The following is a 288358-nucleotide window of genomic DNA, read 5'->3' on the forward strand; positions in this document are numbered from 1 at the left end:
CCTTGAACCTTGTAAAAAAATCTAAACAAACTGTAGAAGCTATTTGTTATGCTGCTGAAATGTTTTTGATCCTGTAACACATATTATTTATTTGAGAACAACAATTCCTTATTTTATTTCTTTATTTTTATTTATTTTATTTTTTCATTGTCAAATCTGCATTTTGTTGATGCCTTGCCTGTTTTTCTGCTGTTGTCTCCACGAGAGTTTGTAATAAACATTAATAATAAAAAAATAAAAATTAAGGAAATGACGTCACTTAGTTACCGTATCTATCGAGCCCACACACTCATCCGTGCAGCGAGTTGAACAGTTGAAAGAGTCTGTTTTAACTCTTATCTTCAACCTTTATCTTTCTGAAAAGCATTTGGAGATTTAAAGTGAATTAAAATGTTTTGGAGACTTCGCCTGACAGTGTCGCGGTCCCGGATGTTTTTGTTGTAATGTCAAAAGGTAGGCACTGCTAACTGTATTAGCTGTATGAGTTTGCGTTGGCGTTCTCGAGTCATGCATATGTAACGTTACACAGTTTTATGGTCTTGTTTATAAAATAACATATGCACATTAAACGTAGAGCACGCCAGTCTGTTGAACGTGAATGTCTGTGGCAGCATTGCTAAACCAACTGCTTGGTTCTCTTGTCATAGAAACATGTCCCCTGTGTGTGTGTGTTTTATGAGCACCTCTGCTTTAAGAGTGTTAATTGAGTTTTTTCCTGGTAACGTTAACGTTACCTTAACAGCTTTGCAAGGTCTCAAGCGTATTGAATGTTTTGATTAATGCTAGAAAACACTAACGTTAGAGATACACCGATAGTCGGTTTGATATTTACACATTTCTGCTCGGTTATTAGTCCTCTTAATATGAGTGTACCGATAAATTGTGATACCGATAAAACTTTTCGGAAGCATTCCACTTTGTAATCATTGTATTTGTCCGTTGTTGTTATTATTATTAGCTATAAGTATTCCAAGTGATTGTGGTAACGTTAATTGTTGTTTAATGATTTACTTAAATCATTAGACAATAACAAATATTTCAACAAACTGAAACAAAACAATAGTTAAAAACTAACTATATGGTATGTCGGTTTTGCGTTAATCCATATTTTAGCGCTCATTAAAAAAATTAGCAATCTCTAAAACAGTGGTTCTCCACATTTTTGACTCGAAATTATCCACGATAATATTTGAAGACACTGTGCCTTTTCTTGTTCGTGATTTCCTTGAGAAGGATTAAGGATAAGATTTTTTTTTTTTATATACTTTTTTTTAACTCAATTTCTACCTTATAAAACGTTTTAAAATATTGGCTTAACTAGAACAAATTTTTTGAAATGTAGAATCTATATGCATTTTTCTAGGAAGTAGGAACCCTTCAACCGTTCTACAACCGTAGTTGTTGAGGGGGGTACATTGAAGTAATAAATTTCGTATTTTTTAGGCTTATTTTAATGTTTGTTAGTCAAACAATCCCCCTTGTTAGTTTGCTGATGCCCTGTAGTGGGCCCTGCCCCCCTGGTTTGAGAACCACTGCTCTAGAAAACATTGGAATAGTTCAGACAACTCATTTTTCCACATGTTGAGCCTAATAACAGTTGCATATACAAAAGTTTTTGAACTGCAGCTTCTTTTTCCTTTTTCATCCAGGTTCCACTGAATGAGGGCACATTTGGAAGACACACTACAGACATGTACAGCCCCAAAGAGTTAGAGGGAGAAGTTGACCACTCGTTTTTTGACAGTGATTGTGAAGCTAATGGACTTGATGGTTCTGAGAATGGGCGGCTCAATAAACAGAAGGCCTCAGAACGACATGATGAGAGAACAGGAAAAGAGACCCATGTTTCAATGGATCAGATAGGGAGTGAAGTTCAAAGTGGGAGGAACAGTAAAGATAAAGCCAGATTGGAGAATGGTTCAGACCAGCAGGGCAGACTGGGACGGAGTAAAGAGACAGAAAATGAAAGAGAGCAACAAAGTAATGATGTACTTCTCAAAGGCTCCTCAACACTCCCAAGTGTCACGAGCGCAGGGACTACGAACAACAGCCGATCTAGTGTGCGTTCATACTTGTCTGATGAGGAAAGAGAGCTGGATGAGAAGCATGCTGTTTTTAAACTCAGGAAAACCAATGGTAATGCTAACCGTGATGATGATGATGATGATGGATATCATCATAGTGACGATGAAAGTGAGGACGATGTGAGACCAACAAAACATAAGAGATTGTCCCATGGAACACCTAAAAAATCTGCTGGTAAATTCCACAAGCTGAGCCGCAGCCACTCGTCATCATCCGACCCGGAGTCCTCACACAGCAGTGACGAGAAAAGCTCTGTTCGCTCGCAGAAACATCATCGGGTGGGTTCAGCTAACCGGAAAGAGCGACAAAAAGAAGTGGCAGAATCTGATGACACAGTCACTGATGTTACCCCTCTCTCGACACCAAATGTTAGTCCTTCCCAGTCCATTGATGTTGTTCTGCCCTCTGAACACTCGGCAGCAGATGTTCAACAACAGCAGCCCAGAGTTGCTGAGGAGATGAATGATGATTCGGACGGTCAGGGCAGTATAAGTTCTGAAGGAGAGAACGGATCAGGTTTGTGCGATGAATCGAGATGGTTTTTGTTGTTGTTGTGGCTGTTTCTCAAGAATCTCTGTCTGTCTGTCTGTCTCCCTTGCAGTGTTTTTAAAAGTAGAGAAACAATTAGACAGAGTGCTTGTGGTCTCCAGCCCTGGCAGTGTTGGCAGCAGTCGTAAGAACTATTCCTTCTCAAATGAAGAGGTATGGGAGATCGACCGGGAGAATCAGCGGCTATTACGTGAACTATCCCATTCCACGGCTAGTTCGCGTAGCGGCAGCTCCGCCTGCTCCAAAACCAGCAGTCGGAGGAGCAGTGCACCAACTATACGCCTTTACCACAGCGCACTCAACAGACAACGAGAGCAAGAGCGAATCCAGAAGGAAAACCTGGTCAGTTCAGATTCTTCACAAGAAAATATTTTCTCTCATTCCACTAGAGGGAGTTATTCCCTATCTTTTTAGTTATGCAGTGAACTCCCCTTTAACTTTAGATTAGATTTGAATTTTAATCACACTGAGAGCAACTCCTATTATAAGAGAGAAGCTTTCATTAATTGTTGGCCTCAGTCAAGGAAGAAATCGTGTGTTTAGGTGTACACATGATGAGCATATGCATGTACACTACCGTTAAAAGTTTAGGGTCAGTATTTATTTTAAAGAAAATAATTTCTTTAAAAATCCTATTTAGCAAGGATGCATTAATTTGATCAAAAGTGACCGTAGAGATTGACATGTTACAAACAAATATTAAATAAATGCAGTTCTTTTGAACTTTCTATTTATCAACGAATACTGTACCATGGTTTCCACAAAAAAAAAAATTAAGCAGCACAACCGTTTTTAACATTAATAATAATAATAATAATAATAATAATAATAATAAATGTTTCTTGAGTGCCAAATCAGCATATTAGAATGATTTCTGAGGAATCATGTGACACTGAAGACTGGAGTAATGTGCTGAAAATTCAGCTTTGTCATCACAAGAATAAATTACATTTTAAAATATATAAAAATCGAAAATAGCTATTTTGAATTGTATTTTGCTGTATTTTTTATCAAATAAATGCAGCCTTGGTGAGCATAAGACATTTCTTTCAAAAATATAAGAAATCTTCCTAACCCCAGACGATGCATGTTTCGATTCTGTCATTTACAGTGCTCTTCTACTCAGATGCCCCAGTATACACCAGATGTTCTTTGGTGATATTATTCATTCATGTAATGGTGTTCTGTGTGCGTGTTTATTTAAGTGTTCTGTGAAAGTGTGCATGGGTTAGGTGGCGCTGTCAGCCACAGCCAGTGAAAGCAGAGAGACAGTGACCACCTGACTGAGACGAGAAGAGACAGGTGGAAGCAGTTTTGCGCACATGCTGGTCTTGACATTATACCGAATTCACCCCCATGCTTTCCTCATCTAAGCTTCAGTGAGAGAGAGAGAGTATTATGCAACTCTTCAAATTACATTTGAAGGAGGGCGAGTAAATGAGGATCTCTCTGGCTCTGTGCTTTTGGAAGCAACATAATGTGTGTTTGTGTTGTGTGCTCTCTTAACCTTGCTTGTTTACTGTTACGTATTCATATTCTCTCGCTCTCTCTCTCTTTTGGTCACCCTCACAGAGCCTTACAGAGTCAGATCCTCTCTGTCAGTTTTTAATGCAGAAAACAGGAAAATGAAAATAAAATACTTCTCAATCAATAAAAGCAGGGACTATGAGCTGTGACTCAGACTGCATGTTCCTCCAGGTCTTGTTAGCATTTTACTACCTAGCAACTAATGCTGGAACACAAGACAGTCTCTCTCTTTCTTTAAGAGCACTGAGCGAGTTGACCTCTATCTTCACCTTTACTCTATTTCCAGTCCCAGCTCTTTTCATGGGCTTTGCTTACTGAGTGGTTTCCAAAGGGGTGTTTGTACCAACATACGGAGGCATAACAGCCTGTGACATTCTGATCCTTGTGCACAGGTTATTTTTATTCTCAATGGTTCACTGTGGCTTTTCAGAGGTCATAGTTGTAGTCACGCTACTCTCTTGGTCATCTTGTTTGAGGCAAGTTAATGTTAGATCATAGATGTCTGAAAGCTTTTAGCTTTAGGGTGAATCACAAAAAAAACTGTCAAGAGAATTTTCATCCGTCATATTTCATCCCAAATAAAAAGAAATATGTTTTTAAGGGCCATTGTAGTATTTTTTTTTTTAAATTTGTGCACATTTTTAAGCACACAAAAATAGTTGGTTTTTTTTATTTATTAATGTAGTATATTGTAAACCTTTTTTTTACGGTATGGCAGTATTCATTAGTAATGATTAAATAGTTTTACGTGAATTGTGGAATTTTAATTTACATTAACCTGGTTGTGTTAAAAAAAAACAATTAAATCAATTCTGTTAAAAAACAATGAATGAATAAGTATTATTATACTATTAATGCTGTTAATATCATTGTTGTTTTTTGTTTAATATGTTCCTTAATTTGTTTTAATGTTTTATATAATGAAAAATCTATGTAAATCAGTGTTTAGTGTCTTATTTATTAATTTTTTCAACCATTATGTGGATCCATTATTTTATTAATTAACTATTATTAATAGATTATTAATTATTTATTGTTTATAAATTTTGGACAAGCTATATAACTGGCATTCTTGGCCAGCATTTTAATAATAATACATGTTAATAATTCATGTTGTAATTCAGCAAGCCCAAATTAGTTCAGGAAGTGAATAAAATTTCTGACCTAAATATTTGTGCTTTCAGGCATTCCTGAAGCGTCTAGAATCTGTGAAGCCCACTCCTGGTATGACCCGAGATGAGCAGCTAGCTGATTATCAACAGCAGTGCCGATACATGGGAACAAGCGTTACAGCTCTTCCACCGGTCAAACTCAAGTCCACCAAAACATCTGGTACATGCACACACACACAACACAAACTTAAAGGCACACCATGCAGTTTCTGTTTTTCTCAAACAGCGCCCCCTAGAGTCGCTGTGGAGTACTTGTATTTAACGTTACTGTCGTAAATACCACTCACGCAGAGCCGTCTCTGCACTCTTTCGACCGCGCTTTCTTCGTTTTCTTCATCGACTCTGCCATGATTCACGTCTGAAATGCATGCTAGTGTCTTCCATAGAGGCTGCTTCATGTTGTTGATGTATGTGACGTCGTGCTGTAAAGCAAGTCGCGATTCTCGCGAGATTTGTCGGGGCGCCACCTCTTGCATCAAAATGATTTCGAAGCTGTCATATTAAGGTACAAATCTTGCATAGTGTGCCTTTAAGCCGAAGTTTGCATGAGGCACTTTGAATGAAGACATGTTCAGTTGTCTGCATGTCATCACCATTACATCAGCCCATATTCAGCTGTGTTGCAGATTCCAGAAATAATAAACAAATTATTTCGGCTGTTCATGATATATACTTTTTGTTTCTTCAAAATAGTGCATTTAGTTTGCATCCAACTCCTCTGAGATTTAAAAAAATAATAATGTTTTATTGATTCTAGTAAAACGTTTTGACCTTAAGTACCATTTGTGATGTGGTTTGCTTGTATGAGTTGTTTTTTACTTGTTTAGTTTCAGTGATAATTAAAATATGCCATTGCAACTGACTTTACTTTTAATAGTCCCATCTGATTTTTATTTATTTTAATTTTTTATTAACTGTTAGGTAGGTCTTTCCCCATTATTTACTGATAAACAGGAGTCTAGCCACTGTATTTGAACACAGACAACTGCTGTCATATGTTGATTAGCTGCATGCATAACATTTAATGCAAAATTGTTAATGAACAGTCCTAACAATAGTGCAACTCCTGTCTTTCCATGAACACAGGGAAGACTTCTAGACCTGGCAGTAGTCCTCACAAAGCTAGACCGGGAACCGCTAAACTCAGCAGGGCAACACCACGGCCTGCATGGTCCTGATCCTCAAAATCCCTTTCACTTTACATGTTCTGCTCTTAACTGTAAGTAGAAAATATGACTGTAGGTCACAACATGAAACATTCTGGACGAACTGCTTGAGCTCACGTTAATTTGTCTGGATATGGAGTGATATAAAAATGAAATATTTGTCAGATAATCTACACAGCTAAATGTTTAATGACATTAATTACTTAAAAATGTGTGGCTTATATACATTTTAGATTTTGTTGGAGACAATCTAAACTGTTTGGGGACAATAAAGTGTGACATTCCATTTTCTGAGACATTCAGAAGTAAACCAGTTCCTATATTTTACACACACACACACACACACACACACACACACACACACACACACACACACAAAAAAAAAATAAGCTGTGTATAATTTTAAAGTCAATGTTGCTGTTATCAGAATAATTAATTACACGACACATCTGATGGAAACTGTAAATTTCATGTGAAATAAATGCTTTATTAGTTATGATAATATCCAGTGTTGTTCCATTATTTTGGAAAGTAAAAGTGATTTGTTTATTGACCCAGCTTAATGACACTTGAATAGCTGGCATGCTGATATGAAGTGCCACACATGCTTAGTGTTCCATCTGTTACAATCAGTGTAACAATGCCAGGCATTCACCTGTCACTCTTAAATTGCTTTTGAAAAGGCTGACTGACACTTGTTGACACATAGTAGACTAACAAGGTTATTATGCAAACGCAGAGACTGGCACAGTAGTCATTGTTGCGGAAGACAGTGCTATGTTGTTTGACTCACATTACTGTAACTAGTTACTGTTACTAGCCTTTACTGGGCTATTATGATTATACTAGTGTTATAAACCAACATTACATTATATATTTCTTTACAGATCAGTATTTAATGTGCATTCAACATCAAGTAATGTTTTTATACTTTTTAAGGTGATTATAATTTATAATATATAAGCCATATATGTAATATAATTTTATAATCGCTTGTATTATAATATTATATAATGAAATTGAAATATTTATATATTTCCATTGGAAAAAAAAAAGATTTGGGGTTGGTCAGTTATATATATATAGAGCGGGGGAAATAAGTATTGAACACGTCATCATTTTTCTCAGTAAATATATTTCCAAAGGTGCTATTGACATGAAATTTTCACCAGATGTTGGTAACAACCCAAGTAAGCCATACATACAAAGAAACAAACAAAAATAAGTTCAGAAATTAAGTTATGTGTAATAATGTGAAATGACACGGAAAAAGTATTGAACACATGAAGAAAGGGAGGCGCAAAAAGGCATTGAAAGCCATGACAACTGCTGAAAACTTACAGTAATTAAAAAGCAATCCAGCCCCCTGTCAGTGGAAATTAATAACAGCTGGTTCAGTCCCAAATGATGGCCTACAAAAAGGTCTCATTGCCAAGGTGTCACACAAGACACATCTCATGATGGGTAAAAGCAAAGAGCTGTCTCAAGACCTTCGCAACCTGATTGTTGCAAAACATAATGATGGCATTGGTTATAGGCGCCATTCTAAGCTTCTGAATGGTCCAGTGAGCACTTTTGGGGCCATAATGCGGAAGTGGAAAGACAATAATTTCACCATAAATTTGCCTCGACCAGTGCTCCTCGCAAGATTTCTGATAGAGGAGTGAAAAGAATAATCAGAAGAGTTGTCCAAGAGCCAACACCAAGTTGTATGCTGTTTTTAGGGTAATGTGCACTGCCATTTCTCCTCCAAATATGGTGTGTATTATGGCATCCAAACAGTTCAATTTTGCTCTCATGTGACCACACTATATTCTCCCAGTATTTCACTGGCTTTGGAAATACTGGCTCCAAATGTTGTGCAGCAAACTTTTAAATGAGCTTCAACATGCTTTTTTTTCAGTAATGGAGTCTTGCGTGGTGAGCGTGCATACAGGCCATGGCGGTGGAGTGCATTACTTACTGTTTTCTTTGAGACAACAGTACCTGCTATCTGCAGGTCTTTTTGAAGCTCTCCACAAGTGATCCTTGGCTCTTGGACAACTCTTCTGATTATTCTCTTTATATATAGAGAATATACTCTTCATATATATATATATATATATATATATATATGAAAGAAGTATTTTCTGCTCACCAAGTCTGCATTAATCATATTTATATGATTTAAAATAGCTATTTTCTGTTTTAATATATTTTAAAATGCTAATTATCTCATTGATGGCAAAGCTGAATTTTTTAGCAGTCTTCAGTGTCGTGTGATATGTTTTTGTTTTTGGTCCTTAAGTTTTTGGTCCTCAAGAAACATTTCTTATTAATGTTGAAAAGAGTTGTGCTGCTTGTGGAAACTGTGATACATTTTTTCAGGATTGTTTCATAAATAGAAAGTTCAAAAGAACAGCATTTATTTGAAATCAAAATCTTGTGACATTATAAATGCCTGACTGTCACTATTGACCAATTGAATGCATCCTTGCTGAATAAAAGTACTGATTTCTTTACAAAATGTCTTAAACATTTTACTGACCCCAAACACTGTATATTCTGTATTTGGTTTAAAATGGGAATGATAAAATTTGAACAGTTTTTCTTCATTAATTCTGTTCATTTAAAATGTTTGTGAAACAATTTAAACTATGAAAGCCAATATGAGTCCACGTCCATTCCTCAGCTGTAACAAAACTTTTGACTTTTTCTATCATCATAAAATCTGGCAGTAAGAAATAATGTAATAATAAAAAAGAAACCACAAGCACCGATCAGGAGTTGTATTGTCAGCTTTATTCTTATTAAAAGAACACATAAGGTGGAATAAACCACAAGAACAGTCAGCTTTCCAGTGTACAGCCACTTGCTTCAGTCTGAGAGTGTTCAGCTAGCTACAGAAGAGAAGAGCCACTGTAGAACTTGTAGACTCTCAGAGTTATGAGGGATTGATTCAAATAAATAAATGAGAAAAAAAATAACTTTCAGTCTGACCAGACTGAATGTCATCTAAAACTGGGGGGGCAGTAGGTAGAGTTAAATATATTTACAAGTGTAGAGGTGGAGGCTGCTGTGACCACCTAAGATCACATGATTAAAATCCACCCCTGGGCCAGCATGGCTAAGTACACTTCCCCTACTTCACCCTGTTTGTTAACACTCTACACAATTAAGACATACACAGTACTCAGGGGTTCCTTTGATGGGATCGACATGATGGATGGAGAATGTTTATGTGTACTTCTTAATTTCGTCATACAGAACCAGCACAAAGGCGCCACCCATGCCTCTGAGCACATTGGACCAGGCTCCCTTGAAGAAAGCTTTGCCACCCTCATCCTTAGTGATCTTTTTCCAACAGTCGATTGTGCCCGAGTACATAATGTCAGCTTTTGGAAAGAAAATGATCCGTTAGACTGATCGACTAATCATACACAAAATCCATGGAACAATAGTTTGTGCCAAAGGGCTTACCTCCTTTGCGTCCTGACTGCATCATCATACGACGTCTGACGGTGTCGAAAGGATATGAAATGATACCGGCTGCAGCTGTGACAGTCTGGGCAATCATCCAGCTAATGACAATGTGTGTGTTCTTGGGGTCTGGCAGCATACCTGAGTGATAGAGTTCGACCATGTCACTGAGTTGTATTTAACAAGCAATTTATTTTATCCATGTCAGATTTTCCGCAATAGCTGCTTACCTTTTGCTGTATCGTAGACACCAAAGTAAGCAGCTCTGTAGATAATAATGCCCTGGACAGACACATTGAAGCCAAGGTAGAGACCCTTAATACCATCAGACTTGAAGATCTTGGTAAGGCAGTTCCCAAGACCACTGAACTCTCTCTCCGCCGCGCCTTTACCGATATCAGCAGCAAGCCTTGTTCTGGCGAAGTCAAGAGGGTAGACGAAGCACAAAGAGGTGGCACCGGCGGCACCGCCAGAGGCCAGATTACCAGCAAAGTAACGCCAGAACTGGGTCTTCTGGTCCACTCCTCCAAGGAAGATCTTCTTGTACTTGTCTTTGAAGGCAAAGTTGAGGGCTTGTGTGGGGAAGTATCTGATGACGTTGGCGAGATTGCCTCTCCAGAAGGACAAGAATCCCTGCTCTTTGGGAATTCTTACTACGCAGTCGACGATGCCTTTGTACTGCATCTCAGCTGTGATCTGTTTGCTGGCATGCTGGACCTGTGAAGGGGCACAGTTTGAATTGGTAAGTGGAAGAGTGCACCCTTGATATCATTGTGGTCACACATCGGATGTGGATTATGGGATATGAATTTTTGAGAGTAATTTCATTCATTTCCTTGTGTCAGTGTTGCATGATCATCCTGTATAAAGGAGCCACAAAAAAGTGTGATTATTACACTTGGGGATCAGTCTGTCCATGAGCGCGAGCTGCACATGGCGTCACACACCCATCTTGCGCGCGGGGTTTAAGTATTGGGTTGCAGCCTCCAAACTATTTTTAACTTTAAACTTACACCAAATATCGCTGCTCTTCACAGTCACGATCTTAACCCACATGATTGGCCTTTATGAACGCGGAACTCGGAGTGACGGAAGTCGTCAAGGTCAAATGTTTCAACTTTATTTATTTATTTAATTAGTAAAGCACTACTTAAATGACCAAATAAAATGTATCAAACATTAGTTAAACTTACTCAATACTGAAATTGCACTTTGTCAGTGACGCTTGTCTTAGTAACGCTTTATAAAGTAGCACCATGGACAGCGCCATAATGAATTGTCGGCAAAACTCTCCTGTTTAGTCTATTCTGTTTTATTAATTGATTCGAATTTTACCGTAACATTTCTAAACGAAATAAACTTGATATGCAAGTTCACTGCACCCTCTTTCTAATGTGTGACTTAGCCTACTCGGAACTTTTTTTCCCAAGCTATTTACGGGGACATTCAATAGCCTACACTCTAAAAAATGATGGGTTGTTTCAAGCCATGTTTGGGTCAAATGTGCACAAATCCAACCGTTGGTTTATATTTTTTAATTACATTTTAAACCCAACGGTTGGGTTTGTACATATTTGACCCAAACATGGGTTGAAACGACCCAGCATTTTTATATTTTAAAATTATTGATTCTGACTTCAAAACGTACCTGCAGTAAGAGTTTGACTCTTTCAATGGGGGCCACGGCTGTCTTGGAGATGGCAGCGGCCACACCACCGGCCAAGAAATCCTTCAAGAAGCTGATCACTGCGTCAGACATGATGTCCTATCTCCTGGAAGACAATCTCACCACTTAACCAAAGGACCCTAAAAGAACCCCTGCGACGCCCCTTCAAATGGACGAGTGCTCGTGTTTGCTCTCAATATATCCAGACTCATTATCGCGAGAGGAGCAGATGATGGATCCACGAGGCACCAAACAGAATCTCAAAGCTGAATAAATATCCTGGGTCACAGGCCACGAGTCTTGCGCAAGTTCATTAATGTCCTGGGTCACGGGGACGTTTAAAGGACAAATTGTATTTCTCACATATATTATGAGAAATCATTTTACCACAGAACAGAACCAAAAGTAGCCTATTACAGAAAAAAATAGGTATACTATATGGAATAAAGTATGCCTAAATAAAATAAATGCAATGCAAAAATGCAATTTTTCCTTACTAAATTATGTTATCTAAATTAATTTATACTTCCATTAAACTGATATTCGTAAATGTCTAGTTATAGGCCAATTTATGGCCTATGCCATTTGAAATTATTTTGATTGTACATATAAAGTACCTGTTCATAGAGTTAGGTTTCGATTAGTATTCAAAGGTTAGTAGCCTTAAAATATACACTATTAGGCCAACATTAAGGTGAACAATGAAAAAAGTAGCCTACAGTTCTTGGTAGGATGGGACACATGTTACATTTGATTGCCTCCTGATATTTACTGGAAAATCGATCAAGGAACAAGAATAGGCTACTTTTGCTCATTCTATAGTGGCCTGCACGCGCACCTGTGTCACGTGACAGACTGTCCTAAAATACGCAGGACGTTTTCTGCAGCTATTTGTAATGCTACACTGATTTATTGCATAATGACAAATAAGCTTAGTTTATTATTTATTGTTATCATTTAGGCATAGATAATGTTGAAATGCTTACTTAATAACGTGTTAGTGCCTGGTACCCAATATATAGGCTACCTTCAAAGTTTGGATGGTAATTGTATGTTAAACTTAAGTTTAATTACATAAGTTCGTTCTTCTGAGTAATTGATTTTGTGGAAACTTGTGAGTAATATTACTGTTTAATTACTGTATAACATGTATACCATTGTAGAGTGTTAGACCCCTGCGCATTCTAACAGCAGTTTTAGATATTGGAAACCACTACCCCATTTTTTCACCTCTCAGTCTGTTAGTTAGGGCTGTTGCCGGGCTACAATACAGCAGTATTCTTCTTGAGTGGGATTTGAATGTTAGCCTACTAAAACAATGTGGGAGACTCTTCTTTACAACACAATGAGAGTTTGACTGGGTGCCAGACTGTGATGACACATTAGCTAAAATTTCCTCAGCCACAGGAACAAAATTATTTTATTCACTTTCTCTCATTGAAGCTCAGAAATTAATAAACATGCCAAATAGAGTTTGCCAAGTGTTTATTTCTGTTACTAAGAATGTTTTCAAACTGACTATATATGTGTAGGTGGGTTTACTTCAGGTTGGAGACTAAACAGACCCCCAACAGGGAATTAAATCTGACAAAACCTCTCTTTTTCAATAAATATTTGAAAATTAAACGTTTTCTTTTACGGATTGGGTTAGGATTCATTACATTTACATACAAATTGCATTGTATGACTTTATTAAAGTAGCCAACTAAACGCGTATTCTCGATCGATTTCCTGTATGAACATCACATGAACATTTGCCCGCGTAATCTGCAACCCTATGCGCGAGCGCTTGCTGTTGCTAAGGGCAACTTGGCTTTTCTTATGTAATAAAACAGTAGGCAGACAGTATCTCCTCTCATAAAAGTTCTTCAACATTATACTACACGGCACTTTTGGCAATTAAGCTATTATAAAGCGACTGAGTTCGATGCGTAATTTATCTCATTTAATCTATTTTCTTCTTAGTGCGTAACGCACTTTGGAAAAGGGCTTCCTGGGAGAGTTGTATTAAAACGTAAACTTTTCAGTCAGGATGTCCACGGTGGCTTCTGTGCGGCTCCCGGCCATTCAACACCCTTCATCAAGACTCGGAGATCCAGATTTCATCTCTCTCCGGGGTTTTTCCACAGACTGCGGCAGAGAACAGAGATACTGGATGCCTCAAAGAGGAACCAGACCTCAGTCTCCAGGGACGGAGAGCATGGATTCCGCTTTTCGCAGTGAGAGCAGCAGAAGTGATAGAAGTTCTTTGATGGAGAAAGGAAAAAGAAGAGGTTTAGATATTCCAGAGCAAATCCCCGAAGGAGACGAGGTCATCCACGACCAGGAAAAAGCCAGATTACCTGCCTTCCGTGAGTCACAAGCCTGACATAATGCAGTTTGATATGAAGGGGCTGCACTGCCTACAACTGGTGCTGTAAATGTAACGTTAGGCCTAATGGTAATGCTTTGTGAATTTACGGAGGTCTGACTGTAAATCAACATTTCAGCGCAAGAAACAGCGCTAGAGGACGAATACATTGCTGACTGTGAAACATAATGTTTGTTTAAAAATAGGTATGTGCTAATCCTAATTAGCTATGGAAATTTTAAGAAACCAGTTCCGTTAAAGATTTGAATTGCTTAAAGGGGGGAGATTTCAACACAACGTATAACAAAAATGCATGATTCAATCCAATGTAAATTAATTTAATGCAGTGATCGTCCCATTTTTTAAATAAGATACTAAAAAAGTAGCCCATTTTTTTATTTTCAGTCAGATATGACGAAGTTAATCAGTTACTTGCGGTTAAGCTGTTTTTATCTTTCACTTTTATATGAAACATTTTTCAGGTTTTATTAAAAGTGAATTGCTTGATCAAAATGCATTTTAGTTAACATCGAATAAAGCTTGTGGAAGAATGCACGTTAGAGAATCTTTAACGGAACTTTTAGTCATGAAAATTTGACTTGGGTATTTAAAAAACAAAACAAACAACAACAAAAAAACAATTAGTAGCCTACATTTCATAATTATTCAGACTGTCACGTATTCGACCACACGAGGGCGCTGTCTCATCAGAGGAATGAATTGTCTAGCGGTCAGTGAAACTTGAGTCTCTCTTCTTAGTTTCAGAGACTTGTGCATTTGCAGGAACATGTATGGGTCCTGAAAATATTATTATTTAAAAATGATTTATATTAAAATATTTTTAATTTACATAATTCTGTTGTGATATTTTCATGACAACCTAGTTTGGAAACTTTTTTGCTATTTGTCTTGGTCCCCCATTCAAGTAACGTTAAATAGCCTAATGGATGTATTAAATAATTTGTATGCATGTTTGTCTGGTTTGTGTGTTTGGTATAGGTCACAGGGCGGCATCAGAGAACCGATCCATTAGTATGCTTTCTCATATAACATACTCCAGCACTGGTCCATGGATGACAGATGTAAGTACATAGGCTAGTTAAAAGACACCTAATATAAAGTGGGACGTACTGTGTAATGATATGTTTATGATTATTGGATTAAAATACACAGTGGCTTTCTATTACATACAGTAGTACAGTATTTATGAAGTAGCTTATTTAAACACTTAATACATGAATGTTATTACATTTGATAATAAAATATCAGAAAAATTATTTGATTTAAATAGTTGGTTAGCTTTTACATTATACAATATAAAATAAATGTACTGTTTACTGTAAATAAAGACAAATATACTACTGGTCAAAATAGTGTTGTCACGGTACCAAAATGTCAGTATTCGGTACCAATACCAGTGAAAATCCACGGTTCTCGGTACCAATTTCGGTACCAAAGGGCTAGAAATCAATAAGTTATTTGCTGATATTCCTCGTCATCATGGAGAGCGCAGTTCGCACCGTTTCAAAAATAGTTAATCTCCGAATGCGATTGAACTTAGTCTGAATTAGTATTGTTTTTATACAGTATGAGGATCCTTTTTCAAATACAAGGTCAATATTGATTTTCACTAAGACAAAACAACAAATTATCCATGAACTTATATGGAACTACCCACTAAACATTGGACGTCGGATAGACGTGCAGATCATGTCTATATTGGGTCCGTCGGTCCATGACCAATTCTGGACATCTATTCGACGTCCAAACTAGGTCCACTATTTGGACGTCCAACCATGACCCAACTTGGACGTCATATTGACGTTCAACATTGGACCTTTGAACTGGGTAATTTTTTGGACGTCTATGACAGGTGCAGGAAATTTGCATGATTACTAGGGGTGTAATGGTTCACAAAATTCACGGTTTGGTTCGATATATATGATACACTTGTGTCACGGTTCGGTTCGGTACGTTTTTGATTCAGCAAAAAGAAAGAAATGCCAGGGAAATTTCCTTGATTTAATTTTATTAAAACTAAAATCATAAAGTATGATTTTTTTTTTACTTTGAGCAATTCTAGAGCTATAATTGACTCTTCTTAGGAGCATATAAAACAAAACAGCTCCTTGGAAAAAATGAAATGTAATATTGTAGTAGTTATAAACAAAGGTTTATTTTAGTTCAGATTAACATTTGAGGGCATAAATTGTATTCATAATGTCAAAATAAAACTGACGTAATGTTACTTGAAGGCATTATGCATACTATTCCTGCCAAACTTCCATGGTTGCAGTTAGTGTTACTACAGTAAATCCATGGTGAATGTTGCTGATCTGTGGACACTGGATAGTTCATTCATGGCACAATGTTTCTTCCTGGTTTCCACGTCAGCGCTGTTTGATCCGTTAAACGGAGAAATGTGAATGTTTCTCACTAGATCTCGCAGCGATGTTATTACTTCAGTGGCGAATTCAAATGCTTTCTTTACTGGATCTCTTAGCGCTGTGTAGTAACAGTGTCGCATGATCACGATCGGCTCGCGCTGCACTGGTCCAAACTGATAAACGGTCCTTCAACCACAAAATAGTGCATGCGTGGATGCGTGCGCATCAAGGAACCGGGTTTGAACGGGTCCTCGGTACCACCGGTACTTAAGAAAACTTGGTACCGTGACGTTTACGTTTTTTTAGTACCGACTTGGTACCGAAGTACCGGGTCTTTTGACAACACTAGGTCAAAATGGTTTTTTGTTTGTTTGTTTTTTTTGTTAAAAAAAAAACTTAGTCTCTTATGCTCACCAAGGCTGCATTTATTTGGTCAAAAATGCAGTTAAAAATGTAATATTGTGAAATATTATTAATTTGAAATAATTTGAAATGTCTGATCATCAAAGAATGTCACAAAATGTTGCCAAAACATATTACTGTTTCCACAAAAATAATGAATGCTGATAACAATGATGATGATAATAATAAGGACCATTATTGATATTTTTAGCACTAATAATAATTGATAATAATTGAACACCAAGTCAGCATATTAGAATGAATTCTGAAGGATCATGTGACACTGAAGACTAAAGTAATGGCTGCTGAAAATTCAGCTTTGCCATCACAGGAATAAATTAAAATATATTAAATTAGGAAACGGTTCTTTTAAATTGTATATTCAACAATATTACTGTTTTACTGGATGTGTGATCAAATAAATGCAGTATTGGTGAGCATAATGACTTCTTTCAAAAGCATTACAAATATTAATGTAAAAATGTAAATAATTAATTATTCCAAACTTTTGAAAATGTCTGTTATTAATGTGATGAACTCCACATGTGCTTACTATATTAGGACACCTGTTAGGGCTATCTGACTTCATACATCCACTCCATCTGTGGACCAGTTCAAAATTATGGTAAAAAAAACAACCTTAAATTAGAGCTGAGAAAAAGCGGTTGCAGATGCAACCTGGTTTAATATTTTATTTAATGCAATTACATTTTTTTTTTTTTTTTTTATTTACATGTTTTGGAGCGACTGTGCTGCTCTCATGCACAATGTGATTCTACAGAGATTAATACAGGCATATTCTCAAGTATCCCCATGTGCTTTCCCTCTCAATGACAGTGTTGCTGGTCTGTGTTCCTCCTTTTGACATCAAAGCCTGGCATTATCCCATTGAGAAAGAAAGCTACTGCTCGTGTAGAATAAAACACAAGAACTGATAAAATCTCAGCTGCAGCTCAGTGGTTAACACCAATGTATAGCCGAGTTTACTCAGGAGAGAAATTAGCAAAGAGCGATAAAGAGAATGAGAAGGGGGGAGTATATGTGCAAATGGGCGTGTGAGAGAGAAAGTCCTGCAAATCTGCAGGTGTCTGTCTTCTGGAGGGGGTGTTGTGTGTGATTAACCCTGCCAGTCTTATCCCTGGGGTCCTGTCTGTCTGACCGACTGAACCCAGCACACAGGCCCCCTCGACTCCGCCTGGTCACGAGAGCTGCCTTAGTCACACAGTGGGGGTACACACACACACACACCCGTCACAAGAGTCAGAGTGGGTGTGTGGATGAACACTCAACCCCTCTATCCCATCTTGTCACAAAAGAAGCTTGAAATGCTGTCACTCATTATATTAAATACAATCAGTAGGCCTACTTATAAAAATCTTTCAGTTAGTGCAGTTTTCAAATGAATCTGCATGCTATCCGTATAGGCTTATAACCCTATTACAAGCCAGTTAATATTACATGGAAATATGATCTCTGAGATATTTCACAGAGTTTAGAAGAGTGATCTGTTTTTGCAGAAATATTAATGATCTCCAGAGAGAGAGAAAAAAAGAGTACTAAAGTGTTATAGGTCTATATTTTAAAAATTGAATAAATATTTTGACAAAACATTTGAAAAACACTGGTCTAAACAGTCTTTTATTCTCTAGAGTATAAATTTTCTTTTATTCTCTAAAAGAACTGGCTTGTTAGAATCATTCTGTCATGATCATGTTCTGTTTAGTCTTGTCTAGTTGTCTTAGATGCCGTATGCACAACACTGTTTTCAACTAAAAACGGAAAACTTTTTATGCGTTTTGGCCATTAATTTACACGACAATGGATTTTTGGGGGCCTGAAAATGCAAACTTTTGAAAACGGGTGCAAGTTTTGAAAATTATACTTTTATTGTCCCTGTGTAAACCTGTGAAAACGGTGACGTCATGCACATGCATATTATGTGTTCACTCTATAGGTGCCAGTGTTGGGAAAGTTCACTTTCTACATGAACTAGTTCAAAGTTCAGTTCACAAATTTTAAAATGAACTAGTTCAGTTCATAGTTCATACTAAAATTTTGAACTAAGTTCACAGTTCCAAAAATGAACTAGTTCATAGTTCTTTTTTTTCCATGTTGCTGCGAGATATTATTTTTCAAAATGATTGCCACAGCCCATATAGAACCACAGACAATTATTTTATCAGTTTTAACACTGAAGCTATGCGTCAGATTTTTCCCATCCTCACCGACCTTGTCATAAAACTCGTTTAAATGATCATACGACGCCCCCTTGCTGCTTTTTGTTTTGATTTTTAACGTAAGTGATGAGTCGTTCATGAACGTGTCTGTGAACGCCACGCTCTCTCAGTTTAATTTCGTTCAATAGAGTGCCAGATTTCTATAGAGCCTTCCAGGCGAAAACCCGGCTAAAACACACCGTAAACAGGCCTTAATATGTAGCGGAAAAAAACACCCAATCTGGCAACACCAGCCACCAGTGTCCACTGACTCTCTTGTTCGATCTTGTTCATCAAAATGAACAAATCTTTTTTCGAGTCATTTCGTTCATTTAAGGGGCTTTAAATGTTATACTAACTGGCAAATTCCCAGAACACATCCACCTACGCAATCTTGATCATATTCTGAATTAAGAAATCATTATAATGCAGTCAAAAATCGTTTACAGGGAACATAAATAATTACTTTACCTTCCGAGTCTTTCGTTCATTTGTCACGTGACAGACGCAATGAATGGATCGTTCATCAAGCAGTAAGACAGTACGTTCAGTTCACGTTCGCCCAAAATATGAACGAGTTCATGAACTTTCGTTCAATGAACGCGTTCAGGCACAACACTGATAGGTGCACAGTGTTTCTTTACAAAGTGGCATTGCCAACTACTGGCCTGGCATGCATAATACAGTGTTTTTAATCGTTTTCATGGATCCATGTGAACTGGGATAGTTTTGATAACATTGTCGTCTGTATGTGAAAAACTCAAAGGAAAAACTTTTCTGTTTTTAGTACATTTTTGTCGTGTAGACATACCCATTGTTACTGTTTTGCCGTTGTCATAGTCCCTGATTAGTGTCACACCTGTTCCCTGTTCTGTTGTTTACCTTCCTCTGTGTATTTAAGCCTTCAGCTCTTTGTTCTTTGTCTTGCATCAATAATATGTCCATTTTGGTTTGTGCAGCAGTGTGTTAGGGTTGCAGTGGAAGGTTTTTATAAATACATATATATATTTTTTAAATACAGAAACTACACTTAACCAATATACAGATTTCATCCTTTCAGTTAAAGCTGGAAGATGAGCTAAAAGAGCGCATTCAAACTACTGGAGCTCTGACACTCAAAATCCTGTTCAAGAACAACCACCCTGACGGCAAACCTCTGGTCAACAGGTAAAAACACAGGCACACACATGTTAATCTAGAAAATGTTTCCATTTTCTAATGGTTTGTTCTTTTCCTAGACCTGTTTTACTTGAAATCCTTACAAAGTTCCTGAGACGGCCTGTCACAGCTAAACAGCTGAAAGGCCTTCTATTCCGGTAATTAATGACGCTCTTACAACTCTCAAAGCAAACATTATGTTGTTATGCTATAAAACATTGTCTAACATTGACCATATGAAAAAATACACTGTCTTGCTCTTTCTGTTTAGTCTGCACCTCTCTGACCGAGTGCTTATCAGTTTTGAGGAGTTTTACGGTGCCTTAAAAGACCCAGACTTCAATAAAAGTAACCCTGCAGGTCCTCTTACAATTCCCCAGACACTGGCCCTGCTGAGAGGACCTGCACGCGGCAGGTGAGATCTCTGAGGTCTTGACACACTGCAGTATTTTCCAGTTAACTGGGATATAAAATAAATTCTTTGTTGTCATCTGGGAGAAAGTGGGAATTAAAATATAAAAATTCTGTATTATCACGTCAAAGTAAAAGGCAATATCAATAAACAGTTCAGATAATTTAATCAACAAAAGTAGCATTAATATTAAAGAAAAACAGTATAAGCATACTTTTAAAGCTAAACATTTCACAAACATCTTTATATATATATATATATATATATATATATATATATATATATATATATAGTAAAATATATGGTAAAATAGGAAAGAACACATCTAAAATAGTGTGTCTTAAGTTAACTTCTTGTTTATTGAATGGTTGTATAGAAGCATGGTCATACGCTTTCTCATTTGATTTGTGATGTTGGTCTGAATGCTTTGTGTGCTGTGTTTACTTCTGCTGTTATTCAGAACAGAATGCTGTTATATCAGCAAGAATGCGATATTGCTTTTATATCTATATAGGCTACTTTATTGTTGTCAAACACGTCCAGTTATGAACTACATCTGTGGTTTTTCTGCTAGGCCAACTGTGGCTCAAAAAAGTAAAGTTGTTATTCTTCGAAATGTCCTTTTTTTATCCCCTGGAGGTTTTCTTACATTTGATCATTTCGCAAACGTTAAGGGGACATTTGTAATGTTCTTTGAGAATTCTGAAACAAGGAAACGTTTCCAAAAAAAAAAAGAAAAAAAAAAAGATGTCCTCACTGCAGCCTGTTGTGCAATGACGTACTGCATTAAAAATCCAACAGTGGACGTGTTTTTTTCCCAAACCAGTTTAAGGTTAGGTTGTATAGGTTTAGGGGTTAGTATCTGTTGCAGCATTAAGTAGCGATCAGCACTGTGATTGACATGAGTAATAAATCTTTAGAATCGACTGCGGGGCGGAGTTTGCGCCAACGTCATTGTGCTACAGGCCGCACGGAGGACGGTCTAAAAAAAAACCTTCCGAGAATGATGTATAAATAATGTTTTTGCGTTAACTCTTTGAGAACATTATTAAAGACCAGATCACTTTAAATTAGGGTTGCCATGCACCCTTGATTTGTGAAAAACCGGGACACTCAGATGAAATTTGTTTTTGTTTTGTTTTTTGGGGGGGATCAACCCATATTTGCAAATATACTATGTTAACAGTTGTAGGACTCCCTATTGCCTCTCTTACCTATATTTGTCCTGACGTAGATTCAGAAAAGTTTTCTCTTTTCGCCCAGTCTGAGTTGTAGGTTGTAAATCGTTTTTTCTTTGACACTGGTGGCTCATCCGATTTTGTTGTGTTATCCTCCTCGTCCGTCTCTCCCCCCATTTCACAAAACTGAGTAAATAGAAAGTTTTTAAAAAGCTAGCTAGCAACTGAACTCACACTGTTTCATCCTGGATGTGTGTGGATGCATGCGACCGACCGACAGCACAGGCAGTTGCTAGGCGATAGGCGATAAGTTGAGCTTCCAATCAAATAAAAGTAAACGCCTGGCATTGGCCAATCCACTGTTTTACCCGTTTTTACCCGTTTACGGACACAGGATTGGATGTACACAACCATGAAGAAAACAGTAACAGTAGAAGGAAATGGTTTAATTTGAAACCAGGAAATTCTACTTTAGAAGTACATTTTCACAAAAAAAAAAGAGAACAATCCCTGGAAAACCGGGACGGGTGGCAACGCTACTATATATAAATATTCTATTTACGTTACTGGAAGAATATTTGTTTTATAACTTTGAGAGAACCTTGCCAGAATGTTAGCCAAACATTTTGAGAATTTTCCCTGTTATATGGGTAGCTAGTCCCGGCCCCCTGGTTGAGAACCATCATTAATAGATGCCATTTGATTTATTATTTTGTATACAATGCGGCATTCAGACATAACTTAAGTCTACAAATACATTTTGGGGTCACTGTATGATGATTATTGAATCTAAACTGTAAAAAACCCCACAAAAGTCATCACTCAAACAATACTCTAGAAAGACATGACGATTCAGAAAGAATGTGAACTGCTCAAGCTCAAGGTTCACCAGCAGGGAGTGTGAGAGCAGCTCAGAGAAGGCAAAAGGATGATCAGCAAAGCAGCTTACAGCTCTGCCACCTCCATTTCTCCCTCTCTGTACTACTGCTACTATTGTATCTAACTGTTTAAAGCAGCAATGAGGTTGTAGAGGGAGTGTGCAAGAGTGCGAAAGTTTGGTTGGAGTGTGTGTATGTGTGTGTGTGTTGTACTGATTGCGTAAGACCTGGTCAGACCAAGACACACTCCAGCCGTGAGCAAAAAGAAGAAATCTCTGTGACTAATCTCACACATTTTCCCTCTCTTTCTTACAGACACATTGATTATGAGACTACAAGTGAAAGATGGTAAAGATAGGATGAGGGAAAGAAAAAAGACTGAATAAAAAGACAAGAGAGGGATAAAGATGAAAGAGAAACAGGAAAAGAAGCGAAATGTGGCACACATAAAAAGTGCCCAAAGGGCAGATTTATGGGTCCGAAAAGGTTGAAAATAGAAAGAAAGGATAAGTGGAAGAGATGAAGGGACATAATAAAGAGAAGCGTTTAATCTCTTGCTCTCTTCCTCCTCATATGTATGATTGACAATGTATGTGTGTGTGAGTGTGAGTGTAAGAGGGACAAAAAAAAAAAAAACAGAATTTTTAAACAGTCTCTTTTAAAAAAAGAAAAAGTAAATAAAAAAGAGATTTTCAATATGTCAGTAATTTGAATGTTTACTGATACCACTGTCAGCATACACCATTAAAAAATAGTAAATAAAGCACCATTTTAAAGCAAATAATACTCGTATTTAGCTAGGATGCATACAATTGATCAGTGACATTAAATGTATTTACAAAAGATTTATATTTCCAATAAATGCAGCTCTTTTGAACTTTCTATTCAACAAAGAATCCTGCAAAAAATGTGTCATGGTTTCCTGAGCACAAAATAAGCATATTAGAATGATTTCTGAAAATTAAGCTTTGCTATTACAGAAATAAATTACATTTTAAAATATATTAAATATTTTGCAATATTAATATAGTATAATGTGAAAACAGTAGTGATTTTACTGTATTTTTGGTCAAATAAATGCAGACATGGCAAAAATCGGTTGGCAAAAATCTTACCAATCCCAAACTGTCGAACAATAGTGCATAAACATGCTATTTGCCCTGATTGTGCACCCATTTCTCCCACTGTAGGTTTCTGGAGTGTGTAGAGGTTTTGTGCAAGTCAGACAATCTTACTGAAAACTGGATTTCTGCCGCAGAGTTCAGAAATATTCTCAACAAGCTCAAACTTCACCTGAAAGATCCAGATTTTGAAAAATTATGGAAAAGGTTTGAAATTATTAATTTGTGCATTTATTTATTTATTTATTCATATATACCATTACATAACTACAGAGGTTTTTTTATAATAGAATTTTCTATTTCTACTTTTTTTTCTTTTTTTTTTAAACAGGCTAGATGTGGATGGACTTGGAGCAGCCAAACAGACTATTTTTCTGAAGAAATTGGGATTGAGCAGAAGGATTGAACCAAACAATGAGAAAAACTTCCACACTTCCATTAACGCTAAAGCTGAGGACACAAAAGGTAAAGTTGCCCGTTAGCTAATAATATAGAATTCGTACAGTTTCATGTAATTCAAGTAATTGCACGTAATGTTTCATGAGCTGATGTTTTCTGCTTTATAAAGTGTCCTTATCTGTTAATTTACAAAATAATCAGTAATCAAATGTATCAAAAAAGTAGTCCAATCACAGTCATAAGTTAAAGTAATCCGAAGTTAAATTATTATTGTACTAAAATTATGAATTGAAATGATTATAGATCAATAGGATTGATTTTCTCAGAAGCAGAGGGACAGACTTTGGATAAACTAGCCGTTTCAGTTTGCTTTAGACATGTACTTGAGCAACAGTCGACCTATAGAGGGTGCTGTGATCCTGTTTCATTATGGTACTAATGATTTAGCTTTTGCTTGATCTAATTTGAACTAATCAGAAGATTAAGTTATGTCATTACATAATTAAAATGTTCATAAGTTCCTGTCATGCCTTCCTCTTCACTGCAGCTCCTGCTAGGGCACTCTCTAAGTCAGAAGATGAGCGTCACACATCTATTGCCATTGAGACATGGCTGAAGGACAGATTCAGAGAAGGAGCTCAGAAGATGAAAACAGAGTTTGATCAACTGGATCCTGAGAACAGCGGGAGGGTAACAAACAGCATTGGGCTTCATAAACAGGCTGGTTTATCATATTGATTGATGTAAATGTTGTGTGTGTTCTGTTTGCAGGTGAGGGGTGCAGACTTTCTGCAGGTGTTAGGGAAGTTTGGCCTGCATCTGAAGACAAAGCACCTGGGCCTGTTTCTGTCTCGGTGTGGTCTGAAGCTCAAAAAGGGCTGCGTGCAGTACTTGAACTTCCTGCGCTCCTTCCAGGACAGAAGTTCAGATGGCATCACTCACAAGATCATCTCCAACCCAAAACACAGGTCAGATTTACAACATAGCAATATCCTAATGATGTTTATTCATATGGAGCTTTGATTTCTCTTACAACATCTGATATTCTGCCCTTTTTTTGTGGCGAAGAGGCAACACATTTTTGCTTACTAAGATTTTAAAAGCATAAAAAGAAACATCCAATGTAAATTGAATGAGGCTAAAATGATTTTAAGTGAAGACGGGTCACTTAAAATCCTTTTAGCCTCATTTAGTTTACATTGCTCATACAGATGCATAGATATAAATAAATATTCCATATTCAAGTGGATTAATACAGACATATGCTAGTAGCCAGAATTAATTGGGATATGACAATCACATCACTAGATTTACATGACACAGACAACTGAATATGTTTAAATCCATCTAATTTCAGAATATTTATCAGAATTTTTCGTGCAAACGAAGTCAGTGCTGAACAAACAAAACAGGAAATCTTTGTACACAGTACTGTTTAAAAGTTTGATGTCAGTAAGTTTTATATATATACTCAGCAAAGATGCATTAAATTAATCAAATTTACATTTTGCAGTGTTATAATATATTTATATTTCTAATAAATGCTGTTCTTTTGAACTTCATTTGTATCAAATAATCCTGAATTGTTTTTTATCACGGTTTCCACAAAAATATTACGCAGCTTAATAAGCAGATAAATATTAAGAGGTTCAACTGTTTTCAACATTGATAATAATAATAAATTTTACTTGAGCTCCAAATCAGCATATTAAAAGGATTTCTAAAGGAGCGTGTGACACTGAAGACTGGATTAATGAGGCTTAAAAAAATAGCTTTCCCATCACAGGAAAAAAAATATTTTAATATATTAAAAGTGATTTTTTTTAATTGTATCAGAATTTTACAATATTACTGTTTTTACAATATTTTTGGTCAAATTACTTTATTGGACCTTTAAAAAAATCTTACCGACACCAACATTTTAAATTGTGCATGTGGTGGGATTTTATCTGAACATGACCACATACAATATTGATTCTGATAAGTGTAGATAATTCCGTTCTGTCACCAGTAACAGAGCAGTGTGGAAACAGAAACTCTGAGTCTTGTCTCTGCTTACACAGAGCCCAAATTACACAGAAGCATCCAGAGAAAGTGATCTTTAAGCCTTGTAGTCAAACTCTTTCCATTTCTAACAAGCTTACGGCCCATAGTTCCTCCCTGCCCTGGGTCACCCAGCACACAGGGTTCAGTAAACAGCAGCTGAACATTAGGCCTAGACTGACTGTGTTTGGTTTGATTAGGGTGGTCCACAGCTTAAAGGATTGGCGGATGAATAAAATGGGCCAGGCAAACAGTTACAATGTATAGAACCTTTCACCATGGTGACAATATACAGTGGCCCCAAAAACTATTTAAACACTTAAGCCACATTTTACAATCCATGAATTTTATTGCAATAGATAACAAAATATTAGATCTAATGCAGTCTGTAAACGAAATATGATACAGCTTTTCTATAAATAACTTCGCTATATATATATTTGCAAGTATTTTATTATTATTTTAATCAAATGCTTCCAGTGTCATTTGTAGTGAATATTTTATATATTCTAAACAATTTTTTTTTTTGAAATGTATTTTTTTTTGTAGGTTTCATTCTGATGAGAACCTCAGATGTGCTTCCTCCTTAAGTGCCATAGAGGCCAAATTAACTCGCCTGTTTCAGTCAGAATACCTCTCCCTCCTCCAGACCTTTCAGTGAGTACAATCCCATTCTCTCTCTCCCTCTCTCTCTCTCTTTCTTCCTTCTACTCTTTCTCCTCTTTTCTCCTTGTGAACAAGACCCCATTAACACCCTCTAAATTGAGAACAGGTATCTTTTCTCTCTCTTTTAACACAAGATGTTTTACTACCTTTTGGGTCAAAGGTTGACACGTTTTTTTTGGTCTCTTTAATTATACCTTTCCACTGTTACCAAGAACCTCATCATAGAAACACTTCTGCTCAAATGAGTTTCCTTTAGAACACCCTCAACTCCAAATCCTCTAACTAGAAGCATCTCTCTTGAGTTTGAAAAGACCATTCTCTTACTTACCTAGAGCTAATGCGTTTAGCAAATGCTCTGTTATACTTGTTGAAAAGAGAATGTAATTTTTTATTTTTCAAAATCTATGTGTGTTTCTTTGTGTGTATGTATTTGTATAGGAACATTGACAAGCTTAATAAGGGGACTATAAGTAAAGAAGAATTTCGAGCTGCAATGGAGAGCAGGTACATTTTTCATCTTTCTTATCCTTCATAAAATCTTTTTCTCTTTAATGTTTGAACGCAGCTTCTAAAATAAATCTAAATGATAATTAAGCTGCATGATTATGATTATTATTGGCAGAAAATGTTTGTCTAAAATGTTGTGGCAGAAATCACACATTCACATGGACTGATCGAGTCTCGCTTTCAGCATATTTACTTTAAAAATATTGTCGTCATCATCAGCACTCTCATTTGGTGACACAAAATGCTAAATTTATCATTGGATTAGAACACTAGACCAGTCGTTCTCAACCTTTTTGACTCCAAGGCCTCCTAATATATTTCTGGTACTTCTGTTGTTATGACAAAGCTGCTCATTTTAAAAAAAATATTATTGACAGAAACTAGGAGTGACAATATATTAAAATAATGAAATAAAATAATTATAAAGTATAAAATTCCATAACTTTCAGTAACAATGTTCTTTAGCATTTGTTTGTTTTTCTAGTTGATTGTAATTACAGGTTTTTTAATTATTTTTTTTACTCACAAATTGCAATTTCTCAGCTATGTCTACCTAATAAAATATTTTAGAGGATGCCATAAATAGAAAAATGTAAAAATGTATACAGTATACTCATAAAATGTTTATTTGGTTTTTCATGACTTTTCCAGGTAGAAATTACATTAAAATTCCATCATATAACAAGGTTTTCCAATACTGTAAGAGTCCATAAATAAAAATGACAGTTAAATTTAAATATGAAATACAATGTCAGCTTACATTTATTAATTTGTTTTGCTGTTTTAAAGTTTGTCTTTAATTTAAGCCATCTTGTGGCCCCTTTGAAGTGTGGTGAGGCCCCCTAGTGGGCTCCGGCCTCCTGGTTGGTAACCACTGTACTAGACTGGCATGTGTATATGATGAATAGTTGTTAAAAAGTATTTTTTCGGTCACGTGTTATCTTGCCTACGGGACTAAGTAAGCCATTACTGAGACTGCTGCCCCCTCAAAAAAGACCCTGCCTTATTAGCGTCTGAACTAAGTGAGAACCTAATTTACTCATATCATTGAAGTTTGAAACACCCCTGTCTTTTCTCTCTGTCCTTTAAAACACATTTACCTCACCATAATCCTCTTTATTTGAGTATGTAGTATTGTAGTCAGTGTGGACCATGTCTGTCAGATCTGAAGGACAATCTCACATTTTTATTCATAATCTTTGATAAGTTCATTTGTCTTTATCTGTGTTTTCTGGAGCGAGTGAAGGTTGTAGTTTGTGCGAGTGAATATTTGAGGGTGTGCATACGTGTATGTGAAGTCTAATCCCTTGATTGACTGGCCAGTGTGTGTCCAGCTCTGTGCGATGCCCGGGTGAAGAGGGCAGTTGACCTTATGACCTCTTGACTCTGCAGTGTGCGAGAGGGTCAATGAGTGGCGTATGCTTAAGACCTGCTGGACTGGCCGGTCCTGATGAGTGGACTCTCTGCCTGTGGTGACATCAGTGATCTGGTGCTGACCTTCCCCTGACCTTCTCCACAGGTTTGGCCTGGAGATTTCCGACCCTCAGTTTGAGCAGCTGTTGGACAGGCTCCCTCTTGACCACCATGGAAATGTGCAGTACCAGATCTTCATGGCAGCCTTTGACACCAGGTACAGAGCCTTTAAACCAGTCAGCTTAACATTTGCTATATCAATGTTAACTGCACACTAGTTTTGGATTTCTTTTTTTTACTATTTAATGTTGGCATCATGTTGCAGGACTGCATACCTATTACAAATGTAATAAGAGGGAATTAGTAAGCTTTTAAGATAAAAAAAATAAAAAAAATAATTGTTTTGGGATTTTGATCAGCATTGGTTTCAAGGATCCATCAGAGATTTAGAAACATTTCACTCCACAGAGCTTAAAAAAAAGTACAAAGTAAAGAATTAAAAATTTGGTGACAAAATATGGAATTTTAAATTGGATGGACAATGGGTGTGTTTGTTCGTTTATTCATTTAGAATATTTCAATTTATTAACATTTGGAAAATAGTCTCCAACTAGAAGGTTCTACTTATTTAAATAGGTAAAACCATTTCAATTGATTGTATTTTAAAGACTTTAGCCAAATGCTGAAAAATATGATGAAATTATTTGATTACAGTGAAATTACAAGTCATGTCCGCAGCTTATTATCATTTTTGATCTCAGCAACAAGTAACACAACCTTTTCTTTGCAAATCGCTTTGCAAATATGCTCTGTATTTCTCTGCGTTTAAAAATGTAATGAAATTTTAAATATAAGACAATACAAGCCATAATTTAAATGAAAAGTATTTGATATTGTGTAGTAGTTATTTGTGTTGTTGTTTTTTTTGTGGCTACAACAGTTTGCATGATTTGTATTCAGAAAGAGGGAAGAGATTAGGTCTCTAGTGACGTCATGCTTCTGTCAGGTTTGGCATAGACGAAGCAGACAGAATGGTAAGTTAAATGCTTTAATTTGCAGAATGGATCGGTACAGCGAAACAGGTGAGTAAACAGTAAGTTGAATTTCAGATGATAGCTTAACTGAAGTGTAACCAAGTCTCTCTCCCTTTCTCTTGCAGATGATGATGAAGGAGTTCCTTAGAAGACGGAATGGTGACTGGCTGAGAAGATCGGGATCGAAGGTAGGTATACAGGTAAGTATGGCAGAGAGTCTGTGTCATGTGTAGACGAGATCAGACAATGACTGAATGTTTGTAGCAGGTATATATGGGTGAACTGATGATGAGGTCCAGGTGACGGTGATTAGAAATCAGGTGACAATGAGCGTGTGAATGACTGAGTGGGCGGAGTGAGGGAATGAGTGGAAGGAGATGGTGATGGAATCCTGACAGTACCCCCCCCTCCCGAGGCGGCTCTTGACGGCTGGGAAGAAGAGAGATGTTGCCGGCGGCGAGGTCGACCACGACCCCTGGGAGCTGGGCGGTCAGGATGGTCAGAATGAAACTGGGAGAGTAAGGCTGGATCTAGGATATCATCACGGAGCACCCAGGAACGCTCCTCTGGACCGTAGTCCTCCCAGTCCACCAGATACTCCAGACGGGGACCTCACCGCCGGGAGTCCATGATGGATCGAACTCTGTAGATGGCCTCTTCTTCCACAGGAACGGGAGGAGGAGGCACGTCATCCGAGGAGGAATCTGAGGGAACAGAAGAGACTGGGTCAGTGAAGGGTTTGAGGAGAGAGACATGGAAGGAAGGAGAGATCTTGTACTGAGGTGGAAGGTTGAGTCTGTAGGTTACTTCGTTCAACTGCCTCTGGATGGTGAAAGGTCCAATGAATCGAGGACTCAGCTTACGGCAAGGCAGGCGGAGGCGAATGTTCCTCGTCGATAACCACACCTTCTGACCAGGTTGGTATTGGGGTGTATCGGCTATCCACCGGAAATCCAGCGGATCTAGGAAGGTCAGTCATGAAGTCCACTCCGATGTGTGACCGAGGGCGTCTGGGTATAGGTAGTGGCACAAGTTTACCCTCAGGTAGTTTCCTGGGAGAGTTGGTGATGGCGCAGACTGAGCATCCACGGACGAACCTGGAGACATCTTCGGAGATGGACGGCCACCAGTACCACTGACTGAGGAGCGAGAGGGTACGCTTGCTACCTGGATGTCCAGAGCCCAGAACCGTGTGAGCAGAGTCCAGAAGGGGAGTACGAAGATGTTGAGGTACGAAAGTACGCCCTTCTGGACCTCCCGGCGGAGCAGGATGGCGAGAATTTTCCTGAGAGATTTGCTGGTCGATGTCCCAGAGAATGGGACTGAGGATTAAGGCTGGAGGGAGGATGGTTTCAGTACTGAGGTCCTCTGAAGATGAATGATGGAGTCTGGAAAGAGCGTCTGCCTTGCAATTCTTACTTCCTGGATGGTAAGTAACAACGAAGTTGAATCGAGTGAAGAAGAGTGCCCAGCGGGCCTGGCGAGGATTCAATCTTCTTGCCTCACGAAGATATTCCAAGTTGCGATGATCTGTAATTACTTCGAACTGGTGATTTGCTCCCTCCAGCCAATGTCTCCATTCTTCTAAAGCCAGTTTTATGGCTAGCAGTTCCCGGTTGCCGATGTCGTAGTTTTGCTCCGCCGGGGACAGCTTTTTGGAAAAGAAGGCACATGGATGGAGTCTGGGAGGCTCACCCTGCTGCTGTGACAGCACCGCTCCAACCCCAGTGGAAGATGCATCGACCTCAACGATGAAAGGAAGTTCAGGATTGGGATGGATGAGGATTGGTGCTGTCGTGAAGACTTCTTTGAGGCGATGGAAGGCTTGGATAGCTGTGGGATTCAAGGACAGAGACTTGGGTCGATTCTTTAATGAAGATGTGAGAGGAGCACTGATGAGACTGTAGTTCTTGATGAATCTTCTGTAGAAGTTTGCAAAACCGAGGAATCTTTGAAGTTCTTTGACAGATGTGGGTAATGGCCAGTCTTGGATTGTTTCCACCTTCCTCTGGTCCATCTGGATACCATGCTGATCTATGATGTAACCCAGGAACTGAACAGAGGTGATATGGAACTCACACTTCTCCAATTTCAGGTAAAGCTTGTGTTCTCTCAGTTTCTCTAGTACTTGAATGACATGACGATGGTGTTCAGCAATTGAAGATGAATAGATGAGGATATCGTCAATGTAGACAATCACAAAGCGGTTGAGGTACTCACGGAACACTTCGTTCATGTACCCTTGGAAGACCGCTGGAGCGTTGGACAGCCCGAAGGGCATAACCTGATATTCATAATGGCCAGATGGGGCGACGAACGCTGTCTTCCACTCATCTCCATGCCGTATACGGATCAAGTTGTATGCACTCCGAAGGTCTAGTTTCGAAAATATGCGAGCCCCACGCACCTGCTCCAAGGCAGCTGGGACCAGAGGAAGGGGATAACTGTATTTGATGGTTTGAGAGTTGAGATGACGATAATCGATGCAGGGCCTCAAGCCTCCGTCCTTCTTACCCACAAAGAAGAAACTTGAAGCGGCAGGGGAGGTCGATGTGCGGATGAACTGTTGTTGTAAAGCCTCCTCCACATACTCCTCCATGGCCTTCTGCTCCGGGATGGACAGTGGATAGATACGACCTTTAGGTAGAGTGGCTCCAGGTAGCAAGTCGATTGCGCAGTCCCATGGCCGATGAGGTGGTAGTTGAGTAGCCAGTTTCTTGCTGAACACATCCTGGTACGCCTGGTACTCCACTGGAATCTCTACTTGATGCTCTACTTCAGGGCTCTCAACCGAGGTGGAGCAAACAGGAACTTTGGACCTCTTCTGAGGCGTCGATGATGAAGAAGGGATTTTCTTGATGGATGATAGACAGGACAAATGGCAGGACTCACCCCAACGCAATACTTCACCAGATTTCCAGTGGAGCGTCGGCTGATGTTGAACTAACCAGGGGCGTGGAAGCTGGAAGATGGGCGGAGCCGAGATCCATAGGCTCTGGTGCTGGAGGAGTGACTGATGGAACCGTGGGCGGAGGACATACAGTGGGAGTCGGAGAATCACAGGCTGATAGTCTTTGCAAAACTCAAATGGATTTTTGAATTAATTTCTCAATTCCCAGACTGTCGTCGTAAACCACCATCTACTGACGAATGTTAGGGTTCAAACCATGACGAAAAGCTGTGATCAATGCTGCCTCATTCCAACCACTGGATGCCGCTAAAGTGCGGAATCGTAAGGAGAAAGTACTCACGGAAGATTGGCCTTGACGAAGATTGTAGAGTTGATCATGTACTGATAGATCGGCAGCTGTTTGACCGAAAACTTCTTTGAAGTGTTGTATGAAACCGGAGAGGGATTTGACGACTTCCGAATCCGAATTCCACAGAGACTGTGCCCACTGAAGTGCTTGCCCAGACAGAAGTGAAATGATGAAAGCAACACGAGCTGAATCGTTAATGAATTGATGTTCTTGTATGGAGAAATACAAAGATACCTGAAGTAGAAACCCACTGCAGTCCTCCGCCTCACCGGAGAATGTCGCTGGTCGGGCCATGGGACACGCTGAGGCAGTGAACGAAGCAACGGGCGCTTGAGGAAGTGAAGCTGAAGAGGTGTGATGAATGGCGATCGGATTGACAGGTGAATTCGCTGTGGATTCCGAAGGATTCTGCATGGTGGTCTGATCTTCTGTCAGGTTTGGCATAGACGAAGCAGACAGAATGGTAAGTTAAATGCTTTAATTTGCAGAATGGATCAGTACAGCGAAACAGGTGAGTAAACAGTAAGTTGAATTTCAGATGATAGCTTAACTGAAGTGTAACCAAGTCTCTCTCTTTCTCTTGCAGATGATGATGAAGGAGTTCCTTAGAAGACGGAATGTGACTGGCTGAGAAGATCGGGATCGAAGGTAGGTATACAGGTAAGTATGGCAGAGAGTCTGTGTCATGTGTAGACAAGATCAGACAATGACTGAATGTTTGTAGCAGGTATATATGGGTGAACTGATGATGAGGTCCAGGTGACGGTGATTAGTAATCAGGAGACAATGAGCGTGTGAATGACTGAGTGGGCGGAGTGAGGGAATGAGTGGAAGGAGATGGTGATGGAATCCTGACAGCTTCAGGGTGGCTCTCTCCTTTGCTTTTGTATTTTTGTCATTGTGCTTGTCCGGATGCCTACGCTAGCCTAAAAAATATACAGGTCTATAAAACAACTTCATATATTTATATTTACAAGTGTATACGTAACATTGGCTAACTGTTGAAAACTAATTTGCAAAAACAATCATCCTAGAATTTAGCATGTGAGTCAGATATGCATTTCAGTTCATTTTAAACTCATTTTAAAATATATATCATTAAAGTTGTGATGGCATAAAGAATTTTGCGTGTTCTATAGCTAACAAACAATTGTCAAATTAATTGAACTTGAAAGATATTGTAAGATAATCTAAACTTTGATTCAAACTCAGAATGCTTTGAACTCAAACATTGGTTAAGCTTTATTTCGATTGTCAACTAGATACTCCACTAACAAGTAACTTTGCAACTACTGTACATGTCAACTAACTCTCATTAATTTGCAACTACATGTCAACTAACTCAGTATTACTGTTAGGTTTGGGTTAGTAGAATAAGTATGACATAGTTGCAAAGTTACTTATAGTCAGTAGAATGTCTGTTGAAGGACCATCAAAATAAAGTGTTAGCAGATATTAAGCAGACCGTTTACTAAAACTCTAATGACTGGTAGTTGACATGTAGTTGCAAAGTTATAGTTTTTAGAATGTCTAGACTATCGAAATAAAGTGTTACCAAAATATATGTAGCTGTAAGCACAGTGGTGAACCAGTGATGAAATAAATGCTACACATGCATTGTTGGGGAACAAAAAAAGAGGAATATGAGAATAACCTATATAAGATACGTGTTTCTTGCAATGAGCCCACATATTTTGTGTTTATGCGAAGATGCTTTAAAATAGTTGGATATGAGGATTAGGTTCTGACCACCCTGGGGGACCCATGTGAACTCCCCTAACCACCTAATGAATGACCAACAATAACCAATGCTATGTAAACGTTTCTTAAATAGAACAGGGTAATGAATTTTAATCTGCTAGAGTAGCAGCTCTGAGACATGCAGTTTTAGTGTGTGCGTGCGTGTGTGTGTAGGGTGTGTGCACGCATCAAATGGGGGCAGGGTTTAAGCTTAGCTGCTCATTTTATTTTCTCTCAGTGTGTGTAGGGGATAAAGACCTAGAAAACCAGCCTGGCTTAGTTGACAGGTGACAAGGGTTATACTGAATGGGGATTTTGTAATACTAACAGTGGGGAAAAAGCCCATGGTCCAAGGGACCTCCTGAATAGAGAGAAAGAAAACTTTAGAACTTCTATACTCGCAGAGAACAGTGAGAAAGGCCGACCATGCCCTGCCAATGACAGCTACAAACTGTCGCTCTTTCCCTTTCGATTTCCCTCTGTCCCATGAGAAATGCTAAATCATTCATGCTAAAGCGGCCTGATCCCAGTGTCAGTAGTTCCTGTGTGGCATTTCCTCTGTTTGGGTGAAACTTTGACATGTTAGTCAAACAGAGCTTTAGCTGTCAACATTCGGACCTCACCAGATTAACATCGCTCACATCCCGCTCTAGCTTTCTTCTGAGTTTAATCACATTATTGAACCTTATATTGGACATTTAATAGCAACAATACAAGATAAAGGTACATGTGAGTAGATAGTAACAAATAAACTGAAAAAAAACTGAAAAAATCAGATTTTGCTATACAAAATCAGCCACCTCAAGTTAAAGCTTCTATCAGCCAGATATTGGGAAGAGCAGGAGCAAAGTGATGAAGTGGTGTTTAAAATTAGCAGAATTTATGGAATATGTTTAGCTGCATCTTTGTTAAAGCTTGGACAAGAAACGAATTCAACAAGTGTTGCTACAACAAATAAAGGAAATGGAAATGCACTCTTAATATCTCCTAAAGGGGTCATGAACTGCATTGTTTTATTGTTTTATAATGTTTCCTGCACTTATAATGTTAGTATGATTTTTACATAAAAGAAATTGTCATAATTTAGAAATAAAAGGCATTTTTCCTACCCTGATTTATCCCTCTGATTTGAACGCTCTGTTTGAAGGGGTGTGTCTGCTGTGAGACTTCAGTGTAAACGCCCACTGCTGTGATTGGTTAACATCTTTGCATATGAAATTGCACCGAAATTGTGACTGATTTACCAAAGAATCCACAGTGAAATGTACCGAATACAAATAAATAATGCTCAACTGAGACATTCACAATGTTGAACAATTCCAAGCATTAGGATCTTTTGGAAGGTAATGTTATTTTTAGTCAAGTGATCCTGTATCGCACTTCTCTTTTCTCTTATCTCACTAACACGCTAGTGGGCGGGGCCAAAGTTGCAATGATGAAGTAGGCGTTGATTTTCTTCTGCAGAGGGGGTCTTTCACCTATATATGACATAGATAGACACATTCCACAACGAGTCGTTCGCTGGGCTTGGTTACAATAAAAGCTGGTTTTGGACTAACAAGGAAGTTTTCAGGTCTGAAACTATATACCTATAATGACCTCTTGTATGTCAAAAGCTCAAGGAAAATCTGATCTCTCAGTTCATGATCCCTTTAATATCATCTAATAATATAATATAATATAATATAATAACAAGGTATAGTCCTATCCATGAATATTAATATCAAGTTACTCTATTCCCTCTGCAGATTTGAAGGCTTTGCTTCAGTAATGGTCGTTTATACTGCTCGAAAAATATGAAAATCTGATCTATCATAAGTTATTTACTTTTTGATGGCTCTAGCATTAATGATTAAAGTATATATATTATTATTATTATTAATAATAAAAAAAATGTTTTTACTGTAAACATCTGGTGATGCTTGTAGTGTTAAGAGAGTTTCATCAGCCTCAATTTAGCTTGATTTGTCTACCTCTCTCTATGGTCGTAAAGTGGCCTAAGGGTTGTTGGGCCCCTCACAATTTGTGTGGTCCCTATGGTGAGACCAAGAAACCAAGCAGTCATAGGATGTGTAGATGTCAGATCTTCGTGTGGGAACCTCAGACGTCAAAATCCCAGATATCCCACCCTAATCTCCAGCAAAACATTTTGTTTTTCCTCTTTCTCTCTCTTCGGTCCCTCTCTCTTTTTCCTTTCCTCCCTCCACCCATTTAGGGTTTTAATTTTTATTCATGGGGTGTGAAGGGGTTGAGACGGGGGTGTGGGGACAGGATGGGGATGGAAGGGGATAACTCCTTGAGCTGGGTCCAGGGCTCAGACCAGCGCTGGTGACAATGGCCTCAGTGTTGTGCTGGGTGTTGTGAGCAGGCCGTTTGGACATTCTTCCCCTGTCAGTGGAAGCAGATCTGGGAGGTAGCGGTGCCCGGGATTACCATCTCATTAATAGCAGCCATGACTTTTGTTCAAAGAACGACTTGTGTAATGTTGCCGTGTGGATGATGGGTAATCCGCTGAAGCTGCAGCTGTAGGGGAAACTGGACACAAACACACACACTAACACACACACATTGTGGCTATACAATGTGAATCCTTTTATGAAAGAGGCATTGAAAACATAAAATTATAGAAGTCGATATCGACAGACAAACTGACCATCAACCGCAAATCTATCTATCTATCTATCTATCTATCTATCTATCTATCTATCTATCTATCTATCTATCTATCTATCTATGGTGACAGAAAGGGGACAGTTAAACAGACATCTAAAATGTTATTAAAGATTTATATTCCAAATAAATACAGTTCTTTTAAACTTTATATTCATCAAAATTTACTTTTTATATATGTATCACGGTATCCACAAAATTATAAGGCAGCACAACAATGTTTTGAACATTAATACTAAGATGGGGGGGGGGTTAATAAAATAAGATAAGGGGTTAATAAATTAAAATAAGGGGTTCAAAACTAAATTTTTCAAAATATCTTCTTTTGTATTGTAAAAACAAATGCTATCAGGTTTGGAATGACATGAGAGTGAGTAAATAATGACATTATTTTTATTTTTGGGTAAATTGTCCCTTTAAAGATTTTTAATAATAATTGCACACACACACACACATTTTCAGTCTGAGCCCCAGCAGCTCACTCATGTGGCTCTTGTAGTCTCTTTCACACATTCCTCTCTCCACACACACGTCTCCTGCTCTCAGATGGTGGCCCAGATTAAACAGAACAATACAGTCCAAACGTGATAAATGTGCATCTACTTATTTCTCTCTTTCACTCCCTCACTCAGTCCATCCATCCTCAGACGAGATGATATAAAAGCGAAATAAGCAGCCCATTCATTCACCAGTTATCTCTGTGGGCGTCTCGTCTCTGCGAGTGATGGGACTCCTTCCTCCTTCAAGTTCCCTCTTCTTTTAATTTCAAATCCCTCTTTCTCCGCTTGTGGAGAACAGTGGGTCCACAAGGAGTTCAACCGACCCCTCGTCTGTTAAAACAACATGCTGTCTATCCTCTGAAGATCAGTCGTCTTAGGCAGAGAGGGGGTCTGCCAATGACTCTGAATCAGATCTGAACTTAGGTGGCAATCTAAAATACATGTACTGTATGTTAATCTAAATAGTATTTGGCATGTAAAGTTTAAATTCAAGAGCCATCATTACATTATCATGCTTGAACTTGCAGAGCTGAGTGGATGGCGGAGGAGGGCAATTTATAAAAACTCAGGGCCCTATCATACATCTGGCGCGATGCGGCGCCAGGCGCGATGCAAGTTTTTTTGCTAGTTTCAGCCTGACGCAGTTATCATTTTCACGTCCTGCGCCACATTGTTTAAATAGCAAATTCATTTGCTCCCATCTGTTCACCCATGAGTGTGCTGGTTTGAAAACGAGGTGTGTTCAAGCTTATTGTTGGCGCGTTGCTATTTTGATGCAACTGAAAAATTAGACAACGCCATTGACCAACAGAAACCTGGTATAAAGTCAATGGTGCAGTATTGTTTTGTTATTTAAAAAAAGCACATTAGTAATATGAGCCTATAGGCGGGTGCACAACGTGCATACACTCTGCTTATTACACACACAGGGATGTGCAGCAGCACACAAACATGCCAAATATTAAAAATAAAAGGATTACAATGTAACAGATTATCATTGTGTACATAAAGATATGGTGGAATCCGGCTTGTCCTGTAGATTGTCTGCTCTGGAGAAGCGTTCAGTCTTTCCGCTTGCAAATTCCACCATGTAAATAGCAATCCGCCATGGCTTGGGCGCAACTGGCTTTTAAAGGGAATGGGAGATGAGACTCTGATTAGTTTATTGCACATTACGCCCAAAACACACCCATTACTCATTAAAAGAATAGGGAAAACCCTTTTAGATCATGCGCCGGGCGCGCTGACAATTTTTTTCCGTTAAACTAGCAAAAGTGGATTCGGACACGCCCTTAGTGCACTTGTGCTGTTTAATAAAACGTTTTCTGAACTACTGTTTTGCTTTTTTTGTAGAATACACTAATTGCACCCTGAAAACGTTTCATTAAACCAATCACATTACAGCCTTGACGTCATTGAATTTCATTCAGAGTTGTGCGACAGTCAATAACTGCACATATGTATATAACATACAATAGAAATGAATTAGAAGTGCCGTAAACTGAATCATACCTGTCAGACAATTGTCCGTGACTTCTCTTATAAAACAGCATTTTCTTCTGTGTAAACTCTGAAAATAGATAAATCCAAAATTAATGTTTACGAGCAAACATGTTGAAGATTAGCTGATGGGCTGTCAATTCATTAAATTATAAGCCGTTTTACCACAAAAGCAGTTTATTCAGTGTAGTGAAGGCTCTCCTTCATTGACATCCATTAAAAAGAAGTAAAAAAAAAAAAAAGCCTCTGTTCTCCTTCTCTGCGTACCGCTGCGATAGAAGGCATTTCGCTTTTTCTTTTTGGCAAACCTTGCAGGCTTGCCTTCAAGTGGCTATGCAAGAACTAAACCTCAGGAAATTAAATCCAGACACAGCCAGTCAAAAGAATATCAAAATAAAAGTCATAGAACACTAAACACAAGGGAATTGAGACACTAGCAGACTTTTAACAATCAGATCATATTATGAAACATTAACCATGACAATTTTTTTTTTTCAGTTCTATCCTACTCCTAATATATGTAGAAACTGTCTTTTAAACATTTTAATATTAACATGTTTTTTTTCTAAAATAAATCTATTCTTAAATGAATAACTTAAATCCTCAATAAATAGATGGATGATAGATAGATAGATAGATAGATAGATAGATAGATAGATAGATAGATAGATAGATAGATAGATAGATAAGAATTGATCAATCTATCAAGCAGAAAAATGGGCCAGTTTACTAAAAGGTTTTGAATTTCTTTTTTTTAGGTTTTCTAGCAAGTCAATTGAAGAGTCATGTGCCCCCTTATGGGCATAAAAGAGAGACACGTGAATTACCTCGAAGGGCTTATTTGGAAAGCAAATGCAAAAACTGTTAATTTGTTTACTCTTTATAGCCAGGTACAATATATATAAGTAAAATAACTAACTGCTTATCTTTTTCTTAGTTTTTTTACTTTATTACTATTATTTTTAGTTACTTTTAAGAATGTTCTTCAGTTTATTTGTATCATCACATCAAACGCCTAGTTCATTTATAGGGGTAGCTAACATAGAATCAGATAAACATTTATTTTAGTTTATTTTGAATCGAAAATGTTAGCAAGGGATCAATTTAGATTTCAGAGTTCAAATTTTCTGCAAATCTTGTGACCCGACGCACTTTTCGTTTGAGTGTCTGTTTGTGATAAGCTAAGGTGTGTTTATTTGGCTTAACACGGATGTCACGTCCTGCTGTGTTGGTTTTGTGGCAGGGCTGTTGGACATGGGAGTCCTGCTGAGATGTCCGTGGCTGGGTCACAAGGTCTCCTCCCTCAGCATCCAACAGTTCCACTAATATTTAGTTCTATATTTGTCCTGCTGTGTGACAAGCAGTTTGGCAAATTGACACTCACCCTTTGTTTAGTAGCATTTTCAGGAACTTTTTCTCACAGAGCTTTTAGTAAACACTTATTTTACCATACAGTCATGGCCTATTGCTATTCCTGGCTCATTCAGGTCAGCTTAACTGTTGAAAAGAGCAGTTTGTCTTGAGAAAATCCCATAGGCACGCTCACGTTGTCATCGACACAATGCACAAACACAAACATAATGCCTCTTGCTGTCAGTGTCACTGCCGTTTGCCTCTTTGAACTGCTATCAGAATTATTTGAAGCACCTCTGTCTTTTAAATCTCACCATCTCTCTCTGTCCCTCCTCTCTATTTCTTCCTTTACATAGTGCTTCTAACTCTGCTCTATAGCGCGTGACCTCTCAAGCCAGCGGTCCGCCCACCTCGTTCGGACTGTGGCCCTGAGATGGCCCAGACCGCTGCCCTAAAGCCTGGGGAGTGGTTGTCCTCTCTGGAGCACAAAAGAGCCACGGCTATCCGCTCAGCCGAGCCCGGCCCCCATGAACTCATCCAAGCGCACAGGGAACACATTAGCCTAGGCTGGGCTTTGTACGTCCGACTTTTCTCATGTGCTTCTTCATAGTTTAGCTAACACTTCAAGACCGTCAGGTGTCTGCACGGTTTGACCACTCCAGTTGCTCTCAAAGCGGTCAGCGCTCCAAGGCCATTTCGGTGTCAGGTCTTGTAGCTCTCCGTTTGCCACTCAAGCGAGAACGGCACAAAGCGGATCGCTCATTCTAAGGGTTTCTCGGGGCTTCTCCAACATAGTATAGGTAATCACAAAAAATCTGAAAAAACACAGCCATGGTCTCAAAGACTTACCCTTTTTTTTGCTGCTCAGGAAAGGAGTTCCCAGCCTCTTTCAGGCAGTCGCCCAGCCTGCCTTAAACCATGATACAGGCGAGGAGAAGAGTTCAGAAGAGGATCGGAGTGACCTTGAGGTATGACCTCATATGGTTTCATAACATATCAATTCTAAATTCCAAGACTTCTTTTCAACATACTCTACCATTAAAATTTTAACGGTTGATAAGATTTCTTAATGTTTTTTAAAAGAAGTCCCTTATGCACACTAAGGCTGCATTTAATTGAAAAAAAAAATATATATATATATTGTGAAGTATTATTGCAAAGTAAAATAACTGGGTTACACTTTATTTTAAGGTGTCATTGTTACAGTGTAATATATTTAAGTACTGAGTTATATTAATTGACGACATATACTTTCAATGGGGTTAGGGAAGGATTAGAATTTGGTTGAGGGTTAGTTGCATGTAATTATGCATAATTTAATGTTATTACTATGGTAAGTACATGTAATATATGTAACAAGGACACTAGAATAAAGTGTTACGAATAACTGTTCTCTATTTTAATCTATTTTATAATGTAATTTATTACTATGATGGTAAAGCCAGGTTAAAGCTGAAGCCAAGCAGACCTTTCTCCTTCTTCAGTGTCACACAATCCTTCAGAAATCCATCTAATATGCTGATTTGATGCCCAATGCGTGCGTGTATTATTTTCAATGATCTTATCTAAATAAAAGTATTAATTTCTTTTTTTGTTGAAAAAAAACTTTTGTTTTGAATAGTAGTGTAGATTCTCCCAGAAATAACTAGAACTATCAGAAATCTTAGAAAAATCTGAAATATCTCTCAGATATTTATAATACAAGTAAAAACAACTGTTAAGCATAATTCTGTCTGCAAAAACAGTGAGAATAATAATAAACCTTAAAACTTATTGTAATCCTCAATGTAATTATTATTGTATACTTTTTTTAATGATTCTTAGTATTATTAACATTAATAATAACTTACATTCTGTAATATAATATACTTATTGCAACACAGTCTTGAATGGCTTTTTGTTATACTACTAAATGAGAGTTCTTTACATTAAGAAAAACTCTTACAGTAATCAGTGATATTAATGAACATGTATTGCGTTTCAGCTGTTTATTCTGGTGAAGAGTGTGGTGGCAAATCGTTACAGAGATGTACTGCGAGAGTTTGAAGAGCTGGATGAGAAAAACACCAGACGTCTCACTCAGGAGGACATGTACCAGTTATTTAAAAGGTGACATACCATATAAGAAAAACATATTCACTTACATTTGTTTTCTTCCATGTTCTTAAGATTTTATTGTAATGTGATTGGTTACAATAAAAACGTCAGTATTTAACACTTTATCATAGTTTAATAGTAACAGCTCATTTAACAGTGAATGAATGCATGAATATCAAATGAATAATTGATCTGTTTTCAGACATAATGTCTTTATTATTTCTATTAACATCTCAGTTTGATAGTCAGTACGTCAGAAGATTATCTGGGGAACATTTATGTAGCTGTCTCCAACACACACACACACTGCTGGAATGTGGAATGCATTCCTCCTCATTGTCTTTAGCACCATGCCGAATCACTGAATCTTTCTCTGCGGTGTTTAGTCCTGGGTTTCTCCCAGAGTCAGCGGTCGTGACACAAGCATCCCTTGTGTGTCTCACAAGACCTATGCGGTCATCCCGAGTCTCCCAGCTCTGGTTTTTAGAGCGCTCTTGCACTCTTTTGTCTTCCAAGACAATGCCAACGGAAAGCAGGCCCTTTCTCTTGGCAAATGATGCCTTAATTGTGCAAGTTAACAACCTGCTCTTTTTTTCCCATGAATAACAATATATTTGGTGTACGGAGCCTGAGAGAGCTGCTGGCACGGTGAAGATCTGAAGCTGTGGGTTTTTCAATGGCTTACTGCACGCTTGTTTAGCTGTTCCCATGCCTGCTTCAATTTCAGCTTCATTGCTGTACTGTGTATCTCTGTTGTTCCTCTAATTAGGGGTGCTTGCAACCATTATTATTAAAGAGTGGTGCAAGGATGACGTCAAAACCCGGAAGACTAATTTACCACTGGTTCCCTCGAGATTTTGCTATGGAGTTTTATAATGGGGACTTTCAATTTATGAGTATAATAAAGCCTATGGTAAACATGCATCTACAACGTAAACTGCACACATTCACACCCCAAATGTTCTTATCTAGTTACTTATTAGAAACAAATGTTTTTAAAATAATTTTTTTTTTTGCTTTGTTTTGCTTCGTATTGTTTTTTTAAACTTATAACTCATCCTGCACAATTTTTGCTACATGAATTATAAATGTTTTTCCTAGTGGACAATAAAACCAACAATAGACTTGCATTGAAAAAGGGACCCCAGTCATATATAGAGATCAAAATATCATAGTAATAATGTGGCTTTTTTTAGATTTCATAAACACAGTAAGTAACACCCCAACAACAAATTTTCAACCACCCAGAACATCTTAGCAATATGCTAACAACCACTCATAACTCCTAGCAATGCCCTGGCAACCACCCAAATAAAGTACTTTTAATGAAGTACTATCATTTATATTTTTTACATTTTAAAATAAAACTTTTCAAACATATTTTTCAAGGTTACAAGCTGGTTTACACTTTATTTAGTATTTAGTCCACTTTAGACATTCTATTAACTACAAGTAACTTGTGTTACTTGTACAAGTAACAAATGTACGTGTAAAGTTACTTATAGTCAGTAGGATGTCATTGTCTGTATAAATTGCATTTTTGTAGTTGATCTTTGAGTGAATCTGTGATCCATCTATTTTTATATCAACCCTCCACCCTTGTCTCTTTTCCTTTAACTTGTCATTTCCATTCTTTTGCCTTTCTTAGGTATTTCTCTCCTTTTTTTCAGTCTGTGAGCTAGATGCGTTGTTGTGGTGAACTGAGTGTCCTGAACTCTTCTGAACTGTTCACCCCATGTGAGAACCTCCTTCATTTCTATAAATTATTTATCTGTTTATTTACTCTCCTCCCTCCCCTGCCTGTGCTGTTTTTCCAGCTCTTCCTTTGACCCTTTTGTGATTTCTCTCCCACCCTTTTTTTATTCTTTTTCTACATCACCCTCTTTTATCTCTCTATTCATTTTTTTGGCTGGAATATGGCGGCAGGCCTAAAAGGAGTCGTGGTCTGAATGGGGGGCATCGCGAGTGGATTTGCATAATCTGTGGCGTGGCACTGGTGCACAGACACAGAGAGAGACGGTGCCAACCAGTCCAAGGTGAACTGAACTCTCCTCGCCAGCTCAGAGATTAGTGACACTAACAGGCTTTACAGCAGCCGAGTTCACAGAGGGTTTGGCTGACATATCAGTGCCAACTTCTCTGGCTCCCACAGTGAACATTGTGTATGTGTGCGTGTGTGTCTGGTGAGAAACTGTTGCTTCTTTGATTGATTCCTACAAGGCAGAGACAAACGCATACGTGTATGTTCACACAAACTCTTATGCGCACATACTCAATACAACAAGGCCCAAACTGAACTGAAGAAACCTACTGAGGCACCAGAAAATGTTAATCCTCTAGATTCAAAGTATATGAAACAATAACTTAAGAATCATTATTTGGGTCATTTTTTTAAATGTCAATTTGGTTTCAGAATATCCACCAAATACAGTTCTACCACCTTTAAGTCAGACTTTAATAATGCAAACTATTGGGGAGAACAAGGATAATTGCAACTTTTTGGGTTTTGCTTATTTAAGGTGTGGTCACAATAGATACATTTTGAAATTTCTCTGGCAAAAAAAGTTCCATTGTCAATAGTGTAGCGATGTATGAAGCACAGCTCACACAGAAGTCACTTTCAAACCAAGCAACTTTCAGTTGTTCAGTGCGGCAAATTCATGTGACCTGCTTGAACCAGTTGCGAAATCTACATTGGCAAATCTTTTCTGAAAAATTTCTGATCTCGTAGATTCCAATTTAATTGACTGGAATTCGCCTGCAAAAATTCAATGAACAATGATATGTATTATAAAAACACTTTTACTCTGAAACTGTTTAGTACAAAACTTTCGGTTACACTTTATTTTAAGGTGACGTAGTTACATTGTACTTTCTCAAATAAGTACTGAATAATATTAATTAACTACATGTACGTACTATAGAGTTACAATTATGGTTAGTTACTTACAATTATGCATAATTTACTGTTATTACTATAGTAAATTCATGTAGTAATGTGTAACTACATCACCTTAAAATAAAGTGTGACCAAACTTTCAAACACATTTCATAACACAATATAATTGTAACTACATGTGTTTATATATGTCAGTGAATGAAAAAGCTTTATATTAAGGATATATTGTAAATGTATACTAATATTAGTCAATACATAAAATATCCTTAAAAACTATAGGCACATACTAAGATTATGAAAGGCAGGCTTTAGATAATGACATCAGACAAACAGGAAAACAAAACAAAAATATTGGCTGCTGAAAATTCAGTTTTGCCTTCACAGGAATAAAATACATTTTTAAAATATATTCCAAAAAAAAAAAAAGAATTAAAATGTAATATTATTTCCACAGCATTGCTATTTTACTGTATTTTTAGTCAAATAGATGCAGCCTTGGAGAGCCTAAGACTTCTTCCAAAACATTATAAAAATCTTACCAGTCCCTCACTTTTGAATTATGTATATTAAACTATATGTACTGTGTAGTATATAGGTAAATATACATATATCCTTTAAAGCAGCATAACTATTTAACACAATGAATAATTAGCTTTATTGTAAATAAAAGTATGTACCCAAATGTAGCCTACATTTTTCTTTAAATATCCATGTTTACCATAACAGACAAAGATCATGGTTGTATGATATAGATGAGTGTTTGTTTGCTGTCAGATCCCCTCATAGTGTGTCTTCTCACAGTACTGTCCTTTCTTTAGGCGTGACACTGTGTTTGTGTATCTGTGTGAGAGAATGCCTCTCTCGATTGCCAAGTTTTGATTGCCAAGTTTTAGCTTAAATGCTGTTCAAATAAAGGGGATGAGGGGGTCTTTAGGGTGTTGGGGGTTTAAAGGGTACAGTGTTTGTATTCTTCTAAGAAAGCGAGGTGTATTCTTTAGATTCAGATTATCATCTCTCCCTTTCCCTCTTCCCTTCATTCTTCCTCTCACCCTCCTCAGGTTAGCGCTCCATCCTGAGGTAACTCGTGGAGAAGTCCGGAGGTTGTGGTCCTCTTTGTTAACCCAGCAGGATGGAACTGTGGACTTTCAACAGTTTATACGTCATTTTGGCCCATCGCCCAAATCCTGCTGTTACCCCAATGCCAAGCACAATCCCCCCAAACGTGGAGACAATGACTTCATGCGCCTCTCTAAAAGACTCAACTGCGTCTCAGATATACTAGTGGATGCTCTACGGGCCAAGGTGGGGGCGTGCTGTCAAAAAACCGCTGCAGTGGTGTAATGTTCTTTACCTAAAAAGAGCTGAGATATATGATTATTATTTTCTGAACCTCTCGCTCTCAACAGGTGGAGTTGTCTGTTTCTGAGCTCTGGACTGAGTTCTCCGAATTGGATTTTTCTGGAACAGGCTTTGTTAGCAGTGATGAATTTAAAGAGATTCTTATGAGTCTCTGTGTTCATCTCAGCCAGTATGAGTGCGATTTACTGGCCAGGAAGTTTGACATCAACCATGATGACAGGTAGATACACTTGCACACAAACAAACATTATGGAGGATCAACCCTGCAATAAGTAGATTAATAAATAAATCAAGACATTTGTGCATAATACTTTTTATATGATTAACTAAACGGTAACTTTACTTGAAGCTTTTATATATAAAATTATTTTTAATCCATTTATTAAGCCTTGCATGAAAATATATAATTGCATTACAATGTTCAGAATATATAATAAATTATATATACATATTTCTTCAAGTAAAGTGTTACCAAATCAACAAATGGAGATAATAAGCAAATATAAAAACAAACAAATAAATAAAAATAATAACCATTATACAATAATAAATCTAAATGGTTTTGGAAATAAAACATTCATTCATTCATTCATTCATTCATTAGATGCTTCATAAAACTGGGGTTCCAGTCCCTTTTGCTGCTTCAGATGTTTTATATATGTATACAATAAGGTTTGTGATACAGATAGATGTATAAAAACCAAACAAAACCAACAATGTTTTATCAATTGCAAGTAAATTGCCATAAACAATTGTGAAAGAATATGAAAAGAGTTTTTTTTTAGGTTTACATAATACCACAGCTCATACTTGTTTTGGTAATAATAAATCATAACTATTTATGACTGGAAACACAAGTATCATATGTTCGTGACAAATTAATTTTTCCAAATTTGGATCAAGCCTATCAAACCTAAATATTTAGAATGCATTAAAATATATTTTATAGAGAATTCACATTCATCCTGTAAGATAATACATAACTGAGCATTTCATGTCCTCAAGGAATTTGTCATAAATTTGTTTTCTTCTGTCAGTGTATCCTACACAGAATTCCTTAGGCCTTTTCTATCCCAGGGTCAAATATGGAAGCATGGGTCCAATATGGCAGCTGCTCTGCAGACTCCCAGAGAAACTAAAGAAACTGTTACTCTGGAAACATTAAGTCGCAGGATCAGGAAAAAGGTGATGCATTGTTTATAGGTGATAATATGTGTGAATGCATGGATGAATATTCACATTTTGCTTATGTTTTGTTGTTGCAGCTCCAACGTAAGGCCAGGGCTCTTAGAAAGGCCTGTGCCCGGCTGGATGGCTCCAGCACTGGGCTTCTGTCTGCAGCTGAGCTAGGTGCTGTGCTACAGCTGTGGGGAGTGTGCCAGAGCCAGGAAGAGCTGAAAAGTGTGTTCTCTACCCTTCACACCCACCCCACTGGACGCCTGGATTACCGCCCGCTCCTAATGGACAAACACAGGACATCCAGTCACAACCAGCAAACCAAACACCAGCTCAGCCAAAGGTGTCAATAGGTCAGAGGTTTATAACAAATGATGGCTACATTGGCTTTATAAATTTGTAAGTTGGCGCTGTCACCACTTCTTCACAAAGAGAGATGGAAGTTAATGTTTTAACTAATCATATTAACCCTATTGGCTTCATGTACTGTAGGTGAGCACAATCGAAGTTATAATCATGCTGTAAACATTATTGTTTTGCTTTATATTAGATTTGGTTGGTTGGCATGAATTGTATTTCAAAGCTTTATACAGTAGTGTAAAGTGTGTGCTTAAAATCAAGTCAAATAAAATTAATTTGTCAACTGATATGAATGCAAATTAATTTACATTGTAATAACTCTAAACTGAATTTGCATTGAAATACATTTAGGAAGTTGGCGTGACACACTATACTACATCTAAAACTTATTTTAAACAACATTTTGCTTTTTTTTTAGTATTTAGTATTTTTTTTATTTTTGCATATTATTTGTACTATTCAAATTAATTTGTCACAATGTGCACTACCATTAAAAAAAAAAAAAGAAAGAAAGAAAGAAAGAAAAAAATACTTTTATTCAGCAAGGAAGCTTTTAATGAAATTAGCATTAAAAGTGACCGTAAAGACATTTATAATGTTATAAAAGATTTGTATTGCAAATAAAGGCTGTTCTTTTCATCAAAGAATCTTGAAAAAAAGCAGCACAACTGTTTTCAACTTTGATAATCATATTAAGAAATGTTTCTTGAGCATCAAATCGGCACATTCAAATGATTTCTGAAGGATCATGTGACTCTGCTAACTGGAATAATGGCTGGAGAAAATTCAGCTTAACCATCACAGGAATAAATTACATTTTTAAATATATTAAAAATATATATTTTAAATTGTAATAATATTTCACAATATTGCTGTTTTTAGAGTATTTTTGATTAAATAATTGCATTATTTCAAAAACATTTTTAAAAAAAAGTAATGACCTTAAACTTTTGAACAGTAGTGTAAGGTTACCGTTGGTGTAAATTAACTACTAAATCCAAAAAGGTGATTTAAAAATGGTGAAAAACTAAAAGGAAAATGACGCTGTCACTGTCATGCAGACTGTCGTTAATGACAGCATGTGCAGTTGGAGGAGTAATAACTTCAGCTAATGCTAATACATCTATTCAAGATCTCCAAGATGCTGCTGTAACAAACATGGCACCTAATGACTACTTCACTGCTTTTGTTCCATGTCATTTAGCTTATTTTTGTTTGATTCATCGCAGGTTCCCTCATTCGTCATTCTCCGGAGTTTCCTTGTGCATTTTACGCACATGCGCACTCTACACAATTGGCACTGATTGTTGACATGCTAAAATATATAGATTAAAATGTATATATATTTAAAATTTAATAAAAGATATGGAATGTAGAGAATGTTAGGTTGCTTATTGTGCCCAAGAGCATGATCCATAAGTCCACATATCATTTAACAAGAAACTTTGCTTCTAACCACAGAGAGCCATAGTTACAACCACATAAGTTTGCAATGCTGTTTGATGCTGAATGTTCGTTGGAACTATGGTTTCGGGAAAAGCCAAATTGTTGAACTATGTTGGTAACAATGGAACTTGCGACCATAGTTGACTAACAATGTTTTTGGGAAAGGTCAATGGGAAACGCACTTCTGTTTAGTTTAATTTACCTTGCTTCTGTGTGCCTGAGTTTTCGTTCCTTGTTTGTTACCATAGTTTGTGATTGAGTTTTGCACCTGCGCCTTGTTCTGTTGATTATCAGTCCCTGTGTATATTTAAGCCCTTAGTTCTCTCAGTTCATGGTCATCAACATCAAGTTTTCATGTGCAATGTGAATATTCTCTGTGTTTATTAAAGTCTCTTTGTATCAATCATTCTGCATCACGCGTATTTTTTGAATCTTTGAATTCTATACACAGCATCTCGTCACAGAACCCTGAACCACTGAATAAAAACAGAGAAATAGACAAAGCAGCAACGTTTATTGCCCTTGCCCTTGAGTGTCTTCTTTTGTTGGATTTTTCAGCCCGGTTCTGTGAGTTAGCCTAGCACTCCTGTCTGGATGAAGACACATTGAAATCTATTTATAGGATGGAAGATAACTATTATGGTCCGCTGGACCTAACAGATAATTTTAGTTGGCAAGAAGCCATTCTCTGTTGCCTGGATATGTCTAACCATTGTCGATGTCCTCATCTATGAATCCCACTGACCTAGAACCAGAACCCAGCCAACACCTCCACATACCCGCCATAAACCTAGAGGCAGTGCCTAAGCTTGCTAAGGACAAAAAGCCAGAGCCAACCACAAACCCAAGTCTGACCAGGTGTGTGAGCCGGCCCCATGTCCATCCAGGAGCTCAAGCCTGAGACAATATTTGTCCAGTTTCTATGTGTATGGACAGTGAACCAGAGCCCACCATAGACCTGTAGCCTGAGCCTGCAGAGTCTGACCAGGTGTGTGAGCCGGCAGCGACATTCGTCTCTGAGGGAGTGCTGGTAGAGGTAGACTTTGTGGAGCAGAGTTCCATCCATTCCCCTAGCCCTGATATATATTTTTCCCTGTGTTAACTCCTGGACCCTCTGATCCCCACCCACTTTCCAGCCCTGTCTCCACCACTGGTCATGTCCAGCCCAAAGTCTCCTTCATCGCCGCTTGTTCCGCCTTGCCCAAGTTGCCTTCGTCGCTGCTGGTTCTGCCTATCTTCAAATCTCCTTCATCGCTGCTGGTTCCACCCAGCCCCAAGTAGCCTCTGTCATCATTAGTTTTGACCAGCTCCAAGTTTCCTTCATCGCAGATGTTCCCGCCCAGGCTCCTTCTCCCTCCTCCTCTGCCAAAGCCATCCAGTTCCTCAGCCCTGCCTCCACTGGCTCCCTTCAGCCCCTCAGCTCCTCCTTCAGTGGATCCGCCTAAATGCTTGGATCCGCCTTGCTCCGCCATGGTGTGTCGATCCCCTAGCTCCACCTTAGGCCTCCGAGTCCCGATTTGTTATTTTCTGAAAAATCATTTGGGATAGATCAATGAAAGCAAGTATTTCCTGCATATGAACATTGTAAACAGTTCAAAAGTCAGGGTGACGAGAATGTCTGAGTCCTTTTATTTTGTTTCCCAAAATAACTGAAATAAATCCACTCAGGTGTTAAAACTCAAACTCAAAATCACAGTCCAAACGTGTAAGGTCTGTCTCTCCCTGTCCCAGGTCTACTTGGCGATTATATCTTGCCTCTCCGCCAATCACTGGAATAAGAGAGCCTGTGGACCACCTTGAACTTAAAAGGCTGTGAAGCTAAATGCCAATGGGTGATCCGCGCATTGGTGTTCTAAATATGGTGGAGCCACTGGAGGGGCGAGCAGTGGTTCGAACAGAGAGTGAATGCCCGTCCCAGGAGGTAATAACGGTACTAACGGTAATAACGGTACCTTAGGCTTACCCAAGGTAATAAGGTAATAAAACATTTCCCGACGGCTTTTTGGCATTAATAACTGGGTTGTATCTTCCTTTGTCTGGGTGTCTTGGGCCACCCGATACAATCTATCTTTTATAATAGAAAAACAGGGATAGGAGAGTGGCTGATCAGGCTGAAGTAGCCGTTGACGGTGCGGACCCGGTCATATTCGTTTTTGAGCATTTCATCACGAGACTGCTCAACAGGAAAGTCATCTAACTCAGGCAGTAATAGCTCCGCCCACGTTCTCGTTTCTTCTGAGACAGTCTGTGAGCATGCCGGAACTGCATCTACAGCCTGAGCCAAGGCTTTTCCTGTCCCTAGCCCTGTTCCCCAAGAGGCATCCGCACAGAAAATCCCCAATAATTGTGAAAAAGCTGGCCAATCTGTACCCAAAATCAGTGGATGCCTAAGGTGGGGAATAACCGCCACCTTAATTCTATGCATTTTCCCCTAAATTGTAACTAATGGGTAGTCCACCAGGTTTGGTTACAGCCTGAATCCACCAAAGCCTGATATGTACCCCTCTTAATACTCACAGGTATTTGGTACTGCCCGGCTTGATCGGGGCAGCCCACAGGGAGTCGGAGACCCGTATCAATGTTCCCACTTCATTCACTGGACACCGGTTCTGGAAATGACCCGGTCCCTGCATCTCCAGCAGGCCGGCCCAGGCCTTCCCGCCACCCCAGCGGCAGAAGGATGACCAAGAGATTGGAGGAGAGAGGAGAAAGGTGGAGATGGAGCGGCTGCTCCAGCGCTCTCCGCCGCGCCCCCTCGTGTCCCAGATCTATTCCCCTGGAAAAAACATTCACGCTGTGGTGCGTTGCTTCGCGACCTGGGAACAGGAATAGGGATAGAGATAGAGCAGGAAGAGAGAGAGAAGGGTTGGAGAGAGAGAGGTTAGGTAGGAGCTCGCCGACCCCGGGGCACACCACCAGATGATCTTCAGCCAGCTGGATGGCCAGATTCAGCGACGCTGGGTGGTGGCACTGGACCCACTCGGCCGTTCCACATGGCAGCCGAGCAATGAACTGCTCCAGTACCACCAGATCAACCACTTCCTCAACGTCGCGTGTCCTGGCCATCAGCCACTTTCGGCAAGCATCCCAGAGCTGTTGGGCCATCATGAAAGGTTGGCTGCTGTCCCCCAGCTCCACTGACCGGAAGCACTGATGATGTCGGTCCGGGGAGTGGCCAACCCAATGAAGGATGTCCCACTTCAGATCATTGTAGGCCAGGAGGTTCGCTACAGGTAGCTGTTGCGCTGCCACCTGTGTCTCCCTGGACAGCAGCAGGATCAGGTGCACCGGCCATTGGGTGCACGCCCACCAACATGTCTCCGCTGTCTTCTCAAAGAGGTCCACGAACGCCTCAGGGTCATCCTGTGGACCCATCTTCACCAGCGGGACGTGGGAGATGGTAGGGCCTGCGTCTGGGGCGACCTCACGGCCAAACAAGCTCCAGATGACCTGCTGAACTTCCTCCTGTGCCTGGACCAGCAGACAGAAACGATAGTCCTGTTCTAGTCTGAAGTCCATCAGCGCTTGATGTTGAGTCTGGTGAAGACCGGCGAGCGACTTGACTAGCTCCGTAAGCAGCGTTTTCTGCGGGGCGCTTATATCCCGTTTCTCCGCCAATCACTGGATATAGAGACAGGTGTTAGTTATCATGCCCTTGACCTCCTTATCCCCGCTCATCTCTGCACTCGTTCCCCCACTGCAGACTTCGCATTACCATGCCCCCTCGCCAAAAACATGGCTTTATTTCTGAATAAACAGTGATAGCTCACAGTTATACAATATGTCAGATTGCTGAGGGAGATCATTTGAGATGCATTGTTTCACTTTAAAATCTTGTCAATAGGGATGCACCGATATGAACATTTCAGCTGATACCGATAATTCATTATATTTGAAAGCCGATAACCGATATATCGGCCGATAAACCACATTTTTATATAATTTTTGAGAGCCTGATTACAAAAACAAAAGTCTCACCATTAAAAGACATTTCCCAAGCACACATTTATAATGTTCTCATTATAGTTTTATGTAGCATATATGACAGACTTGCGCTGCACATGTTGCACTTAACTGTATCTTCCATTTTGAAAGAAGATACAGAGAGAAGATTCCAATCATATTTCAAGCAATTTAAAACCATCATGGTGAACAGTGGTCATCTGAAATGTCTCAGCTGAAGGAAATAATCCATTATTTATTGGCTTTAATATATCAGCCAAATCTTAACAGGCTGATAACAATAACATCAAAAATTAACATATATTTCGGCGATACCGATATAGTGGCTGATGTATCGTGCATCCCTCATATTTTTGTCAAATTCTGACTGCTATAGGTCTGTGTAGGCCTTCGGGCTGATTTCCTCCACTTATATCATTTATTACTGACAAGATGGTGTTTCATATGTTATACCCTGCAGCGTCAGATGTTTAGTTTAGTCAAGACCCACAGTTATCTTAACAAAATTGCTTGCATATAAATAAAACTTTAGATGAGAAGAATTTTTTTGGTTGCTTTCGTTGGCATATTAAGATATTTTACATGACAATAGAATAAAACCCTGAGCCATTTTAGCTCTGCTTCATTTGTTTTGATTCATACTGTGTGATGAAGCTAAAGGAGTCTAATTTTACCAGCTTTTCTCCCTCCGCTTAACACAGTGTTCCCTCTGCGGATTTAAACCAATATTGGCTTGTTGGTCACTCAGTGCTCTTTCATCGCTTTCCTCTTTCATGGCATTATCGTTTTTCCCATCTGCATGTCCTCTTTGTCTTCTCTCCCTCTTCTCTCCTCTTTTCTGCATCAACGTTTTTGGCAAACAGCTTTGTGTTATTCATCCAATCATCCATCCATCTCTCTGTCTGTTCATCCATCAATTACTCGCTCTGACAGGTGTATGACAGACAACTGAGCTTTTCATCCCAAAAGTGCTAATGTAGGTGTTTGTGGGTCTTGGTGAGTTCTGATGCATCCATGATCCTTCTGTATAATACATATTCTACCATTTAAACGTGACTGACAGTATGTGTCAGTAAAGAAATGTATAAAATTAGTACAAATTACATATTTACATACAATTCAAATATTCCTTACGGTTTCCACAAAATATTAAGCAACACAACTGTTTTAATAATAAGAAGAAATGTTTATTGAGCATCAAATCAGCATATTTTCTGAAGGATCATGTGACACTGATGAATGGAGTAATGATGCTGAAAATTCAGCTTTACCAATACAGGAATACATAAAATTTTAACAGTAAAATAGAAAAAAAGTCAGTTAAAATTGTACAAATATTTGACAATATTACTGTATTTTTTATCAAATAAATGCAACATTGGTGAGCATTAGAGACTATTTATATATAGACTATATATATTATATCTGCTTGTGTATATATAATATAATATTATATAATAAAATAATGTATTTGAGTCTGTGGTTGTGTCCTGCAGTCTCATGCCTATATTCTGGCTCTCTTTTTAGGAGCTTTGATTTCATGGTGCTGATTATTTTTCTTCAGGTCCACTCAAGGATGAAGCCCAAGGAACCCAAGATTGTCTTCCTTTCAGTCCAATCACAATGAAGCAACCCCCCCCCCCCCTCCCCCCAAAGTATCACAACCTCTCCCGCCTTCTCCAGAATCCCTCTCCCTCTTTCTTTCTTTCTCTTTCCTTGGTGATTTCTTGGAGCCATACAACTTACTTAAAGAAAGACTTAACAGCATTGGGATGAATTCAGGATATGAGGAGGGGTCCCAGACTTAAGTCATCTATCTGGGCCAAAATCACACCTGTCTTGTACCCATCATGATACTGTAGGACAGTAGGTGCCTTTAGGTATCCCCATTGAGCATATCTGAGTGATATTGGTTTCTGGTATTTGGGGTGTCAAAAGTGTGTGAGACGGGGGTGTGGTTCACTTCTTCTGCCATTGTAGAGTCCACAGAGAGTAAACCCTCTACAGTTAAAGAGGGAGGGACGCAAGTGCCAACATCTCAGAAACAATCAGTGTCATGGCTGACTGGAACCTGGTAAAATGATATGCAATAAGGGTAGAGTTCTTTTATTTTCCACTATGGTGGCCATCTCTCCCCTAAGCTAATCCTGACCACAGTGAACAAGTGTCTGATTTGCTTAAGTCAAGTATGGAAATGACACATATTGTCTAGACTGATTCACATATCACATATAACAGCACTGCATAATATGGCCTTAGCAGATGTAGCTGCTCCCCACTGCAGTATTTACAGTCAATATTCTTGTGCCTTCACAATGCTCCACTATGATCTTTTCCCAGAGCAGAGTTAGAAGAGGCTAAAATAAGTGCAACCATTGATGATGTCACTCCCTTAAATATTATGTCAGAAAAAAAAAAGTAAAAATGCAGGGACAAATGTCTATAGTGTCTCAGAAAATGCAGAAAGGATTTTAGAAAAACACTACATAAATTCAAAAGTTTCCTCTGTTTTATGTTCCTGCTTGTTCCTTGGTGGTCATGACATTTCATTATATGATTAATTAGAGCACACCAGTTTGTATTTTAGTTCATTATTTTGTGGATGTAATGCCCTCAGTTTCTTTAGTTTATTGTCTGGTGTTGTCTGTGTTTAAATAAACACTGATACTTTGAGTCTCTCGTTTGTTTCCTTTTTTTAAAGCGATGCTGCTGTTTGAACTCAAACCTTCCTCTTCATCATCCTTTGTGGATCTAATAGTGACAGATAGAGAGGGAGAAGTTGATATCACAAGAATATGTTTGTCAACGCTTCTGGATTTCAGCATTTATTACTCATACATTCTTACTCGTCTGACCTTCATCTAACTCACAATTATAGAGAAATACAAGCTGACTTATAGGGATAGTTCACCCAAAAATGAAAATTCTGTCATCATTTACTCACCCTTAAGTTGTTCCAAACCGGTATGAATTTCTTTCTTCTGCTGAACACAAATGAAGATATTCTGACGAATATGGGTACCAAACTGTTGATGGGACTCCACTGACTTCCATAGTATATATATATTTTTTTTTTCCATACTTTGGAAATCAGTGGGGCCCATCAACTGTTTGGTTAATTGTGTTCAGCAGAAGAAAGAAATTCATACAGGTTTGGAACAACTTGAGGGTGAGTGATGAGAGAATTTTCATTTGGGTGAACTATCATTTAACTAAAAACACAAATATTTGTACTTTTCAAAATTGTATTGGTCATTGAGCAATCATTCACAGTGCAGAAAGTAAGTGAACCTCTGTGTTACAAATCTTGCAACTTCGTCAAAAGCCAACTCAATATAAGTCAACTAAGGAGGTGAGATTGGTGTTGTGGGTCGCACAGGTGATGTCCTCCCTTTAAATAAAGACATAGAAAGCCTGTTATGGACAAATTGGTCTTCTGAAAGATTGGTTGGTGTGAACCATGCCTCAATCCCAAAAGCTTTCACAGGACCATAAAAAGCATTAGGCCTATGGAGATTCAAGTAGCTGGGAAAGTCTTAAAAAGCATTAAAAAACCGGGTGTTAATGAATCCACGGTAAGATAATTGTGACTTAAATTAAGATCAGACCACATTTTATTAGTAAACAAAAAAAAAAGAGTTCATAAATGTATTACTGCGACTGTAGCCCATATGTGTTAAAATATCTATACATCCAGACTCCCTCACTAGAATATTTAGTATTTATCAGTTTGATTTGTTATTTGCATCCTATTTAAATATAGGTGGAAGAGACACTGGGATATAGGATGGGGGGGGGCTGGATTTGTGTCCAAATGGATTCCCCTAAAGAGAGGCTTATTGTCAATCAAGGGGTCTCAGACCAGCAGACCATTACGCTAAGTGTTAATCTTAGAGACACTAGAGTCTAGAGACAATACAGTCTAGTTACAAAGACAAATTTAGCCATGGTATCTTCATAAGAATTTGTGCATGTCACAACTAAAGTTAAGAACTCTGCAATATTTTTGTGCATTAAACTATTTTCAAGATTTAAATAATAAATTTATATTTATTTTTGAATGATATACGAAAAAAAAAAGTCATGCTATATGAAACATATTTAATTACATTAGACAAACATCTTGAACATTGTTTTAATATTTATGCAAATAATGTCCAGTTTGCCATTGTGCAAAGTTAAATATTTGACCTATGTTATTATAGCTGTTTATTTATTACATTTTAATTATAGAATCTTCTTCCTCTTTTAGACTGAAAAAACTGGAAACCTAAAAAATACGCTTCATGTGGTAACATCTAAATTAATTGATTTTATTCAAATAAAAGTGTTATTTAGCATTACTTAACCTAAATATATATGGCTGCACCAACAAAACTTAAATGTAAGTGTAAGATAAAATACTGTATAGCACTTTAAAGTGAAAATTTCAGGTAATCACCTTTTAATGAAAATTAGCTTGTTTTCTTAAAACACTATAATAAATAGTTTGAAAATAACTGTTTATACTTTTGAATACAAATATGCAATTAGACATGTTAAGATACCTTTATTAAAATCATAAAAATCACCAATGTATCTTCTTCATTGTTCTTATCAATTATTGTTTTGGCTCAAAATATGTATTGGTTAAATTCCTAAAAATCTCCCATAGGTTTGCAGTTCTGACAATGTTATCTGGATATTATACAGCTGAATTTCAAAATGACTGATATTTTTTCCCCCAATGAGCACATAGGCCTATTCCTCAATGAAAAGGAACTTCCAACATCGCGCCAAAAGACAGAATCTTATTCAAACATCATTTATTTCATGATATAACTACATATTAAAATAAAACATGTACACATATATAAATTAAAGACATATGCAGACGTATTTACAGAGCAGCGTGTTGTGCATTGTGTAAGCTGAAGGCATTGTGGTGTGAGTGCCCGATGAAGTTCATGTAATGATGATCGAGTCCCTGAACCGGTGATAAGTATCCACTGTGCTGAGACATCGCTGGATACGCGAGCGTGGGGCTCCGCGTCGAGCTGTGCCAGGAAAAGTGTCCGGGTGGGCTTTGCTGAAACACTGACTCGGTTGGACTTGAACTCTGGTACTCCAGCTGGCACAGAAGGTCCGTAGGGTCTGGTGAGATGGTACCTAACGTGCCAAACACAGGCTCGGTTACGACTTTGGACTGCAGGAACGTGAGAATCCGTGCGTACTTGGTGTCTTTGGTCTCCATTCGCTCCACGGTGGTCAGGTAGTGAACGAGGTTCTTCATGCACTCGTGATAGCCGTAGTGAAAGTAATTGGCAAACTCTGTCAGCAGTTCTCCTGAGAAAACAAAGAACCTTATTAGAAAATTCATAGAAATTCATCATGGGAGACAGAGCTTGATATGATGTTTTGAAATTTTATATTTTTTTTCTCTCGCGATGCGAACGAGGAATTGTATTTAATTTGTTCATATTTTTACTCTAATTTGTTATTTATTATTTATTCGAGTTTCGTACCCTTTTCTCTCCCGCGCGGGAAGTCTGCGGAGTGGAGCGCGCGCAGATACTGCACGGTCATTTCCAGGATTTCTGCTTTCTCGAGTTTCCCAGAGTTCTGTTTTAATACACAGGTTTTGTTAGTCATAGCATATATACATACACGTACAATCAAGGCAGTCATGAGCACCTTAAAGACTTAAACTCGCTAAAAGTTTCAGCTGCCCACCTGTTTAGCCAACGCCATAGGAACTGTCTTTCCCAGCTCGTTTAGACATCTGTTGATTCGGTCTCTTCTTCTTTTTTCAATGACCTTGTGAGAAACAGGAGTTTTCTGTGGGAAGGGAACATAATAAGATGAAAAATAAATTAAGGGAACAAAAGCGCCATCACCAAAAACAAAATAAGCATGCATGGTTATATTGGATAAGTTTAACTTGATAAATATAAAAAAAACAATCACGGATAGGTAGTTACATTAGTGAAACTCGGGAGGATAATCTATTCGGTCGATAAAATATCCTTCAGTAAGTTTTACTTGATTAGCAATAAGTTGTGAGTGGAGAGCAGCGCCGCGCTCTGCTTCCCTGCACGCGCGCAAAACATCTATCCGAGGCAGGGCGTCATTGAAGGAAAGTGCTTTTACATCGCAACCAAGTGAAATAATATAATTAATTTCTTTAGAGTGAACCACTGGCTTACATGAAATATAAGACCAGGAAAACCAAGCATTCTAGCACTACAGCACTACAGTAGGCCCATCCCGTAATGATTTAGCCTATTCTTAACTGCGCGCAAACATATGCTGAAATGATTGTTTTAAGTAGGAAATATTAATATTATGCAATTCTGAAAAAAAAAAAAAAAAAAAAAAAAAAAAAAGTATAAACATTGAAAGAGGCCATCGTCTGCATGCATCGTCTGGCATCATGTGTGCGCCACCAAAGTGTCCACATACCTTGCGATCCTTCATCTTTGACGCCATCGTTTGGTAAAAACTAGGACAAAAATGATTGTGAAATTGAGAAAATATTGTAGCTAGACTATGTATGCGCTCCTCTTTCTAGACGCTTCAGACTGAGATGAGCTGACTGGAGGCAGCCGCTTATAAAGCGCTCGCGCATTCATGGCCCTAAATTATTCCATAGGATTAAAGGCGAGCTTTTGGTTAATGTGTGCACTTAGGATCAGTTAAAGAAATAGTAAAACCTGAAGCTGTGGGCTAGCGGGGGGCAGACCTATTTTGTTAATCCACGTGGCCTATCTAAAGACACGTGATGGGTTGTAGAATATTATTTGCATAGTAACAGGCCTTGCTGGATGTGGCTCGCGAGCGAGCGCAGAGCGCGCAATGAAAACAAAGCCCCTGGAGCAAGGCGTCTCTTTCTGTTCCACGTCGCGTTTCTCACACGATCGCCTGTTTATGGGTCTCAGCAAGCGATCTTAACTTCCATCCCAGGCCCGTCTCAGGTTTAAAGCCTGTCTACTGTTATTATAGTAATTAAGTAAGCACATAATAGGCTGTTCCGCCGAGTTCAGGGGAGACCTTTTGGAGACGGAGTCCCCCCGTTTGTTCGCCGCGTTTCTCACACGACTTGGTGACACGTCCATCTTTCATGGGCTACGGCCGGGTTTTTGTTTACATTCTCTAGTTTTGTTAGGGGCCTCGGCAGGTGTGGGGACCCGGCCTGGCACACGAGCGGCCCCTCCGACCATGTTAGAGACTCCAGCCGTCTTTGGCACACGAGGGTTACCCACCGCTGGATTCCCTTCAGAGGGGCTCAATTTGTATCCTATTATCCTATAAGAAAATGTCTATTGAGCGGAATGAATAGTTTCATTGGCCTAAATTTTAATAATGCAGTGAAAGAAAAGAAAAGGAGAAATAAAGAAGAATGCAGCTGGTCCTGACGCGCATTATTCTCCGTCACCTGCGCCTGGAGACCCCTATTCATTTGCCTAATTTCGGTCAACTTAACAAACTTTGGAAGAAATTATTCTGGTATTGTTGTGAAGGGTGAAGCTTTCTGATCGAATTAACAGCATGTTTTGATCCGGTAAATGTCATTAGAAAGAAAGAAACAATCGCGTATAGAGGGGTCTGGGTAACGCGCCAAGTGGCGACGCCAAAGCGCAATTCATGCCACAGGGGACTTTTGTACCCCCACATTGCTCAAGTTTGTGCCCAACAAAGGGCATTATTTTATACTTGAATACATTTCATACAACAATTGGCTGTTTTCATCAAACATATTTTCACAGCAAGGTTAACAACAGGTTTATTGTGTTCGCCCAGACTCCCAGACTCAGACTTCATGCGCCAAAACGCCTGGATCTTCTGCTTTTTTCACTGGGAACGTTTTAATCCTGAAGGTTGGCTACGCTTTAAAGTGCGATATCGTGTTGAATCGTGGAGGGAAAAATCAAAGATGTGAGGATTTTTTTTTTTTTTTTTTTTAAAGAATTCAAGCTCTTTGGAAAGCCAAAGCAATGGAGACTTTTTAATACTATAGCGCGCAAAAGAAAAGCACCAGTGAAACAGACTAAAGCATAAAATCCCATTACTTTTTATTGTTGAATTTACCACAACATTTTATGCAAACTCTGTGGAGCCGACACAACAAAACCTTTTAACTTGCTTTTTCGGATTCTGAAGTTCTGTAATGTGACCATTTTTAATCTGTTTTTTGTAAACGTGTGTTGTGCATTGAAGAAGAGCAATACGTCAGCGGAATTTTCTCCTATCACAATATAATTTAATCACCCAACATTACACCAAACAACCCAGTACAAAAAGATTGTAAGTATTTTAATATATTGAGAATAAGCTGATATGCTGCATACATGTTTGTTTTGTGGAAGAAACTCTCCAAGAAAAAATAGAATGCACAAAGCTGGAAAACGTGAACAGAACTGCATCTTTGTGCGCAACAAGTTCATCCCATATTTAGTGCTGGTATTTTTTTTTATCTTGATAAGAAGACTATAACAATAATTATATTTCTCTAATGCCTAATTTTATTTTTACACATTCCTGATGCAGTTTGTTACAGATTGCGTATAGGTTATGTCATATATATAAATCAAAACTAATATTTATGATCATAATATTCCTCAATATTAAGTGTAAAAACTACACAATAAGTGCGTAGGTTACAGTTTAAACGTTTTTATAATAATAATATTTATGACAGTCATATTAATGAGCTGCAAAAGTCGCAGGATTTTTTTCTGAATGACAAGATTTTTTTTTTTACTTACACGATGCTATTTAATGCTATAAAGTCATAATAATGCAAAATTTGAAACTACAGTGCTACAAAACGAACTAAAATAGTTTATTCAAAAAAAAGTATTTCTAAATGAGTTTGTATCGATAAAAGTCATAAACTCTCCTAATTGTCGTATCAATGTTTCATTGCTGTGGCACATAAGAGTTTAAAGCTGTCCAAACACGCTTCTGTATAGGGATCCCAGTCTTAAAGAGAGGCTACCTGAAAGCTGAACTCTGTCTGTAAGGATCTGTCCATGTGAAAGAGAATTAGAGGAGCGCAGTCATGCATGTCACCCTGATTACAGCAGTACAGTTCGCCTTATTTCCCAACCAACCTAAGACTTTTTCACAGACATACTAACCAATCTGGGCTTTTTCGGACAGGAGGGGATGCTTTCGCTTGTGTGAAGGGTTGCTAGGGCAAATCTTTTTAAGAGTGATTAAATAAGTCATGCCCTGTGCTACTGCCTTTACACTTTTCTTTCTCTGGGTATTTTGAAACTTCAAATAGTCAAAGCATCACTTTTTTCTCCAATGTAATGTTTTATTTATTTAAATATTTTTTTAATTAATATTAATATTTTTTTGTATTGGTTATTTGTTTATATATATATATATATATATATATATATATATATATATATATATATAGGCTATATATATATATATATATATATATATACACACACACACACACACACACACACACACACACACATATATATATATATATAGACCTTTCCAGAAGTTGATTTAAAAACGAACTGTTTAAAAAAAATCTTCCAAGATTCCTTTTGCATATGTTTAGAAATAGATTGAAAGCGCCATCGTGTGGAGAGATGAACAAAACTTAACAATAACACGATTAACAAAATCACGTCGACTTCAAATGTCTTTTAAATCATTTTTAATTTTAATTAAATCTATAAGTAACGAGTTTTATGTATTATTGTTATTCGTAAGACTGTTTGGTTCAGACAACATTTATTAGTTTAATTAGCTCTTTTTAGTTAGCTATCAGCTATTTTTGTAGATGCAATTCATCTGCAAGAACAGTGCATACTACACACACTATAAACATTTGTCCAGTAGCACATTTGCGAGATTTGAAATTCCTACGTTGATGGGAAAAAATGTTGATCCTCCCGACGATGTGTTGTCATGCGAGAGGCGGTGACCCGTGGTGACCCCGGGCCAGAGACGCACACAATCCTTTAGCTTCGCGCGCCACCGTGAGTCTCCTCTGCATCACTTCACACGAGACACATTCAGCATTGTTCGTGCATCACAATAGAACATCCTTAAAATTCAAAAAATATTGTCCAAAAATACAATATAGAACTAATCACTTGATTATTTAAACTTTAGAAACAGCTTTTCTTGTTTTTTTCCCCCTTCATAAATGTAGCCTATCTTAAAAATAAATACTATGATTGAATGGCGCCCTCTTGCTCACTAGCACGTTATTGTCATTTGCAGAAGTACAACTAAATGCTTGTTGAAAGAAAGAAAGAAAGAAAGAAAGAAAGAAAGAAAGAAAGAAAGAAAGAAAGAAAGAAAGCATTTTGGTAACACTTTATTACAGTGTCCTTGTTACACCAAACCCTAACCCCATGGTATGTAGCCTACATGTAGTTAATTATCATTACACAGTAGCTACTTAAATGCATAATTACACTGTAACACGGACACCTAAAATAAAGTGTAACCAGAATATTTAATTAAAGCTTTTTGTTAGACTTCTCAGATCTTGTTCATTCTTAATCAGCACATTTTAGAGTTATACCATAAAACTAATTTTTTTCTTGTTAATATTTTACAAATATATGTTAGTTAGACGATTAATGTTGGTGGTCAACAAAGAGGCATATTTACTGATGTGCAGTACACACTATTATAGAGCATTAAAATAACTAAATAGTTAAAAATAATTATATACTAGGCTAATTAATAGAGAATTTTTAATAGAGTCATTTTATAACTCATTTATTATACTTCACTTCATGGTGCACAAAAAAACAAAAACAAAAAACAGAGCTTCATTGTGTCATTAGTCATTAGTGAACATCGCAGTTGATCACCGTTGATCACAACAGTGCGTATGTAAATGTTCCTTAAAACATGACCAATTGCAGTCGTTCTTTCAATTCATACGCGTAAAGATATGTGACGGGTGTTCTGATTGGTCGAGCGCCCAGTTTCCTATCTGAAAACAGCGCGGAGGAAAGGCATACACGCCTCTAAATAACAGCTGTGTGGACGCTACATTCACACCATTCAGGTTTGTGCAATTCTACTTTAATCTTGGCTAGACTCCTATTCCTGTCGATGAAACTGAATAAAACTTCCGAAACGTGCATATGTATCACGAAGAAAAACGTCCAAATGCATATTGTTGGTTTAGTGCATCTGCTCAGCCTGATCATGAATTATCAGTTTAACACTAATTTTAAATGCACTGATTACGCCTTTGGCGATGTGTTTTTCTGCAGCGAGAGCGAGTTCGTTTTGAAGCATGAGTGGTGGCGGAAAAGTCCGACTCATTTACGCGAATCGGTTCTTTTGAACGGTTCTTTTCAGCTACTTCAAAACACGATCATTTTTCACGGCGTAAATATCACATGATGTTTTTTCCCCCCGTTTTTTCGCTATTAATTTAAACAAATGTTACTACTTAAATAATTTTAAATGCTGCTCTGTTTCGCATGTGTCGTGTGTAATTTCTGTTATTTATCTATTAAAGTAACATTCCCCATCAATCCTCCTTTCCCGCCAAACGCATAGCAGCTACCATCAGCTCACTAATCAGTCATAACATATCGATCATGTTTGTCCATGCAGTTATCGGATTTATGTTGACTCGAAAACCGCTCTGACCGATTTTGTCCGTTCAGATTGATTTTGTGAACTGGATCAGCGATTCATTGAAAAGATCCGATTCAAAAGAACGAATCATTTACGAATTTGACATCGCAACGCATGAGCGCTGAAAGCGCTTCCACCTTTGCCAGTTAGTGAGCAGCAGAAAGACCAGAACATATTAAAACGGTCTTCTAAAATATATAGGTTATTTATGTCTTATCCCAACACGAATTTCCTTCGTAATCCTCTGGCAGAGAAGGCTGAAGTTGAGTGGAGGATCTGTGTGAAGACAAAGAGAGGGGCGGACGCTTTTCGGAGTCTCGCGCGCTCTATTGTTAGTTAATTAGCTAATTCAGAACAGAATCGGATAAAGAGACCATGCATCCTTTGTCCACGACATGTTGTGGCATCACTCCTTGTCGTTTAACCTCCCATTTGCTTATCCAGATCACTGATGGTCATCACAAATTAGATGGCGTCCTGAAATAGCCATACATCTCTATTACAAATAAGGGTTAACTTGACACTTTACCTTATTTCATCAGCAAACATTAAACATAACATTTATTTGATGCAAAAAAAGTGTTGACTTTGTCCATTAAAGATTTTAAGAAAACATCCAACTACAGAATGGTGCAACAGGTCTGCTGACAAGACCTCTTAACACAGATCATTTGGCCTCATTTCGTTAATGCAGAGCTGAGATGCACTTATTTTTGGACCTCCTCGGAAGAATTATATTTGTCATTTATTAAACTTTACTTATTTCGACGGATTTGCATGAGAAATCTTAAAGATATGAATTCTGTTTTTTTATTTTTTATACTGTGGTAAGATACGGTTTTTAGCTTGTCTGCTCATCATTCTCATGTCAGGTAAACTCATTTCTTTTTTTGTGCAAAACAGAAAGTTGTGTGTGAATATGTTGTGATTGAGAATGAGATTTTCAACTTGTAAACTCATAAATTGCGAATTATGAGCAGCAAACACACTCAGGACTCAGGAGATTGGAATGTCTGCAGTTTTGGCTGTCTAGCAGGCTGATTTCATTTCCTTTTGTTTTTCTCTTATTCATGCAGACAGTTTGTTCTGCATCTTCAGGTTTTGTGGGTCAAGTCAACTTAAGTTATATCACTTTTCTCAAGGTTGAGGTTGCATAGCAAACTTCTTGTATATTGATAGTTTGAGTATTCTCTGTTGATAGACCATTTTGCCAGAATCTGTTATAAAATTTTGCTGCAGGTATTGAAGTACAAGGTGAGTCACTGGTGAACAATCCACCAAGGATGGGACTGGTAGCCCTACCCCAAAATAACACCTGTTGCTGTGGTTCATTACCAATAAAAATGTTTTCTCATCTCTGTTATTTAAGATTTTCGACTTAATAGACTAACAGATAAACGAGCCTGTCTCAAATTTCAGATCTTCCGAAATTGATATCCGTTTCTCTTGTAAGTCTTTCCTTTCACAAAAACCAAAATTGCCCCCTGGCCGTCTATAGAACGTGGCGTGTATTATGTGCTGCTCCACTTTTTAACTCCTAATAGAATGCTTTAGGTGTGGTTCAGCTGGAAAGAGTTCAAACATGACCAAACAAGCCCATTTCAGGCCATAATCTAGAGCTCTATCTTATGTAAGATTAAGTAATAATAGGAAATTCAAATGAAATGTCCTTAAACAGGCATAATAAGTAGAAAAGCAGGTCACACTTTATATTAGGTTACCTTAACTACATAACAATAAACACCTACAAGACTGAACTGACTGTAATTAGTACACGCTGTTCTGGAAAATTTCCCCATTTACTGCTAATGAGTTTGAGGTTAGTTCAGGAGGTTATGGTTAGGATTATAGGGGTAAGAGTTAGGTTTTGGGGTAAGGCTTGTGTTAGGTCGGGGTAATGTTATGTTATGTTAATGTTAATAAAATGCACTTTAAATGGCATTATAATGCACTAACATGTTGTATTAAATGGTTAAGAACATAGTCAAGGCCACCTAATATAAAGTGTGACTGCAAAACACACATGGCGTATAGTTGCAAACACACTCTGTGTCTATTGCCAAGTGTCATTTTTAAAATAAATTTTGGAAGCTAACTTGAATGCTGTTTCACGGTTTCACATAACTAATGAATAACAGCTCTACTAAATATACTGAGCAGTATTAGCTATTAGAACATGAATGAACATCAGAAGGTATGTTGAAAGAAACTGAAATGTATCATGTCTCATATATTTGCTCAATCAGCCTGATTTTTTTTTAAAGGTTTAAAAAGGGGGCATGACCAAGAAAAAAGTTTTTTTTTTTTGAGAACCACTGCCTTGAATGTATTTCACCAGCTGCTGCGATACCTTGATAGACTGTGGAAAATAGGAAACATATTTGTCAAGATTATTATTTTTTCTTTCCAAAAATAATCTCTGAATCTGAATAGGCCACTTATGGAGTTATGCCGTTATGAGGGTTAGGTATATTCAGGGCTGTAGGCTACAGTGCGACATACTGTATATGTATGAATAAGTTAACCTCAGTAGCATGCATGTTTGTGTGAAGTGAGTGTTTGTTGTGTGCTTGTTTGTGTGTGAGGTTAAAGGTAGTTTTTTTTTTTATAAATACTTTTTGTTTGTACTGGTTGAAACTCTCTTCACATCCTGATAGCAAGTAATAATAGAAGTGGTGTAAATATATATATAAACATTTTTTACAATATCTTCTGTGGAAGTCTCCAGACCAAAACATTTTCTTCCAATCATTGCATTCGGTCCAATATAACCATAATTACAAGATGGCAACCTGTGATGTTCTACGCGGAGCTGTTCACATCCTCAGACTCAGATTTTTGAGCTCTTTAAGTTGTTCACATTCATTATTATTATAATGTTATGTGCTTTGAGACATGAGATAATTTAATGCCGTCTCTCATCTGGTGACGCTTTGCAGAATCTGCTGTGTGTGTTCATGTGTTTTGGAGGTGGCGTGGCTTAGAGCGCTCTGAAGGGGAGGGTGGGATCTAATGCTTTCAAAGCTAGCTTGTTATTGTTTGGCCCAACAGTGGAAAAGTGGCTTATGGTGCGATGATGTAAAACTATTTGTCGATGTCTTGCTCTGAAGGCAGGCATATGCAAATACATTTGCCCTTGTGACGTCACAAGTCCCTCTAATATCAAAACGGGCTGTTTTTGGAGCTTGCTTAAATAAATGCTTTGTTTATGAGTAGGACGTTTTAAGCTCTGAATCTTGCAGGATGTTTTAATGGTACAAATACTTCTTATATGTTAAAAGATCAAGGCAAATTTAATTTCTCATGTCATGACCCCTTTAAAGGTTTGATTAGGTTTGTGTGCATGTTGTGTGTCATGTTTTTGGTATCCTGAGTAGCATTAGTCAGAACAGCTGTTTGTTCTGCCTTCTCTCTCTCTTTTTCCATTGGCTTCCATTTATGTGACAACATAACTTTCCCAGCCTCCAAAATGATAAATAAAGCTTTGTGTGTGTGTGTGTGTGTGTGTGTATGTGTGTTATTCAGCATCAAGATTAAATGGAGAGCAAGTTTGCAGAACCTTTGGTTGAGTTTCCTGCAAAATTAAGGTCTCAGTTTGTATCTATTTGTATTTATCCTAAACAATTTTAGAAGAAACATCTAAGGGGAAGTTTAAACGAAACTTCATTAAATCATACTATGAAAGAACAATAATTGAGCAATACAAAGTTCCTCTGGGTTCTGCTGAAGGACTTTCTGTCTGTCTGTCTCTCTGTCTGTCTGTCTCTCTGTCTGTCTCACTCTTTCTGTCTTTCTCTCAGTGGGCTGATTGTAAGTGTAGCTCTGTCATTGGTTTGTGCTCTTTGCGGCCCAAGTATGGAGAGAGGTTAGCTTTCAGTTCGAGAACAAGCTCTGCCAGAACGGCCATGTGATTTTCCCATCTGTGAGCCAGATACACACACAGCTGCTTCCCCCTCTCACAAGTCTCATGTGTGCATATAAATGCATAGTTTACAGTACATCTTTTATGAATAACCACTCTTCATGTTTACACTAACACTGTGCAGCACCACACAAACATTTAAATCTTCAACGACACTTACACAAATTCTGGCCACTATTGATAAGCCTATAATTACCAATGTTATGGCCAATAAACAAACAAAAAATAAATAAGCAAAATTAAAACACACTAAAACCTAAATTAATAATTTCAAACGTTTTTAAAAGTGAATGCTGCATCACAGTTAAATATCCAATCTCAACTGTTTCAGACAGTTTCAACCGTTACTAATTATAAAAATCTGATAATGGAGCTGATATATTGTGTATCTCTAGATAATTTAAAAATGTAATAATAAACCACCCCTTCCCCCCTTACATTACAGTAATGTTATTTATTTTATGCTAATGCGAATTCAGATCTTAAGTGTCATTAAAATAATGTCCCAATACAAAATATTGCTTTTTATGTTAACACTAATGTTGGACAGTCTTATTGGCGATTTTTGGTGTGAAATGTGACCCAGATATGTTCTTGACAGCGACACGTTCTGTGAGATTTGTGAGAGAGCTTATTTTCTGGCACATGTGGAATGTCTTCTCTTTATCCATGTGAATTACTGTATTGTGTTTGAGTACAGAGTGTTTGAGTTGCCACACATCTCTTGTTCTCGTATTACAGAGCAGATCTGCTGCACTACTATCAGCTACTGTGCTGTTCAGCAAGAATTTCACACACGTACGTACGTACACGGCAATGTCAGCTCTCACGTCTTTGGATTGGATTTGTGTGCTTATGTTTCAGAGATAAGAACAGCCACAGTACGCTTTGTATTGATGTGTGGGATGCCAGCATCTCCATGTGTTTTGAAGCATTTTAAAAGACTCGCTCACGCACGACACAAGCATACACGACTGCATCTGGTAAAACAGACTACAGGGCATAAATACTTGAGCCAACAGCTATAAAAACATTCGTGCTGCATTGAGGAGTGGGAGACGCTTGAGAAAAAGAAAAGGAGAACACGAGGGGAAATTCAGTTACAGTTTATAGTGAAAGCTTGATAGAGAGCGTGAGAGAAAAAGAGAGAGACCCACGTGGTGGTATTGCTGTCCGTGAGGGTCATTCTGCTATTCATAGCTATAGTTTCCTTCAGCACTGCTTGGGTCAGTTTAACTGCAACAACAGACACAACGCAAAACAACGCAATTACAATACAGCTATTACTCACTCACACGAAAAAACCTAACCAGAGCTGCACAGTAAGTATTTTTTTTTTTGTCGTTCAGTTTTGATTCCATTATAAAAGTGGCTTTATGTCAAGCTGTGTGTGTTTTTACCTGTGCTGTGATGCTTTGGATATAGGACTGTCCCTATAGAAGTAAGGTAAATGTGGGTAAAATTTGGGGGCATCCTCAATTGGAAAATCAATTAATAAATAACACTAATATTCATGAAATGTCTTCATTGAGATAGCTATGTAAATGTGTGTGTACTTCACATACTCCTGGGTAAGTTCAAGGTCAGAGGCACTGGGCTTTTAGTAGAGTGGAACCGAGAGAAAGTTTTTACCTTGAGAAAGATAAAATGATATATAAAATGTTAATACATATATATATATATATATGTATTAACATTTTATATACATGTATAGTGTGTGTGTGTGTGTGTGCGTGAGAGAGAGAGAGAGAGAGAGAGAGAGAGTGACAGTGTGAAACCCTACCCTACCTAACCCTACACTAACAAAGACTTCTGAGGTGAAGACCCACCATATTATCGACAACACATTAACAGTGCTGTCCACACGCTTTATCACTCATTTTCACCCTCTGCATGAAGATGAAGTGGTTTCAGAGATATTATCAGGCATTAGCTGGCTAACACCTCACTGATGCAGGGAAGCTGTCAGCCTTTAGTGAAGGTTTCCATCTTTAGTGTGAGTGCATGGAAGTCAAGTCAAGCTGCAGAAGTATCTAGGGTCTCAGCTGAATGAAGGGCCCTCATTACGGTCTGTAATCATAGTCCACTTCCATGAGGAGGGCCTGTACAGAGAAACACTGCTGGAGGCTATAGGCTGATGCAGCTGAAATATTTATTTGAAATGTATATTTATTTTTTTAATAGCCCTATTTTTCCATATTGAGCTGCCATGAAACAAACCAGAGACATATAGGGGTAAAATGAAAGATTGTGACTGTCTTTCTCAGCTAAGTTGAGTGTTCACTGATTATTATGAATAATCCACTGTGTGTGTGTATGTATAGGGATGCACTATGATATTGACTTTCTGGCTGATTTTATAAATCTATACTAGTTTAAGGAATTCACTTATGTTTGTGTTACATACTGCTCCGAGACTTGGATTGGAGATCCAAAAGCGAGCTTTATTAGGGTAATCCAAAATTGTAATTCAAATAACAGACGGGATCAAAAACACAGGGCAAACAATCCAAACCACAACTGAGTCCAAAATCAAATCATAGGCAAACAGGGAAATCCAGGAAACCAGGCAGATGATCGAAACCATAACACGGGAAGCCAAAGAAATTTGCCCTGTGACACAAACAAGACTTCACAAAGAATGGCAGAAAACACCGGGCTTAAATAGGCAGACCTAACTAGATAATGACACACCATGGAAGTGACCAAACAATAATGAGTCCAGGCAATGGGTTATGGGAATTGAAGTTCATGATGGGAAAGCAAGGGAGTTGGGAGGAGTGCTCTCTGGTGGCGATCATGGGCATTTCAGCTGGTGGATGTAATAGTTTGAATGCAAATCTCATACAATGAAACGTGTTTTCTTTGCTAATCACTTTAATGCCAATCACAATCATTTTAATAAGGGCCAACAAGTCATATACAAAAATAATGTCAAATATTCATCATAAATATTACCAAATGTTGCATTCACTTCAAAATGATTTTCAAATGACAATTAAAAGTACATTTTAAAATATGCCAGGATCTGTTTTGTTTTTCCATAATCACTTTGTGTGTCCTCCCCTGTGTTTTTCCTTTCAGACTTGAGTAAGCTGAATTGGCAGAGCAATGCAGGCCCAGGATCTGATCCGACACCTGCGGATGCCTGAGCTGGACGACGTGAGGCAGTATGTGCGCAGTTTACCCACTAACACCCTCATGGGCATGGGTGCATTCGCTGCCATCACCACATACTGGCTGGCCACTCGTCCCAAAGCCCTTAAACCACCATGTGACCTCGCCATGCAGTCCGTGGAGGTACCGGTAAGTGTGAAAATGCAGTTGTTTTATGTAGTTTTATACCTAGGGGTAGGGGTTTAAACTTAGACTTCAGATTTTTTTAAGCCAACATTTATGTGATAAAAGTCGAGTCGACTAGTCGCTGATGACGTCATTAATGAACAAATAAGCCTGAACCTCGAGCTGAGACTAGAAAACGGGTTGCCTTGTGCCGGGTTTTTGCTCGTTCTAAATCAGATACAGATAAAGTAGCACAGTAAAGATTACATTGAATGCATTAGTGAGAGAGCGTTTGTGTGTGAATTAATTCTACTGTGCAGGGTTTCTCTACTGAAGCTGTGGGTTTTAGTCACTATAAGAAATATATGCTAGAACTTTTCAGTTTCTAAGCTATTTTATTGATAAATCACAGAACAGTGTTGACTATACATTTCTGTGCTACTGAATGATTCTGTACAATGCTGCTGTGCATTAGTTTAGATCGGCGATTAACTTACATGTACAATAATCTGTTTAAAACATGCATTCGCCTGTTTAATTTTGAGCATCCAGATGGTATAAACAAACATATCTCGTGGAGCGCTCTCAGAGTATGCATTCCCGTCCTTCGGATGAGACGTTAAACCGAGGCCCTGACTCTCTGTTGGCATTAAAAATCCCAGGATGTCCTTCGAAAGAGTAGGGGTGTAACCCCGGTATCCTGGCCAAATTTGCCCATTGGCCTCTGTCCATCATGGCCTCCTAATCATCCCCATATATACTCATTGGCTTCATCACTCTGTCTCCTCTCCACCAGTAAGCTGGTGTGTGGTGGGCGTTCTGGTGCAATATGGCTGCCGTTGCATCATCCAGGTGCATGCTGCACATTGGTGGTGGTTGAGGACATTCCCCTTCTATGTTAAGCGCTTTGAGTGCAGAGAAAAGCACTATATAAATGTAACAAATTAAATCTATTTGTCATTTTAATTGTTGGAAACGGAGTGTAAAAGTGGACTTCAAAGATTTCTTATCCTGTTGCGTCCTCTATAGACCATGGTCAGTGACTAGTCGCCGTCAAGCGTAAAGCGTCATGGCAGAGCATTAAAGTCGACTAGTCTGTGCAACCCCTAGTTCAGGGTTAGTAGTCTCGTCAATATGTCTGTAAAAGTATGTCTGTATATACTCTAAAACTCTGGCATGCAACAATGAGGTAAATCTTTAATTTTGAGATTATTGACTATTGATTATACCATCAGTTGCACTTGAATATTTCTTGTTTCAATGTTACTAACCACCTCAAACAAAGCTATTAAATATGTGGTACTTCAAAAATTTGATTCCATAAAAGTTTTGCCATAAAACTTTGGTAATTTGGTAATTCTTCATTGGAATTATTCAATGTGGCCAGTGGCCACCTGGTAAAAAATCTTCCCAGCAGTTTGAGAAAAACTAGTGGATTCTCAAACTAGTGGATTCTCAAAAACTAGTGGATTCTCATCTTATAGAGCATATGTCTCTATAAGAGACATATGCTCAAAAAAAATAAACTACTAGCCCAAAACTTTTGAATGGTAGTGTGTGTGTGTGTGTGTGTGTTGAAAACATTGGAACCTACAGCTGGTTTTGGAATGGTCTTTTCATCACATTCCTGCTTCCCCCCCCACTTCACATTCTGTCCTCATATGATGAGCAGTTTTGTGTGTATGTACACATGTGCACAGACTGTAACGACGCCTTAGATACGAATAATTACATCCTCTTTCACCCAGACGAGTGTAATTATAGATGTATGTCCTTGATCTCTGTCTCTGTCTTTGGCTGAAGAAGAAAACATAGAGGTTATTGTATTCTCACTATTTCTTGTATGTTTGCTATGGTAACTGAAACGTGTTGGCAACAGATATAAAGCCAGTCAGATTCACTGAGCAACGACCATCTGTAAATTCTTTTAGCGTGAAGTCTTCCTTCCTTCTGCTGTTAATGGCCTGGTCCTTTTGTTTTATCAAACCTAAAGTAGTGGAAGATTTGGTGACCTTTACATTTCTGTGAGTCTTATTTTCTTGTTTATTTTGACAAGTTAATGCTACTGTAAAAATTGTTTATGCATAAATGAAATTAGCATTTTGTTCTGGTCCTCAAATATCAAATGCACTGGGATGATTCACTGTTCATTTTACTCTGTTTGTGTCTGTTCATGCTGTTCCAGAGTATCTGTCTGGTGTGGAAGCAAAGCGGGAGCGGATTTGTAAGGAGATGTGATTTGATTTTCTGGGACAGAACTACATCATAGTTCATTCGTTTTGTTTTTTCAGGGTAGTGAATATGCTCGTCGGTCTATCCTATTGGACAGTGATACATACATGACATACTACTATAAAGACGCTCGGACAATGTATGAGTTTTTCTTACGAGGACTCAGAGTGTCAAGTAAGTCAAGTGGTCATTTAAACAGACATTAAAATCAACTAAATGAATAGTTCACCTAGAGCTGCACGATTAATCGTTAAAAGATTGCGATCTATAATATACATTATTCCAAAATGTCAGTGATTCGGCTATGTCTATAACCTTTGACAAGTACGATCACAGTGAACAATTAAATCTGTGTTTGTGCTGCTGCTGACCCAGAGAGAGCAGTTATCATCATAGATATGAAACAGCTTTACAAACAGTCTTTTCAACCACACAGTATCATTATTTTTTTTCTGGAAGTACTGGAACAAAGTTTATTGCATATAAACACTGATGTCTGCCCTAGCAATCAAAATAGAGTAAATGACACATTTTGAAGTAACTTGACACTTCAAATAAAGATTTATCAATAACATTGTTACACCAGTAGGTGGCGACAAGTGACTGTTTGTGAATTTGTCATTGAATCATTCATTCAAAAGATTTGTTCAGAAATGCTGATTCATCCAGTAATGAAACAAGTCTTTATGAGCGAGTCATTGAATCATTCATTAAAACCATTTTTTTTATTAATTAAGATTAATTAAATATTTTTAAAATATACTGTGTTGTTTAGTTGTCTATTCAGAATCGTGGGAGAACCGTGATCTCTATTTTAATCCAAAAAATATCCAGAATCGTGCAGCTCTAAGCCTAAAGTTTTGTCATCATGTTTGAGATCTTTACATTTTTGTGATTTAATTTTTATAGATAATGGTCCTTGTTTGGGATCACGAAAAGCGAGCAAGCAATATAAATGGCTGTCGTATAAAGAGGTAAGATTTCTGTAGTCTGCGGTGTGATTTTAAATCAGAACTGGTTTAGCATTTTATTTCGTAAATGTTCATGGATTCCTCTCTTGTTTATATCAGATATGATATAAACAATGATATGATGATCAGATATGGCTGTGCAATTGAATAAAGTTATGTATTTCCGTATGATGTTTGTGTTCGTAGGTAGCAGACAGGGCAGAGTTTGCAGGTTCAGCATTACTCCACAGAGGTCACAGTCAATCGGGAGACAAATACATTGGCATCTTTGCACAGAACAGGCCAGAGGTATTCACATCCTACTAGAGCTGCCTCAGACAGTTTGATTGTAAAATGGATTGATGTGGGCTGTAGGCCAATAATCATGTATATGTAAGTAAACTAAACAATATGATAACTTCTAAAGCCACTTTTTGTCTATTCATTGCTTTACTTGTTTGCCACAGTAATGTAATAACTTTGAACATTTTGGTCCCACTTTATATTGTGTCTTACTCTTTAACTAATTTGTACCAACATTTAAATGAATAATTTGATACAGTGCACTTATTATGTACAGACATGTTTTTACATTGTACAAACTTACCCGTATCCCACCTCAATAGCTGCAAAAGTGTTTTGCGATACAACTTCAACAAAATAATTACATTGTTCTTATTATTTGATGTAAGTACATCATAGTTAAAGACACCTTGTATAAAGTGTGACCGAATTTTTTCTTCGCATCTAGAAATATTAATATATACGATTTAATTAAAATGTCATGTATTCACATTAATTGAACGTTGATTGACAGCCCTAATTAATTGCTTCGCTTATTGTACAGCAGGTTTGGCAGCACTTCCTAATCCTGTTTTATTCTATATTTATTCTGTTTAAGATGCTATTATTTTTGCACAACTATGTGTATTCCACAACTGATTAAATTGCTTGTACATTAGTGGACGATTTCAGAGCTGGCATGTTACACATATTCACTGGTGGCAGTGCCACTGTATGACACACTGGGTACAGAGGCCATCAGCTACATCATTGACAAAGGTGAGCAAGCGCACAGCATTTCTTTATAATTCTGTGCAGAAGTTTTATGATATCTTCCCCTTCTATTTAGTTTTATTTCTGCAAATAAATACTTTTTATTCAGACTAAAAATGTCCTATTCCTATTACGAAAAAGCATTTTGTTCACTGAAAAAGTAACTAAAACACGATTAACTAGAACCTATTTATTAAAATTACATTTAAATTTTTTTAATTGAATTACTTAAAGGCACGATATGTAAGATTTTTGGATTAAAATATCCAAAAACCACTAAAACAATATATATTTGTTGACTTGTGTACTTACTTTATCCCAAATGTTTCCAACAATGTTTAAATCCAGAAAAATCAGCTATTTTAACCTGTGTAACGGCCGTGTCATTGCGTAGCATGTCAATGACATCATATCCGCGCTACACTTAATTTCTGTAGAAAACATGGAAATACCATTTAAAACCAAGAAACACGCTTTAATTTGTTATGCTTTTTGGTGAGCAACTGTTTGAATACTTTTAACGATTCTTAAGAAAATTAATCATTGTTATATAGCTCACCATGGTTAGTCTTATTGTTTGAATCTATTGATTTCTTGATTTACCGCAAGTAACATGTTTGTACCATGCCTCAGAGACAACAATTTTGTCAAGTGGCTAACACAGCATAATCAGAAAGAGCTTTATTTGTAGTAACAGTAATACAGCATTTTATACAATACATTTTAAAATAAATTGCATGCCATTTAGGAACACAAGTCATCCAGCTACTAATATCGATCTAGCTTACTGCGGTGTGCAAGAAGTGTCTCATACCAGCCACCAAGCAAGTCAGATAAAGTAACCTGTAATTCAGCATTTGCGGCTATTTCATCAGAATTAAATAAAATAATGTGAATTTAAGTGATCAAACATAACTGTTACAAAGTTCAAATTCAGGGATGAAGGAGGTGGGCGTTAAACAACTTTAATCGTAACTTTAATCATAAAATATGCATAAACAACAAATTGAAGAGAGCGGCAGCGGCCGATATAAGCAAAAACAGCAACGTAAAATGTCCTGGGCTCTCAGCCCTTCCCTGCTTCATACCACAGTAACATTAATAAAACTTTAATACATTAGCTAACCCATGAACATGATTTCTGCCTGAGTCCCGTCGGATTGCTTTCCATCGGCTGTGGAGGTGAAGACGCCAACTCCCATGATTCCACGCTCATTCACGGCGTCATCAAGCTACGCCTTTGTTAATGTTTTGAAAGCAACCTCTAGCGGCAAAACTTACATACTGTGCCTTTAATATTTAATTAATTAACAGAACTATTTTTAATTTCATTTGAAGATTTGAATGAAGATGGGAAATCGTGTTGACATTGTGATGTGTTGTCGAAATTGTGGAAATTTGTTGTGGGTAACGGAGCTTTTGTTGTAGCCTCCATCTCCACTGTGATCTGTGATCTTGCGGAGAAGGCTCGTCTTATCTTGGACTGTGTGTCTGGCCGGAAGCACAGCGTCACAACCATAGTGATCATGGAGAACTTTGACAGTGAGCTGACTGCACAAGCACAACAGAACGGCATTGAAGTTTTGAGCCTCAAGGAGCTTGAGGTTTGATACACACACACACTTAAACACACTTGCTAAACAGTGATCCCATTAATCCCATTTAATCTATTTGTACTGCACTAAATGAAGTCTTTCTTTTGGCAGGCTATTGGCAAAGTCAACCACAAGACTCCCATTGTGAGTAAAACTGAGCACTGTATTGATTTACAGACTTGCAACATTATATGTGAATAATGAATAGTTTTATTTGATTGCTTTATTATTGATTTTTTTTACTTCATAATTGAATGATTTTTTATTTCAAGCCTCCTAAACCAGAGGACCTGGCACTGATTTGCTTCACAAGTGGAACTACAGGTATGCATTTATATAATCCAATCATAACAACTCTGTGTAGATTTAGCATGTTATTGAATGAGGCAATGTTAATGTATTTGGTCTTGGCGGACTAGATCTGCTACGCTGCTGCTGTTGCAGAGCAAGTATGGACTTGCTACTGCTAATAGATGCACAGACACGCTGCTGTGAGCATGTACGATATCCTGCTGCTGCTGCATAAGTAGACATGCATAAATCCCATAGCAGATCTAGACAGGTGGAGGTGGAGGGTTTCAGAGGAACTGTGATAGCGCTGCAGGACTAGCATACAGCAACCACTAAACCAGAGCAAGCAATCTCATTGGCCGCAGGATCAGCAGAGGCCAATCTGCTTGTCCAGGACTCCAACCTGGAGAATAAATGTAACTGATTTCTTTGCCGACAGGAAATCCAAAGGGAGCAATGCTTACACATGGAAACGTTGTTTCCAATTGTTCTGCTTTCATTAAAGTTACACAGGTAAGATAGATTTATTTGCTTCTTTATCCTTTAAAATTCATTGTACTGAAGTCTATCTTTGAGAAAAAGATAAAAAAATGCCAACAAATGAGATTTAAATGTCAGATCAGATCTATGAGATTTTTAGGAGCCTGTTTCCTTTATTTTGTTTGTCAGTTAACTGTTAAGTGAAATGTTTTCTTTCTGTTTCTGTTATGTTCACCTTTTCTTGTGCCTCATTTCCTCATTTAATTGTCTGTTTCCTGTTTCTACCTCCCTCATGATCTGTATGTTGATGTGTTTGTATGTGTATGTGTATGTGTATGTGTGTGTGGTTAGGGGTTGCTGAAACTTGGTCCTCAAGATGTCCTCATCTCCTTCTTACCACTAGCGCATATGTTTGAAAGAGTAGTTGAGGTATGCTGGATTTCACACTGCACGTGTGTGTGTGTGTGTGTGTGTGTGTGTGTGTGTGTGTGTGTGTGTGTGTGTGTGTGTTTTACAGGTTCATTGCATGCTTAACCAGACAGACATTCACATTTCTTACCTACCACTAGCACACATGTTTGAGAGAGTGGTTGAGGTATGTATTATGCATGCACACAGTCATTAAACAAATGTTTTAATACATTAAATTAATAAGTTAGGGATGTTTTGGTTAAATATATGACACTATGATTTATTTACTCTACCATTGACACATATTTTACATATTGTAGTTGCCAAAAGTAATTTCCGGCCTAGGAAAATTGACATCTTCACCCTTTATCCAAATAAAGTATTATTAAAAATGTGTTGTGTTTTGCTTGGAGTAAATTCTTTTGTTAGTGAGAGATGCAATGAAACATGCCAAATAGTGTAGCCATAATTTCTGGCCAGGCTGTCATAAAAAACTAACAAAAAAACAAACAAACAATGAACACATGCAAAAGCAAGAGAGAACCAACAAAACATTAATAACTGATTATGTTGTAGTCAATGTATGTTTTTTTCCTGTGAGCTTTTTAATTTTATATGCATTTTTTTGCATAGTAAAATAAAACCCTTAGCTGTAGTGTTCCTTTTTGCCAAAAAAAATTGTCAGATAAATACCTTAACCAAGTTTAGTATTTTGCTATTCCCTCATATTTAAAATGTAAAAAATATAAAATATTTTCTTAATATTTTGATGGTTTAAACGAACTTGTAGTGTCGTTAAAAACAAATAACTCCTCTGGACATCACTTTTGGCCACTGCTGTAAATATATATTTATGTATATACTGCATATAAAAATGAATCTACATTATATTTTTGTTGAATAACTGTGTTTCCCTTTCGTAGTCACTCCGAATTACGTCGGATGACGACGAATGGGGTTTCGCTTAGAAAGCCTATCATCTTCGAGTAAATAAAACGAGCAAATGGCAATGAAATGCCATGGGTCTGCGGAATTTGAATAGCGTATCTCCGCCCCATCCTGGGGGTATATAAGGAAGTACGCCAGCAACATGCAGATATGTTTTCGCTTCGGAGCCAAGTTGATTCTTCACTCCACAGCCAAATTCTGAGTTATCTCTTCACTCTTTTCGAGACGAGCCTCTCTCCAAGTGTTGGTGTGACAGCGAGTTCCAGCGAGTGCACATTCCCTGCTTATCTGTGCAGTGATTTGCCAGAGTGTGTGTGTTCATCTCCCTGGTCGCTTCAGCATTTGTGGAGAAATCTCCTTTCACAAAAGAGCATTGCACGCGGCACGTCTTTTTAAAGATGCCTCGCCCGTGTATTTCTGGTTGCGGTCTATATGTGTCTGACTCTGATGGGCACAATCGCTGTCTTGTGTGTCTGGGTGTCGAGCACGCTAAGGCAGCGTTTGTGGATGAGTCATGTTCCCATTGCGGGAACATGCCCATCGCACGGTTGCGGTCAAGACTCAATGACCTTCGTGGTAGAGTCCCCTCACCCGCACCCCGATCTACGAGCTCCACGAGAGCTGGTACTTCGGCTGGCGGCCAGGGTGACCTGAGGGTTACGGTGTGGAACAAAGCGCCGACTATTCCACGCTCCACACCGTCCTCTAGCGCTGTGCAACCCGCGAGTGTTTCAAATGAGCCTGCAGTACAGTCCACTGACTTGCCGCAGGTCTCATTTGGCGCTCCAGAGGAAGACCGTATGTCAATCGCTGCATCACAAGGTGGGCAGGAGTCCTTGGGAAGTGACGATTCGGCTGTGCTGCCACCCTCGGGTGTCCCAGCATTGCCCGAGTCTGATCCCGAGCTGACGGCCATGCTTTCCCGGGCAGCCGCGGCCATTGGTCTTGAGTGGTCCCCGCCACCTGGTCCAGTGCGCTCGCGGCTGGATGATTGGTTTTTGGGAGCGGCCGCTGACCCTCGTCGCCGCCCAACCCAATACCTTTCTTCCCGGATGTGCATGAGGAGGTCACGAGGTCCTGGAAGGCACCATTGTCTTCCCGTGATCGCTCGGCGACCTCCTCCGCCTTTCCTCCTCTCGATCAGGCGGCTGCTAAAGGGTACACTGGGGTTCCCCAGGTCGAACGCTCTGTTGCGATGCAACTGTGTCCTCAGAGTGCTTCCTCCCGTGGCGACCCAAAGCACCCCTCCAAGGCCTGTAGGTTGTCCTCCACCCTTGTGGCGAAGGCCTATAGAGCTGCAGGGCAGGCAGCCTCCTCACTGCATGCCATGGCGACACTGCAGGTCTACCAGGCCCAGTTGTTGCGTGACATGCACGAGGGGAGGACTGACCCAGCAAAAACGCCGCTTGGCCTAAACGCCAGGCCAAGCGGCGCTCCTGAGACGGGCTGCTCAGAGATGGCACTGAGTTCTTTTCAGGAGACGGTAGCAGGGCCGCTCCTTCCCCCGGTGGAGGGCCGGGGGAGAATCCTTGGTTGTCCCATTCCCGCTGCTCGTCCCACGACGAGCAGCACCCTGTGGTCAAAGAAAGAACTCACTCTCCCATCTCTGAGCACACAGAGTTCTCGGATGACAGTGCGCGCCGCTCACGAGCCTTGCCACTCTCGTCCCCCTCTGTCGCCAGACCCCTGCCAGAGCACGCCCCCGTGGGACGCTGGTCCTCCCCTGGCCTCCTCTGGCAGGACGCGGCTAATGACCGTGCCCCCGCACTGGGCCGCTATGCCACCCACGCCTGGGCCGGTCATTCCGCCTCGCTGCACCACCGAGGGTACGTCTGTGGTCCGTATGACCCCGCTGGTTCAGTTTCTGGGAACCTGGTTAGAGCTTCCCGGTCTGTCCCGCTGGGTCACGATGACCATCAGGCTCGGCTACGCGATTCAGTTTGCGCGGTCTCCTCCCTGCTTCAGGGGAGTCCGCTTCACTATGGTCGGTGGCAATGCCCCTGTCATGAGAGCGGAGGTCGCCGCCCTACTGGCGAAGGGTGCGATCGAGACTGTCCCTCCAGCCGAAATGAGGTCCGGCTTCTACAGCCCTTACTTCATTGTACCGAAGAAATCCGGTGGATTACGACCTATCCTGGACCTGCGCGTCCTGAACCGCTCCCTTCACAGGCTGCCGTTCAGGATGCTCACGGCCAAACGCCTTTTCGAATGCGTACGGCCACAGGATTGGTTTGCAGCGATCGACCTGAAGGGCGCCTACTTCCATGTCTCCATCCTTCCTCGACACAGACCGTTTCTTCGGTTTGCTTTCGAGGGGCAGGCATACCAGTACGCGGTTCTCCCTTTCGGGCTAGCCCTGTCTCCTCGCGTCTTCACGAAGGTCGTCGAGGCAGCCCTTGTTCCCCTACGAGAACACGGGGTTCGCATCCTGAACTATCTCGACGACTGGCTGATCCTAGCTCACTCTCGAGACCAGGTTTGCGAACACAGGGACCTAGTACTCCGGCACCTAGCTCGTCTGGGCCTTCGGGTCAACTGGGAGAAGAGCAAACTCTGCCCTGTGCAGAGGATCTCTTTTCTCGGTATGGAGATCGACTCGGTCGCCATGTGCGCGCAGCTTACGAGCGAGCGCGTGCAGTCACTGCTGACTTGCCTTCGTCAATTCGAGGGCAAGAGTGCGGTTCCACTGAAACTTTTTCAGAGGCTCCTGGGGCATATGGCATCCGCAGCCGCAGTAACGCCGCTCGGATTGCTTCATATGAGACCGCTTCAGCTTTGGCTTCGCGATCGAGTCCCGAGGTGGGCATGGCAACACGGCACGGTCCGAGTCCCAGTGACTCCGACCTGCCGTCAGACCTTCTCCCCGTGGTCGAACCTCAATTTTCTACGGGCCGGAGTTCCCTTAGAACGAGTTTCCAGGCATGTTGTTGTATCGACAGATGCCTCCACCACGGGTTGGGGCGCCATGTGCAATGGACATGCTGCCGCGGGCTCCTGGACAGGACCCCAGCACCTCTGGCATGTCAATTGCCTCGAGTTGCTGGCTGTACGCCTTGCCCTGCACCGCTTCCGTGCGTTGCTCAAGGGTCAACACGTACTAGTCCGATCAGACAATACCGCGACAGTAGCGTACATCAACCGTCAAGGTGGTCTACGCTCCCGCCGTATATCGCAACTCGCCTGCCACCTCCTCATATGGAGTCAGAAGTATCTGAGGTCGCTTCGAGCCATTTATATCCCGGGAGACCTGAACCAGGCGGCCGACGAGCTGTCTCGGCTTCGGCCTCTCGCTGGAGAATGGAGACTCCATCCCCAGACGGTTCAGCTGATTTGGGATCAGTTCGGGGACGCACAGGTAGATCTGTTTGCCTCCCACGACTCGTCCCATTGCGACCTGTTTTATTCCCTGACCGAGGGCACGCTCGGATGCATTGGCGCACAGCTGGCCGCGGGGCCTCCGCAAGTATGCGTTTCCCCCAGTGAGCCTTCTTGCGCAGACTTTGCGCAAGATCAGGGAGGACGAGGAGCAGGTGATTTTGGTTGCCCCGTATTGGCCCAACCGCACCTGGTTCCCAGAACTAGTACTCCTCGCGACAGCACCTCCCTGGCCAATTCCTCTGAGGAAGGACCTGCTTTCTCAGGGACGGGGCACCTTATGGCACCCTCGTCCCGATCTTTGGAACCTCCACGTGTGGCTCCTGGACGGGACGAGGTAGGTTTGAGTACCCTACCACCAGCGGTGGTGGCTACCATCACTTCCGCTAGAGCATCGTCCACGAGACATGCCTATGCATTGAAGTGGAACCTCTTCGTCGACTGGTGTTCTTCTAAACATCTAGAACCCACGAAATGCCCCATCAGTGTCGTGCTTTCCTTCCTGCATGGCGCCTCGCTAACAGACATCTGCAGAGCTGCAGGCTGGGCGACACCTAACACGTTCGCGAGATTTTACAATCTCAGAGTAGAGCCAGTTTCTTCTCATGTACTCGCTTCAAGAGATTAAGAGAATCCCGGTAAGAGATTCTGCTCAGGTGTCTTTGCTTGCTCGCCATTCCTCTCCACGGACGGGATACGTGCGATATTCTTCTCAGGTGAGCCTAATAAGCCCTGAGTCTCCTCCAGCACTGACGACGTCAACGCCAGAGTTATGCCACTGGCAGCTTTTGCGCTTGGCCAGGTGCCTCCATGTGCATGGTTCCCCCTCTGGGCGACCCCCACATGTGTATTTCCACTGTAAGCTTCTCTGAGCATGTGTCTTTCCCTCGGCAAGCCACCTTGCCACCCCTGGGGTTGAAATATTCCACCTGCGGCTGGACACCCCAGTGATTCTCCATATGTAGCCCTTCGGGGTCATATGTGTATTCTAAGTCCCCCCCTTCGGGTTGGGCATGATTGCATATTTCCACTGAGATATGCTTCCCAGTGTACCTTGGTATTCCTGTGTTAAGTAGGAGTCCTTCGTCCGTGCCAGTCTCACGACAGGGAGCTCAGACTTACGCAGGGCACTGGAAGACAGTCGAGAGGTGGCGTGATTACACTGGGAACCCCATTCGTCGTCATCCGATGTAACTCGGAGTGACTACGAAAGGGAACGTCTCGGTTACGTATGTAACCCTTGTCTCCCTGCCACTTCCGCTGTACCGCTGGAACGCCTGAGTTCAGTCTCGGCTCCTCAGCGAAGAAACATATCTGCACGTTGCTGGCGTACTTCCTTATATACCTCCAGGATGGGGCGGAGATACGCTATGCAAATTCCGCAGACCCATGGCATTTCATTGCCATTGGCTCGTTTTATATACTCGAAGATGATAGGCTTTCTAAGCGAAACCCCATTCGTCGTCATCCGACGTAACATCTCCGTTCCCTACTCAGGGAACGAGGGTTACATACGTAACCGAGACGTTGTTGTGTGTGTATAGGGTGTGCTTCTGGTCCACGGGGGCAGGATTGGATATTTTCAGGGTGACATCCGTCTGCTGATGGATGATTTGAAGACTCTTAAGCCCACTGTATTTCCTGTAGTGCCCAGACTACTCAACCGCATGTTTGATAAGGTAACTGTTTAGTTATACACACAAAAACTGTTAACGTTGAAGTCTGTCTTTAAATATACCTAAAAATCTTTACTCATTACACATTCATCTTTGTTTGCGTTAAGATCTTCGGACAGGCGAACACTCCTCTTAAGAGATGGCTGCTGGATTTTGCCACCAGCAGAAAAGAGGCGGAGCTAAGAAGTGGAGTTGTGAGGACGGACAGCATGTGGGATAAACTGATCTTCAGCAAAGTGCAGGTAACCAGATGAAAAGGAGAAAGAAAGAGAGACCAGGGACAGAACAATCAGATGAAATCATAGAGAACCTATAAAGACTGTTTCCTGGCAACTCACAAATTCAAAAACACTCGGCATCCAACTGTCCAACATTTATAAAGGAAAAAAAAGCAAGGGAAATCATGTCACATCTAAAGGCCCATTCAATCCAAGGACGTTGGATATAAAAGGATATAAAACAAAATATATATATATATATAGTAAGAAACCAATTCACAATTGGGAGATTTAAAGTCGCAATTGCCTTTTTATTGATTGATTGATTGATTGATTGATTGATTGATTGATTGATTGATTGATTGATTGATTGATTGATTGATCGATCGATCGTTTTTCAGGCTTTCATAGAAACTGCTTCTGCTTCCCTCTGGTGCTGGTGAAAGAAACCTTGCTCCGAGTGATTCTGGAGTGCGAAACAGAGTCACTCTTACATTCAAATACAAGTTTTAGTTTGTTTTTCAACAACACAGTACACCAGTATTCAGCCTTGTTATAAGTAAGGGATAATCCACGGCTAGCCATGCATTAAAGGATTTTAATGCACGACGTAGAGGCGAAGAACCACCCGATGCGAAGCGAAGGGTGGTTGCTTCTATGAAGTGCATTCAAATTCTTTAATGCATGGCTAGCCGTGGATTATCCCGCTTATACCTTGGTTATTTGCCAAGTTAAAAATAAGTTAAAGCTGTAACTGATGTTTACAGTGTAATTTTTTAACAGACGTGTAAAAATGACGGTTATTTCTTAAGTTAAGGCTCGTCAGTTCTTGCACTCCGTCCGCTTTAAATAAAGTAGAGCCATCGGATTGCTTTTATTTGAATGAATTCACATTTATTTAAATTCATTATCAAAAGAGAGAGACAGAGAACTGAAGGAGAAGGAACAGAGAGAGAGAGAGAGAGAGAGAGAGAGAGAGAGAGAGAGAGAGAGAGAGAAAGATGCGTGTGCGAGTTACCTGTGTGCGTCTCTTCTTTAAAGTCTAACGTTAGCAGCTAACGTCCCCTCTTTGCTTAAGCATATAGCTGACTTAATGATTCTTTAATGGATTTATTACAATTATTTATGAATGACAGGCAACACTGACAGTGACAAGGCAATCTTTATTTGAACTAATCATGTCATTTATTTATTGTTAATTCTTTGTGCCGCTTTTTGTCATTCAACGTCTTCTCCAAGTCTTCTATTTCATCTTGTGCCTGGGCCCATTTCTCAGAGTTGCCATATTCACCATACAAATTAAACGATATGCAAAAATCATCCATTTAGCCTACCTAAATAAACGTTTTCATATGCGTCTCTCACTCTGCTTGCAAGTGTATCTGTGTTACTATGGTTACCAATGTAGCGGATTAATTTCGAACTGTAATCAAACTGACTGGAACTACCTGTGCATTAAACGGTTTTACTACACACCTTCCAGCCAATCAGAATCGAGTATTTAAACAGCCCATGGTATAAATAGATTTATATAATAGAATTCTTCACATGCTTATGTCGCATCTACAATTAATTCTACTATATGGGCCATTCTACAAAATTGGATCAAAGTCAGAGTTGGAAACGTCTTGAAAAAAAATAGTCTTTTTCCACAAATTTTGTATGTATGCAAATTGTATTATATCCAAGGTACACATTTCTAGTAATTGTGCACTTAAATATCATATTGTATCTTCAGAAAGTTTTGGAATATTTTTCCTCTCCCCAAATTTGTCACTACCGAAACACGATAAAAAATAATTTAATAAGAAGGCTTATATTGACCTATTAATATTTTGTTTACATCTACCTTGTAAATATATTTTTTGCTATTTTAAAAAAAAAGTTTTTACAGGTAAATCAATAACAATTACAATGTTAACAATATTTCAAGTGTAATTTATATGATTTGTTGTATTTTTAACCCAATCTTTTTTTGTAAAAGGCATTGAGTTAATCATACTGATTTCAAAGTTAAGGATTCATTAGTATGAATATACATTGAACCAAACACTATAATAACATCTTAGTTGATAATTCAGTATACTTTATTTTAGACAAAACATCCATGTTTCGGTTGTGACGGCACATTTTCTGTAGTGACAGTAATGTTTTGGTAGCGACCACATCACATTACAGAATTTTAACTTGCATACTAAAACACTACTAAAACATACTAAGATACTAATGATTTGCATCATTATAAGATAAGCCCCAAATAAATGATTATGTGTTCCCTTTTGTCACTACCAAATCAATGATGACATGTTTCGGTCATGCCTGTTTCGGTAGTGACAATTTAAGATACTTTTGAGCCTTTAAAAACTACATTTTATGGAATAACACCCCAAAAAAATGTTTTGCTTAAAGTCTTTTGTCTTTTATTTTTCGTGTTCGCATGTATGAGGAAAAAACAACGTGACAGTTCTCCATTATGGACGCGAGCGCTCTAAAAAAAGCACTAAAAGACTTTCAAACTTTCACAGAGACCTCAAAACAGAAAGTACAAATCCTTTCTTTAAAACGAATTTCGTTTTGTATCAATTGTATCTTACTTTTAATAATTTTTTCATTAACAAATTTCCTGGATTTAAACTGCAAATTAACATTTATATTTCTTATAATAAAAATGAAAGACCTATGTTACAGACATATGAAAGACAACATTTCGTTGATTAGTTTTGGATAGATTATACATTTTTACTGTAAAATATCTGCCACCTCAAATAAGCTTTTGTTTGCCAATATTTGCTTATGTTAAATATAATATGTTTTGTCAAAAATAAAGTTATCAAATAATCAATCAAATCCTTAACTTTGAAATATGTATGATAAAATGTATACTTTAGTTTTTACAAAGAAAGATTACACTTGAATTGTTGTTGTAATTGTAACCTTTTTAATAAAAAATATATTTACAAGGTAGATGTAAACAAACTATTAAAAGGTAAATATAAGCCTTTTCTTTAAATAACTTTTATTGTGTTTTATTATTGACAAATTTGGGGAGAGCATAAATATTCCAAAACTGAAAATACAGTATGAGAATTAACTGCACAATTACTAGACATGTTTTCCTTGGATATTATAGGCCAAATTGCAAGCACAATATGAGGAAAAATAAAAAAGAATTGAGATGCTTCCAACTGTTGCTCTTGCATTCTTGTGGCTCAGTGACTCACCTGAATGAATGGCTAATTAAGTATGCAGGCCCCATTGTCTCCTAAGGTGTGAACCACTACATATGTATGATCGTTGACGCCCACTCCGCATATGGCCTTTCCAAACAGAAAGTGCTTTGCAAAATTCAAATCAATGTATTGTGTTATGTGAATGATAAGGCAGGGTGATTTTCACTTTATTTTGAAGAAAAAACACTAGGCAATGACATCCATTAGACAAAAGTCTTATTGGCACATATTTAGAATGTGTTTTATGGCCTTATTTCAGAAACTTTAGTTTTTAGTTTTTTCAATAACCACGCATAAACATTATTCTCTCAAAAATGCAGACATGTACATTCTTGTTGCTCACATTTCATGGTAGTCCTGTTTGTGCTAAATAGTGTGTAATTTTTTTTTGCCATTAATATGTTTATAAGCAACTGAAAAAAGCAAAAATGTCAGGGCATGTCAGAACATCTCAAGGACCCCAAAAACACCTTAGACCCCAGAGGGTTAATTGCAGAAAAAAAGGTAGTGACGTCCCTTAAAGTTACACACAGATTTTCAGACTTTTGAACACATTTCCCTCAAAATGATGATACCTATGTATAATGAGAGAGAGGCATTCGGGAATATTTCCTGGTCAAAAATGTAGGGGTGTGGTTAAAATCAGTCTCAGCCAATGGACTAAAACACACACTGTTTTGGTAGTGACATTTTTTACATAAAGTTTCATGATTTAAAAATAAAATATAAAATAAATGTTTTTTTTTTAAACTTTACTTTTTAAAATAAATCAAAAATATATTTTTTAAAACACCAATGAAAAAACAAAAAAAAACAAAAAAACATTTCAATATAATTTTCACAAGTTTTCACAATTGAAATTTAGGGGTTAGGGTTCGGGACAGCCACCTCCCAATTGAAAGTACACAATAAATGATGATTTTATATTTATTAAACTTATTTATATTTTAAATATTATTGTGGGATTCAATAGTTAATAGAAGGATCTTAGTAAACATCTACAATTTGAATACTTAAATGCTTTTTAAATGTGTTTTTTGGTTGTTGGACAGCAGTTTGCACCAATTCTGTAGAATGGCCCATTTCTGTCAGGACCACTATCGTCGAATACGATTGACAGTTAGCATACAGTTTGGATTGGCGGTATGGTTCTGTTCTGGGCAAGAACTCCCTGCGCATCCATGCAGCCTAGCATGGATAAGAGCAGGGAGAGCAGCAATAACCCCCCTTAGGGGAAACAGAACAGAACCAACATGAATGTATTGCAGATGTCATTAATTCAAGATTTTAAAGTACAACATAATTCGAGAATTTATTCTGATTCAAGGGGAATCAGAATGCCAAATCCTGACTGATGAGAGGAGGAGCTGGGGATGGAGGAGGGTAATCAGCTCCTGAGAAACGCGATAGCTGCTGATAATACTGAAGGAGCTTATATATGTATACAATGATAGACGTCGTATTCCTATAGGTAGACGTGGATCAGCTGAGAGTCAGATGCCAGAACTGACGCTACGCTTGATATAAATCTATTATGTCAATCGTGTACTCTTAATACACCACATATCAGCTGAACTTGCCCAAAAATCTGTCACTTAGATTAAAAAAAGTGATTATGATTTGATTAGTGATTATGATGACTCTAAAATCTCTTTTGTAACTAAACTAAGTATGAACAACACTATTTAGCCCTCCAAAAACAGAACTATTTTCTGCTAGTGGGTAAACACAATCAAACTGACTCCTGTGACTCTGCCTACAGGACAGTCTGGGTGGGCGCGTGAGGCTAATGATCACAGGAGCTGCTCCCGTCTCTCCCACCGTCCTCACCTTCCTGCGAGCAGCGCTGGGCTGCCAGGTACACACACACACACACAGACTTCTGTTCTCATGCTATCAGTTCCCACATCTCATTTAAAGTCACTGTTTTTGTGTGTTGCTTATGTGTTAGTTTTATGAGGGTTATGGGCAGACAGAGTGTACCGCAGGCTGCACAATGTCACTTCCTGGAGACTGGACAGCAGGTAACACATGCAAATCTCACACTAACACACAGATATACCTGTTTTAATGAATACACAGCCTGTACTGTAACACAAACTCTCTTTATCTCTTGCACTCAGGTCATGTGGGAGCGCCGCTGCCCTGTAATTTCGTTAAGTTAGTGGATTTGGCTGAAATGAATTATTTTGCTGCCAATGGACAGGGAGAGGTAGGTCACCAGTTAAAATGTTGAATTTTAAAGGAATGTTCTTGGTTTCTTACAAGTTAAGTGGTCCCACTTTATTTTAGGTGTCTTTCATGTAAAATGCATAAAATGTGCATTGTATAAAAAATGTATTTAAATGTTATTATATAGTTAAATACACTTAATATAAAGTGGTTTCAATTAAGCTTTGTTGACAGCTTTTGTGGCATAATGTTAATAATGAAATGATTAATAAATCAAATAATTTAGGGCACGTTTACACAACAACGATATGCTTAAAGGGATACTCCACCGTCTTTTCATATTAAACTATGTTATTCCCTTAACTAAGACGAGTTGATACATACCTCTCTCGTCTCAGTGCGTGCACTCAATCGCTCTGGCGCGCGGCGAAACTTTGTTCACTCAGTTCATTCAATACGGGCCAAGCAGAGAAGCTACCAAACACCTCCACGTGTTCCCTATTTAAACACAGTTACTCGCGTAGTGTAACTCGACCTAGGACGGTGACACAAAACAAAACGTTGCGCTTTTCTAAGCGTGTAAAATGGATAACTATATTGTATGGCGGAATACCATAGCAAGCGCTTGTAAGCACTTCGTCTTGGCGGAGTAATATCTTCACCAGAGGGAGCGGGGGCCGGTGAGAGGATTTTTCACGAGTGAAGATATTACTCCGCCAAGTCGAAGTGCTCATAAGCACTTGCTATGGTATTCCGCCATACAATATAGTTATCCATTTTACACGCTTAGAGAAGCGCAACGTTTTGTTTTGTGTCACCGTCCTAGGTCGAGTTACACTACGCGAGTAACTGTATTTAAATAGGGAAAACGTGGAGGTGTTTGGTAGCTTCTCTGCTTGGCCCATATTGAATGAACTGAGTGAACAAAGTTTCGCCGCGCGCCAGAGCGATTGAGTGCACGCACTGAGACGAGAGAGGTATGTATCAACTCGTCTTAGTTAAGGGAAAAACATAGTTTAATATGAAAAGACGGTGGAGTATCCCTTTAAATCAGAGAAGTTTTTCCTTTGAGTTTTCCTCGTACAGGCGACACCATTGTCAAAACGATCCCCATTCACACGGATCCACGAAAACGACTAAAAACGCTGTATTCTGCTGCCAGGCCATTAGATGGCGATGAAACACTATAGACTGAACACGTAATGCACATGTGCATGACGTCATCGTCTTCAGAGATTTGCGTTGTTGTCCTTTACACGGATACCGTTTTCAAAAACTTGCACTTTGAAACCCGTTTTCAAAAGTTTGTCTGTTGTCGTGTAAACGAACGGCCAAAACGCAAAAATACTTTTTCGTTTTTAGTTGAAAATGGTGTTGTGTAAACAGCCCCTTAGACTCCTCCCTCATTTATGAATGAAATATTAACAGATGGAATGGCTAACTCCCAATATTTTTTTTACTTTTGTCATGACAAAAGCAAAGCAAAAATTATCATTTAAACCTACTTTTTTTATTTATAAAATTTTGAGTGGCACAATACCGCACAGTTTACTGGCTATGTGTGAGTGTGTGTGTGTGTCCTCCACAGGTGTGTGTGAAAGGACCAAATGTGTTTCAAGGTTACCTGAAGGACCCAGAGCGAACTTTAGAAGCCGTAGATAAAGACGGCTGGCTGCACACCGGTGACATCGGCAAATGGCTACCGGTGAATTCTACATTCTCTCTCAGCACTTCTGCTCCTTATTTACTCTCAGCCGACAGATCTTATTTTAGTCTCCCAGTTCAGTTCTAATTTTATCAACACCCTGATTTCTGTGAATTTTACCCTTGTTTCAGTGAATCCGATTCATTTTAAATGGAACTGACATCAACCCAGTTACTGACTCACCATAGTTGGTGACACATTATTCCAATAGTCCACTTTAGACATTCTACTAACTAAAAGTAACTTTGCAACTACTACTCAATTAGAGTATTAGTAGATTGTCTGCTTAATATCTGCTAAATCTTTATTTACTTGACTTGTAGTTGCAAAATTACTTAAAGTTAGTACAATGTCTAAAGTGGACCATTGAAATAAATTGTTACCTGATATTTAGTATTTATTTTACCCTAAGACCACTTTGTTAATAAAAAATATGTCATCTGCATTTACACTACATTCAAAAGTTTGGGATTTGTAAGAAATTAGTCTCTTAAGATCACCCGGGTTACATTTTATTTGTCCAAAAATATAGTAAAAACAGTAATGTTGTGAAAATATGATTACAATTTAAAATAACTGTTTATATTTACAGGAATTTCTATTTACAGGAATTTAAATATTGATTTCAAAATGTAATTTATTTCCGTGATAGTGAATCTGAATTTCATGACTTCAGTGTCATGTGATCCTTCAGAAATCATTCTAATATTGCTGATTTGATGCTCAAGAAACATTTCTTATTATTACCAATGTTGAAAACAGTTCTGCTGCTTAATATTTATTTATTTTTGTGGGAACTCTTCAAAAAAATCTTTAAAAAAAAAGAAAAATCTCACTCACCCCTAACTTTTTTAACGGTAGTGTATATTAATGAGTTATGAACGCAAATGACTGCTGGGAAAGATTGCTCTGAACACTGCCTTATTGCATTAACTAGTTCTTGACAGGAGTTAAGTGACTTCACACTTGCAACAACTTGACCAGGTTGCATTAATAAAAAATTTAAAGAATTAAAGCATATCACTTATGCACAATCTTCCCGTATTGTTGCAAAGTTTTTAATATTTTGAAGTTAATACTTGCCTTTCAAGACAACAGAAGCCTCCACTTTGTGACATGCATTTATGGTCCATCATTATTTCTTCCTTACTTAATTAGTGAAGCTGAGTATTTATTGTTTTAGAATGGAACTCTGAAGATTATAGACAGGAAGAAACACATCTTTAAGCTGGCTCAAGGTGAATACATCGCTCCAGAGAAGATTGAAAACATCTACATGCGTAGTGACCCTGTGGCCCAGGTCTTTGTACATGGAGACAGTCTACAGGTGAGAAACACACACAGCAGTGAATCAGAGTACAGTATATGCTATAAATGAGAGTAAACCCATTCTGGTACTCTTTGCAGGCATGTTTAGTGGGTATTGTGGTTCCTGATCCAGACTTTCTGCCAGGATGGGCAAAGAAAAGAGGCATTGAGGGCTCCTACACTGAAATGTGCAAATCCAAGGTAAACCACTTGTATAGAAAAAATACATTTAAAGGCACAATATGTAAGTTTTCGCCGCCATTTTCAAAACAATAACAAAGGCGAAGCTTGATGACTCTATGAAGGAGAGTAGGACGATGGGAGATGTCGTTTTCACCATCCAGAGATGTATGGAATTCACAAATCATGTACACAGATGATTAGTTTTTGTATTACCTGTACGTTTTATCACACTATTTTATGTCATTGTAATGAATTAGCTGAATTTTGAATGGGCTGTAATGTTTGAATGGCCTGTGCCAACCCTGAAGAACTGACGCCTGGTATTGTGTTTAAACAGGAACTGAAAAATGCCATTCTAGAGGACATCATTCGGCTAGGGAAAGAAGCCGGACTGAAGTCTTTTGAACAGGTGAATCTAACAAACACAATTCCATATAACTTCAACTCTGCCACTTATCACATTTTTACACAATTTATCAGTTTTTAAAGGTAGGGTATGGGATTTGCAAAACGGCCGGCAGATTTTGAAAATACACAACTCAAATGGTCCTACCTTCTTTCCTCCAACGCTGGCCATGACTCCACCCATTACTCTCTCTCTGTCTCTCGCGGTCACGCACGCGAGGGGGGTGGGGGGAGAGGGGTATGGTACGACCGTTTGATTGACGAACTTACTGTCCAATGATTCTAGGTGCTCTTGGAAATGATTGGCTGGAGTTTTTCGAGTCCTGCCCATTCCACAGATGATTAAATTGCTTAATTTTCAATTCAGTGCTTCTAACTCAGTGGCTGTAAGTGGGTTAGGAATAGGATTTCAAGTGATTTTGAAAAAATTGACAAAAAAGAGAATCACATACCCCACCTTTAAGCTTAATATTTTTTTTTTGTGAATAAATAATGATCCAGATATCAAAATACAAAAGTACTTGCGCAAGGGTTTTCAACCAGGGTCTGTGGAACCCCTGTGGTCCGTTAACTAAAACAAATACAAATATTCTACATAGCCTATTTCAAAATGTATTTCTAGATATGGAGAATTTATCTGATAATTATTATTTAATTTGTTATTAAATAATACTTGTAATAAAAACTTTAATGTTATTGATTTTGTTGCTTTTATACTGCATAAAAATAAATTTTATTTTTATAAATAACATTAACAAACATTATTACATTATGCAAAACTAGTGTTGACCTGATTTTTAAACCAGCTTCATTTTATTTTCCGGCAGAATAAAATGAAGTAATAATCTTAAAAATAATGTTAAACTCTCTGTTTAATAATTGTATTTTCATACTTTATTAATGATCAATTTATTTCTAAATGAAGTATGGCATTATTTACAAAGCAGTTATTTAGGAGTTGTCAGTGGTTCATAAGATCACTTAAAAAGTGTGAGTAAATGATTAATAAACTATTTAAATGTACATTCATACATCTTTTTATTCAGACATATAGTAATAGTAATAGTGTGTTACTAAATGGTTTATTAACATGTATTTCTACTGTAACTCGGTTAATTCAGGTAGTTATAAAGCATTTAGTAGTGGTCAGTTAACTATTTTTGTGAGCTTATCTAAAGTGAGGACTAGTTATGCCTTGTAAAGCATTTACAAAGGAGATTTAAAGGCTCAGTTAAATATTTCTATGTTCTGTATCTCTGTGTTGTGTTTGTTTCCTTTTTCTGTATAGATCAATGAGCCTTTAAATCTTCATTATAAATGCTTTACAAGGCATAACTAGTCCTCACTTTAGATGAGCTCACAAAAATAGTTAACTGACCACTACTAAATGCTTTATAACTACCTGAATCTACTACGTTTACTTACACTTAAGTGATCTTATGAATCACTGACAACTCCTAAATAACTTGACAACTTGTAAATAATGCTATACTTCATTTAGAAATGATAAATTGATCATTAATAAAGTATGAAAATACAAATATTAAACATTATAGATATGCTTCTAAATCAAGAATAAAGCATTTATAGCTGTATTTATAAACTGCTTATTAATGTCTATTAATGCTTTATAAATTATGAATGAACTGTTTACTAATGCTTAACTAATGATTAATAGCGTGCAGTTATTATAAAGTGTTACCATATTGGGGATATTTTAGATGCATATTGTTTTATTAGTAGAAGTATTAATACATTATTAATATTTTTTAATATATATTAGCTATACTATTATATATTGTTAACATTATCTTTACAGAATTCTTATTTTAATTATTATTCATAACTATTAATTATAATAATATTATTTAAGTGACTCGTTATATTTATATTACTGTGAAATGTAAGCAATTGTATACTAGTTGGTTGAGAGTTTAGATGGAGGGTTCAGAAAAGGTTGACAACCCCTGTAAAAGAATGACTGTGTATTCTTTTATATAATGTGTGTGTTTGTAGGTGAGAGACATTGCACTGCACATGGAGATGTTCTCTGTTCAGAATGGACTCCTCACACCCACACTGAAAGCGAAGAGAACCGAGCTGAGAAGCCGCTTCAGGGAGCAGACTGACCAGCTCTATGCCAAAATCAAAATGTGAACACTGAGAGTGACTGAACTAGAACACCCCAAAACACGCATACTTGCGATGTGTTGATGATTATAAAGGAGGTGCTCCAGTTCTGTCGTGATTGCATCAGGACCACTGCAGATGTTGATACTCTTGGACTCACTTAAGCCTAATTGAAGTACTTTTGTCATTTCTACCACTTGGAGGTGCCAGCGTCGTCTCTCAAAAGAGGTGAAGTACTGCCCCTCCAGCGAAGCACATACCGGACATTTCATGAGCTCTGCTGTTCATCCGTGATGACAATTCAAGCAAACTGGAAGTGAACCACCCCAATGCCTTAGGCCAGTGAATGCCTTGAGTCTAATAATCCAGAACACATGCAAAAAATATAAAACAAAATGACAGGCTGATACTTGTATGCCAAAAACGTGCTGACAGGTTTCTGATTTGTAAACCATGCGTAGATATTTTCAACAAAACCTATTTAAAATATAGTGATTTCCAATAAACTTATGTAAATGGGTATTTAAGTCATAATGCTTATTATTTAAATGTAGGATCCTTATTGTGTAACAGTGCTTCTGTTATGATAAACCATGTGTTGACACAGACTCATATTTCCATATCTGAATAAATGATTTCCACTGAAATTGACAGTATAACGACATCCTAAACTGGTTGTGGTTGATGCTCAGATTCAGCCCTTTGAAATCTCGGTCCATCTCAGATGTGCCTCTCTCATGGAGATTAAAGCTTGTATATAGGTTATCTATTTATGTTTTTGTACATCTTTTAATGTATTCTGGTTCATGTAAATTGTGCAAAAGTTTATTTGTAGCATGTGGGTGCGAGACAGAAATAAATTGATGGCATTGACTTTAATAGTGTTTGGGTTTGTTTTCTTTAACCTAGTTCCTATTAATTATTTTTGATACATACCTCAGTGTCTATATTTAGAAAATGTGAGTGTTGCACAATATAATATTGGTAATACATTTCCTCATTGGGAATTATTCATCAAACATCAGTATATTATATTATAGCATCTATTTGCAGGTGTTTGTAGTAATATAATTACTAAAGCATAACTACATTTCTGGTTCACAGACAGTGGAAAGTTCTCAATATTTCTTTCATTGGTGCTATTTTATATAAAAAAAAGATATGGGGCATATATGGGGGAAAAGATTCCATGATTACAATATGAAGTGTAGATAAAGGTCTACTCCATGACCTGCTACTAAGAGTGCAAGGCAAATGGCTAATTATTTTCATTAATGAAACTGAAAAGATAATGAGGCATATGATTGAATGGATGAGAAACTCCTTTTCTTTAGTTTACGATTCCGTTGTCACTTACTGTTACCTGTGCTTAGGCGATTGATACACCTGAACAAACCTTCTAAATGCAAACACCCTTCTTGTAATTCAGTAAACTGGTTTCACTGGCTGTCAGTGTCCTACACGCTATATAGACATTGGGAGCAGAAAACATGTTTTCACAACCTATCTAAATATTTGAGATAATAAGAGCTAACAAACACCCATTATAGATGCAATTGTTCTTTAGACAGACATCTCTATAATAATTTACAACCATCAGTTTTGTCTTCAAAAATGCCTTCTCAGTACTGAATCATTTTGAAACGTCGGTAACACAAACTCTCAGAATCTCAATTAAATATTGACCAATCATCCAGTGCACCACAGAGCTGTTTAATTACATATATATTCATGATTGTACAATAAACATGAAACATTTTCTTTCATGTATGCATAATTAGAAATTCATAACGTACCAAATGCATGCATGACCTCAACTGAAAGAATTCTTCATGACAGTGACTTTCTCAGGTGACTGATGCTGACCGTTACAACAAAAAGAGTGTTGACATTTATGCACTTACAGTGATGGTTTGGACAGTCGTTGCCCCACAGATTTCAACTTTTAGACCAAAATGTCAATGCATGTAGACAATTTTCTGTGGTAGTGGACTGGATGTCACTGATACCTTCCACAGCTTAACTTCATGTAACAAAGTATGTCTGTAAATAATGCATTTATTGTGTCCCAGTGGAAAACTACACATTACATTTCAGAAGTTATCAAAATCTGTTAACATGGCTCAGTGAGAAGCACCAGGAGTAGTTCTGATTGTTGTTTGCTTTTCACATTAAAACAGGCACACTGGTTTCCCTTGAATTTAAAGTTATCTCACCGTCCATTGCTTTAACTGATTTAATGCCCACCTATGATTCCCATTTAGTCAAACTAGTGCAATAACACATTAAAGTTTATCAAAGTCCCTGATTACTGTAATTCTGCCACCTTTTTTTTAATTCATTATTATTATTATATTTTTTATTAGAAAACCAGAGGCAAGCGACAAGTAAATGGTATATAGTCACAAGATGAAAAAGACCTGAGCACCTAATTTTTTACGTACAACACTTTAAATGCCATTTAGACTTGAAAAACATCAACAATAACCGTCCTGAGAGAGAAATCCCAAACTAAGCATGTTCAGCTAATGCTTCTGGTAAATAAGTGGATCTGAAAAAGAGTTTCCCTATGTAAAAAGTGTCTTACACTTTTAAACTCAACCCCTAAATCTATATCATACGCCTTAAAGTTCCCTTGTACCTTCAGGGATTGAAGTACATCTCTTTGGTGAGCATCGAGACAATGCAGGGGATTTGTTTCCTAGCGTCAAAGTCAGGCATGTTGGAGGTCGACTCAAAGTTGTACGCCACTTTATGGTTGACCCTGGTCATGATCTGCATGAGCTCAAGTTCCTTGCCATACTTTGCCATCATTTCACAGAGAGACTGAATGAACCATGAACCGGTCATGGTGTTTCTCCAAGAGTAGTAACCTGACAGAGAAAAGAAATACATTAAGAAACATTTCATGCATGTAAATTAGGGCTTTCAAAATTAACACGTTATGGCATGCGATTAATTTTTTCAGTTTAATGTGTTCATTAATGCAGCATTCGTTTTTTCCCGCCATCCTTTAGCTAGCGTTACATTATATAATCACGCCCCTTATTCATGCAAATGCTTTTAAACCATTCAAGCGTGACAAGAGCATCATTACTCTAAACTTCAATTCCACATAATGCTTCAGAAATCCTTCTTATATGCCGATTTAGTAGTGTACATTCATTATGTTTGTGAGAGGTGTGCTTTGTGTGTCTGCACCTGGTACTGTAGAGTATGCATAGAGGAAGTCTGCCTCCACAGGTATCCTAACTGGACCGTCTGAGCTGCTACTGGCGTCAGCCTCCACACCGGGATCCAGCTCTGTACCTCTACAAGCCTGGATAATTCAAGAGTGGAAAACAAGCACTCTGAGCCAGCTCATTATAAACATCAACCCAGAAAACACACACACATAAGATGACAGCAGAGATTCAGGATGTACCTGTATGAAGAAAAGTTTAGGCTTTCCCACAAGCGATGGGCAGTGGTCTCCTCTAAACAGGCTAGTTAAGGACTTTAGCTCCAGAGAACCATCAGTGCCAAAAAACACCCCCTCGTCTCCATGACTGAGCATCACACACACTAATGAAGCACAGCGACTGTGGTCGTCACGGGCAACTGAGAGAACAACAAACAGCCATGTTACAATTGGTCACAATTCAAATGGTATAAAAAGTATAATGTTCAATTAACATAACATTTGGGTATTGGCAGCTGATTCAAATACATTTGGTAATTTTTCAGTTATAACATCAACACGCTTTTTAAATAATTACTTAATGCCCTGATCGCAATAACAAGAAAACTTGGGATTCTAAGATTAATCTACTGATATTGAGGCAGAAAGCTGAGAGACAAGATATAAAAATTCATTTAAGGTTTGTGCAGACTGAGTGTAATATGAATACACCATACCTGCTGTTAAAACCTGCTTAATCTGCATTACTGTCTGGTCATTGTAAACTTTCACAGTGTATCCAAGCTTTCGAAACACATTCATTACGTTTCCTGCATCTACATCAGTGCCATTGCGTTGGTTCATGCCTGTAGGAAGTGAAGAACAGGTAACCATCACTCTATTACACATAACAGATTCTTTTAAATGACTTAAAAAGGTTTAAGATTAGAGAAACATAATATATTCATTACATTGTTAATTGATATTAGTGATTCACACTTTCACAGTATGGCCATCAATACTATGGAAACCTCGCTTCTCCATTATTCGTCTTTTTTTATTTATAAATCATTACTATTGGTCACCCTTTATGTCTGTCTGTTGGTATAACATTTAAAACCAATCATTTACAAATGTTGATTATATGTGTAAAAACCATATATTTTAGGTTTATTGCAAAATATGCATAAATTATGCACATTCATAGTGCTTTATGGGAGTAGGCGGAGCTAAAGAGCTATTTTGGAGCATGTTGCTTTTTTCGACTCTCTGATTGGTGCAATTTTCTGTACAGCATCATAGGTGCACACAGTTTGAACAGTCTCTGCTTCACTGCTTGTTTGCAATGCAAGGGTAAATAAAGAATTGGTTCTTTGACTTTGAATAAGTACAGCATTTTCTTTACTCAAGAAACACTATACATATATAAAGGCTAATGTTTTATGTATTTGAGGAGCAGAGAAGAGTGTCGTAGTCTAGCATTTGTCATCGAGTCATAGCCAATACTGTCATAAATAGCCACTTCGTCTTTAAATACACAAGATTTTGGCCACATGACAGAAAAAAACTGAGCGCCCACATAGCTACATTAAACTTTATAAGTTGAATATATGCATAATATATGCACTTATTGCCTCAGATGCGGTCGGTCCAATGACGGACAAAACATGTATGTCCGAAATCCACTGGTCAAAAAACTCCTAACTCCATTTGAGCTTGATTTTCAACAATAAAATGACACATGCAAGTGTCTGACCACATATAAAATCATTAACTTTGACAGCGCAGTGTTTAATTATTTTAAAAATATGGTGTTTTTTTCCTTTTCCTGAAAAGTAGTGTTTTTGGAAATACAAGGTTTCCACCTGACAACGATGATATATATACACAAAAGCACACACATACACACACACACACACACACACACACTCTACAGGTAAAAAAATAAAAAACTGTTAAGACAGATATTAATTTTGGGTTCATCTAAAGATTACATTTACATATTCATATTACATAATACATGTATATTATTTTATTTATTGCATGTATAGGCCATAACATTAATAAATAGTCATACACTACTAAATTTGTTCACTGTTCCGTTCATAAGTAAATGCATTTCAACAATCATCTGAGTTTGATGAGCATTCAAATTGACAACTTTCACAAAAACAAGACGACTGACAAGTGTTACCTGTCTTGCGATCAAAGTTCTTGTTGTTGATGATGACACAGTGCCCGATGTTGGGGTAGTTCAGGCTGTATCTGAAGACATGTGACTGACCCTTAGCATCCACCTGCACGGGCTGCAGTCCAGATGCCACATCTGTACCAGGACTGGACAAACAGATGCATGAATCAGTTAGATGAAACTGTAGCTACTATTATGGAAGACATTAAATGAGATTAAGCAGATGTTTGTATGGGTCTGTTCTTTACTTCCATGTTTTATTTATTTAGCAGTAACCGTAATATTCATGTTAATGGATTAAACTGATAATAATCATAAATATTAATATATAATAATAAACGTTAAATACAACCCTTCACGTTATTAGGCCTAAATGCTAAAATAAACAAGTAGAAACAAACCAGTTTATATATTTAAACACCATGGTAACAAAAAAGAAAGCAATTGTTAGGGAATTTAATACTGTTTTTGAACTGCCATTCACTTCTGAAAGCTGCATAGCAACAGTCGTCAATATCATCTTACTCTGTTGAAGCCTCGCTCCGCGCGTCAACGTAGTCTCCGTTCATCTCCAAACGTTTAACGATCACTCTTAAAGACAAAAAAGGTTTCCTCTTCACCAGGAGAAGCTGTTATAAGTGTAACTGGAGGCGTACAACGCGTTATAACGGGCTTTCAGCAGAATGAGCACCGAACCAGCATGTCGGATGTATTTTCTTTGTTGTTTGTTGTTTCGCACGACTAGCCAATGGGAAGCTGCGAAGAAGAAAAAAACAGAAATAAGACTTAGGACAGTGTGCTTTATTGAACAATATATAAATGCAAAAGGCAGCGTTAGCAAATATATTAACTAGCAAAGTCAAATACAGTATTAACATAATGGCTGTGTTTCAAAACCTAGCGAGCTATCTTCCAGCGTGTTGGGCGTGTTCCAAACGTGCAAGTTCACAAAGTGCCCAACAACGCGGTCAAGGTTTAAAGGTTTAAAGACACACAGCCATTGCAAAGAAAGTCAAGTCCCGCTTGCCCTGCTAATGCATCACAAAATACATTTGAGACATAATTACAGCAAAGAATGAATGCCTATTAAATTAACTATTCTAGTAACGTTACTGCTACACAAGTAAATCCACAATTTTACTGGAATGCAGAGAGTCTATTTTAATAATAAATTTCATACTATTAAAACTATGCATCCGTATGCATGGCGTTTCTTTGTCTGCTTTTGGGCGTGTAAACGGATAACAAGTAAAGACTGACATAAAAAACAACCCCTAAAACATTAATGTCGGAAAAACAATGGCAACTTACTGACCAAAAATTGGAGAATGTCCTGTAACTGACAGCTTGTAATGTACAAGATTCCGGCGACAAAGCGGTTATTGTGCATCCAGGAAGTGTACTGAGGCGACACCTCTAGCTCTACAATAACTCCAAGCCCTTGCGCTTGGCTATTGCGCTTCAATATCGCCCTCTGCTGGGTAGATGTCTTCTATACACACACATTCTGCCACATGAACAGGAGCCTCTGAGTTCTGTCTGTCTGCATACTGTATAGCCCCTTACACAATTGCGTACAGAGCCATTTGAACTATGCCCGTTGATCACGACTCTTGTGAAGTAGAAAATACAGGGCAGACTCCCCAGACTAATGTCAAGTCTTAAAAGATTGAGCTTGGTCTGGTGATAGCCAGACTAGTCGAGGGCCAGAGTTGAGAACCCCTGTCTTATACCCCTGCCATATTTCTAACCTTGATTATTGTGAGAGAGAGAAAAAAAAAAAAAAAAAAAAAAAAATCATCCCTGCTGCACAATGTAGGCTACATTGCATTATGGTGATGGGAGTGGTCCTGTGTTTCTACAATGCAGTTTTATAGGCGTTTCTCAGACTTGCAGCCTTTGGTACGACTGGGTACAATAATTTAAATAAAATTATAATGTGCAGGGATAAATTATTTATAATAAATTATTATTTGTAAGAGTCTGTCGATTTAATAACGCGATGCTTCAGAACGCTTATGATTCTGCGTCATTAAAGAAGAGAAACGATGCACTCACGAGATCCATGCTTGTTAAGACTCAAGACGTTCTAATAACATCACAATTGCTTTATATTTTTATCCTTACCTGATCCCAGCGTGGTGAGCATATTTTACTGTTGTTCCTGAATCATTTGAGTAATTTTTTTTATTGAGTAATTCTTAGACATGTAGCCTACAGCACTTTGGCCAACTTGTGTTGTTTTTAAATGTGCTTAACAAATAAATGTTGATTGATTGATTTGTAGTTCATGTTAAAGTTTATTGAGATTACTTTTTGCATCTAAACGCCAAATGTGACGCCGTTGTTATTTACTCATGATTATACTCACATTTTGGGTTCTGTTACAAAGCGAGTGTTCTAAATATGTTTGTTTGTGTATTTTGAGATATTTGAGGCTTAAGTAAATGTTGGCTTTGAATCACGGCTGTGATCTTGCTGAATCATAATGTAAAACATCCTGATCATAATGTGATGTGTAACAGTCATTTATGTGGAATAACTAATTTTGTAATCTGATTATATATTGTTTTTCTTTGTTTTCAGGACCTTTCAGGGTCAGGTGCTTTCTCAGGGGACTTGACTGAGGCAGGAGTGCTTCCACAGGGGACCTGGCGAACGCAGGTGCTTCCTCAGGGGACGCAGTGGGCACTGGTGCTCATTTTGGTGTCCTTGCAAGCATAGGTGGTGGTCCCTTGGGGGGCCTTGCCAGCAGCCATATCACCCTGTAGCCCAAGACTGGTTGCCCACTGAAGCTAAGCAGGGTTGAGCCTGGTTAGTACCTGGATGGGAGACCTCCTGAGAAAACCAGGTTGCTGTTTGAAGAGGTGTTAGTGAGACCAGCAGGGGTCTGTGTGGGTCCTAATGCCCCAGTATAGTGACGGGGACACTACTATCAAAAAGCACCGTCCTTCAGATGAGACGTTAAACCGAGGTCCTGACTCTCTGTGGTCATTAAAAATCCCAGGATGTCCATCGAAAAAGAGTAGGGTAACCCCGGTATCCTGGTGAAATTTTCCCATTGGCCTCTATCAGTCATGGCCTCCTAATCATCCCCATACTGATTGGATTTCATCACTCTGTCTCCTCTCCACCAGTAAGCTGGTGTGTGGTGGGCGTTCTGGCACAATATGGCTGCCGTCGCATCATCCAGGTGGCTTCACATTGGTGGTGGTTGAGGAGATTCCCCCTTCCATGTAAAGCATTTGAGTATACCCAGAAAAGCATTATATAAATGTAACAAATTATTATTATTATTATTATTATTATTATTAAGGGCAAGGGTGTCAAGATGACATCCCTTGTCACATGCTGTCTCAAATGGGATCATCAGTTTTCTCCTAAACGGGAGCCTGGCAGGCTTGGGTGCTTCCTCAGGGGAGGCAGTTGGCACGGCTGCAGCCTTTTGCGAAGAGTTGAGTTCCTTATGCCAAGTTCACTCTACAGAATTTTAAGCCCGATTTGCAAGTCAACAAGCTCCCTGACAGGTCGGGCTGTGATTGGGGCAAATCTGAAGCTGGTTGCCTTAGTTTTATAACTAATTAATTAATTAATAATTAATTAATACATTTTATTAAAACTGAAGATACTTTACAAACATCAAAAACGAATATCCATTTGAATTTGTGGTTGTTTTACACCGCTCTGTTAGATATTATCTTAACCCTCATGTGGTGTTCGAGTCATTTTGACCCGGAGAAGATTTTCTTTTTCCCGAAAATACTAGTTAATGTTATCGCTTTGGACTGAAACTTAGTGACTTGTTTCACAAATGGTATAAATACTTCTGAAATGTTTTGTGACAATTTTCTTAATTTTTTAGGGGGGGGGGGGTTGTCACCTTGTCACTCTTGTGGTGCTCCCGGTCAAAAATGACCGGACTATAAAAAATAGCTTATAAATCTCTCATTATACTATATTTTCACCCAATATTGGATTCAATCTTTTTGTCAACTTGTTCTCTTTCAGTTAGGACTGGTTTTATATTTCTATTTGCATCTGATTAATCGTAGGCCTCATTTATTTGATAGTAGGCATCTCATTTTTTGAGTAAAAAAAACATTATTTTTGAATAATTTTGGAAAAATAAAATAAAATCTGAAGAAAATTGGCACTGTTTATCACACTAGTCTACTTTAATTTTTCACCAGGAATTTTGTTTTGAAAAACTTTTATTTTGTACAATATGGCACATTGTCACTCTCGTGGTGTTCCCGGTCAAAAATGACCGGACTACAAAAAATAGCTTATAAATCACTCGTTATGCAATATTATCACCCAATATTGGATTCAATCTTTTTGTCAACTTGTTCTCTTTCAGTTAGGACTGGTTTTATATTTCTATTTGCATCTGATTAATCGTGGGCCTCATTTATTTGATAGTAGGCATCTCATTTTTTGAGTAAAAAAAACATTATTTTTGAATAATTTTGGAAATATTAAATAAAATCTGAAGAAAATTGGCACTGTTGATCACACTAGTCTACTTTAATTTTTCACCAGGAATTTTGTTTTGAAAAACTTTTATTTTGTACAATATGGCACAGAGTTACACTTGTGGTGTTCCACTGGGCCATTGAGGGCCATTGTGGGCCATTGTTTCAATGGGACATTGAAAGTGAATGGGAGAGACCAATGCAACCAATGAATGGAACAACACAAAATATGTATCATTTTAAAGCTTAGAATCTCAGCTTTTTAATGCATCTAATCACTTTGATCAACTCCTAACGAGTGCTGAGTTATCACTCTGAAAACGGAGTGTACCCCCCGCAGGCGCCACCTAGCTGCGAAATAAATAATCATAATATTTTTTAAAAATATTACCTTGATCAACTTAAAATAGGTGTCATTTGAAAGCTTAGAGTCTGAAATTTACAATGAATGTAGCCAATTTGATAAACTCCTAAGTAGTGCTGAGATATTTGCTGATAAATAGAAGAAAAAAAATCATAATTTATAAACTACTTTTTTGTATTACATTCAGCAATATGTCAAATACATCATACAGCTCAGATAGTCCTGTGTCATATGTCATTTGAAAGGTCTCAATGTGTAGAATACAACAAGCATAATTGTTTCAGGCTTTTTACTAAACTTGAGCGAGGTTTTTGTAAAAGAAGCCCTTTAAGAGACCCATGTGTAAACCATATATGGATGCTGAATTTTAGACACATTTCCGCTCGTAACTTCATGAAACATGCTCCGATTGTGGAAAATGACACATCGTTATTTACAGCAGATGCTTACAATTAAAATGAGTCCAAACTCAACATAATCCATCACTCAGAACTAAAGATATTCCTCATGGAGTTCTAACACAAAAAATACCATAGACGCACAGACTCATGTAGCCAAGCAAGGTAGCTTAGACTTGGCCTTTTTACTCGTATCTTCATGAAACATACATTGATCATGAAAAATGGCACATCGTTATTTACAGCAGGAGCTCACGATTAAAAAGAGCCCAAACTCAATATATTCCATCAATCAGATCTAAAGATATTCCTCATGGCGTTAGAAAATGCCACAGACGCACCTAGCCAAGTATATACTCATGAAGCACTCGCGTTTGGTTTTCGCTTATAACTTCACGAAGCATGCACAGATCGTAGAAAACTTTACATCATTATTTTCAGCAGACTATCACGATTAAAAAGAGCCCAAACTCAGCATAATCCATCACTCAGATCTAAAGATATTCCTAATGGAGTTGTAACACACGAACCCCAACAGGCGCACACAGAGTCTTGAATATAGATGTAGCCTAGCACTTATGTCGCGTTTTAACTCATAACTCAATGAAGCATGCATAAATTGTGGAAAATGGCACATCATTATTTGCATGAGATTGTTAAGATTAAAAAGAGCCCAAACTCACCATAATCCATCACTCAGATCTAAAGATATTCCTCATGGACTTCTAACACATGTCTCTCCCATTCACTTTCAATGACCAATTGAAACAATGGCCCTCAATCGCCCAGTCTAACACCACAAGTGTAACTCTGTGCCATATTGTACAAAATAAAAGTTTTTCTAAACAAAATTCCTGGTGAAAAATTAAAGTAGACTAGTGTGATCAACAGTGCCAATTTTCTTCAGATTTTATTTAATATTTCCAAAATTATTCAAAAATAATGTTTTTTTTACTCAAAAAATGAGATGCCTACTCTCAAATAAATGAGGCCTACGATTAATCAGATGCAAATAGAAATATAAAACCAGTCCTAACTGAAAGAGAACAAGTTGACAAAAAGATTGAATCCAATATTGGGTGATAATATTGCATAACGAGTGATTTATAAGCTATTTTTTGTAGTCCGGTCATTTTTGACCGGGAACACCACGAGAGTGACAATGTGCCATATTGTACAAAATAAAAGTTTTTCAAAACAAAATTCTTGGTGAAAAATTAAAGTAGACTAGTGTGATCAACAGTGCCAATTTTCTTCAGATTTTATTTAATATTCCCAAAATTATTCAAAAATAATACTTTTTTTACTCAAAAAATGAGATGCCTACTATCAAATAAATGAGGCCTACAATTAATCAGATGCAAATAGAAATATAAAACCAGTCCTAACTGAAAGAGAACAAGTTGACAAAAAGATTGAATCCAATATTGGGTGAAAATATAGTATAATGAGAGATTTATAAGCTATTTTTTATAGTCCGGTCATTTTTGACCGGGAACACCACGGGGGAAATTGGGTTGTGAACACCACACAAGGGTTAATAAAATTATAACAAACCAGTGTTTTTTTCCCCCCCGATTAACTTGCATGCAGGAGGAATAAAATTTGCCATGATCCCAGAATATACAGAAAGATCATTGCGTAGTATGGCATGACAGCTTGTTATCATTAAGCACAACAGATCACTTAACCAAACTTAACCGATAGGCAATAAAAGCACATTTCTAATACAGGTTAAATAATTATTTTAGCAGGTAAAAAGTGCACATCAAAATGCATTATGTTTCTAGTTGCCAGAATAAACCCACAACACAATAACATTTAATGTTATTATTAAAATGTTTAAACTTCTAAAATAAAACCTCATGATGTTCTCAATGATTTTAAGAGGAAAATGTATCATGGATTTATGCTTTAGTGTAAAGTTTTTTCTCCTGGATAAAAACAACAGATGAGATCAGTAAACTCCTTGACATCAGAACAACATCCTTTTATTACAAACATGGTCCTCAGGTCAGGTAGTTTTGCTCTCAGGTCTTTTATGGTTTTGTTTTGCCAACATCTATCTTTTGACAATTGTGTTGAGTGAAAGTGTAGAAGCGGACAAGAGCATCTTTGTAATATATAATGAAATAGTACACTTTGAATAGTTAATCAGAGAGCCAAGGTGATATAACTGTCGATCTCGTCTTAACTTCTCATGGCTAGAGGGTTTAGTTGTCTACTTTGATCCAGATGTTTATCAATATTGCAGCAAGATAAATAATATATAATGAATGCTGCAATATTTCAAAAACACTTCTTTATTCTTGGATATAGTGTACAATGGCTTTACAACAATCAAAATGTATTTATATTGAATGTTTTAACTGTCCTGTTATCTGTGGAGATCTGTTTACGTTGCACGTAATGGGTGGTATGATTATTTTGGTAAATATAATTTGTGGACATTTTTGGTATATTATGATTTTTTTTTGTGCTTCGAGATTAAGTAGGCTACAATTTGCGTGCAAAAACGTCAAGCATTTTCCTTCCAGGACAGTTCTCAACCACACTGTAAAACTAAAGGTGCCTTGAATATCCTGTCAAGTGCTCAAGGAATTTCAGTGGTGAAGCCTGTAGTTTTTGCAGGAACTGCAGGGATCCATTAAGCACATTGTATTAATTTCTGAGATTCTGGAGTTCATTACCATGAAATCACAATAAGATGTACAGCCTTGTGAAATGTCAGAAGTAAAGGTTAAGGATCTATAAGCTATAGGGCCTTAGCTGCTCTTGTTCATTCATCAAAAGTGAATGAAGACTGAAGCTAAACTTTGAAGTTTCACTTTAAACCACCCCACCCACAATAAAACCACAATACATTCCTAGTTTTTAGAGCCCGTACAATAGCCATGTGTGATGAACAGACAAAAATGTAATCCGTTATTCTCTGAAAACTTTCCCACATGCTGCAGCTTTCAAATCTCATTCACTTTACTTAGATAAATATGACAGGTTTGGAGTCAATAATGCATTTTACAAGGCATTTTCTCTCTGTCTGAGGGTGAAGCAGGAATGAAAACCTCTTGCAGACCTAAAAATCACTGAAGTGCCAGGATCATGTACCACAAATTAACTTTTGAGAATTAACACATCACAGATTGTGGATCGCATTTTACAAAATATCCTAACTTTTTGGAAATGGGCTATTTTTCCTCTGTATTCATTGTTATTTAGCCTATTACTAGCATTTTACAAGAGTATGTATTCAAATGTATATATAATATGCAATAAATAATTCTTATTTTGTATTTGGTTCAGTTTTTCCAGTGTGTTTATTATAACTGAAAGTAATGGTAACCATAGTACCAACAAGAAATGTAATAATAATAATAATAATAATAATAAAATAAAAAACAAAATTGGTTCCTGCAGGCACCCAAAGCAGTTCCACACATGGGGCCTTAACAAACTACCAAGGGGGGCAGATGACTTAAAATTATTTAAAACTAGACAAAAACTATCATGAAAATGGGCTAAGCAACTAAAAATCAAGACATTTCTTCACATATTGGAGTGGTCGAAAAGGCTGTTCTTTAGGGATTGAGTGTAGTGGAGGATATTTAAGCTAGCCTGGTAATACCAAACTCTGCTACTTCGCTTTGCTTCGTAGACAGTCTGGCATATCATAATTAAAAAGCGTTCTTTCTCGCGGGGGGGGTTCTTGTCTGAAGTTTAAAATCATTGGTTACCCGTAAGCCAATCACATAACGTTTGGTTATGGCGTGTGTTATGCGCATGCTCAGCGTTCGAACCGGAAAACAGGTATAAACATTTCCGGTTTGCATTACCGTACTTATCTGCAGCAGTAGGTGATCTCTGAGGTAACTTATTTTGCGCTTTTTTTAGAATACAATTCTTATTTCTGTTTTAATTAAAATGTCACGAATGCTAAAGTATCAGAAATTTTTTTTTTATAAAAAAATAAAACGCAGTTTTCATTTGATTGTTTTAATCGTCTGCAAGCAAATATAAAAGGTTAAACTACTATGATAGCATACAAGTCTAAACTAACTTACAGTTAGCTAACTCTACATCGGGTGCCATTAGCAAAAGCTACATATACTAACTTACATACCTTCATAATCATGAATAAATGAGGAGGCGTAAAAACTTAAATCCTTTATCTAACGGAGTACTCGGGGCTCTGGAAGTCCGTTTGGCAATACGATGTACATCTGAAATGGATAGAATGGGTAGCTCCTGTAAACACCGGCTATAAAAGGTCGCCACTCCTACGCTGTGTTTACCTCAGTAGCTGACGACCGGAAGTAGTTATATGTGTTTTGTAGAACCCGGAAGTATGTTGCGCATAACCCCTATTGGGCGGTTTTGCAATCTATTTTGCGGGCAAAAATGGGTTTGGGCGGGTGGATAAAAATCGGGCTGGTTTCGGATCAGTTCGGCGGGTTCACACCCACACTACGTGCCCCCTAACCTCACAACAGACACTCCTTCCCACTACCTTCAGTGATGCACGCGCCTTCTGTCAACCTCATCTATAAGCAAGGGCAAAAATAAAGCAATTTAATTTGAATTAATATCTGTAATATTCTGTAATAAAAAAAAAAGATTTTAAAATCGTTAAAAAAAAATTGCGATATAGCCTACCTAACGTTAGGTGAATCGATTTTTTTCTCCCAGCCCTTATATGCATGTTTCATGTTGCCATTTGAAATAATTTTTTATGTCCATATATCCACTCAATGTTTTTATGTTACTGAATGCTTCCAAGCGACTTTTATTGACAGTAAACAGACTCATTGATAGCCTAAGTTGGTCGCATTATTTTCCGTAACATAATAGAATAGTCTGACTGAGGTACAGCCTACTTTTGCGTTCATTTGAATATTGTTTCTAAAATCGGATAGGCTAAGTCGAAAAATGGGTAATTTTAAAGCTTGTTAGTGATTTCAATGTGTTTAAACGAAAAACAAGCCACAAAAAAAACTGGGCGGTTTTTTGTGCATTCTCGCGGTTTTTGACGAGGTTTTGGGCTGGAAAACCTTGCTGGCACCTGGCAACCCTGAACACATGTATGATGCGAAAACAAAACCATCGAGCGAAATACCGGAGTGAACATGGCTGTGAACAACTTTTGCAGATTATGTGAAGTAAATCTACGCATCCACGGTACAATCAACGTCTACGTCACGGCTCTCAGCCCGCCCTCTGTTTGTTGATTGGCCGGCTGTTTTCAGGCCGGAGGAAAACGGAAAGCTATGACGCTGTCTCAGACTGAGTACAGAAGCGAAATGAAATTGAGCGGAAGTACGAAGTCTGACGTAGTCAGGCTATATTTAAGCATCAAAGAGTAGAATAAAGTTTTGATTAATCTTGGATCAGATATATCAGAATACTGATCAATAAGGAGCTTAGATACTTTCAATACCGTATCAAGGAATTTATCTACAAGATGAAGTATCTGCTGATGATGTAAGCAGTGAGATGGCTTGTTTAGTGTTATCTCCTTCAGCTGTTCTGAGCAAATGTTCCTGTTATATATATACTACTTGCAATATTTCATCTAAAATAAAAGTTACTTGTTGAACTGTCACATAAAGAATTATAGCCTAACACAATGGTTACATGCTTATTGGTTGAACTACTGTATGAAAGCAATATTGCTTTTATAATAGCACACACACCCGGGCACAAAATGATATTTTTTACCAATCATCTGGTAATTGTAATATGAGGATATTAACTCAATATCATATTTTCGAACAATAAGAACTCAACATAAACTGGAGGTTGAATTCAGTGTTTCTGGTCTTTTTGTTGTCGCATTATAATTTCAACTTAAACAACAAGTTCATTTACTTGATAAGCAGCCATAAAAAAAGTGAGGCACAATTTCACAAAGCTAGCATATTAGCGAGTAACATAATTCACGAAAATCCTATACCTGTCAGAAACTGATTTATGTTCATTTTTTGTAGCCTATTGTATGAAGGGTTTTCAAATAGTGTTTTGTGAGATTCATCCATACAAGTGCTTTAGAATCTTTAAAATCAAACCTTTAACAGGAACTTTTCATCTCAGATGTTATATAGCGATCAGTAAACAACTGCAATCCAATTATTTTCATGTCATAATGGCGCTGTTACAATCCATTGGAAAGTAAAATAAACATAAAAAGATCATTCAGTTTCCCTTCTAGTTTCTAAATTCTGCCTATAGCTAATATAATGTCACTGTCTGACACAAATGATGCATCTGAATTGCTATCAACACAGCATGTACGACTGCTCTAATCACAGATCAACACATTCAAGCATCAATCTCCCTTTATACAAGTGCAGTATGTCAAGTTCAATATCTGAATTGTTCAATATCTGAAAAAGTAAAATGCATGCAAGACAAACGCCCATTTTAGAGAATAATTTATTGCCAGTAGTAAAGCAGTTAAGCTAGTGGCAGTATTTAATAAAAATCATAAAACAAGACCATAGCATTGCTCACACACACGCAGACCCTGAAAAAGTCACATGTCTGTGAATAATCTCGCACTATAAATATATTGTGTCCCATTTTCATGGTCAAAAAATAAAGATGTTCCAAAGTCACAATTTACAAACAACAAATTTAAAAAAAAGAAAAAGAAAACATAACACATCACAAGAATATGCAGACGTCAATCAGATGATCCTTTCAGAAATGAACGCGTGTTGTGACGATCACACATTCATATCCTTTACACTATTATTTATTTTTATTTTTTTAGACTCTTTGCTTGTGAAGGAACATACAGTAAGGCTGATAATGACACACCATTTGAGTTGGTATACTACTTTTTCCTGTCTTTCTTTTTTTTTGGAAAAGAAAAGCAAAAAATATCTACAGAAACCTAGTAAAACCTTGAAATCAAAACTGTACATTCAAATTTACATTACAAATGACTGAGGATTTGTATAAAAAAAACAGTTTGCATGGTTATATCTATGCAAATACAGATATCACCTTTGAAATGATTTTTTTTTCTCTCATTATCCATGACAAGTATATCAGTTATAATTTTCTGGGTAACTTGTAGCCTACATCTCAGCATGATCTTGTGCATGATGATCAATGTATTATTTAACGGCACAGCCAGGTCTAATGCTCTCTCCAATATTGTTAAATAATAATAATAATATTAATAACAGCCCACAAGAGCTACTGAAGAGAACTCATGTTCAAGCAAGTCTTTCCAAAAACCCCTCTTCAGTGAGATACGGATGTATACGGAGTGTGCGTTTGGATGTTTGGCATGTGTATTAAGTGTAAGACTACGTTTGTGTACCGCGTATGTCGTGTGATTATGGTTTAAACACAGTCAGTATCCTGTAGCAGGGTTTCATTTAGGCACTTTTGATACTTTTGTGTTGGATCCAGTGTCAGACTTCAGTATGCTGCTGCTGCTGCTGATGCTGAGAGTCCAGTGGCGGTATGATGAGCCTCTGAAACTGTGCTTCCTCCTCCTCTCCGCCGCTCTCGTAATCGCTCATCATCACTTCGGACTCCTCGCAGCAGGCGGACATGTCCGAACAGGACGCCGTGGACGTGTACAGGGACAGTGACATGTTATCGGCAGCAGGGGGGTCGAAGTCGCGGCCGTAGCCCAGTGGGTATCCTCCGCGCCGGTATCCTCCGGTGGAGGATGATGTGATGGTGCTGGTGGGGTTGGTCTGGGGTTCGGGGTCTGAAGAGTAATGGTGGTGGGGTAGGAATTGGGTGAGGCTGTAGAGTTGGGGTAAGGGCGGGCGCTGGTGTACTACAGACCCTCCGGGACTAGAGGGGGCGCTGTTTAGTGCCCGCGTGGTGGACTGCAATGTGTCGTAGCGCTCCCCGTACTCCGGCACGGGCGGAGGAGGGGGCAGGTCATCGTGAGAAGGAAAGTCGTCGGGTGGAGGAGGGAAGTCGCTTTCGATGTCGTATCCGCCGGGATAGTAGTCCGTGTCCAGCAGGGTGGGGTCACTGTAAAGGGTGGGTGGGGCCTCCACTACCTCATACTGAGGGAACTCCTGAATTCCAGGAAGTTGAACGCTCGGCATCCAGTCAGATGTGTCCCAATGATAGCCTGTCAGATAAAAACAATAGTAAACATCACAGTGGCAGGCCACAATTTAAAAAAAAAAAAAAATCTTGTGATTAGATTGGGGTCACACACTGAAGAAAGGCTGGGGTCAATTCAACTTCAGAGGGGTTGATTTTAGTTTTGAAGTCAACATGAAATGGCATTCAGAACCTGTTTTACGTCTGTCATGTGAAGTACTGAAGTATAAATCATCAGGAAATTATTGAAATGATAACCAACACTTTTTTTTAAGCTTCTGTCATTATATGCTATTATTGCCATGACCTTTATTATACTAGTATTAAGTGGCAAAATGTTCACTAACTATTCAAAATTAATAAATAATAAATTAAAAATAATTGTAAAAAAATCCTATTTGTTAAATAATAATAATAATAATGAAATAGACTCATGTTGACTTTAAAGACGCGATGAAACGGACACACATCTGAAAATAATGGATTATCAAAAACAATCTTTTCATGCTATTTTTTTTTTGGTCAAATGACAATTTATTCTGTGTAAAAAATTGAATTGACTTCAACCCTTTTCATAAATCACTCAAGTTAATACAAGCCAGGTCATTTAAAACCAACAGCATGCAACGTCAGTATCACAACAACACAATGCAGATGCATTCAGCTTAACACTATTATTACTGGAGTGCACACAAATATACACCACACATGTGCACACACAATAACTCAGAATATGCCTACATATTCTATACACAACCTTGACAGAATATGACAATTAGTCAGTACTTTCAAAGATTCATTTTTACACAATATATTATTAGGAAAAGTCTTTTATGGTTGTTATTATGTGGTTTGGGGGAATTTGAGGAAGACATCACTAAGTTAAACTGGGAACAAAAGCAAAAAAACAAAACGTTTTTAATGCTGTGACAAAAATCGCACAAAACTACCAAAAGAAAGTTGATTTGAAAAGGTGAGTTGATTTGACACTATTTTTGTCACAGATTTGTGGACATGCAGTTTTATATAGAAAGGGTAACCAAGCCAAAACAAAAATATCAAATTTAAAAGGCTTCAGGCAAATTGTACAAAAAAAAATAAATCACCTCTTGGGTTCTTGTGTTCATGAGCCGAGAATGACTCTTTAGAGGAAAAGCAGACAGAATTGCAAAGAAAAGAGAAAGAGAAAATGTCAAATACAAGGAGATCAAAGAACACTGTGGAAAAAAGAATGCAAGAGGATGTGGATACAAATGAAAGAACCATGAAGGTAAGAGATGATCTTCATGCCATTTGCTTGCACAGAAACATTGTTTCATATCACAGATTGGAGGGAAAGTGAAATCAGTCTTGGCAAGATCGTAATTTTCCATTTCAAATTAGCTGAACACTCATCAAATGAAGCACCTGATTGGCTAATGAGGCATTTGATAGAAATTTTCCAGATGTGATTAGTCTTTTTTAATCTCTCTGTCTCTGTAGATGTGGTATGAAGAAAATGGCATTTTGGACAGCTAATAATCACCCACCAAACACTAAAACAGACACTCGATAATCAGCAAAGAAGCAGCAAAAAAAAAATACCTTCTTTCTCCACCGAGTCAACAACAGAGCTGACAAGGTGGATTACTGTCACTAGGGAGGCTTGTAAGAAGGGCAGATAAAAGAAATCTTAACATTAATTTTTCAGAAGTAAACATGACAGGAAAGAAACACTAGAAGTCAAGACTGCGAGGGAGAGAGGAAACAGAGACAAAAACGTTTCTTACGATGAGACGTTGCATTCTGACATCTGACAAAACTGATGGATTTGATTTCATTTACCAGCACGTTTGAACAACAGATACCAACTCTGGTTTTATGGGATTCTGGTTTCTGACAAGGGTGTGATCTGAGGGATGGGTTAATGGCAGAGGGATTTGGTTGTGTCCGTAAGGAACACGTCTGGGTTGAGCTTAGGTGGAGGAGAGTGGGAGTGACGGCTGACGTTGTGCTCATGGTTACACACATTAACAGAGAGATGGAAGGAAGGATCAGGAAAATTCTCAAAGATAAAAGAGAACAAAGATACTCTCTGGCTCCATGCCAAAACCAACAGATGGAGGAAAATGAAATAAGCGAGGTTGACGTTTTATAGGAATATGCGGGTACATGACCATAAGGAGATATGGATAATCTGTTCAATATAATGCATTAGTATATATCAGAGATTTACCGTATTTTCTGCACTATAAGGCGCACTTAAAAGCCTTTAATTTTTTCAAAAAATGACAGTGCGCCTTATAATCCGGAGCGCCTTATATATGGATCTGGCGCCTTATATTAAAGTCTGTAAAACAACCGCTGACTTAAACTTTGTTTATACTTTCGCCTGGCACCGGAGCGCGAGCCTCCGCTGACTGCGCGCGCACCTCCCCAAACAGACGAGGCATTTATACTTGACGCAACTGTTTTGTTTTAGACTGAACACCAGACCATACAACTGATTTAAACGCGCAAACTGGGTGCCGGTATGATGAGATGTACTAATATCCGTCTGCTCGGGCAGATTCGGCTCAAAGTAGTGCATCTTCGGATGCGGAGGCGCGCGCGCTGTTACAATTACGTCATTTTTGCCGCGCGTGCGCCTCCGCATCCGAAGATGCACGACTTTGAGCCGAATCTGCCCGAGCAGACGGATATTCGTTTTTTTATTACCTTCGCGCTCATGCGGACGTGTCGAGTAACAAGGTTTTACAGCTCAGCCACTTGTTTTTTCATAATTTTTTGCAAGTGGTAGATCTTGGTTTACATTTGGACTTTGGATGTGATCTTAGGCTTGAAAAGGTTGGTGACCACTGCATAACGCAAACCCAGTCAAACGTTTGACTGCAGTATCTTCTATTCTATGCGCCTTATAATCTGGTGCGCCCTATATATGAAAACAGTTCTAAAATATGCCATTCATTGAAGGTGCGCCTTATAATCCGGTGCGCCTTATAGTGCGGAAAATACGGTAGTGGGGCAGTTGTTAGGTCAAGATCAGGGGTTGAAAAGGTCAAATGAGGGTCAAGCTTCAAAGGTTAGATGAATTCGTCCCTCTCACATGACTTTCGTCAGGGCTTCAACTAGGCGTGTTCAAAACTACAAATCAAAATCCACTAACAGATGAGACACATTGCTTTAGCACACAGTCACACATGTGCTCTAGCCTGGAAATCCAGACCCAAATCTGAAAGATTAAGGGTCTGGCATTGAGTAATGAAAATCGCCCAACTCGAGGGGTACCAAGCATGCATTTGAAAATCTCACTGCACGCATTTGGATAACACTACGACCAATCACTGTCGTGACTGCGTTGTCACTAGCGCTGTCATCATCTGTTTAGCTCGCCTCTGGCCCGCCTATATCAGATACACCGATGTGATTGGTGCAGCTCGGCTACAAAGGCATAGTTAATGAGCATCATTACTCAATGCTAGAGTAACTCGCTGAGCAAATTCAAATTGTGCTCTCGCGAGAACTCTGGATTTCCAGGGTACATGTGCTCATGAATTCAAGAACAACTGAATGGAGTGAATAGGATTGAGATTTAAAAGTTGACTTTTTTTTTTTTTAGGTAAGACAGTTTGTCTTTTGATGGTTATAGTGACGACTCACTGAGAGATGTGACTTCCTTGCAAGTTTTCACATGAACAGTTACCTACTACGAATGGTATTTCTAAATTCTTCCATGCTAGTTCTTTCTGCTAAAAAAGAAACGTACAAATATTAAAATAAAATATAAATATTAGATGAAAAGCTTAAACATAAACAAAACAATTAGAAACATTGCCTTACGAACTAACCAAAACAAGTAATAAAATTACTGACATTTAAATAAAGCTACAGAGTAATATTTAAATAAAACCCCCAGAATAAAACAGACAAAAGCACATAAAATTACCAAAAGTTAAAATTGAAAATAAAAGCTAGGGATGCACCGATATGAAAATTTTGGCCGATACCGATAACCGATAATTCTTTATATTTGAAAGCCGATAACGATATATTGGCCGATAAATCTAAATCCAAATTTTTATATAATTTTTGAGAGCCTGATTACAAAAACAAAAGTCTCATCATTAAAAGCCATGCCTCAAACACACAATTATATTATTTTCATTATAATTTTATGTAGCCGATATGACAGACTTGCACTGCTCATGTTGCACTGAACCGTATTTTCCTTTTTAGAAGTGATTCCATATTTCAAGTAATTCAAAACCATCATGGTGATCAGTGCACATCTGAAGTGTCTAAGCTGAAGGAATTATTTATCGGCTTTAATATATCGGACAAATTTTCTTATCAGGCCGATAACGTTAACATTAAAAATGAACATATATTGGCCGATACCGATATGGTGGCCGATATATCGTGCATCCCTAATAAAAGCCAATTCAAAATATGAATAAATACTATAATAGTATATAAATAATACTAAAATGACACTGCCATGCTGACGCAACCCTAACTTCAACAAACTTCTCAACACAAGCATCAATCGCTGATTTGATCGGCCAATCTAACGTGCATAATATGACGATTATTCTCCGAGTCTGATGATATACACACCTTTGACTAGATATGCACTGAATCAGTCTCTTTTTTATCTTGTTTTCCTTTTTGCACTGACACTGGCCTCATAATGATATCTTAATGATTTGTCCGCTAACAATTAGCTTTGTTTGAAAGGTCAGCAGCAAATGGTTCAAAGCTGAAACTGTTTGTACTTTAAGCACTGTGTTACAACGTTCGACTTGACTGCACACTATAGCTAGACAGTTAGTGCCCTGCAGTTCATCGCACTGGGGAACGCTGCCACGAGTCATGTGAAAGGGCCTTCAGATACAGTTATCAGGATCAACAGAAATTACGTGTGTCGGAGACCCATCATGTGTACTTTTCATACCCTGTTTTTACACTCTGAGCTGATGTCTTCAACCATCCATTGGCTTCATTAAGAGAAACAAAGGGAAGGGGTAAAAAAAGAGAAGAGATCCAAAACATGAATTTCACACAGATAACTAACAGAGATGCTATATAGGTCATTCTCAGATGTTGCCTTGAACTGATGAAAAACGGATGAGAAGCTTCCGAGAGCAACTGCGAAACAAAAAGGAGAGGGGGTTTGGAGGGAAGACACACTTTCTTCTTTTTATGCATTGAGAATTTCACAGGACTTTTAGTGATCACTTCCTTTCACCGTGGGCGAATGTTCACTTACGAGCAGGCCTCTATTTAAAACCTTGCTCTGTGTCTGTGGTGAGATTTGATCCAAATGGGAGCTGAAGCCCCAGTGCAGCGATAAGGAAGAGAAAGAGAAACGACATAACACATGACCCAAAGCATATCACCCTTTACACTCAGTTACATCAGTAAAATAAAGACAGACAGGGTTAGCAGATGTACAGAAAAAAAACAAAAAAACGTAACCATATAATTAACTATATTTGATCTGTCTACTAAGAAGAGCATGCAAGAAATTTAGGCTATGTTCAGAATAGCACACGGACACTATGTATAGTACTGTGCACAGTATGCAAATTTCCTGTTGACCTCTCTAGTATGCCGAATTATCAGAAATAATATCAGATACTTTTATCAAATTTTTAACACAAAAAATGGATTTAACCAGCAATATGACAGTTTTATATATGAGGTGATAACTAAACACTGCTCGAAACTAAACAAGTAATGTAACGTGGTAGTGTGTAGCACATACTACTCATACTTGCAAACGCTGGACTGGTGAAAGAGGACTCGGTAACACTATGACTATGGTAACACCCTAAACCGTAAAAAGAACCATAAAAACATCAATTAAAAAAAAAAAAAAGTTCTAATTTAGTTCTAATAATAATAAAAGTTTTGACAAAAACAAAATAATTACGAAATGCTAAACTTCGCATTTCAGCCTTTAAACCATTTTTTTCTTAAGAAAAGATGAGTCGAAATGATAAATGATATATATACATTTCGCAGTAAGATGAGTTTGCAGTTATGGCTACTACTGTTCACAATAATGTAGCGTCCTACTCTTTGAAACGCTTTTTTTTTTTTGCACACAATTATTTTAAATTAGTAGACTGCATTCAGTGTATACTGTCTGCATGTATCGCAGTATGTAGTATGCAGTACATTCAAAACATAGCCTTTTTATTATTTTTATCTTGTTACAGAGAAACATTCTATATAAATAATTCTGATATACGGAAAAAAAGCATAAAAACGTGAAAATAATTTGCAGTTCAACTGGCTGATTACGACCTATCAGTCATCTGTGTAAAAGCAAACATACCATTGTCGTCACAGGACTCGGACTGGAAGGAGCTGAGAGAGTGGACCTCAGACATGCTGCCTCTGGTGTTGTAAGGGTGACAGGCACTGTCCTCCACCATTTTCTTACTTAGACACGGGTCCAAGTCCACTACTTTAGCTGTGAGGAGGAGAAAACAGTCATTCAAGCTTACTTACTGAGCCCATGAAATAGATTAAATAGATTGTTTTACAAGTCACAAGCACAATATTTGGATTACAGATTCTCCATACGTACCATCGTAGTCGTAATCCCAGCTGGGCTTCTGTATGGAGTCGCTGTCAGACACCGAGTTGGAGGGTGGGGGAGGAGGCAGGTTAGGCGCTACACTACAGACAGCCACCGTCTTCCTGTGTCCGTGCACAGAGTCGGGGTTGAATGTGCTGAATTCTGGGTGCTCCGGTATGGCTGAGCCCTCAAAGGAGTTGCGGTCTAGATTGTTGCGGGAGTCGCTTGGAATGCTGGGTGTGTAGGAGATGGGCCTTACGGGGACCTGCGGCGGGATGTCGGAGTAGATGTTCTTGTTGAGTTTGGAGTCGAAGTACGGTCGATGGAGGAAAGCGTGGGGGGCCCCTGTGCCTAACCTGAGATTGTCATCGTCGTCAGATTTGGATTTTGAACGCCGACAAATGCGCTTGCGAATCATGACGAAGAGAAGGACAAGAAGAAATATGCTGGCGACGAAAACAACGATTCCAATTACTTCCTCCAGGCCGATGTTCCAAGAGGTGGAGACAAATTCGTTGCGGATTTCGGAACGGAGTTCACAATGCTGCCCACTGTAGCCCGTGGAGCAGTTACAGTTGAAGGAGCCGTATGTGTTCTGGCAGTGACCATTGCCACAAGGGTTCTTCAGACACTCATCTACATCACTGAGGCACCTAAACACATAAACACACACAAACATGGCATCGCAATCTCTTATGCTCACCAATGCTATTTTGATAAATATAGAGCAAAAACTGTAATATTATGAAAAATTATTACAATTTAAAATAACTTTTCTTTTATAATATATTTTAAAATGTAATTTATTCATGTGACGGTAAAGCTGAATTTATCTCATTGGTTCATAAGATGGATCAAAAAATTTACCTGTCTCCTTGAAAACCTGGTTCACACTCACAAACAGCGCCATCCAGGCTATCAATGCACTTGCCGCTGTTCTTACACGGGTTATCTGTGCAGTACGGACCCAGCTGACACCTGACAGAAAATTAATATGAGCCAAAATGTAAGTCAGATACTTCATACACGCACACATTTAGATAAACTTTAAATACGAAAGAACAGTTAGGATTTCTCACAGAGAAAATTGATTCTGTCTTGCTGAATTAAATCTGAATACCAATCACACTGTGTCCCAAAGCTTCTGATTAAATTTCCAATTTAACAGGAATTACTGAGAATGCCGCATGGATCTCTGAAGTATTTTTCTTATGTTTGAGTCAGACTATGCATATTAATGAAGTTTAATTAATGAAAATATTGACAGAGCTTACTTTTACTTGGCTACATATCTGGAGTATACACAATGTCATTAAATTTAATTTAATGAAATATCAAACTTATCAAACAATTTTACTTTGCACTACATCCTGTTCTTCTTTGTTAGTCTAATTATTTTATCATTTAAAAAGAAAAAGCATGACAAGTAAACATCAGTCACATAATAGAGAATGATGAATATGTGCGTATTCTGAAAGTGTACAGCTGCCCCAAAATATCTGGACACTGAAGCCACTCTATGGCTTTATATTAAAGCCTATTTATATTAAAAAAAGTTTAAGTTATCAAACAAAATAAAATATTAATGTTCGAATTTAAAACAAAATGTATCTGAACACTATTAGAAAATACAGAAAAGTTTTCTGAACATGTCTACAGACAATGCCATGAATGTACACCTAAATCACCTAAAAACCACCAAGATCTGGGATAATTTGTTTGCAGATGCCATATGATTTGATAATGTTATTTATCGCAATTAAATTAATTAATTTATAATCGTGGCGAAGAGTCTGAATAATTTCTGGGGTCACATGTGCATGTGCTCTTACCGTTGGCCAGAATATTGTCCTCTGCACTGGCAGTAAAAGTCTCCTCCTCGTGGGATACATGTGCCTCCATAGAGGCAGGGATTAGAAGCACAGGGGCTGATAGTAACTTCACAGTGAGTACCCATGAACGCAGAAGTGCACTTACAGAAATATCCTACAACAGCACATAAGAGCACAGCATATTAGTCAGTCCTATATATATAAACACAATGATTCAAATCCAAAGAAATACCATGCATACCTCCATTAGGCAGTGATGAACATGTGCCTCCATTGGTGCAGGGGTTACTGGAGCAGCCCTGGACTGGAGGAGCCAAGTTGCACCCGGGAGCCGCTTCGACCAACTCTTCGAGCACTGAGTGAACCCCTCGAATCTGAGACAGTGGCAGCTCCCTCCCATTAAACACAATCCCCTCCAGACAACCCCTCAGCCCATTTACCACAAGTCTTCCTGAGCCGGACGCCGGCCGTGCATGACCCCCAAAGAACATGCTGGTGTCTAGGTTAAGGGTGCGGAGAGTGCCTGGAGCTGTGCCGGATGCAGCGTGGACCTGATCCAGGACCAGTCGGGCGTAGTTGCCGTCTACCTCAAGTGAGACTGTGTGCCACTCTCCGTCACTGACCTGGGTACTGTGCACGGACACCACACCAGGTCCACTGCCACAGTCAAACTTGTACTGTAGGCGGCCGTTCACAATCTGAAACAAACACACAGTTTTGACTTTCATGCTGACCTTATGCTAATCACCAATCGCATACATCTGGGGTAAAGTAAAAAAAAAAAAAAGTATCTCAAATCTACTATAAGCCTTTTATTAATAAATTAGTAAAATTTTTTATTTTAAATTATTATTTATTATTAATTATAATAAAACAATAACTAACTCTTTAAAAAAATCTAATAATAATATTTACAAAAACAATTTAAAAACATAAAATAATTGTATTCCCCATTAAGTTCTATGTATGATTTTAAATGGGTGTCTCAAAACCTAGTAAGCAAGCTAAGGCCATTTAAGCAGACGCAACATGTTTTAAAATTTGTATTATTATTTATTTTGCATATTTTAGGGCATCACAGGTATATTCTGTGTCAGCACAGTTTTTTTGACACAACTAGCTCCTGATGCCCAAAAATGTGTGCCTATAAAAACTTATGTCTAAGTAGACAGTTTATTAGTTATTTTTAAACAGCCAAAACAGACAGTTAAATAGATTAAACAGATGAAATGAGGAATGATGCTTCAGGGAGAAGCAGAAACAGTTACACATTAATATAAGATGACACTGCTTGCATTTCAGTCCCAGACTCCTTTGCATCTGTCAGTTGTGTGGTTTTCCCTCACCAAAGGGGGAATGCGTGAGAAAGAGCTCCCCTCTCTTCTCCCAGCTCCAAAATAACTCTTTTTCCTCTTCTTTTTTTGGAGCACACACTCACCTCCAGTATGCTGTAGTCTGTGCCTTTGGCATACATGACAGTAGCGTGGGTGGAGTATGTTCTCAGTCTAAGGGACAGCTTCATTTCTTCTTTATTCTCGTTCTCCATCAGCCTGTACCGTGCATATCCATTTCCACTGAATGTTAAGGACTGAGGCTCTACAACACAGAGAGCAAACCAAAACAAGTGATGTAACCCAAAAATTCATATTTAATGCAATTCCCATTGCAATGACATCATCTGTTCCATTTGATACAGTTAAAGGCAAATTCACACCGCGCCGACAGACGGCGACAGACACTTCGTCGGGTTTTGTCGGATCAGTGTCTTACCCCTGTTGGGGTCTGTCGGAGCTTGTTTTCGCCAATTGAACATGCTGAATCGGATTTAGAATGCCTGAGAAGTGACGTGCTGTAATCTGGTGACTGTGACAGTCTGTCGGTGCAGTGTGAATTGGCCTTAACATTCTATCAGTCTGAATTTGTTTTGGTCTGTAGCACAAATACAGCAGGATGAGTTATGTACAGAAGTTTAATTTGAGCAAGTACTACCAATAAAAGGATGGAATTTCAATACAGTGCTTTAATAAACAGTGTGAGTTGCACTAAGGTGCATGAAGGCAAAGAAATGTGTGTTCATACCTGAGCACTCTTCCTGTTTTCCCTCAGGACAGATGCATCTGAATTTGGTATGCATAGGGTCTTCTACACACTCCATGCCATCAGGACAGGGGTTTCCCTCACACAGTTTACTCAAGACAGGACACTCAGCTCCTATAATCACACATAAAGGGTTAACATGCTAACATTAACTCTTGCCTGGAAGTGAAATACATTTTTGGAATATTTTGTGTCTGCATATTTACCTTCACAGAGACATTTGGATGTGCGCATGTGACGTGGAGTAACAAAACTAATCCTGGCAGTGCTGTAGGCTGACACTGCTCCCGTCTCCAAAGAAACCGTCTCTTGGCAGTAACTAAGCGGACAGTCCAAACCGGCACAGAGTTTCTTTACAACTCGTACAATACGGACTCCAGTCATTTCTTCGATTACCCCAACTGAGGCGTTGAGCTTCCTGTACACCACTTCCTGGGGCTGGAATGGACTTCCTGACCTCTCTAAAGCTAGAAGTACTTCCAGGTCACCGGATGCATCAGCAGCAGGTTGCAAGCTGACTAACTGTACATCTCCGCGTCTAACACCGGCGATATTCCGCAAAGCCCGCAAAAAGTTGCGCCAATAATCTCCAATAAACTCCTCTGGCGCTATTGCAGAGAAACGCACAGCAAAGGAGTTATCGAGCGCTTGTGCTGTTGCCTGCCGTACATGAATATTGACTCGGGCAGCTGCAGTAAAGCGACCATCTGTCACTGTAACGTTAAGGACGTATTGACCAGCGTCCAGATTCCCACGGGCCACGAGTTTACCATCAGCATCGGAGACGGAGAAGAGGCCGGAGTTTTCGGAGGTGGAGGAACTATCGGGCGCAAGGCTGTAAGTTAGAGTGTCGTAAACATCCTGATCTGTGGCGTGGATTTTACCCAGGACCCCACCTGAATATTCGTCTGTTGCAGTGGTGATAAAGATGTCCAGGGGAAGAATGACAGGAGGGTAGATGCTCTCCTCAATTAAACGAACACTCACAAACGCCGTGGATACCAATGGAGGTCGACCGCTGTCCGTTACCTAGGGCAAAAGAGTCAAGAGACTAAGGATTCAGAATATTCAGATTATTTCAAGACAATTGATTGTTTTCACAGCCACCTATGATGTATCTCACTTTACAGCACAAAACAGCATGCATCATAAACGTTAACTAAAAAACTTGATTATTAGTCTTTCAACATATGGTGCCAAATTATCAAGTCAGCTGTTTGAAGTGTAATTGAGTATTAAGAGTAAAACGGCTTTGAACCTTCTGCATGAAGAGGCTGATAATAAGTGCCAGTCACGGTCAGTAGAGGGAGCACTTGAGCCTGGATTTACTTTGGGCACAATAGACTATTGTGGACTAGTGGACTAGTGGGTACTGCACTTGCAAGTTTGATTCTGGCTCATGTAATTTACTCTGACTCTTTCTGTCCCCCTCTTCACCCTATTACCCTGCTTCTCCTTTCACTATCCCCATTGATATCACTGGGTCATTCTACAAAATAGGTGCCAATTGTACCCCTAAATAACACACACAACCATTCAAAAGTTTGGGGTCAATTACATTTTTTTTTTTTATGATTATTACTTTTATTCAGCATTGATGTATCAAATTGATCAAAAGTGACAGTAAAACTTTTATTACAAAAGATTTCTTACATTATTACAAAAATATTTCTATTTCAAATAAATGCTGTTCTTTTAAACTTCTATTCTTTCTAATTTTTATGTTCTATTTTCAACATTGATAATAATAAGAAATGTTTCTTGAGCACAAAATCAGCATAATAGATTGAAGGATCATGTGACACTGAAGACAAGAGTAATAATGTTGAAAACTCAGCTTTGCCATCAAAGAAATAAATCATGTTTTAATAGAAAACAATTCACAATATTACTGTTTTTACTGTATTTTTTATCTAATAATTGCAGCCTTGGTCAGAATAAGATTTGAAACAGAACACCCAGAAGAGGAGGTGACTGAGACAGAGACTGCTGTAATTATTTCCTTTCAGGTTCACTCCTCTGCTCAGCTTTTCATGCCTACTCCTACATCTTACTCTATTGCCAATGCCTGGCCTGTGCGGGGAATACTGAATAAGCTTCACCTCTGCTCTATTGCTCATCTATCCCTTCAGACGTCCAATGAAACCTGAACAAGACCCCTACAGCTTCAGTTATAGTTGGAGAATCAGAGAGAGAGACTGAGGTCTCACCTGGGCCTGTAGAAGGTAGAACTCTTGGGTCTGGCGGCTCAGCATTTCCGCGGAGACCAACACGCCCTGAGGAGTGATGTGAAAGGCGTTGCCCTCGTTCCCACTGATGATAGCAAACATGAAAGGAGGTCCATTGTGGGAGGCATCACGGTCAGACACAGTCAGCTGGAGAACACTGGTACCTCCTGGCTGGTTCTCCTATACAACATATGCAGAAAGTGTTTTATAACATAGACCTACAACATTCACAGTTTTTTTACACTTAAAGCTGCAGTCGGCAAGTCTGGCAGATTGAGGTGGCTTAGCCAAAATTTTTAATGTTTACAACTCTCATGCCCCTCCCCCACTACCAGCGAGCACCCTCCCATCGAGTTCGTGCTCGTCAGTGCGCGTGCACCAGATTTTCTGTGAACGTGTCCGTCTCTTCAGCATCGATCAACACCATGGACTCGGAGGTAGGCTGCCCTGGCTAATCTACCCATAGATAGCAATGCCATCAGGACAAATATCCATCCATTGATATTTGATTGCACCAGGAAAAGTCTATAATATTATTGGTTAGTTTTATTTTTTTGGTTTTGTCTAGGAATGGGTCAAGATAGTTGATTAGGTAGGTCATGTAGATTTTTTATATTTAACCTTTACATTTTTAGACATACACATACATACATATATATATTAAATTAGCTTGATTTCTGTTTGTTTAGTTATTTTAGTTTAACCCTTTTAACTTAAGTTTATTTTGACTCTAAACCTGACTCTGACCAGTGTAACCTTAAGATTAACAAGCATTGGAGTGAAATTATTGACAGTAAAATCACTATATCGTCTCATTTGAGGATACAGACCTGTATATTGATGCTGTAGTTGGCCTGAGAGAAGAGAGGCGGGTTATCGTTTATGTCAGAGACGTCTACATTGACCGTAGCGCTGCTGGATCGAGCCGGGCTTCCGTTGTCAGAGGCCAACACAGTCAGCGTGTAACCTGAAGTCTACAAAACAAACAAAACACAATGTCATCATTAGGTTTCAGCAACAGACTGTCAATGCACCTGCTGCTGAGACACCTGAGTGTTTTGTACCTTCTCTCTGTCGAGCTGCCGAGCCACCTTGACCTCTCCTCTGACGGGGTCGATGGTGAAAGGACTGCCTTGATTGCCATCAATGATGGAGAAGCGCACCTGATTACTGGATGGACCATCTGCATCGTCGGCCATGACCTTCACGCACACACAGAAACACAAACCTGGTTAAGACAAAGATTGCCACGGTATGCAGCACCCCCGTATTTTGTCCTTGCTTCGCTAGTCAGTAACTATTGGCTGAGACCCCCAAGGGAAATCAGAAGGCACGCAAGTGAAACAGAGCTGGGTATCAAAGCCTCACTTTCACATTCACAATTTATATTCAGCATGATAAGACATGAACATCTCTAATAAATGACCAGAGTGAGAGAGAAGACTACAGATTAAAGATTGGGGCGAGTCGCCAAGCTCTGGTTTGAAATTGGACTGTGTTTGTATAGTGTGTGTGTTCTTTGCTCTGTGTTGACTTTTAGGAGATGATATAACACAGAGACCTGTGCAGGGCACAATAAAATCAGAAGTGCTTTAGAAAGAGAAGCCAATGACTCACAGTGAGCACAGTCTTTCCCAGTTCTGCGTCTTCACTGATCACGGCTGAGTAGATGTCTTGGTTGAAGATGGGGCTGTTGTCGTTAACATCAGTCAAGTTGATGTTCACCGTGGCCATGTCGCTAAGTGACGGTGTGCCTCCATCTGTAGCCTCCACTGTTAGATAAAACTCATGTGATGTTTCGTAGTCCAAAGGTTCGATAACAAAGACACCACCTGGGAAGAAAAGGACATTGAGTGTAAATAATAAAGTCCACACATATCATACATATCTTACAAATAATTAAATAAAATATATACATAAATTAAATAATAAATAAATGAAAAAATTATAAATACATTAATGAACCCTCTAAATAATATTTTTTTCCAAGTAAATAAAATGCATAAATCAATGAATAATTGAATGATAGATAATAGATAGATAGACAGATAGACAAAATAAAGTAGAAAAGGAATGTGGCAGAAGAAGAAACTGAAGCACTCCAGGTTCTTTGTTTTGTATGAATGTCATAACGATTTAGGAGCTTCACGGATGCTACATAGTTCACCATTTTAGGTTCCCTATTTTCTCTATTTGAATCCTCAAGTGCTGCAGGGATCTCAATAGGTTCACCAAAGCTGCTGTGTTTACCTGTATTGGGGTCGACGCGGAACGCTCCTCTCTCATTTCCATTGATAAGGGCGTACGTAATCTCTGCGCCTGCTTCTGTGTCTCGGCTGGCTGCGTGCACCCGCAACACCTGGGTTCCCATTGGGATGTCTTCAGCAATAGTGGCAGTGTACTCGCGCCGCTCAAAGACTGGAGGGTTGTCGTTAATATCCAAGATGGAAACACTGAGGGTGGTGAGAGAGGAAAGATGGCGCGGGGAACCACGGTCGGTGGCGCGGGCGCGGAGGGTGTAGAGCGATTGGAGCTCACGGTCCAGAGGACGATCCAGATGTACGACGCCCGTCTCCTCCTCAATGGAGAAGACACCATCAGCAGAGTCCAGCAGTGAATAGAGGATCTCTGCGTTAGAACCTAAACACACACACAAAGAACAATGAGATTAATATAGACATGTGATATGTCTGTTTGTTTTATCAATCTCTCAAAAAAAGGAATCTAGTTTAATACAAATTACACCGCAGCATTGTTAAAATCTTGATTCTGATTGTCTGACACATATACCAAAACTGCAATACAAAGAAATATGATATTATTATATTGTAACTTATAACGGAAAATTTTATGCAGCCATTACTCCAGTCTTCAGTCACACGTTCCTTCTGAAATCATTCTAATATGCTGAATTGGTGCTCCAGACATATTTCTTATTATTAAATTAGAAAACAATTGTGCTGCTTAATATTTTGTGGAAACCATCACACATTTTCTTTGATGAATAGAAAGTTCAAAAGAACAGAATTTATTCTTTTTTTTTTTGTAACATTATAAAATCATTACTGTCAATTTAGATTAATTTAACACATCACTGCAAAATAAAAATATTAATTTCTTTTTCTTTTCTTTTTTTTTTTTAAATTTTACTGACCCCAAACTTTTGAATGGTAGTGTAATTATACAGCAAAACTGGCTCTACAAATTACATTTGTCAATTATTCATTCATTTAAAGCACAACTGAAACGATTATATTTCCTACTAAGAAAGGAAACTAATTCATAAAGATTACCAAAATATCAATACATTTCACAAATTAAACTGCTTTCAAATCAATAGCAAAGCTTCCAGCAGTCATAATGATTTGCAATAACCTATAGTTCCTATATAGTTAGTTAGTATATATAGTTACCTATAGTTAACCTATAGTTAGTATATATAGTTCGAACGTGTCTCCGTCTCATTTGCTCAACTATAATGATTTATTAATTCGTCCTACAAAAGATTCAGTGGTGAAACCTCTGGTCCTGTGCAGCATATTAAGAAGTGTGAGTGAGTGCCACTTATTGTATTGAGAAAAGCACACACACAAACAAACAAGATGAAGATAGAGTACACTAATCCCTCTAATGCATTTTTGAGTAAGCCTCATTTGTGGCTTGCTAGTACAATTCTATCTATCAAGACACACTCTCTCATTATAGCCAGATAACACAATCTCTTGTGTTTTACAAAGTTTCATTCAGACTAAATTACTGTAATGCAGCTACTTCATGACAGTTCAGTATGATGCAAGTCTATAGATCATTGAATAAACTCTCTCTTATGATCATTTCAAGTTTACGGTACAGCTATTATAGGTTAGTCCCATAGACCTCCATTGTAAGTGCAGGTAAAACATGTCACGGATGCGGTCTATAGAGTTGAACTATTTTACCACATCAGTGGCTTTCAAAAAGTAACCAGTGATATGAAGGATGTGGCACTGATGCTGAAAAATGAAGGAATAATATTTTTAGGCAGTTTAGGCTGGGCTTAAGTGAAATAGAGTCTGGAATATACACTGAGCACACAATGTGTCTCTTTGAGGATAGAGAGTACAGAACAAAAGAAAGATAAGAGAGGAATCCATGCAAATGGAAATTTGTGTTCTCTCAGATATAAAGGTGCTGCCCTGGAAGGCAACAGTGTTCTCTTGGCACTCATGTACAGTCTTCACAAAGACGAACGCTTTAATCTATCGCTTAACAGTGCTCTATTCGTTCCGGTGAATTCACAAAACAAAATGCACACAAATGTATCTATGCTCTTTACATACAATCACATCTTTGCGATGAACCTATATATATATATATATATATATATATATATATATATATATATATACACATACATACATACATACATACATATACGAGGCCATATTAGAATCCAAAAACCTCTCTGACACGCTTAACAAAAGTTCTACCACCAGACCATTAAGACACACAAGAATTCCATGCGAATCTATGTATTTATTCACTGACGTGAAGAATCTCGTGATTAACAATATATTGTATTATAGTAGATGTAAGGATGAAACTATTATCACGTTAAACATGACTTCTGTGTCGATAAATTTAAGTCAATGTACTATTGAAATTGATTTCTGGATGTTATTTTTTTCTGCAACTGTTATTGTACATATTGTATTAGCAACGCCCACTGATAGTTGTCTGACTGAACCCCCAACAAAGTTACATCACTGATCATTGTACTGAAACTGGGGATCTTACCTGTGTCCAGGTCCGAGGCATACAGGCGAGCCACAGGTGTGTTTATCTCTGTGTTCTCGAACACAGTGAAGGTGTAGGGGTCAGAGGTGAACTGCGGAGCATTGTCGTTAACATCTTCGATTGTGATTTCAACTTCTGCTTCACAAAAGCGTCCACCTCCGTCCAGAGCACGCACCTTCATCTTGTGCACTACTTCTTCCTCATGATCCAGAGGAAGAAGTGTTTTCAATTCACCTGATAATACAAAAACACACTTTACACTGTGTCCTAACCAGATGTGATAGAAATGTCACAACAGATAAAAGCTCTTCCATGTAAATTATGTGATTTTTTTTCTACCCAGCTGTGACCACAGAGTCGTGCTGAGTAGCCCTTCCCATTATGAAATCTCATTGGTCCAAAATTGGTCAGAACTCTGTGTTGCATCAAAAGGTAAAAACTTTTGGTTGCACAACAGAGTTTCACTTTCATGAACCTCTGCATTTTTGCAACCCTTTTAATTGAAATTCTGTCATCATTTACTCACCTTCAAACCCAATAGACTTTGTTCATCTTCGAAACGCAAATAAGGATAAAACCTGAAAGATTTCTCATTTAATTGATATTTAATGTGATCTATGAATGTGCATTGATCATTGGTTATATGTGAATAAAAGCCAAAATTATATTCGTTCATCATATAAAGTGATCTGTCGGATTACGTTTTTTTGAAGTGTCAAAGTTTTGGTTGCATGTACTTTCAGTGGAGGCAAAAATTTACATTTTCTTCATTTATATTTAAGATGAATGAAAGTCTTATGAAATTGGAACAACACAAGTATGAGCAAATGATGACATCATTTTTCATTTTTGGGAGAACAAACACATTCTGTGAATTAGCATAAACTCTAGCTTGTAGGCACCCGGATGCTGATTCCCCACACAAATAGTTTACTGCTCTCTCATTCTTCATGTCTGCAAAGTTGCTTTATGTATATTTATCATAGTTGTCGCTTGCTTAAAAAAAAAAAAGATTGATGGAGGGAATTTTGAACATTAGTTGGCACTGCACTAATGAACAAGATACAATCCAATTCCACTTCAAACTCTCTCATCTGTCAAGTCTAGAGGACACTCTAAGAATGCCCTTAAAAGAAAAGCAGTGAGCGAGGGAGACAGTCATCTCTGTGATGAGAAAATGATCTGACCTAATAATTTCAGCATGCGTGAGCTACATTCCTTTGAAGTGGTCACTAATTTAAAACTGCACTTTTGTGTGACAGCTGTTTGGTGTCGACCTTTTAGCTGGGGCACATCTCAAGAAAGAATGAATGCAGGGTGTCCAAAAGTTTCCCCTCGGGGGGAGCTAAAATCATCCTTGTGCTGAGCAGCTTTATGAAACAGAAAATATTAAAGAGGCGAGGGATGGTGAGAAATTGTAAGGGAGGATAAAGTGCAGTCGGCATGTGGGCTGCTCGGAGAGTGAGCCGAGTGAGAAAAGAAGAAAAGGGAAAGTCACCCTTGGAAAAGCAGCCGCCAGCTTTCAGGGGTCTGGTTGGCTCGAACGAGAGCACTCTTTGCATTGCTAACTTACTATAATGCTCCTCTTCTTTTCCACGATGGAACGAAGGGGGAAAAAAGTGAAGAAAATCCTCCATGCACACTAAACCCACACAGAAGAACAGTAGCGCTCCTTCAGTTTGTGAGCCAGCATTCCCTGCCTTCACACTCAGTGTTATCAAAGAGCCAGTGAGTAGCGCCTTTACAAAAGCTTTTGTGTATTAGCAGTGTGACGCTGTCACAAACCCACTGTTGATTTCTGCTCTCTTTCCGGCTGGAACCAATGTTTAATTCACACAGTTGAGAGACAGTTGACTAGAGTTAATAGCTGAAGTGGGGCAACACTTGCTGAAATGTTTATTAAAATATTTTGTGCGAGTATGTTAAAACAGGCAAGTAAAAAATGTAAAAGAATAATATCAGGAACAGAATTCTGTGGTATTCACTGGAAAACAGTAATAAAAGCCCAAGGGTGTACATTCTTCCCTGGAATTATACAAGTAATTAAATTAGAAATCATTATGGTTTTAAATGGAATGTGTTTGACTGCAGGCATAAGCAAATGGTGCTAAAAATGTTCTGTGGGTATGTGGCATATACAGCATTTGCTAGTAATCTTTGAGGAGCAACAGACCTTCAAAGACCACATCGCAAAGACAGCTCGGTCATGCAGGTTTGCACTGCACAACATCAGGAAGATCAGGCCTTTCCTAACAGAGCATGCTACACAACTTCTCGTCCAGGCCCTTGTCATTTCTAGGCTGGATTACAGCAATGCTCTTCTGGCTGGACTTCCATCATGTGCAATCAAACCTCTACAAATGATTCAGAACGCTGCAGCACATCTTGTCTTCAATGAGCCCAAAAGGGCCCACATCACACCTCTCTTTATATATCTGCACTGGCTACCACTTGCTGCTCGCATCAAGTTCAAGGCATTGACGTTTACTTTCAGATCTACCATAGGCTCAGCACCATCCTACTTCCACTTGCTTTTACGAGTCTACATCCCTACCAGAAGCCTACAATCGGTAAATAAACGACGGCTCGTGGTACCATCACAGAGAGGCAAAAAATTTCATTCACTGTTCCTTGCTGGTGGAATAATCTTCCCACCTTCATCCGGAAAGCAGAATCCCTGACAAGATTCAAAAGACAGCTGAAAACTCATCTCTTCCATGAGCACCTAACCTCATCTCTCTCTCTCTCTCTCTCTCTCTCTCTCTATATATATATATATATATATCTACCCTTACGAAAAAGAAGTTTATTCAAGTGTGCTATTGGTATACTTCTTTTAAACTAAAAATAAGAAAGTATACTTTCAGTCTACTTTTTATGTACTTCTCAGAAATATACTTCAAATTCCACTTAAGTATAATGTAGTAGAAGGAAATCCAAGGCACTCTTCTTTAGAAAATTATGTGTATATATGTGTATGTATGTATGTGTATTAATTTTTGTATTATTATTATTATTATTATTATTTTTATTTTTTTATTTAATTAATTTGCTATGTAACCTCCTAGTGGACCTTCTCTGTATGTGCATGTAATTTGTCATTCAGGTGTTTCTAATTAGCATCTATAAAAGAGAAAATTGTTTGATTGGAAAACATACCATGAAGAAGGCTGTTTGTGCCGCTACGCGTGGGTTGGTTTTCCCCAATGTCTTTTAAATTTTCAATCATGAAATAGCCAGTCCAATAGAGGCTTTTTATAATTTTCTAAAGAAGAGTGCCTTGGATTTCCTTCTACTACATTTTACTGAATTCCCGACCCCAAAGAGCACCTTCGAAAACCCTTTTTTTGAACTCCTTGAGCACCCTGGACATTTTTTCTCTTTCCACTTAAGTATACTTGACTTATACTGACAGAAAAGTGTAAGTATATTTGGCTTGTACTTGTTGATCGAGATATACTTAAAAGTATAATTAAGTATTCTAGGTATTCTTGGCTTGTACTTGTTTACTATTTTGATTTAGTAGCTTATTAAATACTTTTTTTTAAAACATAATATTGCTTATCTTATAAACAAACATGTTCAAGTTTATTAAGTAACAAGCTTTCTGGTGGAATAGCTTATAGAGATAAATAAAATAAGCATGGAACTGAACCTGATCTTGTATACAGCGATAATAATAATTTAAAGTTTATTAAAGTGTTCTATTAGTATACTTCTTTTCAACTAAAAAGAAGAAAGCATACTTTCAGTCTACATTTTATATACTTCTCAAAAATATACTTTATGTACTTCTCATAAATATACTTAAAATTACACTTAAGTGTACTTGACTTATACTGAGAGAAAAGTCCAAGAATATTTGTCCTATACTTGTACTCAATCTTTTGATCGAGATATACTTAAAAGTATAATTAAGTATTCAAAGTATACTTGGCTTGTAGTTGTGTTAACTATTTTGATCGAGTAGCCTATTAAATATACTTTTTAGTTTTTCATACACAGTCTTATGAAACTTACATTGTTTGAAAATATTGATATACAACAGATATGTTTCTAATTCTGCGTATCTGAATTTTTGTGTAGGCTAGTCCACTGGTAGTGTACATAGGAATTTACTCCAATTCTACTTTTTCCCACCATTGACTGAATTTTCCAGCTATCCATGTTTTCATTGTTATACGGTAGGGGGCGCTATGATGCATCTTCTAGTGCAGAATCTCTGGATCAAAACACAGGAGAAGAAGAAACTGAAACAAGTGATAGAAGATTGCTCACTCAAATGTAAAATAATGTGATCATCAAACATTACACCGCTTGTAAATCAAAACTGCTTAATGTTTCCAAATTAAATGAAGCGTAACCCATGAAGTGAAGTTTTGGGGGTGTTGGACTCGATCTACTCCATCTGTGTTTTGATCACGTTTCTGAATCTGATCAAGGCGTAGTCTTTGACAAAAATGAGATTTTCTCATCTTTTTCGTTTAAAATGTTGCCTTTTTTTATGAAACTTACCAACATTCAAGTGTTGATAAAAAAAGAATGCATGAAGCTAATAAAATGTTTTTAAAATTAAAGTACAGTTAAAGGTATTTTTCAAGTATAAAAAATAACTTTTGAACATAGTAGTATAGGCCTACTGCAAGTGCAAAAATTATATATAAATAGTAAACTATAAGTATAATGTTAAGTTTACTTAAAGAAAACTTGTAGTATAAAACTACTAAACTAGTAGTTTACTGAGAGTACACAAAAAGAAAACTTGCAAGTATACTTGCAGTATAAAACTACTAAACTAGTAGTTTACTGAGAGTACACTTCAAAGTTGCTACAAGTACTAAAATAGTAAACTACTAGTATACCCTTAAGTTCACTTGCAGTATAAATGAGAAACGGAATTATGAACTAGTTGTGCACTTAAAGTTTACTACTGTTACACTTATAGTACACTTAAACATATACTTTTATATACTAAAAGTGGGCCAATTTATTCCCAAGCGGTATTAAAATAGTACACTTACAAGTTTACTACTAGTACATATTGACATTAGTATACTTACTTCATAATGTATACTTAAAAATATACTTGAACATTACTTAAGTATACTTCATAAAATGAACTTGAAGTATACTTCTTTTTCGTAAGGGTATATATAAATTCTAAGCTTTCCCTTTCCTTGAATCCCTCCCTATTGTAGCCTATTCTACTCAAAGCAATGTCTGAAACTGTATTTTGAGCAGAATGCGCACTTCTTGTGTTTGTTTGTCTCTTCACAATGCATCACTTGCTGTATTCCTCATTTGTAAGTCGCTTTGTATAGAATAAATGTAAATGTACATGTATTTGTCTGGTTGTTGAGACAATGATCTTAGAACTACTGTTCAAAAGTTTGAGCACAGTAAGATTTTTTTATGTTTTAGAAAAAAGACTTATGCTCACCAAGGCTGCATTTATTTTATCAAAAATACAGTGAAAACAGCAATACTGTAAAATATTTTTAAAATTTTAAATAACTGTTTTCTATTTTAATATATTTAACATATCATTTATTCCTGTGATGGTAAACCATGAGACATTCTCTTTCAGGATTTTTAATGAATAGAAAGTTTAAAAGAACAGCATTTATTTGAAATAGAAATATGTTGTAAATATCGTTACTGTCAATTTTGCTCAATTTAATGCTTCCTTGCTGGAAAACTTATAATCTTACTGACCCCAAACTTTTGAACAGTTGTGTATATAAATATCCACAATTTAAAATATATATTTTTATATAATTTTTTCTTTCTAAGGCTTTACAATGCACAAACATGCACAATAATACTAAAGCTTTGACAAAGTTCATAATACATATTGACCCTGCTGAGGACCCTCTCACTGTGCAATAGTGAAAGAGTTTGAGTAGGGTCATGGGCACACACAAATCAAACACAACATTTTACCAAAGGTACATTTGGCCTATTCGACGTGCACATGCAAATACCAAAGCATACCTGTCTCAGAGTCAATGCTAAAGTGCTCTGATCCAGATCCTAGCAACTCGTATGAGATCTGTGCATTGGAACGGATGTCGGCATCAGTGGCGGAGACCTGCAGGATCAGCCTACCAGCAGGGGAGTCCTCCGGGACGCTTTCCATATAGAATGACTGCAAACAACAGAAAGGGAAACATGTGACAAGCAGAAGTGACTTCAAAAATGGGATGATGGGGCCAAAAAGAAGAGAGAAATGATAGGACAGAGGAAGAGCTTGGTGATAATTGTAAAGCCAAATTGAAAAGAGGGCTAAAAGATTTGCACCGCAGGAGTTCTATTAAATTAACATTATTCAAAAAGGATCACAATAAGTAAAGGAAGCACATTAGCCCTCACAAAACCCTCTCTTAGTGCAAAATCGCTCTCTTTGTTTCTTAAATGCTGCATTTCACATAAGGACCTTTTCAAATCCCTCCTGACATTCTCTCTTTCTCTCTAAGTCTCGTCCCATTTAGCATGCACAGCGGGTAGGCAGCAACCTCCCCTGAACTGACAGAATCAGACTACATGACATTTTGCTTCCCACACACATACACACAAAACTAACTATCATACCTTCTCACAAATTGGGCTGTTGTCATTGGCATCCAAGACCTTGACGTCAACTATAGCCTTGGCTGTGAAGGTCCCGTCAGTGGCCGTAATGTTCAGCAAGTAATTGTCCCTCTCCTCCCTGTCGAGAGGTTTCCGCACTGAGACCTTCCACTCGCCTTGAGTATGCTCAATGCCAAACTGCCCCAAGGGGTCTCCACCTTCAGAGAGCAAACATGAGAAATGTCAGTCAAACTAATGAACATGAATGGCAGATAAATTGACTATGTATTTGTGTGGTTTTCTGCAGTATGTGTAGTAGCTATAGTAGTGACTCAATTTATATCTGTTTTATTTAACAGGTCACTGTGAGATATCAGTGCAATGAATAATCTACAGCGTTCATGAAGCTTCACTTCTTGTTTTCTTGGACTTCACAACAGTAACCCAAAGCGTCTATATAAATAAGTGGCAGTGTGACTTGTTGTGCCAATTTCTGTCATCACTCTACGATCAGGCGAAGACGAGTGGATGTAATGAGACTGTTTTCTGTGCCAGAAAGGGTTCATCTCATCTCCAGCTTGGCATCGATGTTCGCGCTAATTAATTATCACCAGAGCTGAAACATTCCCACTTTGTTTTAAAAGCGTCATTATAGGAAAACTATCCAGTTTTCAATTTAGAATCTCATTGAGATCTAAGAAATCCCTTAAAACGTGACAATTTGATCACTTCATGGGATATTTTGCATTAGCATTGAGTGGCTTCCCACAGATTATTAATTGCTGGTACAATAAATTATTCCATTATAAAGTAGTAAACTTATACTATCCTTTCAAATTCAACTCAAATGATAATGGTGGCATGCAACTGCTAAAATTAAACTAGAAGTACAAAATCAACATCAGACCAACCTGTGATAAAGTAGCTGATTTGCTTATTATTGTCCTCTGTGTCCAGGTCTGTAGTGCTAAGAATGGCAATGACTCCACTAGGTGGGTCATCTTCGCTTACTGTGCCCTTATATATCTCTGCTGTGAACCTTGGGGGGTTGTCATTCACATCTACCACTGTGACATCCACCTTGGTACTGGTCATCAGCTGTTCTTTGTCTCCACGGTCAGTGGCTAAGACTGAAACAGTGTATTTATTTCTCTTCTCACGGTCAAGTTCCTTTAATGTGGTAATCCATCCAGTTTCACTGTTGATCGCAAACAATTCTGCTATGTCCTTTGTCTCTTGGTTGGGATCGAGATTGTAAACCACATGGCCATTAGTGCCTGAGTCCAGGTCTGTGGCCTTTACCTGTATAACAGAAGTGCCATCTGGGAGATTCTCCACAACGAAAGCTTCATAAGGGTTTGACTCAAAGAGCGGTCGATTGTCATTGACATCTTTGACCTGGATACTAATGTCCACAGCGGAGACCACTTTACTACCATCATATTCGCTTTGTACTTGTAGGGATAGCTGATACCATTTGGTGCTCTCGTGGTCAAGCTTCTTCTCCAGCTTCAAAGATCCTGAGTTGGGGTCAACCACAAATACCTCATCCTGGTTGCTCTCAGGAGTATTCCCTTTCACCAGGCTGTAAAAGATTGGCTGATCACTTTCGGCCTGAATGACATCTATTTCTGAACCAAGAGGAAGATCTTCATCTATGGCAAATCTGTAGTGGGACTCTATGAACTTTGGCACTGGGACCTCGGGTGCAAGAATCCTGACATAGACGGGAACAACAGAGGCCTTGGTAGGATTTCCGCCATCTTTTGCTCGCACAAGAAACGTGTATAGTTGGTTCTCCAATCCAATGAGGCTTTCCTTTGTTACAATGACACCACTGAACTGGTGGATTTCAAAATTCTCCTCAACATTGTCTGTGTCCGCTTCAATAGAATAGGTGATGTCGGCATTACTACCTTCATCCATATCGGATGCTGCAATCTTAAGTATGGTTGTTCCTCTTGGCACATCGGAAGCAACATTAACTCTGTAATCAGCAGCTCTGAACTGCGGGGCATTATCATTAATATCCGTTAAGATCACATTTACAGTGCAGAAGCCAACTTTGCCACCACCATCTTTAGCAATTAAGGAAATTGGAATCACTTTCTCCAATGCATTCTCTCGGTCAAGACTCTCCAAAGTAAAAATCTCTCCATTTTCAGAGATTGAGAATTTGTCTTTAGCAATTTCATTGACTATATGGTAGGTGAGTCTTCCATATGTGCCTGAGTCTTCATCTGTCGCTTGAGCCTCAGCCACCATTGTTCCAACCGGTGAGTTCTCAAGAAGCTCAACCACGTAATCCACCTGGTTGAAGGTAGGATTGTGGAAGTTAGCACTAATAACATTGACCTTCACAATAGCTGAGCTTCTGAATACACCATCTGATACAGACACATTGATGTTATAGAGAGACTCCATGTGGGGTTTCCGGTGGTTTGATATGAGTATAGCCCCAGTCTTTGGATCTATAGCAAAGTTTTGCCCTTCATTTCCTGATATAATTGAGAATTCAAGTTTACCACTATCCGAGTTGTCAGCATCAGAAGCCTGAACCTGGGTGACAAAGTGGCCACGGGGGGCCAGTTCACTGACCGTAGCTTCATAGACATTCTGTGAGAACACTGGAGCGTTGTCGTTAAGGTCTGTTACATCAATTAATACTATGACCTCACTGGAAAGGGCAGGCACTCCTCCATCCACTGCTCTAATTATCAGTTTATGTGAGGGTTTTTCTTCGTGGTCAAGCATCTGAGTTGTCCAGATTGTGCCCGTGTCACGGTCGATGCTAAAGTAATAAGAGCTCTTGTCTTTATCTTCAACAATCTGGTAAAAGAGCACTTTGTTGTTACCAGTGTCAGCATCTGTAGCTGAGACTTGCAATACAGACGTCCCAATCACTGATGCTTCAGAAAGACTTGCATTGTACAATTTGGTAGAGAAAACCGGTGGGTTGTCATTAACATCTTCCAAGATTATGTCAACAAACACTTCAGCTTTGGCACCAGTTAGCGAGTCAGTAGCTCTTACACTAAGTTTATAGGCTGGGTGGGTCTCAAAATCCAAAGGCTTTAAAACCTGAATGACGCCAGTATTGAAATTGATGGAAAACTGGTTGAGAGGGTCCCCTTCTGTGATTGTGTACACAATTCTAGGGCCTTCTGAGTCATTAGCCTGAATGTGTGCAATAGGTGTTAGTAACTGTATGCTCTCTGGGATCTCCAGACTGTAGAAGGCTTTTTCAAACACAGGCATTGCTTTGTTTACAACCATTATTGGCACTTCAATGGATGAGGAAAGTGCTGGTTCACCTCCATCTCTGGCTACAATGGTGATTACAAATTCAGTATTAAGTGAGTCTTTCTCAAGCTTCTTTGTAAGTGAGATTTCACCATCCATGCTGATCTGAATAAACTCATTTAGTTCCTGGAGATGGTAGTTGATTTCAGAATTTGTGTCAATATCTGCATCAACCGCAGTCACTTTTGTGATGACATGACCCACCTCTGTGTCAACCTGCACTAGTGCCTTATAGGGTAAATTGACAAACACAGGTGGGTTGTCATTGACATCCTCAATTATCACAGTGACGAGGACATGGGTTACATCAAATGACTTGTCTTCTCTGGTCACCTCGACCACAATATCAAATATGCCTTGCTCTTCTCGATCAAAGGGTGTGCCTGTAGATGAGAGTACTCCTGAGGTACGGCTTATTGTGAATCTCTTATCAGGGTTCAGAATGGTATAAAACAAAGGCTCATTGACTTGGTTTCCCACTGCCGCTATTACGGCTAAAGTCTTCTTCTCTAAGGAATTTTCTGGCACAGAGGCCTTATAAGATTCTTGGGTGAACCTCAGAGTACTCTCCTTATTCTCTCTGACATTTATTTTTACTAAAGCTGTTTTAGAAAACCTGCCATCAGACACCCTCACTCTGAGCTCATACCTGCTTCTAAGCTGAGTGACATTTTGAATAGTGATAACCCCTGTGACCGGGTCCATTTTAAACTTCTCTCCAATATTGCCTTCAACAATAGAGTAAAACAGCCTTGAATTTGGGCCAGAGTCTGCATCTGATGCATTTACTGTGATCACTTCCACTCCTTTGAAAGTTGGCACTAAGACTGTGGTTTCATATAGATCTTGGCTGAACTGAGGCGGACAATCATTGATGTCCAGGATCTCAATCGTCACGTTAGCAGCCTTCTCTGCAAAATGACGAGGGATTCCCATATCGTGGACTTGAACCGAAAAGCGAAACACAGATCTTTGTTCATAGTCCAATTCGCTGATGGTTCTGACTGCACCAGTGCTAGAGTCGATTGCAAAGTAATTGTGGGCAAATGGCTCCACAATCTGATAGACCAGCCTCGAGTTAGCATCACGGTCAGTGTCTAACGCACGGATGACAAGTGGTATGTTGTCTTTGGTGAGGACTACACTGTTGACTGGAGAAGACTCGCTGACCATTCCAGTGAACTCATCTTGAATGAATACAGGTGCATTGTCATTCTCATCCTTCAAGTGAATCAGTAGAGTAGTGTTACTTGCCAGACCGGCCATGTTGGTTCCCTGAATGGTTAGTTTATATGAAGGAATAGTTTCATAATCCACAACCGAATGGGTCACAACAACTCCAGAGTTGGGGTTGATGTCAAATGCTCCATTCATGTTTCCGTCTTTGATCTGATAGAATACTGATGATTGGCTGTTGGCGGTAACCAAACTTACAAAGGTTCCAGGCAAAGCAGTTTCACTGACCTCAGCAGAAAACTCGTTCTCTGAAAATTTAGGGATGGCATTGTCAGAAATAGTGACAGTTATGTCAACAGCAGCAGTAGCACTAAGAGGTGGTATGCCTTTATCAGAGGCTTTCACAGTTAGCTCAAAATGGTTCTTGTTGCTACGGTCCAGCTCCTTTCCCACACTGATGGTGCCCAGGATAGGATCAATGGCAAAGGAATTGGCAACATTTCCTAGGAAGAAAAATGAAAAAGATGCATCACTCAGATTTCATTTTCAGGACTTTTTAGAACTCATTCGTTTAAACCTTTGGTGTAAAACTTTAAACTTTAAAGAGGAAAGTAAAAAAATCATGGATGCATTTATTCAAAGTCCTTTTGTAAGCATAAATCTCTTTGTTTTGCTTTATTTATACTGAATATTTTAATTTGCAGTTAGTCGATGAAAGGAAGCGGCTGTATTGCCTTAGACTAATCAGCTGCCTAAGCATCAGTCATTCAGTATGTTATCTGAACAATGTTTGCTGTCTCACACACACATATACAGTACATTTCAATTAGCTTCTGTAATCTCAGACATTTCAAATATGTGCATTCTCAAAAGGCCACTTGGCATCATTTCTGTGCTATGCTCTGCTTTCAAAAGTCTCACACAGTTTGATGGACTGCAGGATCATTGGCTGCCACATTCAATATCTCCCACATTTTCAACTCTAAGTGGCCAGCATGGGCTGCTCCTGTGGCTCTCTCAACAATATCCCATGTTAAAACTAAGACGGCATGATAGGTTTTCAAACTTAGTCTTTTTCTACTTCCTTGCCTTTTCCATGTTCAGACATTTCATACATCATATGTATACATATGCAGTTTCCTGGACAAATTGGATTAACGTCAAGAGCAATCAAATCAATCAGATTTATTACCTGACTCAATGCTATAGATGATCTCAGCATTCTGGCCTTTGTCTTTGTCAAGAGCAGAGACCTGAAGCACCGCAGAGCCGATGGCAGCAGATTCAAACACACGGCCCACATATGGTGAACCAGAGAACCAAGGTGCATTGTCATTGGTGTCCTGCACATTTACAATCACACGCACCAAGTTCCGCTTTACAGGAATGTCCTGATCTCGTACCTGCAGTGTGGAGGGCAGGTGAAAGGATAAAAAAGCAATTCTCCAGTAATTTCAACACTTTAATTACCAGCTTATGTGAAACACATCAAACACTTGCAATGACTAATGCATTAAAGCAAATACAAACTGCCAGGATAGTTTAAGCTGATGGATGGCTGACTGGTTGAACATTTCTAAATCAGACAGAAAAATCAATTGGATAGATGATGTAGATAGAAGACCACATGATCTTACCATGACAGTTAGTGTATGTTGGTGCATGGTTTCATGGTCTAGTCTCTCTGCAGTGTACAACACTCCTGTTCCAGGATCTAGTCTGAACTTGCGTAGACTGAATGGGTCAGTGCTGCTGAGGAGGGTGAAGGTAAGCTTGTTCTTTTCATCCTGGTCTGTAGCTGTAATCTGTAACACTTCTGTCTCAGGTGGGGTATCTTCAGGGACATCCACTTCATACTTAGACTTAGAGAACTGAGGACGATGGTTGTTGGTGTCAATCACTTTAATAAGAACCTGTAAAAACATACAATAAAAAGTAAAGTAAATAATTTAGGAACTATAAAGCCTTGTTAAAAGTATGTACAGTGTAACAATTTATTTTCATTAATAATGATATGATAATGATAACATTACTATGATCATTGATCACATCACTGACATTCTATGAGGAATAGTTAAAACCATAACAAACTAAAGTAATTTGTAAAATAAGTAAAATATCTGACTAACAGAGACCACTGTAAGAGGGGCAACAGGAAGACTGACTGCATCCTAAATGTACACCCATATACAAATTCACCAAGGCTGAAATTCATTCAGCATTTCAAAACTGTAGAACAAAACTGATAATCTGTGAAATAGAGGAAGATCAGCGAGACAGTAAGGATCGGCCAGTATAACAGCCAACTAATTGTTCAATGCTGTTGACTAGTGAGTTTATCTACATTTATCCATTTTTTAGTAAGGACTACGGATGCTTTCGCAAGGATTAATTAAAAGACACAACCTCACATCTCTGTGCCTGTCAACTCAGGTAAACCCTCTCAGGGAAGCTGGGTGTCTAAATTATTCCTCTTTAAAGCATCACTACTGCAGCCATCAAAGCACAGCTTTTGTAACAAATATTCAACAATATATTTCTAGACAATTACTACTAGATTTCAGATCACCTGCTGTGAGCAAGGTTGTGAATAATCTGTAGGTCTCTGATTGTTTGTGAGGACTATGATGGCTGCATGCAAATCTGAATAAAAGTTATAGTTATCCACTTGTTAAGTCATGACATAATGAATTTCTGTATGGAGATAAAGTTTAGGATCATGATTTTTCTGGAGTACTACAGCACATTATGAGTGTATATTAGCACTATGCATATTCGGATTTGGGATTTGATAGAGTGTTTGAAGACTGAAATAATTACACGTGACATTTGTAGAATATCTGTCAGGTACCTTATCTGATCAATGTTTAGTTGACATGAATAACCAGCCTAATTATATAGAGCAATTTTAAGACAGATTAGTCAGCTACTAGTTGTTTAGACTACACACAGACTATTGATTTTATTTTATTTTATTTTATTAAGTTGTAGATTGCACATCATGACATTGAACTTATGTTTATGTTTGCTGTCCATTACCTCAGGGAATCAGAACTCCTATGGCTGCTTTAATATTGACTGGATCAATACCTTTAATAAATCCGGCAATAATTTAAATGCCTGGTTACTTATGACTTACATTCAGCAATGAATGTTAGCAAACCGACATGAATCCAAATGAGTTGTGGCTGGTTGTGATAACATTGCATGTTGACATTTTCTATGGTTAGGAATGATTGTATTGTGAATGCACTTGGATGTGTTTCATTAATAGTTAAAAGTCCTACAGCGAGTGAAATGCCAAGGTTATTCCACTGCATACTTATGAGCATTTTGACTTTTTAGCAATGCTCAATGCACACACTTCTTGTGCATCGGCTTATGCTAGTATAGATAGCTCATTTAAGCACAGACACATTTTCAGTCTATACTAGGAGCTGTGTTTATACAATTAAACATACTTTTATAAAACCAGGATGGAAAACAAAGGGGTGAAATGCATTGAATTATTAAAGTTCAACATGCCAGCCATCAGGTGGCGCCGTTTTGCATAAAAAAGGTTATAGCTCACCGGATCCACTGATTCAAACCAGAATCCTCAGAAATAAATTGTCCACATATGTGTCCCTCTAGTGACATATGTTTTCAAGTGACTGAACAGGAGTGGAAGTAGGAATATGAGGGACAGTTTTAGTATGTCACAGAGTTACGACTGAATGAATTTACCGATCAGCAACCGTAAAAGTGCATCGTCTGAAAAGCATGAAAGCTCTATTCTAAGCGTCATATTTGCATACAAACATTTCATAAACATTTTAATGAGCAGATTCTCATATACTCTAAACTTGGGCTGTGTTAATTCAGTGACATATCAATCTATTAAATTACATACATTAGATCCTTTTATTAACATTTTTATATATGTGCATATAATTCTAATTCATATATTCATTACATTTCCGAGAGCTCAGTTACTGAAGAAGCAGGTCATATAAATAAGCGTCTCTTCATGCATTCTCACTGAGGTCAGAGCCTCTTTTATGAGGCGTCACACTAGACAAAAGCGAAGCGAGTCAAATGTAAAACTGGTACTGAAGATTGGTCTCTGCTGCGATTTGCAGCAGTTTCAGTTATAATCGAAATACGATATAGCAATGCATCACCATGTATTGAATCTAATGTATATCTAATAGCGAGGTACTTGCCAGCTGTACTATAACTCATCATTTGCCTTAAATTAAACATCTAACATATACTACTACTACTGTTCAAAAGTTTGAGGAGTCAGTAAGATTCTTTAAGTATTTTATGCTCAACAAGGCTGCATTTATTCTATCTGATTCACTATACATTTTTGCAATAGGTTTCAAGTTTCACCACTTCATAAACCATCATCTCTGTCAAATTTGTTGTTTCACTTTGGAACATATATTTTTCACCCACGTTTGATGGACGCAGCCAATAAATAAATAACATTTTATATATATATAAATTTAGCTGTTAGCTGCCACTTACTCTCAGCTCAAGATTACCCCATGTGGGCGTGAGTGTGGACAATGTTCACACTTGTCCTGACAGCATCAGCACGTCCCCTGTCCCCAAAGAACATGTTTGGTTTTATCGAATGTCAAAGGTCAGGGAAGAGAAATCTTGGCCTTTTTCTCTCTTCTCTTGCCTTCTTTCTCACACCTTTCCCTGGAGGCGTGCAGCCTGGCCCTGGCAGCCTGGCTTTCTTTTTCTTTCGTAAATCATGCCAGCACAGACAGTCAACTGAAAGCACCGGTGTAAATAGATGAAGTCTGTAGCTTGTATTTGTTTATATTCTGCCTGCTTTCCATGATGCTTTCTAAGCAGCACGACAGGCTTTGCGACTGTGATGCAAATGTACAGGGAAAAAGCTCAAAGGAGCTCCACTAATGTCTAACACGCATAGAGAAAGAAGGACAGATGGAGGGATTCGAGAGGAAGTGGTGAGTGAGGGAGTGATTAAAGGAAAATATCAGAGAGTGTGAATGACAGATGAAGAAGGATGCGCATGTGAAAGACAGAAAAGGAGAAAGATGAGGAACAGAAGGGAGGCACAATAAGAATAAGAGCAAGAAAGAGAGAGAGAAAAGCAGAGAGGAATGTAACACTATACATGAAAATTAAGATCTATATATGTGAACATGATATATATACACGCACATCAGATGATCCTTAAGGTACAGCCTACTACTGAAGTGAAATTCTAGGTACAAATTTCTACCACTTAAACGGGCATTATCTCCCACACATGGACATCTCTCAGGCTGGGTTAAAAAAATAATCACACACACACACACACACACACACACACACACACACACACACACACACACACACACACACACACACACACACACACACAGGACAATTATAACATGGAACATACCACAGATACTTTTAGCAACAGATGTAATTTTAGACTTCAGACTAAATTGCATTTTAAAATTGGTCACATTTTAGTCTCTTGAAAATTGTTTCGTTTTGCAGTCATAATCCAATTTGTTCAGCTAATCTCTGATGCTTGACCTCCGTGGTCGCCTCAATGCCTTGTTTGTCTCGATCAGGGTGTTATTGAATCATAGGCATGCACATACCTTGAAAACTCTCTCACACAATTATAGGCAAGCTATTTATTAGATTTAACATCCTTATTGTGCCAGGCACAGATATTGTGGCATGTGTAATTATTATATTACACTACAGTTCAAAGGTTTGGGGTCAGTAAGATGATAAGATTTTTTTGTATATGAAATGTATACTTTTATGTAGAAAGGATGCATTAAATTGATTACAAGTAGCACAACTTTCAACAATTAATCATCTTAAAATGATTTATGAAGACAAAATGTGACACTTAAGACTGGAGTAATGGCTGCAGGAAAAAAATATTTACTTTTTAAAATATTAAATTAGTAAACCATTATTTTAAATTGTAATATTTCACAACAAATAAATGCAGACTTGTGAGCATAAGAGACTTCTTAAAAATATATATATCTTACGGACCCAAAACTGAATTCATGAGTTTTGATCGGGTGTCACTCAGTGGGGCTCATCAAAAGAAAAAAATATCTGATCTGAAGGGCATTCCCTCAAAGAAAGGTAAGAAATCACAGGCAGAAATGGGCACTGTTCACCCAGATCCCCATATTTCTTTGTATGTGACATGTCTTAGGGAAAATGACTTTGGCACAGTCGCAAACACACAGGGTTGCTACACATTCTCTCAGAAGGCCTAAAATAGGATTACACCCAGCATACACTTTCCTCCCCCTCTGCATTCTTTTCTTCCCTTCCAAAATAATCATAATCCCTCATTGCCTGTCTGAAATGTGGTGCTTTTGTTGAGATTGGGGTGAAAGAGAGATAAAAAAAAAAGAAGTGTAGAGATAAATGGCAAAAACAATGAAAATAGAGCATGGAGAAGGTCTGGCAAGCCCATGTGGAATACACATGACTTTGATTTAAACAAAGATATGCGGCTCCACGAGGAGGAGAGAGCTAATCGCTTCAGGAGAGGGTCACTAGACATACAAAGGCAAAAGTGGAGCCTGAATGCAGATTTATGATTAAAAACGTGCATTTGGTGGGTTGCAGGGGTAATAAAAATAATTCACACAAATCAATCAGCTGTAATCAGTTCAAGATTGTCTTTTCTTTCAAACACAACTGGCACATGATATAGCTGTAGATATACTCCCTGGGTCACATGCTGGAATTGACTTTGGAACCTGCTCGTATTTAGATGCAGCTGTTCCAAAACAAGTGCTTCTCGTAGCCAAACTCATTAGTTGGTCAATGAAGAAATCAAAGATGAAACAAGTTTCAAATGGGTTATATTACTCATCCATCTTTCTCTTGCTTTGTAATGCAAGATGAAAGCTTGCAGGCGTGCACTTAATATCGCCTCTTTAATGTTTTAAGGGCAAATATTTGCTTGATTTGTTCGTTTGGCCTAGTTTGCTTTCCAGCACCTGCCTGAGCATTTATAGAGATATTAGGAAGTGTAGAGTACAACAGACTTTTGTCATTACTAATTAGCCAGCAAGCTGAAAACTCCTGTCAGGGTGATCTAATGTACCAAGGATGTCTGCAAAACTCTAGTTGGAGTTAAACCAGTACTGAGACACCTGGCAAATGGTAAAACAAGTTATAGATTCTACAATTTAGAGCAGTTAGCAGTTAATGTCAAGGTAATATTTCATCACAAAAAAAGGAAAGAATAAGAAATTATATTTTGACTTATATTTTCTATTATAATATATTATATTTTGCATAAAAAAATTAATTATGTTCCTGTTTTTTTTTTTTTTTTAAATAACAATTCTCTTTACAGTTGTGTCAAAAAATTGCAAAATGATGCTCCCACTGGGGCCTGAATGAATAGTGTAAACAAAAAAAATCAATAAAAAAAAAAAAACATATAATGGGTAGTAACTGCTTACATGTAATCTGGATTACGTAATAATAAATACATGAAATTAGATTATATTACATTTTCATTAAACTCACAAACCCCTGAAGTTCCTTCACGAACCCCAGTCTGGGAAACCATTTTGTATTTTTTTTTATCAATATGGTAACAGATTATCCAACTCAAATCAATGTGATAAACGAGTCAGGTCAGGTCTTCATTTTGCTAATGTTCTTTGCCTTTTGATTTTGGGGTGAAATATGATCCACACAAGCTGTGAGAATCACCCAAAAGCTCTTTTCTGTTGTTGATTTTCAGACTTACAAAAGATTTTAATACCAGTTTTTATTACAGGGGACTAAACAGAGTAGATCAGCCAACAAAACTCACATTAGACACGCAATCACTGATTTAGAGCCAGATTAATATTTCCCATCAAAGCCTCAATAGTTATAGGTCAACGGATACATAAATGAACCTCAAGAAGTGATTATCAACACATAAACATGATAAACCCAAAAAAGAAAAATGTGTGCACAAGCAGCTCCAGGCAAAGCCAGATGCAGGGCACTGAAGTCTGCACTCTGTGCCCTGTGAATGTGACAACTGTAACTGATTTGACTTGAAAGGTTTGAGGGCCCAACAATAGTTTCAGATTAAGCAGGGTCGATCGAGAGACACTTTGAAGAGCTGCAGCGCAAGGACTCAGTGTCATGCCACTGCCTTTGTGTTTGGAAATTTTTGTCAAGAAGAGGGAGAGAGATTTGGAAGGGGTGGGGGGCTTCAGTTTAGGATATTCGTGGCAGTTAATTTTGCGTGCAGGAATGTATGTGTTTGGTGGTATCGTTGGCCACAGTGGTCTGCTTGATCACAAGAGAGTTCCGACAGTGTTGCCTAAACATATACCGGGAGGGGGGTTGGGGAGCCGCTCACAAAGCAGGCTCTGTTCACGAGAGTGAGGGCAAAAACATGGCCCTCATCCAGAGAGCCCCGCTCTTCAGTGACCTCTTTAGGACCATATGCAAAGATTTACTCGTGCTCCAACAGGAAATCAGTACATAAACTATGTGGCCAGTTTAGAGGTGATATAAATGATGCAGGGAAGACCAGGAGCAATGTGTTTTACACTTTCTGCCATAACTCACAGACTACTACAAATCTTCCTGGTAATATTCCAGTAAAAAAGCAACTGTACCGATAATGGACTTTTGAGAATGATGAGATCATACTTTTTGTTTTACATTCTCCTCCAATTACATTATATTAACCATTTAACTCACAAAAAAAGCGTGCCTCAAAGTAGTAATGTTACTTAAATAAACCATAGTCTCACTTATTTGGTACTAATTAGTTTAGCTTTTAGGAATGTGTACTTAGAACAAAAGTGATATAATAAATATGCCATATTGTTTTAAATCGGTTTAAACTGTTTAATAAAATACTGATCAGCTGACTCAGTTGGTGTTCTTTGATTAAAGTAGATACTTTGATTATTCACACACATTTCATTTCAGTAGTGTTAAAATTGCTCCCAACCTTACAAGAGTGTGTTAGTTTCCCCAAAAATATTTTTTTTGTTGGCAAAGTCCTTGACATAAGCCGAGTAAGAGTCATCATTCATCTTATTTGTAACAAATGCAAAGGTCAAAGTAAATTGATAAGTTTGAAAAACTTTGTAATACACATTATTGAAAGTTATGGTTAATGTTCTCCTAAGATATAAAACTGAATTAAAGAAAAAGAGTGAGACTGTCAGAGGAAACGAAATGAAAGAGCAGGGAGCCAGACGGCTTCATCCTCCTCACACGCTCCAGGAATGAGACAATGGAAGATTCCAGGAACCCTGGCCAAAAACTCTCCGTCCGCCAGGCCAAGGAATGTCTGCCAGCATGTTGTGACGTGAGGTATTTAAAGAACATTCAGGGAACCTTTAGACATCAAAAAATGTCTACATTATCTGACCTGATTCTAACTAGAGAAATTGTCCAATGCCTGGTATTTCGAAACATTTTCTAAAATAAACTTATGACCTGGCCCGCACTGAGCCTGTACAAAACATATCTATAAATATACCTCTAAAATCACTGCAAAACATATATTTGAAGGTCAGGTTTAATTTAATTTTCGTGCTTTCACTAGACCTATCTACATCCACATCAACAGCAAGATGCTGTGCTCCTTTTTTTAATACTGAAGGCTGATGTGAGCTTATACAGAAAAGACCTTTGGGACCCTACAGCGGCAGTGCAGTCAAAAGAGGAAACTCAATTTGGAAACCTGGAAATGCTTGGGTTGCTTTTCTCTTCCTTGCCACCAGTCAAATGTACATGCACAAAAAAGTCTGAGCCATTTTTTTCCCCTCATAGTGATCTCAAAAAAGAAGCCCAAGCCTCTTTGGTGAGCGCACAATGCTCTGCTTCCATAAACACTTCATTAGCAATTCAATTACCTGCGTGCTGACAGATCTGGTGCCATCTGTTGCGTCCACCGTCAGGTTGTAATGGGATTTCTGCTCTGCGTCCAGCACTTGGGCCACAATCACTGTCCCACTCGCCTTCCCCACTTCAAATCGACTGTCAGAATTACCACCTGTTGAGAGGAGGTTTTCACCACAACCAAAATGGACAGGAAATTAGACGGCCATCATCACAAGTTAGGCAGTTGAAGACAGGAGAGAGAAAAAGAGAACTGCACAGGTGGCAAAAGTCAGGGTGTCACGTTTGTGGTTTTGCAGCAACTGTTTCACTATTTTTGTGTAAACCACAATAATGGCTGTCTGACATTTATACTACTATATCCCTGCCCAATTAAGCATTACAATTTAAAATTAAGCATTTTGAAATAAAATAATATATCAAATTTAGTAATAGATATAAATAAATGATCAATTTCACCCATACAAGAATGTGGTGGTACAGAGATATATATCGGTCAATAACCATAGTGCTTAGTTGATTAATTGTCTATTGATAGTTTTTGGAACTGTCCAAGGAAAAGCTAAGACTTAATCAGTATTTTAAAATTCTTTATTTGCCATTTTAAAAACACCAACAGCTTTACCGATGGATAACATTCTGTTTTTTTTATTTTTTATTTTGAGTAAACATTTATTTGATTCATTTGCTATCATTAATTTGTATTATACAAATGTATCAGTCATCCTGCTCTTTTGATCTTGCCAGCAGCCACTTAATCACCAGCAGTATATATTATTTTCGGATTATATGACCAAACATAAATTTAACAATAATAAAAACAGCATACATGAAAGAAAATGAGAGCACTGGGCCTTCAAAGTGAACAACACTAAGTGCATAGGCTGGCAAGGAAAATAAGCTATGCTTTATGTCTGCAATAGTAAGACAATCTCATAGGGTGGACAGAGACAACTAATTTTGATTTAATGATCGAAATGTAACTCTTTCATTGCCAGCTCGTTAGCCCTTAGTGAGAAAGAATCAAAACTTGGGACCTGGTGCAACCAATGTGAAACAATCACAACAGCACGAGTACAAAAGCACATGACAGATCTCATAACGGCCACGCACAGTAGTATTAGGAGATCTGCGGCAGATACCTTCTGCAGTGCAGTTCAGGTCGCAAGCCATCTGAACGATGTAAAACAGTTCTTTAGCCGCTATGTCCTCTTCCAAAAGCCAATGGAGAGGAACAAGGAGACAATCAAGAGGAGGAAAGCAAGAGGAGAAAAGCAGAAGAAACCAAACCATTCCAAAATTAAGAAGGAGAACAAGTAGAAAAGAGAGAGAAAGTAAAGGTTGTCAGTGATAGATTTGTTAAAAGATAAAGGGACAGGATGCAAACTATTATGTCATATTATGACAGTTCTATTAAGAAGATAAACACAAAGATAGAAGTTCATTCATGCAAAGAAACTTAATCTAAAGAGTCTCATTAGAAGATTTAATCATGTCAGTTTGTAACAAATTTGTGTACTAAAAAAGACACTTAACAGGATCCAAGCTTTAGAATTGTAAATGCAGTCAAACCAACACACACAACAAACTCTGAAGGTTTATCTCCACCATACCTGTTATTTCAAACCAGACTGGTGTGTCCACAGACTCCATGGTGATGACCCCGACCATGTGTGCCACGGGGTCGCTCTCCATGACAGAAAAGGAGTAAAACGGCTCGTCAAATGCCAGAGGGACTGTGCTCGGCTCCGGCTTGGGGATCCATTCGATGTGTAGACGGCAGGTGGACGATTTCTGGGGTCGGCCATTATCCACTGCTTTAATCTGAAGGATAAATGTGTAAAATCAAAAATTAAAACTACTACGAAAATAAATGCGTTATTTATTACCGTAAATAATCTAACAGTAATGTTAAAAACTGGTTTTGGGATTCATATGTTTGGGAACAATAATAAGTTTTGCAATTCTGTTTGGTGCTGTTAATGGTATTCCACACTTTAATCTGAATATCTGAATACTACTAAATGTGGGAAGGACAGAACATTACCAGAACACCTGTCACTGTGACGTTTGGAAAGCGACAGATGTTAGGTAATAAAACAAGGGGAGGTCTGGCAAAAATTGTCACTGGCCACATGGGCCGGGCAGGAAGTTCACTCTGCGCTCGTAAAACTTCAATCAGAGGGACATTTAGGAAAAATGTAGTGTGTGTCAAATCTGAGATCTCAGGTTTCTACATTCTAGGACATAATAACGGCTTCCTCAAGCGCTGTAACTCAAGCTAGAAAGCAAATATATTTGCAATAAAAAAGATTCAGTTTTGAACAGAACAGAATGTGTGCTACAGAAATGTATACATCCTCACCGTTAATATATCATAATCTCCAGCAGAAGAAAGCTTCTTAAAGGAAACCATGCCAGTTTTGGGCTCAATGAAGAACTTTCCCTGTTCGTCTCCATCCTCGATGCTGTAGGAGATCTCAGCATTTGGCCCTTCGTCTCGATCTGAGGCGACGACGCGGTAAACAGGATCTCTCTTGAGGGCACGCTCTTTCTCTGGCTTTTCTCGCTCTGGGAGTTTGATTTTGTAGACTTTCTCCATAAACTGCGGTTTGTTGTCGTTCTCATCCAGAACTTTAACAATGACTCGAACAGTGGTGGACTTCACAGGAACGCCCTGATCAGACACTGTGATCTGTAACACAAGATTGTGGAATGGGAAGTTATAATACACCCTCAAACTAATTTTCATCACTCAGTTGACTAGTTCAGACAATCCACTGACTAGTTTTTTTTGAAAATATGTACTTTTGCACATCCCTTTAAAGGTCCCATTGCATGGATTATTTTATTATTTTAGAATGTTTCCTGGGGTGCCCTTATAATGTTAGTATGTTTTTTAGATCAAAAGTTGTTATAATTTAGAAATAAAAGGCTTGTTTCCTAGCCTGATTTTAGCCTCTGATTTGAACGCTCTGTTTGAAGGGGCGTGTCTGCTGTGAGACTTCAGTGTAAACGCCCACTGCTGTGATTGGCTGACATGCTTGCATATGAAATATCTCGCATTACATGTGGAACTCTCTCGAAAACTTTTACTATTACAGCTATTATACGTTTTTACTATTACAGCTATCGGGATTAACGAATAGTGAGAAGTTTTTTAAGTATTTAGATCTATTCCCATCACATAAAATGTTGCAGTGATGAGCATTGAGCAGATGACAGCCTGTTGATCGCGGGAATGAAGATCTTATCATTGCAACGCAGTTTCTGTACTCTCATTAATGCTTTCACCAATGCAAACATGAGGTAAGTACAGTAAGAGCTTTGTTGTGCAGTGTAACAGCAACATTGATTTCATAACGAGTTTTGGCAAGTGTCCAGATAAACTCGCGCTGTGTGATTGACAGCTAGGGTGATTGGAAAGGGATTGTTCTTTGATCACTTTCTGTATATTAATCACAGTTTAAGTAAGATTATTTTCATCCTACTAAGAGAAACGACGTGAAGTTGATCGTTTAGTCACTGGCTTGATTTACTGATGCATAAACAGTATTGAACGACTTTGAGAGAAACTAAAACTAAAAAATACTTTTGTGTTCATTTGTACATCCAAACACTGAGCAACTGCCATGCTTCACTCGTTTGCAAGCCATGATGTCTCTCGAGGAAAAAACAATATCGCGCTCGCACAGCTCATTTTCTCATGGGCGGGCCAAATTCTCTTTGCGGGCAAAGAAGAGAAAGGGGAGGTAACCTTTCCCCTTATGACGACATAAGGGGAAGATTTCTAGATTTGCCCGTCTGAGCTTTCATTTTCTCAAAAATACCCAGGGCTTGGTTTACACCCATCAAAACATCTAGCCACTGGGGGACCATAGGCAAGCTAGGGAAACTCATATTAAGATTAAAAAACCTCATAAAGTGAAATTTTCATGCAATGGGACCTTTAAAAGTTAGATTTTTTTTAAATAGAAAGCTTCAGGGGGCTGATAGAAAATACTGTAATTGAAGGGGGAGGAAAAATTCATTCACTCAGTTCTAGTTTTCTTCTTTCCTTTCATGTCGAATAACTCCAAAACCCAAGAGAGCCGGGTGTCATAATGAACATTTTCAATTAGAGTGACAAAACGAGCGGTACTAAAAGAGGTGCACAGGACAATAATAGAACACACACAAGAATATCTGACACAAGTGATTGAAAACCTTCATTATAGTGAGCGCTTCAATCAATCGTCGTTCAGAAGTAAAGAAAAATCTCCTGTTCGGAACACAGGGGCAAGTGTTCCTATCTAAGTCAATTGGCTGACAAAATTGAAGTAATTCCCTGTGCGCTTAGCTGTCAAGCAATCTTTTCAGAGATGTGCAGAAAGGAGGGAAGGGTTTCCGGGGGTTAGAACAGACTGTAATGCATTACTCTGTGTGATTGGAGTATGAAGTTTTTCCTACATAATTTCTCTTATGACATCTGACGAAAAATACCATCATGAATGGGATAGCCAGACAGGCTTCATGTCCTCAAAATGAGTGTGCTTTATATTTTTCTCAAAGCTAGTCTGATCATCTAATCCAAATGTGTTGTTTAAAGACCTAGAAATTAGTTCTTCACACATTATTCAAAAAGGCATTAGATCGGTTTAGTTCAATTGTATTGCAAGCACACTGACAAAAAACGAAAAGATAAAAAAGTTCACATGCACATCAGTTCTAACAGCAAAGCACTTTTGTCAGCAATATGAACAGTAATAGGTGCAGGAGTTGTTCCAAACAAGCAGAGACGGTGGCATTAAGCAGACGCTGGTTTGTTGAGCATATACTCATGCTCAGAGAGCCGTGTCCAATCTCAGCTGGTATCCGTTAACCAGCTCATTAATTTCCTCTGGATATCTTCAGTTAATCTTGGAAAATGCCCATTTGAGGCGGCTTAATGGCACGCTGGTGCATAAGCTGATGAATGCAAACACACACACAGATGCAGACATACACACTATTTCCTGCTAATGAACTGACTTGCTTTCTAAGACTGAAGCAGATAACAGGCCAGCACAGACATTTAAAGCATCTGTTCAACACTGGTCCAGCTTTTTGTGTGAACGAGTAGACCTATAATGTATATTTGTTTTCAAAGCTGTCCAGTGCTGTCCAAGTGTTTTGGCCAAACAAATTTAATTGAATAGGAAGACAAGGGACTCGGTCAGCTCCAGCATTCCTCTCTCCCGAGCTGAGCGTGTTTTTATGCCTGCAATGCACTGCTTTTTTTAAACCTTTTCCAGCAACTGGAAAGAATTCAAACAGTTGAAATTAAATTTCCATTTCAATAATGAATAAATCTCCCTTGTCTGCTTTGAACATCAATTATATAACTAGATTTTTACATTTTCTGTAGCGCTTGCCTGAGTAAAATCATACAGAGTGTGATCACTTAAGCCCGGGACACACCAAACCGACGTCAAAGAAGTAGCGCTGATGAAAGCCGACTGTGTTGTCGCCTGTGTCGGGGGAGAAAAGCTGCACTTGAACACATAGAGAGAACTACAGCCGACTGTCAGCTAGAATGCGTATTTTGCGCCTGCGTGTAAATGAGACAACTGTCTATTTCTGAAGTTACATTCATCTATATTCGTCATTCAAAAAGGGAAACCGACGCTGCCGGCTGCAGATACACAAACCATAAACAAAGCAGTGCGTGCTTACCGTTTTGAATATCAGTCCTGCTAAACACTTTCTTTATTCCACTCCGCTCATGTTAATATTGAAATATTCGCCAAGGAACACTCAGGTAAAATGACGTAACATTAGAACAGCCTTCTATCTGTACCGTTTTGACCTCTTTGCTCACTGTTTTGCTATTATTCTCGTGCATTGATTCGTTCACTAAGCTGAACAGCCAATCAGAGTTCTCTCTCTCACCAACGGTCCGACGCCGATTCAACATGTCGAAACAGCTGAAAAAAAGCCGACGAGGACCAATTTTAGCCGACTGTGTGGAACCGTGCGGAACACACTGAGAAAACTTAGTCGGACGACGCACAAAAACTGCCGACTGCCTACCATCGGCTTGGTGTGTCCCAGGCTTTAAAGTTATAGCACACCTCTCCACAAGACGTAAGATTTGCTGTCTTACATGACATTTATGCATTTGGCAGATGCATTTATCCAAAGCAACTAACATTTCACTAAAGGTTTACATTTTAATCAGTTCATGCATTGCCTGGGAATCGAACCCATGACCTTGGTGTTGCTAGCGCCATGCACTGTTTGAGCTACCATCATGCTATCAATCATGTTCATTCCGGGATGGATTCCCATAATTACGAGCAATAGTGGTGTTTCATTTGTGGACAAATCTGTGCTTTTGAACTAATCTTTTAGGTGAATTATTCTCTTTCAGTTCCATGCATTGAGACTCTGAACATAGCTAAATGGGCCATGTTGTTCATTAAAAAGAAACAAGATAAATCAGGCATCTTTTTTGTGAAAGATATTCAACTAACTGACTCAACAAATTAACAAAACTGCATGTTGTTTGCTGTTAAGAGCTATGAAAGGTGAATCTGTTGATTGAATGATTCAATGACTTACTCATAACAAACAAAAGGATTGTCTCTACTGGTGTAATGATGTAACATGCAAAAAGAGACTGTGGATGAATCAGTGAACAAATCTGAATAGATTTATTTTTAAGTGAACAGATTCAGAAGCCATTGAAATGAATCACTACTAATAGGTGCATGCATCTTGAACAATATAAATGTGTTCAGAGCTTCCAGCACAGGCAAGGCAGTAACATGTTTCACATGCCTGGAAAACAGGCAAAGTAACGCCCTACATCCTCAGTCACTCAGGGTGTATTCCCAGAAATAAATTACATTTCTTTGCAAATCAACTTAAGTGTATCGTGGGCATATTTTCCTGTTTGGTTTTAGAAGTTCAAAGAGCAACAGGGCAGGCTCTCCGAAGTGCTGTGCATGCCTCAACATGTTCCAGAGTAGCTCTCTCTGTTTTTTATTTTCTCAAATTTCATTCCCTTCCCCCTCTAGGAGCATTTTCACCTTACACCTTCCTTCCCAGCTCTTAAGTGTGTGTGAAAGTTTTCAGGGCACTCTCCCATTTATCTCTCACACACACACACACTCAAATGCCCTCACCCTGGCCTCATATAACTGCCCCTCCCTCCCCCACAGGCCTTTTCTGCCTCCAACTAACCTTAGCGAAACCCTGAGCACCAGCTCATTCCCCAGTCCCCTGCAGTGCTGTGCCCAGCAGGATTGCACTGCCCCTGGGAGAGAGACAGCCAGACTCCTGGGTGAGAGGCTGGGTGAGACAAGACCCCAGGAGGGAAGATGTCAATAAACAACTTCCTGTTGCTGGACCCCTGACTAAACACCGGCCAAAAACCCAAATTGCCAGGGTTGTCATGACTACTGCAGTGGGCCACCGGAGCAGTGCGAGAAAAAAAAGGAGAAACAGGATCCAGAAGAATGCGTGTGAACAGTGACTGGACTGACGGTCATTTGTTTATTAGCCTTTCCCTCAGCCGGTCTAAAGCAGCGTGGTAATCAAATTTAACATGAGATCATAACAGTCCAAGAAGGTGTCTGAACAAAGAAGACAGTTGCTCTGAACATGAGAAATATATGCAAAAAATCACATTATGATCCAACTGACTAGTCAGTCTGTCTAGTTTTATTTTATTTTAATATTCTTTTAGCGGCAGTGCTGTAGAGATTATAAATATAGGCCTGGTTTCACAGATAGGGCTTAGATTAAGCCAGGATTAGGCCTTACTTAAATTAGGACATTTAAATGGCTTTTATAAACATGCCTTAGAAAAAACATTACCGGTGTGCATCTTGAGACAAAACAATATTTTAAGATATGTCAATGCAAACTGCTTTCAGTTAAAACAGCTCAAACATGCATTTTAGTCTGGGTCTAGGTTTAAACCTTGTCTGTGAAACCGGGGGTTAGTGCAGCTGTAATGACCAATTGAGTCTGCCTGTTGAGCTTGCATAGGACCTCAAAGTAATTATTTTGACTGAAATAATTTTTAATGGGCAATCCTACAAAATCGCTTCATGATACATGTAGTCTGAAATATGTTATTACGACCATTAATATTTTATAAGTTAACACATAATAGCATATAAGCAAAACTGAGTACTCGCATGCTCTATAAGCAGCGGCTGTATGTGCGCTTGTTTCAGGTGGGTGCATTCTAAAACGGTCTCTCAGAAAGCGAGCACATGTGGCGAAATGAGTCCTCTTTCGCTGCTTATTGCGCTTGAACGGTTTAAAATCAAGGCTTAAAATTCCTTACAAATGATAAGCTTTCATGATGGCGCAGTACGGCAACGTCACGATAGTCCAAAATCTCTACCGGCTGACAAATTTCTACCAGTTAATTGTACTGCCGGTATATCGCCCACCCCTAGCTTCCGGTGTTAATCACTTCCAGTATTGTAGCTTATTGTAGCTGTACAAAAACAGTCCGTTATGCTGCTTGATATTAAAAACTGCTTTTTATTATATTATTTTCATTTATTATTGTAATCATAAACACTGGTTTGATGTGCAAATAGTTTTACCATTTACGGAAATAAGCTATTCTTTTAATTATCGATAGTGGTTAATAAATGTCGGAAGTCTCGCACATTAACAGGAAATAGCTTTATTTAAAAAAAAAGAAAAAAAATTTTTTTTTATATGTATTATATGTTTTTGTTTGATCAGGCATTATAAACAAGCTAGGAGACTGAATGGACTGGTGGACTAAATTACACCACAAATTCATGGAAGATGGTTCATACTAAAGCTGAAAGTATGCTTCAGTTATATCTTTGATGCTACAAAAAGCAGATAGCTCCAATTTCTTCCAATGTGGATATATGTGTTTGTATCTACTCGATAAAACCAGAGACTTTAAATGTGATCGTGCTGGCCCCCAATTTATGCAGCCTTGCTTTTCTATTTAAAAGTGCAATTAAAAGGGTAAAAGACAATGCTAGGTGAAAAGCATTCTTTACAGCTCCTTAAGGTTAAGACAGCTGATATACAGCATCCACATCGAATAACACTACACGCACCACCAAACTCCAATCTCGACAGTTAAAAAATAAAATAAATAAAAAACTTAGTTAATTAAAAACCAGTGAAACAGATTTAACCTTGAGGGGATCTTGGCACTACTAATATTTAGCTGAATTGTTGGCATTAGCTAATTACAAGCCTACTGTCTATTGGTCAGCAGGCTTTGCTTTGAAGTCAAGAGGAGCTCTTCACATCACTGAGGCATGGAGAAAAGAAGGGAGGACAGACACTGGATGAGCATATGCTGCAGGGTGTACCATCCTCCCTGGTTTCATTTCCTGTCCGCAACCCTCCTGTCATTTACAAAACAATTAGAGTTGCAGAAATGGGCATGAAAGAACTGGGAAGGGATGGTGCAAATTTGGCAAATTAAACGAAATGCCACAGGCCTTGAATTGCACAATCTATAACGATAATTAAAGGAGCATCAATCTCTGAAGTCTTCTGTGCACGACTTGAAGTATCAGCAAACTGTGGTTGTTTTTTGGGGAAGGAAGTAAGAGGGTGGTAAAGAGTTATTGAGAAAAAAGTGAGAGAGAGAGTGAGAGAAGCTTGCAGCTCAATTAAAATCCACAAGTATAAACTTTGGCTGGGCAGGGTGACGCTTCCTGTTCTGGCCTGCCTAATCCCGAGACGGTACACTGAGAGAGAACAAAGGCAAACCCCCACATGCATATACACACACACACCTACCCTCCACACACACCGGATATATAAATCCCCACAGAAGCACGTTGGAGGGAATGGAGGGGGGAAATGCAATCCACTCACGTGCACAGTTTAGTTTGGTGGCCTGTGCCTTGAAGTTTTTTTACTCATTTCCCCCTTATTTGGATGTTTCCTTTGCTCCCAAGGAGTTCCCTTTAAAATAATATTCTAGGTTAAAGTTTTGAAGGTTAAACTACAAAACCGGGTTCAGCAATAAAGTAGGCCAGCTAAAAATTGTTTTAAATTTGCAAGAAATTACATTACATAATAATATATTTTATTATACACCAATGTTCAAAAGTTTGGGATCAGTAAGATTTTTTTATTTTTAAATTAATAATTTTATTTGGCAAGGATGCATTCAATTGACTAAAAGTGACAGTAAAGATTTGTAATGTTACAAAAAATATATACTGTATATTTCAAATAAATGCTGTTCTTTTGAACTTTCTATTCATCAAAAAATCTTGAAAAAAGTATAATTTAGACAAAAATATTAAGCAGCACAACAGTTTCCAACAATGATAACAATAAGAAATGTTTATTTAGCACCCAATCTCCATTTTAGGGCGATTTATGAAGGATCATGTCATACTGAATACTGAAATAATGATGCTGAAAATTCAGCTTTGCCATCACAGGAATAAAATGCTTTTTAAAAATATATTTAAACAGAAAAGAGGTATTTTAAATTCTAATAGTTCAAAATATTACTGTTTTACAGTATTTTTGATCAAATAAATGCAGCCTTGTTGATCAGAAAAAAAACTGAATGGTATTTGAATGGTAACAAATGTACAACATCTTGTGAAATGTACAATGCATGCCCCTTAGACTTCAATTGCAAGAGCATTTCTGTACATGTTGTTTTAAAGAAACTGTTTCTTATGGTAATCAACAGCATAGCACAGATGATGTTCATATAGCTTAACTTTAACCCAGAACATTCCAGAAGGGGGAAAAAAAACTAAAAGAAAAAAGGAGCCTTTTAGGACCTCTCTAAATATGCGTTTCTAGTATTGTGATTGTATGCTCTTAGGAAGAGTGTTGTAAACATGTGATCAGTGGATGTATCTATAGGTGTATTTACCTCCAGAATATGTTCATCCTGCTGTTCTCTGTCCAGCTTCCGAGACGTGGTGGCAACTAAACCTGCAAGCACATGAGCACAATTTAATAATCCCATTAAAACTCATCATAACTTGATCCAAATAAAAACAAGTTCAATTAGTGCAACATTAAGACATGGATAAAGTTTTTTTTACTACATTTTTGTTAGTGTAATAATACAATTTCATCTTTGAGGATGTACCTAGACATTCTTAAAGGGAGGTTTTGTCAAATTTATTTAACTTCTGGGTGCAATCTTGTTGAGTAAACCCCCCCTTCCACACACACACACACACACGTTAAATTCAGCTGCACAGAACTGCAGAAAATGGCATTGTGCCTGTGTCAGGACTGTTTTAAAGCTGAACAAATAGCCATGCTTCAAACACACACTCACACTGCCAACGCAAACCTCACACACTACCTTCAACCAAACACACAACACTCATTATAAAGAGCTTCAAACGCTGAAAAGATGAGTGAAATGTCAATGTAACCATCACTGCGTTTACTCCGTGTGTGAACCTGTTAGTAGGTGTATATTTTTCTGTGGTGGGTTTTTGAAGGTTTCTCTCAAGAGCTTTGCTTTATAATACAGCAAAATAGAATCAGAGCTAAAAGGAAATTCAACTGGAAGTGAAATCAAGTGCCGAACCTGGAGAAGAGTTTATAAACAGGCAGACAGGCAGATCGAACAACAATGCAAATGAGCACACATTTCTGTAAAGAGCGTCTCGATTGCAGATAATAAGCAGACTTGTGTTTCTCCGTCAGTATAATTGTACATTAGATGGGGCAGAGCACGCGGCTGACGTTGCCAGCCCCGGCCACACGAGAGACGCCTGCCGACCGCACCACGTCTGATTAGTGCAAAAAAAGGATTTCCGAAACCAGAAGCCATCAATGGTGCACATGCAGGCAGCAGAAATAGCCTGGCCACAACACGCCTCTTGCTCCTGGTCAAAACTGTGTTAGACTGCTAACCATCTCTCTCTCCTTTGCTCTCGCAGTCATACATGGGAATGAAAATAAACTCTGAATGCGGGCAGTCATCAAAATCTCTACACTTTAAAAAGTTATATTAAAGGCAATGCTACGTTTATAGACCAAGAACAGAACTTGAATGGAAAAGGACATTAAATAGGCACATTTAACAAGGTTTTATAAGAATATACAAGCAAATTTTATTTTTCACTATTAGGATTTGTATAGAAACAATATGTGGCTGATATTCTGAGTAAATTAGCTTTTACATGTCTCCCAGGAGTTGGGTGTTCAGAATATGCAGATGACTCTTTTCCACTATTAAATACTATTTCATGAGTTAACATGAATATATATTGCATATGCATATTAAGCTAAAACAAATCTCTCGGCTGAAATGAAGCCCCTTCCTCTAGATATCGTTCCACGTGAGCGTATGTGTGTACTGCTGAGGTGTACGTCTGCTGGATGGACCTTAAGAACATGCTGCTAAACAGACGCCCATGTTCGTACCCACAATCCATTTCTTCCCGGGCCAAAAAAAAAAAAAAAAAACGGTCGCAGGCTAAGCTAGCCAAAGAAAATTACAGTTCAGCCATTTTTGGAAAAAGAAAAACAAGAATGAAGCTGGGAGATGCGGGAGCAAATAAAAAGAAAGAAAGAAAGAAAGAAAGAAAGAAAGAAAGAAAGAAAGAAAGAAAGAAAGAAAGAAAGAAAGAAAGAAAGAAAGAAAGAAAGAAAGAAAGAAAGAAAGAAAGAAAGAAAGAAAGAAAGAAAGAAAGAAAGAAAGAAAGAAAGAAAGAAAGAAAGAAAGAAAGAAAGAAAGAAAGAAAGAAAGAAAGAAAGAAAGAAAGAAAGAAAGAAAGAAAGAAAGAAAGAAAGAAAGAAAGAAAGAAAGAAAGAAAGAAAGAAAGAAAGAAAGAAAGAAAGAAAGAAAGAAAGAAAGAAAGAAAGAAAGAAAGAAAGAAAGAAAGAAAGAAAGAAAGAAAGAAAGAAAGAAAGAAAGAAAGAAAGAAAGAAAGAAAGAAAGAAAGAAAGAAAGAAAGAAAGAAAGAAAGAAAGAAAGAAAGAAAGAAAGAAAGAAAGAAAGAAAGAAAGAAAGAAAGAAAGAAAGAAAGAAAGAAAGAAAGAAAGAAAATTAATTTTGCCCAAATATTTCATTATTTGTTCTGTCTGCATAGTCTGAGGTACTTAGAGTTAGTGCTTGTCTCACTGAGCGCAAGCGCGTGACCCTCGCCTAAAATCCTCTCTGCTAACCACTGTACTCCTACAATAAACCCATAGAGAAATCTCACATATAATGATAGTGCCGCCACACTGCCCCAGGACAAAAGAAAAGGATAAAATCAGAAGGAAAACAGCAAAAAAAGAGCATCTAAGTGCCTCAGTAAATGACACTCTTTCCTCTAAAACACTTTTGCTTGGGTTTTTTTCTCTTTCTGGCTCACTTGAACTCTCCCTTACTCAGTCGGTAGGCCATTGATGGACTTTAGAAGAGGTATAATTTAGCCGGCAGGAATGCAACACTCCGTATCTTAGACTGAGGTGCCACATTCCTCATTAAGGGTCTCGAACACATGTTAAAGCACACACACTTAAAGAAGCGCACATGCAGCGCTATTAAACACAGATGAATGTACATACAAAATGCTCTCAAGGCCTACTAACAAGCACAAAACAGTCCGTGCCACAGCTACATAGATAAATGAGTACACACACAAAGATGTGCTCTACAGTGGGCAGACCTGGGCAACGTTCCCAAATGGACCCTAACCCTCCTCCCCATTCTAACACATACTGTGTGTGTGAATGGCAGCCATTTCAGAGCTGAGAGAGAGAGAAAGAAGGGCAACACTTGAAGTTGAGAAAGGAGTCTTTGCTGGGTTTGTGTCTCTCAGAAAAAGCCCCACATTAGCCTTACACCATTAACCTCAGAATACTCAATAGAGCATATCAAAGACACACTACACACACAAATATGTGCTCAGACAAGTCATAAAAATGCAAATGCTGAATTTTTTTAGATTATTCTGCTAATAAATGTGTTTCCCACAACTATATGTACTATATGTTTACATTAAATAGCGTATAAAGGACCTGTTAAAGGCATTTACAGTAACAGTGATTTGTAGTGGCAAAGAAACCTAGTAAGTAGTAACTCATTTTCAATCAGAGCTTGCAATTAAAGATGACATAAGCAACAGCGGCAACTATTAGGGATACGCCACCATTAAAGTTTGCATGAAACATGAATAAATGTAAAATCTCAAATAAATGGTAATCTCAAATAATATATATATATATATATATATCAAAATAGGTCCTCTCTAAATCATTGGTGTATAAAGCAGACATGATCAGAATAAATCCCATCAGTCTCGTCCGGTGGCTTCAGCTCAGTCTCCGCATTTAGCAACCAAAGGCCCCTGGAAATGGGGCAGCTGATGGTAGGAAATTCCTATCTGAGAGTGACTGAGATTAACAACACTGAGCTTTCAGACCTCCGCTATATTCGGTGTACTAACTCCATTTAGAGTGTGGGTCAGGAAGAGAGAGAGAATGAACAAGAATAAAGAGACAAATCCCTGGCAGATAATTTCTCTTTCAAAACATTCTTTCTGATTTGAGTATTCCAGAGCTCAAGGCTCACTCATGCATGGGGACGACCTGGATTTACTACACTAAATCACTGCATTCCTGCCTCTGTGCAAGCATGTGTGTGCAAGGTCATGTTCGCATTAAGACTGCTGCATTGATTTTTTTCTACATCACAAGGTATGTCACACTACCACAAAAAGTATCTGCCCCGTCCTTTAAGGATAAGGTGCTTCTGCACCACTAGTGGCACCAAAAGGAATCGCAAAAATGATGATCATTGAGTGCTGCAGGAATGAGTCCTAAAATCCGGAAATGAGTCGCCATTTTTGAATTTCCAGTTCCATTGTCTCAAAGTCAATAATTTTTTTTTTATTGGGTTTTTGGTTAAATACCTGAATTAAGGTCTATGGTTAACACAAACTCAAGATATTTTCACAATTTCCTCTACAACATAAAATACATCAATAACAGGTATCCACCAAAATAAATTCTGGGCAGAAACCAAAAATTCAGAATTCACTTGGCCAAAAACCGAAAAAAAAAGAAAGAAAAAAAAATTAATTAATCAAACTTATTTAATAATCAAATAGCTAAAACTGAGTTGTACAAACATTTAAATTGCACATAAGGCAGTTCTTACATCAACTTTTTAATAATAGAATTGTTACTACTCCAGATTCTTCTGGTATTCACCCATGTTTATTTCGTGCTGTAACTAGTAAAGAGGAGATGAGATGATCGTTCGATTCATCCGTGCTGCCGCTACAGTGATCTGTCATCATCTGTCTGTTAAAGAGCGCCAAAATGTAATTTATTGTTTGAATTTTGTAATGTAATTGACAATTATAAAGTTGAAACTTTGCTTCATATTAAAAGTAACAAAGCACAAAGCTTTTTGAGATTATTGGATGGCACATTGGATCGCTACAAATATTTGGTGAAGCTTTGTTCAAGCATCAACAGAAAACAGCATAGACAAAGATTTTAGAGAGAAATCATATAATTGCCTATTAAAATCGAGAAATTAATATTGTCAATCCAGAGCTATAGTGTCCACAGAACTGACATGTTTAACTGTTGTAGACTATCCACGTTGTGTGCACAAAACAGATGCTGAACAGTCAAAATGTGCCATTGGAGAAGCACTAATTAAACATCCGTTTCAGTCTCTGATTTCGGCCCAAAACCGAAAATAGCTGTTTCTGCTGAAAATTTTTGCTAGGCGAAATTTCGGTGCATCCCTAAGCAATAATACCCCACTCATGATTTTTTAAAAGCTTTTACATGTCTTGCAAAAGGCCCTTGCTAAAAAGTGGCTAAATGGGACTAAGGAGTTGTTGTGGACATTATTAAACATTATTATGCCAAACAGAAAAACGCAACTACTCACAAGTTATTATACTTACTCTCTAGCAGACTATTTGAACTAAATCTTAAATAAAGATTGAATGAGTTGTTAGAAGCTTAGAGGAGGTGACGTTAAAGTCATACAACTACAATGATCTTTGTGCATAGCCTAAAATTAGCTTTATACTTCTGCTGATTATATTTAGCCTTCAAAATTCCTAGAAGTTAGGTTGATTTGTGAAGATTATCTTGATGAACGAAGTGTGTAAGAATCATAAACTTTTGTTGATCACAAAGCTTATTTTCTGCAATAATAATGGAAAAGCCCATTTGCCTTATTGTCAAGGGAACCACATGGGGTGCTAACTTGGCCAACAAAAAAACGCAGCACTCTAGTGTTCATGCAGTTAGTCCCGCCCCAAACACATCATTGATTGATTCAGAAGTTGAAATGTCAGGTCACTCAAGCGCCATAGTGGAAGTCAGCCTATAAATGGCTTTCTTACATTGGTCTCTGAATGTTAAATTGGAAAAGGAGAAATTATTTTAGCATTGAGGGGATACTAATAATTACAAGCTTCTTTAACAATGGCAAATCACATTGCTAATTGTCTGCGTAACATATGCAAAGATTCTGTCAGAGGTCAAATGTTTTCATGGACTTTCGCTCACTCGGCTGGGTTGAATATCAGAGAGATATCTGGTGTGTGAAATCCGTAGGTTAGCAGTAAACAAACAGGACAGGTGTGCCGGTGGATATGTTCACAAGCCTCTAAAACCCTGCAACTTTATCCCCAGGAATGAGTGTGAGGGAGGGGGAGTGATGTGGGTTTTTTTTCCCCCGCTGCACCTCTCTTTAGTTTTGCATTCTTAATAACCTTTTGTGCCTCGTGCCAACTGTGGGAGCCTAAAAGGCAGGAACCAAGAGGAAGTCGTTGGACATAGTATCCATTTCTTTTCAAGCTTCCCCTGCTTTGGGTTGAACCCTTTGAAAAGAGCACATGGCATTGTTGCATAACAAAAAAAAAGCAGGCCCTTACTAAAAGTTAATAGGAAAATGGAATGGAGAAAAGAGGAGAGGAAAGCAGGCCTTGTGAATCATTGCAGCTATATCCTCCTTTCACTCCTATTAAACAAGCAGAGCAGAGCTCAAAGGCACAGAGGTGCCTCATAGACTTCTAATTACCTGAGCCGATTTCTAGCCCCGCAGCCAGTGCTCTTGATATAGTCAGTACAGAGAGCTAAAACTACTGTGGTAAGAGGACAAATAGAGAGCTAATGCAGATATCGGGTATTACACCAGAGATCTGATATTTCCAGGAATATGTGTGTGTGTGTCTGTGTGTGTGGATTGTACCAGAACAAGAGCTGTCAGCATTGTACTGAGCACATTTCTTTCTACTTGTGCCTGCCAGCTAGAGAAATAATTCCCATTCTCACACTACCTGCACACCCAAGGTCCAAAAATAACACTCAACATGTGCAGTGTCATTTTTATATTTATTATTTATATACCATTATAGTAAAATAGTAATAATATTTTGAATTAGCTTTTTTTCCAGTTTTGTTTCATTTAATTGTAGTTTTTCAAAATGTTGTTATGTTTATTAGTTTTTTCTATATAGCTTTATTTTTTACTTCAGGTTTATTGATTTTAATACTTTGACTTATTTCAACTTATTTCAGTTCGCTGCCAAGGCAACATTTAATTTAAGTTACGTTTTTCCATCCCATGTTTACATTTTAATTTTATTTCACTTTTATTTCAGTTACCAAAAATGTAAAAATAGTTTATGGCAAATAAGTCCAACTGAGTATAATCAGTGTTCGACAAACATTTGTGTAAGTAATTTTGTTGACAACATTTTTTTTTCTTACACATTGTCGAATAAAATGTTTTTGCTGTCTAAAATGATATGCTATTCAGAGGTGGACAAAGTACACAACTTCCTTACTTGACTGAAAGTACAGATATTACGGGTCAAATATTACTCCGTTACAAGTAAAAGTTTTAAAGACCTATTTTTACTTAAGTAAAAGTTGTTTTTAAAATTACTTAAGTATCAAAAGTAAACAGTAAATGTCAATGCATTGTTTTATTATTGTTGTATGTAATACTTGTACCTTATGCCTCTGAATCTATGCCTGCCTACCTACCCTCATATCAATATCAAATGTATTTCTAGAACACAGTTCCAGTAGTGGGATTGAATGTGAGATTGAATAAGTGCACTCAATAACGTCCACAATGGTTTCACACACCCAAATGGCTGTTCCCTCAAATAGTGCCCTATTTAAAGTTTTTTGGCTTTTAGTATGAATATGTTAGCTTTACTGTTATCTATAAGCTAGTGTGCTCCAAAACAATGACACAATTCGTATTAAGAAGACCAAACCCAACGTTGAAAATGAAAATCAGGTTGATGTCAGAATCCAACGCCAGATTGACATTAATCTCCAACGTCGGACAGACGTTGTATTGTGGTTGAAAATTAAAATTGTGTTGACGCCAGAAACCAACATCAGTCGGGTTCTGACGTCAACCAGACTTTCATTTCCAACCAAAATCCAACGTCTGTTGTCGGGTTCTGACGTCAATCTGACTTTATTTTCCAACCAAAATGCAACCTCTGCACCCAAAATCATCCCCTGACTGACAACTTTCTACTCAAGGACCTTGATAGAAATGTAGTGGAGTAAAAAGTACGATATTTGTCTTTCAAATGTAGTGAAGTTAAAGTAAAAAGTTTCCAGAAAAAATTATAACCAAGTAAACGACAGATACTCAAAAAGTGTACTTAAGTACAGTACTCAAGTAAATGTACTTTGTTACTGTCCACCTTTGTTTTACAATAAAATGGACAATGATGAATACAGATGACATGACACTGAATTTAAAAGGACAAACATTTCACAAGACAATGTCTGAATGTCTTTTGTAACAATTTGAATACATGAAATATTAATTGAAACATGCATGGTTTACAATACTTCATAGAATTTTCATTTTTAGTTGAACTATCCCTTTAGGCCTTTCATACATGAACATTTACTCACCTTCATGTTCTAAACCTGTATGACTTACTGCTGTCTGTGAACAATGTTGGGAACCAAACAATATTGGAGCCCATTGAAAAGTATAAACAAGCCTTAAAATATATTTTTTATGTTCCACAGTATAAAGAAAGTCATATAGGTTGGAGTGAGGATGAGTAAATGATGACAATTTTCTTTTCTGGGTGAACTATCCCTTTAAGCTGAAAAGGCATTTGACATGAAGGATATACTGATATTTGATTCCCCCCCCTCCCTCCCTCCCTCCCTCCCTCCCTCCCTCCCTCTCTCTCTCTCTCTCTCTCTCTCTCTCTCTCGATCGACACATGCGCTTTCACTCTGAGAAATGAGTAGTTACGTTCACTTGTGTAAATACACTCCCTCACATAAAGGATTTTCTTTTATCACATCGTTCGAAGTCCAACTCAGTGGGGTGCATTCGAAAATCAGGCTGAAAGGAGCTTTCAAGCAGATAGGTTGATTTCTCTTCACTGACAGGTAGAGCGTAGAAAGAATATCTCTTACACTACATATACAGTCGAGCAAAAAAAAAAATGTAGTGCAGTCATTGAGAGAAAGCATTTCAACAGGGCAAAGGAAAATATTGAGATGCTAGCAAACTGCCCACACACCTTACACAGAGCAAAGGCCTCTAGGAAAGACCTTAAAGGGGTCATATAATGGTACATGCACTTTTACAAGATGATTGTACTGAAATGTGTGTTGGCAGTGCCTGTACACAACCATCATAAAATGATAAAAATCCATCCAGTGGTTTTTTTTTAATCTTCTTATATGTTTCCTCCTGTCTCAAATCAAGCTGTTCGATATTGTGACGTCACAAAATCGACGCCCCTCCCACGATGGCTGATTGACAGCAGCGTTTCAAACACAGACCCGCCCTCGTGAGCGAGCTGTCAATCATAGCACGCGCCGACTGGCGATTCTATCGCACAATCGCTTAGACCACAATCGTCTAAGCGATTGTGGTGTTCTGTTCTTGGGTGTAATAACGAACACAGCAGTCATTTTGATGTTTCTAAATCCGTACAGCTGAAGACGCAGTGGCTGAGTTTGTTTTCGAAGGGAATATTCCCCACGATCAACGTCAATGCTTTCATGTTTGCGCGAATCATTTCACCAGACTGCTTTACAAACGAGGTAAAAGCTGCTCCTGAAAAAAGGATCAGTACCAACTATTCGTGTTCCTGCAGCACCTCCAGAAGAACTGAAGTGAGTGTAACGTTTTATTGACCTTTATATTAATCGTTATATTAATCTTTGCAAATCGCTTGCTGCACGCTTCACGATGAATGCGACTGTTTACACTCAGGGTACATTACGGCATGTTTTCTATGTATGACGTTCTCAATTTAATTCATAATCCCATGTTTATAATGAACAACGCGTTATGGTTATTGTGTTATTGTGTTACAAACGGTGTACGCACAGAACAGAGGGGCGGGGTGAGCAAAGCTCATTATCATTTAAAGACACATGCACTTGAACGGCGTGCTGAAAACAGAGCTGTTTTTGACCAGGTAAAATGAGTGTTTTCTTACAATACTAATGAGAATTTTTAATTAAAGTATATTACAAACTTTTAATTTAGACCCTAAAGAATCATATTAGCTTGTACAAAAATGACATTATATGACCCCTTTAAGAATCTTCCTGTTACGACTCCTGAGTCGATTGTGATTTGAAAGCACTTCAGACGATTCAGTGCGTGCAGGAAACAGAACAGATCATTCAAACTGATTCGCGAACCGATTTAGACAGATCTGCCAACTTGTTTGATGAAGTCTTTGAACAGCATCGACTCAAGAGTGATTCATTTGTGAATTGAGCATCGCTCATGCCCAGAAGAAAGATACAGCGCACTTGGTATAAACTACGCATTTAACAACATGTATTGCATTAACACTAGAACTACCGGAATTCCATAACTACTAGAACGACCATAGCGGTCATTCTGACCGTTCATACTTTGACGTTCATATGGCCGTACTGAACGTTATTTTCGTCATGTCATATCTATTGTACATGTTAACCTTTTCTTTTCCAATGAAGCTTTTAATTCCTGTCGTCATAGCCCTTAAAACAAGCACAAAAGAAAGATTCCCCCGACAGGCGCTGCCTCTATTTGAGGACGTTTTGCGTCAAGATAATATTTTTTTCACCGCACTCACCACGTGAAAAGACATGCACAAAAGTTAGGAAACGTCAAAGCTCATATCGTTTAGTACAGCCCTGTTTGTAAATAAGTTCAATAATCAATACAAAATCTAAAAATAAATGGATCTACAATGATAGGTAATAATAAACAGGACACAAAATTTTAATTCAAATGAATGTGAAAATGTATACAAACAGGCTAAGAAAAAACATGAACATTAGCTAAACAAGAAAATGAACTGCTTTAGAACGATTAGTTTCAGTGAACAAAAAATATGAATGAACAAAATCAGGTTAACTGCCCATTTGAACGGCGCAAACACCCCGCATCATTGACGCTTACGCACATTCCACACAGGTAAACACCGCCTTTCGTGTGCAGCTCCCACACACTTTTGTGACATTTGGCACGTCTCCTTGGTTTTATTTTGTTTGCAGTTCCTCCAGTTGTATGGCTTTTGATTCCATGTGGTCGGAGCGAAGTTCGCTCGCCAGTCGTGTGATGAAGTCCCTCCGCGAAACTTGCAATGTAGCGGACTTATGATATTTATAATGCGTGCGGTCAAAATGACCGTTATGGTCATTCTAGGTAGAAATAGTCAGAACTGTTGTGTGTTTTGTGATTTTAATAAAATAACAGTGTCAGAATAAAATATACACATATCTAGGAAAAGTCAGAGTCCTACAGCCACATTTATTTTATTTTAACAAAGTTATTGTACTGTAAAATTTAAAAACGGTCAAAATGACCGCCTTGGGAGTTCTAGTGTTAAAATAAAGTAACGAGAGGAACGTCGCCCAACGTAACGAAGTAAAAGTACAGTTTTTTCATTAGAAATGTACTCGAGTTAAAGTAAAAGTACCCACATTTAAATCTACTCTTAAAAGTACAATTTTACCGAAAAAATACTCAAGTAAATGTAACGAAGTAAATGTAACTCGTTACTACCCACCTTTGATCCATACCATATTTATGCACACCCAAACACTCACTCTATCACTTTAACTGTCCTGAGAGGAAAGGATTGAGGTCAGTGTGAGCAGGTTAACCAGACTCGGGTTCTTTTGCATGACCTGACTCAAAGTCTGGAACAATCTGTTCACCTGCAGTGCATGTCATTATCCTTAGCTACACTCGCTGAACAAATCTGCGGCTGTGAAAGAAGCTCTAGGACAAAACACAAATTCAACAGGGATCCATGTTTCTCTGGCAGCTATCTCCATGGAAAATTCTAGTGCTTTTTGTTGAGTGTGGCTGTGGTGCACAGGTGTCAGAGAAAATTACAGTCTTCAGATGTTATGAGCTGGAATTTTAAGGCGGCTGTATTTTGAATTTTCTTTATTGCCTGACTGTCTTTTACCTGAAGTCCTTTATTTTTGTCTGATTTCAAAAAATATTTAATACATTATCTCTCTCTCTCTCTCTGTATTTGTTTATATATCCATATTTATCTGTCTACATATAAATAAATAAATAAATAAATAAATAAATAAAGGAGATAAATAGAGATATAACTAATATCTATATAATCTATATAATCTATATATATATATATATATATATATATAATATCTATATTTATTTACCTCTCTTTTTATTTATCACTATTTCATTTATTTATTTATTTACCTCTATATTTACCCATCTGGATGGATGGATGGATGGATGGATGGATGGATGAAATGTGCTCATATAAATGTGTGTTTTTGAACAAGTCATTTTACAGCTTTCTATAAATGGACTGTGTGGGAGCTTTGTGTTGTGCACATTCGATTATGTCTACATAGCACAATAAACTCAAGGAAACAAAAGATCAAGGAAAATCCTGTTTTCCATGACATGTTCCCTTCAATGAAACACAAAAGCAGCACTAAGACCTGTTTACTGTTGCCAAAGGAAGAAAAAAAATCACTCTCATCCAAGCCCTTAGTTACCTCACACAGAACTAAATCAACCAGTCAATATCGTCCAAGGTGCTTTTGTGACCAAATATGCCAGCTGAGAATAGGGCTGTAGCGATAACCGCAATATTGTAATATTGGGATACTGACAAGCCAACCGCAGAGGAACGCAAGCAAACACTGCAAACGTAATGTTCGCATTTTTTCTTTTTTCATAAGGCTATGCCCTTCTTATTTAACATTCAATACACATGCATTAAGTGTAAAAAAGCTTATAATGACAACAAGAGTTAAGAATGTATTTTTTTCACCAACTGGCCCCTTTCTACTAAATTAAGACTCCATGTACTTGGCGACAATGAATGATGGTGTTATAATGTAATTTTCACTGACTGACAAGCCTGTCTAGAACGCGCAGAGACGAGAAGTGCTGATACCGGTGAAATATCAGCAGTCTTAGAGAGCCTCTCGTCCAGTTAGATTTGAGGACCAGAACTAACTATTATAGGCTACTAATACAATAGCCCTATATATATAGCAAAAAATTGAAAAAGGCGATAATATTGCATATCGTGATATTGAGCCACTCAAAATCACTGCAAGGGAAATTCTTTCACCACGACAGCATTAGCTGAGAAATAAACAATCAAACACCAAGGCTGCAGATGTGCTCTTCACCGATTTACCAGCAAACCAAAAAACATGTTTATTCTGTTTCTTCCCACAGGTCCTATTTTTTGCAGGGCAGCTTTGTAGATGAGCCAGCGCAGGGCTCTGCTGTTTCTGAGCATGTAATTACTGAGCTTTTGGCCTGCTGTATATTTAACTGTTTTATCGTCAGGCGTGACGTTTTGTGCAGAAAATTTAAATACTAATAATAGAGGTCAGCAGTGATGACAATTAAACTCTATAGTCAATGAAGCGTTCATGGAAACCTTGTTCAAATATATACAACGCAGGTAGCTATGGTGTTATTGCAGCCTGTGATAAGGGTTATGAGTTAATTGCTTGATTGCTTTGAGCCATATCGCATGAAGTGCTTTTAAGCGTTGCAAGGAAGTTATGAATTTTTGAAATGACTAACAACACTGTTGTAGACAACAACACTGCACACTCTTTCTTTTTCACACTTGTACTCGTGTAGAAAGATTTAGTGTGGATCTCTTAGTTTGGAGCAGATGACACACCATGCTTGTCTTCTGCCTTACCTGGGAAAAAAGGGTCTGTCACACTACACTTTTCTTTCTATTGACTTCCATTCATACAAATGCAGGAAATCAGAAACAAGCTTGTGCAAAGTTCTCTACATTCCAAAGTTCAAGCTTGGTGAACTCTGACCAGTGATTTGCACCACGTGAAGACGTGTGACCAATAGAACACTGAAACCTCACAGTGTGACCTCTTAACTTAGGGCTGGGCAACTCTGGCCCTCAAAAAGAGTTTAGCTCCAACTCTGATGAAACTCACATGCCTGTAGCTTTCAAGTAATCCTGAAGGCCTTGATTAGCTTGTTCATTTGTGTTTGAGTAGGGTTGAAGCTAATATCTGCAGGAAAGTAGATCTCAAGGAACATAGTTGGCCATCCCTGTCTTAGATGAATAAAAATAACAAACTTTAATGCTGCAGGTTTGCAGCGTTGCATGAAAGTTTTTAGATTCTGAATGTATTATTTTGTTACATTTTTTACATTTAGTTTTTTTAAAGGCAACCACAACTGAAGATTTTCATTTACTTTTAAGGTGGTGCCTGGAACCTTTCATTTTTATTCTAAGGAGTAAGGAGGTAGTGAATGTTTTTTTTTCTTTTTTTTTTCATTTTCATTCTGTGTTAGTAAGTGGAGTCTTTCATTTTCCCTCTGAGCTTTCCTTTTTGTTCTAAGGAGTAAGGAGATAGTGAATGTTTTTTTTTTTCTTCCATTTTCATTCTGTGTTAGTAAGTGGAGTCTTTTATTTTCCCTCTAAGCTCAAAACTGTAGTGCAAGTCATGATTAAATGGGTTATACTCCTGGTTATTGTGAAATGCTTATTAAAGCAGGGAAAGCATTATCTTGTTCATTCATCACCCACGATAAGTAAATATGGGCCAAAGGAAATTCAACCAGACAAACCAATCAACCTTGAGGCACTATTATTTCTATAGTGTTCGTTTTAATTTTAGTTTAATTTGTAGACATTTCATGTGTTTTTTGACATTTTATTATCTTTTTAAAATATTCCTATGTACCTTTATTTTTTTTTATTTCAGTTTTAGTTTTCAGTTAAGTTTTTTATCTAATATTTACGTTTTATTTCAGCTTTATTGCAATTAATGATTTTTTTTTTAATAGTTAACCATTGCCTTAAGGCTGATTTTTTTTTATTTAGAAACACTGTTTAAATAGGCTAGAACATAACTAAGGTGATGTGATAAATATGATGTAACCAGGTCTGTGTCACAGATTTCCCCCATTGAACTTCATTCATTTACAGACATGTACATACTGTGCAGCTGTTTGTTATCTAGGAAGAGACGGACCCATCCCTTATTACTCCCAGTTATGTTATATTATGTCTGAGTCTGTAAGTATTTGGGTGGGTGAGTGTGCTTTTAACGAACTATGTACCGTCTACATTACATACCGATATGGTTGTACGAGATCAGTTATGCTTTGCAGAGCCTTTCCTAGAGATCTGATATGCACTTGATGACAAAATATTTCAGGAACTTCTTTGAACCATCTTTGTTGATGACTATGAATGACTTCAGAACACGAAACTAGAAGCGTTGCAAAAAGACATTTCCTAAATAGAAGTCTTATCTCTTTCGTATTGTAACACACACAAAAATGCACTTATAATCCACACATCTGCCGCTCCTGGAATAGTTAATATTCAACTAAAAAAAAATCAGACTGCCTCTCTTTTTTCCTCCCTTCCCTTTCTTTCTTTCCCTGGAGCGAATCCAAGTGTGGAACAGTTACTGAGAGAACACTGTCTGCTGGAGGACAAACCCTTATTTGGTCTGAAAACTCATTGGCCAATGCTAGCAAAAATAACCTTCACATTTGTATATGTAACTGCATGGGGAAAAAAGACCACACAAGTCAGTAAAACACTGTGAGAGAGGCTGGCCACCAACTTTCACAGACTGGCCAAAACCTTCAACTCAAATTAAACTTCAGGGCCAGTTTCTCAGACTGATTGCTTTCAGGTTCAGTCGAACAAGTCGAACAATGCTTCAGTGGGCTTTTTCATATCACATTCTCACTTAGTGGATTTGAAATATTGTGGATTTCAGAGACCCGTACCCATAGGAAAGAAAAATTCACAAACAAGATCACTTTAATATCTCAGTTGTTCCTCCTAGACAGCAATGGGAATGAATTTAGAGCAAATTAGACTTTTGCTTAAGTTTGCATAAGATTTCATAAGAAGACCCTAGTAATATCACACACAGAAGTTTGAGAAAAGATCTCCAAAAATGTCTAAAACTTTGCTTTGAAAATTTCTCATGAAATTCTTAATTTATAGCTCAATACTCTTACTTTATACTACCGTTCAAAGGTTGGGGGGGGGCACTTATTTTATTTTATTATTTTAAAGAAAAGTGAAAAGTTATCAAAAGTGAAAAAATGTATAATATTACATAATTTCTTTTTCAAATAATTGTGCTGCTTTATTGAACTTTCTACTCATTAAAGAATCCTGAAAATGTTTGAAAAAAATACTAAGCAACACTTTATTTAACACTGATAATGAGAATGTTTCTTAAGCACCAAATCAGCATATTAAAATGAATTATGAAGACTTCTTTCCTTTCAAAAACATTAAACAAATCATACCGCCCCTGAACAATTTAACGATAGCGTAAATCAATAGTTGGCTCATTTTTGTCTGTTTTCTCTTCTCCTTGTGGGAGCAATAGGATTGTAGCCACTAGCTATCACAGTGTTCCTCAGTTAAGCTTTACAGGTTATTTGTTCTTAGCACTAAAACAAGTTTAGACAACAATGGTGGAGATATTGCAGGCGCTAGGTAATCTGACCCAACATGTTCCTGAAATGTCCTGAACTTGAAGTGTGAATCATTTCAAGGTTTCCTATAGCTGCAGGCCTTTGAGTTTGCTGTTTGCACCTTTTTACGCCTGTTCTCCTTGGTATGCTGGTAAAATCATCCCCTACTCTACGGGGGAGAAGAGGATGAGGGAGGGAAACCATAGCTGTATAAAATATTCAGTGTGGGTCCATTTAGTAAACCCCATATGCGTACACAGTGATCCATGAAGAGAGTGAGAAAGAGAGGAGAGCGACAGTGAGAGAGAGAGTGAGAGTGAGAGAGAGAGAGGGAGGTGGTGAAAAAACAAGAACACGCAAAAGATCTGACAGCAGGCAAGTGTGCCTTCATAAGCTTATTCACTGAGCCTTATGCTTCAGTAGAACCGATGGCACTCAAAGAATCTCAGAAGACCATTAGGACGTAGCTAACCTATCTCTTCCTGTCTGTTTGTATATATGTCCTGTAGATGAATGTCTACTCTAATGGACCATTTTCACTGTACTGATGTAGCATCAAAACGAACAAAATCAGCTCTGCAAACCATGCTTGACTGGGAAATGAATTACTGATTTGAGTGTGACTTGAACAAATAATTAACAGAATTGCTGTTTGTTACCATACACAGTGTTTGAGCTCGGTAAGATTTTTTAAATGTTTTTGAAAGAAAGTCTCTCATGCTCACCAAGGCATTAATTTGATTAAAAAAATACAGTAAAAACAGTAATATTGTGAAATATTTTAACAATTTCAAATATATTTTAATATATTTATATATTTTAAAATGTAATGCTGAACAATGCTGAATTTTCAGCAGTGACATTACTTCAGTCGTCATTCAAGTAACATTTCTTATTATTATCAGTGCTGCTTATGCTTTTTTTTTCCCCAGGATTCTTTGAATAGAAAGTTAGAAGGAACATTTATTTTAAATATAATTTTTTGTAACAATGAACATTTTTTAACTGTGATTTTTGACCATGTGTCCTTTCAGAATAGAAGTATCAATATCTTAACAATTAAGTGTAAAAACAAAAGTGCATGGTTTCCTTTTAGCATCATAGCACAAAAACTAAAGCCTGTTCACTCAGATGCAATTAAAGTGTGTGTGCTATACAAAAGTAAAATATTTGCTTTTCCCCCCACTGTGTATGATCCTGAAATTTCAGCATTCATTTTATTCTTGAACTCTGAGATATTATTTGAATGGTTAACCAATATGGGTGAAGAGTCATTTAGGGATAAATCTGCCTTATATCTACTCTGAGCCTGCATTTGAAAAATTCGATTACCTCAAACATCTTACAGTCTATTCCTGTCAACCTCAGCACCATCTTCAAATTGACTACTAGAAGGACTGTAAGATAAAAACAAAGCTCTTTGATACACTCACCAGTCTTAGGGTTGATGCTGAAGAAGCCCTGGGGGTTCCCGCTAGTGATCTTGTAGGAGAGCTTTTCACTGGACTTCGTGTCCGGGTCAAACGCCTCGATCTGGATGATGGAGACGTCTTTGGGTGAGTTCTCCATGACGGATGGATAATAGACAGGTTCGGAGGTCTGTGGGGTATTATCGTTGACATCCTCAACATCGATGTAGACCTCCACAAAGGAAGACAGCGGGACCACACCGCGGTCAGTGGCGTAGACCGTCAGCCAGTAGTGAGACACGGTCTCATGGTCCAGCAGTTCTTGTGTCCGGATCACACCTGAGGAGAACATGGAGAAATCTTAGTGTCGTCCCCATAAGACAAATCAACAGGCAACTTGAAGTTACACCTAAGCCCCTTTCACACAAAGATTCTGGAAAATACACGGATAAAGTGACCCGGGATTTGACCCGGGTTCGTTTGATTTCGGTTCATTCACACTGCCAGAGATTTTCCGGAATCAAGAGAGTTTATTTTTATTTTTTTATTTAACCTTTATTTTACCAGGTAGGCCGATTGAGAACAAATTCTCATTTACAACGGCGACCTGGCCAAGATAAGGAGAAAAATGTGCAAGACAACATAGAGTTACATAATAAATACACAGAACATAGGAGTGCAAATTTACAAATTACAGTGAAACACAATAAGGCAATACAGGGTCAAAAAAACAGGATAAGGTATATGTGGTTCTGTTGAGCAACATAGTTAAGGCACTAGCGAAAAAAAAAAAAAAGGTAAATCATTTTACTGGATATATAAGGTATATCTTATTAAAGTGTATCTAATTGATAGATCATTTAAGTGCATGGATTATATGACCGCGATTATGGAAAGGAGCATTTAAGAAATATCTGAGCAATAATAATAATACAAGAACGTCAGCAGGTATGACAGTAGTGCAGGTGAAAAAAGTCCACTGTGCAATGCGGACATAGCATAAGGGAGAGAAGATTGAAGACAATTAACAGGTACATAGATCGGTCAGATGTTCAGAAAGGAGTAATTTAAAGGCAACTGGTGATATGAGTGTTTCAAGTTTTAGGGTTTTTTGTAATTCGTTCCAGTCATTGGCGGCTGCAAATTGGAAGGATTGGCGGCCGAATGTTGTGCAGACTTTCGGGGTGACTAAGGCGATATACCTACTAGATCGTAGACTGCGAGTAGGTAGAGCAATGGTAACTAGACAGCTTAAGTACAGCGGGACTTTACCAAGCAGAGACTTGTAAATAAGTTGGTACCAATGAGTTAAACGCCGAGTAGTTAATGATGGCCAGCTGACTAATGCATAGAGCTTGCAGTGGTGGGTATTGTAAGGGGCATTTGTAACAAAACGTATGACACTATGGTAGGTCACGTCCAGTTTTTTCAGCAGAAAGTTTGAGGCAGTTCTATAGATGACGTCTCCAAAGTCGAACATTGGAATGATAGTCATTTTCGCCAAAGCAAGTTTGGCAGCATAAGTAAAGGAGGCCCTGTTGCGGAAGAGGAAGCCAATTCTAGATTTAATTTTAGATCTTAGTTTGTTAATGTGCGGCTGGAAGGAGAGAGAACTGTCTAACAAGACACCTAGATATTTATATGTTTTAACATATTCTAGCTCAGACCCGTCCAGCGTAGTGATGTTAGGTGGACAAGCAGGTGTTGGCAGTGAACGGTTGAAAAGCATACACTTAGTTTTACCAGAGTTTAATAATAACTGAAGGTTTTGGAAAGAATGTTGAATGGTATTGAAGTATTGAGAGTGCGTTCACACACAACCCGTAAAAATCCCGTAAAGACACGTGACATCGATGTGACTTGTAATGTCTCAGCAGCGTCTTAAGTTTGCTTATGAGCTGCGATTTCTCTCTCGAGAAACCAAGCTTGTCAATTTTTTCTCTGATTCGATCATAAACTTGCGCATTACGTACCGTTTCACAGCTGGCGAACGATCCCGGCTTCAGCGTCATCACTACGACACGGCATTATAACGGCTTTTGTTCACACAGCGCTTGTTCCGGGACTGAACACGGCAATGTTACTAGGTCCCCAACCCGGCATCGATGCCAGCATCAATCCCGGGTCGTGTTTGCGTTCACACAGAAGGCGTTCTGGCAATTTGCCGGCAATTTGTCGGGATCATCGCGCTGTGTGAAAGGGGCTCTATTAGCATGTATGCTATGGAGGACTAGGAGGACACTAATTAACAATGTATTGATTAAAATAAAAAAATACCATTAAAATAAAATAGGCAATGCTTTAAAAAAAAAAAAAAAGTAGTTAACGTGTTTAACATTTTAAATATATTATTTTGTTACATTTAACTATGCTTTTAAACATGAATTAACATGAAACTAAACTGTTATACATATTCCCATTTATGTCAATTTCAAAACTGATCATTCCATTTTTTTTTTTTTATAATAAATTCATTTTATTTTAAAGTGCCACTCCTAATCAAGCAAACATTTCCGTGAACCGAAGCCATTGTAGAAACACCTTAATCAAGCATATCTGTCACCAATGATTCATTTGTTCCGCCACAGGTACTAAGATAAAGTGATATTTGACTGACCTTCATCACAAATGAGTATAAATCACTTCACACATATTGTGTTTCTTTCTCTAACTCTATAAAACCTAAAGTGGACCTTTTAATAGCATTTTGGCTGTTCACAGCCACAAAATCCCATACCCATCATGCTTTGCCACGATAATGGTATCCTTAGAAGCAGATAAGTGGCTCTGATAGGTTTAAGTGGGAACCTAATACCTCCTATAGATCGTCTTATGGTCCTGTAAGTGTACAATGCCTTTATTAAACTTGCTTGCTTTGAGCCAGAGTCACCTGTTCGGCTCTCCACCTTGCAATCTCAAAACATTAGAGATGTTTCACATGTGTGCCGCATTGCACTCAGCTGTGTCAACAGTCTGCCTATTCACTGCCATAAAGGAATGAGAAGGGGGAGAAAGAGGAGGCCGTCAGAGAGCAAACAGCAGGTCTGCATACAAAGAGCAGCCGAATCCATCACATATGATGGCGAGAGAGTGAGAAAGCAAAAAGGGCCTTGGACTGTGATCTCTACATTTTTCCAGTCCAAAAAGGTGTGGCATAATTTATGTTGCAGAATGATTGTTTTATTGCGTATATTACTGTATATGACTTATATTTTATTGTATCATACTGAATAAATCATAGGCTTGTTTAAGGGCAGTAAAGATGTGGCTTGCCTGAAAGGACCTGTAATGTTATCAGTAGCCGAGTGATCTCATCGTTACTCAGGGCAGGCAGGTGGGGTGTGCGTGAATGAAAAAGAGAGATAGATAGACACTCCCTGGTCAAAGTTTACCGCTGCCAGAACAGGCAGGTTCCCTGTTGTTGAAAACTCGATCCGATTAAACTTGAGTCCTTGAACTTAAAGATTATACTTTGTTGGTTAAGAAATCTTTAGATCCGGTGTTGTTAATGTTGCAAACATTTCAAGAATAAAGTCTCATTCACTAACTCTCAAACTTAATTTAAGCCAGCTCAGTAATTTTTTGTTTAGTTACAAAGTACAATTATTTTGCATACGAAATAAGGAATTGACAACGTTATCCTGTTTGTTCCAGAGCGGTCTTTTGCACAGTGCATTGCGCCAGTTCTTGTTCTTTGTCTTCTTAACTTGCTCTGCTGGGCTTTAGCAAACTCAGGACTAGCTGGAGCCTCAAGGGGGATAAGTGTGAAAGAATAGATTTACTGCTTATAAAACAGACAAGGAAAAATGGCTGCTTTTCGCAGCTCGGGCTGTTTTATTTGACCTTTTTGGCCTTATTTTTCATTCATCATTGATCTGTAACACCTGACGTTATGAATAGCTTAAGGCTCTAATATAGGAGGTGAGGGAAAGGAAATGGATAGCTCACTTCATTTTGCCATTGGCTATCAGTGTAAGGTGGCCCATAGATCAGCACTGTAAAAACTCTGCAGAGTTGATTCTTAAAGAAGGAACATGCATAATTAATGAGGCAAATGAAACTGTTCAAAAGTTTGGAGTCAGTATTTTTTAAAGAAATGAATACTTTTATTCAGCAAGGACAAATTAAATTGATCAAAAGTGACAGTGGATAAGTTTGTAAATGTTTAAATAAATGCTGTTTTTTAACTTTAATTCAGAATTTAATTGAACTACTGTTTTTAATTGATTTAACTTTAATTTAACAAATGTTTAGATTTCAGAAGGATCATGCTACACACTGAAGATGGTAAATTCAGTTTTGCACTGGAAAGAATTACATTTTAAAATATTTTTTTTTTTTACTTTTTTGTATTTTTGATCAAATAAAAGCAGCCTTCATGAGCATTTTTTAAAAAAATGTATGAGGCAGCATTCATGTCGTAGCACAAATAATGTTGGATGAGTTACATCCTTAATTTGAATTCTTAGGGCAGGGATGTGTCCAAATCCCTAACCACAAGTACAAGCAATAGTAATTGCGTTTCTTGCCTTGGCAACCTATTAAATCATCTTTTACAGTAAGGTTGTTAAACTAAACTGTGCAAAGGATTAGTTTACCACTGAAGATTAGGCCTAAGATTAAGTTAACTCATACACGTGTAGAGGTTTACGTATATTGAACTGAGGGTGAGTGGAGAAATTGTTTGTGCCTGACATTTATAAAAAACAATTACTTTTATTTGTAGATGGTTGGCTGAGAATGAAGAGTGACAAAGACAAATGAGTGTGTGTAAGCGGCTAGCAGGGTATAAGAACATGTCAAACAGAGTCAGAGGAGCTGAACGATAGATGTGGATGAGAAAGAGATGGTAGGAGAAGAGAGAAAGGGCGAGACAGAGAATGAGCTTTGTCTCTGCCAAACAACTGCCCATGCTTGAGTGCTCATTTGGATGACCAGAGGATACACACAAAAGAAAGCTGCTCCTTCAAGCTCAAAAGGCTGCTGCTGTAAAAGCAGTCACTAGGATGATGACTTCACCAACAAGCACACTCCCCACTAAAGCCTCTATACTTTTGACATTTCTGAGACTTATTTAGAGAGGCAACTAAGTTTGCAAGCCAGATTCTAATGCATACCAATTTACTAGATATGTCCAACATATCCATTTTAATGCTCAGGACTTTTAGTCTTGGTTGTCTGATGCCACTAAATGACGCACAGCAAAATTACAGTTGACAAACATTATTGCACACAAAACTTTTCACCTCATCTTTTAGGTTTTAAAAACTTTCAAATTTTATTATAAAATTCATAAAATACTGAAACTTTGACTTGGTCTGAATAAGCTTTAAATCCAACAGCATGGATTTAAAATCTGAACTGCCCACAATCAATTGTCTTCTAGCCTGGCTAAGTTGATCCGGACCAAATTGACATGCAGGAACATTTACCTAACAATAATCAGGACTCCAATTCATAAACACGAGCCCTTTACAATACTAACCAACCCTGACTGAGAAGAAGCTATTGTTGTAAAGAAGCTTCAGGCATTCTTCAGTGTTAGAGCTCACACTTAAGTAATGGTATAATCCTCAGCAGAGAGCAACAAGAAGTTTTAAAACACACTCTGTACTGTCTGTTATTGTAATGATTCATTCGGTGCATTAAAGTTGTTTCATAGGTATTCTGCCACACCTCTGAATCAACTGTGGTTGAGGAAGTTGTGAAACCAGCCCTGAAGCGATATAATATGATGACAGAATTAAAGCAGGTCTTTCTTTCTGGCTTCTTTGTTCATTTCTTCACCCTCAAGCGAGGCATTTCACAGCTACCTGAGCGCCTCAATGAACAATGAGAACCGCTCGCAATGACTCAACATGGCTGACCTTGCACATAGGTGTGTGTGCATATTTGTGTGTACAAAGAGAGACAGAGAGGAAGCAAATTTCATTCTCAGACTGGGTCGACATCCCCAGTGACTGATTAGATCGTGATTCGGCTATGACTGCACTTTCTCTATACTGAGTTAACAAACATGGACAGTTTTTGATCTTGACTTGACATGTTAAAGTTCAGACCTGGTTGAGAGTATTAAGAGCCATAAAGATGGGAATGTTAAGTGGATTGGGGAATAGCAAAGCCTCCATGCTCCCTTCCCTTTTCTAATGTTTCTCAACTTTCCCAAAATGTGGGTCAGTGAGAAGGTCTCGTCAGAGGTAGATTGAGTTCTCCGGCATGCTGTGTGCTGGTGGCCATGCGACCGAATCCAGCTTGGGTCAATTCCAGATCTTTTCCCTATTTTCTCCAGTCTGTCACTTGAAATCATAACATATGAACATCCATCATAAAAATATTAATGATTTTGAATAAAATTTGTATTGTTTTTGAAAGAGGTTATGCTCAACAAAGCTGCATTTGAAGAAAAATACAGTAAAATCAGTAATATTGTGAACTGTTACTACAATTTAAAACAACTTTTCTATTTTGATTTATTTTAAAATGCGATGCAAGTACACTGTTGGTGGACAAACTAAACAAGAGATAATGTGAAAAGTGTGTTTTAAGAGTTTACTTTCTAAAAGTCCACAGGGCTAAAAGTGCCCATGATGGCAAATCTTCAGTTTGAGATAGGCCTGCTGCGATAGTCAGTGTTACAGGTGAGGTGCTACACGGTGTTCAGCCGCACACTGATTACATCACCTGACCACCGCGACGGCACCACCACCCACCATTGTTTAGAATTTTTTATAGTAATAAAAATAATTTATTTCAGTTAGAGAACAGACTACAATTAAAAACTGAACGCATCTGCTCAATTCAACATGAGACCAACGAGAGTCGCAGCACAGATCAGCAGCAGGAGTCATATTTCATTTATAAGAATGGTATATGCAGTGCTTATTAATTTTGTTAATAAAAGTAGTTCTGTTTAATATAAGCGAGTTTGTCATCGTACTGTTTTGTTGTTGTGTTTTTCGTTAAGAATAATAATGAACCCACCATTCAAGCAAATGCCATCCCCGAATTGCCACTAATTAATGCTGATGCCACTAAAATGCGCACGGATGCACGTGCATTCATAAGCGATTTAAAAGCGAGGTGGAAAACAGGGAAAAACTACAACGTCCCTCCAACCCCCACCCACCCCCTCGGTGATACCGGTATTGCCAGTGTTGTCACACGTCGATTAACCAGTGGGAAAATTTCCACACCGTCACATCCCTAGTTTGAGAAATTGCAAATTGCAAGCATATGAAGAGCTGGCAATTGCACCAAATAAGAAAGCCAGAGAAAGATTACTGAGGTTGTCAAATAAAGGATTATGAAATGTTAAACCCTGTTTATCCCTAGTCCTTATTTTCAGAAAGAGACAAGTTGCCTTCAAAAAACTGTCAATATCATAATTTTTTTTAAGGATGCGTAATAAGCCTCAGCCATCAGCTCCTGTAAGCGCACTTGACGTTCGCAGAACTGCTGTGAATATCATCAAAGCGAAGCCTAACTCTGAGCAATTCTCTGACCTTCAGAGAGTGACTCTACAAGGCTTTCACATTTGTAGTGGAGGTGGTGGAAGCAGAGGGATAAGTTAGGGCAGCTTAGGACTTGTATTCCCCTGGTCTGCACTTTAAAAAGCCATCCATTTCTCTTTGAACTGGCTTGGTTAATTCTGTTTGCCAGGCTCCTGCATTCCTCAACCTTCTTAGGCCTCCTGCTCACATGCTTACATAAACTTTCTCAGCGATTTTTCTCTCCACCTCCCGTTTCACTCTTTTTCTTTCCCGAGACTCCAGAGAAATATTTGAGATTCCAGTGTCAGAACCAAGAGTATTATAAGGGAACCCTCAGCTAAGCTCCCATCACCACCCCCCTTTCCCGACTTTAATCATATCATGCTCTCGGTTCCCAGAGTTTCTTCAGGGGCTTTGAAAGGGCTCTACCCCACTTCACTTTAGGGATGCAAGGGCGGCACAAGCCTTGAGGAATACTTGTGTACTACAAATGAACTCAATATTACTTCATTAACCATGAATATTATCAGGGCTCAACAGCTGTATGTCTTTCTGTTTACCCGACTAGGCCACTACTATTTCTACTTGTCCTGCCAATATTTTCCTTGACCTAAGCACAACATTTATTTTCATTTTTGAACTTATTTTTTAGACTACATATAATAATAAAAATAATAAAATGTGTAACAAATATGATAACTCATAAAAATAAAATTATTTTTAGTTGACTTTTGTGGAATCATAGAATTCACATAGTTGTCCTCCCAAAATGTTCACTGGCTACAACAAATTAATTATAGTTTCTTTTTTGAAATTAGGCTATATGTTTTGTTTTACCTAGCAGACAAATTAATAACCAAATCAAAGAAAACCAAATATTTAAGTTTACAAGGCATTAAAATGCATTTAGGCCAGCCTTAATGTTATATGAACTTTATCACTTTGAAAAAAATCTATGCAAGTGTGGGAAAAGATGCATTCCAGACCAAAATTCTCTTGGACACAAACACAATTCTAGTTTAGAAAAAGGGACTGCCACTGCCAAGGTTATCAGCCTCTAATAGCGGATTGAGGAAGCAATTAAAGAACGAGTGCTTGATGACTTTAACAAACACTGTGGCACACAATAGCCATCTTATCTGCAGGGCATCCTGGACAAGTGATTACGGGCTTGTGAAGCCTCTTGAGTCAACCCACTTTTTCCGTGTTACGCATCATTGCGTTTTCACTATATCTCCCTGGCTAACAAAGCAACGACCAACCTAACTTGCACTAAAAAACAGCTTGTAACATCTGGCTGGAGGGAAAAATCATACTTAGGAGGAGCAGAATGATTTGACCAGCTTAATATAGTGCCCTGTCTCGCTCTACCTATCACACTAATCTCATCTTAAAACCAGAGAGCGTGTGGAAATCACAACATTTGCAAAACAACAACAGGTAAGTTATTGCAAGCTCCAGAAAATAGAAAGATTCAAAACCGGAACATGAAAAGGGAGCATAAAAAGGGAAATTTGTCAATGAACGAATGAGAGTTTCTTTTTTTTCTGCCTCCTTTAGCCTATTAATTCTAGCTGAGAGCTTCTTTTGACAGTTGCCCAGACAGATCCTATTGTCCAGAAGACCTCGTGTTTTTGCAGAGGCATGGCAGTGAGCGCGGCCTGTTTGTTTAAATATCATGTTTGTACTTTAAGCATGCTCTTTCCCCCCTGAATTGACTCCAATCTCTGAGCCCTTCCTGATAACGAGCGTCTGTCCTCCGTTATAACAACATTTTTTCGAAGCATGAAATAGCTGCCCAGTGACATAGTCGGCACTGGCATTATCACTAGGCCGGCACATTAGCGTCCCAGTTCATGCCGGAGAGCTTTTCTCTCCTCTTTTGGGAAGGCTGATAAGACTATGAAGTGAGAGTATGTTTCATACAGGGTGCTGTCTTGACATTTTGAAAGCCTCACTTCTTTTTTTCCTCTCACTTTTCTATTTATATACTTGTGCTCCTTGGAGTGTTTCTGTGTGGTGAGGATCAAAGGCGTTTAAAATATTGAAGGGAGGAGTCTGGTGAGGCAGTAAAACAGGGAATAGAAAAGTCATTTGGTTCAAACCCCAGATGTTTGACTCTTAACTAGGCTCCTAATTACACCTTTACATATCATTACGAACGTGAATTTATACATAACTGTTATGTAGGGGCAAAGCTGCGCAACTGACATTCTAAAACAAACACAGACACTGTAATATCGGTTTGCATGCATAAGAGTGTTCAAATCAAATGAACCAGTCTAAATGAAGATATGTGTTACTTTAGGTGTTTCGCAGTGAGTTTACAAGGACAGTCTTATGACTACAAATCTGAAAATGTGCAAAGCCGACATGAAAAAAGACAATGTACATCACCATTACTGCTGTTTTTAAAGTTTAACACCACAAGTAGGGTTGCATGATTAGCTAATCGATATAAAATCGCAACAGTGATAGTGCTTACTGCGATTATCATATTGCAAAAACTGTGGTTTAATTAAAAAAATATATGAGTACTGTGTTTCAGAGCGAAGCATGGCACTGTGTTCTTTTAAATACAAACAGCTTATGATCTGGTGTTTCAGAGCGACTCGGTTCTCAGTAAATGCTGAGAACCTATAAATGCCCACAAACTCATTTCTGCATGTGCTCTGAGTTTTGGTTGATTATAATATGCATTTGGAAACACAACATGCGCCAACCATTTTCCAAAACTTGTAATGAGACGTGCTTAAAAAATGGTTGTTGTCAGCAATATAAAAGCTTTAAGGGCTCCCTGCCTGTGGTTTCCGCCAAAACAAAAGCTTGATTGTTTAACGTTTAAAAAATAATTGTATTGTAAAATAAGTTACTATTACTATTATTATTATTATTATTATTATTATTATTATTATATTTGCCTTAAATATCAAACAAATGAATTCCATCAAGCCAGAGTAACGCTTTGAACATTATTTGACATTTATTGTCAATATAGTTATTATAGTTATTGTCCATTTGTTCAAAATGCAAACAAAACAAATTCATCTAAATGGAGGTAGTGGTTTTCAAAAACAGGTTTTGAGCAAAAACACTGTAGTGTTGCTAAACACTCCATGATGCAATGATTTGTTGAGCTTTGTAGCAAGCTGTTAGATTATCTGTTGAGCGCAGCAGCTCAACAGTGAAATAAAAAGCATTCATCTTCATTTCTCATCTCTGACCTCTGAGTGGAAAAGCCGTGGGTGTGACATTCATAGTCCCAGGATGTGCAAATGCCAGTTAACTTTGACGCACAGTCAGATACAGTTTGGTAGCAGATGCATCACACAGTTTGTCTCGCGTCGGTGGTTAGCGTCTCTGGTTTCACACTCTGCATCCACCAGCGCCGTGTTTACATCTGCTGTCACTCGCCTTCGATTCTCATTATAAAAATCTGTGACGTCACAGGGAAACAGTGAGTGCAACAACATCACCCACCGTATTGGGAATTGGTATAGCTGAGAGCTGGACCGTGGGCATATTGAATTTGAGTATGAAATATTGGGCTTATCGTCAAACCATCAATCCTGTAGCACAGAAGTCACCATTCAAAAACCATTCAATTGCTGGTTTGTTCTTGGCATAGGCGATCTTCTTTCGCTCAACTGACTTTTATTTAGGGAACATTGAAATAACAAGAGTTAACATCAGAACGGGTTCTCAAAAATGGGACCTGATAGTTGGAGACGGCAGTCGACTTTAACAAGGGAAAGTGTGCTTTTCATTTAGCACCCTACAATCAACTCCTGATCCTGCATTCCAGAAACTGGTTGCCCCAGCAACACGGCTCAAGCAGAGACTACATGGAGTCAGTCAGTCATATACCCTCAGAAAAAAGTGGAAAAGTAGTAGTCACACTCCTGAGAGATGAGAAAAGACGATGATATGGCAAGATGGACATAGAAAAAACAGTAGTCACACAACAGGCTCAATATTTTGACACTTATTGGGAAATGTGCAAGAGCGAAAGAGAAAGCCAGAGTAAAATGTGCCAGGTATGCAAAGAGAATCATGATAGGAGAGAAAACTCACTCATGACCCCTTTCTTTTAGATGACCCCCTTCCCCTTCTCTCTGCCTGGGCCAACTGATAGGTAGCCAAACATGAGAACACAAAGCCACCAGCACATTCCTCTGTTATCTGGCATCAGAAAGAATCAGCCAACCTTTCTCCCCACAGGAAGGGCATATAGGGGATACGGCACAAAGAGTAACACATGCACATTCTCATACTAGTGCTTTGTACATCAAACTAATTCACAAGTGCCATTTCACTAGTCGGAGAAACAACAGCCAATACCTGCTGCAAAGCAAGCGGGAAGACCTTTTAATAGAGGTTGGGAACCAATAACTATTTTGAAAATTCTAGAACCAAACTATACTGATAGTCTTTTATGTACTACTTTTCAGTAGTGCCATGAAACCGCTACTGAATCTATTATACGTGACCAGTAAGGTACAAGTCACAGAACAATGAATTATGATCCAGTTCTTTTGAAATAATCAAAAACAGACAGCATGACCGGTGTAGTCTGATTAAGAATCAATGAATGTTACCATTACTTTTTTAGAAAATCAAAAATATATGGCTTAGCCACTGCAGTACGATTCCCGACAAATGATGACACTTAACACTTATGAGCTGGTAGAAGTGCATTACTTTTCTCCAAATATTTATTTTTCAAAAGTGCTAAAAGAAACATTAATTGAACAGGGAATAGGGAGTCCTTTTTTGTGTCGGCCAGTATAGTGGATTGAGCATTTTAAAAATGCTGCATTGGCTACTACAAAAATTAATTTTGAAACAAACTAAAAAGATGGCGGGGTTGTGAGTCTTCAAATGGAATTCTTGCCACAGCATTTGGACTAAAATAAGTGAAAGATGTTAACAGATATGTTAATAAAATCAAGGACCAAGTACATAAATTAAAACACATTTAGAGCCAGAGTTTGAAGCTTTTGGCCTTGCCTAGTGAGTAATCAATCTTTGACATATCTTAACCAGAAGTTGTAAATGTTGTTTCTTACGAACGTATTGTTAAATCATTAGTCAGTCTACATTTTCTGATCATCAATCACATGAGCAACAGCAATGGGGCAAAAAACAGATATTTTTGAGCAGTGAGTCAGGGGGATTAGACATGGATGCATGCTCAGCATTATGGGCCACTCTCTGACCTAATGGTGTCTGGCTCAAGCAGGTATGTCTGTATCCAGATGACTGAGTAGCTGCGTCCCAATTCACAAACGTATGCACTATTCTATGCCATTTTAAACAGTGTGAGTAGTCTGTTCACAGTGAAAATTTCAACAAGAAGTTCACTTCAAATACCTGAATGATGCACTTTTTTAACCGAAACAAACAAACGAGTACAGTACGTCATTTAGAACACAACTAGTTAGTGACCATGGCATCAGTGTGTAGTGAGCTTTTCATCAAACATACAACTTTTTTTTCACATAGTTGACAAATTGTGATCTTTGTTGGCTTTAGCAAAAAAGTATAGGCTATCAAATTGTTTTAATGATTAAAAGTACATCATTCGGGTACTTCTGAAAATTTAAATTTGTAACACTGAAACAAATTACATACACTTAGAGGGAAGTATTGGTATCAAGATAAGTACAGAGTCATTTCATTTTTCTTAAATTGAATGATCTGAAATGTGCGACTACTTGTGTCTCAGAATGTTGGCGACCCCCTACATTTCACAAGAGGTGTAAACTGCTTTATCACACCATCAGAGCTGAATCAGAGCTGAAAATAAAGCAGAAATGTACTATTCGCAGGACACAAGTGAGAAAACTGCCTGGTACACATGGTTCAATAAAATGATATAGGGGATTAAAATGAAAAGTTAAACCTAACTGAGCATACAATGTCATTGGCCTCAGAATTAGGGTTACAGCTCCTAAAAATCCAAGCTCCTTTGCACCAGCTTTAATGAGTTGCTTCTTAAAATATTTTTTTCAACTGATCCCATTAAAGATAGTAAAGCAAGACTTCTCACTTCAAGATAAAACCTATTTTTAAACTAGATTTTTATGATGTTCTGAGCTAGGATGTTTTGGTAGGTAGCCTACTGGCCAGGTCCCGATGATATTATTCTCACCTCCTTCAATGCAAATCTATTAGAGGTTGTTTTTACCAGTTAATTCGTTTTTAATCCTAATTTTAATGCATTTTTTAAACTATTTTTATTGAATAATCAAGTGTTCTACACTAAAGTGAAAGGATGCCAATACAACTGCAAGTACAATCTGCATATCCATCACATTGATAAGTTCATTATAAATTAAAAATATATATACTCATCTGACAACTGATATGAAAATATGAACACACTGCTTATCCAACCATTATTGACAGAACTTTGACTACATGCTGTCTATCAAGGACCGTAGGCGTGTCCCTAGAGAAAGCTCTGCATCAACAACTAGGGCTGTCACGTTAGAAAATCGATTGCACAATCGATCGGACCAACCAACGCAATTTTTTGAAAACGAAAATAGGGAATCGATTTTAACAGTCTTTTCTCCGAGCGCGTCCAGCTCGTCACGATACGCCCGCAGCGAACACACGTCACACAGCAACTGCAGGCTTTGACAAACACGCATAAAAGCAAATAATAGCCTACTTCTGCATAATGTGTCTCTTTTTACAACAAAACTGTGAATTCTGCCGGTATGCAGACAGGCTCATGCATACAGATACAGATTCGGGCTACGGTCTACAATCGCCTACGTAGGCGAAATTTGCTTGACATCTCTAATCGTAAACACAGCCATGTTGAAGACTGCAATAATGTTTTTAATTTATGTTATGGCAGTCCACTCTGCTTATTGTATTTCGAGAATGTTGCACTCCTGTTTGTCATTGTGCACGAAACTTCATGCCAATAAATCATCAGGAATATTTGCTGACTTGTGCGCGTCTCAAGCGCCCTCTTTACGTTCGTCCTAATGCCTGTTAGTTGTCCGTGGATTTGCCCATATTTGACGTTTAAAATGGAAACGTCTTTAGACATGGAAAATCGATTTTCAATGAACACTTATGTCTCAAAAATCGAACAGGATTTTTTCACAAAAGTGACAGCTCTATCAACAACCTTCTATTTCTAAGACTTTGTTCTTAGCATTTCATTTTATAAATATCGAAGTCAAATATCCTTGACCCATGAGTTTGCTCTCCAATTTTATTCATTCCCATTTACCACAGGGGGTTTATTAAATGAAGGCACTGGATTCTTTGCGAAGCTCTGGTGACTTCAATCAATTTAGCAGCATACCTCAATGACTCGTGCATCGGTGCTTGTGTGTGTGTGTGTCATCTTGGCCGCAGTAATAGCCTGGTTAGAACACTGAGGTCTCACCAGGGCCCAATGTAGCCCTCTGCTCTTGACATGTTTGTGAGAATCACATATGTAAACACTGCAGGAGGTTCTGCAGACAGTAGAACCTCCTGCTGCTACAGATCTAGCTTTGTTATTGGTTAAAAAAGATAGACCAATCTCTAGTAACCATTCTGTTTTAAAGCAAACTAATCGGGTTGTAAATCAGTTTCATTGTGTCAGTACTAGTTTAATTCATACTATGTTTCTCAGAACTGAGGTTTTTTAAGAGGAGCTTTCGCTCCACTCAGACAAAACAAAAATACATTTATGGGAAGACAGGATATAAATGATGGAAGCCTCAAATTCCTACGAGGCGAAACTACTGGAGTCAAACATGCAGGGCTGAGGCGAACAAAATTGGGGGTAGAAATGAACGACAAAACATTTCATTTGCACATTCCTCGCCCCCTGTGAGGTCTACAGAAGTAGAGATTAAAATGGGTAAACAACACAAACACATGGAAAATATAGTCCAGAGCACCAAATCTGGCCCAGATGTGACTCAGTCTTTCTTTTGGTGTTCATTCTCATAAAACATGACTAAAGGTGCACCCATAGCCTCCAGCGACGGTGACCCCATGTTCTCAAAATATCCATTTAGTGCAAAACAACAAAAGACTCTTTATTACTACTCTCCGGCCTAAGTTTAAAGATTGATTCCTTGCTTGAAACATGATATTCATCCCACATGTAGTGACCTCAAATCTGAACACCTCCTACCCATCCCTCTTCTAATCTTTCCATTCCCATGAGAGCTGCTATTACCTCAGGCATACTTGCTTTGCTACCAGTCCTGGCTATGATCCTTAACAATGGTACTCTGAAAAAGACAATTGCATGGCTGCCATAGCATCAATTTGAGGGTCAGAGAGTGGGGGAGAAGGTCAGAGACTCCTGCTGACCCGCATCTCTAGTTAGGTGTGGTGCTAAGTGTACTCTCAATTGACAATATTCACTAGCACGAAACATTATGGTAATTATTAGATTAGAACTTTGATATGGAGATTATTCTGTACCCAAGAAACTCAACAAGAATGATTTTTTTTTTCTGCTAGAAAGGAAAGAGGCCTACAAGATCAGTGAATGTCAAACTTTCATGTAAAAGCGACAGTTCTGTTAATTGGCACAAAACTCTCACACACTGGCCCCGGACCAGCAAGTCATCCTTATCGCCGAGCCCTGCAAGTGTTTTTAAGTTCAGAAGTGTTGACTGTGGTGGTGACAAACTCATTACAGGTTCTTCCTAGACTTTTTTTTCTGATTCACCCCTCAAGACACCATTTATGTTCTCTACCCAAATCAATTTGGAAAAACCTTCAAATAAGCTTCCATCCATTGGAACTGCAGCAAAACCCAATCTCCATAAGACTGGGCAGGCACAATGGGCAACAGATGGTCTTGTTGTGGGGGGAGGGGGGAACCTATGCCAGCACATCCTGTCATGCTAAATTTACCACCCAAGAAAGCAAGATTTCTCAAAAGACTTTAAAAGAGATACTGGTAATTTACTTTCTTAAGGCCCTTTCACACAGAGCACAACGCGTTAAAGCGAATCACCGAACGATGCTTTCACAACAAATATGCAAAACGACTGATCAGCTTCTGCTAATTCACGCCTGCACGATAGGTGGCGCTGACCGAGAATGCATTTTTCCACATGCATGTCTCTTGCATTTATTTATTGCAATTATTATTTTTTTATTAATTTAGCACTACACCATTAACACAAATTATGCTTACGAGACCTTACAAGAATTGACCAAATACATCATACAATACAATCACAAGTAACAGGTGCATTAGAGCTATAATTAACATCAAGCAACATATCACAATTTCATTTTCCATCTAGACCGAATAAGCGCTCTCCGACTCTCCGACACGCGCACCCAAAAAAAAACCCACGGCTAACACACAAGTTCTTCAGATATCATAAAATGAAATTTAATGGAAATGGAAATGAATTGAAATGAAATGATATTCTGTATAAAGAAATATTTAGTAAACATGTGAGAATAAATTAATATTTCTCCAAATGTGCACAATTTTCAACTAATATCACTAATGGAAGCTTAAAAGTGAAGCCATGTGAACTCAAATAAACAGGAAATAACAAGAAATCAACATCCATTCTCTTCTCTCTTCCGGAATACTTTTCTTCTGTGTTTACATTGATTTTCAAATAAGTGCCACCAATCTCATCCTTTTGTGCAAGAGCAGTGGCTCCAGGTACATGATCTGAAGCTCAAATCTAATTGGAAGGCCCATTTTAATGCAGGGCAATGAAGAAAAAGAAAAAAGACACACTGGAAGAAAGTTTTTTTCGCTTTGTCGTGCCGCGATTGATCGCGTCCAGTGTGAATAGGTCCATAGGTATCTATTGTTTCCATTCAAGAGAGTCATAGCATAATACATTTGCGTCGCTTATTCGCACTCAGCATGAAAGGCCCTTTAGGCAGATATGTTTGACAGAAATACCTTGATATAAATTACAACTATTAATATGTTTTCACCTTGACTAAATACATTTATTTCTAATTCCACATTTTGATTGGATGCATACACAAAACATCATGATGTTTCACTGGTCTATTTGTACATTAATCATTTAGCTCAGCATACAAATCCATTAGGCTAATCAAAGAAAAAAACACTCGTCTTGAGTCTTGTAAGTTTTGTGTATTTTAGGCCTTCATTTTTACTGGGTGGCCATTAGTTGCTCAGTGTCAAAGACCGTTGGAATTCCAGACTGCTTATTTTAAGCTTTTGGCACAGGTGCTTTGAGTGGTCAGAGCAGCTGAGAGAGGTATTAATACATTCTTTGTATAAAGATAATGAGGCCAGATGTTGACTTTTGCCCACGGAAATGTGTTTGCTTCAAAAAGCACCATTCTCTAACACTCATCGGCTCACATTAATACACGTTAAGTATCCTATGGCCTACATAACAAAATAATCTATAAATGAGAAATAGCCGGTGCTTGATTTGCTTATTTAAAAAGAAAAATAGACAGAGAGAAAGAATCAAGTAAAAAAAAAATAATGTGTGCACGGAAGTAGGGGGCGGGGAGGGAGAGCAATCCTCTTAATACCACGGCAACTAGTGTGGAATGTCTACAGCAGGTCCAAGAGACAGCTGCTCCATCTGTTCCTGCCATCAATTCTCTCTCCTCCGGTGGAAAAATGAAAAGAGTCAGGATGCTCTTCATCAGCTCTCTCAAAGACATCCAACTGTTACCACCAACCTGTGCAAGTATCCAACTGATGCCACTCAAAATAATATGAATCCCTCCTTCTATACACCCCTAAAAAACCTTTAATACAGCAAGTCCTTTCACATTTGCACCGTTCATATCACCGGCTACTTTAATGCATAGGAGATTTGTTTCTTGAATAATTCATGACCTGACAAAACATCCCCCGCTACCCCACCCCACCCCAGTCATGAATGGAGAAAAGGGAAAGGAAGATAACTTACCAGTTTCTTCGTCAATGGTAAAGATCCCCAGACCCGACCCATCCCGAATGGAGTAACGGATTTCTCCGTCTCTTTCTTTATCCTCGTCCTGAGCTGTGATTTTCATCACTGATGTTCCAATGGGCACATCCTCTTTGATAAATCCCTTATCCACAAATGATGGGAACAATGGCCTGTACAGATTCTCATTCACATCCACAACCTCCACCTCAATGTGACAACTTGAGGACAAAGATATCGGCTTGCCTTTGTCCTTCGCCCTTGCTGTGAGACTGTACACTTGCTTTTTCTCATAATCCAGATTCTGTACGATTCGTACGGCACCACTCAATTTGTCTACTTCAAACTTTCCGTCCCCATTGTCAATGAGGCTGTATCGAACCTGGCTAGACGGCCCAACATCAGGGTCGTGAGCCTCCAACCACATTATAACAGTACCGATGGGTAGATCCTCACGTACTCTCACCTGATAGTTTGGGGGAATAAATTTTGGAGGGTTGTCATTTACATCCTCCAATGTGATTTTAAGCAATACAGTAGAGACAAGTTGAGGTTCATCAGCGGCCTGGTCACGAGCTGCTATCTTGAGTACAAAACTGGGTTGCACCTCACGGTCTAGAGGCTTTTTCACCGTAATGATCCCGGTTTCCGTATCAATAGCAAATTGATCTGTGTCTGCCAATATAGAGTATCTGACCACGCCATTATCCCCAAGATCTTTATCTTTTGCTTCAACTTGAATGATCTCTGTGCCGACCGCAGTGCTCTCGCTGATATCCATGGAGTAGGTGTCCTGTAAAAACTGTGGGCTGTTGTCATTAGCATCCAGGATCTTTACATCCAGCAGACGTGAAGATGACTTCTGGGGAATCCCAAGGTCATACACGGTAATATTCAACGTATAGTGATCAGTTGTTTCTCTATCAAGAGAAGCATATACTTTGAGCCATCCACTGTCCATGTCAATGATGAAACGACTCTCAGTGTCACCCCCAGAGATAACGTAAACCAGCTTCCCATTAAAACCGCTGTCAGAATCCGAGGCACTAAGATGGACAATTCTGGCCCCAACAGGCAAGTCTTCTTTGACCTCAATCACACTGGGAAAAGTCTCAGCAAACTGGGGCACAAGGCGGTTCACAGAGTGAAAGTCCTGGAAGTTGTCTTCGGGTTCAATTTGGCTGTGGATCTTGCTTCCTTGCAGGAGCTTTTCTGCCAGCATGCTGGCAACTCCAGTATCAACACATTTCACTTGGACCGGTTTACGTGCCGTAACAACCGTAATGTTCAAAAACATGGGCTGAGTTTCATGTTCTCCATCACTGGCTATGATCTGCAAGCTGTGATAAGACACTTTTGCTGCCTCGCCCTCATTCAAAGGTTGCTTCAAAGACAGTACGCCAGAGTTTGGATTAATATCAAAATAATTCAAGTCATTCCCAGCTTTTATTCTGTACCTCACCAACTGCAACTCATCAGCATCAATAGCAGACACTGTTGTGATCTGCTCACCAACACCATGGTCTCTCGGCACAGTTATGTCACAATCCACACTCTCAAAAAGTGGCTTGTTGTCATTTAAGTTGTTAAGCGTGACTGTTACCTGGGTTTCCACCTCACGTCGAAAAGGGGAACCCCAGTCTGATGCCCGCACTTTCAAAGTATAAATCCTCGGCATCAGTTCATAATCCAAAATCTCTGAACTACTGATGACACCAGAGAAGTAGTCAATGACAAATGGCTGGGGATTCACATTGGCAATGCTGTAAGTGACATATCCATTCTCCCCAGTGTCTAAATCAGTGGCTTTCACTGTTAGCACACTAGTACCTATGGGCATATTTTCATCAACACTTGCTTTGTAAGACGTCTGTTTGAATTCTGGGGCATTGTTGTTCACGTCGATCACATCAATAATGACTTTTGTGACTGCCTTTTTCTCGCTGGTCACAACTTCGAATTCATACTTTTTCAAGGAGTCTGCATGAAGGGGCCCAGCTGTTGTGATCAAGCCTGAATCTGCATTAATGGTAAAATGATTTTTATCCAATTTGTGTCTAAATGCATACTTAAGTTGAGGATACTTTGGCACAGCTGTTACCATTACAACAGGTGTGTGCAGTGGTGCAAATTCACTCACATTGACTCTGTAAATAGCTTGATTGAATTTAGGAGGCCCTACTTTGAAGTGGGGAGACATGACATGGATGACCTTTGCAGATGAAAACTGGGGTGGACTTCCTTTGTCTTTGGCTTGCAGTGTTAGGTTGTATCCAAAGGGCTGACTATCCCAGTCAACCTGCTTAACTGCTTTGATTTTATATTCCTTACTGCCTGGACTTGTCCTCATGGCTTTAAACTGCTGAAGAGGGTCGCCTGCAACCACACTGAGAGATGCAATCTCACCGTTAGCACCTTGGTCATTGTCTTCAACAGTCACAACAGCATAAGTAGGATCCTTGTCGGTGTCTGAGGGTGCTAGGGTTACAGCAGTGATGACCGGTGCATGCTCGTTGGCCTGCTCCACTTGTACCATTAACTTAGCCATGCTGCTAAATCCACTGCTACCATACAGCTTCATGCCTCTGTCCACTGCTAAAATCTCTAATTCATACTGCTTTGTCTCAGAGTAGTCCAGCTTTCCTGTTAGCGTAACTACGCCACTCGTGGGATGGACTGAAAACATGTCTGTCCATTCTCTGAAACTGTAGTAGTACTCTCCGTTTGTACCGATATCTGCATCTGTCGCCATCACCTTGGCTACGCTTGAGCGAACAGCTGTGTTTTCGGGTAAAGATATGCTATAAGCAGTCGGGGAGAACAGTGGCCGAAGGTCATTTGTGTCTAGTACCTGAATCCTGACTTGGGTTCGAGCCTCAGCATTTGAATTCTTTTCCATGGCTTTGACTGTGAGAATATAGTGGTCTCTAACCTCCCGGTTAAGAATGGCACTGCTACCTCCTTTGGTCCTTATTCGCAAAAAACTAAAGTCTCCCAATTGATAGTCCTCAGCTTTGAACAGGTTCTCGTTGTCTCCTGACACGATTTTGTACCGTATTTCCCAGGTAGGGTCTGTGATGTAGATTCCCATTTTGACAGGATTTTCCACATAGGTCTTAGCAGCAGAGTTCTCATAAATGGTAGCATTGTAAACAGACTGGGTAAACAGAGGAACGGGCGCAGTGTCGAGGCTTTGGTTCCCAGTGCAGCCGCACAGGAGCAGCAGAACCACCAGCAGTAAAGTCACGTGATTCTGCATGTTTGCAGCGCACTCCTCACTGAAACTGTGGAGAATAAAGAGAAAAAGTTAAGAGATAATACAGTTTCACTTTTAATCGATTTAGTACATTTCGGGCACGTTCACATGGTTTGGTCTTTCATCTAAAGATTTCAAATCTAAAGCAGCAGATATAGTTTACACACAGCACATAAGAAACTGACAGACAACTTTTAGCTGTTTAAGGCACATCACTTAAAACAAATATGATTAGAGCATCAGCATTCTTAGAGACAGGCACTGACTATTTGTCTAACTTCACCATAGACACCATGACAGCAGATAGGCCAAATGATGAATTGTTGTGAGCATGGAAGTGTCTTTTGTGTATAACGTCACATTCCACTACTTTCTGAATAAATTACACATTATTCTCACTGCCTCCTACCATATATCTTCTTCAGCTAAGAACAACACAATGTGTTTAAAGAGAGATGCATTCAATGATGTTAATAGGAAGAAAAACAAACAATTATGTGGATTAATATGAAAAACTGCATAGATACAAAATCATCACCGTGATCTGCATAACCTCACTGATACACTATAAAAAAGTGCTTGTTATTTATCTAATCATAATATGTAACCTATTAAGTGGTAAGAATAAGCATCATTATTATGGTGGTTAGAGGTAGGCTATTCGTAATATTGTAATGTATTTTTCTGATATGCTGCACATCAGCAAAGTAGCATATGCTCTAACAATTTAACAAATTTCTAATAAATAAATAAATATAGTTGCAGCGTTCGTTTCTTCTCGCATTAAATTTGCTGATAATAAGTAGGCTATATATTCGGATTACCTTGCCTAGCACATTAGATCCGACGAAATACAGAGCAATGTAGAAATGTCGGACATTACTACAACATTTAACCTTAAATAAGTGTTTTTTTGTGTATGTGTGTGTAAAGCAAACAACAGAGGACTTCACACTCGTGAGCGTTTGTGCGAGATTTTCAGGTGTCCTTGCGACTATTGGTGCCCTCGAGCGCATACAACAGCAAGAGACTCACAGCCGTTAACTTGACGTTTGATTCAGAAATGAAATGTATCTGACCGAACTTTAGCAGCGACATCAAATAACCATATTCCTTTGCTGTTAGCACACTAAACAACATACGATTTTAATGTTTTCACAGGAAAATAGTGGTAGGCTAACTCTCCTCAAAATACGTAAGGCAGTTAGCCTTTGGAATGGAAACAAAATACCAAAGTAACAAAAGACAGGCTTCTGCTCCGTTGTTAAAGAATATCCCCATCCCCCCCCCAGTCCGACAGTTCCTATTCATTTCACGTCGCCACACTGGTGCCTTCATGCGCTGGCCAGATGTATGAACTGTTTCCATTAGAAAACAATTATCTGATCATCCTGGACTGCTTATCTTTAATAATTAAACTCCATTTGAACACATTGAGTATTCAAACAGCTTTGCCAAGCAACGGTCAACTTCAAAGCTGCCCTATTTCCACAACGGAGAGCAGTGGGGGACTCCCAACGGCAACTTTACACCGCGAGCTGACTGAAACTTTTAAGCATTTCTGAAAATAGCACAACGCCAGAATAAGTCCAAGAAGTCCTCCCTCAAATGTAAAACTTCTCAAGTCGTACATACCTATTCCAGTACTAACGTCCTTTGTTTGGTGGCTTTTCATGAAGTTTGTAAGTTTCAAGTATCTGCATTGTACCGACGCTCACTCTCAGCGGCTCTCTCTGCTCACTGAATTATACGATCCACACACACACAAAGCGCTCTTAGTATTTCTCCGCGCTCCTTGCACAGCGCACGGATCTACTTCCTATTGGCATGAAGATGAAACGGCCGTTGCTTTCCCCTCACAGTGGGACGGGAGAAGTCTTTGATGTTTCATTTTATGTGCTAAACCTAGTCTCTAATGAAGAAATATGCCGCGTCATACGCTTTTTGGAACAAAGCAATTGACTTATCTCCATGGATGTCAGCATTTGAGATATTGGTTACAATAAAAGCCCCACGCACAAAGGTACCTACATTACCTGTAGCCTACTAAGTTGATAGTGAAATAAAAAATATATAATGATGCCAATGTTTCAACAGTTAAGTTTTCTAACTCACACATGCGACTGCTTTGCGCGCGTGCTCCATGAAAGAAATTCTCAATAGAACGTTTTTGACCTATCAGTAGCCTACACCATAAGCTATATGCTCGTTTTGATAATTATTAATGTAAACAGAATTGCGGGGAAAGAGGATCGAATGTGTCAAAATATCAGATAGGCTATAGTCGTTCAAATTAACCACGCGCAACGGCTATTATGTATTATGATTAAATAAGTAGGCTATATTAAAAATATAGGCCTACTTATAGTGAGGAGGACTATACAGCTATTTTCTTTTAATATTTGATTTTTTTTTTTTTTTTTTTACTTAGGCCTACAGATAATTGATAATCTGAACAATTTAAAACAATTAATCTTTGTTCTATTGTCTTTATTGGAGCTAGCCTACTGCTTGTCTTTTTTCTTTCTTTCTTTCTTTTTTTTTACTGATAACTTGTCTTTAATAGACTTGTGCAATCTTGAAGCAAAAGCTTGCTTAATTAAGAAGTTGTTCATCTTTGCTGTGGTGTCTCGAATCGAATTCGAATTTCCATGGTATTACTATATCGACTGAAATCGTGACGAATACGTACATTCTTTACATGTTTAGGTGAATTTAATAAACAGAAACTCTCAAAATGAAAAGCAACGTTCCATGCCATATGGAAACTGGGGGAAAGTTGCAGTGACAGACGGAAAATCTTTCTAAAGCGTTGCTCTAGCACGGCACATGCACTCTGTTGCTCGCGAATGATGGCGCTGTCTCACTGCTGTGCCAGAGCGCAAGCGATCCACGAGGCTGTGCGCTCTATACTCAATCTGTGCAACTCACTTTATAATGCTTACATCGAGTTGCGTGTGTCCACTGCCTCTGCATGACCATTTATTACTAAGCGTAAGACATAATGTTAATAACTATTATATTTATTGCGGGTTAAGAAGCACACATAAACGAGTAGCCTAATGGTTGTAGTAACAGTATAGTAATAGCAACTGATTTGCCTTTTTCTGTAGCCTAATGTTTTTTTGTTTGTTTTTTAAACAAGAAGTTGCATTTGGCAAAGTTGAAAAGCTATTGTGAAAGAGGCTCACCAGATTCAGCGGGCAAAAGCCGCCGCTCCAAAGTTGCGTCTAAATGATCTCCAGGACGTTTTGCCAAAAAGAGTATGTGAGCATTTCTTCGCATGGAGATTCAGTCAAAACTCGTAATAAATCCGGGTCGTGGTGTCTACATTTCCTCACGCATCCGAAATTCTCGTGAGCAGGATTCCACGCAACCACGCGTGCAGAGACTATGCACAGACTATAGCTACAATACTCACTCAGAGCTCGTGCGCTCAGGCAGTGGAGGAGGCGCGCGGATCCTCCGGGATGCCTGGCTGGCTTTCCGCCGCTGTGACGTCACTGCTCTCCCGGGGGAGTCGATCATTTGATTCAGTGATCTCACCTCTACCGTCCGTAGGCTATACGCTTTGACGTTTCGCACTGACATTGAAGGCTGTTTATTGAATTATCAGCCTAACTGAACTTTGTAAGACTTCAGATGTCTGTGGTGATCCATTACATTTGGATCAATAAAATAGAGCATTCTGCCTCTCAAATAGACTGGTTATTCAGTTTAATAGTTAAGTTATTTGGCTAATTTGAGACTGTGAAACATCTTGATTGTATAAAGTGAGTATACTGACCTTTGGGTTTGAATTTTTATAATAGCTGGACTGTGGCATGTTGCTTAAATAAGAGCACCTGATGTTCATTAAGTTTACACTCATAAAGCATTTGCCCTGTGGGCTCTGTGAATGAGAGGCATCAGGTCCCTGTGTGTCTGTGTGTGTGTCTGTGTGTGAGTGTATTTGTGTGCCCCACACTCCCCCTCTGACCATTTATCGAAAAGCAAGATCATTCGGTCACCCCACCATGGCAGGTCCTTACGCACTCACACAGACACACAGTTTCACTCTGATCCCCTCCCCCCCTCCATAAAGGTTTAATTGGATTCCGGTCAGGTGACGTGAGGGAGCCGGCCGGTGCTTTTGATCCTGCCAGTGCTGAGACATTCCGTTGCTGGTCTGGAGTTTGTGGAGTGCCGGCCCTAAAACAGAACAGCCGGCATGAAGGAGGTGCTTTCAAGTGTGTGTGTGTGTGTGTGTGTGTGTGTGTGTGTTCATGTTTTTCTATCCCGGTGGGGACTTCAACCTGAATGCACACAGACTCATGGGGACTTGTGTCACAGTGGGGACCTAAATTGAGGTCCCCATGGGTAAACAAGCTTATAAATCATACAGAATGAGTTTTTTTGGAAATGTAAAAATGCAGAAAGTTGTGTGTGATTGGGTTTAGGGGTAGGGTTAGTGTAAGGAGATAGAATATATAGTTTGTACAGTATAAAAACCATTAAGTCTATGGAGAGTCCCCACAAAGATAGTAAACCAGACATGTGTGTGTGTGTGTGTCTGTGCAGGAATGAGAGCTTCACAATTGCTGGATGTCTCAGCACAGGCTTTTTACCTTAACATCTCATAGTGGCCATAAAGGTTGTTTATGTTCAGTTTTTGGGACAGATAAGGCTAATAGGTTTCTGGAGTAGTTTTATCAATAAAAATGACAATGATTTAAAGGGATAGGCCATCCAACATTTTTTTTAAATTTTGTCATTATTTACTCATCCTCATTTCATTCCACACCTGTATGACTTTCTTTGTTGAATATAAAAGATATTGGTAACTTAACAGTTTTGGTTCACATCGACTTCCACTGTATGGACTAAAAATACAATAGAAGTCAATACAAACTGAAACTGTTTGGTTTCCAACATTGTTCAAAATACTATTGTGTTCAGCAGAAAAAAAGAAAGTCATACATGCTTGGAATGACAAGGGTGAGTACATTTTGACAGAATTAAAAAATTTTAGGTGAACTATCCCTTTAAAGATGTTGAGCATGACACTGACTTGCACAGATTTCTTTATTTCAGTGTCTTGTTTCCGTAAGGTTGAAGAAAATATGATCACAGCCATATTTGATAATTAAAAAACTCAGTCTAATTGAAGTTCCTCTTAAAAGACAAGTGGACACATGCAGTAACACTTCCCAAGTGTTTATGTGAAAGCAAAGTTGTTTTAGATAAAAGTGACTGCCAGACATTTTTTTAATCATAAGCGCCATTATGCAATGTCATATGGTAAAGAACATGCTCTGTCCCCACAAATATCTTCAAAAGAAAATAAGAGGCATCACCAATATTACCATATTTAGAGAATGTGGAACATGGATGTCACAGCACTCTCTTTTTCATTTCTCTGGAGAACTGCAGATTATCTCTATAAATCCTTCAAGCTAAAAGTCTCAGAATAATTGCCACTTACCAGTATCACACCCCATACTTAATATCTGTTCACTAGTACATCATTGAAAATTAAAAATTGAATATGGGTGATCTCTAAAACACTTGGTTTTATTTGCTGCATTCCCACTAAGCATGGCACAAGATGGCATTCTACAGAAATAGTGAGCTTTTTCCTCATTCAAGTGTTAGAAGCACTTTTTAGCAATGGATGGCAGTACAATATATCTCTAATATATTGCTGCAGGGTGCTAGTATTCTCAGTGGTATACAGCATGAAATACTATCATCTTACTTTCGAGAGCTTACAGAGCTAGTTCGGCCATGAGCTCATTTGAGGCATTTGTCCTCGGTTACTACCTACCCTCAAACATGGCGCTTCACAGTTATATTCCATTCAGATTTTGCATTTTTCATATTAAATAAATGCCACTCGTGAATATGTCAAAGTATATCACTGTAATATTAGTAGTATGGGTTGAAAAGAGAAAAACTATTGACTGAGGTGAAATATGTAAATAAACATTTGTAAATGATTCAGCTTTGGAGCTTTGTAGTGTGACAGAAAAAGGGTAGTCCAACTAAATGTGCCACATCAGGCACTTGCAGTGTAGTTGATAAACTGAAACAATCTAGTTTTGTTTTGAGCTGTTGTTGTTCTGAAAATTTTACTTGCATTATCCCATTCTTCCAGCCACATGGTCGCAGTTCCCGGTTTGAGAGCATTGGCACCCTGTTGGTGGAGAAGGGGTAATGGTGCGAGAGGTTTTTAGGAAGTACTGCAAGAAAAGTGAGACAATAGACCATGTCAAAACATATAAATGTTGCAGAGGGAAGATACAAACTTCAAGACAACACAGAAATCACTGTCATTCTGAATGTCTAATTGAACACTACATTAGACGTTGTTCAGACTATCTAGAATACATTTTCAAGGTATGGGATTACGAAAACAAGGATCATTTTAAAACAGACAAAAGGGATTGTTAATCTATTCTCTGTTGTTTGATTTCTTGTGAGTGAACGCCCTGTCCAAGACTGATGTAATACCTTGTAACATCAACTCTATCAAGCCTTTAACATGAGAGTGGGGATTTTTTTATTTATCATAAGATCTCAGTGGTTTTCACTGCCCCACAAGTCTGTCTCCACATCTGACAGGCTGTAATTATGATTGTAATTATGTCATATTCAAAAATGACATGTTTTCCTGGTTGAATGTCTCAGAATTGTGATTTCTGTCTTGCTGTTTAAGACAGGAACAATAACTATGATCTTTAAAATCAATGTTGTACACACAGCTGGGTGTAAACAGTCATCTATTAGTTGAATTTTAAAGAAAAATTAAGTAAAAAATAAAAACCTTACAATTATTTATAAGCATGAAAGCATTTCTGATGAAAAATGACAACATAATTTTACACTGCAGGAGGAACATAGTCAGGGAAAAACATATGGTCAGGATACAATACAATAAGTAACAATTATGCAAAGAAAAGAAGACTGTGCAAACTAGGTATATGGGGGCACAGAACATAAAATTCCAAAGATGTTCTGAAACACTGTCATAAAATACAAAATATAGTTATAAAGTTAGTTTGGGATAGTTCACAACAAATTTTAAATTGTGTAATGTCATCATTCACCCTCATGTTGTAAGTGAGAACCTTGACAAAAACAAATTGTGAAGTCTTAAATTACGCACACTGTATCCCCAATCACACATTGTGTGTCCCCAGTTTGAAAAACCCTGCACCAAATCCCTCTACAGTATTAAATATGTGTGTGCATCTGAACTGGTGCACTTTTTTTATGGGTTAAGTCCTCTGAAGGGTGTCTGAGTCAGAGTCTTATTTTGAAAGGCCTTGTCATGCTGGTTTTAACCCTTATGTTCTCTATTCCCCATCAGTCACATTGCCCTTCAGTCATAATCTCATGGAAATAGTGTTAGATTACAGAAAAAATAAGCATTTCCTACATGGATTTGCATGCTTGGATTAGTACAGTCATGTACTTGAGGCATATTCCGCACACGCACATTAGAACCATATGTAGATCTTTTGTAAATCAATCCTGTCTTTCTGTCTGACACTCTGAATTTATGCTCTGAATTATCCTTAAGTGTGTAGCTGTTGTTTTCTCTGATGCATTCTCAAACAGCTGATTTCCCCACGTGTTTCTGTCAAGGAATGATCTCAAAGCTTTTATAGCAAACAGGAAATGGATCAGCATCAGAGGGGAACATATACCCAGTCTGACTTTTAGAGATTGAAGTCATGATTGATCTCATCGTCCATGTGACCTCTCTGGATTGTTTTACATACCCATCTGAGTTGAGTTTCACCAAAGCATTGTTGTATGAAGACCACATGTATGACCTACAAACATATGGTAATCATTCAAGGTGTTGTCAAAGTCTCAGAGTCATTGTTGTAAATTTGAGCCAAGGTCACTGTTATAAAATAGAAATGTGGTATTACACTGATTTGTAAAAAAATTTAGTCCAAACCACTTACACACAATGTACCAGTTACTTATTCATCTGTCTTTTTTGGTCATTTACTAATTGACAATGTAACTACGATGTTGCATGCTCATAATTTCATTACCATCAAATAAGATAACCAGATAAGATAACCAAGAACATTCCAGTTACAAACTATAGTTATTTGTAATATTTTGGTAATTTCAAGAATTGTTTTGCAATTTAACTGCAACCCCATGTGCCTGTAATTTCAAAACAATTATTTTATCAACTCACAATGTTGTCAGTATGGCCGCCTAAGGTTCTAAGATAACTAAGAACAATATGTAGGCCTACCTATATTCATTATACTATAGTAATTTTACTTACTGAAAAAGTAACTGGAATGTAATAGGCCCATACATTTATTACCATCAAATTACACATTCTTTAAATGTTCTGTTGACCAGAATTTGCTATTTAAAATTTAATTAAATGTGAATTGAAATTTTAAATTTCCCTTAAGATAAAATGTGTTTTTAAAAGATACGGTCCATATGTGCATTAAAGCCTAAATCTACCTTTTCATAAAATCAGTAAGAGGGGGAAATCTGCAGAGGCATCAAGAGTCTTTTTGAACGATTCTGAATCAATCAGAAGAATCCATTCAGAGTTTAATTTTAACTTGCGTGGGACATTTTGCGCCCCTACACTATCGTGGAAAACTTGAACGCTCATTTGATGTTAAATATGCTGATAATAGCTTAATTCAGCTCAAGACAGCAATTATTCAATCTACAATGACAACATAATTCAAGACTTTGAATCACTGAACAAAGCGGAAAGTGTGGCATAGCCTTTGATGCATGGATGTCCACTGTCTACACACTACCATACTTCTCTGTTTGGTTATTTAATTTGGTATTTAATTAGTTGTATTATGGATCCCATGTGTATCCCACCTTTTCTTTTAACCATGGACGACTGAACTCTTTAACACGAGTGTCCTCACAGGTTCACTACTAACATTTGACAATCAGAAAGTGTCCAAATAGGCTACTTTAAAGAAAGAAAAACAAAAAATGAAAGGAATAATTATTAGTTCTGGGAACTATCCCTTTCAACCCACAAAGAAAATGTCACTTGATATTTTTTTTTACATACATATATATATATATATATATAATTTTTTTTTTTGTATTATTTTTATATAGTTTGGACCGGGGCCACTAACAAAAAGTACAAATATACAGAGCCAAAAATCACGCACACAAAAATACTCACATGTGTGCACCCTTGGCCTGTGTAAGAAGATCATATATTCTATGAGATTTATCAGGCTTACAGAATGCCCTGGGGTTGCATGTTTCTAATCCTCCATCTCTGAGCATTGATACCGCCTTTTGACTGAAATAAGCTCCACTCTCCTGAGCTACACTGAGCACATCTACACTCAAGTGAGCTGAGTTATTCTCTTCATGCTAATTTAAATAGAACTTAAAACACAGTTTGAAACTTTTCTATCCAATTTATGGTAATAAAGGCTCAACGATATCTTACCCAGATCTCTGTAGAACAACTTGCCATAATTTAGAATGCAAATGAAAGCTTGCTAAGACATGTTTAAAGAACTGGTAGATGCTACATTTCAGATATATTCATCCCATGGAAATAGTACATTCATACTATCCTTATGTCTCTGCTATTTACTCTGTCAAAACCAGATGGTGACCAGTGGCTTGATGATGCTCCAAAAAGCTTACAAATATATCATAGTCCATGGAGCGCACTATATTCCATGTCTGCCAAAGTCGTACCTGTCAGGATTCCATCACCATCTCCTTCCACTCATTCCCTCACTCCGCCCACTCAGTCATTCACACGCTCATTGTCACCTGATTACTAATCACCGTCACCTGGACCTCATCATCAGTTCACCCATATATACCTGCTACAAACATTCAGTCATTGTCTGATCTCGTCTGTACATGACACAGACTCTCTGCCATACTTACCTGTATACCTACCTTCGATCCCGATCTTCTCAGCCAGTCACCATTCCGTCTTCTAAGGAACTCCTTCATCATCATCTGCAAGAGAAAGAGAGAGAGAGACTTGGTTACACTTCAGTTAAGCTATCATCTGAAATTCAACTTACTGTTTACTCACCTGTTTCGCTGTACCCGATCCATTCTGCAAATTAAAGCATTTAACTTACCATTCTGTCTGCTTCGTCTATGCCAAACCTGACAGTACCATAACTTTGTGTGTTATTTAATTATTTGTCTGTAATGTAATCGCGGTCTGAAAGGGGTGTGTATGGGTGAAATCGGGATTCGGGTCCCCCTCAGTTGATATTGCAGTCTGGGAGTGGGTGTTGGGGGGGTTCCCTTGAAATGGAAGAGGTAAGGGGGCACAATGGCTGAGTAATAGTAATAGTGATATTCATAATAAGTAATATCAGTCATAAAATAAGGAAGAAATATTGAAATAACAATTTAAAATGATAGAACAAATAAAATTAATATAAAAAAAGAGTTATCAACATTATAAATTAATCAACATTATAATTTAATATTTGGTTTGATTATTGGATTAAAAAGGCTATTTTCTATAAAGCTAATTTGATACAAAATGTATTGTGAAAACTGCTATGCATATAAACTGACTTTAATTCAATGACAATTCTCTTTTGTCTGTACAGTTATTATTAATTATAGCGTTACTAAACTACATTAATATAAAACTAAATTAATGTTTTAGCTTTGCACGCATTTAAACATCTTTAAATATGGCATCACTGTAGGTTGGTATAATTCTTGAATGCGTCATTATCTGCCATCAGTACAAACTATTAAAACAAAACACCAGCAAATAGAACAAACACTGTTTGAGGACAAAATCATAAAGCATAAAATCTTGTTAGTTATTCAGCTAATGTATGTGCGATCATACAGATCAAAAGAAAGAGTAGGATGACTCAGCTTCCCAATGGAGGACCAAGAAGATGCTTTTAAGTGTTTGACATTGAGGTTCCTGTTAACATTCAGAAGAAAATGCACATCGACACCACTCTCATTTGCATTCCTCTCAACTAGTTGTATTTTTGTGACAAAGAATAGAAACAATCCTCAATGTCCACCAGTTTTACTTTTTTAATGTAAAATGTTCTTAATGTGTCTCACTTTTGACCCCTTCCTCTGACTCTTTCTCTTACAATCTTGTTTGCTAACCTTCAGGGGCAAAAACACAGGAACACTTAAGAGACCAAAGTTTTTATCCGTTTAGACAAAATGGTTCTCAGCTATTCTAGCAGTGTCCACTGGGCCTCAAATCTTTTTTCAAATTCAGTGATTCAAAAAATACACACACACTCTCTAGCAAACGTCACTCTATAGTGACTTTTACTCTGCACCACTAAAATGTCACACTGTGGTGCCGTATATGCATGGGGAAAATAGTTGAAAAGGTAATAGAAGTATAAAGAATTTCAAGAATGCATTTGTTCCACTGCATTGCTCTGGAAAATGAAAAGGGTCTTTTAAAAACTGATAGGAACTCATAACTGTTTTAAGCCACAGCGTGGCCACTGCACATTAAAAGCAGAATTAAAATAATTACCAGTATGACCAGGTCATTTCATTCACTAGCCCCTGGTCACCCCGCGTTTTCTAAAAGTGCCCTGGAGCAGCATAATGTGAGTATTCCTGCTGTGGACGTTTCAGGGAGCAGCAAAGATCAGCGTGAAAGAACAGCCATTAGCATGTCAGAGCACAGAGCCAATTAGAGCCAGTCAGTTGCTATGGCTAATCAAAAGACTATATGCTCAACATTAGATGTAGCACACTCTTTTTCTTTCATAAAATGCCTGTTCCTCAATGTGACGAGATTCTCCATTTCAGTGTATATCACTTTACCCATTGAGTATGTTGGAATGAGCAATGCCACTTATTTTCCTTTCAATCTGATACCATGGCCAATACCACCTGAATGGAATTTTTTTATGATTTCAAAGCATAAGAGGTAGAATTATAGCCATAAAATCATTAGTCACAACATTTTTTAACATTTATAAGCTAAAGTGCGAATTGTCAGACTTCTGTTTTTGTTAATTTATCAATTTGTAATTTATTAAAAAGCAATAAACTTTACACAAACCTGTTATGATAAATGTCACATTTACTTTTGTTGTTCGTGTTAGTCTGTCATTTTTTTATCTAATTCAAACAAGCTGCGATTGAGGTGAGTACTGACTGTTTTTCAGCATTTCTGCATATTAAAGTGCCCCTATTTATGCTTTTTCTAATATTACCTTTCATGCAGCATGTATTAGCTGTTTGTGAATGTAAAAGGTCTGCAAAGTTTTACAGATCAAAGTGCACAACGTTATTGTCTACTAAAAGAAAGAATCGATTCTGAACTGCTGAAATGAGTCGTCAACAATTCCAGTCTCACTTCCTGCTACACACCAACAGATTGGGCCATCTGGCCAATCAGAGCAGAGTAGGCTTGCCTAGCTTGCCTAGAGACTAGGTGTTTAGAGAGACTAAATCTTCAGAATCTTTGAGAAATGAGGTGATGTGCAATGTATATTATGAGAATATTAACATGTATCCACGTTTTTAAAACTTGGATGCATGTAAACCCTTTTGTTGGAGACCTCCAAAACAAAATTAGGAACCTTTGAAATGGCATAATAGTGGCACTTTAAAATAAGTGTAAGGATAAAATGCTTACAATATTATACTATATAGTTAATTTTTCTACTTAAAAGCTTGTAGGCAATCATTTTTTGCGGCTGATAAAAAAAATAAAAATAATTGCTAGTTACAAAAATGTATAGGTTTGGTATATAAAGGGATTTCCATTAATTCTACTTGTCTGTGATTAAATACATGTTTTTAATTTTTTTATATTTGAATCAAAATTTTAGAAAGGAAAAAACAAACAAACAGTTAATCATGCCTCTTTAACCATGTGTTATTTCTGTAAGGCATCCTACCATTGGAGCAATAGAGCAGTTCAGTCATAATGTCAATTTGTAGGCCAACCTAGAAGAGTAATTTACCATGTTCTCCCTCTGGAATATGTTTTTAAAATAGTGGTTTTCGATTTATGAGTACATTAGGTGTGTGGTTAACATTAATTAAAGACATGTTTTCTTGTTTTTTTTTTTACTTAAATCACATAGTCATAGCTCAAAATGAATTTTGTGCTCTATATAAACCTAACAAAAATGAAAAAAAAAAAAATAAATAGGCTGCGCTCATTTTATATTTTCGAGGAACTGCAGTGTTTGTTTCTGACTCTGTATTTCAGGAGATAGATTGCAATCTTTAGGACTGCAAACAAGAAAAATGCCAAAGCAGCACTCTTTCTTTCGCTCTGTATTTCTATATCTGTCTCTGTTTTGATACACTTAAATGGTGTGTCCACTCAGGATCTTCATGACAGTTTGACTGACAGCTGAACAGAAAAGCTATTTGCTTGAATAAAGAACAAACACACAAAGACCGTTAGGAGGTCTGTTATTTCTGACATTGAGCTGCCTCCAAGACACAAGGATAGCGATCAAGGTACCAATAAGTAAAGAGTGATTGAGAACGAGTGAGTGGGGAGAAAGAGAGAGATGGACTGAGTGAAATTAAAATATCCTACCTATCCTCTTCAGTGGTTTTATAATGTTTCCAGTCTCCTGGTGCTGTGCCCTTTTCATATGAGCTCAATCAATAGCGCTCCATCACAACAACGTAACAAACTGCTGTCAGCTTTATGATGGACCATCACTTACACGTTTAAAAGGTCACTCAGACTGCACAAGTCACAAAAGGACAGGTTCAAAAGTACACATTGATATTAAAAATGAGAATCAATATAACTGTCATAAGGAATTCTGCCATTTGAAATCTTCATGCACAGCTACTGTATCTGTCAGGGAGCCACACACTAAACGGAGTAAGTTTCAAATGCTTTATTTGAACAAACCGATAAGGCAATAAAACAATTGGCAGGCAGATGAGAGAAGCAGACGACAACTGATGAAAGGGGAGTTGCTGCTGGAGGGAGGGAGACAAGGAACTGGGAACCAGGAACAGGAACGAGGAGAGGAAAGAATGAGGTTAGTATATCTTCAGGTAAGAGGTAAACCAACAGGAGGTGGTCTGAGCTCTAGACAAGACAAAGGCTGAATCCGAAATCACCCCCCTAAACCCTCATTTACTATTCCCTACGTTAGTCTACTAATACAGCTCACCTGAAGGAGTGAATGAAAACAAGTGAGTGAATTCGGACAGCCGTTGAGCATACATCGGTTGTACACTCGTTATTGCAATGCAATGTAGGATTGAATAAATGCACTCAGTAAAGTCCACTATGGTTTCAGACCCCACTAGAAATGACTGTCCCTTCAATTAACAGCTATAGAGGGGATGAAGGCAATTTCAGATTCAGCCAAAGTGTGTGTGTGGCGGGTCCTTTTAAACAGGTGCTGGGGTGATGAGTGACAGCTGGTGGTGATCAGAACTCAGGTGATTGTGATCTCAGTGGTTGAGTGTGGGTGGAGCCTTGTGATTCAGTGCAGGTGAGCTGAAGGAGGGATGATGGGAAATGAAGTGTAGGATGGTGACTGAGCTGGTGACTCTAGGTGTGTTCGACATCGGCTGCGGCTGGATGTAACCGATCGGCGAGAGTAGCCACGTGCAGGCGGGGAGGAGCTGCAAACGGAGACGTGAAGTCGGACACTTTCTGGTTCCCGTAGTGACCGCTCACATGGTGTTTGCATACTTTACCACAGCTGAAGTGAAATAAATGCAATATTTGCCAAATAATACACAGATGTTTCAGAGACATTTTCATTCAATACTTTATGTACTGCTTCATACAGCGTCTGTTTGAACAAGAATAAAGTTCAACATAAGCTACTATCAATGAAGTGGAGTCTATGTTTTTTAATCAGTTTTAATTTGATAAACATGACACAATATAACATCGCAACTACATGAAAAGAGTGTTTACTGTTATAAAAAACTGATTTGTGAGCTTTAGAGGAACTAAAGGTGTTCGAATAAACACAAAACACACGTGATCGTTGTCATGCGGTGAATCCGGCCAATCGTGGAACAGCTGTGTCGTCATCAGAGCTCGTGCAGCCGCTCTTGAGAAGCTGCACTGGCTGAGTTCTCCGGCTACTCTCGAATCGCTCTCTCGGTACTTTGATGGCATACGTCACAGTCACGTGGAGTTGGTGCTTTATCAGGTCGGAAAAAATTTTTAACCGGCATGCACTGCTTCAAGTCAGCCACCGATCGGTCTGTGCAGAGCTGCATGAAGTCGGACAAACCTACTGTTACGCAATTAGAAATAATGCATTGAGCACTGATGGAAAGTGACTTTAGAAACATTCCCTTAAGAAGAACTAAGAGCATATTTGTTAAAAATCCAGTGTAAGCAAATGGTCAGTGGTTTAAACCCTGCATAATGTGATCCTAGAGTCATCACTATTGTATCCTCGAACACTTAACACTTGACCATAAGTGATTTCAAAAGGATTGTCTCCCATGTAAGCTGAGATGAACCTCTTGCATCCCTTATCTATGAAATATTAAAATTTTAATAACGTTTATGTATAAAACAATACATACACACACATATACACATATACTGTATATATATATATATATATATATATATATAAAATGCATCCTTGCTGAATAATAGTATTAATTTCTTTAAAAAGCACCATTATAGCGCCATTTACTTGCACACTCTCACCATTGTTTTAGTGCCCAGTTCACTAATATAAATGGTTGCTACAGTTCCCATCTTGCAGGCTGGTTCTCAGTGCTAGGTTGTGAAAATAGTAGACTACACCCTTTCTTCTAATGCCATTAGATAAACCTTTAAATCCACAAAGACCTGTTTGTATACATCATTCTAATACCGGAGCTCAAATGGCCATAAGCCTGCTTTGCCTTTGCTGTGTTAAACCAATGGGAGTTCAAAGTCCCTTGCTTGCATGAATTCAAAGACCTGTAGAGGACAGGAGTGAGTTCAAACATGTCTCTACAAAGCAAAATTCCTCTTATGTAGTTTTACTGAGAATGTGTCCAAAACAGAGAAGGAAAACAGCAACAGCCATTGAAGAGATGGAGAGATGAAAGTAATGAACGTGAAGTATTTATCACTTGGCACAGATATGTGGGAAAGTGCAATAAAGATGATTTAAACCTTTTGTAATCATACCAGGACAGTTTGGAAAGGCTTTGCTTAGCTTTGTTTCTTACTCTGCACATGGCACGCATATATCGTCATGCAAAGTGTGCAATATTGTCTCCAAGTAGAAGTGTCTGAATATGCTCATTTTCACAACTTCATGCTCTTTCAAAATATAAAGAACTATGTGATGTCCATTACTTAATATATGAGTGATCAAATCAGTATTATTAGACATGCATGAATGAGTAAAATGTCTCACGATGGACTTCTCACCATGGTTTCCAGTTTTCCATCTTCTCCTTCCAGGCCTATATCGACCCGCTCATGCTCTTACATCATCACTGGCTATTTAGTAATAATACTACTACTAATAATACTAATAATAATACGTTTTATAGCGCCTTTCAAGGAAACATATAACATGGGAGATAATAACTGAACAAGTATTGACATAGCAGAAAGGGGAACCAATCAGTTTCAAAATAATGTGAATAAATGAGTTTTAAGTTCTGTCTTAAAGGTATGTAGTGATAAGACAGTACAGAGTTTCTGGGGAAACTAATTCCAGAGCTTAGGGCCCATAATACTGAACGTCCTACCAGCAGTAGACAGTTTGAATTTGGGTAAACAAGCAAGTTGTCTGAGCAAGATCAGAGAGTGCGGGCAGGAAGGTAAAGCTGAATTAACTCTGCTAGATATAAAGGTGCTAAACCATGACAGGCCCTATAAACTAAGACAGGTAGGTTTGAACTGAATGGGCAATAGGCAATAGGGTGAAGGATTGGAGTGATGTGAGCAGATTTTTTGTAAAATGTAAGGGTATAAGCAGCAGAGGTTTGTACCAGGACTTTAGCTGGAAGGCCACTAAACAAGGAGTTACAATAGTCCTATGTAGACGTAGAAGCATCTAACTCTGGTTGTAAGCCTAAACTTGGCATAAACTGTAACTTGTCCCTCAAATCTGATTGGTTGATTGGAATGCTGTTCCATGATCAACAAAGATGTTGTTCTTGGTGAAACCATGTTCATTGTTTAGGTCAATTCTCACCAAGGAATTGTATGTGTATCTGTTCATTCAACTGCGATAAGACAAGAAAGACAACTCAATTCGGTACTCATGCGTTGTCTGAGAGGCACCGTTCTGTGTGTGTGCTTTAAGTGTGTGTGCACGGTCTATCAGACAGAGTGCAAGTACCAAATTGAGTTTTTTCATATCTTCTTGCGCTTGGATAAATAAAATCACTTGAATGTTTAGATTGGCAGGAATTAAAAACACATGCAAATGGTAAACTTTCATGACAATGCAGCACTGGCCTTTTTCCCAAAAGCATCGTTAGCCACATATGGTTGCAAGTTACGTTGTTAACAACCGTTTAAAGATCTGACATTTCCCGAAACCATACAGCACCTGTCAAAAGTTTGGAAACATTAAAATTTGTATGTTTTTGATATTAGTGTGCCAACAATCAGTGTAAAGAGAACCCGCAATGAATAAAACCTCAAATAAAACAAAACAACAGTGAACAAAAACAGTTAATTAGTCTTCCGATCGATAGTGTCAAGTGCAATTCCATCAACTGTCCTGTGCGTCTTTCACGCTGACCCCAGGCCATCGAGCAGTCCTTATTGTCAAGCCCTGTATTTTCTTTCTAAACAGATTAAAGTGCAGTTCTTTTACTTTCATATCTCTCAGCTTTGCATCTCATCCCTGTATTTTTGAGAATAAATCCCTTCTGCACTGCACGCTGTACGCAATAAGATGCTGTGAGACATACACACAGACATGAGATGTGTATGCAGTCTTTTCTGTTCCTGTGACAAAACGCCTCAATGTTTTTCTCTTCCAGGCAGCAGCAGATAACAGCGATGAATCTAGTGTCTGTGTCCTTTTCTCTCAGGTGTAACTTTGAGGAAAATGCCAAAAGAGGGGCATAAAACCCAGACCAAAGCAGCACAGAATGGTGTATTTACTCCATAAATATTCTCTCAGAAAGTCAGAGTGAGATAGTAGTAAATGACAGTGCAGTTGTAAATATCCCAGTAGAAGCAGAGGAGGAAGTCACTGTGTCTCAGCAGAATCTCTGCTGATGTTACTTTTTTCTGGTGATGCGCTGTAGCAAAACATGTAGATTCTTACTCGGAAATCATCAGAACTGTCACTGTTACTGTCAGTTGACCAGATGTAGGGTATGAGCTGTTCCAAAATTTAGTGAGCTGTCTGCTGCCTACATATACTAAACTGACTTTACTTCTAAAGCAACATGAGATGAAACGTAGTTTGATTTGGAACATTCAAAAAATTGCACTTTGTTTGTAAAGTGTATAATAGTCATGATACTTTATTGATACTATTAAACTTTTCTGTTAACATTTTGCTAAGCTAACAATGTGATGCTGTATTGAGCTTAAAAATACTCTAACCAGCAAGCAATTTTGAGTTTAAAAATAGCCGTCCAAACACAGCCCAGACATCTAGGCTAAAACAAGGCAAAATTTGGGCTGTCAGTGAAAACTGAATAGACGTCTAAACCATATCCCAAGAATAGACTAGTCCTCAATTAGATAACAAAGAAATTAAATGAGTGAAGAAAATTAAACCAAATAACTTGTAAACACTGTTTACTTTGCTTACATGATGGTATATAATACATCTCGCAAGTTATTTTGGAAAAAACGACATGTAACTAAATTATTTTTATTGAATAATAAATAAAGTGACCCGGGTTATTGAATTATTGAACAAATTCAAGTGGGTTACTCATAGCCGGACTATTTCAGGTTATAGTTAACCTAGACAATGAAATGATGGCTATTGCTTGCTGGGCACATACACAAATACTGGGTAAATAGCCATAATATTTTAAAATAGTAAAATATTGGACAAAATATATATATTTTAATTATATTGAGCTGTTTCTATATCAAAGTACTACAGTAATTCCATTTGATGCCCTCACTGTACCATGATACTACAGCACAGTTATGCTGCCTCTTAAGATACCACAAAATCATGATGGCAGACAAAAATTTAAACAAATGTAAAGGTAAATAAAAACACACATAAATATATTTCATTTAATAAGTGTGAAATGATTCCCCTATTGCTGTATAATGTATTAACATCTTACTCCAGGGTACTTAAAAAATACCATGGTAATACCATGTCACAAAACCATTTTAATATGTTTAGTACATTTTTGTTAGTGTTTCATTTTTCTTTTCAACTCTTGCCATGTAATTTCTTGATCTAATGAATAAAAAAACAGACATGTACATGTTCTAACAAGGAGTTAACTTGATTCCAGTGATGAAAATGTTACCGAAACCACAAATTAATATTTTAAATTCATATTTCTCCATTGTCCTTTGAACATGCACACAGGATTGCATGGTTTGATTGATGTCAAACCTGGCTTGACATGTCTTCACAGGCATGTCAAACCTGGCTGTCTTCACAGGCCAAGTTAGAATATTTGCATGTGTAAATGAGATTACTAGAACTTTTGTTTCTCTAGAGGGCTTGGAATATAGCACACAAGCCGTATGGAGGACTATTTTTTTGGTGATTTGTTCTTGACAGGACCTGGTGATGTATGTTTGAGTTATACGGAAAATAACAGTATCATCTTTTGTGTTCCACAGAGGAAATTAAGTGATCTTGGTTTGGAATGACATGATTGTGAATGAATTAATTTCTATTTTTGGCTGAACTATTAAAAAGAGCAGTTAGACACCAAACATAGCTCTTATGTTGTGTTGTAGGTGGCACAATACTTTGACTGGCAAGATGTGCCTCTACAGCTTTGCTCTGATACTCACTTTAGCTCTGTGTGATAGTAATAGGATTCCATGACCCCAGACTGCAGGTCAGTGGACCTGCTGCTCTCCTCTCTTCCTTGTACCTGTCACTCTGACTGCTGATGTGTGTCAGAGATCAGTATTGGGTAAAAAAGCATTTTTCCTAGGATGCCATGCCACAATGTAAGATTTAGAGAAGGATTCTTGGCTACACTGTGAATAGACTGTACTATATTCAAAAAGTTACAACAACAATGTACAAATTATTAGTGTCAGTTAGAAGCAGGTTGTTTTATAATGTAATAAACCAGAGCCAGCCAATCAAATTACAGCCACACATCACATATCACTCACTCTAAAAAATGCTGGGTTGTTTCAATCCATGTGTGTGTCACATATAAACAAACCCAACCATTGGTTTAAATTATTAAATTCAAATTGAAACCCAACGGTTAGATTTTCTGACCCAATTGAAACAACCCAGCATTTTTTAGACTGCATATACACTGTAAAAAGTGAACAGTTTGATCAACTTAAAACAATTACTTCAATTGGTAACACCTAAATAAATGAAGTTTTCTCAACTTAAATCATCAGATTTTTCACGATAAAACGTGATAATTTAAGTTGAGAAAACTTAATTTCTTTAGGTGTTACCAATTGAAGTAATTGTTTTAAGTTGATCCAACTATTCACTTTTTACAGTGTATACTGTACACTGTGTTCCAAAGTATTATGCAAGGTACATTTCACTCGGATTTTAATCCAATACACATTCAGATAGTTTTTCACTTTCAAAGAAAGTGTTTGTTTGTTTTATTTCTCATATCTTTTTTAGATAACTGGTATCAATCTCAGACAGGTTTGTTAAATAGTTTGCCAGGTCTTCTTAGGGAAATGTAAAACCTAAAGAGGTTGTAATGTTCCACATTATTAAACAGTCACAGTTCTCATGCAATATGGAGAGGAAGAAAGATCCTTCTGAAGATAAAAAGCATGAAATGGTGCAATGTCTTGCAAGAGGCATAAAAACAACTAATATTTTGCAAAATCTGAAAAAAGATCATTGAACTGTCAAAAGATTTGTGAGTGATTTAGAGCACAGGGTCTTCATGTATTTCTAAACCCACTGTACACGTTTCTCTGTTTGAGATTTGGTTAGGTGTGGCTGAAATGCAACTTTATGCTCAACTGCCAGCCTGCATGGAAAGGTTCATGGGACTCCAGAGACACCAACGGCTTTAAATACCCGATTGCTGCTCAACTGTGGCTTTTTTTTAATGTAATTAATTTGCTTGACTGAAACTTTGGTATCACTTTATTTTGATAGTTCCTTTCAAACATTCTGTTAACTATAAGTAATGTTGCACCTACATGTCTTGTGCCTCATGTAGCCTATTAGTAGACTGGTTGGGTCAGGTTAGAATAAATATGTACTTCAAAAGTTGTGAAAGTGCCCCTTTCACATAGGGATTCCGGAAAATACACGGATAAAGTGACCCGGGATTTGACCCGGGTTCGTTTGATTTTGATTCATTCACACTGCCAGTGATTTTCCGGAATCAGAGTGCGTTCACACACAACCTGTAAAAATCCCGTAAAGACACGTGACATCGATGTGACTTGTAATGTCTCAGCAGCGTCTTAAGTTTGCTTATGAGCTGTGATTTCTCTCTCGAGAAACCAAGCTTGTCAATTTTTTTCTCTGATTCGATCATAAACTTGCGCATTACGTACCGTTTCACTAGTTGGCAAACGATCCCAGCTTCAGCATCATCACTACAACACGGCATTATTACGGCTTTTGTTCACACAACGCGCGTGATTGCCTAATCCTAACCCCACCCCTAATCCTAACCCCTCCCCTAATCCTAACCCCTCCCCCACAACTAATCCTAAACCTACCAATACTAAGGGGGTAATAATTTGGCGGGGGTCGAAATTCGGCACAACACCGGGACTGAACACGGCAATGTTACTAGGTCCCCAACCCGGCATCGATCCTGGCATCAATCCCGGGTCGTGTTTGCATTCACACAGAAGACGTTCTGGCAATTTCCCGGCAATTTGCCGGGATCATCGCGCTGTGTGCGTAGAGTGTCTGTTGGGGAGCATCACAATAAAGAGTTTGCAGATATTAAGCAGACAGTCTACTAATCCTTTAATGAAAGTTAGTTGATGTAGTTGCAAAGTAACTTATAGTCAACAGAATATTTCAAGGGACCATCAAAATAAAGTGTTACCAAAGCTTTCCTTAATAAGCCTTTATCTGACTGGGTTCTTCTGTGTTTTAAATCACTCACAAATCTGTTCAATATTCTTTATTCAGTTTTTGCAAAATATTAGATGTTTTCATGTCGTTTGCAAGATATTGCACCATTTCATGCTTTTTATCTTCAGAACGATCTTTCTTCCTCCACATATTGCATGAGAACTGTGACTTGCTTAAATAATGCGGAACAACCTCTTTAAGTAGGTTTTCCATTTCCCAAAGAAGACCTGGCATACTATTTAACAAACCTGTCTGAGATTGACACCAGTTATCTAAAAAGATATGAGAAATAAAACAAACAAACACTTTCTTTGAAAAACTAATATCTGATTGTTTATTGAACTAAATTCAACTGAAATGTCACTTGCATAATAATTTGGACATATAACACAGCATATATATATACATGTATATATATATATATATATATATATATATATATATATATATATATATATATATAAACATCACAATATATAATGTACTAAACAAGTGCCAGCCAATCAGATCACAGTTTGCCAGATCGTGAAAATGCCTTCCAGTTTTGTATACAATATGAATGGATTGTAATGATATGTGCCATCTGAGGATCAGAATATTCTATCATTGCCATACAGTGTGTGCAGCATATCAGGGGCAGGAAATGATTAAGGTTGCTGTAGTCTTGTCTTCAATAATTGCCATTGACCCCATGAAGACAAATGAAGAAGCTAATAAATCAAACATAGATATAAAGCTTTGTACTGCTATACTAAATGGACCAGTCATCCTGGGCCCATCGTCTACAAACAGCTTCATTTGCCGCTGTTGCCGGTCATCCATTTACAGGGCAAGGTCAATCTAGATTACGTCCCTTAAACGTTCAGGCCACTTTGTCTTCTGTGTGCGAGAGAAAGCAGGCTATTATGATCCAGTTCCAGCAGAACTGATAACAATCTGGAATTAAAACTACCGCCTTCTCAGAACTGGTCTTTCCTCCACAGTCTACTCCCAGAGATTACAATTGGAATTGGCTGCCAGCACCTCTAAACAACTGCACCGTCAGAGAGACGTATGCGTTAACTTTGCCTGGTATTGAACAATAATTGAGAAATACCAGTATAATTCTGATGCAGCCTTGTCTGGTCTCATCCTCTCTGCCTAGCACATAGGTTTTTTTTTATTTTTTATTCAAAGATTTATCTATTACTGATCAATTTTTGGGGTAATTAAGTAGTATCATAACACACAAACAAGAGTACTGTTGTACCGCATAATCACAGATATTCAATAGAACATCACTCCAGTGTGATACTGCTTTTATTCAACAGTTTAATAATCAAGAAGTTAGTATTGTGTAACTTAAGTTTTGACAGTTTGTACTCTATTGTTGAAAGTTTGGTTTCAGTAAGATTTTATTTATTTATTTTTTTGAAAGAAAGAAATTAATACTTTTATTCATCAATTTACATTAATTAAAACTAAATACTTTTACATTGTTACAAAATATTTCTTTTGAACTTTCTTTTTATCAAAGAATCCTGAAGAAAATGTGATGACAGAAAACTGTAATGGCTGCTGAAAATTCAACTTTTCCATCACATTGTATTAAATTCAAATTTAAACCCAACGGTTAGATTTTCTGACCCAATTGAAACAACCCAGTGTTTTTTAGACTGCATATATACTGTACACTGTGCTGCAAAGTATTATGCAAGGTACATTTCAGTAGGATTTTAATCCAATAAACATTCAGATCTTAGTTTTTCACTTTCAAAGAAAGTGTTTGTTTGTTTTATTTCTCATATATTTTTTAGATAACTGGTATCAATCTCAGACAGGTTTGTTAAATAGTTTTCCAGGTCTTCTTAGGGAAATGGAAAACCTAAAGAGGTTGTTCCACATTATTAAACAAGTCACAGTTCTCATGCAATAAATTACATAAATAAATAAATTACATTTTGAAATGTATTAAAATAGAAATGTTATTTTAAATTGTAATAATATTTCAGAATGTTACTGTGTATTCTTTATCAAATATATGCAGCCTTGGCATAAGAGATTTCTTTCAAAAACATAAAATCAATGTATTATAATCATATGTACAAAATTATTATACCATGAAGGTCAAAAACTGAATCTTATAAGAGTTTATTGACATGGGTGACAGGGAAAGCTTAAGTATTTTTTGTATTTTATTTCCTACAGTAATTCCACAAACGTTTGCATACAAAGAGGGTCTGGGGGCAAAGCACTTCACCCTCACATGAGGATTATTGTTTGAGTAAGGAATTTTCTCCCTTGTTTTATTGAACCTAAATATTGATAAGAAAGGGCAAAGCATAATTAATGGCATCAAAATTAATTTTAATCTTTCAATTAACTCAGATTAAAGGGCATACTACTTTCTAATTATTTAACAAGATTCAGACCACTGTTCCCATTAATATTAATTTTGTAATATTTAAGTATATGTGTCACACTCATGGAAGTCCAAAGCACGACGATAAAGATCAACATACTAATTAGTCTTTAACAGTAAAGATTCAAAGAACAAACTCAGATAAACGCAGGAAGGCAAAGTAGTACGACCATGTAACTGACGATACTGGACAAATGAAGATTCAAACACAGGAACTTAAATACACAGGTTAACGAGGTGAACAGGATAATCCAATTAAATCAGAAACCATAGCAACACATCAAATATGCAGGAGATGAACACAATGACAGAAAACCAAACTAAACTGAATATAATTGTGACAATATGGAAACTGTGGAATCTGCATAAAAATATCCACGATTTTAAATAACTTGCAAACATGGAGTTATTTATACTGTAAAAAATGTATTCTTGCTGTACATTTATCTTCCTTTTAGCCTATATTTTTTTAATATTGATAAGGAGTTTAGAGTAGAGGAACTGAAAAATATCTAAAGTAGTAAGACTATAGAAGTAATCTATTTGTAAAATATATAGGCTATTTATCATTTATAATGATTTATAAAGATTTTCACATTTCTAAAGCAGTGCATATGCAAATGCTTTTATGTTTTAGATGTATGTTTCAGCTTACATACAAATGTATTTGTGTAAGATTAACGTACACATACTAACTGTTCTTCCACCCCAGACTCAGTAGATCATTTTGAAGTCCTCTATTGCCACACTCAAAACCACTGAGCTCTTTTGGCACACTCCATTCTAGAGAAAATGTTTGCCTAAAGAGATTGCATGGCTCTATGCTTGATTTTATGTACCTATAATGGGTGTAGCTGATCACAGAGAAGTTGGAATGGTATCATAAACCATATCATCTCCTTAGCTTATGATGATTCATTGAATTATAGCAAGTCGCATTATTTCCAAATACACATTGAATACTTGCAGGCCTGCTGTGCTCACTAGTCTAAGACATGCCTGAGCTTAGATGTTCCGCACTTGACCCGACCTTCCTCCTCTGTAAATATTTTGTAATCTAGAGTCTGAGTCACTATGTCCTACACAGCTGAATCAGCATGAGAAGTCAAGAGACACCAGACCATTTTATTATTCAGGGGACAGAGATAAAGAGAGATGCAACTGTCATGGCCTTCATTTGTTAGTCTGTGTTTAAATGTAGAAAAGGTTAAAATGTGCTGCAGTCAGATTGATGTGGTAGACCACCCAGTTGGTCTTCCTCTTGCTCTTCCTTTAAAAGTCTCTCTGGTGAACATACACAAACACACACACACACACACACACACACACACACACACACACACACACACACACACACACACACACACACACACACACACACACACGTGATGCATCATCAGTTAGCGTGAGTGATCTGTCTCAGGGTAAATAAGCATGGCACTTCCGCCACCTCAGGCTGAGAGAAGACAGCGCAGAGGTCAGAAGTAACTATCATAAATTGTGTGTGTGTGTGTGTGTGTGTGTGTGTGTGTGTGTGTGTGTGTGCGCATGTAGGTGATTTGATAGTCCCACAGCTGCAGGGCAGTAATCCCATAGCTGGTCTCTGAGGAACAGCTTTAAAATACCACCAGGACAGTGATCAATCAAACTCACTCACATTTACCCACAATCCACCACTTCGATGATGACTCAGTGGTCCTTAAAGAAAATGCAGTGGTAATTTACCAACACTTTAATCCATACAGAAACATATTAAGTCTTTTTTTTTTTTTTTTTTTACGATTTACATAGGATTCATATTATGGGCAAAGATCACACACCAAAAAATTAAATATTCTGTCATCATTTAGACCATTCCAAACCTGTGTGGTTTTATTTTTTCCAAGGAGTGCAAAGGAGTTATTTTGCATGATGTCTTAGCTGCTCTTATCCATACAAAGTAAATAGTTTTACTTCACATAGCTCCACAAGTCTAAAAAAATGGTTTTATAAAATTTTAAGCCAACATCTGCTGATTTTTCCCCATAGGCATTGACATAGGCATTAAATAATATTTTAATATTTGTGTGTTTGTGTGTGTATTATACTGTAATCGCACGACGAATTAGTAGAATTCAAAAGACAGTATTTAATCATAAATCAATACTAGGAAACCGCAGGAGATCATAAACATTAGTATCAGCATATAACAACCACAATAACATTGACAACATGGACAACTGAAGAAAGTAAACAAAGGGAGCTAAATGAAACGCAGGTGAAAGTAATCAGTTACTATACAAACAAACTGGCACATACCAGGAAACTATGTCAATTAACAATAACAGGCAAAACAGAACACAATAACAATAAAACAGAACTATACAGAACAGAACCATTACAATATGTGTATATGTCAGAATTATTCAATTTCAATCATACAGTATATGCAATTGAGCAACATTCTGCAAAATATCTTTTTTGTTTCATGGAAGAAAGTAAGTCGGGTGTGGAACGACATGAGGGTGAGTAAAATATGAATTTCTATTTTTGGGTGAATTTTAGTAGAGCCATTAAGTAGAATGATAACGCCAGCTGACACAGGTTAGTAGAAGACAGGGAATGAGGACAGGAGAGGAGAACAGGACATTACAGATGTGTCAGACCCCTGTATAAAAGACTTTATGGCTCTGCAGTGCAGAGCAAACATCACTGGAACATAATTTAATACGCAACCGTGTTACTATGGTTACAAACATTTATTTACACCAACAGCTGAACTTAGGTATAACTGATTAGCATGCTTATTATTCGACCACATTTGGTAAGCAGTTATCATTTCTGGGTATTTTTATATTAAACAGGGGAGCAGGTGCACTGAATTACAACTTCGGAAAATGCAATTTTATTTTCCCATTTTGAAATCACTGCTAATCTCTCAGCAAACTTTTGGAAAGAATATGCCAAAATGACTGAAAGAACAGCATGTTATTACCTATTTTAAAATGTAATTTAATTGAAGTTATTTTAATTTAATTATGATTGAAAATGTATTTTTAAATCATTTTAATCTATTTATAATTGAAAGATAGGAGCACCCTTTTCCAATTACAGATGAGAGTTTTGTCTGTCATCTGAGTTCTGATTGGCTAAAGTGCTGGGTCAGAAGGTCATCCGCTAATGCCCCGGGCAGAAGGAGGGTAGGGGGTGGTTTTGCCAGGAGATAAAGCGTTTGACTTTGCCACTGCATGCTGGGTTGAAGACAATTCAACATGTCCAGGGGATAGAGACTCCTCCTCATCACACATAGCTACAACCTGTCTGAGTGCTCACAAATCCTCCCTCGGCTGATAAGATAAACATGAAAAAAACATAGCAGTGGACTGAAAAATAAATCTCACTATTGTCTTTCTCGTCTTGTGTTTATTACACAGAATCTTCATGTTACCAATACAGAGGTTGAACTGCAGAACAAACGTGAGAGAGAAGGTTCCTTTACTGTAAACATGTAGACGAGAATCAGGCTAATCATACAATAACAGTCAGCCGTGTTGCTAAGATAAAGTGCTGTTGGATTGAATCAACATTGAGAAAATGGCTCAGGAGCTGAACTATAAAGATCAAATATATTAATACAACAGATTTGTAGCCAACTTCATAGAAAAATTATAAAAAATATTAATAATAATTTATTTCCACAAAATAATGCAAACAGTAGAAGTATACATTTTTATTAACTATATTAACTATTTATTTTTTAAATTGTATTTATTTTTTATTTTCATTATTTTTAAAATTATATTGTTATTAAGACCATTTTACGATAAGGAGGATGGCTTCCATACATAAAATGAACAGTGGTTCTCAGATTAAAAATAGTAAAAATAAATATATAAATAACCTATACGTTTCACAGATTATGCATTTTTTTTAAATAACTTGACCATTAACTAAAGCTACATGATTCAGACACAGTTTCTTGTATTTGAGTAATGACAAGTGGTCTATTTTTTATTTTATTTTTTTGGCATGAATGATGCTGTTTTTAAATTGACGTGTATTGAATGTGTATCTGGACGATTTGGGCATGCAGCATTTGATTTAATAGACTCACAGGAAAGACGCATAATGTGACAATCACGCCAGACTTTAACTCTTTAGAATATATTGACATTATTGAGTTTATGCGAACAGGCGCAATCTGACCTCACTTCCTGCTCTAGAACAAACAGTCAATGACCGCTGGAGTGACCTTACTCTCACACAGCTGACCACAGGATGACAAACAGCACACAGGGGTGAGAAGGTCAAGACCCTTGAATACATTTGGGTCCGTTTCTGTTTTTCTACGATCTGTTTTTCTGTTTTTCTACGAGTTTCCTCTACCGAACATATTAAAGTAGCTTCTCAAATTCATCGATTAGAAGTTAGCACACACCCTGTAATTTTATAACTGGAAAAATAAGAAAACACTGTTGAAGTATGAATTTGTACATAGAAATGTAAATGTAAATTGAAAGTATACTTTTTAAGAACTTCCCCAGGGGGTGTTTAAGCCATGATTAGGGGGGCAGACCATACCAAATACCCCTTAATTAGCACTCTGTCAGTATCAATAGGAATCGGAATGTATCCATTCTGTTTCTCGTTCCACATAACGATTCCTTAAGGATTCCATCAACAGTTCTTTTTGTAATTTTGAAAGAATGGATGATGTTGAAAAACTATTCAACATTCACTTGCCTCAGCAGCCTGTTGTGATTCACAGCATGTAAATATAAAGGGGGGTCACCGGACTTCAGTGCACTGACCTTATTTGGACTCTAAAGCACTGATGTGTGTGTCATCTGTGATGATGAACAAACAAGACTGGGGGATCTTTCTGTTTATTCTCACCCAGCTACTGTAAATAAATATTGAAATGAATTAACTTGAGTGTGTGGTTGCACAAATGCTTATTTACTTCCAGTGTCTTAGGTCACGTTCAGACTGCAAGTGGCCCAAATTCAAACTCTCCTTCAGTTTGCAATGACACTGAACCAGAGGTGAGTTGTACTGATGCTCTGTTTGATATGAGTTTTGTTTATTGTAATACAACATGTAATTTTGTTCTAAAATGCACTTTAATCTTATTCAAACATGAATGAAGTTTGTGTGAATGATATAACATTTCGGAGAGAATTCATTAAGCATGAGTGTGCAAGCTCTGTTGGCTAAAATAATGCCTTTCACTGACAGGCTGAATTGTGAGAGAAGGCCACAGACTCGAGCTTGTTCTGATCTTTCTTTTTATTCATGCAGAATAAAATCTGGCCTGAGTAATTTCTGTTGCCCAGTCTTGTTCATCTACCAACACAACGCAGAGTTAAACGAAGACCGGTCGCACAGGCAATGTAAAAAACAAAGACAAGAATGTGAAAAAAGAAAGCAGAGTTTTTAAAAATGTATGATACGAGGCCTTGTGTTTTGCTTGTAGAGCTGTCAATGTAATAGCCTACTTATGAGTTCTGACACATCACTGTCCTTCCACTGACTACCTTTTGCAACTGTCTTGATCATTTCGGGTATGTAAATTCTGACTCCCATGAGCGCAGAATCTTGATGAATGTTGATCTTGAGTGATGAAAAATTCACATGAATTCCGACTTGACTGTTCAGACTGAGGTCACATTGCAAAATTTTTTACCTGTATCTGATTTAGGACCACATATGGAAGTGGCCCAAATTGGAGTTGAAAAGATCAGATTCCATGTGGTTTGTGCTGTTCACACTGTCATGAGAAAAACAGATCTGAGTCACATATTGGATTTGGGCCACATTTGCCTGCAGTCTGAACGTAGCCTTTGTTCTTTTGCTCATGTGGGTCAGTTCAGGATCCTTGTCTGTTAACTCTTGAATCTGATATTGGCCACTTTTTAAAAATAATGTGAACAGCCAAACAAAAAAATCGAATTAAGGCTACGTTCAGACTGTCAGTCCAAATCCTATTATTTGTGTATCCGATTGGAATCTGATCTAAAATGATTGATGTCCACACTGTGTATCCCAACTGTTCAGATCTGATTTGAGTGTACATGCAGCTCTTCCATTTTCTGGAATATCTGCATTGGATTCTACGGCAATGACTTTGCGTTGGCAGGTATTCGCCAAAAACAACTACAACAACAACATGGAAGGGTTTGCAATACAGATGTTATTTTATTTACAACATTACAATATAGCCGCCCTCGCAGAACTACAGCGTCTTCTGAGGCAGCAGCAGAAACGTAGGAGGCTGGTATGTGTGGTTTTATTCCGTGGTGTTGTCTCCACCACAGGTTTCAAAACATGTCTCCGTTATATTGTCATTTTCTGCTTGTCCGACACTTTGCAACAACACAACGTTATTTCTGCAGCGACTTTCAGCATATTTCCTATAATAACAACGTTTACGTCTGACGTTTACATTTTACGTGGCGTGAGAAAGTCACATAAACCACTCGAAATCCGATCAGAGCAGTCAGACTGAAACGGATTTACAGAATTACAATTTGAATAGGATTTCAAACCACTTATGAATGTAGCTCGAAACAGATTTTTAAAAATCGCATTTCATGTGATTTCTGGCTGTTCACGCTAGCTAAATTTAATCGGATTTCAATCGGATATGCACAAAAATCGGATTTGGACTGACAGTTTGAACGTAGCCTTTTCGTTGTATTGTCCTTAATTGTGACATTTAATTAGTGCTTCTCCCATAGTGCATTTTTACTGTGTCAGTGTCCATAACCCAAACCCATTTCCTGCACATAATGTGGATGTGTTACAACAGGTTAACATGTCAGCTGTGTGGATGCTAGGCCTGGGTTCATCTTACATCATATCTATATTATAAAACAATGTCTGATATATCATATTTTGTCAATTATATAACAAAATTCTAAATCTTTTTTGCTGTAGCCTCCTCAGTTCAAGTGGCAGTGCAGAGCACAAAGTAAACATGAATGAGCATCAGAAGGTATTTTGAAAGAAAAACATGTCTTTATTATTTAATATGTTTAAATAAAGCTGTCATGAGAACAAGTTTTATTACAGCCACTGTTAAAATGTTTATATTTCAGCAACAAATTAGAGTAGAAACATAATTATATCATTAAAAAGTTGATTACTTCCTTACAGTGCAATTTAGATGCTTATATAGGCCTATATTTTGAGTGAATATTAAATAAATTTGATTAATTCACTGATTATTAAATAAAATGTATTACTGTCATTAATAGTACATATTTTCACATTACACAAGACGTGCTCTTTAATGTAATTTTCTTTAATGTTTAAAGCCCATTCTAATTGCCTCTAATTTAAAGGTCCTATGACATGCTGCTTTTTGGATGCTTTTATATAGGGCTTGGTGGTCCCCTAATACTGTATCTGAAGTCTCTTCCTGAAATTCAGCCTTGGTGCAGAATTACAGCCACTACGAGCCAGTCCCACAATGAGCGAGAAGGGTCTGGTTGCAGACATGCACTTGCACTCTCACTGTACGTTCACACCGCCGCCGGCGAGATCGGCAAAATTCGCTCTCGCCGCCCTGCCACCGACGCCGTAGAAAGATTCGGGGACGCTCTGACGTAGATTAGATTAGAATGCGTGATTTTAAAAAAAAAACTTTATTTAAAGGGGCCGCAAAAACCGTAGCTGCAATTGGTCAAAATCATTATTATTTTGAGCAAATGAATTGCATTCCCGCTGAAAAAACAAGCGTTTTTAGTTCAAAGAAGTTCTAGCGCGAAAATGTTGCCTATAAATAGTGTTGCGCGGCTTTTTCTAATCAAACTGACAACACTATGGATGACAAGTCGTACAATAACGGGAAACCCGCAACAGAAATTATTAATTTTTCCTCCATTTTGCTTAGGAACTAATGCGGTCGGAACCAAAGTTTACAGGATTGTGTTCTCTTGTATCCTACTTCTACATGGTTGCCGCTGGTTGCATTGGTTGCCGCTGGTTGCCGCCGAACCGCGTCATAGCTTATTACCATAAAGTTGACTTGATTTCAACTCTTCTCGCCGCCCTCGCCGGAGGTCGCCGCCGGCTCTCATTGAAAATGAATGGCTTCCGGCCACTTTGACGCTTTCGCCGCCGGTGTGGTGAATAATATGGTTACTCGGTGTATTGGGTCCGGGCGTAGGACCCAAGCAATCCGATTGGCTCAAAGCCCGTTTTATGGGTAATCGCTTTAGTGCCTGGTTACAAATCATACAAAATCATTTTATCATAGAAGATGTTTGTACTACGTTATAACGAGTCATTAATGTATTTAATGTATTTTAAATTATACGTTTCATATACTAGTATTTAACCGAAGCTATAGATTGTGAAATTAAACATTTCTCGTTGTTCGTGTGTTTTTTAGTTAGCTTAGATAATAGCATAGCATACAGCTAACGTTATCCGATGATCGTGCTATGAGCTTTAACTGCACTGATACTGCCTTACCGTATTCACAGCCATTCGTAATGCAATTATAATTATGTAATTATTTTTTACACTTTTATTTATTAAAATATTCTTAAAATAATGCTTATTTGTGTATATTACTATTTTTCGTATGAACAGTTTAGACATTTAAATAAATTACAGAATGCTAGCTATGTGTTGTGGGTTATAAATATTAAATATAAAATCTAGCCTTGACTAAAGAACAGTATAATAAAATTATGGAATCACAATTTTTAATGTAATTAATCAAACCCCTTAATTCATATAATAATCTTTTATTTGAAAGAAATAACATTTTTAAAGTATGTTTTGTGACAAAGTTATTTGTTATTAAGCAATGGGGCATAAAATGCTTTTTTATTACAAGCATGTCATTTGTGTACTAATGCATATGATTTATGTCATAATTAATTCTTAATACAGAACATCATACAACACAATAACATTTAATGTAATAAAATGAGAAAACCAAAACTTATATAAAAATTTAATTAAATTACACAATACAATACATAATGAATTCAAAAATAAAGTTTCTCGGATCTTCTTGAAACCTTGGATTCTGATACATTCTGATACTACGGCGATGAGGCGTAGAGAGGAGTGCAAGTCCTGCCTCTCTACACCTCTCCTGAGCTGAGATATGGAGATCCCTTTTTAAATATGTACAAATAACTTTTTAACGTATGCTTTTCTGGTAACAGGGCTGACACAATGAGCATGTCTCTGTCTTTCAGATATTACATAAACTCAAAGAAAAGAAGCGAACACTTGTCTTCTACCATCAAAGGCAGATGATGCAAGCAGAAGTAGAAAAATCATACTGAGGGACATGCCAGTTTCAACATTTCTGCAAGATGCTTTGCACAAAAATGTGATTAAAATCCTTTAAAAACAAAAGAAACAGAAATTAATTTATTCTTATATTATTATATTATGGAAACTAAATTATAAAATATTTTATTTGTTTTATGGTTTATTAAGATTTACAGAGCTTTTTTTCCCCTAAGAGACACAAAATGGCACGTTTACATATAATGACCCAACTGTGATAGGACTCATTAGATATTGCTTGATGCTGCAATATTTGTTTTACCTACAAGAGTCTCCTAGGACAGAAGGAATGGGTGGATATTCCAGAGCAACTTGGCATTTCTGACTGACCATTTGCCATCTTGGTTTGGAAAAAAAAAAAAAATTGAAACACAACGGCTTGCCACTTGGTTTAAATTTATGATGCACCAGGGTGGGTCCACTGAAGAGGATGATGTGCAACTATGCCATCAAAACCCGTGCAAATTTAAGATTTTTTTTTATAGCTGTCCACTGTAGTGACCACTATGCATGAAAGGGTTAATCCATATAAAACAGCGATTAATCTTGCAAAGTACGTTTTGGTGTTACTGCTATCATTACGTTAGTAATTCATTAAGTTAACTATAAAGTGTCGCTATGTTGTGAGAAGGTATTCCTTTGCAGAGATCCCAACCCTAACTAAGCATTTAACAAACAGAAAAAAGTTGTGACATCTCATTGCCAGATGTTCTCCAGTCCTAAAAGTAAAACAAAAACACAAACAATCTGTATTTAAAAGATCTTTTAGAAAGTCATGGTCTCTTTTGAGCCTTTGTCAGTGATACTCTGAAATACTTCCCATCCCATATATGAAAAAAATACATGCCATGTTGGTGTTATCATTATATATATATATATATATATATATATATATATATATATATATATATATATATATATTCTTACATAGGCTATATAAAATAAAATGACACAACCCTGTCTCTTTTTGTTAAATTTCAGTTTTATTGATCAATAATAGCAATTATGAAAGTATAAGTAGCCATACAAGTCAAGAAATAAAGTAATTAAACGATTCAGTCAAACATAAGTCAGCAGGCTACAACGTTAAAGATAAATAGCCTAAATAATTTAACGTTATATAAAGTTATGAAACTAAAACTTTGCCCTCAGCCAAAACGATTTGCCAGGGAACAAATTATAGATTAATGATATCAAAGATCGTCGTTGTCATAGACGCGACGCGGCACTAACTCTCTCTGCCTGCCTTGTTTGCGCTAACAGCTCCCGCCCAGATGCGCAGGGCTCTCTTGCGTGCGCAATCTGCACCATAGAACTGGCTTAAACAGACGATCTGACGTGTTTTAGAAGATTAAATACAACCCGAAACTAAAAAACAGACCAGGCCTCTATTAGAGACCGGCCTTTATTTATCCAAACCTGTAGACACACCAGGCGTGTAAAAGAGACAGGCGTCTATTTGGGACTCGGCTATTATTTGAAGTTTTACGGTAATATAATACTTGAATTGAATTAAATGTTTTGGATACCAGCATTAAATTATTGTTTTTATTATTATTTTACTGACTCGAAGTTGGCACTGTGCATGTAAAATACCCCAAGTAGCAAGGTTTTATTTATGGGAGAAATAAGGGCTGTCTAAGTTAACTTACTGGCGCCAAGTAAGCCTATCTTTGGATAACTCCGGAAAATAGTTAGGTTAGATACATTTGAGTAGGCCTGTTTTGTTAAAAATTGATAGCTGTAATGCTTCGGTGCAGAAGGAAGCCCATGAGCCACGAAGGTAAGTTTGCATGCAGATTAGGCTAATTTCCACCTATTAGACAGCGACGTCTGTGTCCGTTCCATTCTAATCAATGACAGCATAACCTTGTATCTCCCTGCTCCCAAGTCATAAATCTCGTATCTCCGATTAAACATGATTTTGGGGAAATGTTGTGTTAATGTTGGTACACAACAGTATATGATAACAATATAAGGTATAATGCCAACTTTAACTAACTTTTGGAGGGAAATTTCGGTGGTGTTATATCACGCAAGTGCTTTAACAGCGTCAATACAATACGAATGAACTGCTGGAAACATATTTCCAGTTAATTTGTGTCGACTGCAAGTGATGTCACAGGAAGAGGAAGCGCTGGTGTCTGAGCCTGCAGGTCTGAGAGTGCAAGTCTGAGAGTGCAAGTGCATGTCTGCAGCCAGACGCTATTGCAATTAATAGCTTTAAATGCTAATGAGAAGGAGAGAGGCGGGGCAAGGTGGAGGGTGGGGGTGTGGCCTTGACCAACTTGCGGACATGGTACCATGCGCTAATGTTTGTTTACAGTGCATGTATCCCTCATAGACACGCAGTCATTCAAGCTTTCCAGTTTGACCCAGAATCTGATCCGGATGGAGAAGCTCCTGAAAAAGTTGCAACTCAGCGGATACAGCAGGACGTCTCCGAATGGTTAGTTTAAAATATTGTGTCTGGATACAGTACTTTAGTTGGTTTGTTTATGTATGCTGTTGAAGTTATTATCATGTAGCTAATGCTAGCCTACATTGTTGGCTTTTCATGTTGCTGATTTGCTATCGTTCTAAAGCTGTATTAGCATCTATATCAGTAATCTTTGTAGTATAGAGAAGACTCTGCTAATTTTTTAATGACAAAGTTCTCCATGTCCACGTATATGTCTCTCGAGGAAAAAACAATTTCGCGCTTGCACGGTCGTAGCTCATTTTCTCATGGGCGGGCCAAATTCTCTGGGCGGGGAAAAACAGAGAAAGTGGGGGGTAACCTTTCCCCGTATAACGACATATAGTGAAGATTCCAGATTGGCCCATCTGAGCTTTCATTTTCTCAAAGGCAGAGCAGGATACCCAGGGCTTGGTTTACACCTATCTCCATTTCTAGCCACTGGGGGACCATTGGCAGGCTAGGGAACTCATATTAATGTAAAAAAAACCTCATAAAGTGAAAATTTAATGCCATGGGACCTTTAGAGGACAATTAATAGAGCTCGCTATTAATCACACGCTAATGAAAAGGTTGCTTCTTGATTTAACGATGCATCAGTCACAGAATTACTAGAGACATTAAATAGCATCTTTAAGACAGTTAAAAACTGATTAACATGTGACATGCCAAATAACAATGGGAAATTAGGCTAGTTTCACTTGCTTTCGCTGAGATCAATCTATAAATCCTTTCTAACATTAGGTTACATCACTTATTGTCAGCCCTATCAACAAACAGATGGTTGAACTAAAGGTGTAGGTTAGCTAATTACAGTCAGCAAGTGTCTTTCTAATAAAACAAAAACTCCACCAGTATAAAAACAGGAGGATTTAATCTCGCATGAACATGAGGCACTTATAGGTACCTTAGGCCCCTGTAATCAAGCATGTTAGGATTAGGATTAAAATGTTGTGGTTTAGCCTTGCCATAAGGGGAAAAAATGTCTCCTAATATGTCTGCAGAATTTGATGAGCAAAGCTGTTATGCTACCAAATACTTGTCAGCACTGACATGCTCACAAATATAATTCTTGTTATTATATAATTACCAGACTCTGATACAGAGTACTTTAAGAGTACAATAAAACTTTGATACAGTCATATAATGATTTGCCTATTCTGGTAAATAGAGGTCATAGGCCTTCAGCCAGAACTTAATCAGAACAGTGTTCATGTTCTCTAGACTGCCAACATACGACCACTGGATCATCTGGTATTTAAGCTGTTTTGTAAAACAATTATCCTGTCAGTCTCTTCAGAGCTCCAAAAGAAAAGCTTCATTTAGGTGACAAAGCCATGTTTCTGTGGCTGAACAATGACTGTTTCTTACCAAACAATGATGTGTGTGTATGTGGGTATAAAATAAAAATAAAAATCAATGCCTTATAGTCTCATAAACAGAGTTTTGGTATAAATACACTGAAGGGTGAATGTGTTTGTGTCTTCAGAAAGTATTCATCTGCCATTTTTCCCTGAAAAACACAATATATTATATTTATAAATGTATATCAAATGTACATATATACATTTTATATGATAATATCACTATGGTCTCAAATTAATAATAATAATAATAATAATAATACATTACTGTAAGCTGAATGTGTATGTCAACGCTATCTCACGACCAATTGGTGAATTCTCACGACAAATTCGTACGAGTGAGGTTATACGAATTCATACGATTATAGCCACCTTTTACGAATTCGTACGATTTGTCTAAACCCACTTGAAGGGTAAGTTTAGGGGCGGGGTCAGGGGTAGGTCATTCGTACGAATTCATACGAATTCGGCAACTCGTAAAATACGAATCGAATTTGTACGAGTGAGGTTGTATGAATTTGTACGAATTAGCCACCTCATAAAATTCATACGAATTGCCGTGAGATCGGGTTGGTATATGTACACAAATATTATATAATATTATTACTATGGTCTCAAATGATCACTAAAAAATAGTACAAAATAAATAAAAAATACTATTACTACTAATACATATTTAATTTAATTTAAATTAAAACAATTTAATAAAATCATTTATAATTGTCATTTATTTCCCAGTCAATACTTTGTACATAGTCTCTTGCAATCATTTGTTGACAATAAATGTTCACCCATCATGCAGATTTCTGACTGATTGAAACATGTTTTCCTCAAGGTGTTTTCTTGTAAAAGACTTTCTGTCGATGCCAAACAAGCTTTCCATTTCCTCTTGCTGAAAAGAAATGGCAGAACATAATGCTGTCATTCCCAACGCTCGAGAAGGAATGGTGCTACCTGCCCTGTGCCAAACATAGCGCTTTACTTTCAGGCCAAATACCTTAACTTTTGTCTCTTTAGGCCACAATCTTTTCATCAGAAAGTTTTTAGCTTGGTCACATGACTTCAAGTAAAGCCTGATGTGACTCAATGCTGATTTTTTTCCCCAGCCACTTTCCCAGAGGCAAATCTGTGAAGTGTTTAAAGATGGCTGATGCCTGGGCAGTTTCTTCTGTTGCAGCCAATTGCTCAAATTCTATTTGTGTAATAGCTGGTCTCTTGGTCACTTCTCACAGTTTGCCTTCTTGTCTCGTTGCTCGTTTTGTTAGAAAGGCCAGACAGTATCTGGCTTCTGTCATTTTCATGCCTTTTTGAGCTCCAAGACAGACATGTTCTACCTTACAACATCTCAAAGTTTCACAGACAGCTCATCAGTCTTCATAAGGGCATGATGGATCTGATCTACTGCTTTAGTTGTGAGACTCAGGGTGTCATGCATCTATTTTTATATGTGCTGCCCTGGCTCACTCTGTACCATAGGCAAGATGTATGTAGTATAGATTGTCAGTTCATTTCAAATTCACACAGGTGTCTTCGGAGAGTAACCATAGGTGTAGTTCATCACATTAACCAAGCACTTTGACAACTAGAAAGTGTCAAAGAATAATTTGCCCACATCTGAAAGCATAGGTAGCTGACTTTTTCATGCCCCACTGCCCTATCAGGCAATGACTTTGCAGTCAGTGTTTGCGCATGAAGGTACCTCACAAAACTGATTTTGGACAGACTTCTGAGGCAGCGTAATGGTGTAATGATCTACAACAAAATAAGCTTTGAAAATAGAAATTAATTTCTTGTTAGAAAAGACATCAAAAATGGAAAATGTTGGACAAAAATGTTCATTTACACACAAACTGACCAACAACTGCAACTTTCCTTAAAGGACCTTAAAGGCCCAATAAAGTGCCTTGGAACGCGCAGCTTTGTATGATGCGTTGACGTAATTTCCACTGAAACAGGAAGCTAAGGCGGGACATATTGAATGGCTCCCCATATTGAATGGCTCCCCATGGCTCCTCCTCCCCATTTTCAAATAGCCAATAGCGTTTAGTTTACCTCACAGATTGCGAGTCATACTTGACAGCTCCATGGAAGCGAATCTGAGCGCTGATGATACGTTGGATTCAATAGTAGAGGTGTGAATAAATTCTAGCCATTTCATTCTTAACCAACATACAGTTGGAAAACATAATAAAACTCAAAGTGTTTGAGCAACCGAACACACATCTCCAGCCCATACCGTGACGTGTCAACGGTCGCTTTAGCCAGGTGGTATTTGTAGCATAGGGGGCGCTACGCTTTACATCCTATAGAGCATTTGATTGGACAGAAGATGTGATGAGAAACTGAAGTTCGCGGTGATGTCATAATCCCTGATCCATTTTAGCGGAAGTGAGAAACTAAGTTTTGAATGCTTATATCTCCTGAATGTGAATTTTATCACTGATTTGGAACACACCATTTTATTCATAACCTTAAAGCTAAGATATTTATACTAAAAGCTAAAAAACGTACATTTTGATTTTAGGGGGCCTTTAGCAGTCACAGAATGGAATGCACAGGAGTGTAGGATATCAAAGGCAGCGAAGGATATTATCTATGCTGTTTTCAAAAATCGATCAGATGAAGGCATCCCAGGAGAGAGGAAGGGAGGCTAACATTGGATTTAGATGTGCCTTGATGCCTTCCTACCTTGGAATGCATCCTCCGATGGTAGTGTTTTTAAGCTTTTGAAAACAGCCATGGTCTTCCTTTAAAATGGCATTTGTGATAGTCAATTGTGATTGTTATACAACAGATGTATATGATATTTTTATCATAGTCTATCTCTAAAGTAGTAGTTAAAGTAGTTAAATCGAACCTTCATTTATTTGCTTGTTGTCTAGAGAAATAATAAATAATGTGTTAAGATAGGTGTGCCAAGTTTTCACCAAGTCAAATTTCACACTGAAGATAAAACTGTCCTTATTTTTTTTTAAGTTAATGAGTGGCTTTTATTGACACGTTTTAGTTTATCTTGTTTTTTTGTTTTGTTTGTAAAGGGATTTTAAGTCCTATACACCCCACATTTCACTTCCTCTCTTTCTGGGAAGATAGCGAAAATGTTTATGCTGTATTCATGAAACAAGGCTAAATATTTGCATCAGGCATATATAAAATGAATGTGAAAGAAAATAAAAATTATTTGAATCCCAAGGTCATTTACACAAACTTGAGAAAATCAAAAAGTGTTAGTTTGTGCCTCGCTCTTGTCTAGTGGTGTTGTTGGCATTTTAGCTGTGTACACAGTAGCCCAAATGTGTGAAAAAAGCCTGGAAGGTGAAACACTTTTACCCAATAGTTATGAGAACATTTCCTTTGGCGTATCTTGGCAAAGATGTGCCTGTGTTTGATTGAAAGCTGATATGAGAGCAGTGTGTTGTGGCAGGGAAAATGTTTGACTGACTGTAGCTCAATGCCACTGTTATGTTAATGGATTGATTTGCTGCCACTGAAGATTTTCCAGAACTTAAGTTCAGCCCTGGAACAGCATTTTTATTTTTAAACTCATTGTTGCACATTTCTCATATTTTCATTCAGATTGTATTTGTTCCAATAAAATATGCCTTGGCATTACTATTAATCTATATATAAGACCTTGCCAAAAGTGAAGTTTTCATCTGATTGCTGAACACATTTGCTGTTACCACTGCAGTTAGCAAAAGCATGTGTTGCTTTTAGATGTTGGCAATGACTTTACTATTAAAGTCACACATATGTTTGAATATATCTTGGCTTATTTCTCTTGCGTCAAGCACAAAATGCTCGCTTTAGGCCATGTGCAAATGATGCTCTATTCCATTTGTCTTAAGGATCATTGTGATATTCCAGTTACATATCTTCAATTTGCAGACACCCTTTAAGATTTGTCACTTCTGTCCAGAAATCCATAAGAAAGCCATTCCTTGGTGTTGGCTCCAATGCATAATGTTACTTAGAAACCCTATAAACATCTAAAACTGCATTTCAGCAGCACATATTTGTATAGCCATGTCAAGATCCCAGTGAAGTAAAATAATAATAATATTAAAAAAAATAATTAAAATTAAATTGTCAATTTAAGTAGGCATGAAATCAAAATTATATTTTCTAAATGCATTTTGTCTTTTTGTGAAGGATTCATCCATGCATATGCTTTTTTTATTTATTAGTTTTCACCTTGCAATTTTTAACCAAAATATCTCATAACTCGGCCTTCCAGTGAAACGACAGACCTCTCTAGTGATATGTTTCACTCTGATGTACGTCACAATATGGGAAAAAAGAAGATCTTCTGTTTCACCACTACTTTAAGAATAAATGTATGTGTGTACTGGCTTAATCTCTAAATAAACATTAAATATTTTGGTAACACTTTATTTCAATAGTCCACTTTAGACATTCTACTAACTATAAGTAACTTTGCATCTACAAGTACAACTACCAGTTATTAGAGTGTTAGATTGTCTGCTTAGTATCTGCTAACACTTTTTGACGTCCCCAAACAGACATTCTACTGACTCTAAGAAACTTTGCAAGTACGAGTCAACTTATTCTACTAACCCGAACCCTAACCAAACAGTCTACTAATACGGTGGAATGTCTAAAGTTGTGTATAATAAAGTGTAACACATATTTTATTAAAAATGTAAAAATGCAGAAAGTTTTCTGTGAGGGTTATGTTTAGGGGAGAGGTTAGGGATAGGGGATATACAATATAATTAGCTCAGTATAAAAACCATGCAACACACCCATTGAAAGTCCACACAATGATAAGTGTACCATATTTGTGTGTGTATGAATGTTTTTTCTTCTTTACCTTATAGCCTACTATGAAGGAGTTGGACCAGCAAACTTTAGTCCAGTGTTTGCAGAACTACATAGAACTGTAGTTTTGAAGCAATTGTGTGTCATTTTTGAAGGTTAGCAGGGAAGAAATACATCTTTGAGAGAAATAATAGAGCACTCAGTGAGTGAGTCGAGCTGAATAAGCAGCTTATTGGATGGTGATTGGTCTTACTGTAGGTATATGATCACAGCTAGAGATCAGAGTTTCACAGAGCTGAAAGCAGCCGTGAATGGACCAATATTTCCTCTATTCTTTAAACTGGACAATATCATTCATTGTAGCTATAAAAAGAAATATGGAATTCAATTCAATTTCACTTTATTGTTGGAATCTCTTCCAAAAATTGTCTCGCATCACACAGCGTTTACTGTCTCACTTAAATACACATCCACATCAAGTAATAAAACACAATACAATAAACCCCACTTGACACAAAAACAATGTAAATACATAACTGTTCATTCTAGCATGTGCTACTCCAAGTCTTCTGTTTGTCGGCAAAAGTTGATGTTCCTCATAAAAAATACACAGCAAAATCACCAGTATGTCCACACTACAGGGTGTTAAAATAAAACTGAAGCAGTGTTGAAGTTTATGAGATAATTAAGTGATTAGTTAAGTGATTATTGACCATTAGTGGTAACACCTGATGTTAATAAGCAGAATCACTAAAGGAAAGAGAAACAACAAGAACAGAAAAATAGGCTTTTTTTCTCTGGCTGCTCTAAATTTATGTTTGTAAAGCACATTTGTTATGGCAAGAGAAACTTTGACATGGGTCATAATGGTTATGTTTTGATGATGACATAATTTCAAACCTATTTTCACACCTTGAGTGTGGACACTGAGGGGTGTTACTTTAACACTAGGGATTTTGCTGTGAGAAGGGTCAGACATCGAGTTAAACAGAGAGTCAGCTATACCATGCACATAACATATTGTACAACACTCTGTATTTAAAAACAATAGCAAGATCTGTTTGTTTGCTCCAAAGGAACTTCGTCTCCTAGGGAAATAAATACATTGTTGTACCTTACATAATCTATATGTGCACTGCACTCCATGATAAAGCAGCATCGACAGACAAGTATTTATAAGATGACACTCGTTCAATCTGTATATTATGTAGTCATTTGTATTTGATATATATGTACTCTTGAACCAAAAATAATTTTCTTTGTCTTTTTTCATTTATAAAAAGTAAATTCCTCGCACACCACTCCACTAATCTATCCGTACAACACTGATGCATACTGGAATCATCTTCAATCCCCAATAAAGACATGCAACAGCAGAGTATCATCTGGGAACATATATATATATATATATATATATATATATATATATATATATATATATATACACAATAGCAGCTTTATAATCGTCTGGAGAAAATAGGAAAGGTGAGCTCACACAACCCTGAGGCGCTCCGGAATAAGTGACAATGGGAGTTGAATATTTCTGATTGACTCTAACTATCTGTGTTCTACCTGTCAAAAATATGTAGTACAATCATTTTTGTCAATAGAAGCTATGGTTGTATCATATTAAATGCAGAGGTAAAGTCCAAAAAGTCTAAAAACTCATACTCTGATTTGAAACATTTCCTTTCTCAAACCTGTAGAAGAATTTATTCAGTTGATTTGCGAACTCTGTCTTTTTCTCTACCACTAAAGATTTCTGTGTGGTTGACAGTCCCATACAGTCTCCCATAACGGTTACTTTTAAAAGCCTTTTTTACCTTATGTACCATCCTCACCTCTCGTTTTGTCCTCTTTAACTCCTTTTCTATATGCTTTATTTCTTTTGTATCCTTCTTCTTAAAAGCAATCTTCCTGAAGTTCATCACATGCTTAACATCTTTAGTTATATACATCTTATTATTTGGATAGATGTTTATCTCCTTAGTATCACTGACTGCACACAAAAACCTATGTAGTCTGTTATTACTGATGATATTTTATTCAAGAAGCCATGATAAAACTGCTCCCACACAGTACAATCAAAGCATGCTTTATGTTTTTCAATACTAGCAGACGACCAAACTCTGAAACTCTGAACCTGATTTCCTCAGGTTTACTGCTTTTCAGCTTAGATTTTAAAAGTTGGTACAAGATGTACCACATTATGATCTAAATTTGCGATTGGTGATCTTATACTCGACACATATATTCCCATTTACAAAACATTTATTCAGCAAATTACTCTTGTTTGCCCCTTAAAGTATTGCTTAAAACCTGGTTTTACACGGGTTCAAATCTACTGTACTTTACTTATGTATATACTTCAGTTATGAATCTAAACTATAGCCTAATTTTTTTGCTGAATAGTGCTTAAGTTCCAAGGCATCAAAAAAACTAAAAAGTCTTCTCCCATATTTCACTCTTTTTTACAATCAGTCCAGAGAAGCTCTAGGGTCTTTTTATTAGTTCAATGTTGATTACTAATGTCAAATAACCGCCTGTCTTATTTAAATGTCAAAGCATTTTACAATCATGGATGCTTCACAATCTCGTCTGATCATCTGTTGTGAAATATTGCACTTATAGTACAGAGTGGATCACTGTGTTATTCAAAGGCACTATTAGAATGCTGTGGAGTTCTGTTAAAGCTGTAGCTGATATGCATAAGAGATTAGAGCAGGCACTAAGGGCAGACTGCTCTTTTGAACTCTTTATCCTGCTGATAAAGCCTGTTATAATCCCCCAAAGCAATCACAGAGCCTTTCAGCCTCAACAGACCTATGAAGATACACACACAAACTCGTATAACAATGCTAGGATTAAAGGCACAATATGTAACTTTTTTGCTTTAAAAATAGCAAAAATCACTATATCTATGTTATATATATTTTTTTAGTTGTTTACTTACATTATCCCGACTGTTTCCAACAACTTTCAAACCAGGAGAAATTTTAATTTAATTCGAAGACACGGCACGTTTCTTTATTTCCGTTTTGTCGCAGTCAATGGCGTCATATCCGCGTTGTCCCTGGTTTCCGCTTGTACTGCCATGGTAACCAGAGCTATGAACTAGAGCCCTCTGATAGTAACCAAGACGACAGACGTGGACCACTGTAGTTCGCAATGTCTATCTGCACGCTGTTGTTGTTTCGTTCAAACATTATGGACCATGGCAAGCAGACTTTGGATAAAAAAGGAGAACTAAAACGAGAATCAATATCAGCGCGGTGTTTTCGAGATGCCGAGAGATGCCGCTCCACGTCCGAGACTTCGACCGCTCCTACATGTACTTTATTAAACAGGTGAGCACATTTACATAAAACTAATCAATGTTATATAGTTCAACAATGATAAAATGTTAGAATATGATCTGTATGTTATTCTCATGTTGATCTAGCTTACTGCTAGTCTCATACAGACAAACTAACACATACATTTCAACACATTCAAATGCAGTTTAGTGTGATAGTGTAATGTTAGACCAAGTGAAACAGCGCTGCGTTACCTCACAAGTTTAATTTGTCTAATAAACTGACCTGTGAGTAGTAATTCTGCACTCGCGTGTAGTTCGGTAGAATGAAAAGTCCATATTCCTTTTATATCCGCGGGACTCGCGTCGCTTGTGGAGCTGATAGCTGTCTCTTAGCAATCCCGAACTGCTTCATATCACAGTCATGATAAAAACATTGATGTATTCAGTCATCCATAAACATTATTAGATCGGTCGGCTTGACGTTGACAACAAGATCCATAATTCTTAGCAAATGTTGTGTCATCAAGCTACGCCTTTGTTATTGTAAATAGGTTAGCGACCCCTAGTGGAGAAAAAATTCCATACTGTACGTTTAATACTGTGCAAGACTGAAAACCACATACCTATTACTTTAACTAAAAACAATACTCTGTTTTGAAATCTCTCTTTCTTTGACAGTTAGCCTATACACCCATACACTTTCTCTCTTTCATAAGTATTAGACAGAAAGCTGTTACTAAAAGCCTTTAGTGACTACAGTGTGGCACTTTTGGCCCTGTGGACTTTTAGAAAATAAATTCTTAAAACACTTTTCACACACTTACTAGTTTGTTTTTCTTCTATATTTGGTTCTTTGTTGTTTTTTTGTTTTTGTCATGAAAATTCCCATCACAGTGTGATTTCCATTGTCATTTTGTTTCATAGTATTCTGTGATGGAAATGTTGGAAGTAGAAACTGATGAATAATGAATAATCAGATGAAGATGATGAGATGTGGCAGCGTGAATCTAAATGCAGTAAACTGCTTTAATAAACAATTTCAAAATAAAGAAACACATAAGGTAAAAACATGAAAGTCAGACATAACTGGAGACCCCCAGAAGCCAGCCAGGATAATGGTGACCCACGGTGGAACCAATAGAGGGAGGAGCCATTGTGGAGTCCTGAGCCCGACTGACCCATGTGATGATGTGATCGGTGGAGACCTAGGCGGAGTTCGATGGAACGACAGAGGAACGAGGGAGCCCGGTGAAGCTGGAAGGACTATGGTCCCAGGTGGAGCCAAGATAGCGAGGAGCCAAGGTGAAGCCAACTAGTCGACGGCCTAAGGTGAAGCTGTGGGATCAGACTGAGACGCCTGAGGCGGAGCCAGGGGATCCAGACACCAAGGCAGAGCTGAAGACCGGGGAACCGATACATTATAGCATCAATGGGCTGAGTCATACAGGACCAGCATAGCTGACACCGATGAACTGGATGTCCTGTCTGCCTTGCTGCTGGTTTGCGTCAGTAAGCTCCGTATAGCTTTCTGTTTTGAATCTCTATTTACTATCATTCCTTGTTGTTTGTGCTAATGTTATGTCACACACACAAACTCGTATAACAATGCTAGGATTAATACTGTGCAAGACTGAAAACCACATATCTATTACTTTAACTAAAAACAATACTCTGTTTTGAAATCTCTCTTTCTTTGATCACTTAGAGACGTTTGGAATTTTTACAATTTTAGTGTATGTGTCATTCATTGATGTACTGTGTGTGCTACCAATGTATTGTTGAGTTGTAGGAGTTGTAGTTTTTGTTGTATGTTCTGTCCAATTTCCTCTGCTCCTCCCTGTCCTAATCTAGGTGATGGGATCTACCAGCTGCTCCTCATCAATGGAAAGAAGAGCCAGTATTTAAGCAGAACCGGAGAGAGAGACGTGGAGAGATTACTTCTCCCAAGAGAAGAAACTCACTATTGAGTGTTGGAGCAGTAGGGAGATTGGTGCCATTTTCTTTTATTCTCATATTCTCCTGTTTTTGTTAGGAAGTAAGGTAAGAGTTATGTTGTTTATTTGTATTTATTTGTGTAGGTTAATTTGATTTCCTTCTACCAGGTAGTGATCTTTTGTTTGTTGTTTTGGCTTTACCCACTCCTGAAGAACACGCTTCATTCATTTTTATTTTTATTTTGGAGTTGTTTGTTTAGAGTTCTTTTTGCACTGTATTTATGTTTTCACTTGTTTATTGTAAATACATTTATTGTAAATCTTACTTTGTGTATTATGTGCTGGGACTGAGAATGGTTAACTTCTCTTTGTCACTGTTAACTTTTGCTTTAAAACGTTACTTCCCTTTTGCACCTAGAAAACTAATTGGGAACATAACACTAAATATAACTTACTCATCAACATATATTAGATATTGTCTAATATTGCCTATCACATTAATCTGACATTGCTAGCACAACACGCTAGTATCTCGCTAGCCTGTTAACCTGCCATCCGTGCTTGCTGTCTTTTTTTTTCTCGCGCGCGCTCGCACCTTTTACGAGTCTACCAAACAACTGTGGTAAGTAGGATCAGTCAACAAACACGGTAAATAATGTCTTCTCCTGTTATTGTCACTTGCACTTCGTGTCACATAGTATAACATTTTCTGTCAGCACTGAGGGCTTTACATGTGATAAATGCAGGGAGATAGGCTGACGGAGAAGATTTCAGAACTAGAGACACGCATCCAAACTTTAATCGAGGATAGTAAGAATTCAAGGGCTTTAGATGCTGCTTTGGATGCGACTAGCTTTGGCTGTAAAGCTCGTGTAGCAGGGCGACTGTGAGACGCTGTAGTCACGGGACAAAACACAGCTCTTCCATTCCGATTATAACATTAAACAGGTTCTCCCCACTCAGTGAAACACCCACTGAGAATCCTGCTGAATGTGCCCTTGTTATTGGCGATTATATTACATGGAATGTGAAAAAAGAGACACCAGCCACATAGTTACATGTTTGCCTGACATCAAAGCAAATTTAAAAGTGCTGGCTAATGCTAATTGTAAATTCTCTAAGATTATTATTCACATCGGCACAATGTTGAAAAGAGATGGTATTCATCCCTCCTGAGATGGTGCTGCTCTTCTCTCTAGTAATATGGCACATACAGTAGTCTTAGAGCTCAAACATGACGAATTGGGGCTCAGGTCAGGAAGCAGACAGACTGGCTAAACCGACCGTCTGTTAGCTGTCTCACGTCACAGAGATCAGATAAATCACATCATGTAGAGACTCTTTCACCTAGATATCATCATATAGAGACTGTATCAGTTCCCCCAATTAGGAAATACAAAAAAACTCCCAAATCCATTTAAGGGTAAAAATGTATTTAATTTAATTGATGTTCAACAAACAAAAAAATAGATATAATACAGATAAACAAATGATAAAGCTAGGGTTGCTGAATAATTAATCCCTTACTTCAAAAGCACTTATTGTTAATGATATGATTACAGATTATAACCTGGATGTGTTGTGTTTGACAGAAACTTGGCTAAAACCAGACGATTACATCACTTTAAATGAGTCCACCCCCAAGATTACTGTTATAAAAACGAGCCACATCTGAAAGGGGGTGGTGTTGCTGTAATCTATAGTAATATCTTTAGAAATACTGGGAAGTCTAGTTTCAAATATAATCTTTTGAAGTGTTAATGTAACACTATCTAGTGTAAATGATAAATCACATTTTAACATTTGTGCTGGCTACTGTATACAGGCCACCAGGGCACCATACAGACTTTATCAAAGAATTTGCTGATTTTTTTAATCGGAGTTAGTACTGGCTGCAGAAAAAGTCCTAATTGTTGGTGATTTTAATATAAATGTAGATCACGAGAAAGACGCATTGGGATTGGCATTTAGAGACATTCTGAACTCTATTGGAGTTAGACAACACGTGTCAGGACCCACTCATTGTCGTAATCATACTCTAGATCTAATATTGTCACATGGAATCAATGTTGAAATTCTGCAGCAGAGCGATGACATCTCAGATCATTATCTAGTCTTGTGTAAACTCAATTTAGCCAAGGTTGCAAAACCGACTCAGTGTTACAAATATGTTAGAACTATCACTTCTGCCACTAAAGATTGTTTTATTAATAATATTCCTGATCAGTTTCATCTCCTCAGCATCCCAGATAACTTAGAAGAACTCGATATTGTGACAGAAACTTTTGACTCTCTCTTTTACAGCACTTTAGACTAGGGATGAACCGATACCATTTTTTCAGAACTGATCTTATCCGATACCAAAAAGTCTGAGTATCTACCGATCCGATACCAGCGCTTTTATTTATTTATTTATTATTATATTTTTTTTTTATCAAGTAGAATGTCTATAACTCTGTGTGTTGAACTGATAATCACACTTTTGTGTGTTAAACACAATCTACTTAAAGGGCACCTATTATGCCCCTTTTCACAAGATGTAAAATAAGTCTCTGATGTCCCCAGAGTGTGTATGTGAAGTTTTAGCTCAAAATACCCAACAGATAATTTTTTACAGCAAGTTTCAATTGTCATTTTTTGGGGCTCAGAAAAATGCACCGTTTTAGTGTGTATCCCTTTAAATGCAAATTAACTGCTGCTGCCGGCCCAGGGGGCGGAGCCTCATGAGCTTGCGCTAAGAGCCAGGACAATCTCATCTGATAATATCAAAACAGAAACTCTCAGTAGTGGTGTTCATTTCGACTCGGAGTCGGACAATAATGCCCACAGAGCCAGAGAATATATGCTGTATGGAGATAGAACAGGTATAGTTTAGTTTAATTATGGTTATAACTTATTTGTCATCTGCTTTTATCTACTATTAATACAAGCCTGCTGTAGCAAACCCCGTCCGAATGATGACCAAAATATACTGAGTTCAATTAAGTTTATTGTACCTCACACAAAAGATGAAGTGTTAGTTTTACTCCAGAAAATCACTGTAAGAGCCGAATAAACACAGTATATAAGTGCGCATTAAAGTCTTATCCATAAACTCTCTCTCTCTCCCTTTCATTATCATGGAACATACACAGCGAAATACACAAAACACTCGTTAGAACTAACAGTAAACAAATATATACACACCTTTTCAGTGGGTGCTTAATCAACTGGTAAACTTTATATCCACGACTCCATGAGTTGTCATAAAGTGGGCGCTCTCATTTCTGCCGTGGTCAGTAACGTTAGTCCTGTCGCTCTGAAGACCGTAAGCTGGATCACAAACAGTACAGATCCATCCTCGAGTAACAACGAGAATAAATGAAGACTGCTAAGTTCATTCTTACATCCAACAACAAAACACCTCAATCGCTTAGGAGACATTATTGTCTACAGTTGCTCAAGCGTCGAAACACTGGTGGACTGTACCCAAACTGCAGTGTCAATCAACAGTCGTGGGAGGGGCCTGTGCAAAGTGACGTCACATTGCCCCGAATCTGAGAACAGCTCGTTCTGAGACAGTGCTTATGATTTATGGGGATTTTAAAAAAAGCACTTGGTGGATTTTTATCAGGGTGGTTGTGTACACACTGCCAACACACATTTATGTTCAAACACCATGTAAAAGTGAATTTTGCATAATAGGTGCCCTTTAATACAGACAAATTCATTGTAAAGAAAAACAACAAATCAAAAAAATATATGATCATAATCTATGACAAAAATGCTATTATAAACTCGATTAGTCAAGTCACATTTATTTATATAGTGCTTTTTACAATACAGATTGTTGAGTGAGCACAGCACTGGCCACTCCCCCTCTCACACTGCACACTGAATGAGCACAGCACAGGACCAGAGACAGAGAGGGTAGAAGAAATCAGCGGAGCTTAAGTAGCGTTTTCTCTGAGTTCACTGTGTAGCCTGCTCCCTGAATCGTTGCGATTATTCATTTGTGGATGTTCACTGAAACTGTAAGTCAGCTACACTGTTTATTTCTGAATATTATATTTTATTCTGGTGCGCTTAACATTATAGCTTCTGTGTAATAGTAGCCTATGCTATTCACCAACTAAACAATCCTATTCAATGCGTTCACAGTCTCTTTCATGGCCATCATTTGTAGTAGCCTATTCACAAACTGTTTGCTCAAGCGTAGCGTTTTCTCGGAGTTCACTGTGTAGCCTGCTCCCTCAATCTTGTAGTTCAATTTTCCATATTTATTGTATGTCATTATGTCAGTGTCAGTATTTGCTTTCTACCATGCACAAATGAAAATATCACTGAACTTTTGCTGTGTAATTGTAACAATGAGCACTCAAACACACCGAACCAACAATTACTAAAAACGCACACAAAAACTGATTTTGCACGGGTACTTTGCACTAGTTAAATTAAATGACCTATAATGCTGCCTGAATCATAATCATACGCTGTTCGTTCGTTGGCCAGAGAAGAACTGGCCCCCCGACCGAGCCTGGTTTCTCCCAAGGTTTTTTCTCCATTATGCCCTGATGGAGTTTTGGTTCCTTGCCAGTGTCGCCTTTTTCCTTTGTTACCTTTTTCACCTTTGTTGTCATTGGCTTTTGGCTTGCTTAATTGGGGACATTTAATTTAATATTCAACAATAATATTGATCTGCCTGCATTGACACCATTATATGAGAACTGAACTGAGCTGGACGATGACATCACGGTTTTCTCCAGAGCAGATATATACATACACAAATTAACTAAATTAATAACTTTTTTACAACAAAAATGAAACATCACTGAACTTACTTAAGCTGGACTGTGATGCTATTTTCTTCTGGAAACAAACTTTTTTGCATTATTTTCCTGTTATCTCTCTAAAGCTGCTTTGAAACAATCTGTATTGTAAAAAGTGATATAAATAAATGTGACTTGTCTGACTTGGAGGAGGGAATAGGAGGCAGGGCGGGACCATCAGCGTCAAAGAGGACCTGGAGCTGGGCAGGACCAGCAGTGACGATGAATACTTAGGGCTGGATGGAACCAGCAGAGAAGGAAGGTCATGGGCACAGGAAGTTATCAGAAAATCGATCCATCCAGATTCGGTATACTGAGTTCTGATGCAGGAGGATGGTGGGATCTACACACTTCATCATCCAGCTTCACTAGTACTCCCACAGGAACAGATGTAAAAACCAGACACCTGCTCAGATGGGACGGCAGGCTTTGTTTCAGGGATAGATGAGGCTGCATGCTCTTACACCGTTGTGGGCATTGGCTCAGGCACTGGGTCCATGGTGGGCATATGCTGGGTCTCTTAGTCTGTGGTGGGCTCAGGCTTTTTTTCCATGGTGGGCATGGTTCCTGGTTGAGTGGTGGTTGTAGGTGACAAGATCAATAAGGGGAAAGCACACTCAAGGCACCGGAGAACGGCTTCACTCCATAATACGGCTTTCATATTCGGTATATCTAAAGGGTTGTAATAGTTTGCTCCAACCCAGTAGATTGATTTTAAAGTCTCATCGTCCAAAAATGAGCACTGGGCTAACGTAGACTCACTGTATTCCGGACACTTAGCACAGTAAAAAGTCCCATAAGAGATCAATCCGCAGAAAGATAAACCTGATTGGCTCGTCTGTCTCTGGGGACATGCCTTCCACACGTTTCAAATTTTGTTTGACACATTTTTGGACTAATCATTTTGGAGAAATCTTGAAAAAACTTCCGGGAGACGCAGTGTCCGGATTACCGTTAGGACTCACGGTGTCCCGGACAGCTGAAAATTTCTACTCACTGTGTTTCGGACAGGTAAGAAGGAGTCATTTCTAATATAAAACACATACATTTTAACAACTATTAAGTTGGTAAAATAATGATGTTAATCTGCATATGTTGTATATTTATTATTTATAAGTGTCTAACACTCTTTTAATCGACGATTGCTCACGTGAAGCACTTGGCAGTCCAAAAACTTTTGTCAACGAAAATGAAACCAATAAATCAACATAACATGACAATTACATTGTTTTAAATTAAAGTGGCTGACTTCTTTGTCTTTCTAAGGGTTATTTCATTGCTGACAATATGACTATGTATGCTAAATATACACAATTAACTATTTTTCACTTTTAGCATAATTTGATAAAATTACAGTTGTTTTTCTGGTAATGCAGAATAGAAATGTTTTGCTAACTATAATAATTATTTGTATTCATATTATATATATTTAAAATGTACATAATTTTCACAAAATAAATATTGAAATGAAATGACACATTTTGACACTCTGTTCGAGATTGCAATAAAATACCCTACATCAGTTGTGTTCATCTCAAAGAACAGCAAATTAATCTCTGCCAATATAAATCTGAAATGTGACACCACTAAGTGCTCCAGTGTGACGCACAGCCCGCCTTCAACACTTGCCACCAATCGGTACATCCATCAGTCACTCTCTCAATCAATCCATCTTTCAACGTCCAGCCACTCCCACACACATCATTTAGAGTTCATTTTGCCATTTATCACTTTATCTGCTGCTTGTGATGTTTCATCTCTCCTTCATATCGTTCCTCCCTCAGCCTCAATATGTCAGGAAAAAGACAGTGATGAGACCCTTTCTCTTCATGCTGTACTGGCTAATGAGCTCTGTATGGTTCTATATGATTGCTTAGTTATATCATACACATTTATTTTGGGGTCAATCTTGTTTATTATATTAATATTTAAAAAATGTGTGAATTTCTTGCCTGTGTAAAAGCCATCACTATAGTGAGAGAGTGTTTTGTTTGTGGTTTGTGCATTGCAAAGCAGTTGCTAGGGTGTTCTGGATGGTTCTAGGATGATTCTAGGACATTCTAGGGTGTTCTGTCGGTAGGGTTTTCAGGGTTGAGCCTGGTTAGTACCTGGATGGGAGACCTCCTGAAAAAACACTATACTGTCAAAAAGCACCGTCCTTCGGATGAACGAGGCCCTGACTCTCTGTGGTCATTAAAAATCCCAGGATGTCCTTCGACAAAAAGAGTAGGGGTGTAAGCCCGGCATCCTGGCCAAATTTGCCCATTGGCCTCTGTCCATTATGGCCTCCTAATCATCCCCATATATTAATTGGCTTCATCACCCTGTCTCCTCTCCACCAGTAAGCTGGTGTGTGGTGGATGTTCTGGCACAATATGGCTGCCGTCGCATCATCCAGGTGCATGCTTCACATTGGTGGTGGTTGAGGAGATGTAAAGCGCTTTGAGTACCCAGAAAAGCGCTATATAAATGTAACAAATTATTATTATTATTATAGTCAAAAGAGTTAGTAATAAGTATGTGTAAGTAAAGTGTAGTTCTACTATGTACATTTTATATGTTTGCATAGACACAGCAACTAACGTATTTACAGCATAGCAAATGCAAGCATTGCATGTGTAAACACATTTAGAGCCGTAAATGATTAACAAATAATTTTAGGTTCCTATAATATTAATTCATGCAATGTATATAAGTGTGTGTGTGTGTGTGTACATGTTTTTTCTATCCCGGTGGGGACCTAAACCTGAATGCACACAGACTCATGGGGACTCGTGTCACTGTGGAGACCTAAATTGAGGTCCCCATGGGTACAAAAGCTTATAAATCATATAGAATGAGTTTTGTTTATTTATTTTTTTTATATAAAAATGCAGAAAGTTGTGTGTGATGGGTAGGTTTAGGGGTCAGGTTAGTGTAAGGCAGGGTTCACCAATCTCGGTCCTGGAGGGCCGCTGTCCCTGCAGAGTTTAGCTCCAACCAACTCCAACACACCTGTTTGAAAGTTTGTAGTATGCCTAGTGAGACCTTGATTAGCTGGTTCAGGTGTGTTTAATTGGGGTTGGAGCTAAACTCTGCAGGACAGCGGCCCTCCAGGACTGAGATTGGTGAACCCTGGTGTAAGGGGACAGAATACAGTTTGGACAGTATAAAAACCATTACATCTATGGAGAGTTCCCACATAGATAGCGAACCAGATTGTATGTATGTGTGTGTGTGTGTGTGTGTGTGTTTGCGTGCATGCATGCATGTATGTATGTATGTATGTATGTATGTATGTATGTATGTATATAAAGACATGAATAATGTTACAAAAGATATATTTATTTCAACTAAATATTGTTCTTCTGAACTTCTGAAAATCCAGCTTTCCGTTCACAGGAATAAATTAAATGTTAAAATATATTAAAATAAAAGTTGTTTTTTTAAATTGTAGCTATAATTCACAAAAGTATGAATACTTTACAGTATTTCTGGCCACACCCTCTTGGAACAGGATGTATGTATGTACTGTATATGTATATGTATATGTACTGTATATGATTATGCCACACACACAGTATCTGAAGCCACGACTCTTTAAAACAGGCCCAATGTGTCTACCATGAAAAAATTGCACTCATCACATTTAAATTTTCAAAGTAATAATTATCCAGCCAGCCAACGTGCAGTGATCATAATGAGGAAACCAGAAGAGTGATGCGCAAGACTGTGAATGTATCTGACAGAAAAGGAGGTGAGTGTATTCCTGTGATGTCCTGCAGTGTGAAGTTACAGCTACTTGAGGATTAAAAAACATTGAAATGTCTCTTCCTTCTCTACCGCTGTCTTTCTGTAGGAATTTCATTTCATCCCTTTCAAACGCCAATGGACAGCTCTAATGAGGCTTTTCTCTCTTTTCTGTCTCTCGCTCACATACAGCTGTCATATTAACTTGCCTTTCGCCCTCCTAAACGTTACATCAAACAAATGACATGAAAGACCTCTCAGTGGACTGAAATTGCCTGACAACAAGTTTTAGTAAGGGGCAGGCAATAAGAGAGCCCTTATGAAATATTATTTTCTATAACTGCCCATTTATATCTTGAGTGTCAAAACATGACACATCCATCACCTTGTTTTGCATGAGGGAAATATACATTTTAATCTTCTTAAAGTACTGTTTTCATGCATTTTGAAATATGCAATGTTTTTTTTGTTTTTTTTGTACCTGCATTATTCGACAAGTTGAAGAGAGAACATGCTCTTGCAGATTAAAAACCCTCCAAAATGTCTCAGACAGCATGGCTTTGCCTAAGACGGTGGATTCAAATGAAAAAGATTCAACCCAGATCAAATGCAATACAGTAGAACAAAATATCCATGTACGGCCTTGAAAATATGTTCCCAAAAACCTTTAGAGCCCTGAAAATCTGAAAACTACAAATCATTGTGCAAAGCTTTATCTTTTTTTAGCACACTTTCCTTTAAAACAGATTCTTTCCATAAACCACATGCTTTACTAAACCCATAGACATTCCACTGGCTTTTTATCTTTTATATCCTTACTATTTTGTGGAGCAAAGAAATCTTCATTTATAATATCTATGCCGTGTGCATGTTTCTTTAAGACTATGGAAAGCCTATGCAAAGGAAGGTGTTTTGTGTCAGTGATTTGAATTTCATTATTCTATTCTACACTTTCCTGGCAGTTTTGCGTGTGTGTGTGAGCGAAAGACTGTGTGCATGTGTGGACATAAAATATAAATCTGTGCAAATAAATTATCTTGCCTCCTCCACACATTGCCATATTATTATTATTATTATTTTTTTATCTTTGTTTCTCTTCATTTTTGCCTTGATTCTCATCTGTTCTCCATTTATAGGCTGCAGTGTATTTGAGTGCTTGGACATTGTTCGGTGTAAAAACTTTTAGTGTAAAATTTTATGATTGAATATTATTGAATGTTGAATGTTGGGCAGGAAGAGTCTTCAGCATGGTGGTTACATCCCTGATTAAATGATTGCATACTGTGACCTCACAGTGAACGAGATCAGGAAATCAATATAATGTGTTGTAGACTCAATGATTATCTGTGTTTGCTTTGTAGTAATTTCTAATGCATTTACAGATTACCTGTAATAGTGTGATGTAAACAGGCTTTCTTTAATCGAAAATATATTTGTTGATTGTGGCCATTGTTGAGTAAACAGAAATACCCCCTTCCCCTTATATAAAAGATTATATGAGATTTTATTTGTGTTCTATAACATAATGTCTCTCAAATAGCAAAAATGTTATATATAGATAAATGAAAATAAATTACAAAACGTTTGACTTTAAGTCTTGGGCTGTAAGTATAAAAATACAATATATACTGTAAGTTGTTAAATATTTGAATACAAAATATTCACCTATAGGAAAAAATATACAACTTGAACTCCCGTTTCCATAGTAACAGCAACTCTGATTGGTAGACCTCCCTTCAGGACTGTGACTAGTGAATTCAACATTTAGGCCGTGTGTCCACCATAGCGAGCTGAAAACACCTAGCTGTGGGCGCTTGAGAGCGTTTTGGCAGCGCAGCATTTTTTTTTCAGTTGAGACGCTTTGCTCGTTATAATACGGAATATCCACGAAAGTGTTACTAATATCTAATTTCACAGATCGTTTGTTTCTATATAAAAAATATTGATAGATTATAAAGTATTTGCTCTGGCTCTTGTTTAAAATGATTTTGTTCCGTTCCGTTTGCTTGTTGTTGCCATCTGTTGACGTTGTACAAACAGAATGTGACGGTTGGTCGGTGTGGTATTTGTCCCGCCCCTCCTCCACTGTGATTGGACGGCTGGGTAAAAAGTGACAGTGGTGAGAGCTGCATTTTACCCAAAGTTGAACATTCTTCAACTCTCCGCGACCTGTAAAAAACGCAGAGCGCCAGCGTGAAAAAACGCTCAGCACCTCGTTACGCTCATGGTGTTTTGATGCAATCTGTATTGTGAAAAGCGCTATATAAAAAATACACTTGACTTGTTTTAAAAACGCGGCGCTCCCATTGAAAACAAATGAAAAAATACGCCAGCCGCGTGAAAAAAACGCTTTGGTGGACACAGGGCCTTAAGGTAAATAAGTTCAAGGAACATTACATTAGTCATCAGGTTACTACCATAATGATTATTTATTAAAAAACCAAAAAAAAAAACCAATGCAGTGTGATTATTATTATTTATTTTTTGGCTGAGGCTATTTGCACTAAGTGAAAATAGTAGTATAGATGCTATTTACATTAAGTGCAAAGAGTGATAGATGCTATTTACACTAAGTGAAAACTAGGACACTGATTAAAATGTTAAGAGAACAGAAAATGAACGGAAGGAAACCCAGAGCTTAAATACACATACAATCTACAAAATGAATCACAGGTGCACAAATGAATCAAAACATGAAAAACCACAGAAACAAACTGAAAACTAGGACACCGAACTAAAACACTTGACAAACCCACCCAAACCAGAAATAAACCCAGATTATCCCTTACAACGTGTAAATAGCTGTTAGGTGCTATTTAGTTGCAAATAGTGGCAGATTTGCATTTTAGTACATTATAAAATCCAATAATAACAACATATTGAGTGTAAATTATTATATGTATTAAAATCATTAAGTAGTTCCCACTTTATTGAGACAACATCACCTTTTTTTTTTTAAAATGATCTGAGCTGATATGCAATGGGAAAGGGGAGAAGAATGAGTTCGGTAAAAGTCAGTTTCAAACTCTGGTTGATCGCATCAAAAGTTATGCCACCCGCCTTTCTGAAAGGAGAGATATTCATGTTTAATGGTCTAGGAGAGAGCACCATTGTAAAGTCAAATGAAGGAGAAGGGAACTACTTCCAGAGAGAGCTCTGGAGATGAAATTCCCAAAACCCTTATTTATTTTGAATTGGTTGATTAGGCTCAGAGTGTAATTCGCAATAATGAATAATTTCAGAACAGAGGGCTACTCTATTATCTACTTTCATGAGCATACAGTTTTGAGGAAGATGTTATTATAATATATTTGAGGCCATCTGGATGCATAAAAACCTTATTAGCGTAAAATATAGTGTTTACAATCAATAACAGCTGACTATGGCTTTACTAGGAAATGCGTTTTCATCACAAATATGTGATAAAACCTGTACAAACTATGAATGAAAAATAGTTTAAAAAAAAGACTAGCTTCCTCCTCACTGTCTGTCTGTACAGAAAATTGCTACTTTCCATGAGCAACATATAGGGCCTAAAATTCTTATGAAATTGCCATTGAGAGGTGAATTACCTTAAAAAAATGCTAATCATTAGACTTGGGAGGTCAAACTAAATATTATATGAGCTGTTTTATTTTCAGTTCATTTTATGTGAGGTTTGCAATTTTTGCAACCCTGTTATCAAAATTTGGAACTTGACTATTTAAAATGGCAATTTTTCTAGCTATAAATGTTATATAAACATCTAATTTAAATAATCTTTATACAAAAAAAAAAACATCTCAGGTTACGACTGTAACCGTGGTTCCCTGAGAAGCGGAACGAGACACTGCGTCTGGTATTGGCGCTTTGGGGAACACCATCAACGGTGTCTGAGACATGTATAAACAAAAGCCAATAATCATTGGAAGACGGCAGTCTGTGACATCACACGCGGAGCACCGATGAGTATAAAAGGAAGCCTGAGTGACATATCATCATTTCTTTTGTATGAAGGAGACGCACAGGCAGGCCCAAGGTACGGCAACGAGGCGTAGTGTCTTGTTCCCCCTTCTCAGGGAACCAGGGTTACAGTCGTAACCTGAGACATTCCAACCCGATCTCACGGCAATTTGTATACGTATTTTACGAGGTGGATAATTCGTACGAATTCATACAACCTCAATCGTACATATTTTATGAGTTGCCCAATTCGTATGAAGTCGTACGAATGGCCTACACCTGACCCCGCCCCCAAAACCTACCCATCACTGGGGTTTAGACAAATCGTATGAATTAGCCACCTCATACTCACTCGTACGAATTCATACAAATTGGTTGTGAGATAGTGTTGGACATTCCCTTTCCAAGTGGAACTTCGACACTGCATCTGGTATTGACGCTATGGGGAACCAATACTCACTATACCAGCACAAACATAGTGGGCATAGCATAAATTGAGTCTACGAATTACCCAAGCATGTCAAATCCATGGGTGCATCCATATAGTGGATGCTCATATAGTGATGCTACTCCCTAAGCCAGTGGTTCTCAAACTTTTTTGCTCCCACTATATTTCCTTGTCTATACCTAATCATACATCTAAGTATTGCTTCCACAGGGCTAAACTAGATGCAGAAAACTCTAGAGAGCCTGATATTAGCATGTTATATAAACAAGATATGCAACCTCCACCTGACTTGGTTTAGACTTGCATTTCTCCAGATTAATTGGTTATGACTCTAGGCTTTGCCCCGGGGCAGCAAGTATAAAACTCCTAAGTTGCTGGTATTTATAATAATGTTTTGTAAGAATTTTGAACTTTTATTAACATCAACAAATGACATTATAATCCTTCTCTAGAGTTGAAAGCCTCAATCTTTTCGACCATGCATTAAATTGTCATTCACTTATATTGGGAAAACATTTTTCCCTACTATGGAAGTCAATGGTGCCCCTCAACTATTTAGTTGCCCATATTCTTCAAAATATATTCTTGAAGAAATTCATACAGGTTTGGAACAACTTGAAGGTGAGTAAATGATGATGGATTTATTTTTTTTATTTTTTTTGTGAACTAGTCCTTTAAGAGGGGAAATTGCAGAAAAAAACATTATCACCATTGACTGGGATGTCCAATAATACCATTGAATATTTTGAATTGAGTTTCAGTCTTCCACTATCATATGATTAGTATACCAAATATGTCATAACTCCTGGGTGTTTATTATTCCCAAAAACAAAAATAAATAAACATTCTCCACAAGCTGGTGAAAAATGAAGGAGGAGACAGATGGACATTTTGGAACAGAAATTTGGGTAGTATATTCATCTTTAAACTACTAATTCAATGAAATATAGAGATTGGTAAATCTGACCATTTATCAGTAATTTGACAGGGCCTTGGTATTTGAACCCGAAGGCCTGGTAGTTCAATGTGATAAGGTTATATTTTTAACACTATTGTCACGGAGAGTGATGAAGCAGACATGTGAGTATAATGTAACTGAAGTTTATTATGAACAGAAGCACGGAAACCAGCAGATGTAAATGGTGAGTTGAACACAATGAAGATATTTGAATGGAACTTAGCTGATGAATAACAGTATTGTCCTTCACAGGTAGAGAACAGAATGAGGCTGATGGCAGACGTGGATAATAATAATTCGTTACATTTATATAGCGTTTTTTCTGAGACCTCAAAGCACTTTACATAGAAGGGGGAATCTCCTCAACCACCACCAATGAGAGTCACTGACGATGATAGCAGGTTCGAGGAACGGGATCGGAAAACGAGGATGGCAGGTAAGTAGAACAGGTAAGGATCAAGGTACAGTAGAGTCTGTGTGTCCATGGAAAGACAAGATCAGACAATGAAGAGTGGTGCATGTGAATGTATATAGTGAACAGGTGACGAGGTACAGGTGTGGTGATTAGGAATCAGGGGAGAGTGAACGAGTGGGTGGAGTCTGTGGATCTGGTGGAGCCGTGACAACTATAGACTGGAATTCAAGTATGATGACTTCGGAAAAAGATTTGGACTGATTTATCTTAAAGCATGAAAAGGTTCAGTCCATTGTGATGAGATAGAAGGAGACTTGCTAATGTTATGTGGTGAGACATGCCATATGACAGTATAGGTGAAATTATTAAATTCATAAACGGAGCTTACCCAGTCTCAAACAAATAGCCATTCATTTCCTTTCTTCTAGAGTAAATATGTACATGTTTGATCAGGCTGGTCCCAAGTGGCACCGCTGGGTTTGTTCTGGCCTTTTAAATAACAGAAGAAGCAAAGTTACATTTTACAACAGCCTGGGAAATCAGGTAAATACACTGCTGCTTCTGTTGTCCATGAGGAGAACTGATAAGGGATCAACTGAGATCATAAAGCACAATGTTATCTTATTAATGAGAATATGCATAATATGTATTACCTTTGAAACTGCAAGGTCTTTAAGCTATTGATTACATAGCAATATGTTTTATAAGGAGCTTTGGTACAGCAGTATATCATTTCTGTCTGTTTCATTAACAAAGAATATTGAATTGCAGATATTAGTTGCAATATTTGAGTTTGCAGTGATGAGATACAGATGAGATAAAGAGTGAATAATAAATGGAAAGAGCTATATCAGCTTTCAAATGAAGAGCTATAGAGAGTTAATGAGCAATGTGCTCTATGTAAAAGGGCCAATTTACTGTCTGATGTGTCTGATGTAATATTATCCCTTTTCATTATCACGGCTCTTGGTTGAGATGTAATGCATCATCTAAATGGCTTTTGTCTTGAAAGTTTTGTTCTGGAAGAACAAAAGAGACATGATTTCCTTTTCAAGTTTTCTTTGGCACTGCCGTCTTCAGTCATGCCACCTTGAAAAAAAGTATGTGATTTACCCTAGGTGACCTTGTTTTTCTTTTCTTTCTGGTTGATGAATATGTGTAAATGTGAGCAGTCTAACACATTGAATGCATTTAGATTTAAATGAGAAGAGATATTAATGTTGTAATACTGCACAACCTTAATATATTACTAAAGCAGGCAGCAGATTAGGTAGATGTTTGTCTACTTCAAACAAACTGTAGTTGGTTGCTTAACACATTCTTGGTCAAAATAAGCTGAAATTAATAAATAAATAGATGGATGGATGGATGGATGGATGGATGGATCCATCCATCCATCCATCCATCCATCCATCCATCCATCCATCCATCCATCCATCCATCCATCCATCCATCCATCCATCCATCCATCCATCCATCCATCCATCCATCCATCCATCCATCCATCCATCCATCCATCCATCCATCCATCCATCCATCCAATGTACACTCTGATTGAATGAAGTCTATGGTCCATTAAACACACTAGTTCTATTAGAGTTAGTGCAGAATCTGTTGTAGCAGAAATGCAAAAATTAGTTTTGCCAAATAGGAAAGAACTTAATTGTATTTGGGCGCTCCGCAAAGCTGGGATAAGGAGTTGTGGCGCCATATAAATAGACAGATTTATCCAGTTGTGGTGCAGTCTGGTGCCAATAGGGAGGAAGAGTGCATCTCTAAGTGACCATAGTGGTCACTGTAGGGAAGACATGAGGCCTTTGCCCAAACAAAAAGACAAACACACACACACACACACACACACACACACACACACACACACACACACACACACACACACACACACACACACACACACACACTGATCTTGCACTGATCAAAAAGAATAGAAGATGACAGGGTTGAGCAAAATTAATACTATTTATGCAAAACAATATATAAATTTTTTTTACATTTAGTTACATTTAAATTTTAATTATTTAACTATAAACGGGGTCTGTAAGAGTTTTTTTTTAATGTTTTTGAAAAACTCAAATGCTCACAAAGGCTGCAAAATACAGTAAAAATATTCCTTTGATGGCAAAGCTGAATTTTTTCAGTTGCCATTTTCCCAGTCTTCGGTGTCACATGATCCTTTAGAAATCGTTCTAATATGCTGATGTTTGATGCTCAAGAAACATTTCTTATTATTATTACAGTTGAAAATGGCTGCTTCATATTTTTAAACTGTGACATTTTTTTTCAGGATTCTTTGATTAATAGAAATATAAAAATAACAGTATTTATTTGTAATATTATTTTTAATAACAATGTAAAAGTCTGTCACTTTTGATCAATTTAATGCATTCTTGCATAATAATTAAAGGTTGCACTTTATTTTACAGTATGTGCACTTACGTGTACTTGCAGTGTGCTAAGAAAATACTGGTTAAAGGTACAATATGTAGTTTTTTTGCTTTAAAAATAGCAAAAATCACTATATCTATGTTATATATTTTTTTGTTGTTGTGTACTTACATTATCCCGACTGTTTCCAACAACTTTCAAACCAGGAGAAATTTGTAATTTAATTCGAAGACACGGACCGTTTCTTTATTTCCGTTTTGTCGCCGTCAATGGTGCCATATCCACGTTCTCCCTGGTTTCCGCTCGTACTGCCATAGTAACCAGAGCCCTCTGATAGTAACCAAGGCGTGGACAACTGTGTAGTTCGTAATGTCTATCTGCACGCTGTTGTTGTTTCGTTCAAACATTATGGACCATGGCAAGCAGACTTTGGATAAAAAAGGAGAACTAAAACGAGAATCAATATCAGTGCGGCGTTTTCGAGATGCCGAGAGCTCCACGTCCGAGACTTCGACCGCTCCTACATGTACTTTATTAAACAGGTGAGCACATTTACATAAAACTAATCAATGTTATATAGTTCAACAATGATAAAATGTTAGAATATGATCTGTATGTTATTCTAATGTTGATCTAGCTTACTGCTAGTCTCATACAGACAAACTAACACATAGAATAACATCAATTTCAACACATTCAAATGCAGTTTAGTGTGATAGTGTAATGTTAGACCAAGTGAAACAGCGCTGCGTTACCTCACAAGTTTAATTTGTCTAATAAACTGACCTGTGAGTAGTAATTCTGCACTTGCGTCTAGTTCGGTAGAATGAAATGTCCATATTCCTTTTATATCCGCGGGACTCGCGTCGCGTGTGGAGCTGATAGCTGTCTCTTAGCAATCCCAAACTGCTTCATATCACAATCATGATAAAAACATAGATGTATTTACTCATCCATAAACATTATTAGATCGGTCGGCTTGACGTTGACGACAAGATCCATAACGTTAATTCTTAGCAAATGTTGCGTCATCAAACTACGCCTTTGTTATTGTAAGAGGTTAGCGACCCCTAGCGGCAAAAAAATTACATATTGTACGTTTAATATAAGATAACTGCATCGGTTAATGTTAGGTTTAGGGGTAGGTTCAGGGTTAGTTCCTAGGTATAACCTAGGTATTATTATTATTATTTATATAACTTAAATTATTTATATAAGTACATAGTATGTACATGGGGAACAGGACCGTAAAATAAAGTGCTACCTAATAAAAGCATCTTTAAAAAAACTCTTATTGACCTCAAACTTTCGAAAGGAAGTTTATTAAATGCATTAAAATAACGAAATATTTTTAAAATACATTTTAAATGATCTGAATTTGGCCCAAGATCATTGTGTGCATATATTTTTGTTGCTTTTCAAATATTATTATCTAATGATTTTTTAAAACATTAGATATCATTAAAATGAATGGATAATTCAAAATGTAATAAAATTTCAATATATCATTAAAAGCTACAAAAACCACAGTCATATTGAATTTCTTGTATTTCATTCCATTATACTTCTGTAGGCTATATTTAAATGTGCACAATGCAGGAACACTTTGAGGGGCAGATTTGTCAGACACTTTAAGCATGAATCAGAACAGCGGAAGTCTTATTTTTTTGCTCCTTTCTTTTAGGCTTTTTTCAGGCTTTTGCTTCAGGTAAGAGGAAGCTGGCATGCTGGTGAACCTTGGGTTAAACTGTTGTGAAGCAGCTGGCAAGCTTTCAAAGATGACCTTCACACACTCACGCACGCACACACACACACACACACACACACACACACATGCGCATTGAACGCACGCACGCACACACAGAGAGAGAGACATCAAAGGCTGCGAAGATGATAAGAATTTGACTGGTGTGTGATAGAGGGCCCAAAGCTTGGGGCTTCTCTTTTTTTGCCCCTCCTTTTGCCCTCCTTCCAACTCTCATGCAGACGTTTGAACCTCCGCAAATCTCAATGGCAGTGTCACAAAAATCAGAGAGATTCTCATACAAGAACTCCATCAGTTCCTGACCCACATCAAACAGAGCAGAATGACCTCGAGAACACTTAGTTAAATGTGCAAATTCATAATCATACAGCAGACATTCCTCTGTCCCCTAAAGCGGGCCAGTGTATAATAAAGCACAATGAGGTGCACTGTAAAAAATTTCTAACAAGTGAAATTCTTGTTGCAATAGTCTGTTAATATTGGCTCAATGAGAAATAATACGTCAGACTAATTGAAAAATTTAGATGTTATCGGTCACTTGAAATTTTTCACTTGGGGATTTTTTTTTTTTACAGTGTGAGGCCCTCTTTCAAATGTGGCCCTGAGTCACTGAGTACATGGATGTGTGCACGGTAAGAAATGTCAAATTAACACACCTGTTTGAGAATGAACCTTTTTTTTAAGTTTTAAACTTTCACACAAAGTTCATTTTTCAATCAACTTCAAATAAAAATAAATGTAATAAAAAGAACACAGAACCCAAAGCATGCAGTTACAGAAAAAAAGTATTTTGTAACAAAGTAAACAAATTTTGCAATTGTGTAAAAAAGTATGTACAATTTACAGTAGAAAGGTGAATAAATTGTATACTGTATGCACTGCAAGTATAGTATTGTACTGAATATTGTATAGTATTGAATGTCTGTATACTTGCACTTGCATACTGTGAAAATACAGTAGCCCAACTGCAAAAGCCAAAAAGGTTACAGTAAAATACTCTAAATGAAAAGCATGTTACAATCACTCAGAAGAGTTGTGCAACTGCAGAATCAAGGTCAGTGAGAGAGATTGATTCTGCTTCAGTATCACGTCTTCATTTTGAGTCCGGCTTGAGGAGGTCCACATCACAGATAATGTCGTCTCATGCAGGCAAAGGGAAAAACCCTAAAGCCAGATCCAGCCATGACAACATTCTCCACACCTTGCTCTTTTTCGTCCTCCTCCTCCTTGTTCATCACCTCTTATACACATACTCTTCCTCCTCTCACTCTTATATTGTTTCCATCCATTGTTGGTATCAACATTCAGTGCAACATTTTGAGTCAATTGAACTGACTTGTATTATGTACAGTTGGTTTGACCACATAATTAAAAATAAGTGTGAACAATTTTGAGTCGTTGACAACTGTGTTGTAGTTGTGTTTAACTTTTGCCTGCCTGTGTTTAGCGTTTTGAAACTTAAGGGTATCACAGTGCGAAATGTGTTTTAGTGAGTGAAAATGAGTTTTGAAAAAAAGAGTGAATGAGATTTGCAAACAGTGTTTTAACTACCTGAACTTGTTTAATGTTTTACAGAAAGAGTGATTTATTCGACATATTGGTTTAGGCTATTGAGAATTTGGTTCAGAGAATGGGGTTTAGAGTTTTAGCATTTCAGAAAAACTGTAAACCATCTATGTGCTCTATTTTCTGTTTGTTCGGTCTTAGTTAAAATGCAACAGTCCTTTCCTGTAATGGATTTCATAAGTCAATTATATACTGAGGGAGAAGAATCAGGAAGAATAATTAAAGTTGATGATACATTTAGAAGACAGAGAAAATGGTGGTGGATGGAGACACATGGGGTGAATAGCAGCCGTCCTGACATGGAGAAAGCAAATGTTTCCAAGAGTGCGCACACACACACACACACACACACACACACACACACACACACACACACACACACACACACACACACACACACACACACACACACACACACACACACACACACACACACACACACACACACACACACACACACACTCACACACTGTGAGAAAGTAAAAGCAATTAAGAGATAACATACAGACAGAAAATGAGAGTGTGCCAAACGCTTGTGTGTGAAACACCAACACATGCTGGAGGCCGGAGGGGGAGAGAGAGAGAGATTCAGAATAACATAGAGGAAAGAAGACGACTCTCATTCCTTTAATTATCATGAAAAATCTGGAGGAAAACTGGGGTATTGCGGGAATGATTATGTGTTTTATCTGATGAGATCGCACATCTTGCTATGAATGTATATTGACTAATCATGCAACTTTACAAAGTTAATATCCATTTTGCCAAGCCAAATAGATTTTTTTTTGAATGACTGTGTTTGTTTGCTTTCCTGTCCTCATTTAAAGTAATAAATGCACATTGTCTTTTAATTACATTACTTTTTCTTGCTAAGAAGGCTATGTCAGAAGACTCAATTCAAATGCAGAAAGACACGTTGCTCCATCATTTTTAATAGTTCTATATTATATTCTGTGCCATCAAACATAAGGAACTGTGTCGTTCCGAATGGTTGTCAAATCTCTTGTGAATAGTATCATGTCTAGATTATTACTTGTGAGAGGAAGACAATGAAATGCTCTTCTCATTGTCTCTGGGCTCTTACTAAAAAGCTACCCTTTAACTCAAACCTATCATCATATGAATCTTTTTTCAAAAGAAACACACATTGAAAAAAATGGAATATGGTCATGCATATCAGCATATCTTGTAGTAAAATAATGGGCTCCATTAAAAGAGCATTTTCATTTGCTCTGAACTAAAGGGATAAAATTTAATTAGTGACCTATATTAGTCAAGGAAGGGCAGCCTGTAATGGTGGTGATTCATGTACAAGACTTCATTAAAACATTAAAATGTCATATGGTCCATTACTCAAACATAGGGGAAATTAATACTGAGATCAGTTATCAAACTCTTGCTTATTTGAAGTGTTTGACCAAACTAGATATTTTTAATAGACACACAGTGCTGGGTAGATTACTTACAAATTATTGTCAGTTACTGATTCCAAACTACAACTACAACTACAAAAATTGTAGTTAGTAACGCAATCCATTACATTACACATTTAAGGTAATATAATCAGACTATTACTTTTAGATTGCTTTTTACCTAAGTTATCACATTAATTTGAATAGGAAATCTTGTACCATATTGACATAAAAATATGAAGAGAAAGAAAATATATTCCATTCTTGGTTATCAACAACATGAAGTGCATTAAATATTATATTACATCAGGGTTTCCCAGACTGGGGTATGTGATGGAACTGCAGGGAGTTTTGTGAGTTTAATGAAAATCTATTAAGTAATTAAATCAAACACATTTAAAATTAAAATAAACCATTTTAAAATAAAAAACAATAACAATTAAACATTTACTACACACACACATGCACACATGCACGCACGCACACACGCACACACACACATACACATACATACATACATATATATATATATATATATACAGATACATACAGATACATACATTTTTAGATAGATAGATTTAGAACACTTTAATCTTCAGTAATATTATTCATTCATTCATGTATAATTCTGTAAGGCCACCTTGGATCTCGACTGAGATCCCACAGAGTGTGGAATTGACTGTCCTCTTTCTCTCTCTTTCTTCTTTCTATTTTTTCCCCTTCTTTTCATTATGATGGCTGGGGTATTTGAGATTGTTCTGTGGCTATGAGTGGAGTAGCTGATTAATACCCAAGAGTGTGGAATGTTCCGGGGACGGTGTGTGTGTGAAGAGGGCCGGAGATGATCCTTCACAGTATCGAATAACAGCCCGGGATGCCTCTTATTATGAAGGGCTTCCCGAGAGGTCTTCTGATCACATTTCAGCAGTTACACAAATCACAGCACAGGAAATAACACAGCCAGTAGGCATGAAATAAACACATGCTTCAGTAAGAATATGAACTAAATTCAATTCTGGAGATTTGTTCAACACTGATGTACGAAATCTACTTGTATAATTTACTTACTAGCCCACACGCCCATTAAAATGTCTTGGTCATATGCAATGCCTTTTCTTTCTGCTGCTGTATGCATAATTCCCTTGATTTTCCAGACAATACTTTATATGTTGGAAATTACAGTTTGCAATGATTAATGAATCCACTAGCTTTTTTATTTCTTGTATTTGCTTTTTATACTGCAAACATACTGTTCTGTACAGTTATATAATATGCAAACCGTTATATAATATTGGGCAGTATTCAGTTTTTTTTCAGGTGTTCTATGTGTTCTTTTTATGTTTACTTTTTCTCAATATAGCTTGATAAGCATTTATGTACTTATGACAGAATGCGCAAGCATACCTGGTTCTTGTCATAGTAGCTACGTTGCTAGTTACAGTTCGGTACAGGCGGCAGAATCATGTCTTCTTGCAGCATACCTTTGTTTGTGTGTGCATCGTACAAATTCGTACGAGTGACTACAAGGTGGCTAATTCGTACGATTTGTCTAAACCAAAGTCAGGGGTAGGTCATTTGTACGAATTGGGCAACTCGTAAAATATGTACGATTTAGCAAAAATCGTACAAATTAGTATGAGTGAGGTCGTATGAATTCGTACGGATTATCCACCTCGTAAAAATACGTACGAGTTGCTGTGAGATCGGGTTCTAAGTTCTCAGCTGGTAAAAATACCATAATATGTATGCACAACGAGTGCATTTAGGCCAGCACACAGCTTTGTTTTGGATGTTCTTTAAGTTCCATCACAAAATATATGTCATAAAAGATGTTGTTACGATGAGGTATGAACAAGGCAGAGAGAGAATCCACATGCAATACTTACTTTAATAAAACAAACAGGTAATCCTGGGAAAATAACAGAACTCAGGACAGGAACAGGAAACAGCTACAACGACTGACAAACAACTACTGAAGCACAGAGGTTTAAATACAAAGGCAAACAAGCTAAACAAGCTAACAAGGCGTCGTGGTAAATAAGAAACACCTGGGAAGACTACTCAACATAACGGGGAACTGCTAAACATAGGATGAGACAGGGGAACACAGACATGACTCGTGACATAGGCTCGGCAGACGTGACGACAACGGTCTCTGGCTCGGCAGACGTGACGACAACGGTCTCTGGCTCGGCAGACGTGACGTGAACAGTCTCTGGATCAGAAGAAGTGACAGGACGAGGCTGTGGAATGAGGGCTAATGTGGGAGTACCACGTTTCTCCTCTGTGATCCCCACAGCATAGACAGAACCACTCAGTTGCAGGGCCAAGTAAATATAAAATCCTAAAGTCCAATGGGGATTGTGCAATGGCATGGCTGACCCGAGTGGCTCTGATAGTCCCCCTCTAAAAAAAAAAATCATGAGGCACAGAGAGTCCATAGAAGTTACATTTGCCAGATCGATGAAGTCGTACGTACTCCTCGATGGGTCAATCTCCTTGACGGAGACACATAATCTGTGCTGCTGGATTCATGGTTGGTCGGTCATTCTGTTACGATGAGGTAGGAACAAGGCAGAGAGAGAATCCACATGCAACACTTACTTTAATAAAACAAACAGGTAACCAGAACTCAGGACAGGAACAGAAAACAGCTACAACAACCAACAAACAACAACAACTGAAGCACAGAGGTTTAAATACAAAGGCAAACAAGCTAAACAAGATAACAAGGGGGCGTGGTAAATAAGAAACACCTGGGAAGACTAATCAACATAATGGGGAACAGCTAAACATAGGATGAGACAGGGGAACACAGACATGAATCGTGACAGATGTTTTTGCTGTTGTTGTATTTTTAGGTTTGGTGTTAAAAATGACATTTTGAATGGTAAGCGAACCAGGACTAAATGTATCTTTTTCTTTTTTGGTCTGAAACCAAAAGAACCAAGAGAACTGAACTACAAGTGTGAACACCCTTAGAATACAGCTTGATTAACAATAGTATGAAACTCAGTCTTATACCTGTTCAGAAATTAATTGGACAAGAAAGCAACAGGACTTCTTTTTTTCTTTTCTTTTCTTTTCTTTTCTTTTCTTTTCTTTTCTTTTCTTTTCTTTTCTTTTCTTTTCTTTTCTTTTCTTTTCTTTTCTTTTCTTTTCTTTTCTTTTCTTTTCTTTTCTTTTCTTTTCTTTTCTTTTCTTTTCTTTTCTTTTCCTTTTTTTTTTTTTGCACCGAATGCAGTTGTAACAGGTACAGAAAGTGTACTATTAAATGTATATATTGTTTCTAAGAATTCACCCAAAATTGTTCGTTTATTTATACCTGATACCTCTGCCTAATTGAAGAGTGAGTGCTTTCCCCTTTAATTGTGATGATGTCATGAGTCAGTATATCTTCCTGTTTTGTCCCCTCCTCTTCCTCTTTGCATTGGTGATGTAGTGGAGAGGTGAGGTTATTTTGGGCTCCTGATAATCTTATTTAATCCTAATTTTAATTGTTGCTTTTATGCCTATATTTTCACTCTAATTTATGTATATATTTTCATTTTATCTATCTGTGTGGTTATTTTCGTCATTTCACCCCGATTGAGCTATATTTTTGAGCCTAAATGTGAAACGAGAGCACATGTGACAAGTGTACATCACATTTGTTTTATAGAGTTAAAGAGGGCGAATCTCACTAAGAGGCTGATTACATTTGTTTGTACATCAGGTATGTTTTCTGTTCTATACATTTTATTGTTATGTGATTTATGCCTCTTTGCATTGGTGATGTAGTGGAGAGAGTTAAAGAGGGCGAATCTCACTAAGAGGCTGATTACATTTGTTTGTACATCAGGAAATAAAGATCAGTGGAACTGCCGATTGCTGTCCTGTTCTTCTCATACGCAACCCAAAAACACAACACAGACAACAGACCAGTTACACAGTCAAGACAGTCAAACTTGAAAAAGCAGACATGTCGACTTTTCTCCAGTTTGGGGGAATCTAACTAACCAACACACAGTATACAAAGAAACGGTGCCTCATTTTTAATCTGTTCTTTTACATGAACCATTTAAATGAACTGATTCACTAGAATGAATCAGGCTTTCTTATGCTACAAGAAAGGACTGCTTACGAGAAACGATTCACTTTAATGAATCAGACATTGCGACATTTGACATTTTAGGTTTCAGATAGGTGCCTCCTTTATGGCCCATGATTTGATGTGAGCTCCACAGCAGACACTGCGTCACCAAAGTTAGTAACTCTTCAACGCTGCGTTGCTTTTTTCTAAACCCCAGGGGACTGCAATAAATGAGTCTTTTTGAGCTTTCATGTCCTGAGTGACCTCAGCGCTGGAGTCTCTCCTCGTAAAGCTGTAGTGTCTGTTTGACAGGGTTAAATTTGTAATATCTACTGTAAACATACATGAAAGACTTAATCTGAAGGCCACCCATGGAACATGCTGTATTTATCTAACATGGGGAACCAGGCTTTTTTTTTTACCATCCAAATCATTTTTTAGTAGCTTTGCACAGGTTAAAAGCGTAACTGCTTTCATTTATCCTTTCTCTCTCTCTTTTGTCAGGCCTTTTTTTTTTTTTTTTTTTTTTTTTTTTGCTTCCCTTCCCTCCTTTCATCTCTGGGATGTTTGCAGGTGTGTGGGTAAAGCTCGGCTGATGTACACAAGAGCTGTGTGAATCTATAAAGGAGTGTACACACAGGATTTGTGTGATTCACGTTGTGTCGCCTCTAAGAACTGAAGCCTGTGTTGTGGGACTGAAGATGGCACAGATAATATCTGAGACCAGAGATCAGATTGTGGTATGTGTGAATACTGGTTTAAGCACTGAGGTTTGTTTTTAACCATTTGAATGTGGAGAAGTGCTTGTAGTTTTTAGGATGATGTCACTTTACTCACCCTCATTTTATTCCAAACCAGTATGATTTTCTTTTTCCCATATTTAGTAGAAGTTAAGCAGAATGTTTGAGCATTATTTTTCATGCAATGAAATTGAGTGGAGTACCATGAAGCCAGTTTAGGTGGATAGTTAAGTATATGTTCCATCTTTAATCAGTTGTGAGAAAAGTGACACATGTCTGACTGATGCCATAAAGTCATTCCCCCAGATTATTTTGCTCCAAATTAAAGGTCACTACATGGAGGTTTTCAAAGACAAAATGTTCTGGCTTTCAACAATGATTATTATAATTATTTTATATGATTTACATGATTTATATAATTATTATACCCCTAATCCATTACTCATGAGCAATTTTAGTTCACCGATTAAGCACTTAGTTTAAATGTATATATTGCAGCATAATTTGTTTGCAGATGTAAGTTTTAATATTTTATAACACAATGCAATTCAGATATTTTTGAGTGTCAAAAAGTGTCCAAATGCATTTGAGGTGATTTTTATATTGTTTAAGTAAATGAAGATACAATTTGAATTCTATTCTATTCTTTTAGATTTTTCACTTTAGGTGAGTTATCCCTTTAAACTACAGTGGACTTTTTGTTGAAGCTAATGCCACTGGGTAAGAAAGACAGCATTTAATGTGTCACAACCCGAGTTATGTCATCACTGTGACCTCATTGGGTCAGTAAGCTCTAGAAATTGGAAAAATATCTCAGCTGGTAAAGGCTTTAAGCTCCTTACACAGAGTGGCAGAACATACCGTATCACCTCCATCATTCACTCTCCTTTATACACACACACATTAGAACAATCACAAGTTAGTTCTCTTGAAGGTATCAACTGTTGATCCTAGACAGAAATGAGATTAAATAGAGGGCCACTGGAGATTTTTTGGTAACAGTTTATTTTACAGTGTCATTGTTACATATGTTATATGTAGTTACTGTAGGCCTAGTAATAACTATAAATGATGCATAGTTACATGAAATTAACCCTATAAACCAAACCCTCACCCTAACCTTATAGTAAGTACATGTTGTGTAACTGTGTGTGTAACTAAGTGTAACTGAATTATTATTATTTTTTGGCTTAGATTTTCACTTGAGAAAAAGTCTCCCGGTAATCTCACAGTATCCACTGTGACCTCAACTCTTTCATAAACTGTGCTTAAATTTGGCAAGATACCAAACTCTGCAATCAAAAATCATTTTAATATGAGCTCAAACTGTTATTATACAAATGTTCTAACTCCAATTTATATGGGTTATTATATCTACATTAAAGGGATAATTCATAATATAAATATAAATATACAGAGTCCTCTGACTATATGCAATAGCTTTCTGTGGATTGAACAGTCTGAAAATGAGATAAGGTGCCGCTAGACATATTGCTTCAGGTTTGATTGACATCCAATTTATATTCAGTGTACAAAGCTATTGATTATAGTGCACAAGTTATATGGGCTACTTTTTGGAGCTTGACAGATGTGGTCACGAAGGACTGTCTTTGCATGCTAAAGATACAACATAATGTATGCCTGAGGCAAAGTACTGTAGATACTTTAAGGGGTAGATTCTTCAACCCTGGAAAAATGGGCTTTCAATAAAACTTGGCTGCCAATATAGTAGAAAGGCAGAAAAAATTGAAATAAATCATAGCTACCTGACTAGAGAAGCTTTTGTCTTCCCTTTCGCCAAATTGGTAGGAGAACTTCAACGCCCATCATGCGCTGGGCTTGTTGCCATCCAAGGCCACTCCCACCAGTCTGCCATGGACACGCTTGACCAGTGTCAAATACCACCTTGCTTTGGTAGGAAATACTTAGCAAACTTTTAGTCATAATGGTGTTGACTTGTGTTGTTTCGGGGTTGCAAAAATTCAAAGAAAAAAACTTTAAGTGGCTTTAAGAGTTATTTTCAGTTTCCAGTGAGGGATCCAGCGTTTTGTTGTCATTGGCTAAAGGCTGCAAAGAATTGCAAATATGGAGAGAAAACAGCAATGAAAAATCTGAAAAAAACTCACTGTTTGTAGTCATTTCAAACTGGATGACAACAAAGACAGAGGGCAAAAACTGAAAGAACTGCAATTCCATCGGTTCCGCCCAATCCTTTAAAGCAAAACTCATAGGCTACAGGTAAGAAAGCTGTTGCCATTGTGTTCCGTTTTTACCATAATGCTATTTAAAGAGTAGACAAAGTACCATACAATTTTCAGTGATAAACCTACTGTTAGTTGTTTTGTTCATTTACATGTACTACCAACATTGCAACTATACAAAGCGAGTTTAAAATAGGCGAAGTTACACTTTAAATGAGTCATATCTGAGAATTCTATAACGTTTTCTGAGCTATAAAAGAGCAACCTCTGAGCAACAAAATATTGCCCACTAGGCATTCATGGTAGATGTCATTGTCTTTCTCCATGTGCAATGGTGTGAAAACAGACCCTGTAATGCTCTGAAATCATGCATTAAAAACTGCATTCAATTTTGTGAGTATCTTCTAAGTCTTTAATATCCTGTAAGAAGGCTATTCGAATGTTTTACATCTTAAGCGAGCACAGACAATAAACAACGTTGTCTGTGCCTAAAGTCTCACTGGCACCACGCAGGAATTTTATTACGTTGAGATTGGAAGGAATTGAATGGAAAGAAGGAACTGAGCTGCAGGAGCCGAACCAAATCGAGATGAGAAAATAGCGATGGCTGAAATCGGGGCCCTGCAGTTTGAAAAAGCCATTACACGGATATTACAAAAAGAAGAGGCTGCAATAAAACAAGGAGTGTGCAGTCTAATCCTGCTATAACAGGACATCCATCTTATGCCATTTAAAATTCAGCTCCCGCACTCGCCACCGTAAACGGAGGGAAATACAGTTGTGTCCGTGTCTGCTTTGGGACATAAGGTGTCTATGAGGTGCCGCTTATTCCCGACACTAAATAAGTCTGTTGGCAAATATAGATAAGGGAAAGTGTGGACACGGTGACACATCACGTTCTTATCAGCCCCCTCCGTGGAGTTTAAATTAAATCCAGTTTCCTGATACAATGACACAGTTTCCTTGAGGCCTGACTGAGCATATAAGGAGATCAGATAGCTGGAAACGGAGGGGAATGTTCATTTCATACCAAGCGGACAAGATAGTTTCTCGTCTCGTGTGTTTTGATTTCTCTTCCCGTCCTGATTCTTTTCGCCATTCATGTTATTTGCCGTTCGCACTCATCTGCCTCATTTGCATTGTAATTATTAGAATGTATGCATGCAAAGCAGCAAATTTAAATGGATTAATAGCCAGCCAGTTTATTCATGAGATTCCTGGGAGTGTCTGGCAGAGCTGATCTTCTCTGATCTTTCCCCTGCTGTGTATTCGACCACACTCCAGCTATAGGAACGAAACCGTTGGGCCGTTTTGCCTTTACTTTTCTGATTTATTTGCAATTTAGGTGCGTGTTGATTTATTGCCGGCCTCACAGATTCCCATTTGTCTCTTTTGTCCTAGCCAGCCCATTATCCGTCGCTCCATCCCCCTTTCGCGCTCATTTTATCTGTCCTTTCGCATTACCTTTCACCATTGGCCTGTACTATAAATTACCAACAGTGTCGTCTCTCATTGAAACTCAACACAGGATGATGGAGACAGCCCCTTAGCTAATGATTACGATCTGTGTGCTGTTTTGACGACCATACCTGTGGAGATAAGAGACCATAGCCATCACGCTCACTTTGAGCTGTTATTATATTCCAGGACATGAGCAGAGCTGGAGGGAATCGTATCCAGTAGTCTCTTCACCTTTTCCCCCCCTCAGAGAGTTAATTACCTGTACTAGAGAACTTCACACTGCGGGTGGCTATATAAAAGACAACCACACACCTGAAGATGTGAAGAAGAATTTTTAAACTTCACTGTTTGCGTGATAGATTGTCAGAGCTAAAGAAACTTCTCCACCATTAGTTTTGCAGCAGAAACAAACTTTGTTGCATTATTTTCCTGTTATCACTGTAAAGCTGCTTTGAAACAATCTGCATTGTAAAAAGTGCTATATAAATAAATGTGACTTGACTTGACTTAACATTTCCTAAAAAACTCTCCAATCATCATTGTTTCCTCAGAAGAACTGTAGACATTAGTCAAGCATGTGTATTACAGGAACAGTTGACCTAAATATGAAAACTGTCATAATTTACTCAAGTTGTGACTTTCTTTGTGTTGTTTTTTGGTTTATTTATTTTATTTTGAATAATGTACTAGTCACATTTTTCCATGCAATCACAGTGAATGAAGACCAGAGCTTTCAAGCTTCAAAAAGTACACAAAAGCACAGTGGAAGTGCCATAAAAGTGGTCCAAACAATGATGCATTATATATCAAGTCTTCTGAAGTTTTGTGTGAGGAAAAGACTGAAATGAAAGTCATAATTCAAAACGTTTGTTTGAGTATTCCAACATGTCCCCTTCTGGCACTGCAAATGGTGGAATTATTGAAGGCACTAAAACGAAATAAACTTAAACAAAAATGAAATGAAAACATTGTTAACTGAATTAAAACTTAAAACTTACTAAATAAAACTGAAACATTACAAATACTTTTTAAAGACTCCAAAAGCAACTAAAATATTAGTTGTATTAGTAATGCAGAGTAATGCACATAGACGAGTTCCTTTGTCATCTGGAACAACATTCCTGTCTGAAAATTTTGTCCTAACCATGTCCCTACCCCTAAGCCTAATCCTACTTATAAGTTATCCTTAAAATCCAAGGAAAATGATAGGTTAATAACACAGATGTAGAAGTCCCTATGGTTGTAAGCCTAAACGTGTCCCTCAAATCTGATTGGTTGCTTGGAATGTTGTTCCAAAATCAACAAAGATGTTGATCCAGGAACATATTGCACAAATTATAGGACATGACTGCTAGCTAGCTAGTCGTGTGATTTGAAAATGAGGGGCAACCCACTCCAAATAACTCACACTGGTGTTTGCATCTAATTTTTTGTCAAAAGTACTAAGTGAGGGGAAAAAAATTATTGAGTGCATCTTTAATTTTGTTTTGTTACATCCAAGCTGTTAATAATGCACAATGTGTTGCATGATGTTTTTCTCTTCATGTCTACTGTGTTTTGGTTATTTCAGACCTTTACTGCTCTCTGCAAGATCTAAACATTTTCTAACCAGCATTATCACCCAGTGTGTATTGATAAGTGTACAATGAAATCACATGTTATGAGTGCCTGAGGCTTCAATTATGATTTCACTTGTGCCTGCTCCACATTACAATAATAATAAAAAAACATTTAATTGGGCAAGATGAGTTCAGAAAAGTTGTCTTTCCTTAATAGAGTGAGGCTGCCGTTTGTTGGCTCAGTCTGCATCTGAAAATATTGATGTCTCCCTCTCATTTTACCTGACCTTGGACCAGCATCTTCCATCCTGACATAACATCTGTCATTTCACAAGAAGCCACAAAACTGGGTTCAGAACAGCAGCTATCAGACATGACTATCAACGTGGTTTGTTTATTGCCTCTCCAGGGATTAGTTTCTAGTTTTAGTCTCCAGACCATAATAATAATAACTCTGATCTATCATCCAAATAGGCTGTGTTGGGTTCTTAAAGGTTATGGTTTCGTAATCCTCTTCCATTGTGAAATAACCCATGCAAAAGGTGTTTGACACTCAGCGGGGTGAATTTTTATCATATTTTGGGGCAGAACATTGGTCGTTGAAGGGAACATAAGGCGTTAATGATGCCATTATGATCATCATCATCCTTTTCATCTCCTGCTGAGGTCAGAAAGGAGACAATATGGCGGGCTGAGAGAGAGATGAAGCAGGACGAGTGAGGATATCAAGGCCACAGCAATGTGATGAGCTCTGAAGAGGACTGATTTCATTCCCCATTTTTCGTTTTTTGGTGCGGCGCCACGTGATCTTACAAAGCACTCCACTTCACACAAAAGCCAATGCGGCGTAACCAAATCAAAGAGCTTTTATAGAACATTTTAGCTCGCTTCTCAAAACCACCATTTAACATCATTTAAAATCCTTTTATACTGTAGCAGCAGGTTTCAGGTTAGAAGGAAATAAACTTATATAGATTTAACCCATTTCATTTTTACGCTGCAGAACCTAATTTGAACAAAAAATGCTTTTTGAATTTATGCTGCTTTCATCAGATGTGCCAGATCTTCTGGAATCGGTGAACGGGAATAGATCTCTTCAGGACAAATGCACTCCAACTTATCAAAAGTAAAAGCTGAACCCTCCAAGTGGAAAGCTGGGAGCTTATGTTTGTCAGCTGCTCCTCCGTGTGATTTGCAGGCGGCTCTCGGTATGTAGATCTTTCTGTAGCACTCATAATTTAAAGTGTATGAGTCAGCTTCAGCTTGAAAAAGACGTTAATCCGGCAGGGTTTCAGCATCTCAGAGGAAGGCTGAGAGATCTGCTTCACATAATCTATAAATGGGGTTCTAAACGTAAATTTTGAAAGAGTGTGTTTACATAATCGGCTAATCGCAATGCTAAATATATAAACAGTTGCTAATTTCCATATTCTTTCAATACATTTTCAACTGTATTTTCCTTACATGTTTTGATCTCTTTTGGCCTCATTTTAACCTCAGTGATAAAAAAGAAAGCAAAAAGGTATAAATGCTCATTTCAGCTTTAAAAAGACAAGAGAATTGCAATGCCGGATTACATTTAGAACACCTTCGATGTGAATGTCATTGCATTATAACAAAATATCAAAGCATGTCATTTGTTTTAGCAAAAGCAATTAAAACAAAAATCATTAAAACTAAATATTTCACAAACGTTTGTTGAATGATGATAAAAGTATAAAACAATAGATATATTGTAAACATTTCAGCACTGTTTAAAATATTCAAAAACATATTTTGAAAGTCATTTTTTTGTATATAGTAGGCTACATTAGGTTGCACAAAATAACAATATAAATATAATTATTAGGTTACACAAAAAAATTAAATAATAATAATAACAGGAAGAAGAATTGCTTTCTTTCATGTAATGCAGATTTTTTTTAAGTATCCAAAAATGACCAAATTCTTTTTAAGGCTATGTTAAATGCTGCATGAAATGTTCATAAGCATTTTAATCAGAATCCAATCACTTTAAATGTGTGTTTTATCATTTGAGCAGTCAGGCACTGTGGATAAGCGAATCGTCTGCATTTTTAACAGGGGTTATAGCTCACGCTCACTTCTCATTTTTGGAACAAATGTGGAAGAGTTGGCAATTACTGTCTAAGAAATCATATTCTGACAACTCCTGAGACTAGGTACAGGGCCTTGGTAGACTTTTGCCAAGTACCTGTCACATTAATTTTCCAAGCCCCTGATCAGTTAGCTAACTTTAAATTAGATTCAAATGCCTAACATTCCTAATGCTTGGAGAAAACCCCTTTGTTAACTTTGTGAAGTCAAAAGTGCATTGAGAATGCATAGGCATATCCCAGTGCAACAGAGCAAATCCAGACATTTTAAGAGAATTTGAAAGCAAATAGGACACACGTGATGCCAAAGATGCTGATATGGGCTTGTGCAACAAAAGGACAGAGTGAATGGACACAGAATGCTACACAGGGACTTGTGGGAGTTTTTCCATTTTTTTTTCATTTGCAGTTTCAAGAAATATCTGAATGCAGCAATTCAGTAGAATGAATCACACTTTCCTGTGGTTTATGAAAGAGTGCAAGAGGGCAGATTAGGAGTCCCCGTCTTTCTTCCATTTCACAAAGATTGCCTCCTCTTCTTGCATTTTTACTGCTCTTTTTTTTGAAGAACGAACCTCTCTGAGAGAACACAGATTTGATGTTCCTGTTGATATTCCCTGGGCACTTCCTGCATTAGAAGTCTCTCTTTCAGTCTCTTGTGCTGCATGTTTTAATCATAGTCCAGCAAGCTATGACACACTTATCGCTTAGATCTACAGTAGACATAACCTTGTCTCAGATCCATAAGTCATGAGTTCCACATTAGTGTCCTGATATGATCTGATTTAGTTTTGTGATTTGAGTTGTGGTTCGGTAAGTAGTCATGACTTCAGCATATAGGCCTGAGTTAATTCAAGTGATGAAGGATTTTGAGAGTCTGACTTCAGTGTTGAGTAAGGTTTACCCTGATTTGTAAGTACTTTATTACTGTATACTTATAAAGTGTTACCAAAAATTGACCCTACAAATTATAACATCTAAATTAATTAGTCAAAAATAGTACTTAATATTGCTAAATCAGCCCAAATACATAAATTTATAAAAACAAAATACATTTGTATGGGTTAAGTAAAAAAAAGTGCAGGTTACTACTTTTTACAGTGCTAAAGGGGAAGTATTAATTAATAAGTTTGATTGCACACTAATCTTTCTTTCTTCTGTTTTGTCATGTTTTTCTCTTTCGAGGAAAAAAAGGTCATCTTGTTTTCACTGCACTGAATGTCTTTGATCAGCAGAAGCTACTTGTGCACTAACGCTAACATCAACATCAGCACTCAACACACAAACACACTCACACAAGGTAATTTGTTCCGCAGCAGTCGGTGTGCTGTGGGAGCGGTGAACAGGTCTGAGATGTGAGTGGGAGTGTGTTTGTGTGTTCTCTCTCACCCAGCTGCCTGTTAATCTCTGATGCAGGATTTTAATGCAGGATTTTAATGCAGTGAAGTTTACGGTGTGTGTGAATAAGAGAGAAAGAACACAAGTGAGTGGGTGACCGATAAACACATTCAAACTTTCCTGAAACTGTAAATTGGTGAGAAGTATTTCGCTAAAACTTTTTAAAAGAGATATGAAACCTGTTTCTCGCTGCTCACCTTCCTCAAACTGTCAGCAAGCAGTCTGTCCTGAAAGAAGGGTTAGAGATGCTAATAATAACTGTAACTGTTGTAACTGTAACACTAACTGTTTTCTATTTTGGGGACACTTTGTCCCCATAATGTAGGGTTTACCAGGCCACACACACACACACACACACACACACACACACACACACACACACACACACACACACACACACACACACACACACACACACATGTCTGGTGCACTATCTTTGTGAGGACTCTCCATAGACGTAATGGTTTTTATACTGTACAAACTGTATATTCTATCCCCTTACACTGCCCCTATCCCTAAACCTACCCATCACAGGAGACATTCTGCATTTTTACATTTTCAAAAAAACTAATTCTGTATGATTTATAAGCTTTTGTACCCATGGGGACCTCAATTTAGGTCCCCACGGTGACACGAGTCCCCATGAGTCTGTGTGCATTCAGGTTTAAGTCCCCACCGGTGTAGAAAAACATGTCCACACACACACACACACACACACACACACACACACACACACACACACACACACACACACACACACACACACACACACACACACACACACACACACACACACACACACACACACACATTTCAGCTTGGACTCTTTTTCCCCTGTACTACATTTTGAACTTAAATATAACATGAATGTGTATGCAAGTTATAATTCACAGCTCTAATATTTTCATATGTATTTATTTATATTAGAATGTTCATGAACTATGTTAAGAATGAATATATTTATTATTGACTTAAGTTACTGTCCTTAAGCTACCCACTTAACTACAGTATAAAAATCAGAATCAGACTTCAGCACAGACTTCACAAAATCAGACTTTAGCACTCCTTTTTACTTTGAGATCATTCTAACCTGGGAAGAATAAACATGGGATTGAAACCTTCAATGTCGATAGCATTTTAATAGTTGGCAAACATATTTTGAACGGAACTGTTATATTTGCTGCCTTTTCTGATTGCTGGATGAAATGATTTTTAATT

The 288358-nt window shown here is 38.0% G+C and overlaps 7 protein-coding genes and 1 long non-coding RNA gene across 26 annotated transcripts; 3 read left to right on the plus strand and 5 right to left on the minus strand.

Moving 5' to 3' along the window:
• Positions 1–251: 251 nt before the first annotated feature.
• Positions 252–6846, plus strand: cfap97 (cilia and flagella associated protein 97). Its single transcript, XM_084091741.1, has 5 exons — positions 252–453; positions 1650–2601; positions 2687–2976; positions 5346–5493; positions 6420–6846. Exons 2-5 carry the CDS (start codon positions 1692–1694, stop codon positions 6509–6511), a joined length of 1440 nt encoding a protein of 479 aa, XP_083947867.1. The 5' UTR covers positions 252–453; positions 1650–1691; the 3' UTR covers positions 6512–6846.
• A 2412-nt stretch (positions 6847–9258) lies between these two features.
• Positions 9259–11912, minus strand: slc25a4 (solute carrier family 25 member 4). The gene is made up of 4 exons (XM_084105721.1): positions 11607–11912; positions 10189–10675; positions 9959–10099; positions 9259–9873 (listed from the first exon to the last, which is right to left on the minus strand). Exons 1-4 carry the CDS (start codon positions 11715–11717, stop codon positions 9716–9718), a joined length of 897 nt encoding a protein of 298 aa, XP_083961847.1. The 5' UTR covers positions 11718–11912; the 3' UTR covers positions 9259–9715.
• Positions 11913–13292: 1380 nt separating this feature from the next.
• Positions 13293–49191, plus strand: LOC311072666 (EF-hand calcium-binding domain-containing protein 6). 2 transcript variants are annotated; one of them, XM_084097837.1, is made up of 18 exons: positions 13293–13975; positions 14974–15056; positions 20025–20146; positions 20218–20295; positions 20409–20552; positions 23796–23933; positions 24058–24191; positions 24673–24815; positions 24897–25093; positions 26718–26825; positions 27273–27338; positions 28861–28971; positions 41680–41779; positions 42796–42920; positions 46866–47109; positions 47214–47386; positions 48204–48351; positions 48432–49191. In XM_084097837.1, exons 1-18 carry the CDS (start codon positions 13657–13659, stop codon positions 48693–48695), a joined length of 2697 nt encoding a protein of 898 aa, XP_083953963.1. In that variant the 5' UTR covers positions 13293–13656; the 3' UTR covers positions 48696–49191. The 2 variants fall into 2 exon arrangements, with proteins under 2 accessions (XP_083953963.1, XP_083953964.1); XM_084097838.1 differs by having other exon boundaries at positions 20040–20146.
• On the minus strand, positions 37713–39817 carry LOC311072678. Its single transcript, XR_014604032.1, has 3 exons — positions 39624–39817; positions 39471–39528; positions 37713–39084 (listed from the first exon to the last, which is right to left on the minus strand). It is a non-coding gene; the product is annotated as an uncharacterized lncRNA (long non-coding RNA).
• Positions 49192–58724: 9533 nt separating the features above from the next.
• On the minus strand, positions 58725–64037 carry helt (helt bHLH transcription factor). 2 transcript variants are annotated; one of them, XM_084094880.1, is made up of 4 exons: positions 63988–64037; positions 59824–59928; positions 59616–59712; positions 58725–59436 (listed from the first exon to the last, which is right to left on the minus strand). In XM_084094880.1, the coding sequence occupies exons 2-4, from the start codon at positions 59839–59841 to the stop codon at positions 58991–58993; spliced, it is 561 nt and encodes a 186-aa protein (XP_083951006.1). In that variant the 5' UTR covers positions 59842–59928; positions 63988–64037; the 3' UTR covers positions 58725–58990. The 2 variants fall into 2 exon arrangements, with proteins under 2 accessions (XP_083951006.1, XP_083951005.1); XM_084094879.1 differs by lacking the exon at positions 63988–64037 and adding an exon at positions 60553–60745.
• A 1023-nt stretch (positions 64038–65060) lies between these two features.
• On the plus strand, positions 65061–98181 carry acsl1a (acyl-CoA synthetase long chain family member 1a). 3 transcript variants are annotated; one of them, XM_084097362.1, is made up of 21 exons: positions 65061–65149; positions 72740–72961; positions 75229–75343; positions 76079–76143; positions 76327–76428; positions 77082–77181; positions 78604–78779; positions 78882–78914; positions 79043–79094; positions 79501–79574; positions 80059–80136; positions 85820–85954; positions 86059–86193; positions 91162–91257; positions 91351–91423; positions 91523–91611; positions 93160–93276; positions 94460–94603; positions 94684–94785; positions 95105–95176; positions 97189–98181. In XM_084097362.1, exons 2-21 carry the CDS (start codon positions 72767–72769, stop codon positions 97327–97329), a joined length of 2094 nt encoding a protein of 697 aa, XP_083953488.1. In that variant the 5' UTR covers positions 65061–65149; positions 72740–72766; the 3' UTR covers positions 97330–98181. The 3 variants fall into 3 exon arrangements, with proteins under 3 accessions (XP_083953488.1, XP_083953486.1, XP_083953487.1); XM_084097360.1 differs by lacking the exon at positions 80059–80136 and adding an exon at positions 79893–79970 and having other exon boundaries at positions 65073–65149; XM_084097361.1 differs by lacking the exons at positions 65061–65149; positions 80059–80136 and adding exons at positions 70607–70977; positions 79893–79970.
• Positions 98182–98994: 813 nt separating this feature from the next.
• Positions 98995–104129, minus strand: casp3a (caspase 3, apoptosis-related cysteine peptidase a). Of its 2 annotated transcripts, none has more exons than XM_084094740.1 (7): positions 103969–104129; positions 103179–103409; positions 102657–102799; positions 101200–101328; positions 100727–100902; positions 100504–100621; positions 98995–100175 (listed from the first exon to the last, which is right to left on the minus strand). In XM_084094740.1, the coding sequence occupies exons 2-7, from the start codon at positions 103220–103222 to the stop codon at positions 99946–99948; spliced, it is 840 nt and encodes a 279-aa protein (XP_083950866.1). In that variant the 5' UTR covers positions 103223–103409; positions 103969–104129; the 3' UTR covers positions 98995–99945. The 2 variants fall into 2 exon arrangements, with proteins under 2 accessions (XP_083950866.1, XP_083950867.1); XM_084094741.1 differs by having other exon boundaries at positions 103965–104054.
• A 10172-nt stretch (positions 104130–114301) lies between these two features.
• fat1a (FAT atypical cadherin 1a) lies at positions 114302–207864 on the minus strand. Of its 14 annotated transcripts, none has more exons than XR_014605039.1 (31): positions 206061–207864; positions 201170–204453; positions 182791–183105; positions 165284–165345; positions 156761–157090; positions 156009–156219; positions 155538–155606; positions 154410–154549; positions 146157–146432; positions 145712–145922; positions 140952–145022; positions 140062–140258; positions 139465–139618; positions 133471–133704; positions 130945–131334; positions 130312–130526; positions 129759–129896; positions 129525–129668; positions 128677–128874; positions 126673–127495; positions 126449–126580; positions 125808–125965; positions 124611–125067; positions 124370–124523; positions 123405–123515; positions 122547–123190; positions 122292–122429; positions 120903–120945; positions 117554–117613; positions 117076–117111; positions 115895–115994 (listed from the first exon to the last, which is right to left on the minus strand). XR_014605039.1 is itself a non-coding variant. In XM_084106731.1 (30 exons), exons 2-30 carry the CDS (start codon positions 204426–204428, stop codon positions 115312–115314), a joined length of 14010 nt encoding a protein of 4669 aa, XP_083962857.1. In that variant the 5' UTR covers positions 204429–204453; positions 206061–207864; the 3' UTR covers positions 114302–115311. The 14 variants fall into 14 exon arrangements, 9 of the variants coding, with proteins under 9 accessions (XP_083962857.1, XP_083962859.1, XP_083962862.1 ...); XR_014605041.1 differs by lacking the exon at positions 120903–120945 and adding an exon at positions 121218–121278 and having other exon boundaries at positions 115959–115994; XM_084106731.1 differs by lacking the exon at positions 120903–120945 and having other exon boundaries at positions 114302–115994.
• Between the last annotated feature and the right edge of the window lie 80494 nt (positions 207865–288358).

The sequence above is a fragment of the Abramis brama genome, assembly GCF_963993115.1.
Source record: "Abramis brama genome assembly, chromosome: 2".
NCBI classification, from domain to species: Eukaryota; Metazoa; Chordata; class Actinopteri; order Cypriniformes; family Leuciscidae; genus Abramis; species Abramis brama.

Coding starts and splice junctions, on each gene's coding strand:
- casp3a (XM_084094740.1), bottom strand. CDS start 103,222: ATGAACGGAGACTACGTTGACGCGCGGAGCGAGGCTTCAACAGA. Junction 100,903..101,199: donor TAAGCAGGTTTTAACAGCAG/GTATGGTGTATT, acceptor TTGTTCTCTCAG/TTGCCCGTGACGACCACAGT. Junction 100,176..100,503: donor TGCATACTCTACAGTACCAG/GTGCAGACACAC, acceptor TTTCTCTGTCAG/GTTACTACTCTTGGAGAAAC.
- fat1a (XM_084106731.1), bottom strand. CDS start 204,428: ATGCAGAATCACGTGACTTTACTGCTGGTGGTTCTGCTGCTCCTGTGC. Junction 145,023..145,711: donor CATCTATAGCATTGAGTCAG/GTAATAAATCTG, acceptor TTTTCTTCCTAG/GAAATGTTGCCAATTCCTTT. Junction 140,259..140,951: donor AATCAGCTACTTTATCACAG/GTTGGTCTGATG, acceptor TGCTCTCTGAAG/GTGGAGACCCCTTGGGGCAG.
- slc25a4 (XM_084105721.1), bottom strand. CDS start 11,717: ATGTCTGACGCAGTGATCAGCTTCTTGAAGGATTTCTTGGCCGGTGGT. Junction 10,676..11,606: donor GAGTCAAACTCTTACTGCAG/GTACGTTTTGAA, acceptor GCCCCTTCACAG/GTCCAGCATGCCAGCAAACA. Junction 9,874..9,958: donor GCAGTCAGGACGCAAAGGAG/GTAAGCCCTTTG, acceptor TCTTTCCAAAAG/CTGACATTATGTACTCGGGC.
- acsl1a (XM_084097362.1), top strand. CDS start 72,767: ATGCAGGCCCAGGATCTGATCCGACACCTGCGGATGCCTGAGCTGGAC. Junction 72,962..75,228: donor TGCAGTCCGTGGAGGTACCG/GTAAGTGTGAAA, acceptor TTGTTTTTTCAG/GGTAGTGAATATGCTCGTCG. Junction 95,177..97,188: donor GACTGAAGTCTTTTGAACAG/GTGAATCTAACA, acceptor GTGTGTTTGTAG/GTGAGAGACATTGCACTGCA.
- cfap97 (XM_084091741.1), top strand. CDS start 1,692: ATGTACAGCCCCAAAGAGTTAGAGGGAGAAGTTGACCACTCGTTTTTT. Junction 2,602..2,686: donor TGAAGGAGAGAACGGATCAG/GTTTGTGCGATG, acceptor TCTCCCTTGCAG/TGTTTTTAAAAGTAGAGAAA. Junction 2,977..5,345: donor GAATCCAGAAGGAAAACCTG/GTCAGTTCAGAT, acceptor TTGTGCTTTCAG/GCATTCCTGAAGCGTCTAGA.
- LOC311072666 (XM_084097837.1), top strand. CDS start 13,657: ATGTCCACGGTGGCTTCTGTGCGGCTCCCGGCCATTCAACACCCTTCA. Junction 20,553..23,795: donor AGAGGACCTGCACGCGGCAG/GTGAGATCTCTG, acceptor CTCCCACTGTAG/GTTTCTGGAGTGTGTAGAGG. Junction 42,921..46,865: donor ATGTACCAGTTATTTAAAAG/GTGACATACCAT, acceptor CACCCTCCTCAG/GTTAGCGCTCCATCCTGAGG.
- helt (XM_084094879.1), bottom strand. CDS start 60,579: ATGGCGTCAAAGATGAAGGATCGCAAG. Junction 59,929..60,552: donor CAAAGATGAAGGATCGCAAG/GTATGTGGACAC, acceptor CCCTTCCCACAG/AAAACTCCTGTTTCTCACAA. Junction 59,437..59,615: donor CCCGCGCGGGAGAGAAAAGG/GTACGAAACTCG, acceptor TTGTTTTCTCAG/GAGAACTGCTGACAGAGTTT.